The following is a 282,544-nucleotide window of genomic DNA, read 5'->3' as shown; positions in this document are numbered from 1 at the left end:
TACTTGTATTATTGTGAACGTTTATAATGCACTTCATAAAAGAGCACAACACAACATACTAAGTTGTGGACGCTGGTCTATTTTCACGCTAGAGTGACTTCTGAATTTGTATGGGGCCAAACTTAACACCATCAACATCTTAAACCCTATATCACATACATTCTACAAAATTTGATTAGTGGATACATTTGCGAAATACACAAAACAACAGCTCAAAAAGTTGCACTAAAGTGACTTTGTATTTTCATGGCGTTGCTAGTAGAACGTCTACATATCTTGCCCCAGTTCATTTACACGCATCAAAACTAGTTTTTGTTTTAGTTGAAGTCTTACAGGTACGGTACAGAAACCCCACCCCCACACGACCACGTCTTTCAGTAACGGTTGTACGGGCAATAATTTTAAATGGTACGGCGTACCTGACTCTACCGGATCACACACACCACTATATGTGACAAAAATTAACTAGGTCATGTCAACAGTTAGTCACTTCGAGCAAGAATGTATGTTCAAGTGACCTTAGTAACATGAGCAGACGTATTCTTGTGTATAATGTATGCATGTATACTGTCTATATCATCAAGTGGGAATGGTGTTTGTACTGTGCGAAAAATAGACATATTTCAGTTCTTCATATTGGTTTTGTGGGGGTTATTTTAAGGACAAAGCTTTACTGCTGCCTACACCAGCTGTGATATCCTTGTCTCTCACTGCCTTAATAGTCATGGATTTGGTAAATAGTAATAATAATAAAAGGGATTAAAAGAAGAATACCAATAGCAAAAACAGACATCAACATGTGCAATAATAACTTCTATTATTATGACAAAAATACCGAATTATTCGAGATGATGATGATGATGATGATGATGACGACGATGATGATATTATAGCTATGAAAGGATAATAAATGCACAAGAAAAAAAAACTTTCAGTGCGCACTATATTACAATAAAATGGTCGTATGAATTGAAATCCTATTTGGTGTGCATGTATGTCTTATAAAGATATATCGAATTCAAATTTGGTTTCAGTGTATAATCTAATACAGGATTTGTGCTCTCTTTACAACTTTCTTCTTGTTAGACTGATGTGCAAAGTAGCAAGTAGCGCAATATACCCGATTTATATCTATCCTTCCCTGCAGTGATTCTAAATAACCTAAACAAAGCGTTGCCGAATGGTAAAACAACAATTCAGTTCGAACATTACCAAGATATCGCTTGTTTTACATCTACATATTTTTTCAAATCTCTGTACGCTTAATGGTTAAACACCTTGCTTACATTCAACTTAAAAATGAAAACAAAACAATAAACCTTGAAATTTGTTGAATACTTTCAAATGAAGCTTGCAGTATATTGCCCTATCATCCTAACCTTGCTACCAGTACAAACCAATAAGAGCATGATGAAATAAATGTAGGTTATCATCATTTTCATTTGGGGCCCCGAGTGGCCGAGTGGTTTAAAGCGCTCTCCGTTACGGATCACTGTCATCTAACCTCTGTCTGCGTGGGTTCGAGTCTAGGATTCGGCCAATGTGGGTATGTGAGAAAGCTTGCCAGTAGCTTCTCGTGGGTCGGTGGTTCTTCCCGGGGTTTTCCCGGGTTCTTCCTCCACCATTTAATACTGGCCGCCATGCATAGCCTATCGTGTCTGAAAAATGGCGTTAAACCCCACAACAACAACAACAACAATCATTTTCATTTCGATATGACCGGTGCTACCAACAAACAAAACAACTACTAGCCAAATTAAAATACCACATTCTAAGATGTAACTTTGTATACTTACGTCGATTGCAGAACCAAACGGTTAAGGACAAATTGGTAAATCTAATATTTAACTCATAATCACTTTGGTAACATAAAAACAAAAACTAAATCATGTTGCGTGATATCTACGGATGTGTAATAGTGACGCATCAGCTACCAGGTAATATCACAAAACATATTTTCACACTAATTTTAACGCATCTGCTGTGTGCATTATACTAGTGTAATATTTATAATGCATCTATTCCATATATCTTTGTATAACATCTCTAGACATTTAAGGTAGAACCTCTATCGTACATAAAGTATGTTGTATATATAATCATTTAGAGCATTATTTAATAATAGAAAGCTCATCTATAATCAACTGAAGAAAAAAATTGGGAGCTTGGTACAGCGTTTACAGTAAGAACAATAAACATAGGAAACTTCGTTCTTTGGATTATTAGTTGTATATCGCCCACTGGGCATTCACGATCCGTTTGTTTGCATGCCTTTCAGTGTTAATTAATATATGTTATTATCCGCTATTTGGTATCAGATGGCAGCTAAATGTCCTATATAGTCTTTACATTTGGTTATCAGTACTGAACTTTCTACTGTATGTCAATCAATACAAATCATAAGTTAATCTAAAACACCTTCAAAGATGACTTCACGGTGGAGTCCTTGTCATAGGTTCACTGCCATTTCTTTGAGAGGCTGGATTGTAAGCAAAGCAATGTGCAGTATAAGACAGATTTCACTTCCGGATCATCACAAAGGCTGTGTTACTCACTGTGCACTGTCGCCGAAACGCACACAGAAAACCACACAAAAAGCTCATATTCTAAAGAATAAACAATTACCTTTAAATCCATGCATAGAATACCTAAATCTAACTCTTGTATAACCACCAAACGGAGACGGGCAAAAATGCTCTCAAAATAGATTGGGACTACATTTGTGGGTACTGAACCGGAACTAATATTTGTGATCTGATTCCTTGCAGACCAAGTTATTTATGGCTAATTTTAGTCAAACTTCCATATCTTTTATGCTACACCTATTTCAACTTTATACATGAAGTCTTTTTGAATTTCCTAGCATACAAGACATGTGACAGCTGCCAGAAAGTGTTTAGTGCTGGTGATTCATAGGGTGCAAGTTTTTGGCCCTGGTGATCTTGAGAAACCAAAACAAAATTTGCTATATCATCCTTAATTAATGGAATTTTTAAATGCAGTAAAAATTTAATTGTAAAAAAAAAAGTTAGGGCTGTATGAAAATATATTTAAAATCTAAAAACATTGATAAATAACATTTTAATGGAAATTGAAAAAGAAAACATTCAGATTTTGAATACTAAATTTCAATTAAAAATTTAATTTTCATACGTCTTAAAATTCAAACTTATAAATGTTATGCAGTAAAGTTGATTAATGAATAGTATATAAAACAAATGGTAGTTTGTGTCTGTACAACTGATAACATTTTGCTCGGGGGTAGTGAGTCATGATAACTCACAGTAATTTGTGCAGCAAACTGAGATATGCCTGTCTAAATGTATATGAGTGTACACACTATATAAACAAAGAGAGGTGCTATGCTCCACGTGTATTAGGTAGGGTACTCAGGCAGTTTTTAGTATAAATAATAGCGCACTCAAATTTTAAAGTTTTCATGGGACGAGTACGATGTTTTATAGCAAAAATGCATTCCATTTCAATGTCGATAACCACAAAAAGCGACAATGTAATAGGAAAATACAGTTCCAGGGAGACTCTACCTTAATGAATAATGGTACTGCTCGTTCTCATGTAGACCCAAACCACATCTTTCAGGTGCCATATATCAGTGTAGTAATATGAACTAATCTTGGTCACTTAGGGCAGGTACATTGCGTATGTCCTTATGAAACATTGCTATCACCACGAGACTGCTGGAAAGCTTCCAGACCAATTCAACTTTTCCACCTTGTTCCAGATACCAGACTAGACCTGAAAAGATATAAGACGTTTCATTTAATCGTAGAGAACAGTAATATGTAGTTAAATGAAATTAAAATATGTTGGAAATGGAGATTTCAAATTGACCTTAAGGGTACAAGCAGAGTGACAACAAATGTGAAGCAATGGACATGTATTAAAGTGATAAAACCATCCCAAAAATATATGAGGTTTCTAGAAGTATATTTAGCCATTTACAGGCTAAATAACTAATTAGTTTAAGGCACGGTAAGGTTTGATCATTGGTACAAACATTAGTACATACCAGTTTACAGAAAAGTAAAGTGCCAATGTACTAATTAAAACATATTACTATACGTAATCTTATTCGCGATTGAAATAACAACTTTGGATATTACAAGTGAATACAGCCAAATGTGACCACACAGATCAACTATAGGTACCAATAGATCCTATATCATCAACTAAATGTGTAATTCTGATTCCCAAAAGTTGTGAACAAGGACAGACATTTGCATATTCGGGAGATGTACCATACACTTATTGAGATCAAATGTGGAAACATAATTAACATGATCTGTTTGAATGTTTTAAGTGTATTTTTAAGAGTGTTGGTTAACAATTATTAAACTGAACGATTCATTGGAATGCGACATCAGTCGATGCTACAATACCGCACTTATTCATAGCACTATATTGAAATATATTACCGTACATAAGCGTTTTCATGATAATAATAACATTTGGGGATATTTTTTGTCAAAGTGCACACAGCCAGATATTTAAAATGATTTAGTACAGGTTCATTATAGGTAGAATGACGTCATATATAATGTACTGAATGTGAACGTTTGATCCCAAACAAACTAAAATATACAGATATTTGATTATGTGGGACATGTAACCCTGTTAGGATCAGTTAAATTCAAATAATCTGCTTGAATATTTCTAATATAATCTATAGAATGTCAGCTAACAGGTATTATCAGCAATTAATAATGCATAACGTAAAATAGTTCATTAGAATTCCCATGATGGCAGGTTAGGCAAAAATGCCGCACCACATCAATCAATGTCTTAACCTAGCTGAACAATAAAATGGAATACATTTTGTGTTTAACTTACTTCATTTAGTTATTTTCTTAATCCAAGGTTACATATACACGGGGAAGGTATATTTTATCCCTTTGTCCTGTATTTATTTATCTGACAGTTTAAAATGATTTAGTAGACAACTTGAGTATGTTCTACTATAAAGATTTCAACTCTGTCCTCTCAATAGGTACCATATAACAATGTTTATAAACAATGACTGACATCTGTACAAGCAGACATGTGTCACTCAGGAAATCAACTAATCATAAACACATAAATTAGCTACGTGGACCCATAATATATAGTTTGAATGACCTAAACCACAATTTCATATAGAAATCTGTCTTCATGTATTTTAAATAAAGCTCTCATTTTGACATTCAAAGATATTTCTTCTGACAAAATTGGACAAATATCCATCATTGCAGCATGTATATGGCGTAGGAATACATACATGCTGATAATATTTAATATCATTCCCAATAAGTATTATATTTGTGGATTTTTAAAAGAACAATTTAAATTTAATGTTTTTAAAATTCATTAAATTTTTAAAAAAAATATAACTTCATTTTATAATTTTTTATTTCATTATTCTATTTTAAAAGTTACATACATGCCATATAAAAATTTCATGTGTCTATCATTTTACATCTAAAATTTTGTACCAATTTAAACTTTAATCAATACTGCCCTGAACAGGACTCAGATCACAATTCATTTTCCTATGTAATCTCTACATTTGTTTATCAGTACTGAACTTTCCACTGTGCAAATCGATACAAATCATATGTTAATCTAAAATACATTCAAAGATCTGACGTCACGGTGAATGTCTTGTGATAGGTTCACCAGCATTTCTTTAAGAGACAGGACTGTAAACAAAGCAATGCGAAATGGAACACAGATTTCACTTCCGGATCATCATCAAGGCTTTATTAATCTTTGTGCATTGTAGCCTAAACACACACAGAGACAACCGCACGAAATGTTCATACCCTAAAGAATAAACAATTATCTTTTAATCTATGCCAAGAATGTCTAAATCTAACTCCTGCATCACAACCAAACGGAGACAGCAAAAAATGCTCTCAAATAGACTGGGCTACATTTGTGGGTACTGAACCGGAACTAATAGTTGTGATCTGATTCCATTTACCCTGTCACCAAAGCAAGCCGCAGAAAGCAAAAGCGTCCTGAATACCTGTGTCCGTCTTCTTCCGACCAAGTCTGTAACTTTTCACACAATCATCATCAATACTTTTGTATCAAATCTATATCCATTTTCCTATTTTTGCGGAGCTGTCCTTAAACTACCACCAAATATGCGATAGTCACATCCGAGTCTAATATTCCTAAGTTGTGAAGTTTCCTAATTTTTGCTACTTTTATTATTTTTCGTGTATTAAGTGTACATGCTTATTCCGAAAGGTATGGTCTGCAGTAGCCGTTGCTTTTTGTGATCTTAATTCGTGTGTCTCAAACGTTGTGAATTTGTAAACCGGACCAATCAGAAACCTTTCAGGGCCAGGAAGTTATTGTCTAAGGAGGGCTTTCTTGGGTGGGAGTGAAAGCCCTATTTGATAACGGTGTGTGTGTGTTTTTTTTTTTTTTTGTGTGGATAATTTGGTGTCAGAGAGAGAGAGAGAGAGAGTGGATGTGTGGATGCTATTGTATGGAAGGTTTAATGTACATGTTCTTTGTGCTATGCTGTATGAGTGCTATGAATATGTGTTTATTTTTAGGGGGATGGGAGTGGGGAGGAACAGGGATAGTCAGGGTTGAGTATGGATATTTATTGGAGATGGCAAATTTCTCTTCTGTGGGTTCAGGCTTTGGGCGTTTGTTTTAATTGCTAGGGGTGGCAATTGCTTCTCAGCAGGTTCGGATTTGGGGCGTTTGTTTTAATTGCTAGGAGTGGCAATTTCATTCCTGTAGGTTCGGGTTTTGGGCGTTTGTTTTAATTGCTTGGGGTGGAATTTCTTTTCTGGTTCCATTCGTTTCTATCAGAGTCTATTTCTTTTTCTGTTCTTCTTCGTTCCTTCATAAAAGTAGTCGTTGTTTCTTCTTTTGTTCCTGATCTTCTTTACTGCTGCTGTTTTTGCCTTGTTCTCATTACCTGCTGTGATGTTGCACTCTTTTCCGGATCTTCTTTATTTCAGCTACTTTATTCCCGTATTTTACCTTTTTCTGCGTTGTTGTTTCTGCTTGTTCCCAGACTTTCTATCTTTCCGCTACTCTTGCCTTTGTTCCCTTGTCCTGCTGTGATTTTTCTTTCTTTTCTTTATCGTCTTTATTCTGCTACGTGTTTCCCGCATTTTTCCAAGATGTCCGGGGCATGGGGTAAGAAGCCTTTAGGAGGAATATTTTAAATAGAATTTATTTGTGTCCCCAATGCAAAATTTTGATAACATGACATCATCCCTGGCATTCAACCAAGCAAATGCCGCTATATGACTATTTCAAGTAGGTGCTTGACTCAGCTTTTATCCTTGTAGACCTTTGTCTTTGATAGCGAAGAAACTTTTTTCTAGCCTGTTATTTTTGTTTTAAAACTGAATATTTATAACCAATAACATGTTGAAGTTTATTGCAAAGATTTTTCCTGATTCATTTTGAGAAATTATATGATGACGAAATTAGACATTTGTAAGCAAGATGAAGGATAAGACTTGCGTAAACCAAATGTTTTCACCATCCGGAACCGGGCGTCAAACCGGTTGTAGCCCTATGCTGAATTTATCAATAGGGGTATGTATGCACAAAACAACATGTAGTAATATAGCGTAAATCAACAGAAAAGGAGAGAGAAACATTAAAATTAAATATTATATAAAAATTAGAAACGTTTCAGAAAAAAGTTCTACTTGACACGAATCAAACACCAGAAAAGAAATTATGCGATGAAACTATCGCATACATTGCAAACATTATATCTAAATGTGAGGAAGATATTTAGAAATGTCTCTACCCTCTACAACTTTATAATTCCAGCTACCTATCCCCATGGCACCGAAGGACGGTTAGCCAACATAGAGGCACAAAAAAGTGTAAAATATCACACTAACACAAACAGAATATATCTTGCAGGCACTAACATGACCCATTTATAATAACAATGCAGGGACAAAACAATACACAAGACACATAGGACCAGACTAAACTCTACGAAGTGGGATTTAATGATGGTGTGATACCAATGATATTGGCTCACGCGAGGTAATACGGGTCACACATGAATATCCGAAAGAGTTGAGCTTAACAATATTAAATCAACGAACAAAATATACAGACTAAGCAATCACAAAACATATATTAACACCTGCGAGCATATCGAATAAAACGCACAACATGCGTACAGACAATACAATTATAATCTAATATTTTCTTTCCGTTTATCACAACTATCAGGCTCAGGAGGAAGAGAAAAAGACCAAATTGAGAAAAGCTGAGGAGAGGGACATCCCACTTGGTGCTAGTAATGCAAATGCGTGACCCTCTGCCAATCTGAACATGTTACATTCTTAAGTACTCCGTACTAATACAAAAATTAATTTGGAGCAAGAGATTTGGATGATACTGGTAACTGCCATCTTTGTTAGCCAATACATGTGAGGGCACTTCTCCGTCCATTAGCTATGTTAAGCTATCGGCCTTTCAAGTGTCCGAACGTTAATAAAGACTTTTATGTGTATTTTGTGTATTCCCCACCAATTGGTGTGTGTTTGTTTTCCAATAAAAAGTCAACAAGAATTTTGACGAACAAATTTATTTCAATACATATTTTTGCTCCTGGCGTTTCTTTATTGTTTTTCAATATTTTGTTTTCACAATTTAGGTGGGTAGTACTTATGAGGTTCCCCACAGAGCGGGTCCCGCTATTTTCCTCCCCACGTTGCCGAAAAATGTAACATAACTACAACTTAAGTAATGGGTCCATTTAAACCAGTGCTATGCATAAACAACGTTGGGTAAATAGCACGAGTGACCATAATTCAAGCAAACTTTTATACATACAAAAAAAGGACAAAAATAGACCCTTGACAAGGGTCACTTAAACTATAAGGGCTAGGAAACCAGTCGAAAGGTGTAATACGTGGAGAGAGAAAGGGAAGAGTCCTTGAAATAGGATTTTAACCAAGAACAAATCTATCAAAAGGTAAAAAAGAACCTTCATTCAAAACCATAAATTATAAATAACACTTTTTTCTCGTCTAAATTCTTGTTGATTTTTTTTACAAGTATATCCACATTAATAGATCGGGGTGTCGTGGCGGGTGAGGTGCAACATACCGATATAAAAACCTTTATGATGTTGTTACTTTATTTGTAAATTTGGCCATTATGAAATATACCATCTTCTCAGGAGTAAAATGACAGCAAAAATAAGTCTGAGTACATTAACTAAATATTCTCCCCTTTCTTTTAAGACTTCTTATTAGTAATCAATTTCAAGACCGTATCACTCAAAAGGAGAGTGCATTGGGTGTAGATGTATAAAATAAGAATACACTTGAATAAAACGTCAGAATCACCGATAAAGTGGATCGGTTATCAAACCACTGTGCTGAGTCCGGACAGTCATCTTGTGTTATCTTCTGTTTTATCATGAATACATGGCAATATGTGCAACCTAAAGTTACATTGTTTCTTGTAGTGTATTTTTTGTTTATATAATTAAGTCTTGGGAAGAATAAGAAAATGAGCATATAAAAAAAGGTTACTGAATTTGCATGGGAAAATATGAACTCGTTTTGTCTAATGGATATACTGCACTCCCAAAGTCGTGCAGTATTTCCATCCTAAAAACTCGTTCATATTTTCTCATAAAAATGCAATAACCTATAAATATTAAACGATGAATGAAAGCAAATATTTGAATATACTTTATTGACATTCCTCTGGCAAAAGTGTTGAGTAATATTGTAGTTTAGATGGTCGATCCGAATATGGCACTGAGATAAATGTTTTCTTTCGATAGTTAAGTAACCATTTTATTTATTGATTGATGTTGGAAACAACCTCTTGAGGGAAATGCAAAAACATGATTTTATTGTCGTTTTATGTCTAAGCAGACGACACTATTTAGGTATACCGCAAAATTTACATTTTGATATTTTCATTGAAATTAGGGGCTTGACTGTCGCCATTCTGCACACCTGTGATGCCCCTTCATTTGTAGCTTAGTAATACGTTATGTTGAAACAAGTGAAATGTACAGTACGAGCGTAAGTTAAGACGGATGATAACTTGCATATTGAAACCAATCAGTCCTTAAGGTGATCACGTGAACATACCTGTACGCCCTATTTATCTTAACCTTGACTCCCGTGTAGTTATTAACTTTGATTGTAACAACGCTGTTAACGTATTAATTCACTTTCAGAAAGGTGTAAATGTTACATTCAACCACAGGTGCTCGATGCGAGCATGATGTTGAGGAAAAAAACAACAACAATAATTTAAAGAAAAAATATCACACAGAGAGACAAAAATACCTTAGATTACCGCCATGACCCGTACTGACATAGGACCATCTCTACCATACTATATAAGAGAGAAGGTACGTAACTTCCAAATACTTCGTTCTACCCATGACCCTCGATTTCCTTCTGCTGTTTCCGTCTTTAAAGGCACATGACCATACTATATGGCTTGTTTTACTTCTGAGATATTTTGCTATTCATCAAGCCATCATTGACGTTTCTGCGTTGTACCAAACTGAAGTTACGGGCTCCGAAACGTGCGATTTTCGCAAATGTTTACTGCTGAGACAAGTCCGAGCTCATGTGACAATAAGTATAACCTTTTGAGCCAATAATATTTAGGCGTAGACGTGTGTGCCGCATAGTTTACCTATTTTTAAAATAGATTCGCTTGTATACGATGTATGTGCAGTGAAGAAGACAATGTCTAATTCTTCCATGGAACAGGATTCCTAAAGTTGAATCGAGCTAACGGTAAGCAAAAACTTACGTTTGCATCTACCACTGTTCTGTAATTAAAGAAGGGATGTAGCGTAGAGTCGCAAACATGGTACATGTAGCTCTTTTCACCGGTTGTTACATGAGCTCGGACTTGTTTTAGCAGTGAAAATTCGCAAAAATCGCACGTTTCGGAGCCCGTAACTTCGGTTTGGTACAACGCACCACATGTATCATCTGCATATTTGCTGAGACACAAAACTGGTAGAGACATTGACCTTGTTTTTCAAAAACTCATTTCTTGCCGATAAGGTCAAAGTCCAGTGCGAACACTAGTTGTATAGGGGCTTTTGCGTAGGACATTCCCTTTGACATTGCATCCCGTCGTCATTTACTGTGTTCGTTGTAGGTAAAACTCCATCTAAACCATTTGAGGAAGGATACTCATATTTAGTATGATGTCTTACTAGAATTAGTGGATGACAAAGAAGGGTTTCACATTCAGGACGCAGAATGCAGGAGCAGAGAATTTCCAAGTCTATTTTTATAAGTAGTGTGCTCTTTCCTTTTAATCAAAACTCCATCTGCTTAGATTAATATTGGGTGATTATATTTGGCATGATATTTTATATGTATAATTAGATGACAAGGCAGGTGTCCAATCCTGAATGTGTTTCTAGATATGGAAGAAGGTAGGTGCAGACACAAAATAGTGCGGATACATATGATCGCTTCCATGTCTAATATAGTCGGTATTAAAGGAACATATCAGCAAGTAATGTCAAGCATTGAAAATAATAAACAGATATTACAACTTGAATACATATTTCGAATCGATGATTAAGACTTATAAATTAATATGTATTTAAGTGTTTGATTAAGACTATACCATTATATATCAAAACATTTACTGATCAAACTTCGAATGTTCAGTTTAACAGAAAAGCTATAACTGAATATAAACCATATCATTCTTATTTTCCAAATTTAATGATATTTCATAATTATGAACTTGTAACTAGAGGAGTCTGCTCGATAACGTTCTGCAATATTCGTCGTTTTGAAATTTAGAAATATAATATTAGAAATATAATATGCTGCGCTAGAAAATTTAAGAACAATGTAAAGTTTTGTTTTTTAAGTCACAAATGTAGTTACATGAAATTGAACTTACTTCTTTGTTTTCTAATATGAATACTATTACAACTATAACCTAGATGCTCTTTGCTAAAAAGAAGCTATATCATCAAGTTCTGGATTGCAAATGCATCATTAATCGCCCTTTGTACTGTCTGAAAGATAATCCACGTTCCATAAGACCGTGGTTTGCAATCGGTGGACCAAAGTGACTGCTGTGAAGGGGGAAATTAATGATGATGCTTGATACACATTAGAAGATATCTATATTATCACAGCCTTAATTCGTCATATATTTTTTGGTATATTACAGAATAACCTGAAGCTCAGAAAGGTTTGTGTGCGATGGGAGCTGAGTAGTGAATGGGGCCACTTTAGCGTCAAGGAGAATAAGCATTGAAAAACACCCTGGCCCACTTTAGCGTCAATGGGAAATTTAACATTACGAAAACCCCTGGGCCACTTTAGCGTCAATGGGAAATTTAACATTACGAAAACCCCTGGGCCACTTTGGCATCAATTGGAAATTAACATGGGAATAAATTGTGGGTCTGTTGAGCGTCAAGGGGGAAATGGAACAGGGTCGGGACCCTATTTTAATAAGGTCTCGACCTGATGGGTCTATGGAAATGGAACAGGGGAAAAAAATTGAAGCAGGGAGGGGTCTCTATTTTTAAAAAAAAAAAAAAGGGGGGGGGTAGGCAATTGAAAGTCTATCTCTTTTCGAGAGATTGGAGTGGCCTGAAAAGGGCCTTTGGGTTTCTTCTTCTTCTTCTAATTTCTTCTATTTCTCCACCAGCTTCTTATTTTCTGTCCTACACTTTTTCTATTCTTTTCTTTCTTTTCTTCCTCCTTTTTCTTCTTTTTCTCTTCCTTCTGCTTCTCCTCCGAGTTTTTTCTTCCTCTTCTCATTTTCTTCTTCTTTTTCAATTTTTTCGTTCCATGCTCTCATCCTTATCCTTTCCTCTTCATCCTCCTTATCCTCCTTTATTTCTTTCAACAGATCACTGATGATTTCCTTTAGTTTTCGTAAGTTGTTAATCTCCATCTTCACTCGATGGGGACTATAAGAATAATGATCCTCGTTTAGCCTAACTAACATTTGCTCCATCATGCCCAAATTGTCCAGGACGTCTTGCAATTTTTTTATTTTATCAAGGTGGTTCGAAGCCATCTTCTTTTTTATTGTTTGCAGAATGGTGTGAATGACGAACTTTGTGGGTTCTTATAGTTAAAGCGCGGACGTGAAGGAAAACATCCCCCAAAACAAAATTTATATTACCTAGATCATGACCAAACAACAAGCGGACGTGAAGGAAAACATCCCCTACTTTTCTCATCTCATATTATCTACTATCCACATACGCGAAGCAGCAATAAACAAACCCCAAATCTACTATCCACACACGCAAAGCATTAAAATGAAACCCAAATCTACTATCCACACAAACCAACTTAAGCTCTTACAAAACCTAATAATCTACTATCCACACAAACGTACGTGAGCGCTGACAAACACAAACACATACACTCACACTAGGAAAAAAAGAGTCAGTGTTTATATTTACACTACTCTACATACACACATTGGCAAATAGATTACTATATCTTTTCTAAAGGTTTGGGTAGCCCTGAAAAGGGCTGTTTTTTAAGAACTCCAGGGCACCTGGTTAATGATGGCACCTTCCAGGCCTGGCACCACACACACATCTCCGACTCCAATCTCCTTTCACTCTTCTTTTGACCGGGAGCGCAGAGGGAGGATGATTGGCTTCAGCACCCCAATCCTCTGTCTCTGGAATATTGTACGACATCCTCTCTCCTATTTTCTTTTCCTCCTCTTCCCTCTGTCTTCTCTCCTCCTCTTCTTTCTTTATCCTTGCCTCTTCTACTATGGCCTCTGCAGCCAGCTCATTCACTATACGCCTGGCATATTCCAGGTGCATCTGGAGTTCTAGAAGCTTTAAAATTCTTGTATTCATTGTCTTGCTGTTAACAGGTGGACGATGGGTAGCCCAACTGACGATTAGTTTTCAATTTATACTAAAAGCGCGGATGTGAAGGAAAACATCCCCCTAAAACAAAATTTAACTTACCTAGATTATAACCAAACAACGCGCGGACCTAAAAGAAACACTCACTTTTTTTACTACCCATTACTATTTTAAAAATTTTCATTAAAAATAATATACTATCCACATACGCTGAGCAGCAATAAACAAACCCCAAATCTACTATTCCCACACGTCAAACATCAAAAAACATTATCTACTATCCACACAAACGTACTTGAGTGCTTACAAACACAAACACATACAATCACACCAGAAAAGAGTCAGTGTTTATATTCACACTACTCTAAATACACACATTGGCAAATCGATTGTTATTTCTTTTCTTGAAATTGAGGTAGCCCTGAAAAGGGCTGTTTTTTGTGTGCGAAGTTGAAGCTACGGCGATCTTTTAGTTTCTAAGAATGCGACGTCCTCTGACGATAGACTTTCTGACGATAGGTCTGCTTCTTCGGAAAGAGAAGAAGAACTCTTTGGTGTCCATACGACAATCGACAAAGCCTCTGTCAGGTTCAGGTTGCTGCTGCTGCTGCTGCTGTTGTTGTTGTTGCTGTTGCTGCTATCTATGTTGTTTCTGAAGTCTGCACTTCCCTGTCCATTCTTCTTTCTCCCTGTTCACTTCTTCTCTGAAGAGCTCTTCTATCAGGTCTTCAGTGACTTTTAACATTCTCACATTCTCTATCTCTTCTGGCTTCGGTATCATACTGTGTCTGACCCTATGCAAATTCACGTAGGCTTCGTTTAGCTTAGCTAGTTTGGAGCACATCTTCGTAGGAGGATGAGTCGACAATGGATGGTTAGACTGGAGGCTACCCCGACTTTAAAGTCAAAGCGCGGACGTGAAGGAAAACATCACTCCACGGTTTTCGAGCCGCAACGTTCAATGAGTGTAATGAGAGGGATAGTAAGAAGTCAAAGAGCATGAATCAAGATTCCTATAGCAAAACAAACCACAAAGGCATTTTTTTCAAAACACAACATTTTGTATTCAAAAATCACTTAACACTAACAAACAACTCTAACATTCTTAACAACAATCCAACAATATAATATCAAACATTTTTTCAACTAACACATTATTTTTGACAAGGCTGACAACATTGTGAATGAAATTGTGATTTCCACTGTTGGAAGTCATTAGGCCATTGATGGACACTACGTTTCCTAGCTTGAGACAAAAGATAAGCATAATGGTCACAAAACCATTTATCTACTTTCACATCGTTTCTAGAAGAAGAACGAGGATCAAAATGAGTCACTAAATGTTCTAAGGAATAGCCCAGGCTGCGATGATGCAGAAAATACACACAATATTGTCCACACACCAAGGAATCTGTGCCTTGTAATTTCACATTATTGAATCGGGTGGTCTGAGCATTTCTTCTCATAAAGTCGATGATGTCGTCTTCCAAAGGGGGCAATCCATACGAATCGAAATATTCCGCACATCCTTCTTGAGGAAAGTAGACGGCTACCCAGTGGGTTCCTGGGAGATGACTGTCGTCCGTGTTGATCACATAAGCTAAATGGTCTTGAGGTTTGCGATGAGGGAGTTCATCTTTAGCACAGAGGACAGGATTCCAAGAAGCCGTGTACGAGCTGTGGTTCAAAAGGTAATAAAGTTCCCAGGTATCCATTGATTTGTGTGGTTTTCTTCTTCACAGGTAATAATAAGTGATCAATTCGATCCTGACTTTTTGCTTGAAAATGTCTGACAAATAACGGTTTCTTCGCTTCGGCTCCCCACTCTGATTCAGGAGAGCTTCGATACGATGGATCTCTTGAGTGGTTAATGGTGGACAAGAATGTTCACGCAAGTCTTTATACCACTGATGCAACACGACTTCGTCCGAGATGAGACTCCAAGCTTCGTCCAGATACTCGTCCAATTTTTCTTCTTGACTCAGCATCAGGCATTTATCGTGTTGAATTTGACTGGGATGATCGTTTTGACATCCATAGCAATCTTTCTTGATCAGTTCCGTCATTTTTTCGACCAAGTGTTTGGCAAAACAGGAGACTAAATGGGCTTCTTGTTCTGGCCATCTCGACTTCATCATGATAACTTCTTCTTCCACGGTCTCCTCACATTTCATCTCCAAAGTTTCTCCACTTTGTAAAGAGCGATAACAGTCTTCCATGGCGTCTAATAGTCTAGAATGACTTCTCTCAAACTGTTGATTTCTATGGTATTATCGAATTCTGCATACAGGATGACGTTTACTGTTACATCAGGGTCTCGGTTTGCAAACTGAATTTCCACACGAATCTGACCCAATTTTATAGGGTGGAAATGTCCCTCGTTGCTGCCTTGTTCTGGAGTGAAATCAAAAGCCCACAAAGCATAACCTCCTGCATAATAGTCGTACGTAATACCGTGACTGGTGCTGGTTCCTAACTGTCCGGTAGCTTCGTACAAGGACAAGTACGATCTCAAGCAATTCTTCGCGGCACCAAAGTTAGGTTCATAAGGTCGGGTACACAAGGTCTTGCCGTCGCGACTGACTTCGATCTTGGACACGCCAAAGTGTTGAAACTCAAAAGGATTTTGTTCGAGGGTTCCGTTGAAAGCTGAATTCCTGACGATGACGATACCAACAATCAAACGCTTGGGTAAGTGTCCTTGGAATAGATGATCTTCGGTCATAGATCGCTATCCAGCAGGAATGGTAAACGTTTTCACTTCTACGTGTCGTAGCGGATACTTGGCGGTCGTTCTGCTCAACGTCTGACTGACGTCGTTTCCCACTTTGGGTAACACTTCCACACGACTCACTAAAGTCGGGCTTCTTGAATGATGGTTTTGTATTCATTGGCATGGGCCATCAAATGGAAAGCGGCACTGCTACGATTCAGTTTCAGGCGGACATCCACCCCGTTTAGCAAATACTTTTCTTGTAACCACATGTCCAAATGCAAACGATCCATCAGTTCTAAACTTCGCCCTTGCAGAATTTTCTTACGACGGTCGTTAAACCCCACATTGTGAGGATTGTCATCTTCTGTTAGGGCTGTGTCGTTAAACGTGGCTACACCTGCCGTGTCAGGTTTCCATACCACGCAAGCATCCAGATGAGTATTCTTGGCTTCTTTTCCGTACGTCAAGAGATTTTCCAAGTAGGCACGATACGGGTAAGTATCCATGTTACTGCTGACCAGTTTGTTATTCAAGTACATGTCCACTTCGCTGAACAAGGAATGCATGAAATTGTTGACAGGAGCTACTCTAGCATCGCCTCCTGGATTGGAGTTGTCCGTTTTGATCACTTTGACTTTCAAATACAAGTAACTGCTATTCAGATCGATGTAATCTTCGGGTTGTCCTTTGATTTCAAACTCGATGGGAGCGGAATCGGTCAAAGAGGAGACGGGATGAAATTCCACTCACTGGGATTCTTGCATGGTCATCATCGTGGGGGCCATGGCAAACAGATCCAGTTCCGACTTGGAACAGGCGCAAGACTCTCGGTGCATCATTTTTTCTCTGTCTCAATACTTTAATAATCGAAGACGTCTAAGTCTCGAACGGTTCTTCTTTTCTTTGTCTTTCTAGCTTTAGAAGTATAAAGTCTGGTGAAAGGGTGTTTTCTTCGTCATCTCTTTCTGCCTTGTCCTTGCTGAATGCCTGACTTGGTAGCGTGCAGGGCATTTATAGGTGTTTCTTGTCGGCCCAAAAGGTCTTTGCCCGTTTGCAGCAAGACATTTTTGCCTGCCTTCATGAAGGCTTCTTTAGGGTTTTGTTTGTCGATGATGACATTTTAGAGAAATTCTTTGCCTTGCATCAGTGCCGCATCTTTCAAGGCGTGCAATCCGCGTGTCACCATCGGTTTCAACACCGGGGCCACCGAACGAAAGGCTGATTTCAGCATATCTCCTAAACCGTGTCCTTGCTGTCGAGCAACCTCTCGGTACACTGGATACATGACTTACAACCCGTGAGAGAACCGTTTTCGAAAATGGAGTTTCACCGTGACTTTTCCTTTGGTGAATGGAATATTTTGTCCCAGATCTCCTTTTATAGCAATGTTGACCGTGTCCAAATAAGACTTACTGACAGGCAAATAGTGAGGATGTACAAATTCGCGGTGAACGTGGTAAGTGTTTCCACCTTCCTCGTCAGCGTTCGTGGCAGAATTCACTTTGAAAGGAATGACACGCAGTAACGGTACAGAGGTGTGTCCCACCACATTGTACTCCACCACATCGGAGTACACAAAAATCAAATTCAGTCCTTGGTTCAGTTCTACCGGGGAACGAAAGAACTTGGTAAAAGAATCGTTGTCGGAAATGACTGGTAATTCGTTTTTCTTGATCATGGTCATTATCATGTCCATGTCCCCGCCCAACATGTCAAACAATTCAGGACAAAATAAAAAAGACATGATTTTACCCCGTCAAATTTCATCAAGAAGCGACGAACTGCCTTGTGGTATTCCATGGTGACACTTTTTTGACACTTTCCAAAGCTTTAAGAAACACGACATTAAATCTGGAGGTAACGGTGCTGACTAAATGTTGACCGCTAAAATAATAGCCTGGGGGAACGAGCAAGTGGTAGGACCACTTTTGAGTTTTGTCATCATAGGTTTTTTGATCATATTTTACATGGCTATTCAAGTACTTTTGCAAGGGTTCGTCCATGAGCTTCCACCGTAAAAAAATTTGATTAGGAAGGACATTGAGGACTTGGGTTGGGTGAATGATTTCCACTAAAGCCACTTCCCAATGGGCTTCGTGATCTAATTGGATGGTCTGAGGTAATTTGACCGTGTAACAGCACAACATGTTCTTGGGAAATACCTCCATGGAACTGTCACTGGGTAAGGTTAAGTAGAATTGGTTGTTATTGTTCATAATTCCAGAGTTCTGTGACTGTCCGAGGGGTTACTGGACGTCAGAGGAGTGTCTCCACCCAAAATAGGGTTGTTGTTGTTGTTGGAGTGGTGACTGGCACTGGCACTGGACACAAGGTTCCCGTTGTTCCCGTTCGAGGTGAATTTCAGGGAGGGATCGGAAAGCAGGTAATCGATGCAACCGCTCAATAAAATGGTCCACAATTGTTTGTCTCCTTGTTGCAAACTCAAATTGGCGATGGCTTCCCCGATGACACAATACACCACGAAGATTTGGCAGAAAAAGACGATTTGCGTTTTAGGCACACGTTCTCCACACCACACACACAAGGGTTGTTTTTGCAAATCTTGCAGAGAAGAACTGGGTGAAGGATTGGTAGCAGTAGTAGCTGCGTCTGTGTGAAAGGGCATGATGGTCACTTCTTTTTATAGTCGATGACTTGCGAAGCGTCGATCCAAGAATCAAAACTGGGCGGATATCCTTTCCAACGTACTTTGACTTCTTTGACACGTCGTTTGCCCACTTTACGGGTTCTGCGTTCGAGAATGCTTTCGATGTCGTACAAGTCGTCTTCTTTTTTGGTGACACGTTGTAACTCGGGCAAATAAAACGTTCCTTTGAGCACTTCTCCGTTCATGTCTTCCAATTTATAGACGGCAGGATGACGGCCATGCACTCGTCCAGTGACACGAAACAATTCGGTGGTCCAGTTAGGTAAGTAACCTTTGTCGAAAGTGCTTTTGGTTTTGCCAATGCGCACCCAATCTTCTACGACCAACACTCCACTTTTCTTGGGGACAGCCCTCGTCGGGGACGTACCAAACAGGCGCTCACACCAGCACTTCGTTGTCGGGAGTCACCGCTTTCGGGGCACGTCCAATGCTTCGATCGTAAGATTGGTTGTACGCTTGCACCAGGTGCGGTAAGATTACGATGTACTTCAGAGTGTGGTGATGCGAAAAATATTTCCACATGCATTCTTTCAAAGTGCGTTGAAAACGCTCCACGATGCTAGCTTTGGTTTCAGGATTCTCGGTGGTAAAAAAAATGAATGTCACGTTTCTTTAATTCTTTTTGGAACGCTTGGTTCAGAAATTCGGTGCCGTTGTCCATTTGCCATCGAAGAGGGTGACGACTGCTTTGTTTCAACACCCGTTGCAGGGCTCGCACTAACTCACTGCTCGATTTGGAAGTCAAGGGTACGACCCAGGCAAATTTGGAAAAGACGTCGATGACACAAAACAAATATTTGTAGCCGCGATCGTAGCTGGCAAAATGAGAGACATCGGCTAAATCGGCTTGCCATTGATCATCGATGCCTTCCACTCAGGTGCGACTTCTGGAAAACTTGCGTCGAATGGGTTTGTGTAAAGTGTAGGTAGCTTGTTCTTGTAACCATCGTTGCACTTGAGGTAAACGGAGACTTTTCAGTCGCGTTTTGGGAGCACGATACAATTTTTGAACTCCTCCATAACCTGCAGGATGGGAGGGATCGTAGTAAATGCTGGCTAACACATTTTCCATTTTGTGTTTGTTTGTTAATAAGGCACCCACTCTTGAAGGATGCTCTCTTTTTCTCTTGGGGTATTTTCTTGGATTGCAATGCTTTGCGTGTGCGACCAGCAATAGGTGTCGAAGAGGAGGATGTCGGAACAGGGGATATCGGTTCTTGTTTCACTTCTGACTTCACTTTCTTTTTCTCTTGTGATGAATAAGGGGTGGTCATCAACTTTTTAATCCATCCAATTCTGGAGGTAGGTGGTGTTGTTGACTTGCGTACTTTTTCTGGTTGAGTTTGAAAGCCTTCTTCTTCTTCTTCTTTTTCTGTCTTGATCACTGGTAGTAGTGGTAGTGGTACTGGTGATGGTGCTGGACTTTTCATCAAGGTCTTAAAATCTTTCAGAGTGGGAAGAGCTGTTTCGTGTAAAGCTTTCTGGTGAAAGAGTTGCAGTCGTTGCAAGAGTTGACCGTACTTTTGCGATTTTTCTGTTTCGGACAAATCTTGGCTATCCATTAAGGACTGCAATTCGTGTTGTAACTGGGGCATCTCGTTCAAATTGGGATTGGGAGGTAAATGCGGGGTGCGTTGTTCTTGCCAACGATGTTATCCATCCATCGTTTGTAAGGCACTAAAGCTAGTTTTCGTCCTTCCATGGGATGTCAGGGGTCGATTCTGAGATCTTGGGACTCCAGAGGGCCTTTTTATCTTGCTCCCACCAGTCCTCCCAACATGGTTCCCAAGACTCCTTTCAGCAATGGGCCTAGCAAGAGGGGTAAAATTCCTCCACGTTGGACCAACATCTTCTTCTTTTGACGAATGGGAATTTTCTTTTGAACCATTTGGCGAAGAACGTGACGATGTTTGCCTAAGCATTGTTTCTGGTGTTTGGACAAAGGGATCGTGCCTTTCAACACGTTCAAACAACATTCGCACACGGTATCGATGACCTCTTTGGAAGCTGATTGAATGAGTTCTTTTCGTAGGGGTGGAGAAGCTTTGAACAGGACAGATAACATGTCCCCATGTTTGACTAAACGAGAGGCAGTCCTTTCCTTTTCTTTCCTTGGGGCTGTTTAGAAGAGGGATGTTTTCTGGAGGATGACATCTTCAGGAGCACCAAAACACTGATACCCCTACTTAGTCACAGGTCTTTTTTATACTGGAACGCTTCGCCATTGATTGTCTTTACGTCGTATCAACTTCAGGACAGGCATGACACGTCGTGCAGGGGTACGCAACGGATTAAATCGAGCCAGTTCTTGCTTGGACAAATCCAGTAAACTTTGTAACATGCCCGATCTTTCTTGGACTTTGATTTTGGGAGAAGGTACTTTGTGAGCAGCGGCCACTGCCGCTAAATTGGAGGGCCCTGCCACTGGGGAAGTTCTTGGTGTCATCAACGGAGAAGTTCTTGGTGTGATCAACGTCTCCAAGTACTCTTCAGTTCTTGGTGTCATCAAGGGGGAAGTGAATGAACCTGAGGCTACCGGAGACGCGGTCAGCGCCGTTGCAGGTCGTGGTTTGCGAGTGTAAGGTTGCGTCCGGGCCGAAGTGCCTCTCTTGCGACTAGTTTTCTTCTGTGGACTTTTCTTTTTCTGGGGACTTTTTCTCTGTTTCTTTTTCTGGGGGTTTCTTTTCTTTTTCCGGGGTGGTGACTGGTAAGAGGAGGGTCCCGCCACTGGAGAAGTTCTTGGAGACACGGGTCTCCTTGGGGACTTGGTCTTGACACCGTGGCTCTTTTCTTCTTCTTGGAGCTTCGTTTGGCTTCTTTTTTCTTGGGGAGAAGTTTGGGAGCATTAGGATCCCATCTTAAGAGAGAGCGAATGATGACCCCTCCTAGAGTACCGCTCCCTCCAGGTTTAAAAATGATTTGTTTTTTGGTTTGAGTGTCGATGCGAGGATCGGCCAGTTGTGTCAAAGCGACTTTGTTTCGATCAAAAAAGCGTTTGATTTGATGAGGAATCTGAATGATCCCTTGTAGTAATTGACGTGCCGTCACCGTGAACCATCGTAAGACTTCTTTGAGACTAGCTTCTAAGACTCGAGCCCGTATTTGTGGATTTTTTTCTCGACTGATGCCATACAAGGTACGAATCAATTTGACGGGAAGATGCGACTGAAGGGACGTCATGTTCAAACTGTGTGTGAGACAGACGAAATGTGTCTGAAGTTTTTATAGATTTTTTTGTTGAGTGAAATTAAGTCGAGGATGGAGACGTGTACAGGACAGGCCCTCCGTCTTGGCACCAGTGGTGAAACAAGTGGGTACGAAATCGCAAATCCTCGGGGGTCGTAGGTTTCAAATCGACGAGTAAATAGGCGTGTGGAGTTTGAGTGGCATCGTCGTACGCCTGAGTCAGCCAAGGCGTTCCTAACTGTTTGGCTAAGACTTGCACTTGCGATTTATCTCGAGGGCTTTTAAACAAGACCACGTAATGCGCATTGAGACTGATGGTGCGATGGGCTTTACTTTGTTGAAACAAATTTTTGGGTGATGTAAACGACATTGGCATTACGGTGATGCCCTTTGCGCGTAAACCACAGTTTAATTTCTTCCTCGTCTTCTCCTAACATGTCGTCGAAAATGACCAAATGGGTTTGACGGGAGTCAGAGACGATGCTGTCGTCTTCTTTAGGAATGCCTTCCACAAACACGTTGAAATCGCCTTGACTTTCTCGCAAGAGGCTGTACGCCGATTGCCACTCTTTGTAACACCACACGATGCGTTGAGTTGGTCGATCGATCAAATGATGTTTATGTTCAATCAAACGTTTGACGAATTCGGTTTTGCCTGAACCGCTAGGTCCAGCAATGAGCATGTTAAAGGGATGGCGAAGATACAAAGCCTCCCGAGTGGCACGATCTAAGTGTTCGTCGATGACTTGGACAGTAGAGGAAGAGGGAGCAGAGACAGCAGAGGTAGCCATAGTGTTAGGAATGTCACTTGTGACACGAAAACAAACAAGACAAGAGTTTATATACTTTTTTCAGGACACGTTTATTGAATGTTTTAAACATGAATACGAAAGACAAAAAATACATAGAAGCCAAAGACTTAAGTAGAACGATAAAAGGCACATCAAAACATCAACGTGGAATAGAAACAAGTGTCTGTACAACATGTTTTGGGTAATGTTCTGACCAGTTCTATAGGGGATAAGGTCACACAAGTGTACTCCCGAAAGGGTCTTTCAGGCATGACCACGACAGTCCTGTCCTGGGTGACGGGTTCTTCTTCTGCTTCTTCTTCTTCTTCTTCTTCTTCTTCTGGCACTGTCACTAACACAGGTTGAAAAGTAACTTTGTTCCTTGAACAACTCTCGTGCATACTGGGCCACTTCTTGGGTCCAAGCCTCAAAACCCCCATTTTTCCAGGCACGGACATCTGTCCAATGGGGGTGTAAGTCACAAGCTACACACACATCGTCATATACGTCTTCGGTAGCTAAAAGTTGACGAATATTTTTTTCCTGTTGAGGTCGAGAAGTATCCAGATGAAAACGCAAGGCTTTGAGCAAAAGGAGTCTTTCGTGACCATTTAAGGACATTTGGTTGGTAAGTACTGATCGTAAAGAGTCCACAAGGAATCGCCTGGTAAACGAAATCCCAGAAAACAAGTCACTAAGACACACACTATGCGTCGTCCCAAATTGAACGGATACAGTTCTTGTAATAATTGATGGTAATGATCCACGGTTTGAATATGGTGATTGAGTTCCTTCCATGGAATCTGTTCAATCACTTGTGACATAAGCCGTGGCATGGATTCCTGATTTTATAGTCTCTTTATTTCGAAAGCAATAAAGGTACTTTCTAACTAGACATCTTCGTTCTCCAGTGGGGAATCTAAATCTTGCATACTGTAACCTACACTTCAGAGTTTGTTTAGATGTTTCGTCTTCCGCTAAGCAGATTCCACGTAAAATATGTTGGTAATCCTTTAACTTGTGTTCCTCAATCCGTTGCTCTAGGTGAATCTCGAAGTAACCAAAATTACAAACATTTCGTTCATTCACTAACTCAAAGTGTTGAACAAGGTCTGACCACTGAAACAATTTCTGACGAATCAGTTCTTTTATACCATTCAGGTACCAGTGGTTAAACATCTGGTGACGTAACGGATGCAACTGTTCTTTACGTTTGACTTGTATTTTGACCAGCTCTCGGTAAATGCGTTCTCTCAACTCCACAGGCAAAGCACGAATGTTCTCTTGTAAAGTATCCATGAATAGGTCAGTCCGTACAATTCACAATCTTCTCCTAGAGCAAAAGTAATCCACATAGTGAGTAATTTCTGACCACTGCCATTCAGGGTAACGTCCAAGAATCACACTGAACTCTTTTGATGTAAACGGTCTAGAGTGATATAATAGGATAAATGCACACTTGACCTAGAGAAATCTAACACACTGGTTGACTTTTTTCACTTTCCTCTTGTGAATTTCTCGGCACAAAAGTTCTACAGTTACCCATTGAGATTTCACTCTGGCAAACCCCTGCCAAACTTCCTTGTAAATCTTAACTTGCAGTTCTTTAGGTAATGATTCAATATCGTTTTTGAAATGAAGTTTAAATACTGATCTCGGTGATGTCCAACATTTGACTCCTAACCAATCTGGTTTCTTCCTCTTCAACGACATGGTAAGTTACTTCAACGTCTCGGACCCACTAAGAGTAAGTAATCACAATTCGGTGACCAACGAGCATGTTCTAGGTAGGCCGAATCTTGCGGTTCCCAGTGGTGAAGTGACACACCGCAACTGAAGCACTTGACTTTATCCCCTTCGCCTAAGTAGAAAAATCCGGCTCTGGCTAATTCTTCAGGGGTCGGTCCTCCCAGATACTTAGGCCATTTTCCTTTGAACGATTGAAGACGATTTTCAAAGTCGCAGTATTCCGACAAACGCACAGGAAACAATTTTCGTCTTTCACAGGTTCGTTTCGATGAGGGTTGGGTGACATGGACAGGAGTTTGCTCCGGGCTAGATGACATCCGTGGGGGGGGGGGTAGACGTGAAGGTGGACATTCACCTTTAAAACGAAACCTAGTAAAGTGTCCAAGAGGACGAGCGGCATCGCTTTCGCATCCCTCAGGTTTGACACGCACAGCATCACTTTCCATGATAGGGGCAGTGAGAACAAAGTTCCCATGATGCTTTACGGCATCGCTAAGGTCACAGCGTACAGCATCGTTCCCATCGCAAGGCTCACAATCGCATTCCACTTCAGAAGCCCCAAACTTGAATTGTGCCTTTCTGAACTTGTTTTGTGTTTCCCTGAAAGTATTCATCTTTTTCGCGTGGTCTTGGTAGTCACAATGAACTATCGATCTTGCCTAGGGTTCCTTTTTATATACAGACCAATACCAACGTGTCCATACGGTAAGGTAAAATGATTGGGAAGTCGCACTCGCTTCTTGTACACGATTTGATAGACTTTTTCTAAGAGTCGACTTACGATGTGGTGAGTGGGTAAACGTACAATCTTGTTGGGTTGATAGGTGGTCACTTTAAAGTGTTCATCTTCTCTAGACTGCAAAGCTTCTTTCAATACGCCAAAGTTCACCACTCGACTGGTGCGATTATTCAGAGACAATCCTTTCACTTTGGACTTCGTGTGCACTTCTCCTTGTTTGTCCCGGTATCCGTAACCGTAATTTTTAGGACCACCACTGGCGAAACTTAGAATCTTGTCGTCGGGGTGCTCGTCTGTCCAGGCTCCTAAACGGTCTCCTTCGATGTCAGGGTGCTGTTGACTCGTGTGATCGATAGAAATGCAACTGTCCGTGTCAAAGTACAGGACACGTTCCCCTAACAGTTCTAAAGCTTCTTATAATTTTAAGCGAGCATGAGCTGTCACGTAAGCCGCAATGATGACATTTCCAAAGGGGTCGTCTTGTACAAAGTCCAGATCTTCTTCCTAATTCACTAAGATCAAATCCTCGCGAACGACGTCCACGTGTTTCATGAATTTGGTTTTGTCGTGAATCATCTAGAAATAGCGGGAAGGTTCTGTCAAATATTCCGTCTTGGGTAAACACGGTCGTTGTGCCATTTTACCCCACAAGCAATTTAACATCACTTTGGCAAACGATCGCCTGCCTTCGTTTTTCTCGATGTGATCTAAAGTAATGCCTTCTTGAGCCCAGTATTTCTCTTTGAATGTCTTTTGGTCTTCGGGAGTGTGACACCAGGAAGGATAGCCACTAGCTTCTTGCTTCAGTTTCAAAAAGGCATCCACGTAGTCTGCGAAAATGCCTTTCTGCGTGGGGTCACCCTTATGGTATTGTTGTGTCTTGGAAAAGTAGCAAATTTCGTACACTTCTAACAGTTGGTATCCCATGTCCAGAGCTTTGAACAATTCTACGCTGACCCAGGTCCCCGTCAAGGCCCGTTCTTCCTGGGTGTGCTGACAAGGTTGATCTTGGTTGCACGTTTCGGCACAAGTACGGCACAAAGGAAACATCAGTTTGCCTTGGCAATGGTGAGGTAAGACGGGATGGTATAGGTTCGTGGGAGGCAAAACTTTGCACTTGATCAAGCCTTCGTATTGTCGAATGCTTTTCAGGTCGATGTGTTGCGTTAGCAATTGCGGGTGTCCTGCAGGAAAGTGGCAATATTTGCACACGTAGGGATACAGCGAACACACGTCCAAGCATTTGATTTCTTCTCCTTTCTCTTCGTCGGCTTGGTACAGCAAACAGGTGGCATTGGTCCTTCCTCCGTACAAACTATCCCTCGGGTTCAGGGGGTCCATGAACTGGTAACTTTCCACGAAGCGTTTAAACTCGGGATCGGTTTTCAAACGGTGATCGTACTCGTGTTCCCACATCTCTACCACTTGGTATCCTTGCTGTTCTAACTTTAGGCGTCGCTGACAAGTGTCCTGGTACAAGTCTTCCATGGTTCGTTGTAAAAACTGATTTTTAGTGCCACGATCAGGGTAACAGACGGGACATCCGTGAAATAAGCAACCGTTAAACTCGTACACGATCTTGGGGTTTTCTAAGTCCCAGCCATCGACCGAATGCGTTCCGATGGTCTTTTCGCCTCCTCCGTTGCGACCATGCTGAATCCATTTGTCTTCCTTGTCACACAAGTAATGTAACCAGCGTAGGGCTTTGACCGAGTATTGACGTTTCACATAGTTGGTCGTTTGAGGATTGATGACAGCCACGGTGTTTTCAGGCATGAATCTTTGCCGGTACACTAAGGAACACGCTTTGGCAATGGTGCAAGCTTCTTTCAAAGGATCGACCTCTCCGTGTTCCATGAACAGTTCTCGAAATTTTCCACAGCAGCGACGTAAAATGTCCACGTCGGAACGACAATACTTTAGCATTTCTTCCTGAAAGTCAAAAGGGTCTGAGGCGTGAGCCTGGTACCAAGCGTAGAAAGCTTCTCGTTGTTCGGTACGCATGTTGTCAGGGTCGTAATAGTGAGCCACAGGCAAATGGGGTAGAACGGCGTGTTGATTGGCTTCAGTATTGAAAAAGTGTGGAAAGTACCCTTTAGCCATTTCTGTCATTCCAAACGTTTTAGGCATTCGGCTCAAAGGCATGGCCAAGTAACTCATAGAGTCTTTAAACTGTACTTGTCCCACTTGCATGAAAATGATTTTGGCTCCGTTCAAAGTGACTTTAGGACGCTTGGTGCCATGTTCCGTATAGTATCTCAAAAGAAACTGTCCATCGTATCCGGAGAAATTGTGAGCCATCACCGTGGCATGACGAAGACAATCTCCGTAACGTTCGATGTCCTCTTGGCTCCATGTCTTGTCGATGGGGTCTAAGACCCATCGGGCGAAATCGGCTAACGTGTTCGGTCCCCGAAAAATTTTTTCACGTCCTCCAGGAATCTTGCTACAGTGAGGGCAATGACTGAAAATAGGTTCTTGAATGCACTTCTCGCACGCTTGATGAGCCACTCAGAAATTAGGAATGTGAATGCCAGTCTCTTGCATGCATTCGAAATCGAAAAAGATGAAATTGCCTTTCTTCTTGTGTCCATCCTCTTTCTCTGGTTGGGATTGGTATTTTTGCACGTAGCATTGGTGTTCCAAGTCCACGATGTGGTGACAAATGTGACATTTTTTCTTTCCTGAACATACGTGTGCCTTGGTACTATTGGTACGTAGACCTTGTCCACACGTGGGGCACAATCTCAGCAGTTGACAAGCACATTTCTGCTGTGAACCTTGCGTCTTCAAATGTTGTTGGTAACAGGCAGGGCTGACAAACGTGGATAGACAAGCTGGACAATGCACTGGTTCTTGCCCTTCGTTCAGACAGGGTGGAGAGGCCAAACATCCTGAGCATTTCGATCCACAATGCTTGTGTTGCTCTCAATTGTTATAGCCATAGTCACATTTCTCACAGTATTATCTGTATCCCAGGAATCCGGTGATAGTGGTAATGGTATCGAAATGTTCATCGTGATGATAGACATGAATGTATTTTGAGGCCCGCTCACTTCTTGAGGGTGCACTTTCAAGGTGTAGCGTGGAGCTAGGACATCTTGCAATGTTTGCATTTCAGGAATGCCACAGGGTGTGTCTTTGGACAGGCCGGCTTGTTGTAACAGGAGTTTTGCTTCACTTCGTTGTCTGGCTCGGTCCGATTGTTGAATAGTTTTCCATGCTCTTTTCAATTCTGCCTTGTCGTTCTTGTTGGCATAGGTTCGTCCCACCACGATAGCCCTGGCTAAACACATCTGGTCTTGAGGGTTGTGAATTCGGACGAGACTCTTTTTGGTGCTGCGAAGGTCCTTCACCAATAAGACTTTTTTGCGGCCAGTCCCTTGAGGAGGAGAGACGTGGGTCATGTCCAGTGTGGCTTTTCCATCGGTGATGTCAAACTGGTCATTGGATTGTTGCACGTGTTGAATCTTGTCCATGACTTTGGAAGCGGTCAATTCTGCAGGGCTGCTAAATTCGATCCAAACAAGGGATTTCAATCCGTCGTGCTGTATGGAAAGTCTCAAGCGATCGTCTTCTTTGGGTTGACATTGTCGCTTGAGTGTGGTGAGCAAAGAATCCCACATCTCGGTGATGAACCCTTCTGCTTTCTCTAACGGTACTTCAGACTTGAAATCTTTAAACTTCACCGTGTATTTGTAAGCCGTGGTTCTAAATTTTCTAGATGAATGCTTTTCCGTCTCTTGAATGGAATAGTACTTTTCAGGGTTGACTAAGGGTGGTGAACTTTGTTTAGAGGGTTTGGACTCTGGTTCACTCATGTCCTCTTCAAAATCACAGGCATGAATTTGTGCCAAGACTTCAGCCCTGGTACGAGGCTATAGATCACGTTTCTGCCTCTTACTTTCTTCTTCTTTCTTCTCAAATGAATTGGATCGTTTCATCTTGGTAGGAAAACGTCAAATGGCTAAAGTTTAAACACCATGGACTAATTTATAGTCATGGCAGACCAGCGTATATGAAAGGGTGTGTGTCTTGTCCTTTCACTATTCATTTCACTCTCAAACCGAGCACAAAGATGAAAGAGACTACACAAATCGAACGTTTCATCAGAGCTTTGCGAGGGGTCATTAGAAAATTCTCTTCAGACCAGCCGACTGACTACTCTCCTTCCTTGAGAGATAAAAGTCAAGATACTTGCTATATCTGTCAGAAGAAAGGGCATTGGTCTTCAGAGTGTCCAGACCGTCAAAAAAGAAAAAAAGGAGTTAGAAAAGACAAAAGTCAAGATACCTGTTATTATTGTCAAGAAAAAGGACATTGGTCTCCAGATTGCCCAAAAAAGAAAGAAGAGGAGTCAGAAGAAGAGAGGGATTCTTCAGAGGAAGAAGAAGAGGAGGAAGAAAGCAGACAGGTGAAGAAAAAGAAACAGGAGAAGAAAAGAAGAAGGGAAGAAAGTGAGGAGGAAGAGGAGGAAAAGACTGTGACGGTGAAGAAATTAAAAGAACAGAGAGACTAAACAATTGTGAATTGGATTGTAAATATTTATAAATGAATAAATTAGGTATAAAAAAGTAAGGGTGTTTGGGTTTTGATTTTAAAATAAGAACGTACACGCACACATTGATACACACGTACTATAGGGGTAAAATGGGTTGGTTTTTTTTATTGTTTTTTTTTTAGTTTGAATGGATGTTGGCAATTGAAAGCCTATCTCTTTTCGAGAGACGTGGGTGGCCCTGAAAAGTGCCTTTTTTGGTGTAGGGGTGAGTTTAAGCAATCAACTTTAACTGTCTTAAGCTTTTGCCACGGCCAAGGCCTACTTCTGGACTGCGTACTGTTGATGATGATGATGATGATTTGGTTGAAATCACTAAGGGTGGCACGGTAAGCTTGGTCACAGGGTTGGAGTGTTTAGCTCGGGAAGGTCGCATTCTCTTCGGTCGTAATAAAGAAGTCTGATACATTTGTTTCAGACTTCTTAACTCCGCTAAAATGTCTAACAGTACCGTGACCGTTTGATTTTCACACCCTTGTTTCTTTGCTGCTGCTTCTTCTTCTTCTTGTTTTTTTTCTTGCCTCTTCTTCTTGCTGTTGTTGCTGTAGAAGAAAAGCTTGTTCCGCTTCCTTTTGCTGTTGTATAAATTTCTCCAATTCTTCTTTCTGTCTCTGTTTAAAATTCTCCACGTGTGGTAATGAAGGAGAAGGTACCGGAACAAATTCTTGCGTGGTAAGAAAATCCGCAAATTCCCAATTCACCTCTTCTGAAAGTAAGTCCGGGTTCCTTTGGGTGGTCTCCACTGCTGGTGCACCCCAATTTATCGTTTTCTGAGTTTCCGTCATGTTGAATAACTGTCGCTTGAATTGACTGCGCACAGGCGCTAGCGAATCTCTATAGACCACGTGACGTCACAGACTGCTCTCTTCGGATTGGATGCGGGCTGACTGAATTTTGTAACTCGTGTTTGGATTGGTCAACACACTTAATCTGTTTCAATCCTTTCTCTCCCTATAAATAAGTGCAGTTCACTGCATTCCTTCACTTGTTCTCGGCGCCTCAACATGTGGACCGATATGCAATCTTCTACGCTTGTGTCAACGATGATGTTCAGGACGGACATACCGATGTATGTCCGATCCGAGTGGACAGTTGTCCATAGGACCGCCACAAGCCTATGGATACGTAGGATTTACGTGGAGAGGCAAGGATGCCTCAAAAGAGTTTTAGTCTATGGACCTACCATTAGACGAAGCCTAAGACGAAGAAGATGTTGCAGATGCCCTTTATGTTAAGGGCATATTAACATAACCCCAAAGGCCCTTTTCAGGGCCACTCCAATCTCTCGAAAAGAGATAGACTTTCAATTGCCTACTCCCTTTTTTATATTTTTTTTAAAAAAAAATAGAGACCCCTCCCTGTTTCAATTTTTTTTCCCCTGTTCCATTTCCATAGACCCATCAGGTCGAGACCTTATTAAAATAGGGTCCCGACCCTGTTTCATTTCCCCCTTGACGCTCAACAGACCCACAATTTATTCCCATGTTAATTTCCCATTGACGCCAAAGTGACCCAGGGGTTTTCGTAATGTTAAATTTCCCATTGACGCTAAAGTGGCCCAGGGGTTTTCGTAATGTTAAATTTCCCATTGACGCTAAAGTGGCCTAGGGGTTTTCGTAATGTTAAATTTCCCATTGATGCTAAAGTGGCCCAGGGTGTTTTTCAATGCTAGTTCCCCTTGACGCTAAAGTGGCCCCATTCACTACTGAGCTGCATTTGTTCATAGCTTATCAAAGAAGACTTGTTGAAATCATCAAACAACTACACACCAAACGTGAACAGAGTGACCAGAGTCATTTGTATGAGAAGGTCACAGGTGATGAAAGATGGATTTACTTTTCTAGACATTCCTCAATAGAAAATAATTAAGTCTGGATAGGAGAAATCGAGCGGAAACACTAAATTGTCGACGATGTCGGACTTCCAGGAGAAATGTATATTCATTGTTTCTTGTTACAGATACATGTGCCTGATTCCACTAGCGTAATTGGACATTTGTATTCTTCCAACCTATAGCCAGAGTGACTGAACACTACCGAATCGTTCGTCAGTAGACCAGTATATGAGGTGTCCATGATAGTGCACTAGCTAATAAATCAGCCGTGTTGACAGGCTTACTGAATGAGCACATCACTCACATCCTCCGTATAGTTCTGAGTTAATTCCACGTGACTTTGGCTGGAAAGTGTTACTAGATTTCATTGTGGGGCAGACGATTTGTAAGCTACCATAGAGCTGTAAGTACAGTGTTCCTGTGTTTGAAGAACATACCAAAACGTCAATGCATAATGGCATTAAATAATTGGATAGTAAACTGAAAAATGGAAAGAGGTGCAGATCCCTCCGTAAGTATGTTCGCGAAATCCACACTTTTCAAGAGAAATATGAGAGTTAGAAGATGGAAAAGGGCAGAGTACACCATTTAGATTTTGGTGACATATTTCTGTTTAAAGTTTGTGCTATATGCACATACAGGAAATGTTGTTGAATAAGTAAACATCACACAAACAATGAAAACATAAAGAAATAAGTAAGAAAGCAGGTAATAGTAACTATAGGTAAAACAACAGATGCTGAGTTGTTATTATTGACCTCTTTGTCGTGATGCCACTACAATACTGCGCCTCCTCCTTCTAAATTATCGCATTGGGTAAAACTACAGGGAAAGACTATCTTGAATAATGGCCATTTTCTGCACCATTTCCAATTTTCTTGATATGATGTATATTAATGGTATGAAGTTGTTTGATGCAATTTATGATATATGCATCCTGTTCATGCTCTGATTGCCATAGAAAGGGTGTTAAAATAACAAAATTCAAAGGAAAACCTTCGTCTTTCATGCATTTCTCATTGAAACTGTCTATGCAATAATTATTCATTGTATTTAAATGAAATTCTCTTTTTTAAATACTTTGCTCGTATAATGGTGCATAAAATAGAGTTTGAATTTGCTACAGAACGACAAATGTCAGAACCTACAATCCATGATGAAAATAAATTATCATTACAAGACAGCATTATTGTGTTCTAAGTTCCGTTGCAAATAAAGTCAGTCGCTGATAAAATCCAAATAGGTGTGCTTTCGAAGCACTGCTTAGTAATATTGGTTGATATTATTGATTATGATGTCTTTTTAGAGGGTAATGGAATTTCGTATTCGCCGAAAATATTCGCATTTTTCCCCTTTTACCTGGAGATTAAATATTCTCTTGTTACAATATATTCCCTTAATTTGGTGGCAATACACACATACAAACATACACACTCACAACATTTGAGCGAATGAAAACTGCGTTGAATAATATCGATTTATTTCGTCTTCCTTGTTACAACCCTTTATATTCCTGTCTCGTTTTAAAGTGGTCATCTCGGGAAACTTATTTACTGATGTCAAGTTTCCTCTTTCACCAAGCGATGTCATAAATTTGTGACTCGAGAACCGAAATACGTACTCTATATCACGTGATAGATACATACCTTACAATAAGATCCATTTGACATATGTCCAGTACAGGCTGTGTTAGTTTTATGGGTAAAGTTCCACTTGAGGTCTAAACAGATCTACACCTCCATTTTAATGACAACGCAGCCGACCAGGGCTGGCCTGAGTGGGTGTCGCTGACAAAATATAGCCAATAATGTGTTAAAGATTCTTGCCCTGACCTGTGTTATTATCTATTATTTATTATACTATTATTTTTAAATACTGGACGAAGATTATCTTCTCAGATTACATAAAGTATATATCTGTAATACATAACCTAAAGCTTACTGACAAAGAATGTAATCCTGGAAAGACAAACCGGTCATCGTTAGTCCAGAATCAATTAAATAGTATAGGTCTAGGTCCATTGTACATAAATGAAGCTGTTCTGAACATAAAGGGTTTTTGTTATCTCCAGTTAAACAACGGCCAACTGACCAGTTTATCCAAATTGGCAATGAAGAATCAATCAGAGAATCTTCAGGAACAGGATTATATATAAACGTGTCACACAGCTATGGTCATAAGAAGTATTTAGATAGAAACGTGTCACAAAGCTATGGTCATAGGGAGTATTTAAATAGAAACGTGTCACAAAGCTATGGTCATAGGGAGTATTTAGATAGAAACGTGTCACAAAGCTATGGTCATAAGAAGTATTTAGATAGAAACGTGTCACAAAGCTATGGTCATAAGAAGTATTTAGATAGAAACGTGTCACAAAGCTATGGTCATAGGGAGTATTTAAATAGAAACGTGTCACAAAGCTATGGTCATAGGGAGTATTTAAATAGAAACGTGTCACAAAGCTATGGTCATAGGGAGTATTTAGGTAGAAACTTGTCACAAAGCTATGATCATAAGGAGTATTTAAATAGAAACGTGTCACAAAGCTATGGTCATAGGGAATATTTAGATAGAAACGTGTCACAAAGCTATGGTCATAGGGAGTATTTAGATATAGTAAAAGTGACAAAATTTAGAAAACTCTTTTAAAAATGGATGACTACCAATTCTTTACATGTTGAGTCAGGGAGATGGAAGAGACCACATAGCAAACCCCATGATAATATAATTAGTAATTATTGCAACGTGCTGGAAGAAGAGAATTACTTTCTTTTAAGAAAGAGATATATTAACTCTCATTTCTGCAGAGGTCGGTGTATGCTGAAATGTATTAAATTACTAATTTCGACTAAAAGTACTGAGCTTAGAAATCTGGGAAATTATATTCATAGAGCACCATCAGAACGTAATAGTATGACGAATACCACTTAAAGCTAATTACTTTCTTCAGTGTTTAATACATGCATTACTATGGCATAATTCATGTATAATATACTTATAATATTAAGCAGTGCATGTTTAATACTGTTTATATATTGACGAAACATTTAGTGTCTTGTCGTGAAGGAACGTTGTATTGAAGCTCAGGTATGTGATTCAACAAGCATATTCTTGAGTATTTTACATGTCACAAATTAGCGTGGGATATTCTTACTTCGTAATTACACCATGTATGCATGAATGCAAGTATGGATGTTTATGTGCGTACGTGTGCCTATCACACTATCAAGGAGTATCTGTAAGTATGTACATATCCGTATGAGGGTTATTTGGGAACAATCCTGCGTACACTTTTGACACATACCTGTAATTGGTAACCGCCATAGCGAGCGCGAAATTTAAAATGGTCACGGGACAGATGGTTATGATATTCCACGTGGATTTTCAAGTCACCAAACATATAATTTGCTCAGGAAATTTAATGTACATGCCACCACACCAAAACAACACTTCAGCCGACGGTAGTTCCACAGCTAAGGGTGTAACGACTGTAATGGTGCAACTCTCTGTCGATCAATAAAGACAGATTAATTTGGGAAAGATGACAATTAATTATATTTATGGGGACAGGTGCGTGTTAAATCGCTATGCTGCAATTTTTTCATGTATGTGTCGTGAGACGAAGTGATTCTTAATTAAGCCTTCGTTTATTCAACCGTCAGACAAACGGGAAGTAAAAGGTTAACTTCGATCTTTGTTTCGTAGCGTCAGAATTGAGAGTGTCCAGAATCAGTTATTTGGAAATCTAGATGTCAGGCTGATCGCAATTGTGGAGGCTAGTTATAAAAGGTGGTGTATATATATTTAATCCTGATTGGTGACGCTAAAGAAGGAGCGTGGTTCCCACAGGAAATTGCTTGGTATTTAATATTGCTGTATCGAAAAGTCTTTCCATCGACATTTTTTCCTGCAAGAGTGAAAATAAAAAGACTCCGAGGTTGAATTTAGAAGAAAATCCCTCGTAAAACAATTGTCTAAAGGACCGGATATCTGGAAATTCGAATGACACAATTCTGGCTGTAGAAGCGAACAAAGCTTGAATGTACAAGGTATTTGCGTCACTCTCTTGTAATTCGTTGATACCAATATAATGATTTGCTTGAATTTATTTGCTTATATTTGCATGAATTTATTTGTTTAAATCCGTAGATCAATTTTCTTGATTGAGTATAACTGGGCTTGAGTTCATCTATTGAATTTGGAACATTGATCTTCTTTATATACGTTTGACGAATTGTTTGAATTTGTCGTCTTGATTGTTATAGAAATCTAAGAATTTCATGCATTACTTTAGTTGATATGAGTTACGAGATGATTTAACGTATAATAAAGACTTAAATGTGTGTATTCGATGAAAATAACGTAGTTAAGTCTTCATTCATTCATTTGTGTAATTGGGAGGGACGAGAACGGAACTGTTATGTCTCGTATGATGTTAATGGGAGTCAGAAATGGAATAGCCGTTAGGAAGTACATTAATCTTACGAAACTAGGTTTGTTTGTAGTCTACCATGTTTAGCTTGACCTGATAGCCTTTGGTATCTGTTTGAATTCCAATAGGACGATATCTGACATAACGAGAGCGGAGTAAATATCTACTCCCAGTATGATATCTGACAGATGATTTAGGTTACTTCCCTGTTTGTTTTGGAAAGGGAAATAGCTCCAATGACGTATCCACGTACCTACTTATCCAAGTATCTACGTATCTACGTACGTACGTATCCACCTACCCACACAAAGTTCGAGGGCCGAAAAGAGGTGAGACAGTAGAGAGGTTGGAGAAAGATAAGAGCGAAAGGACTGAGAAGAAAAGCCTCAGTGAAGTTGGAGTGAACCGGAAATAAACAGGTTATGAAGTTGTACAAGGCAATGACTTGAATTGTTCACTCGATTATATGATGAACCAATCCAATCATTCAAAACAGATCGGCTATTTATATAAATATATTTGTGTTTGAAATTCGGTGAAACATTTATTTAAAAAAGATATGTATCTTTCTAATGTAATGTATTATCACAGTTGTTTTATGTAATTGAGTAAATTGTTGGTTTTCATGTACGGGGACTCGTGCCATTCTGTTTAAATAAAGCGGACACCTTGTAAGAATGCACAACCTCACCAACACCACCAGCAGCACTGCTACAACGATATACCGATTTACCGTTAAATTGTGATACAAAATGCCCGAAACGGTATATCGGGATACGAGTATAGTAATACTGGTGTACCGGTTTTGTTTTCTTCACCAACATGAGCAGTCCGGAATTAGCCTTGACCACACTAATGTATTTTGTTAGGCTTAACGTAGTTACCAAAATGGCGGCTACTATGTATGAGCTAGGGAAGAACCCAAGAGCAAATAGTTCTGTTTGGAATAATTTTTCACTAAAAAGGGAGTTTAGCATTAATACAGTTGACAGAACTGTCGCTGTGTGTAATATGTGCAAAATTGAAATCAAGCACGCAAGCGGTACGAAAAACCTGTCGACTCATTTGCGGCATCAGAACTTTCCATAAGTACTGTACAACAAAGTGACACAACCTCCAACGCAATAGTCGAAGGTTCCATTAAAAGAGTATTTTGTTTTAGATCGATAACCAAAGATTGCGGACATGATATGCGCACAGACTAAGTACAAATCTTCATCACAAACATCCACAGCTATCACTCGTGATATTGCTAGTTTCATCTTTTGCGGCCGTACAGTGTTATATCAAACAAAGGATTTTTAAACATGGCATCGTGCTTGATCCACGACATGTTGTGCCATCTGGACAATTCGTCTTCGAGAAAATATCCCAGATATGCATTTACAAATCAAGGAAGACATAAAAGCATGCTTGCACTTAGAATCTAAAGTTGCATTAACAACTGACAGTTGGACTTCCAGAGCAACGGAATCATATGTTACAGTAACTGCATGTTTTATTTATATTGATTGGAAACTTCAGAGTTATGTGCTACAAACACGGACTCTACATGAGTCACACAGGTGTAACTATTGCTGCGGTTCTGTTGTCAGCTGTTAATGAATGGAGAATTCCATCCAATCCTCCACTGGTAACTGGCAATGCTTCAAGCATGGCTGTCTCAGCATCAGAAGCAGGATGTAACCCACGTATTGGTTGCTATGCACACACTTTAAATTTAGCTGCCCAGAGAGGCCTGAGAATCAATGATGTTAGCAGACATCTTGGCAGGATCAGAATAATTGTCAGCTTTCCTCACTGCAGTGCAGTTGCTGAAGGAATACTCAGAGACATAATTGAGCTCCTAAACTTACCAAAACACAAATTAATTCAGTATGTTTGTACCCGATGAGACTCAGCAGCTGACATGATTGAAAGGTTTCTGGAACTACAACCAGCTGTATATGCCGCACTAAACAGCAAAGAGGTGCACAATGTGAACAAAGATATAAATACCTTGTTAGAAACTGATATTAGCAATGCTGAAGAAGTATTGGCATGTTTGAAACCACTACGGAAAATCACAACAGTGTTGTGCAGAGAAGAAACACCCACCATATCCATCATTATTCTACTGCAGAATTAAATGTTGACTACACTTAGGGCATCGTCCAATCATGATTCAACATCGGTGAAATACATGAAAGCAACTATTGTGAATGATCTTTCGACCAGATATGAAGAAAACAAGGATTTCCTCCAGATAACTGTTCTGGACACCAGGTTCAAAAATCTACCTTTTCTGATAAACAATAATCGATTTAAGTCTTCAACCGCTTGGCGCTGGCTGCATCCACTTCTTATAAACAGAATCAGCCAAAGAAAGTTGAACAGGTATGCCAGCAGGATTCATCTACTGATGTTCAACCTCTTCCTCCATTAACAGTCTTGTCAGCTGAGGATATCAGTACAAGTACATCTCACCAAATCAAAATAATAAAGACAGATGAAGATGCTTCTGACTCATCCACATTAGCCAAATTGTTGACTCTGTTTCCGTCTTATCTACATCTGCTGCTGCTTGCATTGCTCTAACAAATGCAAGTTCTTTTTCTCCAAAGATAACTAATGCTGGTCTTGCTTCCATTTTTGGAGATGTATATGTTATGAAAGTGGAGAAAAATACTAAGACTGTTCTTGGAAAAGTAACTAAAGGAACTGAGAGCTATTTGGATCAGGAGTCCATACCTCTTGCCCAGAACCCATTACAATGGTGGCGAGATCATCGACATCAGTTTCCTGTGTAATCCAGTTATGCAAGAGAGTTGCTCTGCATACCAGCAACATCTGCCCCTTCTGAAAGAGTCTTCAGTACTGCAGCAGATATTGTTTCAAGCCAAAGGGCAGCAATCAGTGCAGATAAAGTTGACATGCTACTATTTCTGAAGAAGAACATGGCTATACCCTAATGTCCCCTTTGCAAACACAATGAACTCTGGACTTTGATGGATTAACTTAAGAGGGCTAGGACACATAAACCAGTGTGTCTAGAAAAGTGTTAATTTGCTAATCCTTTGTTTCAAAGACAGCTCAATAAGCTGATATCTTCCAATTTTGTTCAGTTCAAAAAGACTTTGTTTTATCTAGTCACATTAAATATTTTATGTTCTTTCTTGTATTGGAGAAATGTATAGCTTGACAGTGTTGCCAAGTTATAGACGAAAAGAAGCGGTTTCCATCAGTGATCAAATTATGTTATTAGTTTAATTTTGACCGTCACAAAGATACTGTTTCTTGTCAGCCAAATTAGGTTTTTCTGTGATTTTTTTTATGCTGCCTGTTAAGTAATTAGTCTCTCAGGTTCAAACAAGAAAGCTTTATAATCACTGATATTATGAATTTACTATATTATTCATTTTTCGAATCAAAGTAGAATATTTATCAAAGTGATATTTTGTTATGAAGTGTAGTTTTTCTTCTTTTTATCCATTGTCATGATTATAGTGCAAGAAATGAATCTTTATCTCATTTTGATTTGAAGACTTTCTAACCAGGCAAAGCAATTCTATAACTCTTTTCCAGTATTTTTGTTTCTTGCTTGTAGACGTTTTCACATGTTGATATATTTATTGTTTTCTAAACAAGTGATGCGATTATTGCAATTATTGGGTGTTTCGGTGGAATTAAAAGCAGGACGGTTTCATTTTCTTCTTCATATTTTATTAAAAGCAAGGAAAGTGCTCATTATTTCAGTACAAAATATGCATAATCAACATTAAAGTCATAAATGCTATCAATGATCAATACGTATTGATACGTATCGCAATATAGACATGCCATATTGCAATATATTGCAATACATTTTTTTCTCTCAATACTCGCCCCTATCCACAGTCGCTAGAAATACCAGTGAATGTATAAAATGAACACCGATGTGTGCTGACAAAAGTGGCTGCGAATAATTGCAGCTTTCAATTAATAGGTGATATCAACCCCTTTACCCGAAAATCAACATCATCACGGGTGAGGGTCTGATTTATCTGCCTACACTAAAAATACTGAGGTTAGAAATCTGGGAAATTATATTCAATCAGCACTTATTAAACGTATTAATATTGATACTGTCTATGCAAGGATAAAGGATGTCTAAACGGATCTGAACCTCCATTTTAATGATGAGGCAGTCGGCCAGGGCTGGCCTGGGTGGGTATCACTGGCTAGATATAACCAATAATGTGCTAAAACTCCCGTTAAAGACCCCACCTCGATCTTTGTTATTTTTATCGAGTATTTATTATATTATTATTTTGACATACTGGACATAGATCATCTTCTCAGATAATACAAAATATTTATCTGCAATATATAACATAATGCATACTGACATAGAAAGTTATCCTGGAAAGAAAACAAAACGGTCATCGTTAGTCCGGAAGTTATTAAACAGTCTGGGTCTGGGGCAAATGTGGATAAATCAAGCTGTTCGGAACATACAGGTTTTCTTATCTTCAGTTAAACAATGGCTAACTGACCAGTTTATCCAAATTGCCGATGACGAATCAGAGAATCTTCAAGAGATAGATTATATAGAAATTTTCAGTAGGTTTTGGCTATAACGAATATTTAGATATGTTAGATACTGTAACAGTGATACAATTTAGAAAATCTCTTTCAAAACAAAGGATGACTGCCCATACTTTACATTTTGGATCATGTACGTGTGTGCTTGTGAATGTGGGTATGTATATGTAAGTATATATCTTCCTTTTTTTGGCACGTTTGTAAATTCTGTTTGTTTTTCATTATGTATTAAACGTGTCATCATCAATGTTTGTAACAAATGCATATTGTATATACAAGCTGATGGGCAATCTGCTAAATGCAAATAATGTTCTTTCTTTCTAGTTCACATACAAAAGGTTAGTAAAATAAACAACTGGAAATACCCTTAAGAAATTCGAATCTGGTTCCACTGCTTACACTATCTTCTAGTTGGCGTTTATAGGTCTATTTAGCAATCCCCGTTTTTAACTGACCATAGTAATATTTATCACTATAACAGTGGCAGGCGACGGACAGTCTTATCCACAGTTTATGAAGTTCTCATGCCAGAATTGCGTTTGAGCCCTAGCGTTTGAACACGTTGTAGCTAGTAGCCGCTGTGGCTGAGAGGTTGAGGTGTTAGACACATGTTCAGAGGTAAGAGTGATAGATGCACTTACAGAGGTTCAGCTGTTTGACGCATATTCGGAGGTGAGGGTGTTAGACGCATGTCCAAAACTAAATGTGTTTGATGTATGTTCAAGGGTTAATGTGTTAGACGCATGTTCACAAGTTAAGGTGTCGTACACGTGTTCCAAAGGATGTTGATTCAATTCAGAATACAGAATTCTTATGCATCTCACACGTGTAAAACGTTAAAGATGCTAGAGGTTGTTATACCGTGCAATTATTACGCCAGTATAAATTCTCTTAGGAACTTATTATGTATTTCCATCTTTCCATCAATATTCTATTCACACACATACACACACACACTGTGGAAATATCATGATTCTCAGTTCGCTGGATTCTTTAATATTTGTTGTTGTATATGTATTGTTATAACTGTGATCATTTTCGTGTTCTATCCTGTTTTAAAAAGTTAACTATCTTAGAACATTATGGTACCATCCAGTAAAAGCCTTATTAAAGCTTTTATGGATCCAGGACACGTAAAATGTGGGACCTTTGTACATATGTATACACAAATACACCTCGAAATCAGTCCTTAAACTGTTCTTTATATGTGGTTTAATTATTATAGCTTAATCAATCTAAGTATTGGATGGTTTATATATATATATATATATATATATATATATATATATATATATATATATATATATATATATAATTTAAACGTGTAATTTATTGTCGGCAACAGGAGCGGGGGAACGTGAAGCGGGGATGTGGAGGGGGCGTCCCTTAATCTAGCCCGGCATACAGTTCACCATCTCAAAATGTCATCGAGAAAAGGACGTAACTATGGACAATCACGAAGGTTACCTGGCAGCAATACATTTATTTGAAAGATTTGCTACCATTAAACCTTTTGAAATGACTATATTCACATTCTGAGTATTATTTCAGTAATTTTAGTTTTATTAAATTCGAATTTATTTTTAAAAGAGAGGAGGTTTTGGTATCATTCGTTATATATTGATTTCATGCACAAAAGACCAGACATACTTCTGAAAGAAGTTTCTGTTGTTTATGGCAATGAATGAAAAATACATCGGAGCCTATATGGCTAAACAATTCATACTAAAATTACTGATAATATGATAATGCCGATGGAGACCTGCTCATGCCTATTATACGTCACAAGAAAGTACAATCAGACGGTGAATAGAAAACTACAATGTCCGGTCTTGTCAATATTGAGAGTGAACTTCACGTTTGCATGAGACACATAATGCAAAGTCACATTTTGCACGTGCTGATTGTGTCCACGTAACTGAGTTGCTTTCATCGCAAAAAAAAGAAATATGCAAAAATGAGAAAAAAAACAATAAACGCCGCACAGAGAAACATTCTGACATTCGAAGTAAGGTAGCCATAAAGATGAAACCAAATCGTTTGAAAGACAGTTATATCGTGTACTACTCTTGACTCTGCTCTTGTAGTGGACATGTTACGAAGAAGCCTCAACAACTGATTATTCAAAGTCACACCACGTCTGTATATTTGTCGGTGCAGATAATTTGCAGTGGAATTCGGAAAACCTACATCGTCGCACCAATTTGTCAGTTTAACAATCCTCTATTCCTTGAAACCGTGAAAGCCAAATAAATGAGCAACATCATTTTCGATGGCTCTAACACTTTCATTTGTTACCTCGCGTCTCTCCACTTTGTCCATCTTCGTGAGTACAACATGAAAGTCCACATCTGAAAAGTATAAGTAAATAAATAGTATTTGAATTTGAAACAATATGAAATATGTGTGATATATATGTGTTTACTATTTATTCTGGCAGCAGATCCACAAACATAAGAATCGCTGAGTTTCTTTTTTTCTTTTTGTTTTTTTTTTACAAAATATTATGTTTATTATATTCTTTAAATCAACTCAAGAGAAAGTACATTGTCATAAGTCAAAACTTTTTTCATTACGCTGGATTCTAAGCACATGCACTTTGTCAATAGATGCATTTCTTTAGTATATAATGAATAACAGCGCAAAGCATTCTTGGTCAAGTCATATTAATGCACAAATAGACTGTCCAGTCCAAGAATCAATACAGCATTTAAATTTATGTAATCAAATCATATAAAGCAATACAATAAATACAAATATATATTGAAATGAATGCACCCAGCCCTTCTAAACATCATCTGAGCTGAATTATAAATATGGATCATGTTTGTGGGCAACCCTAGGAGCAAAATACTAACTCCGACGATGAGTATGGGCCCACTCAATAACTTTGACTGTGTGTTTTGAAATACCTTATCAATCCTACATTCAGTGTTTTCAGTCAATATGAACTTTGTCTCTGTAAATATAATCCTAGCTATATCACACTACTGACATCAAATGAATAAAAATAGTTCTGTGTCAATACGACTCTTTGGCTACGCTATGCGGAATTGTTTATAAATAATTACATTAATAAAAATTTAACATTGTTAAATTATTTTATAAAATAATTCTTATTCATAGAATGACCGTGTCAAAACTTGCAATTGTTAAGGTTCAAACTTTATATAGTTGTTCCATTTGCCCTGTGATCTCAGGCAACATTGTTCCCTCTGTGAGCCATGAACGAAAACAAAATTTATCTCGATATTATAAACAATGTAAGTATTGGTATATACTTTCCTTATAATCTTTGTTACTTGTCATGGATTTGTCAGGTTAAATCCTTAGTGCAAAGCAATATTCCGTAACCTAAAAGTTCTTAAATACGATTAGTTGTATTTTGAATCATACAGAACATGAGTTAAATTAGCACTTTCATTTTTATTTCCTGTTACAGTGTATAATGTTCTTACCGACAGGACGCAATGTGTTATGTGTCCTGATGACATTTAAAAGGCACTGTATCAGTTCATTAGGGACTTCTCTGATTGCAACACTGTGCACGAAAATAACGACGTCTGTCTTCCAGTTCTCCCTGGAATTCCGGTACCAACTTCTTAATGATCCCACTCCATGCCGCCTCTGACGGTCTAACAGACCAGTAATTCGGATACCCGGTTCTAAGTGACCTGCATAGTTTTTCTTGATATAAATTACCAAGTCAATCAAAATGGAAAAAGGCATTTTATAAAATTGTCGATAATTCATATTTTTATATAAAATGCGAAATGACATCTTGCTTTCTTTGTCATCCCTCGCAAACCCATATTGGAAAGAAGGTGGTAGAATGATAACAGTTATCACATGTTGCAGACTTTTCCTTGTTAGTTTATATTATCTGTCAGTAATTCGTTTAGCTTATTAAGAAACACTATGTTGCGTACAGACAGACAGAAAAGGAACTGGAGAATGTAAGAAATATTGATACATTGATATCAAAATTAACGATAAAATATTTGTTGCAATGTATTTATTACATAAAGTAAATACATAAGGAAACAGCTTTTATTCTTTACACTCTGGTCATCAGAACGAAATAATATTTTGATTTTTATAGGAATGAATGGCGTGAAAATACTATATTATTAATATCATTCGGACCAAAAATTGAGAATGCTCGTAACGTTATAAAGTATTTTGTTTTCAATGACTACATGTACTATGCAGTTGAAATCAGCGATTACAATAATCCATGCCGAATATAAGTTATTGGTCCGATATTACGTACGCTGTAACTAAAACTTAAACGGATACTCTTAATGTGAGGCAACGATAAGGCATAATTGATATGTTTTTAATGATAGTAATTCCAGAGATTACATGACCGTAGCTTTACAGTCTCTCATGTTGAAAATCATCACAATCATAGGCACTCATCTAAACCAAGGATTATTTAAAGAAAACATATATCGAGGTTTAGTGTGGCTAAATTAACAATATTATGAAATTATTTCACTCTGATTACATTTTTAGCTTCTAGGGTTTTTAACAAATCGACCTCTTGAAGATACGAGGGATTATCAAACGTATGAAGTAAACAATTTCAGTAAGCATTACTTTTTATACGATGAACATTACATGTGTCAAAATATCGTGAACGACCTTTACCAAATCTTGAAAGAAATATTAGTCAAAATGAGAACTTTTTAAGTCTGGAATGTTTCAAAGACAGTTTTAAAACTAGCTGAAATTTTGTATTTGTAGCGCAACAAGATTGTAAAATGCATCCTTTTGATAGTGAAAGAAAAGTAACAATAAAATCAACAAGCTTGTTAACAATATAATTCTGCTGATGACTCTTTCTAGTAATATATTATAATTAGACTTTGTTTTATTTATTGTTTATTTATATTAGGTTATTTTGAGATATGCAAAACAAGGAAGTGTTGGTTCACCATTGACATATGTATGTTTTAATATGTTGAAACCTATTGCAGCGTGTATATACTAAAGTAGGTATCTTAATTAAAAAATATTGTTTGGATGCTCGACACGATTAATTTCATTACTGGTCATGTCAACATTGTTTGCAAACATAATGTAATAGAGACAAGAAATGCAACCAAATGTTGTTTGTAAGCAGACTATAATAGAGACACGAAATGCAGCAAATGTTTTTTGTAAGCAGACTGTAATAGAGACAAGAAATGCAGCCAAATGTTGTTTGTAAGCAGACTGTAATAGAGACAAGAAATGCAACAAGAAATGCAGCCAAATGTTGTTTGTAAGCAGACTGTAATAGAGAGAAGAAATGCAGCCAAATGTTGTTTGTAAGCAGACTGTAATAGAGACAAGAAATGCAGCCAAATGTTGTTGCTCACTTTCAAGTACAATCGGAAAGTGAACTAAATATTCGTATCTAGAAGTAACACTTACCTAGTATCTGAAGGGATAAAATTTCACTCATCTCCTCTGTATTTTCGTTTCCAAGTCCAATAAAATCGGTCAAGCAGGGTAGACGTGGATGTATTCTTCGTGCGGTCTCCTCATTCGGAGAGCCTATCATTTGCCCCTCAGTAATTCCAAAATGAGGGTATCTGGAAAGCAAGCAAATCGTGTTATATGTTTGTGTGATGGAGAATTTAACTAATATCAGGGCATCCTTTATTCGGTATTTAAGATAGGCACAACCAAGAACTACATAGAAATATACAGTGACATCTGTTATTGCAATAAACTATTGTTCTGGATCCATGGTAACGATGAGCATGAATTATTCACTGACAAATCTTAGCAAAACAAAGTATGAATTTATTCAGTATTACTAACACATATATAATGTTTTAAAACGACTTTGTTCTGGTGCTTCCGAAACGTTATTGTTGTATGGAAGTTGAATTTATGACTCGGAATCATTATTTATTATACGTCATAGTCATACGTTTGTACTTTCTGTTCAATACTATACTGTGTATGAAACCATACAATTTTTTACTGTGTAGTGGTAGTATGCGGCATAGACGTTTAATTTATTCTGGAATAAAACGTTAACGAGACGACTTTCTAATTTGTGCATGTATTAAAAAGTCGTTTCCGCTTTTAATTACTGTATTTATTGATAAGAAAACAAAGCGCTTAAAATGGGTTCCTGATAAACAGAAACTTCTCTAGCAATAAATGCAATGATTTGAACGTAGAAATTTGCAACATTAAAGAGGACTATATCATCAGAGAGAAAGAGAAAATTAATATTAGAGACAAGCATTATAGCTTGGTTACCACTGAATAGGAATCATACATGTGTATAGCAAATATGAGTCGAACCTTTCATCTTGGGTACATTTCTCGGGAATGTCAAAATGTCCCATGTATAAAAACCCACATTTTTATCTATGTAAAAAGGGATTTACGTTTGTGTGCTACTTCAACACATTTTCGAATGAAGATAGTATATCCAGGATGTGTGATGACGCTTACTCTAACAGCTCTGACCTGTGTCTGAAGATGACGTATGCGTTGTGACAATCTCTAATTGGCTTACCTGCGTGCATCTAAGGTATGGGTGAGTTGATTGCCTCGTCCACATCTGCGATAGGATAATATTTCCCAAGAATGAGGTAAGCAAAACTGTTGATCAGTGACGACTTGCCAGCCGAGGGAAGGCCTACCAACAAAATATTGTTCACTCTTCTCTCAATGTTGAAATTCCTTGTTATTTCTTCCAACATTCGATTATTTTCATTGCGTTGTCTTGCTGTAAAGAAATTGATGGTCATTACTAAATCATGTTAAACAAAATAAATATTGTTTCACATGAAGAAAATAAAACAGCGTGTCAATTGAAAAGACACCAACAGTTCATGATGCCCAATATAAGGTTCAAAAAAATAATATAGACGAAAACATAATGATCCAAACGTTTCACCACCAGATTTGACTTTCTACAGCTGGGAAAATATTATAAGGAATCCTGATTTATCAAGTGGCACGTTAACAGTGTTCAACGATTCTAAGCATAAGGCATGCTTTAACTCGTCAAAATAGCAGAATCATGTTTCTGTCCCGATGTTCAAAATTAGCGAAATGCGTTAGTATATGTATGACTATTTGTTATTTTAGTAACGTAAAGACACCAACTGATATAGCAAAATGCGTGTCGTTTATCATGTTAGTTCATTACAGTTTCGATCAGTAAAATTTAAAGTTCATCATATCCTTTTTGTATGGTTTCTAATCTTTGCAAGCAGATTTATTTTATTAAATAATAGGCTCCTAAATATTGATTTGTAAAGTTAACACCGCCGTATAGTTACTTTTTCTGTCTGAAAGACAATCTGTACATTATATCAGATCAATAATTGGAATAATCACTGGAACAAAAATCGAATCTGAAAGAAATTTTCCGCGAAAATGATACAGGAAATAATAAAGGACCTACATAAGTTTCCATTTGAATTCGATATTTTCATTTTACATCGAAACACGAATCTTACACCAAATGTCAGAAAACATATATAGCTTGGAATTCAAGACGGACTCATTTCATCAAAAACGCTGTATTAATAATAATGTTTGCACAAATTTTAAACCTGTTGATATTGTCTACGGTAGATGAATATTTATTTTTTGTTTCAGGCACTCAATAACGGTCATGTGATAGAAAACAAATCCATCTCTATTCATGCTGTGAAGCTGTTTTGTATCGACAACATAAATAATAATTGCCCCGGAATCATTGACTTAAATTTACCAAACATAGCACGATCCGGAGTTACCGATCTCGTTCGTAATGGTGACATGTTCGTATTAAGAAATGTAATAGAGATTCGCCCATCATTGCCCTTCTTGTTACGAACGGTTCGGAAACTCCTACTCTCATTTCTAATTCCATGTAAAATGTAACATTTTCCTTTTTTGGCAGTGCGAAAATCGCCTTGTTACTGCAGGTTTGGAAACTTCTACTTTCAATTCTAATTCCATTTAAAATTTAACATTTTTCAGTACATAGCAGTGCGAAAACCGCCTTCATGGCTTTGTCAAGCTTGACAATAGATTAGCAAGCCGTATTTGAATACATTCAATGAAGAACATGGTTGTCTGGAATTGTAAACAAATTACACCCAACTCATCTACGCATAAAGAATTAGCATGGTTCCAATATCACTTCAAGTTTAATTTGTTGAATTTGTAACACATTAAATCTTTCTGCATTAATACGCGGATACGTGTCTCTCAGATTTGCAGGTCTGTAAGCAAAAAAGTATTTGATAATAATAGACGTATTGTAATTATACAGCATTTCTTCCACAATGTATCGCCTTTGAATCTAACATACCTTGAATACGATACAATAAGTTTAGATAAATAGCCCGGAGAAAAAGAATTCTCCCCGTGAACACAATCAGTCTTTTCAACTACCACAACCGACAACGTAACAAGGGAAAATATTCCAAATATTTTTAAAATAAACTATAACGACAAATTAGCGTCTGATCAGGATGTGATAACTCGACTGTTTGTTAAAGATTTATCTAAATTGTAATCTCAGTTCACATACATGTTTGTAATTATGAACAAATGTTTGAGTTCTGTAACCTAACAAAAATTTAGAATTCAAGAAATATAAAAAATCTTTTAAAACAGCAACAATTCAGGAAAGCCCCAAACAATGTTGGTATTGGAAAAGAAAAATAAACTCAGAGCAAAATAACAATACACAGGCCCGGCCCTATGACAAAGCTATCTAGGCAACCGCCTTGGGACCTGCGCTTTCAGGCAATGCAAGTATTTGCTTGGGAGCCCGCGCTCATCGCTTGCTGTCCTGGGCCCCGCATGCTGCCTTGGGCCCCTCACATCCTAGGGCCAAGCCTGACAATGCATTTTATGGTAGCGATATACCAGTGTTAGATAGTACACATCACTACGATGCCTGCAGCGTGGTAGCTAATAGTGATGTCTAGCACTGGGCATCATGCCGTAGACACGTAACATGATGTCCCACCCAGTCACATCATCCTGACACTAGACCGACAAAGTCCTAACACTAACCTCTTAATGCTGAGCGCCTAGCGATGCAGCTGTTAGTACCAATTTTATAAGTCTTTGGTGTGACTCGGTCGGGGTTAAAACTCGCAACCTTCCGCTTCCAAAGCGGACGCTGTAACTACTGGAGCAGTTGATTGCCAATATAGTGTAATAGTAATCTACATAACTTCCCTAATACCGCACAACAGCGGTCGCAAAAGGGTTGGGTAGCATAACATTATCTTTCAATATATACATAGCTATTTGTGTCCACTTTAGAACTGGATTCAATTGTGTTTACATGCATTTTTAGATATTCAAAAGGCATTTGACACTGAATCACGCAGTACGTTTCCTAAAACTCAACGACTCAAAATCCGAATCTTTAGCGATAGAAAGGGTATTCGACAGGGATGTGTTTTATCATCAGTTTTATGGCTCGTTTACATTAATACGATTCTACAAGACTGAAAGGAGCCAACATTAATGCTACTCGTTGGGTCCACTCCACCTAGAATTCCAGCACTAGCCATAGATATAACTGTGCTGGAAAACACACCAATCTATTTGCAAAAGATGCTTGATATATGTAACTGATTCACCTTGAAATAGAACACCATCTTCATCATCAATAAAATCTGTGTATTAGGTTTTATTCAGAAAGGCCAAACAACATGAGGGACGTTTAAGTGCAAAAGAAGCAACCATACTATGCCTATTTTAAATGGAACCAAACATGTTGTAAGCCTGTTAGCTCCAATATAAAATGTTTGACAATAGCATACAGGGCTTGTTCTAAGGACAGAAACTCGTCATGATATATTGCAAGGATTGGCAATCTCCTACCTACGTCAGTGCATATAAAACAATTGTGGTACTATCAGCCATTTATGGTTATGAAAGTTGGTATAATATTGAACACAAGAACTTAAAAAAGCTAGATGAATTTAATCATAATTGCACCAAAGTTTTACAAGAATATCCTCAAACCCCACTGGCAGAAAGGAGAGAAGGTCTACTGGGAATAAAGATAATTTTATGGGACAATAATGAAAGGAAACTAACCATTTTTGATAAAATGTGAATTCGTCCACTAAATGCAAAATCTAACAAATATTTGAATTCAGTTTATACCTTGATCTATCCTGAAAAGATGTCACAGAAAAGAAACAGAAAGCTTCCATTCTTGATATACATAATATGTTTCACACCTATACAATTTGCAAAGTTAGTGAAAGTTTTGTTAGAGACAAAATATTTCCAGGAAAATTAGAATGTAAGCAAATTATGAAACGTGCTACTCATAAGTATGAAACCGACCTCTTTACAAACTTGTGCCACACTGACATGTCCTACAAAATATTCAAATATGTTCAGACTTCTCTAATAATAAAAAAAAAAAAAATTTGTGGCAAACTCCCAAAACAATAAATGAATCTAAGTTACTTACATCCCTTGCAAACGCTTTGTGCTCTGTTCCAACTAATATCACACAAGTGTTAGGCACTCCAGCTGTTCTTACACTGATGTAATAATAATCCATGCTTTTATTTGCTATTACAGCAATGTACGACAAATCGATATGTTTTGGGCACATAAATAATTTTGACATTCGCCTTGGTGTGTTTCTTCGTAACGTAGCAGAAGAGGACTTTATTCAACATGTCCTGGGTTTAGATGAGTCCCAATTAATAAGTAATTTTATAATGTCTGTTTTAGAGGTCTAGCTATAGGTAATACATGGATATTTTTCTTAATAATACCATCGATTTTCAAATTATCAAGATTTCGAAGAAATGATATCGTAGAAAACATGATAGTCGTATCCGCTTGCACGCTATACATGCATAACATATAAAATACTGCTTATTAAACAAATGAATGATAACGTGTACAATAGTTAAGTATTATGGTTCACAAGAGTAGGCCTTAAATTACAATAAATATAATGCTCTCCTATGAGAATCCTGGAAGGGAAGCCGCACTCGTAAGAGAATTCTCTCATGTTTATCTGTGTTAATTAAATATAACAAATGCAGTATTGTTCCTCTAGTACTTTTTTTCCCTATGTTTGTATCCATTTTCCTGTGTTCGTTTCATTGTATCTGGAAAGTGGTAATTGAGATTGATGATGACACCAAATGTAAGAAAACGCGTATGACTTGGCATTCATGACGGCCTAATTTCATTAGAAACAGTGCATTCCTAAATACAGTTTGTAAAATCTTCAAATCGGTTGATGTTAAATGGTCATGTTACACAAAGCCAATCCGTCGCTGTTCACGTTGACATAAACTGGATTGTATCGATTACATAAACAATAACTGAACTGGCATCCTCGATTTTGACTTACCTTGCATTGTTCTTAAATCAGGATTATACGTATTGACAAATGTAGCAGAGCCTGCTTAGCCCTTCTTGTTGCTGCCAATTGGAAAATCCTACTTTTATTTCTAATTCCATGTAACATTTAATATATTCACTATCTGGCAGTGTGCAAACGGCCTTGGGGGATTTGTCAAGCCCGCCAATACATTAATAAGGCGTATTTGAATGCAAATGAAGAACAAGGTAGTCTGGTATTGTGACCAAATTACACCCAACCCAACTACACCTGAAGAATTAGCACCGTTCTAGTATCACTTCATGTTTAATTAGTGTAAGTTGTGTCACATTGAAACTTGTTGCATTAATACGCGGAAACGACTCTCTTTCTCACTCAGACTCACACGCCACTTATGAAATAAACATTTGATAACGGTAGATATACCTATCGTATACAGCATTTCTTTTTAGAGTGTATCACGTTTGTATCCAGCATGTACATTGTATATGGTACCATGAATTTAGAGAACTAGCCTGGAGTGCAGGACTGCGTCCATTAAACATAATGATTGGCTATTTTAGCTACCACAGAACGATGCTCTAGGTATATCTCGGATGCAATTTGACTATTTGTGACTGTATGGATAAAGCTCAACGTTTTCCCTTGGTGTGAGGGAGGAGAGGAAAACAATTAAAAATTGGTGAGAACACCCGAAGTAGAGAAGTATCGTACCGTTCAATTGGAGATAGCTCTGCCAACACGCGTACATACATTATTTATTGTTATTTTTTTAAAAATGAGTAACTCGTCCTTTATCTGTTTATCAAACTCCAATACTAGCTAATAGCAGCTGAAAAAGAATGCTTAATTTTACGTTTTAATTGGCATATTCTACAATGAAATCTATGTGACAGACCATCATATATAAATGACTGAATAGATATGTATATCTATGCAAACGAATTGGCAGAGCTATCTCCGATCTAACGATAGGTTATTTGTCTACTTTGGTTGCTTTGTAGACTCATACTTTTTTCTGAAGACAATGATCTATTATTATGCAAATGAAATAACAAATGAACCTAACGAAATCCTTGTTCGTTCAATGCTTATTCAATATGAATGTCCTGATACAATTGAACCAAACACAACCATGTACTTTTGTGTTAATCTCGAATGACTAACGACTTGCTTACAACACATAAAAAGAGCAGTTATGAGTTTTCCTCAGACGAGAACGTATCAATAACACAGGGTAATCACACCAAACAGCCCGCAGCAAGAATGGAGTAACCATAGCATCGACTGCCGTAGATATGATCTCGATCAAGGTCACGCGCAAAGTCTAGAGGAATACAGCTCTTGCCACTCCGATGACTATTATTACAGTAGCTAGTGCTCTCAAATCCCCTGCGAAGAGACGATATCACGTTTAAACACGAATCCATATTGAGAGACTCGCTAATCTTTCAAATGGAAGTGAGGGATTGGTGTCCTGGAATGGAACTGTCTTAGTCAACAGGGCTAGCAATCTGATCATATCCAAAGATATACTTGTAAGGAAGTCTACAAAGCAGGATACAATTGCCCTAAAATACGCCAAAGATTATTTTACCTTATATTTAAATTTGAACGGAAATGATTATACAATAGAAGACATTTTCTATAGATCAACAGACGCAATAACCCCAGTGACTCCGATGTGTAAATTTATTAGTGATTTCACTTTAAAGGAGAAGGTAAAGCTAATCTGCATAATATAAGATCAAGGATTAATGAATTAAACACTAAATTACATTAATACACTTATTTAGTTGAAAGATGAGAAAATTGATAAACTGGATAAAACAAACAATATCTTGCAATCTACTCAAGAGCTTTAGGCTAAATTCGAGGTAATTAAAGCTTTTAAAAAGAATACATCTAGCGGAATTCGCAATATTGACAATTTAGACGGAACGAGCTACACAGCGACTCGATATCACTGAAGGCATTGTCACAAAATATGACAAATAGATCAACGAAACCGAAAACACATTTACTACATGAGATAGAAAGTTTTCAACCTGATACTCCCAAGAGACCAGTTATTGTAGTGAACAGTTAGCCCATACAAGAAACCGCTTCACAAATAAGCTTTAAAAATAGACAGTTTGACGGAAAGGTACTTGCTGACGTTACTTACGCAGAATCCACTGCTCACAACTTAAATTCACAACTTATAAGAAGCGGATCGAGACTCGAACAAACCGCAACTAACTGACTGTATTATTACTTCTACAAAACGATATGCAAAAGTAATGCATAACCTAATGCTTACTGACATAAAAGGTTATTCTGGAAAGAAAAACCCGGCATTTTTAGTCCAGAAGTTATTAAACAGTCTGGGTCTGGGACAAGTGTGGATAAATCAAGCTGTTCGGAACATACAGGTTTTCTTACTTTCAGTTAAACAAAGGATATCTGATCCATTTATCCAAAACTGGGAATCAAGAATCTGAAAATCTTCAAGACCTATGTTATATAGAAACGTATCACAAATCTATGGCCATAGAGAGTATTTAGATATAGTAACAAGGACAAAATTTAGAAAATCTCTTTTAAAAAAGGATGACTAACCCATATTTTACATGTTGGATAAGGAGATGGAAGAGACCACATAGCAAACCGCTTGATCAAAGAAATTTTAATCATTGCAACGTGCTGGAAGAGGAGTATTACTTTGTTTTAAGACTGAGGTATATAAACGCATCTCTGCAGAGGTCGGTGTATGCTGAAATTGATTAAATTACTCATTAACACTAAAAGTACTAAGGTTAGAAATCTGGGAAATTATATTCATAGAGCACCATTAGAACGTAATAGTATGATGAATACCACTTAAAGCTAATTACTTTCTTCAGTGTTTAATACATGCATTACTATGGCATAATTCAAGTATAATATACTTATGATAATATTAAGCAGTGCATGTTTAATACTGTTTATATATTGACGACACATTTAGTGTCTTGTCGTGAAGGAACGTTGTATTGAAGCTCAACATGCATATTCTTGAGTATTTTACAGGTCACTAATTAACGTGGGATATTCTTACTTCGTATCTTACACCATGCATACATGAATGCAAGTACGGATGTTTATGTGCGTACGTGTGTCTATCACACTATTAGAGAGTATCTGTACGAATGTACATATACATATGAGGGTCTACGTAAGCATGTGTTTGGGCTTATCATTCATTATGTGCTTATTTGTTTCTTCGTTAACTAGACATTGTTAGAATCTTGCAGTACCTTTACATACTGAATAGCTTCATACTGCATGACATGTATGTGTAAAAATAGGATCGTGTGTTGGGAACTACCATATAGCTTTTGGCTTATTAGATTTGTTTATGAATGAACGAAAAATGTGTTCGTCTATTTGACAGTAGAGATGGTAAAGTTAACGATGTTGATGTTGACGATTTCACTGATTCACAAATGAAACTTTTAAACAAGCAAACGAATGGCCGTGACATTCACAATGTCCACAACAAACGTGAGAGACGCCGTATTAAATGATCATTCTGATGATTTGAACAGCAATTTACAAGAAATGTTCGGAACTTTTCGGAAATAGAATGGTTCCGACTATGACCATTGCTCTCTAGGGCCAATAAAATAGCACATAAAAGCATGTTAGGCCAACGGCTATCGCATATCTATCAGATCCGTGCCAATTTACAAGTCCGTCGAAAAACTAAATTCCAGAGAGAAAATGCAACTGAAAGTTTTGATAGAAAACTAAGAGCCTCAGAGGTAATAAGCTAACACGACGAAGATGTCTTATTTCCTTTGCTGTTGCACAGCAGCTGCTTTGCGAATTTCCCCTTTAAAGTTTTTTCATATAATGTTATGGATATAGGCTAGCGATCGAAGCCATTCAGGTCATGCACATAGCTTGGGTCCCTACAACAGCGAGCATGCAAGTAACATTGCATAAATATATGTCTTCGTTGCCTGGTAATAAGAAATGCAATAAATATACTTACTGTTTTGCACCCTGAATTTCCTCAAAATGTACTTTCTAAGTTCTACAAATCCGAATTACCTAACCCACACGATGGATTCAAAAACCTGATAATCACCGCCAAAATGTACTGTAATTCAGACTACATTTTCAAAAACGTTAAAGACATTAAAGGTCATTATACCTTGGAAATAATACCTCAGTATAAATTCTCTTAGGATCTTCTTATTTGTTTCTATCTTTCAATCATTATCGTATTCATGCACACACAAGCGCATATATATATATATATATATATATATATATATATATATATATATATATATATATATATATATATATTAGCTTAGTAGCAGTTTTTAAGAGACTGTGATATAATCTCAATCAAATCAACGCTGTAAATTGAGAATTTATTCACGCAACAAAGCAACTGCTGGATTCTTTAATATTTAATATTGTATATCTATTGTTAAAATTATGTATTTGTTTTTGTCTTATCCTGTTATAAAAAGTTAAATATTTATGGAATCATCCAGTGAAGGTCTGATTAACGCTTTGGTTGGCCCAGGACACGTAAAAAAGCGGGACCTTTATATATCTACAAATGCACCTTGAAAACAGTCTTTTATCTGTGTATAATTATCACATTAACCTAAATATCAGACGGTTTAGACATATATAGCGCATTTAAACACATTAATTTATTCTAAGCAACACAGGGGCGGCGGGGGAGACATGAAGCATGGCTAGCGTCCCACGTTCCCCTTTTCTCTGTTCTATCCCTGCATACAGTTCACCATCTCAAAATGTCACCGAGAAAAGAGCACCAACATAGGCGATCACGATGGTAACCTGGCTTGAATACACACATTTGACGGCTTTGATACCATACAACTTTTTGTGCTGATAGAAATGACTATACTCACATCTTGAGCATTATTTCGGTAATTTTAATGTCATTAAATTGGAATTTATACTAAAAAGATAGGAGGTGTTGGTATCATTCTTTATTTATTTGATTTTGTGCACAACGTGACCAGACATACTACAGAAAGTATTTTCTGTTCTTTCTGGCAATGAATGAAAAATACACAACAGCCTATATGGCTAAACAACTCATACTAAAATACTAGATACTACAGATGGAGACCTGCTAATGACAATTATTTGTTACAAGAAAGTACAATCAGATGGTGAATAGAAGACTACAATAACCCGTATTGTCAATATTGCGAGAGAGTTTGACTTTTGCATGAGACATAGAAAAACGAGTCATATTTTGCATGTGATGATTGTATCCACATAACTGAGTTGCTTTCATCGCGAAATTAAGATAAATACAACAATGATAAGAAGCAAGCCGAGAAGGGCCGCATAGAGAATATCTCTTGGGCCAAATGGCTCAAAACGAAACATTCTGATAATCGTGGTAAGGCAGCCATAAAGATGAAACCACATCTTCTGAAAGAAAGTAATATCATGTTTAAGATTCGACTCTGCTTTTGGAGTGGACATATTGCGAAGAAGCTTGAGCAACTGATTGTTCAAAGTCACGCTTTGTTCGTCTGATCCGTCCAGATTTTCTGCAGTGGAATTCGGAAAACCAACATCGTCGCACCAATTTGTCATTTTAACAAGCTTGTATTCTTTGAAACCGTGAAAGCCAAATAAATCAGCAACAGCATTTTCGATTGCTTTAACACTTTCTTCTGTTACCTCTCCTGTCTCCACTTTGTCCATCTTCGTGAGTACTACATAAAAGTCCACATCTGAAAAATATGATCACTAAATAAATAGTATTTGAATTTGAAACAATACGAGTTATTTTTGACGACTTATTCTGGCAGCAGATCCACAAACGTAAGAATCGCTGAGTTTCATTTTTTTTTAAATATTCTGTTTATTATATTCTTTAAATCAACTCTAAGAAAGTACATTGTCATAAGCCAAGACTTTTTTCATTACGCTGGATTCTAAGCCCAGGCATTTTGTCAATGGATGCATTTCTTTAGTACATAATGAATAACAGCGCGAGACATTCTTGGTCAAGTCATATTAACGGCACAAATACACTGTCCTCTCCATGAATCAATGCAGCATTTAAATAAATGTCATGAATATTCATTTTTAAGTAGCTACTCGAATTATATAAATCAATATAATAAATCCAAATATATATTGCAATCAATATACCAGCTCTTCTAAACATCATATGAGCTGATTCAACATTATCGAGTTTTTTGTGGGCAACACTAAGAACACAATACTAACTCAGACGATGTGTTTGGGTCCACTCAATAACTCAGACAGTGTCTCTCCCACCAGCATGAATGGACGTTTGAAATACCTTGTCAACCCTACATTCATTGTTTATAGTAAATATGTATTTTGTCTCTGTAAATATAATCCTAACTATTTCACACTACTGACATCAATGAATACCATAGCTCTGTAGCAATAAGGCTCTTTGGCTACGCTATATGCGGAATAATTTTTAAATAATTACATTAATGCAAATCAAGCAGATGTGAAAATATTATATACAATAAATCTTATTCATAGAATGACATATCGTTTCATGGTAATGTTAACACTTTTTATACTGTTGTTCCGGTTTGCCCTGTAACCTCACGCCAAATAGTTTCCTCAATGAGCCATAAACGACAACACAATTTCTCTCGATAGTGTAAACCATTTATGTGTTGTTATTTGCTTTCTTTATCTTCTTTGGTACTGGTCCTGGGTTTGTCAGGTGTAATCTCTATTGCAAACTAAATTTATGTACTATAATATTTCTTAAACCATGTTTGTTTTTTGAGTCATAAAGGACATGAGTTAAATAAGCCCTTTCACTTTCATTTCCTTTTATAATGTATAATGCCCTTACCGATAGGACGAAATGTGTCCTTTGGCTTGATGATATCTAAAAGACATTGTATCAGCTCCTTTGGGACCTCCCTGGTTGCAACACTGTGCACGAAAATAACGATGTCGATCTTCCAGTCCTCCTTGGATTTCGTGTACCAACTTCTTAAAGATCCCACTCCATGTCTTCTTTGACTCTTGAACAGGCCAGTTATTTGGATGCCTGGCTCAAGGTGACCTGCACAAAGTTTATTGCTTATAACAATGATAGAGTAAATCAAAATGGAAAAATAGGCATTTTATAAGAATGTCGATAATTTATCTTTTTAATGTGAAACTGCATCGTGTTTTCTTTGCCGTCCTTCTCTAATATATATTGGAAAGAAGGTGGTAGAATGATGTTAGTTACCAAATCTTGGAAACATTTTATTGTTATTTTCTTTTACCCGACAATAACTCGTTTTGCTTACTAAGAAACAACATATTGCGTACATGCAGACAGACAGAAAGGGAACAGAAGAATGTCAGACAGACTGATATATCGATATCTAAATTAAAGTGAAAATACTTATTGTATTTTATTTATTACATATAGTAAATATGTTAGGATGCTTATTTTCCTACTTTACACTCTGCTTACCAGAACGGGAAAACATTTTTGTATTTTCTAAAGACCGCTTGAAACGGCCGTGCTGGGCGTACCGAATGTCAAATGTTTGAACTAAAATATTTTCATAAACATTAACTTTTTCCGAAATTTATTTATAGTTTTCGTCTTATTAAATTAGCATGTCACAAATAACAAAAACTTAAAAGAAATATTAGCCAAATGAGAACTTTTAAAACCTGGAATGTTTGGAAGGCAATTTTATTATTGTTGCAATTTTACATTCGTACCTCAACAAGAACATGAAATGCATCCTTTTGATAGGTAAAAGTAAAGAAACAATAGAAACAACAATCTTGTTCAACAATTTAATTCTGGTAATGATGATCTTTCTAGTAACAGATTGTGTGGTCATTATTATTTAAGACTAAAATGAAATTGCTCTAATTCCTTCAGTGCAGAATAATCTTGTTACCTCTTGGTGAACGTATTAGATTATTGTGAGACATACAAAACATGGAAGTGTTATTCCTCCAATGACATATGGATTTTCCTATAGGTAATAAACGTATTGCAACATCCAGATACCGACGTAGGTATCTTAAATAAAATACTCTTGAATGCTCATTTAATTTAATTATGATAATGAATACATTTTCTTGCATGTAGACTGTGATAAAGACAATAAATGCTGTCACTTTCTGTTGATTCATATTCAGGTACACATCGGAAAGAGAAATAAATATTCCAGTCGAGGAATAACTCTTACCAAATATCTGAAGTGATAAAATTTCTTTCAGCTCCTCCGTATTTGCATCTGCAAGTCCAACAAAATCGTTCAAGTTGGGTAGATGTGGATGCATTATTCGGGCGTTATCCTCATTCGGTGAGCCTCTCAAATTTTCCTCATTAATTCCAAAATGATCATATCTGGAAAGCAAGCAAAATCTTGATATATATATACTAACACCTATACAATGTTTGAAAACAACTTCGTCCTGGTGTTTCCTAAAACCATCTAGTTCTGTGGCACTTGAATTTATGACTTGGAGTAATTATTTTGTTCTACTTCATAGTCATAAATTTTAAATTTCAGTACAAGAAGACGACTTTATAATTTGTGCATGTATCAAAAGGTCGCATCCTCCTTATATCACTGTATATATTGATAAGAAAACAAAACGCTTATAATGGCTTCCTGAAAAACAGAAATTTATCGGTTAGAAAAAGCAGTGATCAGAAGGTAGAAATTAATAAAATGAACGAGGATTATATCATCGGAGACAAAGAGAAGACGGATAAAGCAGATATCAGGGACTAACCTTCCAGTATGAGTACCACTGAATAGGAAACAAACATGCGTATAGCAAATGTAAGAGTCGAACATTTCATCTTGGGTACCAATTCCTAGGACTGCAATGACTGCAGATACGTATCGTAGTTACACCTGTACAAGGCCGATTGTTCCTGACGCAATACTTGCTGTTTCCTTCATCGAAATGTTCCTCAGCAAATACAAAGAAAGCCTTCGATCTTTTCGTCATGCCAACCAAGATTTCAACTTTGAAAGCAATCTATTGCATACCTAAAGTTATAGAATGGTGTTAAATCTTCAAGCGAATTTCTGTAATGATTGTATATCGAATGTTTGGTCTGCAGATTTAACTTTTACCCACATTTATGTCTGTAAAAAGGGATTTTCAAAGTGTTCGGCTTGAACACGATTCCGAATAAAGCTACTATCTCGTCGTTGAGGATTTGTGATGACATTTTCTCTAACAACTTTGACCTGTGTCTGAAGAAGACTTATGCATTGTATAACAATCTCTAATTGACTTACCTGTGTGCTGCATAGGTATGAGTGAGTTGAGCGCCCTGTCCAACACTTGCTACAGGAATATACTTGCCAAGAATGAGACTAGCAAGACTGTTTATCAATGACGACTTGCCAACCGAGGGAAGGCCTACAAGCAAAATATTCTTCACTTTTTTCTCACTTCCAAAATTCCTTATTATTTCATCCAACATTCGACCATTTTGATCGCGTACTCTTTCTGTAAAGAAATTGGTGATCATTACTGAATCATATTTTAAATAATAAATGCCGTTTCTAGTGAAAAGACCATAGTTTGTCAAATGAAAAGACACCAACAGATCCTTGTGCCCAATATAAGGTTTACAAATATTAATACAGACAAAAGTAGTATTATCCCTATTTTTCACCCTAAAAGTTGACTTTTTGACAGCTGTGAAAATTGTATAATGAATCCAAATTTTTCAAGTGCCATGTTGAAATGGGTTGAAAAATTCTCTAATCATATTGCGTGCTTTAACTCGTCCAATTAGCATTATCATATTTCTGTCATGATTGGTAAAATTAGCTAAATGTATCATTATATTAATACCTGTTTGTTATGTTACTAAATTAAGATGTCAACTAAGTAATCATGTAGGTTATCATAACATAACATTTTAATTGTGATCGTTACAAATGAAAGTTCATCATATCCTTTTCACATGGTTTCTAGTCCGTTAATGCAGACTTATTTAATTAAATAATGTATTTCTAAATAGTGATTGATAAAGTTTGCACGGCCATATAGCTACTTTTTTCTTTCTACAAGCTAATGTATATTTTAGTTCATATCTATGACAGGTATAAGAACTAGGAATAAAATTGAATTTCAAAGACTTTAGTCTCGCCGGGCAAAAGCAATCCAAGAATAAGTATGTACGTACATAAATATCAGTTAAATTAGATATTTTCTGATAACATTGAAAGACGAATGCCACACCTAATGTAAGAAAATGTATATGGCTTGGAAGTTTAAAAATGGTGTATTCATAAATACATCGTTTTAGTGCTTTGGGAATGTGTGGGAACCACGTCCCGTACCTTTTTGAGCTCGTCATTGTCCCTCCAGCAGCAGAGGGGGCGAATCGGACATTTTGTCCAATCGTTATTTTGCTTAATTATTACTTTCTGCACTCAACGATCTAGTGTCGTCAGCGCCTGGTAAAAAAAAAACGACGACGTCGTTGGGGGATCGTCCAAACGTCATTTGGTTTAATTAACACCTTCTGCGCGCCGATCCCCAGCGTCGTCAGCGTCCGGTAAGCACATCGACGACCGCGTCGATGTCATCGCCCCCTCTGCTGCTATGATCTTACAAACAGAGTGATCACTAACTCCTCCTCTTGCAGATCAATTAGATTATTTGACTGATCGGTAAGTCTGAAATTAATTCTCGTTAAAAGCCGATTATGGCATCGCATATAGACCGGATTAATCGGACTCTCAATGATCAAAAATCCCGGAGGGGCTGTTGGTGAAAACGAATAAAGGATATACCCCTGTTGAGCTTGATTTGATTGCTTGGTATCCACCTGATAACTCCCTTCGATAACATCACACACTAGATTGATCGCTATCACCGATGCAATATTTACGTTGTATGGAGCAATATGCCTACCACCATCTCCGTTATCGTGTCTGAGGATAGTTGATGGGGGGGGTGTCCGCGGGTGGATTCTTAGGCCATCCTAGTATGGTTCTTATTGAACTGTTATAAATATCAACCATATACCCCGGTGTGCTTATTTCAATCGTCGACGATAACGTCGGTTCATGAACCGTAATAGCGATTTTTGATTCTTTTCCTGTGATCGATTTTATCCTGCGTTGAAATTCCTTATTGATTTGTTCTATTTGGTATGACCCAGTTGGTATTGTAACCTCCTTCCAGTCTGGGGTCCCATCGGGTTTATTCGTCCATGCAAAAACCAGCGAGTTATTAGGTTGTTGTCCGTTAAATGCGTCCGCTCGGATATTAGGCCAACTGTGATATACTCGCAATTTTGCCAGCGCTATTTCCTTCACTGGAACCGGTGATGGGAAGTTCACACTGAATTCGGGTTTCGTTGATGTTATCGATATCATACTTGTTTGTACCGGAGTGGTGTTCTCCGCGATCCGCTGAAGTAATTGAGACCCTTCGGGGTTCAGCGACATTATTATTATTCGTTGTTTTTAGTGTCTAATTTTAACAACCAGGTGGTTTCGGCTTCCAGTTGAAAATCCTCGATTTTTGACATCGCGGAGCTATATAACTGGACCATCGTGGAGAATTCAACATCGGATACGAACAAATTATCAATCGATAACGAGATCAACCCGGATAATTTCGAGTACGCATCGGATACTATTTGATGTTTTACTGTATACTCGTTGAGTTTTTTCTGAAAACACGATGATATCTTCCTAGTGATTGCGTTGGCAACTCCAGCAACTGTTGTCATTGCGGAGACAGCGATTGGAACAGCGATCGGGGTTATCGTGGTCACCGTGGATAAAATAACACCGGCGCCAGCTACTATACCCGACACCGAGTACACGACCGCGTCGATGGCGGTTATTTTTCTGCGGTATTTTTTTATTTTTGCACGGTATTGTTCGGAAAGCGTTTTTAAGTTCGCGGAAAATTCTTTTGCGGTATCGAATCGATATTGATGTGACGTCGGTGATACCTCTGATTCAATTTCCTTGGTGGTCATTTTTATTTTAAAAGAGCTAGTGTTTTTAATTACTTAGATTCGCTACAAATTCCACATACCATGTAATGTTTGCCCTGGTTAAATTTCCATCAACGGCATAAATTGTAAACTGTTCAGTTGCGTTCTTGTCTATAATTGTTGATATTGTATTGTTAAACCCGGATGAACTCGACGATAATATATTAAACTGCATCATTGAAACCAGTGTCAGTCGATAAATGCCCTTAACAGTTGCGGTGATATTTACTGTATTCTGTGTAGGAGTCCAATCGAATGATCCATGCCGAATTGTGTATACTGTGTTGATGATGTTCTCATGAGGGGTTTTTATTTTTTCGAGTTGCTCTGCCATTCTCGGTAGTCTGTCTTTAATCGCTTCAACATCAGTTATAACTATTCCTACTCCCCGCCAACTCGCGTCTATATTATTCTTGTTCGCTGCAACATTAGTTTTGATTGTTTCTATTTCCCGTGTATTCTCGGTCATACTTTTTTTGTTCGCTGCAACATCAAGTTTGATTGTTTCTATTTCATATGTATGCACGTCTATACCTTTTTTGTTCGCTGCAACATCAGTTTTGATTAATCCTATTCCCCGCCAATACGCGTCTATATTTTTTTTGTTCGCTTCAATATCAGTTTTGATTGTTCCTATTTCCTGTGTATGCGTGTCCATATTATTTATGATCGTTGTAACATCAGTTTTGATTGTTTCTATTTTCCGTCCATGCGAGTCTACATTATTTATGATCGTTGCAACATTAGCGCCGATTATTTCTATTTCCCGTTCATGCGCGTCTACACTCCTTTTGTTTGTTGCAACATCAGTTTTGATTGTTTTTATTTCCTGTCCATACGCAGTGATATCATTTATAGTTATTGTGATTTCATCCGGTTTGGCATTTTTTTTACCAAGGAATTTATCAAAGTTGTCATCGATCCTGTTAACATTTTTTCGTAACGAGGTAAATTGGCCCGACAGCGTCGTAAACTCCAAAATAGTATTTTTTATTGTTGCAAGATTCGGTTCGGTTACCGTCGGGGTTCCAAAAAAACTATCGACAATGTGTTTCACATCGTCGAAATGCATTAGCGCCGACCTGAACTGTTCTCCATGAAAGTTAAATTCACCACGTAAACCCTTTAACGAATTGGAAATGGTTATATAACTGTTGCCAAGTATACTTATTCTTCCATCTATCATCGATATATCTTCACCCGGTTTGAGTCGTCCGTCGCTGGTATACAGCGCGATAGCGTTCTCGGCGGCATTACGCTGTCGTATTAAAACGTCATTCAGTGACACATTACCGGATTTCAATTTACCCTGGCGGTCTTGAAATACAACTATTTCGCCCGGGTCAACACTTGTTAGATTCAACATATCAGCGATTTCATCCTCAATTAGTTTTTTTATGTCGGCGGCGGTCGTTTCCGCGGATTGTTTCAGCGCCGAAACCGGTCGCCCCCAGATATCAATCATTATTATTGTAAATGTTATTCTCTAAAATCCGTTGAGCTTCTACGACTCCACTAGTGTATTCGTTTACAACCACATGAGGTGGTTTTCGCGATGATGAAATCGCCGCAAGTACGTTTAATACCTCGCGGCCACATATCGGTGGGTCACTTAATTGCTGTGTTGGCAGCGTGGAATAAAAAACCCGGGCTGAACACGCCCGGACATACCGCATGAACTCTTTCGGCGGGGCTAACCCGTATGAATCAAAATAGACGATCGCACGCGGATCAATCGCGTATGCAACCCAATGAGTTCCCGCTCCGGAGGACCCATCGAGGTTAATTATGCCGGTTTCAATATTCCTTGGTGCCGCCGGTAATTGATCCCTCATAAAAACACCTCTGAAGTTTTTTATCGCTAGCGCGTTTGCGGCGTCTATTAAATCAAAATTAGACATGGGAGTCATTAAACGGTTCCCGGTAGTCTTAGACCCTTTCCCGAGTACCATGAATACGGGGTTCCCGGTAGTCTTAGACCCTTTCCGGCTACGGGTCGTTTTTTTTTGTAGCCTTTCCCGGTTGCCTTCTTCAATGCCATCCCCGCCGCGGTACCAACGGCCCCCAACGCAGCCGCCTTAGCCACTGCTGGTGCGGCCGCGGCAATCAACGCTGGAATCGCAGCTAACAGTGGAAATATCCCACCGGTCTTTTCCATGTCTTTGATCGCTGCGGCCGAGAAATCTATTTGAACACCCTTTTTATTCTTCATCGCATTATTGAAATGTTTTATTTGACGCGCCGTCAACGATATCTTATGATTACCACCTGCCATCTGTGACGGCTTCAGCGTTATTGTGGTTCCGCATTGTTTAGCCGACTTTGATCGTAATTTCTTGACTTGACCATCAGTCAACTCTACACTGACGACACTATACGACATTTATTGTAAACGCGTTTTGTGCTTTCAATTACATGTTTTCCACTGGCGCATCAACGATTCTCATTCGTCCACCAACACCTTCTAGCAGCATTGATTTATCGCTGAGAATGACAGCAACCGCTCTATAATTAACACCACCCGGGGCTATACGAGCTCGGAAGTGTATATCAACGACGGATTGTCTCGTTAAATCAAGATGTTCCAGCGAAAAATAATAAATCGGATACAGTTTTTTAAAATCAAGTTGTGATATTTGCAAACCAGTGTCGACGTTTTGATCACGACCCATATATGACAGCAATCGATGATACACACGTGCGATATGGTTGTCGCCGTAATTAAGCTGTATATCCTCGGATGGTTCCTGTTGTCCGTTTATTCTCAGCGAAACATCCCTGACTCCTAATTGATCAAATATCATATGGCTGCGTTCTTGACTACCCAATCGTTCCCTATTCTGTAGCGCTATGAATATATGACGCGGGGCTGAAACACCCTGTTTTGATGCCAGGTGCCATGTAAACGTATCGGCGACGTTATCCTCTTTAGCATCAGTTGTTACCGCTAGCCAACTCAACAACGATTTCCCTCCCTGTTCCATAAATGCTAACAATCGTGCTTCCGTGGTAACTGATGGAGTCAGCACCGGCATCCACAATGCCATTTTAGTTAAAATGACTTTACCGGCAGCGACGCCAGCAGCACGCCATATTGCATTGTTATCATCGCCCCTTCGCGTCAGCGCGATTGTATGCTTGGCCCCATAGATAACCCTCCTGACATTTCTGCAGAATCCAAATATGTGATGGAGTGGAATCGCGCATGAAAACTGTCGGCGTGGTCTTTTTAGCATCAACATTCGTGCTGCGAATCCCATATTGTAATTATCGTTAAGACTTTTTATAACAGTGAAATTAGCGCCTGGTTTTGCTCTGCGATCTGGATTGGTTGCTTCATCCTGGTCAATTGTGGTATTTTCTTTTATTAGCACGTTGATGTACTGAAAATGATCAGCGTTATCGGCGGAGTCCTTCGCAAACATCATAGATGGACCCGCCGATCTTGTGTAATCATCCGAATATCTCGCTAACCCAATTATCGTCGTTGCAACATCAACCTCGCGTTCTATTGATTCAATTTCTCGCCCGTCAATAAGATATCTGGCGCTCTCAAATAACGCCATGATACCGTTGTTGACGAAACCAACTCGAACATGATCGTCATCTGCGTACGGTGCATTATCGGCGGCATTTGTCACGAGTTCTCCCTCGATTTCGATAAACGCTTCACACGGCAGAAAGTATTTACTGGTATCTTGGACCTGAAGTTCAATTCGCGATCGTAGGTCGGGTTGCGCTGCATAATAAGAATAATATTGATAATCACGGACAGAATCATCCCTGCGCACTGGGGCGTCCATATCAAACGCGGGATCAGCGGTTCGCGCAAACATTTTTATTATTTATCATGTTGATGTTTTCAATTGCGATTTTTTCGTCGTAAATTCTTTGAATTCTGTTTAAGACCACTCTCCCGCTATTGCGTTCATGGGCGCGTTGGTGGATGACTGAGCCGCCAACGACTCTAGTTTTTCTTCCACGGCGTTATTTATTACTTTACTGACATTTGCAGGCATCACTGTCGTTGATGGCATTACCGGTGGTTTCTGTTTTTTTCTCCTGGATTTTACCAACGACATTAGTTTGTCCCGCGCGGCTGAAAGCGCCTTTCCGGCAACATCTCCAATGGCACTAATACCCTTATCACGAATAACATCAATAGCCTTCATTCCTAATTGTTTGGCTAACGGCGCTACTTTTGGAGCCATTCTTGTAAATAACCCCGCAATGGTGCTACCGAGACCATCTCCATAGTACGCGCGGTAAACAGGCAATCGCGAGTTTACCACGTAGACGAGTACTGGTTTATCGTGGTTGTAGTGTACAATCATCCTTATTATAAAAACACCAGTTTTCCAATTAGTGATTGTGATCACCAGTGATTGTGATCACCAGTGATTGATTACCCCCCCCCCCACCGAATCAAAAACCGAAATAAATTTTATCAAAATTTCCTTGGGTTTTTGCCCTCGATAAAAATCCGGTTTTTTTCTGGTTTTTTCTTGATTTTTAGTCATTTTTGGTCGTTTTTTGTTGCCTATAGTCGTTTTTTCCTCGATTTTTCAGAAAAACATCGATTTTCTCTAAATGATTTCCTTGGGTTTTTGCCCTCAAAAAATGGTCAAAAACAGTCAAAAAATGGCCAAAAACAGTCAAAAAATGGCCAAAAACAGTCAAAAAACGGTCAAAAACAGTCAAAAAACGGTCAAAAACAGTCAAAAAACGGTTAAAAATTAACAAAAACGATAATTTTATAATTTTATAATTTTTTTTAATCATCCACGAGTTCGTCTATGAGCGTTCGATATGCATTAATGTCCATAATACCGCCTGCAAATAACCGCTTGCAAATAGCAGCGGCCTCATTGATTATTTCCGTAGAGTTATTTCCGGCTCGTTTTCCTCCAATTAGTACTTCCAGCCGTGATATATCACTGAGAACACTATTAGGGCAGGTAACGCCGTAGGATTCTTTACCAACAGGGTATCCTTTTCCTTTTTTTGGTGTTCTACTCTTAACTTTCTCGAGGAATTTATCGTAATCGGGATCACCACGATGTGGTAATGCTTCTCTATGTTTACTCGCTAAATACACTATTCTTGCCCAGTTCTCCGTCGAGGTTATTTTTTTCTTGTAACCTTCATTGATATACTCATCTCGAATGCTCTTAGTTGATGTTGTAGCAACAAAATTAACTAATTCTTCATCGTCGTCGATGTCTCTAATTTGATCTATTGCGGACTTTTTAAGAACATTACGGGGTATATTTCCCTCTTTCTTTTTTTCTTTCGATGTTTCTTCGGGTGTTTCTTCGGGTATTTCTTCTTCTGGTTCTTTCGCAGTAGCACCTAATTCTTCCTCGTCGGCCATTGTAACATAAGGTTCTTGTGGTTCGGTTATAGCGAGTGGTGGTGGCCTCCGTGTTGTAGCAGCCGCTATTTTTGCAGGGAGTGTTTCTAAAGACCTTTTTGTTTGTTTTGTCTCTGCCGCTATCTTTTTAAGCGCATCGAGGACGGGCACAGTTGCCGCCGTAACATCTTTGGTCGCTTTAGTTACCGGGGCAAAGAGTTGTTCGCTTCCAACAGTAAAATCGGTTTGCATTTGTTGTCGCGTTTGAAGTTGTTCTCGGACCCTGTCTCGTAACGGTATGAACTTTTTAAGCGCTGCTAGCCGCTCTCTGGCTAGCCGAGTAGTAAGTGATTCACCTACCATTATTGCAATTGCGAAGCAATTTCTAATTTCTCGCCGGAGTTTTCGTCTATGATCCTTCTAATGTTTTTGATCTTACTAGAAATCTCCCGGCGTCGTTCATAAACACGTCCGAGTTTTTTTCGTATTATTTCAACGGCAGTGAATAGTCCAATGAATGCATTTGCGTCATTGTGGTACAAGTTTTCATTGATCGTATGTTGTAATCGTTTTATAAAAAAGTACTCGCGGGCCAGGGTAAAACGCCCCCGTTTCGATTGTTCGTTAATAATTTCATAATCGGATAATATTTTTTCACTGTCGAGACCATCAGATAATTCAATTCCTTGATTTTTTAATTTTGAAATCTCGGCTAATATATTATTGATGTCTTCGATATTCATTATTCTTATAGAACATCTTGTTTTTAAATTAAAAAAAAATGAAACCCCGTGTATCGATCCCGAGGTGTTCATACTTTGTTTTCTTCCGGAATGGACAATTTATTGTCATGGCGACTTCGTCAGCGCCATAGGCGCCGGTGACTTCGTCACTCGCTGATATTTACATATGAAAATCGAATTCTATGCCCGGTCTTTTTTGAGATTGCTGTTTGATATACTCGTTCTGCTACTTTTCGTATTGAGGCGATACAAATGTCAAAGTATCTACTGGCTTCATTCATCGACTGAAATATTTTTTCCTCGTGAGTTGTTGTATCAAATGACTTTACGGGTTTTGCTTTCTTTGGGTATTTACCGGTTTGGCCTTTTTTGGTATTTTGACTTTGAGAGATAGCTTGCAAGTTTATAAGACAATTATCAGTCTTATTATTATTAATATGATCAATCACAAGTCCATTTTCGATTAATCCGTGAAAACATTCATAGATGATTCTGTGAACAAAATATGTCTTCTTTCCAGCACCAAATTGCAAATACCCGTGATTATTTACGGTACCAACCGGCTTCTTCAGTTTGCGGTTTCTAACAATGCCGTCGCGAGATGCCTCGTAACTGACGAGCACAGGATGCGGCTGAAATTCTTGGTCCATTTATATAATAATACTATTTGTCTAATTTATTATTTGGTTTAATTATGAATCTTTCAACATAGTCTTGGGGGGTTTTGATGACGAAGTCAGCGGTGGGGTCAATGACGGCGTTTTTAATTCGCTTGTCATAATAGCGTTTTAGTTCCCTGTATCGCTTTCCGCCACAATTAATACACAACTGCGATTTTCCTCTTACACCGACGTGGCAAACCAAGCACGGGAGGGGGCCAAGAGAACCATTACGAACGCTTTTTAAATGATATCCGCAGAATTCACCTCTACATGATTTATTGCACGGGGTTGTCGACCCAATCATCAACCATTTGCATTTATTCATTATACTATATTCTTTCATTTAAATACTTGTTTTAATTATATGGATGAGTTCGAGAGATTGGCAGCAATTAAGCCCCGGAAAAATATTAAGTTCAATCTCGACAGAGTCCTCAAGGACACACCAAAAGCGTTAATAAACGATAGAACCCTGTTGAATAAAATACGCGATTGTATCAATGAATTCAAGCGTGATGGTGCATCTCATAGTTGGTCAACATTTCGAATTGATGGTGTTGTTGATGCTACCATGAACGACAACCGCGCAGCAACGATAATATCACAACTTGACGGTAAAAGGTATTTCTTCAGAGTAAAATTCATTGTCCGGGTGGAATCAGGTGATTGGATCATACGTGATAAATTTGAACCAGTTCTCAGCGACATGAAAACAGTCACTGTCAGCCGCGACTCCAAGCCGGGGTTGTTAACCGGAATTGACAGACCATACTATGAACGAGCGTATCCTGAAACAGCAGTTGTTTATGGAATATACCCGTTAAATAAGAAACCTGATATCGGAAAACTGAAACCGATGAAACAGTCAACTGGGATAAATTGTGTAGCAGAACGAATAATAGAGCATTTTACAAATGCATGTCGAGGAAACAAATTGACTGATTTACGACGTAGCAAAATCAACCAGTGGGAACTAACCGTAAAAGAGCGTGGAGCAACCATCAGCGACATAGCGAGATTAGAAACATCGCTGAGATTTCCAATAACCGTTACAACGATAACCGGTGAAGTATTATACGAATCGAAGTATAAATCGAAGGGAGCCCCAATCAAAATTATTGATCATAATGAACACGCATGGACGCCCGCGATCACAATATTTCCACGGGATAGAACAGTAAAGTATATACCCGAAGAATTCCTGGGAGAACAGTTCTCCAGGGATGGTTTTCTCGCGGAGAGGAAACTATTTGATGCTATTGCCTACTTGTGTAAAAACGACCCTGTATCAGTGTGGTTACTTCGCAGCGCTGAAAACGACATGGATACCTTTGATCAGTTTGTAAGACCAAACGGTGAATTATATCGCACTGAAGCATTTCACAACAGGATGAAAAAAACCGCCATAGAATTTGAGGAGCATGATGAACAACTGCTAACAAATTGTTTTACGATTCCATCGGTTGTAGCTCATGTTGCAGCAAGGAAAAATGCGTGGAGACCAACGCGCAAGGAATTTCTACCGGATGTACAATCCAGTTGTTTGGAGTATTATCACGGTGGACTATGGAACACTGGATACAACCGCGACGCTATGATTTCCGTTGATATGGTTGCCTGTTATCCAGCGAGTTTTCTCGGGTATGGATCCGCCGCTGAGTATTTCAAACGATTTGGACACCCCAGTCATGAAATGACTCGTGTTGCTATTAATGGACCACTGCCTGATTTTGATTTAACCGGATTCGCTCGCATAGTATCATTTGAATTCGCGGCAGGACTCCATCGCTGTTGCTATATTTGGATCGGTAGACACATGGCTGAAAAGAAGTGGCTGCCAATAGCGCTGCTACGGTATATGATTGATTGTAGCATGCTAGTTTCGTTGATTGTCAGTGACGCGATTATATCATACCGGGCGCAGACTGAAGTCTGGTTACCAGAACCGGAGCGTCTAGACAGCATAATTGACGAGTCCAGAAAAAACATTGATGCCGACGAGGAATATATCATCGAATGGTCCAGGAGGATATTTAACCAACGAAACCGCGAGGCAAAAGATCTCGGTAGAAGAATAATTGGTAAGTTCACACAAGGTGGAAAAAACTGCGACTACAAACGATATTGCTCACGGCTGATTATAGATGACGCAGAATATGATTTCGTAATCAAGGACGCAGTGGCAAAAAATAGATACGTGAACTGCAAAACAGCTTTCTTGTCCAATGGAACAAGGTTGGGTACAGTTGTTACCTACAGCGACGGATACAGCCCAGCATACCCGCATTTGAGGGCGTCTATGCTGGGTTATACCGCTATCAATTTATTCTCGATGATAAATAGATTCCCCGATACCGCGGTTAGAGTAGCAGTTGATTCGTTTTACATAGACGTAAAGTATAGGGGAAACGTAGCCGAGTTTACTAGTCCGGACGAGAGTTGGGGTACATGGAGAATTAAAAATGAAATACGACGCGATTATTCCCCGTCAGCAGATGTCACCGTTGAGAACAACTACTTACGCGGTGATAAATTGTCAGAATGGTCTAATGCACCACCGTGTTCTGATCCAATTTGTAGACACAAGACGGTTTATTTAAGCGGCTGTGGCGGGTCAGGAAAGACGACTCGGGCAATTGAATTATTTCGAACGCGGGCAAGTATAATCGTGCTTACACCGACCCATAGACTAGCGCGAGAGATAAAACAACGAAATGTTGACGCCGTTACTTATCATAGCTTTTTTCGATATAGCGGCGGCGAGTGGACTCCTGATCGAATGGGTGAAAAATTTATTCCTGAAGTTATCATCTGGGACGAAATATGTACTGTTTCGTTAGATGTTTTACAAATGTTTCTTGAGTGGTTGTTGCGCGCGAATACAGCGGTAATCATGTGTGGCGACCATGGCCAACCACCACCATTTGTCGGCGAGGGTCCACATGATTGGTTAAGGGGTTTTGTGGACTATTATGAAGAAACCGATACTGATTACCGAGCACTTGATGAACAACTGCGCGGGCTTAAAAAATTAATCAGATTACAGCCGGATAGAATTCAGTGTGAAATAATCCGCGAGGTGATTCCGGAAACGCCGTTGAATGAATTCTGGGAAACATGGAGACCAAACGATTTGATTGTAGCGAGTAGAAAGATAGTCAGAGACACACTTCAGCGGAAGTTGTTTGCGTTGCATAAGGAAAAGTTTCCAACGCGTCCAGTGCCGTTATGTTATAGACCCGCGGACACACGGCGGCAGAACATTGAAGTTGAAATCCCGGCCCCGACAGCGTCAGGGACAAAAAAACAAATTCTCGTGCTGAATGATATCGTGCTCGTTGATATCGGTGTCGTCGAGGACGCGCTACGTGCTGATAAATCCCCGTGGACGCTAGGATACGCAACAACAATACATTCCTCGCAGGGACTAACCATCACGGACACAATTGTTTGGATAGTTGATAATCGCATCGAATGGTCGAATCTAGTCTATCTTGCAGTGTCCAGAGTACGAAGGATAAATCAGCTTCGAAGAATTGTTGTTGACGGAGCCGGTGACGGAGTCACTGACGAAGCCGGCGACAAAGTCACCATCGATGCAAGCGTCATTGATAGAAAACTCTCGGGTTACCGCCAACAGGATAAAAAAAAAACAGCGGCGTTTTGATATTGATGCCGAATTAATAATCTCGCTACGACAACAACAGAATAATCACTGCGCGAGTTGCAATTGTATAATGAGTTGGCGTTATTCGGATAAAGACGCTCGCCAATTTACCGTGGACAGGATCGATAACAGTCTCGGTCATGTCAAAACCAATGTGAGGTTGACCTGTCTTGAGTGCAATAGACGCAACGGCGCTAGTTAAGACCACGTGGGGGCAATTGAGTATCGTTAGGTATCACTTGTAGTTGCTCGCGTGTAAATCCGCGCTGAGGAGCAGTTGAATCCAGTCTATAGATCGGTGGTCTACCAGTTGATCGTGTTATCGTTGATATGTTATGTGTGGTAACACTCCAAATAGGATCAGTAGCTCTTTTTTTACCGCCTTCAAGCTCTCCTGGTTCATATAGATATCTAACAGTGACATCGCCAAGAATCGGCTTGGAAACGCTATTTATTTTTGATTTTCCGGGTATATACTCGTATTTAATCGCGTCGCTGGGCTTCATGTTGATTGCTCGGGTAATCTCGTTATTTAACGCTGCAATTACACCTGGCAACCTTTTAACCCATTCACGAGATCGTTTTTCTTGGATGAATTCCTTCGCGTATTGATATCCAAATAACCGTTCAGCGAGAGTCCGATTGAATCGTTCAACAATTGCCTGATCACGATGTAGCGCAGTATGACCTCGTCGTATCGCAACGCTATGATGTTTCAGCGTTGATAAAACAGCGCCGCGAAATTCACTACCGGAATCAACTTGTAATAGATTTGGCCAGCGCAGAGGGCCTCTTCGATAAATTCTTTCAAACGCAGCGGCTACTTCAGTTGCCGACTTTGTTTTTAACGGCTCCGCTTGTTTGTATCGACTCGCAACATCAACTACGGTTAGCGCGTATTTGTAACCGTTGTCATGCGGCAAAAATAGTATATCAGCCTGATGAACTTCATTAGGTACGCTGACATCAAAGCGCGAGAAGTTGATTTGTTTAGGCGGTGGTAGATAGATTTGCCATATAGCCTGTTTGGATAACCAATTAGCCGCAGTGGTCTTTGTTACCTTTGCAGCGCTTGCAAGCTTACCAATTGCGGCCTTCCCCTTCCAGTATCCTCTCGGAGAATAATAGATGGATTCCATGTTGTTATTATAAACGCTATCGTTTTCAATTACCAGCGCCAGAAGCTCCGCTTCCAATCATTAATTTACCTTTCATAGCCGATTTTACCAACCATGAGGCCAATTTTTCTTTGACGGATTTATCAGGAATAGCATTTAATGCGTGAATTAATTTTACATCCGCGATATGACGCTGTTGCAGATCGCTACTTTTGTAAGCAACATCATGAGCATGACACGCCTTATCGATAGCGTTTATTGGGTACTCACCGGGCCGGGGCTGATTTTGATCATCGAGTCTGATATCTAATCGTGTTCCGGGGCCACAGTAGTTATATCCTGGAAGGTGTTTTTCTCCTGGATACTTTGCCCACGGTGTTCCGGGGAGTTTTGCCAATTTGGCTGCGATGTCACCTCCTCGCTTTTTTTTAAAACATCTCCGGGTCTAATAGAAATAAATCTAAATTTCTTTGTACCGCATTGTACACACTTGCCAGTAAGGGCCGATCTGTTATTTCTTGTTGTAGCGGTTGTCATATCATTTGTGCCAGTACGTACTCTACACTTCACACAATATAGATCCATAATTTATGTATAGAGATATGAATATAATTGATTTTTCGGCGACTAAAACAAGAGAACCAGTTAAGCATGTTGCAGCGTTACCAAACTCGATCCGGATGATTATCATCGGACCATCTGGATCCGGCAAGACGCAATTGTTACTCAATTTAATAATGAGATGGATGAAGTGGGATAAGTTGTATTTGGTTGCTCCTAGCGTAGATGATCAACGATGCTACGAGGTGTTGAAAGATTTCAACGAGAATGCATCAGCGATCGCTAAAAAAAATGTCATCGAGTTTATTACAGATATCAATGATGCACCGGGTATCGATGATATTGATGGCGACGTTAACAATCTAGTCGTGTACGATGATGTTATGTTAGACAATCAAAAAAACCCAGCTAGGATATTTTCCAGAGGCAGGCATAAAAACACTGACGTGATATATGTCACTCAACGATACACTCAGATTCCAAAAGTAATTAGAGACAACTGTAATATTCTTGCTGTGTTCAACGGCGTTGATACACACACGCTACGAAATATTTGGCAGACATGGTGCGGCGGTGACATGGACTTTAATGTTTTTCGAAACTTTTTTAGTCATGCTCAGTCGACCCCACATGGATTCGTAACGATAAATTTACATGATCCTCGGACACGATATCGTATCGGACTTGACCAAATATTCGGTTAGTTGTAAATAATTTTCATTGTAAATAACCACTTAGCAGCAGAGGGGGCGATGACATCGACGCGGTCGTCGATGTGCTTACCGGACGCTGACGACGCTGGGGATCGGCGCGCAGAAGGTGTTAATTAAACCAAATGACGTTTGGACGATCCCCCAACGACGTCGTCGTTTTTTTTTTACCAGGCGCTGACGACACTAGATCGTTGAGTGCAGAAAGTAATAATTAAGCAAAATAACGATTGGACAAAATGTCCGATTCGCCCCCTCTGCTGCTCCTCCGCATCTGAGTAACATGCATTCCTTCACTTCCTTACTGCGTTCTTTTCGCTTCCTTATTTAGCACTACACTACTGCCTAAATAAAACTTTAAAAATATTCGCACATGTATATGTTGTCTACGGTAGATGCATACTGTTAGTCATTTATGAACCTGAATAATGGTCACGTGATAGAAAACAACTCTGTCGCCATTCACGCTGACATGCACAGTTTTAAAAAAAAAATTTTTTTTATCAATAATATAAATGATAATTGCCCTGTCATGTTTGACTTCCACTTACCTAGCATAGCACGATCCGGAGTTATCGATCTCGTTCGCACTCGCTCCATGTTCATACTGAGAAATATAACAGAGCATCAGCCAGATTAGCTTCACTTTCTGTTGCTGATGGAAATTCCCATTTTCATTTATAATTCCATGAAGCATTGCATATTATCGCTATTTGTCAGAGTGACTGCCTCCTGGGATTTGTCAAGCCAACCAATAGAATAACAAGACGTTTTGAATGCAAACGTGGTCATAAAGTTAGTGAAGAACAAGGTTGTCATGATTATGACCAAATTACTCCCAACACGGCTGCACTTCACGAATTAGCCCCTTTCAAATATCAATCACTCCAAGTTCAACTTGCATAACTTGAAATATTAAACAGTTTCGCACTAATGCACGTATACAACTCAGTTTCCTTTTCCGATTCGCATGACACTTAATGAAACATTTAATACCGATAGACATACCTATCCTATACACAGCCTTTCTCATTAGGTCTACATTGTATCGCTTTCGATTCAACTAGCAACATGTACATTTTACACTATGCAATGAATTTAGACAAATAGCCAAGAGTGCAGGAGTTCTTCCCCTTGAACATCATTTTTAATTATCTTATTTCATTTCTCCCGTAACCTGGCTGGTTATACGGACGCCACTCCATTTTGTACGATGGCCGATAGCGGCCGACATAATACAATATCAAAGTGACATGAATTTGTACATGTACACATTTTGTACTTGACGGCTTTACATAGTAAAGCAAGAGAAATATATACATATACACATTTTGCTAAAATGTGTACATGTACAAATCTTTCTTACTCACAAGTAAAACAAATAAACGACATTCCTTGCACGGTGATAAATTAGAACGAACAATTCACCTTTCTGATAAGGACTTAACTTCTCTACGTATTTATTTGTTCGTCTGAACCAAATTACACTGGTCTATGTTAGCAAGAAAGGGGGAGAAAATCTACATCCCATTTATCTCAAAATAAATTTTACAATATTTAATCACTAGCTCAGACACTTTCTCTCTGGCTTAACAACCTCTACATACCTACGACCGTGCATTTTCATTTGTCCAAGAGTGTGTGTTATTTGTCTGTAGCCAACGGTGTGTGGCAAATCAGGTAATCACGACTGGAATGAAAAAAGAAGAAACTATTTGCTGGATAGTAATAATATGCAGATTTGTACATGTAACCATTTGAGCAAAATGTGTACTTGAGGATGATCTTAAACATAACCTTGCTTGGGTGACTGATGAGACTAATTGTTCGGTAGTTCACGCACAGCTGCAGATTCTATTTCTTAGGAAGAGTGATGATCAGAGACTGGGTGCATGGGGTGGACCATCCTTCTGTTTGCCAGATTTTATAGCAGATTGTTGTGAAGACATCTATCATGAAGGTTCCTCTTGCTTGAACACGTTCTGCTGGTGTATTGTCTCCCCTTTCCTTAGAGCCTTTATTGCAGCCTCTACTTCCTTTCTGAGGTTCGAGTGGTCAGCCTCAGTTGTGGTCCGTGGGAAATTTGGTACAGCTTAGTCTCCAAAAGTCTCCTGGTTGTAAAGCTCTGAACAGTATTCCGTCCATGTGTTAAGAATCTCCTGGTCTTCTGTGAGACTTTTACCAGCTTTGAAGGAAAAAGTTAAAAATGTGTGTGCTACGAGTACCCGAAGTAGAGAAGTAACCTATCGTTTAATCGAAAATAGCTCTGCATCACCTCTGCATATTTATTTTGTATTAATATTTTATTTTTCAATCTTTAACCCATAAAAAGGCATGCATATCAAACTCAAATGCATAATAATGTCATCTGATAATGAATGTCGAATTTTATTACTGTTTTAATTAGCATGTTATACAATAAGACCTAGGTGACGGACACTCATCTCCAAATAAATAAATAATAAATGGATACTTTAGTTGCTCTTACCACATATTTGAACTTTTCACTCTTCTCTCTCACATCAAATTAAGCTCGGAGTTTGAAGTTTCTAAACGCATGTAGTTAAATCGATCCTAGCTGTTCATAGAGCATCATTCTTCACTTATAATCAATGAACTGCTATATCCATGTTCTATTCAAGTATTAAATTATCCACCGAACAGTTCTTCAGGACTATTAGTACTTAACACTGCACTACGGGATGACAGTCGATATTTCTTACTTAAGAAAATCCTTTAAACAAAAACGAAAAACAACAACAACAACAACAACAAAATTCAGCAAACCAGCCAAAAAAAATCTAGTGGATGTATTGACAGTTTACATCATAATCATCTTGCCGGTCATCAAGAACGAACATTTTACTGGAATCAGAACCAGTGTAATCTCCCAGACGAGTCATACCAAATAATAATACAAATGGTACTAGCCTCTGCCTTGCTTGGGGCTTAGCATTAAGAGGTTAGGGTTAGGACTGGTCGGCCTGGTGTCAGGATAATGTGACTGGGTGGGACATGATGCTACATGTCTGTGGCACGATGTCCTAGTGCTAGACATCATTTTAAACTGCCACACTGCAGACATCGTAGCGATATGACTAAAATCATTAAAGCTAAGTTAAAAATCTAACACACACACACACACACACACACACACACCTGACAACTTATAGCTTTTGAGACGTTTTAGCTTTAGTTTTCATACTCAGTGTATGCTGTTTTCTTTTATACTAGAACTACCACAAAAAATGCAAAGCCTTTCGAAATATTTATTTGTAGTTATTTAGTGCAGAAGTTTTCATTTCTTGAACCATAATTTCAGTAATGTATATCTCCACTTGTAAAAATGTATATGCATTAAAAATTAAATCACAGTTTTGAAAATCCAATACTCTGCACAGAACAATTCATCCATCGACAGAGTTCCGATGCAGCATTTAAGATACGGTAATACGGTATCACAAATCTCTATGTCAGCACTAGGGAGTTCAGGATTGATAATTATATTGAAAATTAATGTCAACACTGGGGAATTCATGATGGATAATGATACTGAAAATAAATGTCAACTCTTTGGAATTTATTATGGATACTAATACTGAAAACAAATGTCAACACTGGGGAATTCATGATGGTTAATAATATTGAAACTAATTGACATCACTGGGGAATTCATGATGGATAATTATACTGAGAATTAATGTCAACACTGGGGAAGTCATGATGGATAACTATACTGAAAATATCAACTCTTTTGAATTGTTATGGATAATAATACTGTAAACGAAATGTCAACACTGGGAAATTCATGATGGTTAATACTATTGAAACTAATTGTCACCACTGGGCAATTCATGATGGATAACTATATTGAAAATAAATATCAACTCTTTTGAATTTGTTATGGATAATAATAATATAAACAAAATGTCAACACTGGGGAATTCATGATGGATATCCATATTGAAAATAAATGTCAACACGGGAATTCATGATACATAATTTTATTGAAAATAAATATCAACTCTTTTGAATTTATTATGGATAATAATACTGAAAACAAATGTCAGCAATGGGAAATTAATGACGTTAACAATACTGAGAACAAATGTCAACACTGGGGAATTCAGGACAGATGATAATATTGAAAATCAGAGTTAGTAAAGAATTGGAGGTTATAAGTTTAAACATAGATTGTCACGTTAAAATAGAAAGGAATACGTTGCCTAAAGTATAAAAAACCTACGTGCCGCTTAATAAAGAGGGGTCGGGGGGCGAGTTGAATAAGGCGCTAGTCTATACAGATGATTGGCATGTGCCATCTGTCCGCGTGGGTCTGAGTCTTGGCCTCGGACGATGTATGTCAATAAGCTTCTCAGCAACTTCCCCTGGGTCAGTTGTTCTTTCCTGGGTCTTCCAAGATTCTTCCTCCATCAGTTTTATTGTCTGCCATATATAGCCTATCAAGTGTTGAAAAATGTAATTACAACCACAACAACAACTTAATAAGAACCTTGTGTACAATTTTCGTTGGATTGACTTGAAAACTAAGTCTTATTGCAGTCCAGTTCACGCATTCTTCGAACAGTAGCAGCAGAGGGGGCGAACAGACCGACTTTGGAAGCGTCCAAAAACTGAAATAAGGCTTCTAACTAAAACTATTTCGAGCTGAATATTTGCTTGAAATAAATGATTGAGGATTCTCTGGTTAGTTAGACCAATTATTTTTGTAAATTGCTTTTCTGATCTGAAAACTCGTGAAATTAAAATTACTATTACAAAAAACGAACCAACTTGAGGTCATGCCCTCCTCTGCTGCTATTAATTTATCCAAATATTTTATCGAGTCCGATTCGATATCTTGTTCTAGGATCGTGCAAATTTATTGCTATAAACCCGTGCGGAGTAGCTTGCGCTCGTGAAAAGAAGTTTCTGAATTTAATTATACCCATGTCACCGCTTCACCAGGTTTGATGAATATTTCGCAGCGTGTGTGTATCAACTCCATTAAACACAACTAAAATATTACAGTTATCTCTGATCACTTTTGGTATTTGTGTGTATCGTTGAGTAACATAAATGACATCGGTGTTTTTATGTCTACCTCGAGAAAAAATCCTAGCTGGATTTGATTGTTTGTCGAGCATCACATCAGCGTATACAACTAAATTATTAATAAATCCGTCTATGGAATCAACTGATGGTGCTTCATCAATATCGGTTATAAACTCGATAAGATCGTTATCTTTATCTATTTGCGCGTTTTCATTAAAATCCTTAAGTACATTATAACATCGTTGATCATCAACTGACGGGGCTACCAAATACAATTTATCCCACTTTAACCATCTCATTATAAGATTGAGTAACAACTGTGTCTTTCCACTTCCAGATGGTCCTATTATTATCATTCTAATTGAATTTGGTAACGCAGGATGGTGCTTGACAGGTTCTCGTTTTCTTGTCGCTGAAAGATCAATTATATCCATGCTGTATAAAATATCCATGGATTTATATTGTGTGAAGTGCAGGATGCGTACCCCGACGGATACACTAACAACTATTACCACAAAAAATAACAGATCAGCGGTTACTGGTAAGTGTACGCGGTGTGGTACAAAGAAGTTTAAATTTATTCCCGGTGATAATTCAGGGGCAAAGTCAGCGTTAAAAAAAAAAAGCAACACGGGGTGATATTGCAGCAAAATTAACAAAATTACCGGGAACTCCGTGGGCTAAATACCCAGGAGAAAAACACCTACCAGGATATAATTATTGCGGTCCTGGTACTCGACTCAATATTAGACTTGATAATCAGGATCAACCAAAACCAGGCGAGGAACCAATAAACGCTATTGATAAAGCATGCCATACTCATGATGTTGCGTATAAAAGCAATGATCTACAACATAGGCATATTGCAGATGTGAAATTGATTCATGTGCTAGATTCTATAAAAAATAAAAATATCAAAGAAAAATTAGCTAATTGGTTAGTAAGATCCGCGATGAAAGGTAAATTAGCGCTAGGGGCTGGTAATATATAAATGGAATCGATTTATTGTTCACCAATTGGATACTGGAAAGATAAAGCAGCAGTTAGTAAACTCGCTGATGCAGCAGCGGTTAAACATTCTACTGCTAAAGCGTGGTTATCCAAACAGGCAATATGGCAAATTTATCTACCGCCACCTAAGCAAATTCGATTTGCAGATTTCAGTGTCAGTGTTCCTGATGAAGTTCATCAAGCTGATATTCTGTTTTTACCACATGATACTGTGCGTAAAAAAACGTACAAATACGCGCTAATTGTTGTTGATGTTGCAAGTAGATATAAAGATGCAGAACCGCTATCAACGAAAACAGCATCTGAGGTAGCCGATGCTTTTAAACGAATTTATCAACGAGGTGGTCTGCGATGGCCACAGCTGTTACAAGTTGATCCTGGCAAGGAATTTCTTGGTCCAGTATCATCGTTGATGAAACAACATAATACTAAAATACGACGAGAACATACTGCAATTCATCGTGATCAGGCAATTGTTGAACGATTTAATCGAACACTCGCTAAGCGGTTATTTGGATATCAATACGCGAAGGAATTGATTTAGAATAAAAGATCTCGTGAATGGGTGGCAAGATTACCAAATATAATAGCAGCGTTACATAATGAGATCACAACCAACATGAAACCTATTAATGCAATTACAAAAAAAATATTCCTACACAACAACGTGATTTTTCAGCGCAACCATTATTAGGTAATATCACTGTCAGGTATTTATACGAGCCCGGTGAACTTGAAGGCGGTAAAAAAAGAGCGACTCATCCTATTTGGAGTGTTACCACACATAAGATATCCACCGTGACAAGATCCTCAGGTAGACCCGCAATCTACAGACTGGATTCAACTACTCCTCAACGTGGATTTGTACGTGAACAATTACAGATAATTCCCGATGATACACAATTACCGCCCAAATCACTTAAGTAGCACTGGTGACAGCACCCTGACGTCGGTTATATTCAAGACAGGTCAACATGATATTTTCTGAATTGTCTTGGATCATTTTTCAGATACCGCCATAACATTATACAATTACAACTTGCACAATGATTATTCTCTTGTTGTTTCAGCGCATTAATAAAATCAACATCAAGATCAAAATCGCGTTTGTTCTTTTATCACACTGTTTATAACCAGATAATTTGTTTCTTATTGTGTCGCTTTGACATTCGTCAATATCATCACTAATCACTGACGAGTCCATGACGATTCGTCTTAATTGAGATATTTTTCTAACTCGAGACACTGCAAGATAAACCAAGTTCGACCATTCGATACGATCATCAACGATCCAAACAACTGTATCAGTAATAGTTAATCCCTGAGATGAATGAATCGTCATTGCGTATCCAAGCGTCCACGGGGATTTATCAGCACGTAGAGCATCTTCAACAACATCAACATCAACTACAACAATATCATTCAACACAAGATTCTGTTTCCTTGACTCGGTTTGTCCTGGTATATCAACGTCAATATTTTGCCGTCGCGTATCTGCTGGTCGATAACATAACGGAACTGGCAACGTTGGAAACTTTTCTCGTTGTAACTGAAACAACTCCCGCTGAAGTGTATCACGAACTATCTTTCTACTTGCAACTATCAAATCGTTTGGTCTCCACGCGGGCAAAAAGTCTTTCATGGATGTTTCTGAAATTATCTCGCGCATTACTTCACACTGAATTTTATTCAGTTGTAGTCTGATTAATTTTTTTAAATTCCTTCAACGTTGCATCAAGTGCTCTATGATCATCAGATACTTCTTCGAAGTGGTCAACAAAATTTTTCAGCCAATCATGTGGAGATGGTCCAGCTACGGGTGGTGGTTGACCGTGATAGCCACACATTATCATGGCAGTATTTCTTGTTAATAACCAATCAAGAAATATTTTTAATGTTTCTAGCGGTACAGTGCATATTTCATCCCATATTATAATCCTTGGAATATATTTCTCGCCCATCCTTAAAGATGTCCATGCATCACCCTTCCATCGGAAAAAGCTGTGATAAGTACATGATTGTACTCCTCGTTGTTTCGTCTCTCGCGCTAGTCTATGTGTAGGCGTTAGCACAATCATATCTGAATTCTGAAATAGTTCGATAGCTCGAGTGGTTTTACCAGAACCTCCAGGTCCGTTTAGATAAACCGTTTTGTGTCTAGTTATTGGATCGTATATCGATGGTAACAACGAAGTTGTCGACGATAGTTTTAATGTTTGATATTTTTTACAGTAAATATCTTTAACCGCAACATCAGCGGATTCGGAATAATCGAGTATATATTCCTTTTTTATTCTCCACGAACCCCACGATGCATAAGTGCCTATGCTTAATCTTTTTAACAGTATTGAATATCTTTTACTTATATAAAACGAATCAGTAGCGACTCTGACAGCGAGTGTAGAAACCTTATTTATCATCGATAATAGATTTATTGAAACGTACGCTAACACTGAAGATCTTAAATGAGTATACTGCGGTGACTCACCGTCCATGTAGCTCACAATTGTACCTAGTTTATTTCCATTTGACAAGAAAGCTGTTTCTCGACTTATAAACGTGTTCTTGTTCGTTGTATCAGCGATTATAAAATCTAACTCAGCATCGTCCATGATCAGTCTTGTACAATGTCGTCTGTGATCATATGCTCCTCCTTGGGTAAACTTGCCGATTATTTTTCTACCAAGATCTTTTGTAATCTTGTTCTCGTAATCAGTTTCATCCGAATACTCCATTTGTTGTGGTAACCAAACTTCGGCTTGTTCCGGTATGATATAATTGCTTCACTTATAAACAACCGTGTTAACATCGCACAATCAAGCATGTACCATAATAGTACTATTGGTGTCCACATTTTTTCTGAAAAATGTTTTCCAAACCAAACATAACAAATTGGATGAAGTCCTTTAGACATTTCGAATGACTCGATACTAGCGAATCCAGTTAGGTCAAAATCCGGTAATGGTCCATTTATCGATACTCGCGTCATTTCGTGCGTCGGATGACCGAATCTTTTAAAATACACAGAACAATCTCCGTATCAAAGAAAACTTCCGGGATAACACGCGACCACATCAACTGAAATAACATCTCTGTGATTGTATTTAGTATTCCATAGTCCGCCGTGTCCATATTCGACACAACTGGATACTATGTCATTGAGAAAATCAAATCTAGTTGGTTTTCACGAATTTTTCTTTCTAGCAAAATGATCCGCAACTGACGGAACAGTAAAACAGTTGCTCAATAGTTCGTCAGTGTCATCAGTATATTGCAGTGCAAGATTTTTCATTTTCTCGTGAAGAAGATCTGTTCGATAAATAACGCCATTTGGTCTCACAAACTGATCAAATTGATTTTTTTTTTCTTCCACGCAAGACTGAAATAACCATACAGACACAGGATCGTTTTTGCTTATTTCGTTAATAAAATCAAACATACCTCCATCAGAATTATCTCCGGGATAACATTTAACAGTTCGATCTCGTGGAAATATTGTTACTGCGTTAGTCCACGCGTGTGCGTTATGATCAATAATTTCGATCCAAGCTCCTTTTGATCTATATTTTGATTCATACAAAATCTCTCCTGTTATCGTCGCTACGGTTATTGGAAATTTTAATCTTTTTCCTAACTCAGCGACATCTTTGATAGACGCACCGGTATCTTTAACCATTTCTCCCCACGTGTTTATTATTTTACATCTTTTATCCGTTAAGCCGTTTCCACGAGTCGAAACGGTAAAATGTTCTGTTACTCGTTCAGCTACACAATTTATTTTTGAAAATTTCATCGGCGCCAGTTTATCAACGCTGGGTTTTTCATTTATCACATAGATTCCATAAATAACCACTGTCACAGGATATGCTCGTTCATAATACGGTTTTGTCAATACCTGTCAATAGACCTGGTTTGGAATCTTTACTTAGTACGACAGATTTTTTATTACCGTGGACAGGATCATATTTGTCACGGATAATCCAATCATCTGTTTCTGTCAACACGACAAATTTTATTCTGAAAAGATATTTGCGATTATCAAGATAGTTAATGATAATTGCTGCTCGTTTGTCGTTCATCATAGCGTCGATGATATCTTTGTTGCGTATAATCTTGAACGTTGACCAGACATGAGATGCACCATCTGTTTGAAATTCTTTCTTGACGTCGTGAATTTTATTAATGAAACCTTTGTTTTTCGGATCAACCAGATCTTGCATCGGTAGGTTAGGAGATATTCTGTCGAGATTAAATTTATCTCCGCTCAGGGGCTTTATTCGGGATAATCTATCGAATTCTTTCATATTATATTTCAAACAAATATTTAAATTAAAATATTATGTATACAATGTCTCAATGCAAATGGCTCATGGTGGGTTCATTGACTTGTTGTAATAAATCCTGTAAAAAGGAATTCTGCGGACAACACATGCAGTGCGTTTACCATGGAAGCTTAGGACCAATACCATGTCTGCGATGTGGTGCTGGAGTGCGAGGAAATCACAGTTGTGTGCGTGTTGTGGTGGTAAACGATACAGAGAGCTTAAAAGATATTATGACAAAAAAAAAAAAAAATAACGTCAATAGCAACGCTATAAAATCCGTGGAGGATTATCTAAGTTTTCAGACAAATTATGATTTAAACAAATAATATTATTTTATAATGGAGCAAAATAAGTTTATAAAGCATCCGACAATAACAAACTACGAATTAAATATTGATGGCATGATAGGACACTGTCAGAAAAAGTACCAGTTGGTTGTATTAATAATCATGGTTATCTATTGTTTACTGTTGGAAAGAAAACTTATCTCTGTCATCGTTTCACATACGAGTGTCACAAGGGGTTGATCAAAGACGGTCTTGTGATCGATCACATTAACGGCGTGAAAACCGACAATAGTTTATCCAATCTTCGAGCTGTTATACAGAGCGAGAATAATACACGTGGTAATACTGGGAGATGTAAAACAATTGTAAGGAGAGCGGTAAAATCTACAGACATAGAAACTGGCGAAGAAATTATATTTCAATCAATGAACACGGCTTCGAAATATTTTGATATTAATCCGCCTTCAGTACAATTTGTCGCGGAAAATATATATAAATCCACTTTTTCCAAGAAATATAAACAGAAAATCACCTTCCAATATTGTTAATGAGATAAACTATCATCACTACCTTAAATTGTATATATTAACCATTAATTTTTTGGGGGGCCCAGTATTGTATAATCGTATACTACTTATATTTCGATTATGCGAAAGGGAGATTACTTCTGTAACATAAAGTTTTCTAAGTAGATTTCCGATTTTTATGGTCGCAATTGGTTAATTAATCATCTACGTCGTAATTAATTACCAAAGAAAGATATTTATGGTTTCTAACTTACAAAATAGAAAAATAAACGTATTTCCCATCATACAATATAGCGAGCTATTTTTAAACCTGTTATGAGAAATCGAGGCACAACACGCTGTTTTAATGCAGATATTTACAATCTGTTCAGAATTGCACAAGTATTTAAACCGATCTGTAGGTGGTAAAACGTTTGATGGTGCCGTGGTAGTACAGAACACGCTGTTAGTGCAAGATGTTACGAGAAATCTTGGCAGAAACCGATGTTTTTAATGCACAAGTATTTACAATCTATTCAGAACACGCTGTTTTAATACAGAAATTTACAATCTATTCAGAACCGCTGTTTTTAATGCAGAAATATTTACAATCTATTCAGAAACCGCTGTTTTAATATACAAGTATTTACAATCTATTCAGAACCGCAGAAATATTTATGTAGCTATATAATAACCTTTGAAACATATAGTGTTAGATGAATTCGATAGCTCACTTGGTAACGCATCTGGCCGTGATGCTCACGGTCCCAGGATCGAATCCCATGACTGACAACCGTCAGTGGTTACGCATATTAGCGATTTTTATAATGAATTGGGGCGCTGATTATTGGAGGTGTGTTCTGTTGAGCGTAGAAAATGGCCTCATTTCATTTCATTCATTCATTTCTTTTCATTTCATTCATTCATTACATATATTTCTAAACCTGCTTAAACACTCGAACAGAGGTTCATTCATTGCATATATGTTTGTGCTGTCCTCTCTCTTGGGCCTCTAGACCGTTGTTTGAAGGGTTAGGGGCTCTCATAGGGGGTAGTATTTCGTGTGCCCGTTGAACTTGGTAGAATGCGGTGGCAAGCTACGAGTTCTGGCTTGTAATGTCCTTAATTAAGATTGTCATCCATTGCATACTTACTGAACCTGCTAAAACACTCGAATAGAGGTTCAATCATTCATTGTGTGCCCCTTCCTGAACCTGCTAAAAGACTCGAATAGATGTTCATAGGGGAAATATTTTTTTAATTTTAAATTTATATATATGCTAAATAATGAACTACGAAAATATTAATGATGCAATTGTTGCTATTAAAAAATTGGAAAAAGATGAAATTAATATATCCGATGAACTAAATCCTGAAAAAATAGAGAACGTAAAAACCAAGGAATGAACACACTATCATCTGAATACAAGTTCATGAAGCGGATTCAGGCGGCGATGTTCCAGTTGCTAGCTACTGTAGAAGATAATCAGGTGAAGGAATTCGTTACTGTCTGCCGCAGTAGAAAAAACTAGATTGGAGTTATCCCACGAGTACGAGGAAAAGAAAACAATTAGTACTCGCATAAGACTATTAAGAAAAATTATGTTAGCGAGTAACCTCGTTACTGGTGAAGTAGTACAAAATAATTCTGGTGAAAATGAAAATGAATGTTTTGGTAACTGGGCCCCTGTCAACGCTGACCACGTGTAGATCTTTGATCAGAAATATTATTCTGAAATTATATTTATTCTGAGATTTTATTAATATGAGATTATATTTATTCTGAAATATTTTATTATTTCTGAAATAGTTTATTTTTTCTGAAATTATATTTTATTTATTCTGAAATATTTTATTTTTTCTGAAATTATATTCTATTTTTTCTGAAATATTATATATTTATTCTGAAATATTTTATTTTTTCTGAAATTGATGGGCTAGTTGTTACTCAGAATCATGCAAACCAATCAATTTCGTAATTTTGTTGGGCTAGTTGATACTCAGAATCATGCAAACCAATCAGTTTCATAATTTTGATGGGCTAGTTGGTACTCAGAACTATGTAAAATAATCAAATTTTCAGAAAAAATAAAATATTTCAACATTTTTAGTCAAATTTGTCAAGGAAAATTGATGAATTTTCCAATATCATCAGGTCAAACCTCAAGCGGTTCTCTAATTGGTTTTGTCGATAAATCGCCAAAAATCAGTAAAATTAGCTCAAAATTTTTCTGGTAATTTTCGAAAAAATGAGGATTTTTTAACGATTTATCGATAAATCAATTAGAGAACCGCTCGAGGTTTGACCTGATGAAAAATTGTAATTTGACAAATCGACTAAAAATAACAAATGTTGGAATATTAAGATCAAAGATCTATGATAAAATAAAATAAAATAAAATATTATGATCAAAGATCTATGATAAAATAAAATATTTCTGATAAAAGATCTATGATCAAAAATCATTACGATAAAAGTCTTGAAGACTTTAAATGTAGATTGACAATTCCTCCCCACGCAGGTCAATTAATCGTGCTATGTGGTCTGTGAGTTTAAAATTTATTCGTGACAAATACTGATTATGTGTGCGCAGATAAACAGGATTGGTTGGTACTTGCACGATCAAATCCCCAGGGGGAACTTGTGGTGTGAACGTGTAATCGATGTATCCTTGTTGAGCTTGATTTGATTTTCCAAGATCTATTTGATAACTGCCTTCGATCACGTCACAAACTAGATTAACCGCGATTGTCGATGTTATATTAACGATTCCCGGAGATACGTGTCTGCCGCCGTCGTGTGGATCATTATTATATCTAAGGATAGGCTCGGATGGGGCTATTTTTCTCCACGCAACTAGTATTTCAAGAAAGATTTTGTTGATAATATCGTTGAGTGATCTTATCAATTCGCCGGTTTCAAATCCTGGTAGTGTAAAATTTAATAAATCTGATTCAGTTATTTTATAATGATCAATGTATGTTTGTTTGATACTATTTTTTCCTGTATCTGCATAATTATTAGCATTTATTACTTCAATAATAGTCTGATTAAAATATTTAAGATCTAATACAATTTTATTCAAATGTTGTATCGTTGCAATGATCTGATGTTTTAGATTGATATTGGGATACTCCAGGATATAGTTTTTAAATAAATATGCTAATGTCGTTAATGTAGTTGTATATTCAGTTTTAATTCCGTTACCATTTGATCTAAAATCTCTTTCATAAACAATATTAGTTGAAGTTTTTCTATCAACATCAATGATAGAAAACGGTGCCATAGGATATCTTTTACCATCTTTCAAAATGTAAGCATCCCTACCAGTCCATGGATACAAATTTCGGTATTTTGGAGTTATTATAAACTTGGCATCGTCAGTGAGAAATTCATTTAACCTTGGTTCTGGTGGTCCTTCATGTACTGGCACAATATCAGGCCAACCTAGTACGGATCTTATCGTGGACTGATAAATATCAACGGCATAATCAGGAGAGTTTATTTCAATTGCAGAAGATAGCGTCGGCTCATGAACATTAATTGATATTTTTGTTTCTTTTCCTGTTATTGGTTTTATTCTACGCGCAAATTCATCATTGATTTGTTCGATCTCATAACTACCAGTTGATATTCCAACAACAACCCAGTGAGGTGTTCCATCTGGTTTGTTTTTATTAGCAAATACAAGTGAATTATTTGCTGGTGTACCATTAAATGATCTCGATCTGATGTTTGGCCAACTATGGTGTACTCGTAATTGCGCTAGTGCAATTTCATTCGCGCGAATCGCAGTTGGAAAATTGATGTTAAATTCAGGATCAATCGAGCTTACCGAGATCATCGTGGTCTTGTGCGGGGTTGTGTTCGTCACGATCTGCTGGAGTAATTCCGTCATTATTAATACTCGTACCTTTAATACCAGCGCAGTTGTATATTTTAATCATCTCTGACAACTCAAAATCGGATATAATTCCATCACTGAGACTCGTTGATAACAACGAGGATAACTTCGAGTATGCGACAGTTGCTATGTGTAATTTTATCTTGTAATCGGATAATTTTTCATTCGTGCAAGTACATGTTTTTTTGGCAATGATATTAAGCACACCTGCAATCGTTGTTGCAGCTGAAATACAAATAGTCACAGCTACTGGTGCCATCATTGTTACCGCGGATAATATTATTCCAGCTCCAGTAACAACAGCGGATACCGAATAAACAACAACGTCAATGATAACTAATCGTCGTTGATACTTTTTTATTTTTACTGTATATTGTTCAACTCGATCTTTCAACGCTGCCTGCCATTCACGCGCTTGATTGTACCTAAATTTTTGAACGTCGATTGAGGTACTCGTTATATTTTATGCAGTAACCAATTGAGGTGTTTCAGCTACAAATTCCAAACACCACCAGAAAGATGTTGCGGTTAATTTCTTATCAGCTGCTTCCAGAATAAATATTTCCTCGTTTCCGCTATTTAATATAACAGATACAACCCCCGGAAAACTTATCAGTTGAATGACGCCATGGATACGTTGTAAATATTTCAAATTTTGCAGCACTAAACACACACAGCGTGTACACGCCAGTGACTGTTGCGGTATATTTGATAGTTTTATTTTGCTACGACCATGTTGCAAATCCCGATGATACCGTGTATACGATGTTGGTAATATGCCCGGGAATTATTCCGGCTGGGATTTTAATCAGGCTGGTTTTATTAACGATCTCAGGAATCCCCGCTACGATGTTTTGCTGTGTTTGTTTGATCGTGTCGATGTTCGTCTTGATATCAACGAGTTTTATGTCAATGGCGTGCGGAGTGCCGAAGAATTTATCTATGGATTCATCGGTTTTTTGAAAATTTCTTCGAAATCTTCCAAAAGTGCCCACGTGAACGTCATACTCGGCCTGCAACGTGGATAATTTACCGTCAACGGTGCCATAGTTGACGTCGACGTATTTTTTGTTGCTGCGTCTTCGTCAGATGTTGGATCTCTTAAAACTACTATTTTATTTCCGTTCATGATGAGTTCACCTGTCATTGTGTCACCGGTATTTTTCACGCGATTAGCAACACTTGCTGTAATTTGATCTCTGATGGTTATAAACGATATACTTGAATCCCTAATTCTACCGCCGTCAGTAAACACAGGTATATTATCCGTGACCGCACCAAGTACTCGTCGAATTATATAATTCCATTTGATATTGCTCGTTTTTAGTTTACCATGTCGATCCTGAAAAATAACAACCTCAACTGGGTCAACTCCAGCCAGGTTTATAATATCAGCGAGGTCATCCTTAGTCGCGTACTTCGACAGATCAACGTCATCGGACTTTTTCTTAACGCGTGAAGAAGATCTTCCGTAAATATCAACCATTATAATCTAAGATCTGTTTAAAACGCTTTGCGCGCAACGAAGCGGTTGCTTGTATAAACATGCACTACTTTATGTGGTGGTTTGGATGATTTTGATATAGCGTTAAGTACATTAATTACTTCACGGCCGCATATTGGCGGATTTGTCATTGTTTGTGTGGGTAGCGTTGAATACCAAACTTGCGTGTGAAGTGGTGCAACATACTTGATAAATTCAACAGGTGGAGCTAACCCGTATGAATCAAAATAAACGATTCCACGTGGATCAACCGCGTATGATACCCAATGAGTACCGGGTCCTGAATTCGAGTCGAGATTAATAATACCTGTTTCGAGTTTGTTTGGTTGTTTCGGTAATTGATCTCGCATAAAAACACCTCTGAAGTTTTTTTATTTTTAATCGTTTAGCAGCATCAAGTAAATCAAAATTTGATGCCGGAGCATCTAACGAAGTGATCCTGGAAGCCTCAGACCTCTTCCCCAACGAGATCCCGGTAATCTTAGGTCGCGTCCCTTTTTTATATCCATTTCCTGTTGCTTTCTTTAGAGCCATTTCAGCAGCTGTTCCAACAGCACCTAACGCGGCTGCTTTTGCTACGGCTGGAGCGGCAGCAGCTATTAACGCTGAAATAGCCGCGAGAAGTGGAAAAATACCACCGGTTTTAACCGAATCCTTAATCGCACCCGCAGTTAGATTAAGTTTGACGCCTGTTTTTGATTGTTTTGCGCCGTTGAAATGTTTAAGCTGGCGTTCTGATAATGATAGTTTATTTTGACCACCCGTGATCTGATCTCGCTTTAGTGATATTTTCATTCCGCAGTATTTTGCTGAATTTGATTGAAGGTTTTTAATCTGACCAGGAGTCAGACTGGCACTAACGTGATGATATGGCATTTTATGATTATACTCGTGTTTTTAAATAACATGATTAAAGATTTTCCACTGGCGCATCAATAACTCTCATTCGACCACTACCACCTTCAAGTAATATGGCTTTGTCACTGAGTATAACCGCGATTACTCTGTAGACGGCACCACCTGGCAGGTCAGTAACACGAGCTCGAAAGTGAATATCAACAACAGATTGCTTGGATAAATCAAGATGTTCCAGCGAAAAATAATAAATCGGATAGTTTTATAAAATCTAACTGTGATATTTGCAGCCCAGTATCCACGTTTTGATCACGTCCCATGAATGACATCAAACGATGATATACACGCGCTACGTGATTTTGACTAAAATTTAACAATATATCCTCAGCTGGTTCTTGATGTCCATTTATCCGCGAGGAAACTTCATTAACTCCAAATTTGTCAAATATCATATGTGAACGTTCTTGACTATTCGTTCGATTATTATTTTGCAGCGCAATAAAAATATGTCGTGGCGCAGAAACACCTTGCTGTGATACTATATTCCATGTAAATAAATCAGCAACATTATTTTGAGCAGCATCTGTGGTTACTGTTAACCATGATAGCAATGATTTACCGCCTTGATCCATAAAAGAGATTAATTTTTGTTCTTCAACAATAGATCGAATCATTACTGGCATCCACAATGAAAGTTTTGTTATATTTACTTTACCAGCATCAGCAACACCAGCACCTCGCCAGATTGCATCATTATCATCACCTTTTCTTACGAGCACAACTGTGTGTTTAGCTCCAAAGATGACCTTTCTAACATTTCTGCAAAATCCAAAGATGTGAGACAGTGGAATTGCACATGAAAAATTTCTATTATTTCCTAACAACGCTGCTCGGCGTGTTGCAAATCCTAGGTTGTAATTCGCATTAACACTTTTTATAATATCAAAAGCAGCACCTGGTCTAGCTTCATGTTCAAAATCATCTATTTGTGGATTAGATGCAGTACCTTGTGGTGTCCGTAATTTAATATATTGAACATGATCGGCGTGGTCAATAATATCCTTAGCAAACATCATTGTTGGACCGGCTGATCTTGTGTAATCATCAGAATATCTCGCTAGACCAATTATTGTTGTAGCAACATCGACATCCTTCTGAACTGATTCAATATTTTTTCCATCAATCTTGTATATGGCGCTATCAAACAGTGCCATAATCCCGTTGTTGACAAAACCAACTCGCAAATTGGCATCATATGGCGTATTAGCCGCAACATTCGTTACAAGTTCACCTTCTACTTCAATAAACGCCTCAGCGGGTAAGAAATATCTACTTGTATCCTGAACCTGTAATTCGATTCTCCCCCGCTGATTTGGTTGTCTTGCGTCATAGGAATAAAATTGATAATCACGTACCGATTCATCTTTGAGGACCGGTGCATCCATGTCAAATGCTGGGTCGGACATATATTTAAACATTTTATTGTAATTATCATTTTTCCAAATGGTGATCTAAAATTATCATCGTCGACGAAGACCGCTTCCAGCTATTAAATTTGCTGTTATATTTCTTTCTGCTTCTTCAGATAATTCCGCTAGTTTTTGATTTGCGGCTTGATTTATTATTTTACTGACATTTGCTGGCATAACCTCAGTGCTGGCCAGTTTCATTGGTTGCTGCTGTTTTCTTCTTACTAATCGAGCTAGTCTGTCCTTGACTGTCGAGAACGCTTTACTGGCAAGATTACCAATAGAGCCAGGAATTTTATCACGAACAGCCTCAATAGACTTCATCCCTAATTGTTTTGCAATCGGTATTGCTTTTGGAGCCATCCTTCTAAATAGACCCTGAACAACATCACCAAGTCCATCTCCGTAAATTGCTTTGTAATTTGGCAGTCGTGAGTTTACTACCCTGACCACGATCGGTCCACGTTGAGCAGTGTGTATAATCATTTTTGTATATTGATTAATTAATTGTTTAGTCGCTGTGATAATCATCAGCAATTTCATAAATAAGGGAACGATAAATGCTGCGATCCATAATACCACCTTGAAATAATCTTCGACAAATATCAGATATTTCATTAACAATTTCTGAAGAATTGTTTCCAGCTCGTTTTCCTCCAATTAGTATTTCTAGTCGTTGCACGTCAGAAAGAACACTGTTAGGACAGGCAATAAGACCACCTCCTAAGCCACTTCCAGTAGCGCCAGGAGGATCATCACCATGATCTCTTTCTTCACCCAGTGAACGTAATTCCTCCTGCTGTTTCAATTCTTCTTTTGCTGTTTGCTTCATTTCTTCTTCTATTCTTTGCTTCACTTTTTTTGCCATCTGTTTTATTTTCTCTCTAGGTGGTTTCAACATCATCTCTTTCTGCGGTGAAGAAGATTGTTGTTGTTCTATTTGTTGCAGAGGTGGAGGAAGCTGATATGAAGGTTCCTGCTGGGAGAGTTGTTCTTGTTCTATTTGTTGCAGAGGTGGAGGAAGTTGATATGAAGGTTCCTGCTGGGAGAGTTGTTCTTGTTCTAGTTGTTTCAGTCTCTCTATATAAAGTCTTTTTACTTCTTTATCAAGATTTTTGTATTTTAAATCACTATCTCTGGCTTGTTTTTTGTTGTAATATACACGATATATCCATTTAATAAGATTATCATCAATTACTTTTTCATAACGGGGTTTTAAAATACCAGATTTATTAAATATACCAAATAATATTGCTTCGGGTAATTTTTCTCTTTCAGTATTTTTAATATCTTCAACAAAACCTTTCCTAAATCTTGCAATCAATTCTAAGTTTTCTTCTACTCGTTTGGGTTCAGATGCAAGTTTTTTCTCACGTCGGCGACTTCAGTACGAAGTTTTCCAATACCTTCAAGTATTTCTTCATCGGCAGGTGGAGGTTGAGCTGCAGCTATGTCAGTTGGAAGGTCTCGTAAAATCTTTTTTGTTTTCTTGGTTCTCGCTGCTATTTTTTCAGTCTGTGCTGCAGTTTGTTCTAATACTGGAAAAATACCCTTTTTCCTCTTCTCATCATCCTCAATATCTCCCCATATAGATTTTTCAACAGCCGCTGAAGCTTTTTCAGTAGCTGTGGTGACGTGTTCAAATAGTTTTTTAGTGTCTTCTTCGTACTCAACTTGTGCTTCCTGCTGCGCTTGTAGTTTTTTTTTCTGAATGAATCTCTAACAGGAAGAAATTTTTTGATTGCTTCTAATCGTTCTCGAGCTATCCTTGCAGTATGAGATTCCGGATGTACCATTTTATTATAACATAATGATTTAATTATAGCAGCAGAGGAGGGCATGACCTCAAGTTGGTTCGTTTTTTGTAATAGTAATTTTAATTTCGCGAGTTTTCAGATCAGAAAAGCATATTATGAAAATAAATGGTCTAACTAACCGGAGAATCCTCAATCATTTATTTCAAGCAAATATTCAGCTCGAAATATTTTTAGTTAGAAGCCTTATTTCAGTTTTTGGACGCTTCCAAAGTCGGTCTGTTCGCCACCTCTGTTGCTACAGTTGATTAAATAAACGTCTATTTTTCTGCGATCAGTTTCAATGTCCAAATCCAATTAATGACATAATTTGATGTATTGATTTAAACAAGAACGGCCTTAGCAAACGCGGCCCCTTGTGACATGGTATTTGGAAACTTTTAAACAAGTTTTATATGATACTGAATTGAAGATTTTCTTGCACGGCTTTAAAATTACTTTCACTCTATAGATATATTTTTAAAAATTACTAATGCGCATGGCCTAGTGGCTAGAGCGTCAGCCTTGGATGCGGGAGGTCGTGGATTCGAGCCCCGGCCGAGTCATACCAAAGACTTTTAAAAATGGTACTAACATGTGCCTCGCTTGGCGCTCAGCATTAAGAAGTTAGTGTTAGGACTGGTCAGCCTGGTGTCAGGATAATGTGACTATAAAAGATGGGATGATGCCCCAGTGCTAGAAATTACTATAAACTGTCACACTGCATACATCGTAGCAATATAACTGTTAAAGCTACGTTAAAAATCCAAATCACATGCACACACTCCCAAAATCGGTCCAATTGGCCGGTGTAGTGTTAAATTCTGACCCTCGTTGAATTCTGACCCGCCGGGTCATTTTTCAACGACCGTGATCAAAATTTCACGTTAAAATCTGACCCTTTTTAAATATCCTGTTAAACAACGACCCATATGTAGTATAACATTTTGACCCTCGTTGAATTCTGACCCGGTCGGTAATTTTTCAACGTGATCAAAATTTCACGTTAAAAACTGACCCTTTTTTAATGTCTTGTTAAATAACGACCCGTTCAGGTGAAATTATGACCTTAGGATAAAATGTTCTGTTATCAAAACTCAACGTTGATTTTTGAACCACTTCTAAAGTGAAATCAACTTATTACTCACTGAGCTGTGTCTTTCTTAATTTTTTTTTCTTTTAAGGAAACAATTGTGTGCAATAGAATGTTGTTAATCTGTCACTATCGTAATTCTCTCCGTTATACTTTTTTGTTTTTTTAAATGTCACTATCGTAATTCTCTCCGTTATACTTTTTTTAAATGTCCCAAAATGCGGAACATTTTCAAAATAGCTGAACTTTGCTTTGGACAAATTAGACAAAATTATAAATGAATGACTATGTTTCACTTCGGTAAAGTCGCAAGGTTCAACAGGGCAGGTAAACAACTGAACAGTATATTAGCGATGATCAGGAGAGCAGCTGCCTACAAGGCAGCTGCCTACACAGAATTTTGACGATATTTTTTCAATGGTTTAAGTTTCACTCACGATATCGATATGAAATCTATATTTATATAATACAATACATACGGAAAAGAGGATTCATTAGAAGCAAAAACACGAACAAGATAGTAGCAAACTCGATTTTATTCAGTCTGTTCATAAGAATTTGATGTTTTCTTTTTATTTTTACAGTATTAAAACAGTACCAAGGTTCAGAAAGTCTCAACAAGATGCACGAAATGCTATCTCAGAGCCTCTAGATTGTAACAATGTTGCCCCGTACCCACACACACCCCACTCCTCTAGCAGTTCGAGGCTTCGCCGTTCAACATGCCTAATCATCAATCATATACTAGCTACGTCCCTGAGGATAATTATAACAGTAAATAAGAACCCGTGAATAATGAATAAACCTTCTACAGTCGGTTTAAAGATGCATACTAATGAACGACTTTGTCTATTTGTTACTGTAGGTAAATCGGGTAAAATTAGGATTTTATTAAATGAAAATGCAGGTTATATATATATATATATATATATATATATATATATATATATATATATATATATATATATATATATAAGAATTAACGTTCAGTTTAAAGTTTGTGATGGATCAATTGCCTAGGCGGTTCAGCGTATTATTTAAGAAAACCATATATATATATATATATATATATATATATATATATATATATATATATATATATATATATATATATGTTTAGCATGTGTATGAGTGTTCGAATCACAGTGAGGGCACTATTTTATTAATTTATTTCAAATTGAATTTTGAAGTATTGATATGCAATTTGTTCTAACGTTTTCTAGTTTATAATGTATTTTTGAAATTATTTTTGGGAAATGCATATTATTTTATTTTCATAAACATTCTGCATTTTAAATTACAAAATACTATTCAAGCGAAACGACAAAAAAGGCGTGGCGATGTAACAAATTGGACCTAATATGCCGTGTATGTTTCTGAAGTGACCACGCCTTCGCTTGCGGTTTATATATACGTGCATTTAAGACATTTTGATACGATCTTAAAATTGCACACCGGTACTTTTAAAATCGATAATGCTAACTGTTTTGTCATGATATTACATCAAATAAAAATCTCAGATATGCATCGGCATGTATTATGCATTATATATATTTTTTTAAAAATCATATCGATTGGGAATAGAACCAATGACCCTTTCTTGATAGACAAGAATTTAAAAAGCTTACAATAGCATGCATTTTAATGCGAATCATTTCAGCTGTTATCAATAGACATGGGTATAACTTATTTCCCTATAAATACACCAATGTTTATAACGGTTATCATGCAACTATCGGCCGACAATACAGAGAAGCAGAGATCAATTGACAAGGTTAACGTTTAGACCAAATGTAAACAATATATATATTTAAATTTTAAAAATACATTTCTTAATTTTTTTACAAGAAAAACGTAAAACCCGCGGCCGTAAAATATCGCTAATTTAGCACGATTTATCTGTATTAAAAGATCTCCAAAAATGGCTTCCTTCACTTGGAATTAAATTATATTGTGCTTGGGTAGCGAACATTCCATTAATCTTTTAAATTCTGACGAATACAATTGAATAGTTGGGAGCAATCAAGTTTCCAAAAAGCATGCAAAATCTCTTAAGTCTTTGCTACATTTAAACTAGTATTATGTGTTATTTGTTCAAAATCCCTCAGCATGTAAGGGTGATATGGAGCGGAAACCAAATATATAGTCTATTGGACCTTTGATCACAAAATATCACATTTAGCATGAACCGACAAGACTGGAATCGGCTCTCTGAGCATAATCTCAACCACAGCCACAGACTCTTCCGCCAGTAGTACAGTTACCTGTGGTTCGCCCAACTGAAAGCTGGGAAGAAGAAATAAGGAGGCCACAACATCCTAGACTGCGACATAGAAGAAGAGAGAGGGGAGTTTATATTATCCCAGAGACAGAAGATTGGGGTGCTGAGGCTAATCATCAAGCCTCTGCACTCCCATCTACTACAGTCAACTGGGATAATTACTGGAGCAGAAGATGTGTTTGTGGAGCAAGACCTGGAAGGTGCCATCACTAACAGGTGTATGTGGAGTTCTAAAAAACAGCCCTTTTCAGGGCTAACCAAAAACTCTAGAAAAGAAACACTATTCAATTTGCCAATGTGAGAATGTGGAGCAGTGTTTATATAAACACTCCCTCCTTTCCTGGTGTAATTGTGTGTGTGTGTGTTTATGTGTTTGTAAGCGCTCACGTACGTTTGTGTGGATGATAGATTATTGGGTTTTGTAAGCGCTGAAGTACGTTTGTGTAGAAAGTAGAGAGTATGGTTTTTTAAACCTTCACGTGTATGGATAGTATATTATGGTTATGTTTCTGCTTTTCCGTGTGTGGATAGTAGATTGTGGTTATGTTTTTAGCTTCTCCCGTGTGTGGATGCTAGATTTTGGCGTTTGATTTGGCATCTCTGCGTGTGTGGGTAGCAAATGATGGGTTTGTTTCTGCTTCTTGACGTGTGTGAATGGTAAATGTTGGGTTTGATTTGCCTACTTCTCGTGTGTGGATAGTATATTGTGGTTATGTTTTGGCTTCTCAGCGTGCGTGGATAGTATATTATTGTTATGTTTCTGCTTCTCCGTGTGTGGATAGTAGATTGTGGTTATGTTTTTAGCTTCTCCCGTGTGTGGATGCTAGATTTTGGGGTTTGATTTGGCATCTCTGCGTGTGTGGGTAGTAAATGTTGGGTTTGTTTCTGCTTCTTCGCGTGTGTGGATGGTAGATTGTATGGTTTGGTTTGGCATCTCTGCGTGTGTGGATAGTAAATGTTGGGTTTGTTTCTGCTTCTTGACGTGTGTGAATGGTAAATGTTGGGTTTGATTTGCCTTCTTCTCGTGTGTGGATAGTAGATTGTGGTTATGTTTTGGCTTTTCGGCGTGTGTGGATAGTAGATTGTGGTGATGTTTTGGCTTCTCAGCTTGTGTGGATAGTATATTATGGTTATGTTTCTGCTTCTTCGTGTGTGGATAGTAGATTATTGTGGTTTGTAAGCGCTTACGTACTTTTGTGTGGATAGTAGAGTGTGTGGTTGTTTAACTTTCCTTTTGTGTTAATAGTATCATTGGGTTTTGTTTTTGCTTCCCGGTGTGTGTGAATAGTATAGTTAGGGTTTTATTTGGCTTCTCCCCGTGTGTGGATAGTATAGTTTGCGTTTGATTTAACTTCTCCGCGTGTGTGGATAGTAGATTTTGTGTTTAATTTGGCATCTCTGTGTGTGTGGATAGTAAATGGTGTGTTTGTTTCTGCTTCTTGACGTGTGTGAATGGTAAATTTTGGGTTTGATTTGGCTTCTCAGCGTGTGTGGACAGTATATTATGGTTATGTTTCTGCTTCTCAGCGTGTGTGGATAGTAGATTGTGGTTATGTTGTTAGCTTCTCCCGTGTGTGGATGGTAAATTTTGGGGTTTGATTTGGCATCTCTGCGTGTGTGGATAGTAAATGGTGGGTTTGCTTCTGCTTCTTGGCGTGTGTGGATGGTAGATTTTGGGGTTTGATTTGGCATCTCTGCGTGTGTGGATAGTATATAATGTGGTTAGTTTTTTTGTTTCATTACCTTTGTGTGATTAGTAGATAATATGAGAGGACAAAAGTAGGGGATGTTTTCCTTCACGTCCGTGCTTTAGATATAAATTTAAAAAGGACCCGTCATTCGCGCCATTCTATGGAATAAGCGAAAAGAAGATGGTAGCAGTATCTGACTTGTTTAACCAGTTGAAGGAGAGTTGGTATTGGATGATAGATCCGGAGTATGTAGTGGAAAGACTTGAAAGAGAATGGAAGTTCCCAGGCAGCTTGGACTTTGCAAACAATCTGAAAATAGCCAGGGAAAACATTCAAAGGATGATAGAAGAAGAGGTAAAGAAGTTGAGAGGTTTCATCTCGCCTGAATATGTAAGAGTCGGAACATTGAAGCAGTCTCTTGAAATTGTTATCAAAGTCAGGTGTTTTTTTTTTTTTTTTTTTTTTTTGTTTGATAATATCTTCAATTTGACAGAGTGGGCTTTTGTCAAAAGGGGACGGGACCAAGTCCATAACGCAGAAGAAATTAAAAGGGTCTTGGAAGAAGAAGTCAAGAACGTTAAAGACACATGGGCAAAAGATAGGAAAGAACAAGAGAACAGAAAGAAAAAAGAAGCATTTGAGAGAATGAACAAAAACTGGATGAATGTCCAAGAGAAATGTAGAGCGATAGGTCATCCAGACTGGATTCCTGAGTCGGAACACAAAAAGAAAGGAATATTGGGAAAATTTAGGAGATGGATAAAGAAATGGAGAAAGTAGAAGAAGAAAAAGCAGAAGAACCAAATGACTTTCATGACTAACCCTCCAAAAAAAATTACTTTTTAAATGTGGTATCAGTGTTTATAATCCACGATATATTCTCATGTTTATTTCCCCTTGACGCTAGGCAGGCCCATGATATATTCCAATGTTAATTTTCCCTTGACGCTATACAGGCGCAGGTTGTACTTCAAAGTACTTGTCGCTGTATCGTCCCACGGGACCTTGTAATGGTAATTCCCATTGTCGCTATAACTCTTGTCGCCATATCGTCCCAGGGTGGTTTGTAATGCTAATTCCCATTGTCGCTTTAATTCTTATCGCCATATCGTCCCAGGGTGGTTTGTAATACTAATTCCCATTATCGTCCTATCGTCCCACTATACTACTCTGATGTCTTTCTTTAAATGTTGGTCTACATCTGAAAGTGTTCTACAGGCGTAGGCAATAATCTTTCCATTATTAGTTAATAATGTGCCTAGACCGACAGGAACTGCATGTACAAGTAATTGCGTTTCCTTATTAGGATCGAATTACGCTATTATTGCGTTATTTTATTAAATTGTGTTTGAGTTTTTCAAACGCTTTATCGTTTTTCACTCCATTCCCATGGTTGATTTTGTTTGGTTAAGGCTCGTAGAGGGTCATTGATTGTTTGATGGAACGCAGCAGGCGAAGTACAAACAAAACTAGATTATATTCATTTCAAATATAGAAGATAACTATATTCATAATTTCATTACTACATGTACTGCATTACATTGCTTTTGTTGATTTTATACATACTAAGCATTTCCTTATTGACGATTCATAAGCCCATGTATGCATAACTTAAAACAATATCCGTTAAAAAAATGACCCGGAAATCTGATCAAAATTCAACGCTGCGATCAGTTTTCAACGACTGTGAAAATCAAAATTCAACGTTAAGAACTGACCCTGGGTCAGCTTTCAACGTTAAAAGCAGACCCAGAGGGTCAGAATTCAACGAGGGTCAAAATTTAACACTACAGGCCGGCCCTGTATTTAAACGCTATTCGGTAGGGCCTGTATGCCTCAATTCATGGAAAAGATAATCCAAACTGTCACGACATATATAAATTAAAAAATAGAAGTGCACACAGTCTAACTTGTTAATGTTGGAATAAATTTGTCTTTGTGTGTGTGAGAGAGAGAGAGAGAGAGAGAGAGAGAGATTGTCTAGCTTAGCTGGTGTAATCAATCTCTTGTTTAACGTGCATGAGAGACCGACTGAGCGAACCGCAGTCGCCTGGCATATAACGCAAACGTCTATTTTCTTTCTCAATTCCAGGTAGCCTCGAGATGTATCATCACTTACTAGCGTGCAAACAGCCTTGAACGACTGTTTTAGACCAACCAATGGAGAAACGATTCATATACATGTAGATGTATATTTAGCCATTTAGTCACGGAATAACCGTGTCATCTGAAATAATTTAGCCAGAGTGCCAGAGAACAGCCAACTCAACTACGCGACAAAATATAGGCATATAATTGCCTTGTTTCAGTTTACGTTGTACTTGACATGTACTTGCACATCGTACTTTCTGTTTCATTTTTGTCAGGAATGAGTGAGACAAACTAGTTTATTTGGTACATGTGTACGGCGCAGCTGTGATATATAAAGAATTTTCGGTATTCATTGATCCTAAAAGAGGTAAGTAAACTGACTCTAATTCAGTAGGAGAATCTTGTTGAAAATTCAGCCTGCCATCTAGTACTAATATTAGTACCCTTACTCGTACCTCGTGGACCACAACAAATCAAGTTGAGGCTACGACATCGTAGCTACCTGCCATCCTCTTAGTACACTTAGGCATGAACCATTAGCATATGATACGGCATGGTGTTACATCACTTGTTGATAGTGTAATTTGCGTTTGGACCGCCTCGGACCTCTACCTATATTACCAATAAACCTTTGAGGTGTCCCCCCCCCCCGTGTTAGATCACTTGTTGATATTGTGATTTACGTTTGGACCTCCTCGGACCTCTACCTATATTATCAATAAGCCTTTGAGGTGTCCCCTCCCCACTCTCCGGTTATTGCAGGGTGTAGCCACTATTCTCGACCTAAAACAAAATGATACCAAAATACTACAGGCCCTTGATTCATTGGGAAAGTAAAGTGTACACTCAACAATTAGTTGGTGACTCTAGCATTAGTTTCCTCTTGAATCAAGCGTCTGTAAAAATTTTTTTACAGATTTGTTGTTAAAGTTTCAGCAAAGAAAGCACAGTTTGAACATGTGGTGATTTAATTTTCCGAGTTATTGAAGAAATCAGGGTGTTGTTATTTTGCACTTAGTATTTGCATTTGTTCTCTGATCTGTACTTCCCATTTTGATATTTGCCAAGAAAGATCCAGCCGTGTGGGTCATGCCAAAAGCGAATAAATATACATTTGATACTTGCAACACCATTCTCTCTATATAATATCATTTATTCGAAGGTGCCATCCTCTCTCTCTCTCTCTCTCTTGTTCAGTATGTCAAGCAAAATCAAACAAGCATTTTAAATTGGAGACACCAAGTCTTTTTAATCCGCTTGCTTAATCACATAACTGATAAATGCAGCATGATGCATATATAACACATATTCTTGAAATCAGTAAGACTAAACAAGTTATGTCCCTTGCCACAGGTAAATCTGGCCAGTTTTCACTACATCAGGATGACGCCCAAGGGAGGAGAGACATCAGAGGATGTACAGTCTGACATTACAATATTAGAAGATTCGGACACCGACTCTGAGCTCTCCGTTTGTGAGAGGGATGAAAAGGAGACGTATAGCATTAAGTAAGCAACATTTAGTGCACAACTGGTACACATTTTCCCATCAAGATCATAAAGAAATGGAGGGTGATCTTGTAAAACCAGCCAGTAACAAAATCTGATCTTTCAGAAGTAACCAGGCTCCGAAGGTGAAACCGTAGAGGCTAAAGATGCCAGAAATCAGGCATGTTCATATATAATATTCTGCATACACAATGTGGCATAACTAGAATATTGGAGATGGGTTGGAAGTTGCATAATGGGTAGCTCTGGAGTTTAATTAAGATGAGTCCACTTAAAGTGATATGGGATCATTTGGGAATTACCACCCACCCACTCCATACACATCTCCTGCCTATGTTTTACTGGCAATCAGGCACGGGTCAATTACATATGGTTGATAACAAGTACAATTATGATTACAGGTTGTTTGGAAACCATGATCATGATTACAATTATTATTACAATTGCTTTTTATTTGTTTATCTTTTTTGTTCTTGACAGATATCATGCATTACATAACTGAAAAACAAAAAATTTGAACTCTATGCAAATGGTTTTTGATTATTACTTACATGAAAATTAATATGCCCAATGAGCACTACTTTGCACTGTTTACATCACATTCACTGCAACACTTTAGTTGATACCTTTGTGACAACGAATAAACATTAAGCTTTCTCAGTTTGCATCTGTCAGATTACATATCAACTGTGAAGATTTTGCCTGCAATAGAGAACATGCATTAAACTGGAGCCATTGAGGCAGAAATTTGTCGGTAGGAGCAAGCAAGCAAGCTTGGACAATGTAGGGTTGAGGTCCTGTTATAAGACAGTATATTTTTTAAAAAATTAGCTCGTATATTGGCCACTTAAAATTACTCATTCTTTATTGTAATAGTCTTTATGGAAATGTATTAATGTTACAATTATTAAGAATATAATTAGTGATTTTTTTTTGTTGTAAACATGAGTTCACCTTGCAGTTATAATGACAATGAAGGACAATTATGATTACAATTATAGAGCTTCTGAAATCAATGATTACAATTAAAGGGTCGCACTGTAATCAGTTACAATATAATTGGCCCCATACCTGCTGACAATCAAGATTTAAAAGCTTTACTGTGCAGTGCCGGATGAAAAGGTGCTTGAATTGTTAGAGTTTTCATTTTGGAGACAATCTTGTAAGAAAGTTACCTTTATAGACAATGAATATTGTATGTTGATAATTGAATAGCTTCAATGATGAGGCCTGGCAAACAGTATGAGCAAACTATTTTTGATCGTGTGGCAAAACGTGAAAAACAGCGACAGATAAACCTTAATTGAGACAGTGCTTGATTAAATGAGTCATCATCTTTAATGTACTCAACAATTAATCTAACGACATGTGACAGAAAGTGTATAAATATAAAATCGTGATTTTAATAAAACAGTACATTATTCCCTTTCATTATCTCTCTTTTAATGTTTACAGGAAAGCCAAATATATAGAAGATATCAAAGATATATGTGGCCAGGTGGATAAAATAGGCAAAATCTTAAATGTGGCTATTGTTGGTACTTACGGAGTTGGAAAGACATCATTTGTCAATACAATAGCTGCAGCTATGTCCCATGACCGATGGAGAGAGTATGCATATGCTGGTAAATACGGTTCTCAAGGCAGGCCGATGACAGTCTTTAGTGAAAAGTAAGTATTCAGACAGAAAAAAATACAGGCAAGGCAAAGGGACAGGAATGATCTCAGTTCTTCCATCCTTTCTTCCTTCCCAGTCAGTATAATTAAAACCCATATAGCCATCTATATAAGCTTTCACCTTTCACATCTAGTATTTAATGTCAAATGGGCAAGACATACAATAATTGGCTGAATCATCTTCAGCTATTTTGGTGGCAACCCATACATAGCAAACTACCATTATCAGTATTAATGTTTGTCTAGGTAGAGTATTTTATGAATCTCATTTATTCCTTTATTATCAAAATCCTTATCTCGCCATATTATTTTGTCTATGATGCATCTGTTTACAGTATCTTTTGATTGTTCTAAAAACTTTCTAATTCAGTTTTTCCAAATGCTGCAAGGAAAAAGATGAGGAGTACAAAAATATTGCCCTTCCTACTTTGATTGACCTAGCAGGATTTCCGGATGAAGACAACGCGAAGTGGCAAGAACTGCTGAGAATTGTGTTCTATGGACGATTGCAGGTAGGATATTCTTTTAAGGCTTTCACTTGGACAGAATTTTCTCGAGCATGAAACGATTATACTGTGGCAAGTGTTTTCAGGAAAGGTCAATATTGAAACGTAATGCCTTCACATATATTAAAGTTTATGACCATGAAACTAGAGTTCCTGGTTAGTAACATGCATATATGCTAATCGTCAGCCTGTGTTTCCTTTTAAAAAGTACATTGCTAACATGCAAATGTGGCTATATGATTAGACTGCAAGTTGTAACAACTTATAAATAGTTACCTCCCTTACAATATAACCTATACTCGCTTACAAGTTGAGTCAAACTACAAACAGCAAGGACCCTGATCTGTTATAGCATAATGCAGCTGCAGATCAGGGTCTGTGTTGTTTGTTCTATTGATTATTCCTAACAAACTGCAGTGAAGCCCAAAACTCTTATCACAACATTGTTGAGCCCATTTCCTGTAAATGTCAGCTTTTATTTATCAAAAATGATATAATAGTAATCTTAGTGTTACATGTACATTAGCCAACACTTCTTTCAGTAACGGAAACCTGACTTCGGGAGACAGGTATCGTTGGTAGAGATAATCTGATTACTTACCTTACGATATGAATTAATTATTGGTTCAGGTTTGAAATAAAAAGTGGCCGCTTGTGAGGGGAAACAATTTACATTTTTATACTAATATGCTGGCCACTGGTCATGTTAGAGGGGTGGCCATTCTTGAGGGGTACTTTTGAACACAAACTCATCTGTGCCAAGTGATTCTGGCCGTAAGAAGTGGGTGGCCTCTGATCAGGGGGGCCATTCAAGAGGGGGACGACTGTACATATGGTAATGTACATAAGGTGGCACAAAGGATTTGTTACCGCTGCTAGAACATAAATCTTGAAAATAATCAAAACATTGAAAACAACATTTCGTATTTGCTGTTAGAATATATATTTTATATGGTTGCTGTTAATACATTTTGAAGTTGATACCTAATATTTAACATTTTGCCTGATTGTCCAAAAAGGTTTATCAGTTACAATTTCATTGGAAGATAGATAACAATTGTTGGGAATATATCGTCAAAGTTCACTACTTGTGATCACTGCATTATCATTTATTGATAAAATGGAAACAAATATAAATATTTAATTATTTTAAGCACATCTATTGATAAGTCAATATTTAGTTTAATACAGATGTCAGTTTATAAAGCTTTGATTTGATATTTTTCTGCTTCTGCATTTGCTAAAATGTAAGATATTATGCATTTCCTGTCTTCTTTGTGCATTAATTTAATTTAGGAATTAAAATAGGATGGGTTAGACCCAAGATATTAAGACATTTTTATGGAATCTTGTCTCAACCCCATTGAAAAATTAAAGTTATTCTGATTATATGCAATTCAATATATATTTCAACTTGTGTAAATAAAATCAATATTTTCCATTGTCCAGTAAACGGCATTAACCCATCTACAGTTTCATTTCAATCCAAGTTGGTAAGACTTATGCCATACTCTGTTTAAAACTGGTTTTGACAACCTGGTATAAATACTTTTAAAAAAAATAAAATACTCCTTACTTTAGAAGCAGTATCACACAGTGTCAAAGAGATTCACATTAGACCATCAAACATGGACAGAAATCTGTATTCCTTTCCATTTAAAGGAAATTTATTTGTGTCTCATGTTTAGTTTTCTACATTTTAGTGTTTATTGATGATTATTGGGAATCAGTATTGGGAAGATATTTCTCAACCCAAGTGCTAATTTCTTGGCACAGAAGTCATAATTTACATCATTCACAAGACTTTGTGACAGAATGAATTTAGCTCTGTAAAACGGCCCCTCCCTGATTTCTTTAGATATGTAATTCTCTGGATATGTTTAGGTATATGTGTTTAGTAATTTGAGATAGGAATAATTCTTTGCATCAGGTGTTTGGGCAGTATTTTGTATTGCTTGTTTTGAAGTACCAATATTAGGTTTGAAATGCTTACTGAGGAATCATATAAATGTGAAACAAATAAAACCGTACAAGTGGAAAAAGAGAGTTTCTAATATAATGATATATTATCAAGGTCTTTAGTGTTTGCTCTGTATTTACATGAGAATGCTTTTCCACTGCAGGAAGGTGAAAGCCTTACTAGCGCACAAGAATACTGTGAAAAGTATGGTGTGGAAGGACTTCGTAAGAAGTACAGCACCGAGCAGGAGACATTAAAAGTGGACAGAGTAGTCTTTGTAGGAGCAGCTGACCAGCCTGTCCCAAAAAATCTAATAAGCTGTGTTATTGAGGCTGCACGACCTACAGGACGAAGCAATGACAGAGGGCGGAGAAGTATATAATTTGATGAGAATTAATTTACTTTAATTGGTGTTTATGTTTTGCCAAAATGACAATTTGTTCATATTTAAATTTGTGGATGGGGAAATCGGTCTTTGTTGTTTCCACAGCAGGGTAGTATTTCATTTGAGGTTGAGTATCTTTCATCAGAAGTGTGTGCATAGAAACACTTAAAGCCAAGTATAGTAAAATTTGATATAAAATGTTTCTGTACACTTGTTTTAATTCTCTTTTTAAGACTTCCTTGCCTCTTCCAAGAATTAATCTAGCTTTTACCATTTTTCAGATGTGTTCCCAGTTTCCATGTTGTTAATAATAATAATAATAATGATAATAATAATAAACCCATATAACAAGCTTTGTTTCCATTATTTGTTTAAAATATCAAGTGATGCGCTGTCAGGGCTTTGAGATTGTGGAATTGAGAATAAAATAATGATACATGAGACACTTCATGAATTTTAGTTCTGGCAACAGGTTTCTTGTTCAACAATCATCTTGCTTTCTAGATGCTGTGTTTAAGTACAGTAAACAGCAAATTCTCTAAGTGCTGCAGTCTAAAAGTTTTGGTTTGCAGTTTCTGTTTTATACTGATTTGTTTCGAAGTTGCAGACTAGATGCTGCTTTACACTCTGGCCATGCAAACTGTTATAATGATGCCATGTATTTGAGCGACTCTTACAAGTGAACAGAGTTAAGTATGTTACCAAATTTCAGACATGTCAATGAGTCCCATGGTACTGTTTGTTTAAGAAATGTAGGGATGTTACTTCCCTTCCAGTAGTTAATTAAATGAATTGGGTAATACTTCAAAACATTTGGCTTTTTGTGATTGCAGTTTGTTATACTTCGATGTATATTTCTTATTATTAGCAATTCCCATCTATGGAGTTCTCACCCATGCCGATAAGGTGGATGAAAAGGAGGAAACACGAGAAAGGGAATTCGTCTCCTGCCTGGGACTTGAGGGATCTAGGCATCGCTTTCTTATCTGTAGAAACTATTGTGATGATGTAGATCACGGTGAACGTATGGATAGGTGCTTCCCTGAGCTTGATGTGCCGGTGCTCAGATTCTTGAAGGCAGTAAGAAACCATTACTTTCATTCAAATGCAAATGTACATCATCTTGCCACCTACTTTGATAGTGTCCAGGCTGTTTGTTCAGCTTTGTTCTAAATAACTGTTGACAGCAGTATATCTTCACACATATCTGTAAGACATACAATTACATGCATACACCCATTATATGCACTTGCTGAAATTGCACTCAGTCTTTTATTTTCAGGTGGCAATTGGTTCCCTTCATGATTTTGTCAGAATTTTCTCTTAAGTTGCTGAATAAATCCCAGGAAATATGCCCGGTACGCTTTGACTACTGTTTTATTTTTTCAGATCTTCGATCCAGAATTAAAAATTCAACATGACAACGAGAGCTACAGTTCAATGAAAACTAGATCAAAACCTGTCAGTACAATGCCACATCTCAATGGAAATAAAGGTGTTTCGGCTCAGGTGTCAAGTCGAAAATATGAACACCAAAGTAACTTGTTGGTAACATTAATCATCATAGCCACAGAAGCAATATTTGTAGCCATCTTGTTACATTGGTTCCTGGCTTCACCTCCGGTGGACCGTGGGGAACTGAGCTCCACATGTATCCGATACAATGCACGTAAGGATCAACTTGGAATCGACTTCACAGCATTTACCGAACTTTGCCATGATATTGACAAGCTATCTCCAAAATCAAAAATCATCCCATTCATACTCTTTGTTACAGTAAGGGTTGGAACCCTATTCTTGCTACGCTTTCTTCCAGGTTTTCTAAATGAATGATCCATTTGGTCTCCCTTGTGGTTATAAGAAGTATTTCAGTTTTTGCACCCATGTGTGTTGGCATTCTCAGACACAATAATTTTAGATTGCATAGAAGCACAATGCAAATAGTTAAGACTTATAGGCGACTTGGTACAATAGACACAGCAACATTTGGGTATCAGGTAACAAATGACTGTACCGAAAGCTGGAGATTATTCTACTTGAAAGAATATGCCACACACATTTCGCCTCTTCCGCAGTTATTAATCTGCATGCTTATATCATAACTATAGATGGTGTTGCCCGTAACGTTAAGTCCTGTTATCTCATTTGTAATGAATATCATTTCCATTGATGTGATCCACAGGAAATTGAAACCAGTTTTTCTTCTTCAGCTTAAATTTAACATGACATACATTTTCAATTATTTGTGTCATAACTTTAGCAGGTATGGATCTTGTTTGACTGAACTTTTACCATGCACCTTTTCTGCAGTGGCATTCATGGCTTATGTTCACATCTTTAGCTGATTACATATCCTGTATTATAGCATTATTGATGTTCTCGTCATTATTTTAACCCTGTCATTGTACTTGTGATGAAAGCCTTTTTTGTTGAGCTTTGTTATTTTTATCATAAACTTTTCTGTATCTTTGCTATGGATTACCATAAATTCATCAAATGGCAATGTGGTGTGTGTCTGTGTGTGTGTGTGTATGTGTGTCTAATATGTATATTTATTTTATCCTAGTCCATGAATTAGTGTTCTTTACAAGAAATGTATCAATTTTAATTTTTACTCAAGAACTTTTTTCAGTAGAGATTGATAAATAAAATTAAAATAAGTAGAGATTGATAAATAAAATTATGACCAAATAAATTTATAAGACATGCCATCAGTTGCTTGGTACAGCTTTGAATTCAATTTGTTTTTCAAATGTTTTCCATGTATGTAATTTCTTACCTTGAATTAGGAAAAAATATTATATTTCAATATTGCCTGTAGAAAAAGTACACAGAATACAGCAGACTATAAGTGCTAAACTGCTGACGGTACCATCAGAAATCTCCAACTATAATCCATTATACGTTTTTGTTAGCAAACACATTAAAGAACAAAAAATGCTTGCTTTTTCCGAGTGAATAGGGGATATATTTGATCTTTTGAGTTTGTTAGCAATATTGCGTGATGTTAGGAATGCAGTATTACTCAGAAAAAGAGTTCATATTTTCCTATAAAAATGTAGTAACCTTTTATTACGCATTTTGTTTTTCTACCTAAGGCTAAATCAAACAACACACTACAAACAAAAAAATTGAATTTATGCTGGATTCCAAAATAAATGCACAACTGTTGGTTCAATAATAAATTGTAAAAGTATTAATGTGCACATAGCACCACCTAGTGACCTTTGAACTTGGTCACATGCTCAGTCATACATTTAAAAATAAATTTTGTTTTGGTCTACTTGCAGTTTAGATTCATACCGTGAGTGAATGCTCATAGAAACTACTTTTCCATTTGGCCTGGAATTGAAGGATTTTGTTTTTCTGTTGATCCATCTCGATTCTGCTTTTAGTGTTGTGATGGATTAGATTCAGTAGCTGGATCAATTCCATACAATGTACATGTGACTGGATAAACTGGCCTTGATGCAGCTACACTTGTGTTTCAGTTCAGTTTTTGATTGTTTGGAATCATAATTTGGAAAAAATATGGATTCTTTTAATTGAACTGTTCAAAAAGACATGGAGTTAAATATTTAGTTGAAATTACAGCACAGTGTTTCAATGTGAATCAGTTTTTGGAAGCCATGTAATTGTGTTTAGCAGAGATAACTAAGAAAATAGATTTTGAGGAAATTCAAGATGTAGAAAGGTAAGTATATTTATTGCCACTATTATTACCAGTTAAAGATGACAAATATTTTTGCCCTGTCACTTGCATGCTCCTTGTTGGAGGGTTTACTGCTATTTACATGACCTATATGACTTGTATTGCTATTATAAATCCAAGCATTATCTTAAAAAATTAAAATGTGGGAAATTGCAAATCAGCTGTGGTGAGATAGCTTATTGTGACAGCGGAAATAAGAGTTTTTCATTGTTTTAGCTTCTTGGCTCTGGGTCTCTTGCTTTTTAATCAAAACCTACTTTTTTCAGTTGCATTTTGTTTTTCAGTTTTGCTTCTGGACTGACTTCTAAGATGGGATGATTCTGAGGGAGACAAGATAGCTTTGGCCTTAATATGCCTTTCTGTGCTATTTTTATAGACCCTTGAGAGCATGGGTCATAGCCTAACTTAGAACCATTCAATTTGCAAAGAGTTATAAACATTTCTCCAGAATAACTGTTTAAATGATCACAATGGTGTTTTCAGTTCAATGTGACTCATGTTTGTTGTGGACATAGTGGATATAATCTTCAATTGTTTGCTTGGTTGAAAGATTATTTTGTGACTTGGTAAGCTCGTTGACATCATCAACTTTATCATTTCTATTTTCAATGGGCCAAACAGCTTGTTTAATTCATCCATAGACAAATCTAATAAATCAAAAGCTGTAGCATCTGCTACATAGGTGTACACTATTTGTTTACAATAAAAGGTAGTTACTCACAATACTATTTTTAGATGTGTCAGGCAGTATGAAGCTGTGCAGTATGGAAAAATACTGCATTATTCTTACAATGTAAAGTTAACAGAAAAAGATGAGTATCTAATAAAAGCAATTATCACATTGTCTGTACACTTCACATATAGTGTGTGCAGTTCAAAATTTTCGTACTAAACAAATTTATGTGGTTCTGATTGATCCGGATAAGCCCATGAAATTCTTGCACAGTATCCTCTTTACTGATTGACTGCAATAGTGGGAAAATTTTCTTTACTCCATGTTATGGAATTTTTTCTTTTTACCAGTACTTTGAATATTTTGGTGGCAATTTTCAAATCGACTGCCCAAAGGGAATTTTGGGAAAAAAGATTATGCCTTTATGACTGGTGAATTTACCCCCTCTGGGGCTCCTTATGCTATGTATAGCATATAATCCAATGAAAAATGGTGTAAAACCCCAAGTACAGAACAACAAGTAAAAGTAAGGGTATTATTCAGTTGGTATCAGGTGTGTGGGTAGGGGCGAGTTGTATACCTGTAACATGGAGACAACCCTTTATACAAGCAGGGTTTAAATAATAAGTGGTAAAAGTAAATAAAATCACCTTTGTTCACAGACGAATGTAGACATAAACAGGTCTCCCAGCTGACAGAACATCATCCACTCACAACAACTCTAAATGAAATTTTTGTATGTCTTATTTAGTCTACTGTTCCAAATCAGAAAGTACAAATATCCTGTCACAAGTACATTGCAGTAAATATGGGAATCTCTGCATCCATTAATCCTCATTTCACATGAATATTGCAATAATGTAATGTTTAGTTATAAAAATGAAATTTTAGGGTAAAAATAGATCATCTTCTGCACTCTAACCAATACTGTATCAAATGATGTGACTTAAAGGATACGGGGGTGATATATGCTCCCCCAACCTGTCATGGTACTTTGGTTATGGTTATCTAGGAGATAATTGACCATGGTGTTATTGCCTATATTGAACAAACAATAAGGTAAATTATGAAATAAAAGATGGAATAACAGATCTGAGCAAAGATATAGAATATAACAACACAAGCCCCTGTATGTAAAATATAACGATTTAATCAGTTACCTGAAGAAAATGAAATTAAACATAAGAATGATTCACTTTCTCTTAGGAACAGAGCAACAAAATTTATGCAAAATGCAATTAGCCATTCTGTTATTGCAGTAAAACAAATTTCTTGGTAGAATCGAGTGACTGATCAAACTCAAATTTCCAGCATGTCAGAATAACCAGGTTGATTCTGGTCCTTTCCAAATCACCGTTGGTGACAGGTCACCATTGGCATATTTATTTTCTCTCTCTCTCTTTCTCTCCAACTTGTTTGGGTCATCGACTGTCACTTGGGCACAGTCTGCACCATTGGTATCACAGGTATGGAACTATTTTTCCCCATGAAATAAGTATATGTAACCTAAATATTTGTCAGGTTTTTCTTCTCTGGTGTCGAACAATATTCTCCTGTTATGTCAGATACCATCTTATCTTAAGTAAACAAAAATAAGCTAATGTAGTCGGCTTGTAATCTGATAAACACAACTTATTTTTATACGAGATTAGTGTCATTTTCTTACCTGCTGGCCTCATTCCAAACTGGAACCATGACTTAAATTGACCTCTTTTATAACTATTACATCCTACTGTGGGATCTAAATTACTAGCTGAATGATATCAGTGGACAACTTAATTACACAAGTCAATTAATGGACTTAACTTCTTGTCTTAACATTACATGCTAGCTAGCAATTCATTGACATAGACATCATAAAATCAATCATACACACTACAATACATGATTTCAGTTACATACAAATCACTAAATCCAAACACATTCATATGTATATTTTATCGACTTAGTATTGAGAAATATTGGTCCCGAGTGCGCGTTGCAAAGGATGCCCGTGCTTTCTACGCCACATGCACGAGAGCACAATATTTTTCAATACTCGGTCAATAACATTTTCATTACATATTTAAAAAAACGTATGAACCGTTCTGTTATATAAATAGAATAATACAATTGAAACAATAAATTACACGTGTTCTTCAATTTATGAATGAAACCTGAGCACAGCGAATTAATATACAATATTCTACTACTATGAACGCGCCCTTAAGCAGTTAATAAAACTTAGTTCGTTAAAGAGAATGCAGTGTTATGTAACCTAAGAAAAACAACGCAATATTGATACGAAAAATTATTGCTGATACGGTTTTTTTTTTCCTATGATCTACATGATTGGTTTTGGTGGTACTCCGGCTTTTAAGATGTGGTAACTGGTGATTTCGCGATTCTTGTCTGAAGTCCCGCATTTTCATCAGCAACGTTTATCAACGTCCCCAGGGTATTGTGTCCCATCGGTCTTTAGAAAAACTGTAAAGTTACGATCGATATTCATTTTTAAGTCACTGTTTCATGAGCTTCTAAGTACGGTATAAAACGATGTTATTCTGAGTGAATAAAGTGCACCGTTTACTTGAAACAGAATACGCTCATGCACCTGATGACTGATACATTGTATCAAAGGCTAGAATGACGTGCTCTTTCTCTCTCAGTTTGTATTTTTCTTGCAATTTTAAGTTCATGGTTTCTTTATTTAGTTTTGGTGGTGGCTACATTACATATTTTGTTTTAAATTTCAGTTTGGAAGAGAGCTATATCTAGCTGTCACATCTTTGTATAGAAACCCAAAAGTTCGCTAAGATGGTTATTCAATAGATCTGGGTGGATGTTTTCTATTGTCCTATGCTCTCTGTTCACATTCCATAATCATAGCTGATTTTTTTTTTACATCTCGCTGCATCACCACTTCATGGTATTGTGCTTCTTTTATTTTATATGACATTTTCCATGTCTCCTAGATTTATTTGTTGATCTCTTGCCTCCAACTTTATCTCTTATTCAAACAGATGACTATTTAAATCTGACTGTTCTGGACTCCTCGAGCAACCCATCGAAAATGTCAAAATTGTGGACGCTGTCAGCTTTCGTCGCTATTTTTATTTCGACATAGACAACAATAGTTCTTATAACCATATAAGGAAGCGGTGAACAGTTTTACTTCACTCTGATCAATAGCGCTGAGTATAGACCCATAGCAATTATATTAAACTACCGGAACTATTTATGAAGTATATACTAATTAAATATTGTATGAGATTCTAACAACACATAAATCATATAACATTCAAGACCAGTGGATGCATAATTAATGTCTGAACTTGAGGAAAATTGGAGCATGAATCTGAAAGGAATATATTCAGTAAATAATTACAAACTTACATCAATGAACATATTGTATGCAATTGTAGATAATACTTTTGCGCCATTTCCAGACTCGCTGTTTGTATGCAGCCTCTGATTCTGGATTTCTCAAATTCTTCCAGACCCACTTCCTTTGGACGATTTATTTAATGAGAGAAATTACTTGCTAATTCCCTTAGATTCTCCCAGACTTTCCGTTCGGCAGGAAAACTTGGACTTGTGTATTTCGCAAATGAAACTACTTTAAACATTGAATTGCATCAGGGAAACTCACCCCCCTGGTTTGGCTTAGCTAATCAAGATTAATCTTCTCTAACTGCCAAATATTTAACACGCCAATCGAAGCTAGAATAATTCTCTCTAGTACGCCTTTATTAATAACTATTCTGGAAAATATAATTTGACAACCTATTAAAAATGGTCCAGGATTTCCCAAAATCTGTCTCTGGCTTGTCTCAACATTGTCATTTCCTATACTTGACACTATGTTAACGTATATGCTGGACGTTATGTTAGCAGATCCTAATTAAAATCCATTCATACCGCCAAACAATGCATATCCTACCTTTCAGGGGCATTTTATTGCGATCCTAGCCAATACATCAATCTTAGTGGTTATGCGTCCGGCTGAAGGCTTCAAAATTTGCTGCAACAAAACATCTACAAAAATTTTGCACCATTACAGTGATTTCACACGCATGGGACATTCTGTGTTGAAAAAATGACTTTGTAAAATGTTCTGTTTATTGGGAAGGAGACTTGTGTCATCAGATTTTAAACGATAATGGTTAGAGCGTCCGCCTCGGAAGCGGGAGGTAGTGGGTTCGAGCCCCGGCCGAGTCATACTAAAGACTTACAAAAATGGTACTAACAGTTGCCTCGCTAGGCGCTCAGCATTAAGAGGATAGTGTTAGGACTGATCGGACTGGTGTCAGGATACTGTGACTAGGTGGGACATCATGCTACATGTCTGCGGCATGATGCCCCAGTGATAGACATCACTATAAACTGCCATCGTAGCGATATGACTTAAAATTTTTTAAAGCTACCTTAAAAATCCTAATCACACACACTACACTCTTTAGCAGTTCGGTCACCCGTGTCATCTACCGCGGTGTGACTTTAGGCATGGCACTTCACTCCAATTACATCGGCACTAAATAATTTGTTGCTGTGTCGTAAAGCTCCAAAGCAAATACAAAAGTCTGTCTCAGCAAACGTCTGAAACAAAACTGCTGAAAGTTATGAATGTAGAGTTGTTTGTAAAGCATATAATGCTTTGCACGGATACAGAGTTGTACACTTAACTGTACAAATGACTGTGCGATTCAACTGTTTGAACTTTTGATCAGAAACTTTATTTTGGATTGCAAATGTTGATCTGAAGTTATAGGGCGGGTACTAGAGTGTGTCTTAGATGTAAGGAGTGGATACATACAATGAGGGACTAAATATAAATTGATCTAGCTTGACAATCTAATATGGTACAAAATAATTTAACAATGACTAGAACGTTCCAAAAGAGTATTGTTTCTGTTGAGTTTTGTCCTCCAGTTTACAGTTCATCTCTACACACAGACATAGACACATTACTAGTGTGCACACGAGTACACAAAACCCGAAAGCCAAAGGTTGAAAATTATTGTTTGGTTTCGTGATTAACTGTTAAATATGGATATTTCAGTTTAAACTTAATTTGAAACGTTCCGTACCTTAAAATCATATATTCGTTTAATTATCAGTTTCTATTGCATCGTTTACGAGTAATTCCGTTTGACTCAACAATGTTTGGTGGCGAGGTTGATGTCAGTCGCTTGTGAGTGCAGAAGTGGCTAATCACTTGAACGAAGAACTCATTAACATAGAGATTACAATGTTAGAAATTTGTGACAGGTCATGAAATGAAAAGTGACCATGTTCAAATTTAAGAAGCTGAAACTGATAATGTTTATATATATACTGTCAATATGGCCATCAATATAACAAAAATAAATAAGGAAAGGGAAAAAAAGTGATGACAGTTATATACTGTGTTATGTATATTTAATTTGCGTTGTTGTTAGTCTTTTTTTTAAAATTTGTTTTCTTCCATAACGTGTTATTGTAATGTAACCTTGCATGTTGGAATTGTCCTTGTCCAAAATTTAGTTCATTTCTGCTTGACCTGAATTGATTTTTTTAATTTTATTTTTATTCTGTAAACAACTACTACATAGCTAAAATATTATCTATGTGTATGGGTTTAATATCAGGATCATTATTAATTAAAACAAATATGTATTTTGTAGTCTCGGTCAAGATTTTTGGAATTTATCTGGTAGGTTTCTAATAATAACTAACATTTTTGTTTTGTAAACCACAGCTTCTTTATAGAAGGTTATTTTCCATTAGGTGATAGTTTGTTCATTTAGAAAATGCTAATTGTGACATGAGGTCCAGTAGAAGACTGTATAATCTTGTAACTGAAGGGATAATTCATTCGTACTTTACGTTCTAGCACAGTCAAGTCGTATTATATGTTGTGTCAAGTATTTCATTTCGGGCTGGAATCAAATTCTTCAAATTATTGAATTCAAGTGGTTAGTTTGCCTAGAAATACAAAAGAGTTCTGATAACATTTATGGACAGAGACATTCAATGGAATTTATAGCGAATTGAAACCTGGAATTATATTACTGTGATTCAACAAAAGACTGTTGACACATTAGCATTATAAAAGCTAAAACAGACACATCAACACCTTCAGCTTTGGAGTTAATTTGGACTTTTTACTAAATTTTATTCATGACTTAAAACTATTAAGACTCGTGTCTGTAATTTTAGGATTATTATGGGATTTAATTTGCAATACTGGTAAGTTCTTCTTTGTCATTTTAATTTTGTTTTCTAGGGAAATAAATTGTTGAATTTTACAAAGATTGTTGTTTTTCACTTTTTTATGTTACTTATTTTTAAGAGCATAGACTTGTAACAACGCCAACATGGTCATCACTATCTCGAAAAAAAACAACATGGAAACCAAGTGATGAAAGCAATAAACTGTCAGCTAGGTCATCATTATATCAAAAGTATAAAAAACGAATAAAACAAATGACAGTAATTTGTAAGACTTAAGATAACATTATGCACTGATCGCAATACTCACGATCTCTTTTCTTTCTTCGTTGCTAACTTCTATAGTATGTAAGGGACATTGACAAACTAAGTGTATTAGATTCTTCTTATTGTTTGGTCAAATTATCTACAATAACTCTTCGAAAATAAACTGAAGGTCTTTACAATTATTTTGGGGAATTCCGCCTCCTTTAAATGCGATCTGTTTTATTTTAACAATATAATGTTGCCATATCCAACTTGGCATATTATAATATTAATTCAGCATCATAAATACGTATAGCACAGATTTAAAGATCTGTATCCGACGAAATAAGATGACCTACTTTAAAAAAAAAATGTTATCTCATTGTCTGTCTCTCTCACTCTGGCTTACCCAGCTAAACCATGAATGTCTAAATCTGTATTCAGCTTGTAGAGCAACTGTCACGATTAGATCCCATTAAATATGCTTTGAAAATAAATATTAGGGCCTACGAGAGAAGCTCTAAGCAATACTTTAATGTTTTGATACTGTATATCCGGTACAACCTTATTTCTGCGAGTTTTTTTATTTAGACATTTATCTCCTTCTCAGGAGTAGACAAACGTGGCTAAAGATTTGGGAATAGGTCCCTACAGATATTTAGTCAATTTTTCATTGAAGTTTCTGGAATCAACTTTCATTGTCAGGTAAAACCAAAGAAAACATGTATTCTTCGTTGATCTTTACATCTCAATCGACTATTGGCACATATATTGGGTTGCAAGTGCATAGATGAGACCCGCAACATCATTTTTGCCAGCAAAGCAGAATGTCGTTCTGCATCACTCTCGCAAAGAGAGCGGCATGCCTACGAACGGCATCGCTTTCAATAGCAGAGGAGACGTATTGTCGTGCTGCATTGCTGATGTCGCAGAGTACAGTATCACAATGGTCACAATGGACAACATCCCACTCACGTTTATTATTGAACTTGAAGTCAGTTTGTCCTGGATGTTATATTCGTATAAGTCAATCATATTGGATCGGTTAGTTCTCCAGACAAACGTTCAGTGTATAAGAGACAACTAAAGTATCCTACCAGTAATTATGCCAGTAGTGACTAGGGTCACCCTAGCGTCAATGGGAATTAGCATTACAGACCCCCCCCCCCCCGGGTCAATCTAGCGTCAAGGGGAATTTAACATGGAGAAAAAATCGTGGGTCAATCTAGCGGCAAGGGGAATTGAACATGGGGGAATAAAGTGTCGTTTATCTAGGGACAAGGCGAATTGAACATGGGATTTTTTTTAAAAAAAATAAAAAAATTTTTAAAAAAAAAAATGGGGTAGGCAATTGAAAGTCATTCTCTTTTCGAGAAATATGGGTGGCCCTGAAAAAGGGCCTTTGGGTTTATGTTAATGTATCCATTAACATAAAGGGCATCTGCGGCATCTTCTTGTCCTCAAGCTGCGTCTTACTCGAGGGCCATAAATCAGTGTCCTCTTGAGGCAACCTTGTCTTTCTACGTACACTCTTCGTATCCACAGACTGGTGTCTGACTTGTCGACAACGGTCCACTTGGACCGGACATACATGAGCATGTCCGTCCTAAACATCATGGAAGACACAAGGGTGGATGATTCAACTGTGGTCCACATCTTGAAGCGACGAGAACAGGTGAATCAATGCAGTGAACTGCGCTTATTTATAGGTAGAGGAAGGATTGAAAGGGATTGAGTTCATTCACCAATCCGAACACGCGTTACAAAATTCAGTTAGCCCGCATCCAATCTGAAGAGAGCAGTCTGTGACGTCACGTGGTCTATATAGATTCGCTAGCGCTTTTGTACAGTCAATCTATGCGACAGTGATTCAACATGACGGAAACTCAGAAAACGATCCATTGGGGTGCACCAGCAGGGGAGACTGCCCAAGGGAACCCGGATTTACTTTCAGAAGAGGTGAATTGGGATTTTGTGGATTTTCTTACCTCGCAAGAATTTGTTCCGGAACCTTCGTTACCTTCTTCATTACCGCAAGTGGAGAATTTTAGACAGAGACAGAAAGAAGAATTGGAGAAATTTATACAACGAAAAAAGGAAGCGGAACAAGCTTTTCTCCTACAGCAGCAAGAAGAAGAGGTAAGAAAAAAACAAGAGCAACAACAGCAAGAAGAAGTAGCAGCAAAGAAACAAGAGGGTGAAAATCAAACGGTCACGGTACTGTTGGACATTTTAGCGGAGTTAAGAAGTCTGAAACAAATGTATCAGACTTCTTTATTACGACCGAAGAGAATACGACTTTCCCGAGCTAAACACGTTAACCCTGTGACTAAACCTACCGTACCACCCTTAGTGATTTCAACCCAATCATCATCATCAACATTACGCAGTCCAGAAGTAGGCCTCGGCCGTGGCAAAGGCTTAAGGCAGTTAAAGTTGATTGCTTAAACTCACCCCTACACCAAAAAAAGGCCCTTTTCAGGGCCACCCACGTCTCTCGAAAAGAGATACACTTTCAATTGCCAATAACTCAATAAAAAAACCAACCCATTTTACCCCTATAGTACGTATCTGTGTATGAGTGCGTGAGTGTACGTTCTTATTTTAAAATCAGAACTCAGAGACACTTACATTATATAATTAATTTATTATTTTATCCATAATTACAATCCAATTCACAATTCGCAACAGAACACTTTAAAAAAGTTCATTGACTTCTTCTTTCTCCTTGTTTAGTCTCTCTGTTTTTTGAATTTCTTCACCGTCTTTTCCTCTTCTTTCTCCTCATTTTCTTCCCATCTTCTTTTCTTCTCCTGTTTCTTTGCCTCTTGTAAATAGAATTGTCTTCTTTCTTCCTCTTCTTCCTCTGAAGAATCCCTCTCTTCCTCTGAAGAATCCCTCTCTTCTTCTGAAGAATTCCTCTTTTCTTCTAACTCCTCTTGTTACTTTTTTGGGCAATCTGGAGACCAATGTCCTTTTTCATGACAATAATAACAGGTATCTTGACTTTTGTCTTTTTTAGCCCTTTTTATTTCTTTTTTGACGGTCTGGACACTCTGAAGACCAATGCCCTTTCTTCTGACAGATATAGCAAGTATCTTGACTTTTATCTCGAAAGGAAGGAGAGTAGTCCGTGGGCTGGTCTGAAGAGAATTTTCTAATGACCCCTCGCAAAGCTCTGACGAAACGTTCGATTTGGCTAGTCTCTTCCATCGTTGTGCTCAGCTTGAGAGTGAAATGAATAGTGAAAGGACAAGACACACACCCTTTTATATACGCTGGTCTGCCATGACTATAAATTAGTCTATGGTGTTTAAACTTGAGTCCTCTGACGTTTTGCACTCAAGATGAAACGATCCTATTCATTCGAGAAGAAAGAAGAAAATAAGAGGCAGAAACGTGATCTATCGCCTCGAACCAGGGCTGAAATCTTGGCACAAATTCATGCCAGTGATTTTCAAGAGGACATGAGTGAACCAGAATCCGAACCCTCTAAACCAAGTTTGCCACCCTTAGTCAACCATGAAAAATACTATTCCATTCGAGAGACGGAAAAGCGCTCCTCTAGAAAATTTAGAACCACGGCTTACAAATACACGGTGAAGTTTAAAGATTTCAAGGCTGAAGTGCCGTTAGAGAAAGCAGAAGTGTTTATCACTGGGGTGTGGGATTCTTTGCTCACCACACTCAAGCGACAATGTCAACCCAAAGAAGACGATCGCTTGAGACTTTCCATACAACACGACGGTTTGAAATCCCCTGTTTGGATCGAGTTTAGCACCCCTGCAGAATTGACCGCTTCCAAAGTCATGGACAAGATTCAACACGTACAACAATCTAATGACCAGTTTGACATCACCGATGGTAAAGCCACACTGGACATGACCCACGTCTCTCCTCCTCAAGGGACTGGACGCAAAAAGATGTTATTGGTGGACGACCTTCGCAACACCAAAACATGTCTCGTCCGAATTAACAACCCTCAAGACCAGATGTGTTTAGCCCGCGCCATCGTGGTGGGACAAACCTATGCCAAAAAGAACAACACGGAAAAGAACCTGGAGAACTATTCAACAATCCGATCGAGCCAAACAACGAAACGAAGCAGAACTCCTGTTACAACAAGCCGGACTGTCCAAAGACACACCCTGTGGCATTTCTGAGATGCAAAAATTGCAAGATGTCCTAGCTCCTCGCTACACCTTGAAAGTGCACCCTCAAGAAATGCGTGGGCCTCTGTTGTTTCGAGGCCAAGATTTTAAGGATGGAAAATACATTCATGTTTATTATCACGATGACCATTTCGATACCATTACCATCATCACCGGATTCCTGGAATATGTTTATTATTGTGAGAAATGTGACCGTGGTTATAATAATCGAGAGCAACACAAATATTGCGGATCGAAATGCCCAGGATGTTTGGCCTCTCCACCCTGTCTGAGCGAAGGACCAGTGCCTTGTTCAACTTGTCTGCGCACGTTTGTCAGCCCTACCTGTTACCAACAACATCTGAAGACGCAAGGTTCACAGCAGAAATGTGCTTGTCAACTCCTGAGATTGTGCCCTACGTGTGGACAAGGCATATGTACCAATACTGCCAAGGCACACGTATGTCGAGGAAAGAAAAAATGTCACATTTGTCACCACATCGTGGACTTGGAACACCAATGCTACGTGCAAAAATATCAACCCCCACCAGAGAAAGAGGACGGTCACAAGAAGAAAGGCAATTTCATCTTTTTAGATTTCGAATGCATGCAAGAGACCGGTATTCACATTCCTAATTTCTGCGTGGCTCATCGAGCGTGTGAGAAGTGCATTCAAGAACCTATCTTCAGTCATTGGCCTCACTGCAGCAAGATTCCTGGAGGACGTGAAAAAATCTTTCGGGGACCGAACACGTTAGCCGATTTTGCCCAATGGGTCTTAGACCCCATCGACTAGACGTGGAGCCAAGAGGACATCGAACGTTACCGAGATTGTCATCGTCATGCCACGGTGATGGCTCACAATTTCTCCGGATACGATGGACAGTTTCTTCTCAGATACTATACGGAACATGGCACCGAGCGTCCTAAAGTGACTTTGAACGGAGCCAAAATCATTTTCATGCAAGTGGGACAAGTACAGTTTAAAGATTCGATGAGTTACTTGGCCATGCCTTTGAGCCGAATGCCTAAAACGTTTGGAATGACAGAAATGGCTAAAGGGTACTTTCCACACTTTTTCAATACGGAAGCCAATCAACACGCCGTTCTACCCCATTTACCTGAGGCTCACTATTACGACCCCGACAACATGCGTACCGAACAACGAGAAGCTTTCTACGCTTGGTACCAGGCTCACGCCTCGGACCCTTTCGACTTTCAAGAAGAAATGCTAAAGTATTGTCGTTCCGACGTGGACATTTTACGGCGTTGCTGTGGAAAATTTCGAGAACTGTTCATGGAACACGGAGGGGTCGATCCTTTGAAAGAAGCTTGCACCATTGCCAAAGCGTGTTCCTTAGTGTATCGACAACGATTCATGCCTGAAAACACCCTGGCTGTCATCAGTCCTCAAACGACCCACTTTGTCAAACGTCAGTACTCGGTCAAAGCCTTACGTTGGTTACATTACTTGTGCGACAAGGAAGACAAGTGGATTCAGCATGCCCGCAACGGAGGAGGCGAAAAGTCCATCGGAACGTATTCGGTCGATGGCTGGGACTTAGAAAACCCCAAGATCGTGTACGAGTTTAACGGTTGCTTATTTCACGGATGTCCCGTCTGTTACCCTGATCGTAGCACTAAAAATCAGTTTTTACAACGAACCATGGAAGACTTGTACCAGGACACTTGTCAGCGGCGCCTAAAGTTGGAACAGGAAGGATACCATGTGGTGGAAATGTGGGAACACGAGTACGATCACCGTATGAAAACCGATCCCGAGTTTAAACGCCTCGTGGAAAGTTACCAGTTCATGGACCCGCTGAACCCGAGGGATAGTTTGTACGGAGGAAGGACCAATGCCACCTGTTTGCTGTACCAAGCCGACGAAGAGAAAGGAGAAGAAATCAAATACTTGGACGTGTGTTCGCTGTATCCCTACGTGTGCAAATATTGTCGCTTTCCTACAGGGCACCCACAATTGTTGACGGAACACATCGACCTGAAAAACATTCGACAATACGAAGGTTTGATCAAGTGTAAAGTTTTGCCTCCCACGAACCTATACCATCCCGTCTTACCTCACCATTGTCAAGGCAAACTGATGTTTCCATTGTGCCGTACTTGTGCCGAAACGTGCAACCAAGACCAACCTTGTCAGCACACCCAGGAAGAACGTGCCTTGACGGGAACCTGGGTCAGCGTAGAATTGTTCAAAGCTCTGGACATGGGATACCAACTGTTAGAAGTGTACGAAATTTGCCACTTTCCCAAGACACAACAATACCACAAGGGTGATCCCAGTCAGAAAGGCATTTTCGCTGACTACGTGGATGCCTTTTTGAAACTGAAACAAGAAGCCAGTGGCTATCCTTCCTGGTGTCACACTCCCGAAGACCAAATACAATTCAAAGAGAAATACTATGAACAAGAAGGCATCTCTTTAGACCACATAGAGAAAAACGAAGGCAGGCGATCGTTTGCCAAAGTGATGTTAAATTGTTTGTGGGGTAAAATGGCACAACGACCGTGTTTACCCAAGACGGAATATTTGACAGAACCTTCCCGCTACTTCCAGATGATTCACGACAAAACCAAATACATGAAACACGTGGACGTCGTTCGTTAGGATTTGATCTTGGTCAATTACGAAGAAGATCTGGACTTTGTACAAGACGACCCTTTTGGAAATGTCATAATTGCGGCTTACGTGACAGCTCATGCTCGCTTAAAATTGTACGAAGCTTTAGAACTATTAGGGGAACGCGTCCTGTACTTTGACACGGACAGTTGCATTTACATCCATCACCCGAGTCAACAGCACCCTGACATCGAAGGAGACCGTTTAGGAGCCTGGACAGACGAGCATCCCGATGACAAGATTCTAAGTTTCGTCAGTGGCGGTCCCAAAAATTACGGCTACGAATACCGGGACAAACAAGGAGAAGTGCACACAAAGTGTAAAGTGAAAGGACTGACTCTGAATTATCGTACCAGTCGTGTGGTGAACTTTGGGGTATTGAAAGAAGCCTTGCAGTCTGGAAAAGATGAACACTTTAAAGTGACCACCTATCAACCCAACAAGATTGTACGTTTACCCACTCACCACATCGTCAGTCGACCCTTGGAAAAAGTCTATCAAATCGTGTACCAGAAGCGAGTGCGACTACCCAACCACTTTATTTTGCCGTATGGACACGTTGGTATAAAACATTGGTTGTAAGAGGATAGTCACCCACCAGAAGGATGAGTTCGCCACAGCAAGAATCGAGTGAGAAACCCGATGAGAACTCCAAGTTCAAACCCTACCATTTTCCAGTCTTCTTACCTGACTATTGTGATTGTGCCCGTCGATTGGACACGTTTCAGAAATGGCCTACGGATAGGGAAGGATTACCTTCTTCGCATGTTTTAACTAGAACAGGATTTGTCTACTTGGGACCTGAGTCAGGATTGGGATACGAAGTACAGTGTTTCGCTTGTGGCCTGAAGTTACGAATGGATCTATGTATCTATAAAGATTCAGCTATTCTGGAACATATTCGATGGTCTCCGCACTGCCCTTACCTTTCTTTGGCCTTTCCACCCATGACATTACGGTACAATGATCACGGTACCTTAGAGACGGTACCTTCCAAAACAAGACATAAAAAACATAAAAAAGGAAAGATGTACAAGCTGGAGACTGCATTGCGACTAGTATAAAAAGGGCTATGGTCAAGATCGATAGTTCATTGGGACTACCAAGACCGAGCGAACAAGATGAATACTTTCAGAGAAACACAAAACAAGTTGTTTAGAAAGGCACAATTCAAGTGTGAGGCTTCGGAAGTGGAATGCGATTGTGAGCCTTGCGATGGGTACGATGCTGTACGTTGTGACCTTAGCGATGCCGTAAAGCATCATGGGAACTTTAGTGTCACTACCCCTATCATGCAAAGTGATGCTGTGCGTGTCAAACCTGAGGGATGCGAAAGTGATGCCACTCGTCCTCTTGGACATTTTACTGGGTTTCGTTTTAAAGGTGGATGTTCACCTTCACGTCTACCCCCCTGCGGATGTCATCCAGCCCTGAGCAAACTCCTGTTCATGTCACCCAACCCTCATCGAAACGAACCTGTGAAAGACGAATATTCATTTCCTGTGCGTTTGTCGGAATACTGCGACTTTGAAAATCGTCTTCAATCGTTCAAAGGAAAATGGCCTAAGTATCTGGGAGGACCGACCCCCGAAGAATTAGCCAGAGCTGGATGTTTCTACTTGGGCGAAGGAGATAAAGTCAAGTGCTTCAGTTGCGGTGTGTCACTTCACCACTGGGAACCGCAAGATTCGGCCTACGTAGGACATGCTCGATGGTCACCGAATTGTCATTACTTACCCTTAGTGGGACCGAGACATTGAAGTAACTTACCATGTCGTTGACGAAGAAGAAACCAGATTGGTTAGGAGTCAAATGTTGGACATCACCGAGACCAGTATTTAAACTTCATTTCAAAAACGATATTGAATCATTACCTAAAGAACTGCAAGAGAAGATTTACAAAGAAGTTTGGCAGGGGTTTGCCAGAGTGAAATCTCAATGGGTCACTGTAGAACTTTTGTGTCGAGAAATTCATAAGAGGAAAGTGAAAAAAGTCAACCAGTGTGTTAGATTTCTTTGGGTCAAGGGTGCATTCATCCTATTATATCGCTTTAGACCGTTTACATCAAAAGAGTTCAGTGACATTCTTGGACGTTACCCTGCATGGCAGTGGTCCGAAATTACTCACTATGTGGATTACTTTTGCTCTAGGAGAAGATTGTGAATTGTACGGACTGACTTATTCATGGATACTTTACAAGAGAACATTCGTGCTTTGCCTGTGGAATTGAGAGAAAGGATTTACCGAGAGCTGGTCAAAATACAAGTGAAACGTAAGGAACAATTGCATCCGTTACGTCACCAGATCTTTAACCACGGGTACCTGAATGGTATAAGAGAACTGATTCGTCAGAAATTGTTTCAGTGGTCAGACCTTGTTCAATACTTCCAGCCCCCCGATCATCCACGTGTTGATCATTTTGGTTACTTCGAGATTCACTTAGTACAACACATTGAGGAAGACAAGGTAAAGGATTACCGACATATTTTACGTGGAATCTACTTAGCGGAAGAGGAAACTTCTAAACAAAGTCTGACGTTTCGGTTACAGTATGCAACATTTAGATTCCCCACTGGAGAACGAAGATGTCTGACTAGAAAGTACGTGTATTGCTTCCGAAACAAAGAGACTATAAAAACAGGCTGCCATGCCACGACTTATGTCGTATGTAATCCAACAGATTCCGTGGAAGGAACTCAATGACCATATTCAAACCGTGGATCATTACCATCAATTATTACAAGAACTGTATCCATTCAATTTGGGTCGACCAGTGGTGTGTGTCTTAGTGACTTGTTTTCTGGGATTTCGTTTACCAGCCGATTCCTTGTGGACTCTTTACGAACAGTACTTACCACCTCAATGGCCTTAAATGGTCACGAAAAACTCCTTTTGCTCAACGCCTTGCGGTTTCATCTGGATACTTCTCGACCTCTACGGGAAAAAAAGATTCGTCAACTTTTAGCTACCCAAGACGTGTATGACGATGTGTGTGTAGCTTGTGACTTACATCCCCATTGGACAGATGTCCGTGCTTGGAAAGAATGGGATTTTGAGGCTTGGACCCAAGAAGTGGCCCAGTATGCACGAGAGTTGTTCAAGGAAAAAAGTTACTTTTCAACCTGTGTTAGTGACGGTGCCAGAAGAACCCGTCACCCAGGACAGGACTGTCGTGGACAGGCCTGAAAGACCCTTTCGGGAGGACTCTTGTGTGACCTTACCCCCTATAGAACTGGTCAGAACATTACCCAAAACATGTTGTACAGACACTTGTGTTTATTCCACGTTAATGGTTATCATGTGCCTTTTATCCTTGTACTTAAGCCTTTGGCTTTTATGTATTTTTGTCTTTCGTATTCATGTTTGAAACATTCAATAAACGTGTTCTGAAAAAAGTATATAAACTCTTGTCTTGTTTGTTTTCGTGTCACAAGTGACATTTCTCACACTATGGCTACCTCTGCTGTCTCTGCTCCCTCTTCCTCTACTGTCAAAGTCATCGACGAACACTTAGATCGTGCCAGTTGGGAGGCTTTGTATCTTCGCCATCCCTTTAACATGCTCATTGCTGGACCTAGCGGTTCAGGCAAAACCGAATTCGTCAAACGTTTGATCGAACATAAACATCATTTGATCGATCGGCCACCTCAGCGGATCGTGTGGTGTTACAAAGAGTGGCAATCGGCGTACAGCCTCTTGCGAGAAAGTCAAGGCGATTCCATCGTGTTTGTGGAAGGCATTCCTAAAGAAGACGACGGTATCGTCTCTGACTCCCGTCAAACCCATTTGGTCATTTTCGACGACATGTTAGGAGAAGACGAAGAAGAAATTAAACTGTGGTTCACGCGCAAAGGGCATCACCGTAATGCCAGTGTCGTTTACATCACCCAAATTTGTTTCAACAAAGTAAAGCCCATCGCACCATCAGTCTCAATGCGCATTACGTGGTCTTGTTTAAAAACCCTCGAGATAAATCGCAAGTGCAAGTCTTAGCCAAACAGTTAGGAACGCCTTGGCTGACTCAGGCGTACGACGATGCCACTCAAACTCCACACGCCTATTTACTCGTCGATTTGAAACCTACAACCCCCGATGATTTGCGATTTCGTACCCACTTGTTTCACCACTGGTGCCAAGACGGAGGGCCTGTCCTGTACACGTCTCCGTCCTCGAATTAATTTCGCTCCACATAAAAAAATCTATAAAAACCTCAGACCCTTTTTCGTCTGTCTCACACAACGTCAACATGACGTCCCTTCAGTCGCATCTTCCCGTCAAATTGATTCGTGCCTTGTATGGCATCAGTCGAGAAAAAAATCCACAAATACGAGCTCGTGTCTTAGAAGCTAGTCTCAAAGAAGTCTTACGATGGTTCACGGTGACGGCACGTCAATTACTCCAAGGCATCATTCAGATTCCTCATCAAACCAAACGCTTTTTCGATCGAAACAAAGTCGCTTTGGTCCAACTGGCCAATCCCCGCATCGACACTCAAACCAAAAAACAAATCATTTTGAAACCTGGAGGGAGCGGTACTCTAGGAGGGGTCATCATTCGCTCTCTCTTAAGATGGGATCCTAAAGCCCCCAAAGTTATACCCAAGAAAAAAGTCCAACGAAGCCCCAAGAAGAAAAAGAAAAAGACCAGGTCCTCAAGGAGAACTTCTCCAGTGGCTCGACCCTCCTCTTACCAGACACCACCCCGGAAAAAGAAAAGAAGCCCCCAGAAAAAGAAACAGAGAAAAAGTCCCCAGAAAAAGAAAAGTCCACAGAAGAAAACTAGTCGCAAGAGAGGCACTTCTTCTTCGGCCAGGACGCAACCTTACACTCGCAAACCACAACCTGCCACGGAGGTGACTGCGTCTCCGGCAGCCTCACGTTCATCCACTTCTCCGTTGATGACACGAAGAACTGAAGAGTACTTGGAGACGTTGATCACACCAAGAACTTCTCCGTTGATGACCCCAAAATGAACTTCCCCAGTGGCAGGACCCTCCAATTTAGCGGCAGTGGCTGCTGCTCACAAAGTACCTTCTCCCAAAATCAAAGTCCAAGAAAGATCGGGCATGTTACAAAGTTTACTGGATTTGTCCAAGCAAGAACTGGCTCGATTTAGTCCGTTGCGTACCCCTGCACGACGTGTCATGCCTGTCCTCAAACTAATACGACGTAAAGACAATCAGTGGCGACGCGTTCCAGTATAAAAAAGGCCTGTGACCAAGTCGGGGGTATCAGTGCTTTTTTGGTGCTCCTGAAGACTCAAAGATGTCACCCTCCAGAAAACCCCAAGGAAAGAAAATGAAAGGACTACCACCACGTTTAGTCAAACATGGGGACATGTTATCTGTCCTGTCCAAAGCTTCTCCACCCCTACGAAAAAAATCATTCAATCGGCCTCCAAAGAGGTCATCGATACCGTGTGCGAATGCTGTTTGAACGTCTTGAAAGGCACGATCCCTTTGTCCAAACACCAAAAACAATGCTTAAGCAAACATCGTCACGTTCTTCGCCAAATGGTTCAAAAGAAAATTCCCATTCGTCAAAAGAAGAAGATGTTGGTCCAACGTGGAGGAATTTTGCCTCTCTTGTTAGGCCCCTTACTGAAAGGAGTCTTGGGAACCATGTTGGGAGGACTGGTGGGAGCAAGATAAAAAGGGCCTCGGAAGTCCCAAAATTTCAGAATCGACCCCTGACAACCCCATGGAAGGACGAAAACTAGCTTTAGTACCTTACAAACGATGGATGGAATACCATCGGTGGCAAGAACAACACACCCCGCATTTACATCCCAATCCCCATTTGAGCGAGATGTCCCAGTTACAACACGAATTGCAGTCCTTGATGGATCGCCAAGATTTGTCCGAAACAGAAAAATCGCAAAAGTACGGTCAACTTTTGCAACGACTGCAACTCTTTCACCAGAAATCTTTAGACGAAACAGCTCTACCCACTCTGAAAGATTTTAAGACCTTGATGAAAAGTCCAGCACCATCACCAGTACCAGTACCAGTACCAGTACCAGTGACCAAGACAGAAAAAGGAGAAGAAGAAGGGTTTCAAACTCCACCAGAAAAAGTACGCAAGTTAACAACACCACCTACCTCCAGAATTGGATGGATTAAAAAGATGATGGCCACCCCTTCTTCATCACAAGAGAAAAAGAAAGTGAAGACAGAAGTGAAGACAGAAGTGAAACAAGAACCGATATCCCCCGCTCAGACATCCTCCTCTTCAACACCTATTGCCGGTCGCACACGCAAAGCATTGCAATCCAAGAAAATACCCCAAGAGAAAAAGAGTAGTATCTTCCAAGAGTGGGTGCCTTATTAACACACAAACAAACACAAAAAAATAAAAAATGGAAAAAGTCTTAGCCAGCATTTACTATGATCCCTCGCATCCTGCAGGTTACGCAGGAGTTCAAAAATTGTATCTTGCTGCCAAAACTCGATTGAAAAGTCTCCGTTTACCTCAAGTGCAACGATGGTTACAAGAACAAGCTACCTACACTTTACACAAACCCATTCGACGCAAGTTTGCCAGAAGTCGCACCCGAGTGGAAGGCATCGATCATCAATGGCAAGCCGATTTAGCCGATGTCTCTCATTTGGCCAGCTACAATCGTGGCTACAAATATTTGTTTTGTGTCATCGACGTCTTTTCCAAATTTGCCTGGGTCGTGCCCTTGACTTCCAAATCGAGCAGCGAGTTAGTGCGAGCCCTGCAACGGGTGTTGAAACAAAGTGGCCGTCACCCTCTTCGATGGCAAACGGACAAAGGCACCGAATTTCTGAACCAAGCTTTCCAAAAAGAATTAAAGAAACGTGACATTCATTTTTTTACCACCGAGAATCCCGAAACCAAAGCCAGCATCGTGGAACGTTTTCAACGCACTTTGAAAGAACGCATGTGGAAATATTTTACGCATCACCACACTCTGAAGTACATCGACATCTTACCACACCTGGTGCAAGCGTACAACCAATCTTACCATCGAAGCATCGGACGTGCTCCGCAAGAAGTGACTCCCGAGAACAAAGTGTTATTGTTTGAGCGCCTGTTTGGTACGTCTCCGACGAGGGCTGTCCCCAAGAAAAGTGGAGAGTTGGCCGTAGGAGATTGGGTGCGCATTGGCTAAACCAAACGCACTTTCGACAAAGGTTACTTACCTAACTGGACGACCGAATTGTTTCGTGTCACTGGACGAGTGCATGGCCGTCATCCTACCGTCTATAAATTGGAAGACATGAACGGAGAAGTGCTCAAAGGAACGTTTTATTTGCCCGAGTTACAACGTGTCACCAAAAAAGAAGACGACGTGTACGACATCGAAAGCATTCTCGAACGCAGAACCCGTAAAGTGGGCAAACGACGTGTCAAAGAAGTCAAAGTACGTTGGAAAGGATATGCACCCAGTTTTGATTCTTGGATCGACGCTTCGCAAGTCATCGACTATAAAAAGAAGTGACCATCATGCCCTTTCACACAGACGCAGCTACGTCGACCGCTCCTCCTTCACCCAGTTCTTCTGTGCAAGATTTACAAAAACAACCTTTGTGGGTTTGGTGCGGAGAACGTGTGCCTAAAACGCAAATCGTCTTTTTCTGCCAAATCTTCGTGGTGTATTGTGTCATCGGAGCAGCCATTGCCAATTTGAGTTTGCAACAAGGAGACAAACAATTGTGGACCATTTTATTGAGCAGCTGCATCGGTTACCTGCTTCCTAATCCCTCCCTGAAATTCACCTCGAACGGGAACAACGGGAACCTTGTGTCCAGTGCCAGTGCCAGTCACCACTCCAACCACAATAACAACCCCATTTTGAGCGGAGACACGCCTTTGACGTCCAATAACCCCTCGGACAGCCACAGAACTCTGGAATTATGAGTCACGAAAACCAATTTTACTTAACCTTACCCAGTGACAGTTCCATGGAGGTGTTTCCCCACAACAAGTTGTGCTGTTACACGGCCAAATTACCTCAGGCCATCCCCTTAGATCACGAAGCCCATTGGGAAGTGGCTTTAGTGGAAATCATTCACCCGACCCAAGTCCAAAATGTCCTTCCCAATCAAAATAAATTTGATGTGGAAGTTCATGACGAAAAAATGCAACAGTTGTTGGATACCAATGTCAAATATGACAAGAAATTCCGTACACAAAATCAAAAGTCGACCATCTATCACTTGTTCATTCCCCCAGGCTATTATTTTAGTGGTCAACATTTGGTCAGCACCATAGCCACCAGGTTTAATGGCGTGTTTCTGATAGCTTTGGAGTATTTCAAAAAAAGTGTCATCCTGGAATACCACAAAACAGCTCGTCACTTCCTGATGAAATTTCCTGAGGGGGTAAAATCATGTCTTTCTTATTTTGTCCAGAATTGTTTGACATGTTGGGCGGAGACATGAACATGAGAATGGCCATGATCAAGAAAAACGAATTACCCATCGTTTACGACAACGAGTCTTTTAGCAAGTTATTTCGTACCCCGGTAGAACTGAACCAAGGAATGAATTTGATGTTCGTGTACTCCGATGTGGTGGAGTACAACGTGGTGGGACACACCTCCGTGCCGTTACTGCGTGTCATTCCTTTCAAAGTGGATTCTGCCACGAACACTGACGAGGAAGGTGGAAACACTTACCACGTCCACCGCGAATTTGTCCATAGTCACTATTTGCCTGTCAGCAAGTCGTATTTGGACACGGTCAACATTGCTATAAAAGGAGATCTGGGACAAAATATTTCATTCACCAAAGGAAAAGTCACGGTGAAACTCCATTTTCGAAAACGGTTCTCTCACGACTCGTAAGTCATGTATCCAGTGTACCGAGGGGTTGCTCGACAGCGAGGACACGGTTTAGGAGATATGTTAAAATCGGCCTTTCGTTCGGTGGCCCCGGTGTTGAAACCGATGGTGACACGCGGATTGCACGCCTTGAAAGATGCGGCACTGACGCAAGGCAAAGAATTTCTCCAAAATGTCATCATCGACAAATAAAACCCTAAAGAAGCCTTTATGCGGGCAGGCAAAAATGTCTTGCTGCAAACGGGCAAAGACCTTTTGGGCCGCCGAGACACACCTATAAATGCCCTGCACGCTACCGAGTCAGGCATTCAGCAAGGACAAGGCAGAAAGAGACGACGAAGAAAACACCCTTTCACCAGACTTCAAGCTAGAAAGGCCAAGAAAAGAAGAACCGTTCGACACTTAGACGTTTTCGATTATTGAGAAAAAAGAGACAAAAAATGATGCACCGAGAGTCATGTGCTTGTTCCAAGTCGGAACTGGATATGTTTGCCATGCCCCCCACCATGATGACCATGCAAGAACCCCAGTGGGTGGAATTTCATCCCGTCTCCTCATTGACCGATTCCGCTCCCATCGAGTTTGAAATCAAAGGACAGCCCGAAGATTACATCGATCTGAATAGCAGTTACTTGTACTTGAAAGTGAAAGTGATCGAACCACCCAACGCTAACCTAGACAATGATGATGCAGTAGCTCCCGTCAACAATTTCATGCATTCCTTGTTTAGCGAAGTGGACTTGTACTTGAATAACAAACTGGTCATCAGCAGCATGGATACTTACCCTTACCGAGCGTACCTGGAAAATCTCTTGACGTACGGAAAAGAAGCCAAGAACACTCATCTGGATGCTTGCATGGTATGGAAACCTGACCAAGCGACTAAGTTCAACGGCATTACACTTGCTGCGGATGCTTCAAATCCAACGGGATTTGTAGAACGACGAAAGAAAACTCATCTAAGTCGTAGTTTAGAACTGATGGATCGTTTGCATTTGGACATGTGGTTACAAGAAAAGTATTTGCTGAACGGGGTGGATATCCGCTTGAGACTGAATCGCAACCGTGCCACTTTCCATTTGATGGCTGCTGCTGATGCCACTTACAAAACCATCATTCAAGAAGCCAGGCTCTACGTGCGTCGAGTAGAAGTGTTACCTAAAGTGGGAAACGACATCAGTCAGACGTTGAGCAGAACGACCGCCAGGTATCCGATACGTCGCGTGGAAGTGAAAACGTTCACGATTCCTACTGGACAGCGATCTATGATCGAAGATCATCTGTTCCAAGGACAGCTACCCAAACGTTTAATCCTTGGCATCGTGAGCAATACAGCCTTCAAAGGAGCCTACAACAAAAATCCTTTTGAGTTTAATCATAACAATGTGTCCAAGATTGAAGTCAGTCGCGATGGCAAAACCTTGTGTACCCGACCTTTCGAACCTAACTTTACCCAGAAGAATTACTTGAGATCGTACTTGTCCCTGTACGAAGCCACTGGTCAGTTAGGAACCAACACCAGTCACGGCATTACGTACGACGATTATGAAGGAGGCTATGCTTTGTGGGCTTTCGATTTCACTCCTGACCAAGGCAGCGACGAGGGACATTTCCACCCTATAAAATCCGGCCAGATTCGAGTGGAAATTCAGTTTGCGAATGCTCTACCAAACACGGTGAACGTCATCCTGTATGCAGAATTTGATAATACCATAGAAATCAACAGTTTGAGAGAAGTCATTCTAGACTATTAGAAGCTATGGAAGACTGTTATCCCTCTTTACCTAGTGGAGAAACTTTGGAGATGGAATGTGAGGAGACCATGGAAAAAGAAGAAGTGATCATGATGAAGTCAAGATGGCCAGAACAAGAAGCCCATTTAGTCTCCTGTTTTGCCAAACACTTGGTCGAAAAAATGACGGAATTGATCAAGAAAAATTGCTATGGATGTCAAAACGATCATCCCAGTCAAATTCAACACGATACATGCCTGATGTTAAGTCAAGAAGAAAAATTGGACGAGTATCTGGACGAAGCTTGGAGTCTCATCTCGGACGAAGACGTGTGGCACCAGTGGTATAAAGACTTGCGTGAACATTCTTGTCCACCATTAACCACTCAAGAGATCCATCGTATCGAAGCTCTCCTGAATCAGAGTGAGGAGACGAAACGAAGAAACGGTTATTTGTCAGACATTTTCAAGCAAAAAGTCAGGATCGAATTGACGACTTATTATTACCTGTGAAGAAAAAAACACACAAAACAATGGATACCTGGGAACTTTATTACCTTTTGAACCACAGTTCGTATACGGCTTCTTGGAATCCTGTCGTCTGTGCTAAAGATGAACTCCCTCATCGTAAACCTCAGGACCATCAAGCTTATGTGATCAACACGGACGACAGTCATCTCCCAGGAACCCACTGGGTAGCCGTCTACTTTCCTCAAGAAGGATGTGTGGAATATTTCGATTCGTACGGATTGCCCCCTTTGGAAGACGATATCATTGACTTTATGAGAAGAAATGCTCAGACCACCCGATTCAATAATGTCAAATTGCAAGGCACAGATTCCTTGGTGTGTGGACAGTACTGTGTGTATTTTCTGCATCATCGCAGCCTAGGCTATTTCTTAGAACATTTAGTGACTCATTTTGATCCTCGTTCTTCTTCTAGAAACGATGTGAAAGTAGATCGATGGTTTTGTGACCATTATGCTTATCTTTTGTCTCAAGCTAGGAAACGTAGTGTCCATCAATGGCCTAATGATTTACAACAGTGGAAATCACAATTTCATTCACAACGTTGTCAGCCCTGTTTAAAGTAGAGTGTGAATTGAAAAAATGTTTGTCATTTTTTAAAAAATGTTTGATGTTATAGGGTTGGATTATTGTTAAAAAATGTTAGAGTTGTTATTTAGTGTTAAGTGATTTTTTGAATAAAAAATGTTGTGTTTTGAAAAAAAATGCCTTTGTCTTTTGTTTGGCTATAAGAATGTTTGATTCATGCTCTTTCACTTCTTACTATCCCTCTCATGACACTCATTGAACGTTGCGACTCGAAAACCGTGGAGGGATGTTTTCCTTCACGTCCGCGCTTTGACTTTAAGAACCGGGGAAGTTTCCAGTCTAACCATCCATTGTCGACACATCCTCCTAAGAAGATGTGCTCCAAACTAGCTAAACTAAACGAAGCCTACGTAAATTTGCATAGGGTCAGACACAGTCTGATACCGAAAGCTGAAGAGATAGAGAATGTGAGAATGTTAAAAGTCACTGAAGACCTGATAGAAGAGCTCTTCAGAGAAGAAGTGAACAGGGAGAAAGAAGAATGGACAGAGAAGTACAGACTTCAGAGACAGCAGCAGCAACAGCAACAACAACAACAGCAGCAGCAGCAACAGCAGCAGGAACCTGAACCTGACAGAGGCTTTGTCGATTGTCGTATCGACACCAAAGAGTTCTTCTTCTCTTTCCGAAGAAGCAGACCTGTCGTCAGAAAGTCTATCCTCAGAGGACGACGCATTCTTAGAAACTAAAAGATTGCCATAGCAAACAAAAAAAACCCAGCCCTTTTCAGGGCTACCCCAATACTCTAGAAAAGAAATAACCATCAATTTGCCAATGTGTGTAGGTAGAGTAGTGTGAATATAAACACTGACTTTTTTATAGTGTGAGGGTATGTGTTTGTGTATAGGATTGTGTGTTAGTAAGTGCTCACGTACGTTGGTGTGGATAGTAGATTAAGATCATGTCTTTTTTTTTTTGGTGTTTGAGGTGTGGGGAGAGTAGATTTAAGGTTAGATTACTTTGCGTATGTGGATAGTATATTGAAGTGATTAATGAAAAAATTTTTTAGAATAGTGATGGGAAGTATAAAAAAGTGAGTGAGTGTTTATTTTAGGTCCGCGCGTTGTTTTTGGTCATGATCTAGGTAAGATCAATTTTATGTTTTTAGGGGGATGTTTTCCATCACGTCCGCGCTTTTAGTATAAATTGAAACTCGTTCGGCAGTCCAGCTACCCTTGTTGATTGATCAACACCAAAATAATCACCAGACTAGCGAAACTGTTGGAACTTCATGTGCATCTGGAATATGCCAGGCGCCTGTTGAACGAACTGGCCGCGGAGGCCATTGTCGAAGAGGGAAGGATGAGAGAGGAGGAGGAAAGAAGAAACAAAGAAGAGGAGGAGAGAAGATACAAAGAAGAGGCGGAGAGAAGATACAAAGAAGAGGAGGAAAAGGAGAGAAGAAGAAATTTCAGAATCCCAGAGACAGAAAATTGGGATTCTGAAGCTATTTATCCTCCCTCTGCTCTCTCCCCCAAAAAAGTAAAAAGCAACTGGAGAACAAGATGTGTATGTGGCGCCAGGCCTGGAAGGTGCCACCATTAACCAGGTGTCCATGAAGTTAAAAAAAAACAGCCCTTTTCAGGGCTACCCCAATACTCTAGAAAAGAAATAACCATCAATTTGCCAATGTGTAGGTAGAGTAGTGTGAATATAAACACTGACTCTTTTTTCATAGTGTGAGTGTTTGTAACTGATCACGTAAGTTTGTGTGAATAGTAGATTATGGGTTTCTTTATTGTTTCTTAGCGTATGTGGAGAGTATAGTTAGGGTTTTATTATATGAAATGAGAAAGTAGGGGGATGTTTTCCATCACGTCCGCGCGTTGTTGGGTCATGATCTAGGTAAGATTAATTTTATGTTTTAAGGGGAATGTTTTCCTTCACGTCCGCGCTTTTCGTGTAAGAACCCACAGTATTCGTCGTTCAAACCATTCTACAAAGAAGATGGCTTCGAACCACCTTGACAGAATGCAAAAATTACAAGACGTTTTGGACAATTTATGAATAATGGAGCAGATGTTAGTGAGACTCAATGAAGACCACTATTCCTATAGTCCCCATAGAGTAAAGATGGAGATTAATAACTTAAGAAAAGTAAAGGACATAATAAGTGGTGTCATGAAAGAGATAAAGGAGGAGAAGGAGGATGAAGAGGAAAGGATAAGGATAAGAGAATGGAATGAAAAAATTGAAAAAGAAGAAGAAAATGAGAAGAGGAAGAAAGAAGAGGAGGAGAAGAAAGAAGAGGAGGAGAAAAAAAAGAAGAGAAAGAGTGTAGGAGAGAAAATAAGAAGTTGGTTGAGAAAAAGAAGAAATTAGAAGCAGAAGAAGAAAAAGAAGAAAAACCAAAGGCCCTTTTCAGGGCTCCCCATATTTCTCGAAAAGAGAATGACTTTCAATTACCAACCCCATTTTTTTTAAAAAATTTTTTTATTTTTTTTAAAAAAAATCCCATGTTCAATTCCCCTTGTCCCTAGATAGACCCACACTTTATTCCCCCATGTTAAATTCCCCTTGACGCTAGATTGACCCACGATTTTTCTCCATGTTAAATTCCCCTTGACGCTAGATTGACCCACGATTTTTCTCCATGTTAATTTTCCCTTGACGCTAGATTGACCCAGGGGGGGTCTGTAATGCTAATTCCCATTGACGCTAGGGTGACCCTGGTCACTACTTATGCCATTACCCACATCATTTTACTTTCTATGATTCCGAAAAGTATGGAGAAATTTATTTTCGACTTTTGATGAGAAATATTCTTAACCTTCCACGTTGCCTTGATTTAACTTAACCTACTCTTTTAATCTGGAGTAATCTTTGACAGATATGTTAGAGTATGTATGTAAAAGAGAAAAATCGGCCCTTATCATGCGTTTTACAGAGATCGACACTGGACCATGCCTATATAAAAATGCATAGCAATTCTATGGATCAAAGCACGATATTGGATAATAAATTTGAGAAAATATTTTCAGATCCATTTTTACTCTATTCGCTCTCTGGTAGCAGTTTCGTAAGATTTTAAGTGTCATCTATTGGGATAACAACTTTCCTCAGGATCTTCCAAAAGGATGAAAATCATAATCTTCAGACTAACAATTTAGCAACTTATTGCCGTTATTTATACAATTCAGTGAATATTGAAATGGTTTTCCATACGTAAAGAGATTATTTTCAAAATAAATTAATATCGAGGCAATCGTTTTATTCTTCGAGGATAATCGCCGTTAATACGATATGTCATTCTTCTGTGTAAAAAGTAAAGCAAATAATTGGTCTCAGCTTCTCCATTTGGAATTTGAGTAGTTGCAGCATTCATAAAAGTACATATTTATGTCCAGTACAAGAACAAACAAAGACAACCATTGTTAAGTTTCGTACTTTTTGTAAAATACAAGCACAAAGAAAATAATTTTCATTTTATCCAAAGCTACCAATTGCTATTATTTTTTCTCTCCCTCTGTGTATGTATGTGTTTCTCAACAAAAAATGATGTTCACGAGCAAGTGACATAATCGATCATGGATTAGCATTGTCATATTAATCTGTGTTCACAAACCCATTGTTTTCCAAATAGCGGGCTATCCCCTGTAATATTACTAGAAGTCATTAGCTGTATTGGTTCAGAATATGCTGAATGTCAGCATATCTCAGATTTGATAGCAATGGTTCCGTGTACTTCAAAAAAATCTGTCTTTAAATTCCACATGCTCGTATATTCATCAACAACCAAGTAGCCAACAGCGGTTCAAGCAAACAAACAATCACCTACCATCTCCACCACCCCACCTCCACCCAAGAATAAAACATTGCGTACCTACAAAAAAGCAGTTGTAAAGAACAATGGCAAAACTTACAATCTAATTAGCGACTATTAAGTTCGTGTACAACAATTTGTCTTAAATGAGCTTTCTGATTGTCTGTTAATTGATCATATGCACTAATAAAAAGAGAAAGCCGGTTTAATGCAGACAATTCTCGCTGCCTTGTCACGGACGCCAGATCTTCGTTGTACAATTTTTGGGGATTTAGTTGCCTGGAGTTCGGGTCTCTCACGTAGAAAATGACTATTTTTCCTGAAATTGAAAGTTTTTAAACTAGTAATGACATCATCACTTTCAAAACTTGTAAAATAACTCAAAAATATAAACATTCTAAAAATTCGACAGCGTTCATCTTGGGTATTGTTTATAAGCAAATCAGATTATGCAATGTCCTGATAAATGCGATCGAACGAAATTAAATCGTTATGTCTTTTTCTCTATCATGAATTTTGTATCTGAGCTAGTATGTTTCCTATAACATACCAGGTACAATTCTACGATCTTGCCATATGTTTATGAAGATGTGTCTTCGATGATTTAAATTTGTCCCTATGTCGTCATAATTCTCTTAAAATGGTTTATTACTTTGCAAAGCAGAATAAATGCTATATTTATCTGAGTAAAAGATTATAATTTTACTTCAAAGTGGAAAACACAGATTGGTACAGTACTCTTTGTTTCTCGTTGCTGATTTGGATAAGATATTCTCGATATTTAGGAAACATCTAATGCATAGGCTCTGCTCCACTTAACAAGTTAAAGTGCTATTCTTTATCAGGCAATTAGCACATAGGGGATAACTATATTGTGTTTACAGATTTGCTGACGTAAATCAGTTGTTATGATATCACAAGCCTATAAAAAGTTAATTTTGAAACAATAGAACAACCAATTTATATTGGCTGAATTTTACTTGCAGTGCCAGCAGTGTATCTGGCGATATATTTGTGAGGAAATGGGAGAAAAGTGCCCTTCCCACGGACACACAGGAGGTGCTGGGCTTACAAATTAGATTGACATCTCTGGTTAGGTCTCACTTAAGCCATACTATTGATTTAGAGTTTACAAGACATTGCGTTTTCCAAACGAGCTTAGTCTGGGATTTTTTCCCCTCGTATGATGTTTCTTCTTATTAACACATCCCGTATTAATCCAAGTTTATAGTTAGTTCCTCAAAAGGCAGGTGTAAAATATTCCTTTCTGGTTTTGAATGTCATAGTGCCATAATAAAAATTGTTATAACGTCAAACCCTTTAAAAACAAGGAGATATGGTTCATATCTAAAACAAAATGCCAAGAGTGAAAGGAATAATGCAAGAAAGAAAGTAAAAAATATAGAAACGAATAAAATGAAGGATGAAAGAATGGGTGAGGAACAGTAAACATGTTTATAATCCGGAAGGCCATGTTCTCAATGAAATGTCAAGTCCAACGCTATCAATTACTGTAAATGACGTGATCTTGAACAAAGGGTGAAAAAGTTTAACAAATATGTCAAAACGTGAATTATTTGGTTTGATCATTATGAAACCAAAGTATGAAGGAATTCCATGAAAAATTAAGGAACTATAAGTAAATGAAAATGCTTTAACCAAAACCTTAATAAATATGTTCTCTTACTGTGACCTTCACTCCAAAAGTAAAAGGGCAAGAGCGGGTGTTACTAAATTAAATATTTTTGCTTAATAATTACTAATTCCAGTATTGAAATATTAAAGAAAATTTGTGAAAGGGTTTAGAAAGTATAAGCAAACTTGTTGCTTTTAACGAAACATCGAAACAACTGTTCTTTGACTATTACCTTGAATTGGAGGTTACAAAGGAAAGTGAGCGAGATATATAATGAATTGTCGTAGTATTGTAATGATTCATGCCAAGAACGACGGCAGTCTGTCATAGAGATTCGGAATGACGGTAGTCTGTCATGGAGATTCGGAATGACGGTAGTCTGTCAAGGAGATTCGGAATGATGGTAGTCTGTCAAGGAGATTCGGAATGATGGTAGTCTGTCAAGGAGATTCAGAATAACTGTAGTCTGTCATGGAGATTCGGAATGACGGTAGTCTGTCATGGGGATTCGGAATGACGGTAGTCTGTCATGGAGATTCGAAATGACGGTAGTCTGTCAAGGAGATTCCGAATGACGATAGTCTGTCAAAGGAGATTCGGCATGACAGTAATCTGTCATGGAGATTCGGAATGACAATAATCTGTCGTGGAGATTCGGAATGACGGTAGTCTGTCAAGGAGATTCGGAAAGATGGTAGTCTGTCAAGGAGATTCGGCATGCCGGTAGTCTGTCATGGAGATTCGGAATGACAGTAGTATGTCAAGGAGATTCGGAATGACGGTAGTCTGCCATGGAGATTCAGAAGGACGGTAGTCTGTCATGGAGATTCGGAATGACGGTATTATGTCATGGAGATTCGGAATGACGGTAGTCTGTCAAGGAAATTCGTAAACATTACCAAATGAAAAAGAAAGAAACAAAACAACTATAGCCAAATCTTTGACAACATTTTTATGATTGGTATCTTTCACCTACCTCCCATTTTCTGTACAGCCTGAACTGTGGTCAGTCTGAGATCGCCAAGTCCCAATGTGGGGTCTTCAAGGATGACGTTTCTAATGTAAAAATATACTAAATTAAGTTATAGCTTACAATGAATGATCGAAAATTAACTGATAATGAACCATTCGACTAATATGTCGATGTATTTATGTTTAGATGTCTATTTTGATTTTTAACATCAATTCATACAAACTACTGCGTCTGAAACAATAACATGCGAAAGAAGCATATTTTAGCAAATTAGGAGAGACACACACAGAGTGAAAATCAGTACAGAACGAACACAAACTGAAAGTACGCATTGCATCAGAGGAATGTTTTATATAGACATTTGTTACAATGCTGGTGACTGCATATGACACGAAAACAATTGATTTGGGGTTTTTTCTTCTATTTTAGTGTTACATTCATATCTGATAGCGCATTAGAATCAATTGTCCAGCATTATATGACATTTAAGCCCTTGATCTTCGTCAAGGTTGGTCAAATAATGTTACTCACAGTTGAATGGTAATGTTGTTTAAATATTTTTATTTGTAATAAAGGCAGACATAGTTGATGGTGGCACTGCATCATTTATATCCATTTGTAGCTAATGCAAAGTTGGATGCTTCTTTTGTCCAATTCTGACAAATCCTTTTTGACCATTTTATAGAAAAGTGTTTAAATTATTTATTTATTTTAAAATTTATTTTTTATTTATTTTATTGTTAGCAAATAGCAGTAATATAAGATGGTGGTTTCTTGTCTTTATAAATGATAGCAATATTGTATGTCTTTATTTGTATAATGGTTGAAAAGCATCTATGTCAAAACGCTTTCTTTACATTTCATTTCGGTCAAACTTGATTAACATTCCATCGAGCGATTTTGGAGAAGAAACTGCCAGATTTGTCTGCCTTTTGTATGGGTGCAAGTTAGCATCATTGGTATAATTATAAATCACTTTCTAGTCAGCATTTTGTCTGTCGATTTGCATCAGGGTATATTAAGGAGATGCTGGCAAGAATTCGTTTACTTTTCTTGAAGTCCATAATGTAAAGACGATTTCTTTCAAATTTGGGTAGTGGCTTTGAGAAGAAAATATTATTCTTTTATGTTTTGATTTTTAGTATTTATTTTAGAAGATATGTATCGTTTATGACAACGAGAATGTTCTTTATACCAAACTGGCTTCTTTAAAGTTTGGTAAAATTCCGTTGATCGGCTTCAGAGATGCCCTTTAAATCATTTTTTGTTTTTGTAATGGCGGCCAGATGTGAAGCGCATTGGCGTCATTTGAACAAACTTTGAATGCCCTCGTGGTAGAATGCTTCTTGAAAAGGATGTTAGAAATGAATACAACGAATTCTATAGAAGACAATGGTAAACGTAGATGTATGACGCACATCCGGCGACACACTATGGAGGCAATGCCATATCATACATTCACTTGCACTTAGAGCCAGTTGAGTTAAAATGGCGTAGTCAGGAAAGGATTGTCTAAATACTAATACTGAATCCAACAAAAGCATCAGCTTTTACAAAATAACTGAATATAATTCCAATCCTTATTTCAATACCGCTCATTGAAGTCTACAAACAGAAAGTAGAGAGAGACTGGTGGGCATTCCAAGATGTTTTCATGTCTCCTTATCGTGAGTTCCAGAAGCTCCACGTTTAGCTGCCTAGTAACAGACTGGGTTATGTGCATATGCAGTGGGTGAGTCTCCTCATAGAAACTAATGACACATAGTTTCCTTTCTAAACGAGGATGGGCTCGAACTTGACTCAAGATTCTTCCAGCCGTCTGAAAGGAGAACATATCAATAGTTATTTTAAAAGCATGGATTTTTATTATTTTATTATTATTATTTTTTATACCACCAGAACTACTACTACTTCCTCTACTATTACATATTATTATTATTATTATTATTATTATTATTATTATTATTGGTGTGATGGTGATGATGATGGCGCTGATGCTTTTGTTGGATTCAGTATTAGTATTTACGTTAACATTTTTTATTTCCACCTCCACCTTTATTAAAAGGAAAATAAAACATAATGTCATTCATCTATTTTCGCAGTTGTTGTTACAGCAAATTTTATGTCCGTGTTTAGGCTCGAATAAACAGTAACACAAGAAAAAGTGAAAACAACAAGCCTTGAAAAATACAATAATTTATTTTCCAGGAAAAATTCTGTAAAAATGAAGAAAAAAATACGAACTTACGGTTTTATAGAATCAAATCCAAAATAATCCAAGAATAATCCAGGAATAAAAATTTATAAGTCGTAATAAGAAAATGTCCTACTGATTGCAAGTTCGAATCCCGACGAAGAATCCAAGATGGAAGACGATGATGTATGGTGAAATCTGAAGTGCTGAATTCTATTATTCCTTGTAGAAACAAGAATTATCACTCCGATTTCTGATAGCTGAATAGGTTTTTATAAAAAAAACTGTCCTTGTTCAACAACTTTACATGAGCATACGTATTTTGCAGAAAAACAACAGCATTAATCCTTTTGAATACAAGTAATTTGAAATAACGCCAAACAGGACAACATACAACTTCTAGTGTAAGAAAAAGCCCAGCTGCAACTGAGAATAATTTTCCAAAATAGAGGTTATATGGTCTTCAAAAACGTAAACAAGGGGTCACGTGATCATCTTCTCGAAGGTTATAGAAAACAAGTACTTGTTAAGGATCATGTTTACCAAGTGTGACCCTGACGAAAACCAATCATTTTACTCTAAGAAATTTTTGTTTTAAAAAATTGTTTACATGGATGCTACGAATTTTGAAACAAGGTCAGGATTTAGATCAACACCTGGTGTTTATAAACTAACAGTCAAGGTCAAACTATTTTCTGAAAAAAGTATCTCTAGTGAATAAATTTACATTACAATATCATGTAATGAAGATTTTTTTTTAAAACTGAAACAATTCAAATAAATATATATTAAATTAGATATAATTAAATCAAATATATACAACACATCAATCATACTTCAATTCAGCTCAGTAAGGGGTACATTAAGAAACAAATTGATTTTCGAATCCATAGACAATGTAACCGACGCATTTCAGACAAAGATAATATTAGAGGTGGTGGTGATTGTCTAAATAACATAAATATTAGCACTATCAACAGTCAAACCAACAGAATTACCAACAGTGGTAATGGTAACGTAAACTGGGTTGCTTGTTGTCGCCGATGTCCATGTGCCTTAAGTTTTGACAATGGTAGAGACGGTGGTGCAGGGATAAACTAAAGTTTTCTGCAGTTATCTAATGTTAAACCTAAAACTCGGGCGACTGTTGAAAAGCAACTTTTTAAGCATTTTTTTAAGCATTTTAAAGAGAGAGATTTGAAAACATCCCGATTGATCACAACATGCGGGAAGCATTTGCGTTATAAAAGTGGTCAGTATCTGCAAGATATTTCTCTAAAAGAGGGATTAAGGGCAGACAACATCGTAATGAATCACGAGACCTTATGGTAACAAGGATTCATTTTGTAAAATGGACCTTCTCTGATTTCTTAGCATCAGGATTTGCGATATGTGCAGAATACGTTTTAAGTAATTCGAGATAGGAATAATATGTTGTGTTAAAAGTTTAGCAGTGCTTGTAGTGCATGGCGTGAAGCACGAATCTACAACTTGTAAGTCTTATTGATGGGTCCTACGAATGAACAGCAAGATAAACCATACAAGTGTGACAGTGTCAAATTATGAGTCTAGTAAATTTGTGGTCATTAGAAGAAAAAAGTACAAATTAATTGTGATTTTAAGATCCATTCTGATAACAACGACTGCTGACCTGAGATCCTTGAAAGTAGGAGAAACCTCGACCTCAAGCCACACTCGCGCAGATGCTGTTTGATTTGATAGAAATTCTTGCACACATCGCCTTTTTCCAGACATCGGCTTATGTTTTGAGACTCCAGCGAAGACCATCTTGCTGGAACGTACCGTTACAGGGTGAAGAATGGACCGATCAGTTACATGAAAAGAAGGTGGAGAAATACCAGGAACTGGTAGAGAACTGTAGAGCAAAAGAATGGAAAATATGGCTACTGCCAGTGGAAGTAAGATGGGGGTGGGTGGTCATCCACAGTAGACATACTGCTCATTGCAGTAGGAATTAAACGAAGAGCAGGAAAAAGATCAGTGCATACACTGAGCAATGTAGTAGAAAGAGCGTCTCGACGGATCTCACCGAAATGCAATTACAAGTACCTGCAGCCAGTACAGACGGGCAATGTACAATCAACCCAGCTGCCCCGCTCAAGTGACTCGGCAGAACCAAAACCAAACAAACGTCAACGAAAGATGAAGACCATCAGTCTAGAACTCAGCCTATAGGCAGTTTAGGAAAGTCAATGATATGGAGAAAGAGAGTTGACATCAACTGCACAACATACTCAAATTCCATCTAAAAGCATAAGAGCAGCAGAAAGATTGAGAGGGGAAACGAAAGAAAGAAATGACAAGCAGGAGAGCGGCATTCATTTCCAACCCATATAGGTTTATAGCAACTCTTTGAGCTGAAGAAAAGTCAGGGAGGCTGAAAAACAGTAAGGGGCTAGTAGAAAAATTCCGAAGAGTTGCGCAAAATACCCACGTGCCCTCACCCAACTATTGCACGAGGTCTGGATCAAACACAGAGGTCTGACAGTGATGTGGTTGTATCAAGCCATCGCATATGGTTTGATTCTGCATCAGCTGATTGAACTATCCCCAAAATATTACCATATACTAGACTGTGTTTCTAGGCTTGTGGTGGGTTAATTTAAAATCATCCACCTTAGGTTCTCAACAGATTCACCTTTGCGTGCGAAAGACTGGACAAAGGAAGCTTCATGAGTAGCATACTTTGGCGATAGAAATGAATCTTATCATCAAAGCGATGAAATGAGAATCCAATGACCTTGTCATGAATCAAACTCACGTCCAACATGTATTCGTGGATCATATGACTGCTACTGCATAAACACATATTCAGGCACGATGGAATCTAACTGCCCTAGATGCTAGAGTAACATAGGCCAGAATGCGACTTAAACCAAAGACAAAGAGTTGTTTGATTGTTAAAACGGGACGTGTAACAGACCGCTTTGAACTGTAGCTGGAAGGAATTGACATCCCATCAAGAACAGATAGGCCAATCAAGTGAGTAGGAAGGTGATTTGATGCCAGCTTATCAGGCAGGAAAAGTGGATGAAGACTGAAGCAACAGGTACAGCAGGGTTCGTGGAAACTTTACGCATTCGGCCTCCCTGGAAAGTATGAGGTATGGATGTACAAGCATGATTTTCTTCCAAGGTTCATGTGGCAATTTAGCATGAATGAAATCCACACCATCAAAGTCTTTAAACTATAACAGGTTATCGACAAAAACCTGAGGAAAATAACCTGGAGTTCTTCCATCGTTTTCTAGCACTTTTCATTACGGCAGGTCATGCAAGCTACAACTGCCACTAACATAGATGGGATCCAGAATAGACGTTGTGACAGGAAGAAAGTGGTCACTGGTCAGGCGGTGAATAAATATGAGAGTTGACTGAAGCATAACGAGATTGTTGAGATAGTAAAAGAAGGAAGAGAACGGCTCAACGCAGCTAAATCCTGGAAATGGAATGATTCAAGCCGAGCAGACTGATGTACCTTGGTCCATGAAGATATTCGCAGAGGTGAGGATGAAGCGAGACCAGTCCAAATTGGTTCCCATGCAATGTAGGCATGATGGCAACTGTCAGCGAGCAAACTTAATAGGACAAACCTTTGGCAATACGATTCACGGCAAATCCAGTACCTACTAGTGACCTGTATGGTCTGTTTACATCATCAAAAAATCTGCAAAGATGGACCACGATAGATGATACGATGTGCCCGTTTTGCAGAAAAGAGGTACCCTCCAATATACTCTATTGTCTTGTCAGGATCCTTGAACCCAAAGGCAGTAGAGATGAAAACACTACAATATCTTAGGGGAGATTGCTGATACGTTGGATACGTAAAGGGGAAATTTCTGGAAGCCGGGGAGGTCAGGTCCCCGGTTCACCCTGTATGGTTTAGAGGAACAAAAGAAACCTGTATCACCGGAAAATGTTGGAGTATTCCAAGAAGCAAAGTTATGGGAGTTGAGAGGACCTGGCTAGGGAAAAAAAACTCATGGTCTCAACTGTTGTGCATCGTCCAGACATCGTCTTATGGTCCGAGTTTTCAACGAGGGTCCTCGTGGTTGAACTGACCTTCACATGGGAAGAAAAACCGAAAAGGCACATGACAGATAGACGGAGAAACACCAGGAACTGGTAGATTGCTGCAATAAATAAGGATGGAAAATTGGCTCTTCCCGGTGGATTTAGGAAGATGAGTTTCCTGCACAGTCGACCTGGATGATGCTCATTACACTAAGGATAAGACGAAGAAAATGGATAAATGGATACGATTAGTGCAGACATGGAGCAAGTTAGAACAACCGTTCAGTACAAACGAGTTGTCGGGTAAGTAAATAAGTAATCACTAGTGATTAACTAACTCATTAAATGGATAGCCCATCAAATCTTAAATAACCTAATCTAATACAAACAAACCCAAACTAACATAACATAACACATATGCATTACCAGGTCACGTCATCAAAAATAGTTCATTGCAGTGTAAAATAATAACAAGCAGCTGTACATATCATGGTCATTTTAATGATGTAGTCATCGGTGTATCTCGACAATCAATCTTCATCACAGCGTGGTGTTATGCGTACAAAATCGTTTTCCATTTTCACGTTTTCTTTTCACGTATAAAGTTTAACAAAATATACGACTGTAATTCATTTTATTCACTATGTTTCCAATGTTATTTCTACTAACAAGTTTAAATGTGTAGACTTGACACTGCATAGCACGAAATGTCATCGATACAACATTGCGCTGTACATGAAAGAGATCAGTGACCTTGTAGAATAGTCCAAGGAATCTATAAACATGTATTCGCAAAATTAAAACTTTATGAAAACGTGAATAAAACAAGATACCTAAACTATTACTTTCTATTACATATTCCCGACCCCTCCTCATTTCCATGTAAACCTTCACCATGTGGGATTAAAGCAATAGTTGTTATGCACATTATGTGCCATTGTTCTTTAAATTTATGTTTAAGATGTGGCAATGAGATAATTCAGAAATGCAAGAGTAACAATTGTCTATACATTTTACTTTTTACTCAGCCCTTCCATCCCCATCCGATCTGTACACAATGTTTTGGTGAATTTCCACCCAAACGTATATTAGGTGTAGTCGCAAGCAAAAAGCCTGAGTGTATCTCCACATATCCCGTTGATGAGTGGCTATATTCCTGTAACTCATTACATATTTACTTGAAATTAAATATGTAGATGGTACTCTTACTGAATACGGTGCTGGGTCCTGATTTGCTTGTTGCTGTTCGCTGTCAGCAATCCCACTGACGTGTTTGTTGGTGTGTGTGTTCGCAGCAAGGTAGATAATTACCAGGACGAGTAAAACTGTATTGATCATTATTACAACTCTCAAGGACCCTGCAACGAAATATCAAAGATACAAGATCAAGATTACAACTGCCAAATACCCTGTAGACAAATATATAAATGATATAAATGTGTCACTGAGTTGGACGGTCGGACAGGATTTTTAAGTTGTTCTTAGCTGATCATTAGACTACGAGAAATTTTAACTTTTCAAATTAACTCAAATGGAAATTACTTTTTTGACGGAATATTTTACAGGTAAAAATTATCACTGGTTTCATTCCAACAGAACATAGTAAGTAAGAAAACTTAATCTTGCATATTTCGTTTTAATCTCTTTTTGTCTCTCATTTTCCATACTGTACATGCATTTATCGATAAATTCAATGAAAAGTTAGAAAATTAGTATACATATTCCTATGTTTTGCAATATTTGTACAAGTCATAAGACATTTCCCTTTCAACTTACCTTTATCAAATATGTTCTCCTCTATATTCCCAGTCCTCTTGCCCAATACAAGGGTCTCAATTGAAATCCCTGTCATATTCTCACTTAGATCTTTCATACTGCTGTGAAGGCTATCTACAGACACAGTCAAACCGCTTATGTTACAGGCAATGTTTTCTACAGACACGTTCAGATTTTGTAGACTGCTGCCATGGTTTTCTACAGACACATTCAGACCATGTAGACTCCTGCCATGGTGTTCTACAGACACATTCAGACTACGTAGAATAATGTCATGATTTTCTGCAGATATATTCAGATTACGTAGATTGCTGCCATGGTTTTCTACAGACACATTCAGACCATGTAGACTGCTGCCATGATTTTCTACAGACACATTCAGACTACGTAGATTAATGTCATGGTTTTCTACAGATACATTCAGACTGCGTAGATTGATCTCGATGTGTCTTAGAGATAAATCCAAACTACGAAGACTGCTGTCATGGTTTTCTACAGATACATTCAGACTGCGTAGATTAATGTCATGGTTTTCTACAGATATATTCAGATTACGTAGATTGCTGCCATGGGTTTCTACAGATGCATTCAGACTGCGCATATTGATGTCGATGTTTCCTAGAGATAAATTCAGACTTCGTAGACTGTTGCCATTGTTTTCGACAGACACATTCAAACTACGTAGGCTGTTGCCTAGGTTTTCTACAGATGAATCTAAACTACGTAGACTGCTGCCATGATTCTCAATCGATACATTCAGACTATGTAGAATGCTGCCATGGTCTTCTACAGACGCAGTCAAACCATTCAGAGTTTCGTTATGTTGGGACATTTGTTTCAACACTTCAGTATTTTTCTCTTCCATAATTTGTGACTGTTTCGTTAATGTTTTTTCTAAATTCGTCACATTTTTTTGAAGTTTTTTGTGTTCTTTCTGCATCTCCTTAATGTCGCCAAATTTCAGATCTACTTCCTCTTTCAATTTCTGAACCCCATCTTTCAAGAAATCTTTCAGATCCTCATTATTCGAATTTATTCGATCAGACATATTGCGTTCAATTTTTGTAAGTCGATTCTCTTTTTGCAAGTCTTCAACAATGTTAACATTGTCATTGGTACGAGCGATGATTTGTTTAATATCTGGAAGGTTTGACTCAATAATAGAGAGACGCTCAGAAAGCTCTTGTGTGATTTTTTGCAGTTTATAAAACTCCCCAGGCTCAATCAGGGTAGAAACGAAATGGGTGTATAGTGCTACGGCGACGGCAATAGCAGCAATAAGCATGGTAAGTCTAACAAGAAAGCTGCAAATGAAGAAAAAGGGAAATAAGTATTTTGATAAACGTACGGAAAAAGGTATTTGTATTGTAAAACGTCATCTACATCTGTTGCTACCCAGTCCCACGAAAACCTATAATATCTATAAATTTCATAAAACTAACACTCTTGAGAGAATCCTGCTCAAAAATGTATTGTGATACTGAGAAACCGATATCTACTAAAACGTAGTTATTCTTTTAAGAGCCATGGTATATTATGCAATATAGGCACTATGCAATGACATTATACACTTTAATATAACTGAACTACATTTAGCTGGAGGGATGACCAATCGTGTGGATTATTTATCTTATTATGATACTGTTTGAAAACTTCTTATTCTCTTACCGTGTGTTTATATTAGTAGTAGTGATAGTACTAGTCGTGCCTTAAGTCGCGTGTGGTCATTTAGATTGTTCACTCTGAGTAGAAGGCTTTGAAACTGTCCAGTACAGCTTTAGTATTTTTCCTTGATTTGTTTTTCACACAACCCAGTGGGTGATAAGATAAGTCATGATAGAGTGTGTATTAAGTTGTGTCACCCAAAATCCCATCCTCTGTATATGTCATAAAGTGTTAGGCTTGATTTCTCATACATCAAATCCTGATGTATATTTTATATCATCTTCGCACAACTTTTTCTACCGTTTCAATCGTTCTACATACAAGCATCCATCAAATAAACAAATACATCGGTCTATCCCTTCTTGGATTTATATAAGGATGGAACATTTTTCCAAGTCCTGGACTTTACTCTGGGATTCATATAAGGGTGGAACAATTTCCCAAGTTTTGGACTTTGGTATGGGACTTATTAAGGGTGGGATATTTTCCTAGTTCCTGAACTTTGTTCTGGGATTTATATAAGGGTGTAACATTTTCCCAAGTCCTGGAGTTTGTTCTTGGATTTAAATAAGGGTGGAACACTTTCACAAATCCTAGATTTTGTTATGGGATTTATATCATGTTGGAGACCGCTCAGGTGGCCTGGTGGTTAGAGCGTCCGTCTCGGATGCGGGAGGTCGCGGGTTCGAACCCCGGCTGAGTCATACCAAGGACTTATAAAAATGGTACTAACAGCTGCCTCTCTTGGCGTTCAGTTTTAAGAGCTTAGTGTTAGGACTAGTCTGCCTGGTTTCAAGATAATGTGACTGGGTGGGACATTATGCTTCATGTCTACAGCATGATACCCCAGTAATAGACATCTCTATAAACTCATCTCATATAACACTCACACGTTATTATCTATGTACACACACACACACACACACACACACAGAGATATATATATATATATATATATATATATATATATATATATATATATATATATATATATATATATATATATATATATATATATACATATATATATATATATATATATATATATATATATATATATATATATATATATATATATATAGAGAGAGAGAGAGAGAGAGAGAGAGAGAGAGAGAGGACTCAGTATAAATACACAATCACGCAGAAGAAACAAATGTATTCAATACATAAGAAGTAGTGAAAATAAGTTTTATAATAATAATACTGCGTTCAATTAGCACTCTATGGGAATACTTTTTCCGGTTTCTAACGTTGGCATATTTCGAGGAACTCAATAACTTGGTAAATTTCAAAATTCTTGGAATTTTCCTGAAATAAGAGTCATTATATTTCTTTCTAAATGACAGATAACATTGGCATTATAATACAAATTAATGCTCACTTTCCAGCTTATAACACTATTTTCTTCTAGTATGGTATATGAAGATCGCTTCCATCTTTAAATCTATATTTGTAACACAACTGTTGAAACAACTCGTAGCACACTTCATCAATCAAATTAACGTGATACAGTTCTAGTATACGACGGATTCGAAGTCATTCAGTTTAGCGCATTATATTGTAACGAAAAAATTAGATGAAAAGAATAAACGAACATTAGAATCAGAATACTTGTTGCAGATATTCGAGTTAAAATTGATATTCGTTAATTCGTGTGCGTAGCGAGTTTGTCTGCATGTTGTAAAAGCAATGAACGGGGCGAAATAATACCCAGGCAACGTTGAATTAGTTAACAAGTGGAACAAACCTTCATAGTACATGAAATCCAAACTACGTCGACTAACACAGTCTACCCAGGTATGCATGCGTAGTTCATCTTCTACCCAAGTATGCATGCATACGTAATGGTCTACCCAAGTATGCATGCGTAGGTAATGGTCTACCCAAGTATGAATGCGTAGTTCATGGTCTACCTAAGTATGCATGCGTAGGTAATGGTCTACCCAAGTATGTATGTGTTGTTAATGATCTACCCAAGTATGTATGCGTAGTTCATGGTCTACCCAAGTATGTATGCGTAGGTAATGGTCTACCCAAGTATGTATGCGTAGGTAATGGTCTATCCAAGCATGTATGCGTAGGTAATGGTCTACCCAAGTATGTATGCGTAGGTAATGGTCTATCCAAGTATGTATGCGTAGGTAATGGTCTATCCAAGCATGTATGCGTAGGTAATGGTCTATCCAAGCATGTATGCGTAGGTAATGGTCTACCCAAGTATGAATGCGTAGTTCTTGGTCTACCCAAGTATGTATGCGTAGGTAATAGTCTACCCAAGTATGTATGCGTAGGTAATGGTCTATCCAAGCATGTATGCGTAGTTCATGGTCTACCCAAGTATGTATGCGTAGGTAATGGTCTACCCAAGTATGTATGCTTAGGTGATGGTCTACCCAAGTATGTATGTGTTGTTAATGATCTACCCAAGTATGTATGCGTAGTTCATGGTCTACCCAAGTATGTATGCGTAGGTAATGGTCTATCCAAGCATGTATGCGTAGGTAATGGTCTACCCAAGTATACATGCTTAGGTAATGGTCTACCCAAGTATACATGCGTAGGTAATGGTCTTCCCAAGTATGTATATGTTGTTAATGATCTACCCAAGTATGCATGCGTAGTTCATGGTCTACCCAAGTATGAATGCGTAGTTCATGGTCTACCCAAGTATGCATGCTTAGTTCATGGTCTACCCAACTATGCATGCGTAGTTAATCGTCTAACCTAGTATATATGTGCAGTTTATGGACCACCGAAGTATGCATGTGTAGTTTATGGACCACCAAAGTATGCATATGTAGTTTATGGTCTACCAAAGTTTACACGTGTAGTTTAGAGATAGGAAATATTAAACATGTTTGTCGGTTTTACGAAATCGTCAATACTGTCCAGATTTTGAAATATATGTGCTTCGAATGTCGCACAAGATGTAGTATCCTACAGTCTATGAAATTTTAATAATGTGGTTAAATTTTATTGAATTAGTAATTTAATTAAGATTCTTTCCCTCCATACATGGTGAACATATAAAAAAAAGTTATCTCTATCGACAACAGTTATTCAATTGTGGAAACTTGTACAAATTAGTACGACAGTACGTGTTGTTTCATATTTAGTAGCTGTGATCTTCGAATGTCTGTTTTAGAAGAAAGACCGAAACGTAATCATAAATACCGTACCGTTAATTATTTGTTTCGAGTGATGTTGATACCTGGAACGAGTTTCACCAAACATTTTTAAATGTCTTCCTCAACTTTGATTCCTGAATATCTTTTAATTGCTTGGTTTGGATTAACGATTTTTTGTAGAACGTTTGCGTGCAATACGGATTATGATACAACCATAAAACCTTGAATTCACTTAAAACAATCTTGCCTTATTTTTGAGGAAACATTGAAGATTTCTTGAAGTGTAAAGACATCATCAGCTGTTTGTCGTCGATGTTAAATTTTCGCTTGTGCTAAGTTTTCAAACTAAAAAAGGATGGTGTATGCCTTCCACTATCTCTAGCTCTTATACAATGTCAATATTATTTAATTTATCGTAAACAAGGCAATGCTAAATTTTTGTTAAAGGAACGATTCCGATAATTTGGTTGCATCAAGACTGAGCCCTCCAGCTCTTCCAAATATCCAGTATCAAACGACTACGATTTCCTTTTCGGGTGTGTATTATATGATAATCAAAGACACATTGTTTCTGAAACTCACCAGTATGAACTTCGGTATTAGATATCACTACTCCCTTGTTTCTAAATAAACAAAGTAACAGTGAACGGAGTAATGTTACTAAAAATGAAATGTGGAAATTCACTTTTAAAACAGTGAGATTTAACAATGAATATCTGAGATTAGTCGTTAATACAGTTACATATATTCCTACTATATGGCCATGCAGTGTAAACGAAATCTATCAAGTAAAAACAATATCAAGTGTGTATATATATATATATATATATATATATATATATATATATATATATATATATATATATATATATATATATATATATATAAGACATCAACAAAGTGGACTGGCTAATGATACACACTACATAACAGAAAGCGCGTGCGTGCGTGTGTGTGTGTGTGATTTCGATTTTTAAGGTAGCTTTTTCAGTCATATCGCTACGATGTCTGCAGTGTGGCAGTTTTTCGTGATGTCTAGCACTGGGGCATCATGCCGCAGACATTCAGCATGATGTCCCACTCAGTCATATTATCTTAACACCAGGCCGACCAGTCATAACACTAACCTCCCCGTCTTTAATACAAAGTTACAGCCACAGTAAATTCTGAACCTATGGCGCAAAACACGCTGACTATAATTTTACTTTTGAGCACTGCTTCGACAAGTGCATTGCCAAATGATTGAAAAAGAACGTAGAAATTTTGGACTTAATTAATTATATATCTGTCATGTTTACCCCGACCCAGAGTAGCCCAGTTTGAAACATGTATAATCAAGGTAATTCTGACGGGTCATTGTTTGATGTCGAACATTGCCGAAGGCTAGCACTAATCCGTTACGTAAGACTGTTGTGGCTAGAATCGAAAAACCGGACATCGGAGTTGCGAGGCGCCCGATAGCCAGTTATCATCTAGGTGTCGAAATGTTTCCAAGATCAAAAGAAATTGCATGAAGAAGTGGGAGTGTCCTAACTTCTTTCCCCTGCAAACAGACAGACAGGTTGAACTGGCCGCTAAGACGATTGGACAAGGGCACAGCGCCACTCAATCAGAATCAAAATAGGGGGGAGACCTTGATTTGGGTAGAATGATATCCCTGAGTTTTCCGGCAAAAGTTAGTTCGCTGAGAGAAATTACCCAGAGAAGAGGTTAGCGTAACTCCGAATAGCCGTTCGTTATTGGCGGGAAAATCTTAAAGCGGGAAATTCTAAGTACAGAAAGCTTCAAAGGTCAGTAGATATTTGTTCGGTCTTTGTGGAATGCGACTGCATTTTAACTGTAGATCGTATGTATACTTTATTAGTACTAGAATCGTAGTACGAAGAATTACTTTGTTTTGTTAATATGTTTGCATATTTTGAAGAAATGAGTTGATATTTGTAAAGAATTATATAGCTTGCCAGCCGTCGTAAGAGTTAATATTGTAATTTACTATGTGGGTATTTTATAGTAGACTAACACATATGTTCATATGATTATATATTTTGCCATTGTTGAATATTTGTAATGTACAGACATGCGTCTGATTTTGTCAGATTGTAGTACGATGAGATTAAATATATATGTGTATATACTGACGTGACGCAATGTATTGATGTCTGTATAACAATTCGCTGATACTGTGTTATTACGCCATTGTTTACCCTGCAAGAAGTGTGTGGGAATTTCGATGTGTATGCATGCGTGGCCGAAACAGTGACAGCTGTCTGATGGTTAATTGTCGTTATAGTGTGAGGTGAGGTTCGATAAAACATTTGTTAACGCCTTGTGGTTTTTCACAGGAAGCTTTGAGGGACAGACCAGAAAGTTTGGTCCCGTTGTCTCGGATATTGAGACGGAGGAAAGGAGGGAAGGAGAAGAAGGTGGAGTGAAGTCTGGGAGCGGAATTGGAGGAGATAATAGAGAGGGAAAGGAGAAGAAAGAAGTTGAAGTCTGGAGCGAAGTTGGAGGAGGAGATAGTAGAGAGAGAAACAGAGACAAAGAAGGAGTTAGAGGAACGGAAAGAAGGAAGAATCAGCGGGAAGAAATAGATGAGTAGATGCAAGGACAGGGGGAAAATCGAACTCACACTGTAAATCACGGGTTGAATTAGGCTGTCACTTGGTCGAGGGAAAGACGAGTGATTGGAAGTTATCGTTTTTAAATTATCACATTTATTAAATTGTTATTGATTGAATTTCATCTTCGTGTTCTCTATAATTTAACCGTCGGCATTGCTGACTGGGGGCTCAGAGCTGTAAATCTACATCATCACTAATTTAACTTTCTAACCTAACGAGCCAGGGTGGAACTTTCAATTTAATTTAATTAAATTATATTGGGAGAACCCCACCCCAATACGACAGAACGCCACAATCTGGTTAGGGAACCAGACTATGTTAGTTTCAGCAGAGATATCTCTGGTAAATGCAGTGGAGTACCTGGTTTTGTCCTTGTCAAACTGACAATCTAATATTGTTCTCTATGACAGTGTGATACACGCATGCTGAGGTAGGATAGAAAGTATATTTATTTCACAAACCATTAGCATTGAGGTTTACGAAAACAAATTAGTACCGTGATACCAGATAGTAGATGTGGGGATGCAACTAAATGTGACAATTTGGCGAATCGCATTTGGTGAGTGTCCTATATATTTTAACACAGAAAAGGCCGTATACTGTTCATATTGTGACCAAGTCTTTCTGGCACAATGTAGTGCCACATACATAAAAAAGCTATAGTTCATTTCTAGACGACGTAAATAGCCGATGGTGCTCCTATAGGCTCTAATAAACTGAGCTACAGCGCCTCCACTTGCGCTGCGAGAGAGAGAGAGAGAGAGAGAGAGAGAGAGAGAGAGAGTTAAAAATCATGGAATTAACATAGTCTCTGAAGCTATTATAGTTTCAACTAAACAATGAACTCTAAGCTAGGGTGGTTTTACAACTACCTTTCCTTCTGATGATTTTTGTCCTCTCCTGGCTGTAAATTCTTAACTTCATTATCAGATATTTTGTCCACATTTTCATCATCTTTCTCTTTAGTCGGACGAGTTTTCTCCCTCGGTCTTTCAGTACCAGTTTTTTTGTTTGTCCTATCTGGTGCATTAGTTGCTTGGTCACCACGTGTGTTAGGTACAGGAGTTCCACGGCGTGATGGTCTGTGTGCCTTACTCATATTTTGCGAAAATATTTCGTCATCACTAAATTCCATATTGAAATTGTCGCCGTCTGAGCGTTATGTACGCAATACACAGTTTAATATTGCATAGTATAAAGTACATGTACTTGGTATTAAATCCAGTTACCTATTATTAAAAGTAGTCCTTTCTCGCGCAAGGATATTTGATTTTTGGCTGGTGCGACTTTTGTTAGAGAAAGAAAGTAGAATGGGAATTTCCCGGTAATCTACATGAGGCAGAAATAGCAACGAGCGGCCCACTCAACCTGGTTCACACCAATGTCTGAGTGCAGCCAAATGAGATAGATTGACCTTACCTTAATTTGGTTATACACGATAAAATTAGGAAGTGAGTCTCGTACTAGAGGAACAAACTGATTATGTGTAGGCCGGGTTTTATGGCGGTTATACGTGTATACCAGTGAGCACTTGACGATACTGTTGATGCTTTTAAAAGGCACGTGAATTTCACACTGTTCTTGTGCGTGTTTTCTGATCCGTTTAAAATGTTTGTATTTTGCCACCCGATCCCCATTTTTATTAAAATACAAATAAATGATCCTATATAACATCCGTTTCCAGCTGTTAGCCGTCTGCTTTCATTTTATATATTTTATTTCCCAAACATTATTTTCTTGTAATTTAGGGTCTTAACCTGGTTTTAAGCTTTTATGCATGACATTTATTTTTACTTTTATACTTCAAGTCATTATTTATTAAGGAAATTTTTTAGTGAATTCCTTGTTTGCTTTTAAACTTGTTTCAAAACTTTGGTTATTTCTAGATATATGCATGTTACTATTACTATATGCATGTGTGTATGCATGTATAACATGTTACACCATTATTCGTTGCATTATTGGACATAAATCAAGATTGTTCTTTTGTGCCATGTATCATATATATATATATATATATATATATATATATATATATATATATATATATATATATATATGATTCGTACTGTTGAGAGCTGTTAAATTTAGAAGAGTGTTTTTGATACATCATTTATTGTCTATAGAAAAAGTTCATACGACCGCTATATAACCGCTATGATGTTGTCACTAGGTAAGAATTGTTAACTTTTCTTTCTAATATCAGTGGCGACGCTATGCAATCGGCCTGTCTATGGTTTAAGAATTATGGGCCTGGAAGCTTTGACCATTAATTGGAGGTGGGTATAGTGAAACGATTAGGTCCTTCTCCTATGGGGGGGGGGGGGTCACATATCAATGATACAATAAGGATACGACTGTTATAATCAACATTATGAGTATCTTGGTATAATTATTAAAAGCTCTGGTGAACTTGATCACGTTTCGCTATCAGATAAAGACAAGAATATATGTATGATAAAGCTTTTACTATCGCCAGTAGACATAAATGGTAAAGTGTGTGTGTGTGTGTGTGTCTGATTTAGAATTTTAACGTAGTTTCAACAATGTTTCTCTCATATTGCTACGATGTCTCTTATTGTTGTGAAATTTGGCTTCTTGAATCTTGTAAACTTCAGAAGCTAGACCCTGATCTCTGTCCAGATACGTTTATTCGCAATAAATTCATATCACAAACTACTTATCACAAGTTTCATAAACCACTAAAGAATTAAACATTTAGCAGCAACGTTGTCAAAAGAGGCAAGTTGGGGAATGTCCACTACACATAGGCATCATTGTTTAAACCATACAATACTGGCTACATCTATTATAAGTCTTCCATGACTCCCTTGCATACAAATGTTTATACGAAAACACAAAAGTGACACTTCTTTATGGTTCAATGCCCTCACAAATATATTCAGATATTTATTAAATAGTAGTAAATGGGAATTTGAGACATTACATCTTGCCAAGAAAACGCATTTACTCGATCCCTTGAGCCTTTGGTGAGTTGGAGAAAGGTGGGTCTAGCTAGGCCTCGGGCGGTTTTGGTAGCACATCAGCAGGTGTACGACTATTACCAACACAACAGTTAGCAATGCGAGGGATGTATGGGATACCATTACGACATTAACCTAGTATAGATGGAAGGTTAATCAGGTGCTGTTCTTTGCTTTAGACTCGACGAACGGTGCCAGTAATTGCTGCTTTATGCGAGATACCCCCGAACGGGGTAAGTTATGTATGTAATACATGTCACTATCCCTCGAAGGCAAATTCCAAAGAGATGCAAGACTTATAATATATTTTAGAATGACAAGCTTGTTAAAAGTAAAGCATTTAGAGGAAGCGATACCCTGAAAGAAGGCGGCTAAAGATAACAAAGACCAGCCTCATCACGTAACAAGTGATGAACAACACGCCAGTTAGAGATGCAGGTTACTATGATATACTATCATTAGCCATGGGTCACAAATGTACTCCATTATGTGGCTCGATTACCTTAGGCCGTACATTCCATATGCGGTAAGAAACGCTTTAATACTTACTGGGCTGTTCACGCACAAATATACAGAGACGGGATCAGACTCCTAGCCTATTGGAAGTACGACGCAGACGCTCTTGCCGTCTATCCAGATTTGAAGATGGTCACCAGGCTGACATGCTGAGATGCATAGTACCAATGGTCCGCCAACAGTATAGAATCATCCTAGGTCAGCTTATGACCCGTCCCGTGCACAAGTCAACCTACGGCGGTATTGGGACCACGTTGGAGCAAGACATTTCTCCTCCTGACCTCACCAGTCACCTATTTATAGAAATACCAGGGACTGTGGAAAGATTAGCCACACACATACGTATGCCGTCAACGGTAGCCAAAAGCCACCAGCAACGATTTCTTTTCCTTTAGAGATTGGCAGTAAAAAACAGGATGACATTTTTCACTATAGCCATGCTGAGCATAGAGCGAATAAATGCCTTGCTCAAGGACGAACAGATCACCGAGAGCAAATACGATGATATGGTGGAGGCAGTACTGGCCAGCCGCACAAGGTAGCTAACTCTAGTAGCTACCGGGCTATCCAAACCAGCATCTATAAGACAAAAACCTAAAACCAGCTCTAATGCAGTCACCCATACAGACTCCAGGACAGTCCCTATGCCAGCGCAAAGGCTATCCAAAGCGTATATGCACATGGCCAGGCGAAAGGCCGCAAAGGAAGTAAAAGCTTCTCGTCCAGTCCTTGTTAGACGATTCCCTTTGCCCACACTTGTACAAACTGAGGGTCGACGTGCAAAAGATAAAATCGTTCTCGGCTATCTAATCATGATACCAAGAGGTCTCCCACAAGACGCTGCCATCTTTAAATTAGTCATGGTCATGATGCTTCCATTTTAACTCAGTAGCTCTTCGCTACGTGGCAATATATTTCTGAAGTATCAGGATATCTTCCGAATTAGCCATAGGTCGAGTATAACGTATTGACAATACCGGATCTGTGGCGCCACGGTTATCACCCATCAGCTCGCCAGTCGCGTATAAGTACTTCTCCAGGGCCAGTCCAAAAGACACTGCTAACAAACCATATATTGACAGAGTTTGTACTTCAGACTAAGTCAGTGCTATAACCGCTCCAATAAATATGAACTAGGATAAAATTTAAGATGTTGGAGATTCTATCTATCCTGAAAACTTGGCTACGAAAAATATATCGGTGTGGCTGCACGCCTCACCAATTCGTGAACTTGTTAACTTTAGTGGCTATTTCTCCTTTAACTGCAGGAGGCGCCAAGAGAGGTATGATCATAGAGTCCTCCAGAGAACAAAATAAATATTGGAGCATCATAACCTAACAACCATGCGATCTCTTACATAACCGTCTTTGAAGCCTTAACCTTGTTATGCGTACTTTTTATTAAAATATTAAAAACCGCAGCGATATCTTTGTTTCTCGTCGAGGTTTAACTCCTTATGACTTGCACGATTAAACATGTCCACTAAAGCTGGCATCGTGATGTATCACGCTCTTTCAGAATCGACTACTCATAAGAGGCCTGAAAACTACCGCCTGAAGATGATGGATGATCTCGAGGTTCAGATAGAGTAGATTGAGCCAAAGCTCCCTTTGCTAGAGGTATGGGCGTGCTGTCAGTTTTGGTGTGGCGGCAGCGATTAGGACAATAGCAATATGTATCAGGATCACGGACACTACTTCTGGAAGTCATATCATTGCAGACACTTGTCGATGGCTTGGAAATGTACCATCCAATGTCAAGGACTAAAAGCACAACCAGGTTCGGTCCTCGCAGAGGGTAATCTGAACTCCATATCAGGCTTAGTCTCAATGGCCCTATGGGGTACCTCCATGTCTGGCGTTGAATTCACGCTGATTGTGGATGAGATGACCATTATACGACCCTTGAGAACGAGAGTATGGCTTCTGCCAGAATGTGCATATCGTGGTGTTCATCGGTGATTACCCTGTGTCACAAAGAGGTGTAGCATAAGCTGTGCCATCCATTCTACCTATATCCTGCCGACCTCCCAGAGGTGTGTCCTAGAGCTCCGTCTTTCTGTAAGTCCTAGCTGACCAGGTCTATGGCTCTTCTCAGCTGACTAGTTTATTACGGGTCCACGAGCCTATCTACATGCTCCATAAATTCTTCTTCCGAGGCTCTAAATAAACTTTTTTGCTGTGCGTAGGGAGGGAAAAGGGACGGGCTATACACATATTATAAATTAAAGGCCTTTGGTTCAATCGTATTGCTTAGAATTCACGCATCCTAATCTAGTTAAATAAATCTTAGAGGCCACTGGAAATAAGATCTGGTGGTTATATGTAGTCTTCAATCTCCTCTTCAGGATAGGCACTTGACTCATCACTATCAAGGGCGATGCCTTCATCGGTATGGAGCTCCTCCTCCACGTTTTATTCTCGCTTACGTGCAGGCTGTCCATGACGGAATCCCCTTCACCCCTCGTGTCTCGAATTGGTGTGTAGGTGATAGTCGCTCATCTGATGTTATGTTACCATTACCGTCACATGCATGCCTTAAACCAACCCTCCTCCCAACTCCACCCATCCCCAAATGGCTTACGAGGTCTAGAGAAAACGTTGCTGCTCTATTTCTTAGCAATTTGTCAGGTATGGTGATCTAAAACCTCATTTCTATACTACCTAGAAATGTGAAAACTCCAGTACATTCTCAACAGATAAACGGATGCATGCTTTAAAGCAAATACTTTTACAAAGATACGATGTACAGTCGGAAAACAGTATAAACTAAAGTCCCACTAAATCTCTCAAAAATTCAGACATAAAAACACACACATATTCATCAGGACATACACTACCATTCTTCGACACACAAACGAAATTTGGGTGACAGTTGTCTTCCAAATAATGTATTCAACGTCACTCGAAAGCAAAACAATATTTTCAAGAAAAAAAAATTATTATCTAAATGTATTATCTGTTTCCTAACGATTAGTGAGATAGCAATACGTTTGAGACTTTTTTAAAAGCCAGAACTGAGGTAAATTTTAAAATGCTTTATAACAAGTTTAATCGTTCTTAGAAATAATATTGAACAACATGACCTAATTATTGAAGTCAGTGAGCGCGGGTTGGGCCAGCTCCGATGTTTCGCCTTTGGTGGTCATGCATGCGAGTGCGACCAATGCCTACAGGCTGCTACTGATAAGCAGACTGACGTGCTTTAAAAACATTGACAGGCATGTCTTTAGATCAGGATCGGGCAGCCGCTAACCCATCTAGTTATGGTCATACTGGATCATTTCGAAATCCATCACCCCCCCAAAAAATTAAAGCAGATGGCATGAGCAGTATTGTCTTTATGAATTTGCACAGTAACTAAGTCTACAAATTGGTTTACATTTAATTTGATTTAGACTTGAACATTGATTGATTTGTTTGGTGACTACCTTTGACATTTAAACGAGGACAAGAGATCAAATGGTTCACCTAGGCTTCAAATGACTGGCCAACTTGGTTTACACGGTTATCTACGTCTTCTACAGATGTAGATATCTCAAAAGCAGGGCAAAACGAATCATGCCACTTCTTTATAATGAAAGTGACCTTTAGTCATGCATATTTCCGATATTTGTTGTTGCAGCCACCTTGTCAGAGGAACAATTCTAATTAGTCCTTGACTGTCGAAAACTAACACCATTAAAGAGAGGTTATGGGAGTAGGTGTGGTTTAGTGTAAAAGCTATCAGTTGTACAAAGAATTAATCCGAATATCTTAATTAAAATCTGGCAAGCATGCTTAGTGCTCTTACGTGGGGAATTGCTTCCATTTTTCTGCATTCTGTCTTGGATGAACATTATCCTAAATCAAAGCCAGACTATGATAATTCCTGAACTTTTCCTGAACCAATCTGAAAACGACGAAAACAAATACGAGGTATTCCGATTATCAGAACAATATGACTAATGATCGAAGCAGCTCACATTTCACCAGATGTTACACACCATGTTTTAAATTAATTGGAAAACATTGTTCATGTCATTGATGAAATTTAATGTCATTTAGATCAGTGGAAGTAACTGAAAGGAAACAACATTTATATGAAGAAATGCAGTTTGTAGTTTCTTTTACCTACCTTGTAAGCTAAATATTATAGTAATTCAGCTCAGGCAGTGTATGTTATTATCTCATGAGAAAGTTGGATGTTTTTAATAATACGTAAATAAGAAGTTTTATTTTATTTCATCTGGGTGATATTGTTACCAAATGATTCTAAACAATGCTTTGTTTTTTGGTCACGGTGTGCCCCTTCATGGCTTGAAATTTCTATATAAGTGTCTATATATGCTCAGATAAGTCATATAATACTCTAGAAGGCAAATGCAATGAAATCAATCTAAATTCAGATCTGGCAGATGCATTCACCTCCTAAGCAAAACACAAATGTTTCTTAAAATATTAAATATTTTCATACAATGCAAGTACATTAATGTTACTACAAAACGTTTCTATCTCGATTAAAACATGTGAATACTTGCGTACAATTCAGACATGTTTTTACATTTTAAAACAATTAAGGATCAGAGAAAGGAACGGAAGGAAAATAATGCTCCAGTCTAAGTTAGCAAGAATTGTATCGTTATTTGTTGCTTCAGTACTTGCATCTCAAAGCTAAGATGAACGTTAGTACATAGCGGAGAAAATATTGTGTGATTTTTAGTACCAGAACTTTTGTCTTATTTCCGGACATACTGATTAGCACAAGAAAACATGCTGTGTAAAAAGTGGGTTAAACGCTCAAGACAAATTACTTCCTTTGAAAGAATAGAGAAGTATACATTCAGCGTCGTTGTTGAGTCAGATAGCTATTTTTTATGTTACTGAGTAGTGCAGATGAAAATTCAATGCTAATGAGATACACCCTTTGACAACGCACGTTTAATTTCATTTTAAGACTCACTGAAATAATATGACAATTTCTGTTTTGGAATTTATAAATATTGTGCTAACGATTCAGTCGATCTTATGTTCCATAAAAAGTGAATTTCTTCACTAATATGTATTGCTTCAAGGGATCATAGGTTCTAAAACAAATGAATTTCTTCACTCATATTTAATGACAAAAGAAACTTATGTTCTACAACAAGTGAATTTCTTTACTAATATATATTGCAAGATTTGTAAGAAGACCGCAGTGGGAGCCATATGTGATATAAGACGGGCTTCATTTAACATAAGAAGTCTTTCAATGAAAGACCAATATCGGTATGGCCGTCAGTTTTGAAGGAGAAAGGAAAGAAAGATTTCAATGATCGCCGCCATATTGGATACCATTGCAACGTCACTTTCATTCAAAACAAACAGGAAACCGTATGACATCCGGTGAAAACTTCATCTGGATATGACTTTCAATTTAAGAGGAGTAATACAAAAGTATTTGAAATTCACTGATATGGTGGATATATTTAACGTCAGATCAGCACCATTTTCGTTAGAAGAAACTAAACATCGTAGCAAGTAATTTATTGAAAATCACATTCGGAAAGTTTAGAATACGCATGAAATGCTAATTTAAAGTCATCTATCCCTCAACCTGCCCAAAGAGTCGGGGAGATTATCTATATGCCCAAACCACCCACCATGACGTTTTTTCACCCCGCAAATTTGAAAAGTTGAAGGATCGACTCTTAAAACGAAACGCGCAATCTTAAACTATCAATTTGTTCTGATTATTTGTCTGACCTTATATCGTGTTTATTATATTTGTTTAGAAACAATCGGCTATGGGCTGGATACTAGTTTTCTGAAATTGCTATTGTGATGCAATCAATGGCGGTCTCGTCCTTACTGTTATGTGTATTTAATTTGTATTGCGTGATTGGTCTTTGTCCAGAATTGGGGGTAGGAGTTTTTTTGGCCTACCTGACTAACGACTTCCTTATCAATATATTACATTGATAATTTTTGTCTCTGATTGTAGATTGTATATTAAGATACTTTAATGCTGTAGGTAAACATTAATACTTAATCCACCGGAATATATTGTCAGGTTGCTTACTAAAACTGAAGTAATAGAACTGATAGAAATGAGCGTTTTACAGTCATACTGGTCCTCATATTGTGTCTGACGTTTTTATATAAAGATAGTAATCAAGATAATTACTCTGTCCCACCTTGACATCTATACAATTGAATGGGTCTTTTACTTTCGTTCTGTTTTATTTAAAGAGGATTTATTTCTTTAAATTATTCAATGGAATTACAAGGTGTTCATTTACACTTTTATGACTAAATCACTATTTTGGGATTTTTGTGAATTCCATTCTAGGACATTTAAGAGCATACCACTGTGATACATCAAAACTGTTAGCAGATCAACACCATTCCAGACTATCGGCACATCAGTACATCCTCACATGCAAAAAAAGAAATTCTTTCGGAACACCGGTAGAATTCACTCGGAGTACTCTATATACTGTTGGGCTTGTAATAAAACATTAAGGACTATTTGGGACTTAATTCACAGTACTGTAAGTCATTTTTACACTTTCATTTTGTAACCTAAGGAAACAAATTATTTGTTACATTTTACTAAATTTGCTGGTTTTCGCTGGTTTCTGTTGTTTAGTTTAAGATCATAGAATCATAACACTTACCTGTCACGTTGCTTGCTCGTGATTACGTCAGTCAAGAACAAAGGAATTGTTTAGAAGCCATGTATATATGTTAGACTCCGCGGATATAGTGGTCCTGTTCGTATTTGTTACGAGAGCCCAGCTATGTAGGGTGTCAAAAATCACAAGTGGACGTTGAAAGCTTTGTTCAAGAACGTAAATCTCACCACGCTGACAGACGGCCGGAGCATTGTCTGCTAAGTTGAATAGAACAGGGTAAAATCAATATCCAATCGGAACTGAGGGAGGGTGTGGTCACGATTTCAACCCGAATTTAACTGAGTACTCTAGACTAGAAACCCCAGTCACTGTGAAACATCGTGCTGAGAGTTGTAGCAATAACTAGGGGAATCCACTCGTGAATTGGCGGGAAAACTTAGGAAATTCTAAGGAAAAACATAGCTTCGTAAAGGTCAGTGAATTATTTGCTCCATTGTTGCATAATATTACGGCATTGTAATTGTAATTATGTGCAGTATGTATACTTCATTACTAGAATCGTTAGTACGTAGAATTACCTTTGTAGTGTTTAATTTACACGTGTATTTGAGAAGTGAGCTAAGATTATGTAAATAATTGTGTAGATTGCTAGTTCGTAGTTAGAATTAATATTGTAATTCCCTATTGTGAATTCGTAGTAAACTAGTGCATTTATTCATGTGATATTCTAGATTTTGCAACTGTTGAATTGAATTGTAACTTTGGAAAATGGCTGCAGTGTGCAAAATTAGTTAATATGGATATTTGAATATTTATTTACACTTGTGGGAGTGTAATGTACAGAGATGCGTCTGAGTGCTGTGTTCAGTATAATGAGATTAAGAATATATATATACGGATGTGACGCAATTTATTGATGTCTGTATCATAAGCAGTTGATACAGTGCTTTTCTTACTACGTTGTTTGCCATACAAGTGCGTATGGGTCTTTTGATGTGCACGAATGCGTGACCGAAAAATGTAATAGCCTTTATCTTATGATTGATTGTTGGTTTAGTGTGAGACGAAATGGCTAAGGAAATATGCTAACGTCCTTGCGTTTTCACAGGAAGCTTTCAGAGGACAGACTTCCGGTGCGGTTTGGTCCCTAGTCTCTAGGAGAGAGACGGAATAGAGACTAGTGGAGAAGTCGATTGTGAATCGAAGCCTAGTCGGAGAGCAGAGTTAAGGAGGAGGAGGAAAAGGAGTCGAGGAGGAGAAATTGGAGAAGAAGCAGTCAAAGAGAAGGAGTTAGGAGGGAAGTTGGAAGGAGAGAAGGAATTGGCGGGATAGGAGAGATACAGATGAGTAGAAAACAAGGATAGGTGGAAAAGCGATCTCACATTATAAATCACAGGATGCAATAGGCTATCACTTGGTCGAGAGGAAGAAGAGTGATTGGGAAATTATTATCATTTGAATATTGAATTGTATTAAATTGTTATTCCTTTGAATTCCACCTTTGTGTTCTCAATAATGTAACTGTCGGCATTGCTGACTGGGGGTAGGAGCTTTACCTCTCTCTATCACTAATTTCACTTCCTACAAAATCGAGCCTGGGTGGGACTTCCATAGTAATTTAAATAATATATTGGGAGCACCCCATCCCACCCACCCAAACGCCACAGTTTAAGATCATGGAATCATAACACTTACCATTTCACCAGTTTGATGATGCATGCTTTAACGACCTCTTTTTAATCGCCATAGTTCTTTCACGTTTTATTTAAATGTGTTAGGCTCGGTATAAAACAGAGAGTAATGCTTAGCTGTTATGTTTGGCATTTTATTTTCTTTCAAAACTTATTAAGAAGTCAACTCTAGATCAATAAAATTGAATAGTTCTATTAATATTTCATCCAGGTAGCTGATTTTGTAGCTGTAATATTGCAACATGTGTCATTTCGTCCTTACACCCGAATGATGCTATATATGTTTTTTTATTTTTCTCAACGAGCAATATTTAAACATTCAAGTCCTCTGCTACTGTATTTTCTCATGGTTTCATTTTGAAAAAATTAATTATTACTAATTTAGCAAATTAAATCATTTTTTTCGTATTGCTAGTGAGGCGTATTCCTAAATTATTATTGAAAATATGATTATATCAATTGGTTTTTTGTTTGCACAGGTATTTCATAGTAGGTATTTGCTTTATGTGTATTCAAAACTTATGGAATAATATAGTTTGACTTAATTAGGTCGCATACTGCATCTTGGTTTATGGATACTCTCTTATTCCAAGCAGATAATGTCATAAACTTCATATACAAATATTTCTGTATCTTTCTATTGTTTTCTAACAAGACCTCGTTGAAACTCAAGATAAAATCACAAAAGATACTTGTTACCACGCTATAATACACATGAAAGTAAACGTTTAAGATCCTCACATACCGATCACAGCTTAACTGTGGAAGATACCTCCACAGACATTCGTCAGTGTATTTCTTTTTAATCTTTTGTTTCCCAATTATGTTTACGTTTGTTCCTTCACGTGCTTCTCTTCCTCGTGGAGTGAAAATATAATGGCGCGGTACTACTCAATAAAATATATATAGGCCATGTAGGTTTGTTAAAAAGCATTTTCTTTATGCAACTGTTTTGTTCTCCATCGACATATCAAAATCGCCTGAAATTTTGCATAGGCATGTCTGTTGCCGTCATAAAGTCATATCTACCAAATTCGCATTTGCGCAACTGGTATATTTTCTGAGTTTGCAATTCAACAATTCGATGATATTACTACATTTAGTTTTCTGGAGGTGCGGTGGTCCTCACTGCCTTCATATTGGAAAAAACTGATGTACAAGACTACACGTACTCTGATACGTGATATTGGAACATCATTACATATATTTTATCGTGCGCGTTCTAATTACGTTAGTATTGATCACATATTTGTTGCTGAACATCTTCCTGTTTATCGGTGACATAGATTCTAATACAAGACTAAACTCTACAGCCTCTACCATTAGTTCGTCTAAAAGATTTTGTGCAAATTAAATACAATATATGCAGAACTGAATTTGATACATTGGCTCTCAGTGAAGCTTGGTTCAATCGTTCCTTTTTTAACCTTTCCCTCTAACATTACCAGGCGATAATCAGAGTGGTGTAATATTGTATGTTAAAAAACAATATATTCAAAAGTAGTGTAGTGGGACGGTATAGCCTCAATGGGAAATCCAGTGTAAAAGGTCAAAAGGCATTATAGCCTGAAGATTTATAGCCTCAGTAGGAATTAGCATTACAGACCCCATTGGGACTGTATAGCCTTAAACTTTTTTAGTACACCCTGGGACTGTATAGCCTTAAACTTTTTTAGTACACCTTGGGACTGTATAGCCTTAAACTTTTTTAGTACACCCTGGGACTGTATAGCCTCAAGGGAAATGGAACAGTGGATTTGTATAGCGACAAGGGAAAGAGAGCGTCTGACGTCACAGTAGGGGAGACTGGTAACACTGTAGCAACTAGGGGGCACGTGACGTCACATGACTGAGCAAAGAGCGGGATGTACATATATATTCATACCAGTGATCTTGAAGATGACATGAGTGAACCAGAATCCAGACCTAGAGAGTCTTCATCTAACCAAAGTTCACTACCCTTAGTAAACCCTAAAAAGTACTATCACATTCTAGAGACGGAACAGCGCTGCTCTAGAAATTTTAGAACCACGGCTTACACGTACAGGGTGAAGTTTAAAGATTTCAAGTCCGACTTACCGTTAGAGAAAGCAGAGGGCTTCATCACCGATGTGTGGGATTCTTTGTTAACCACACTGAAACACCAATGTCACGCCAAAGAATACGATTGCTTGAGACTTTCCATTCATCACGACGGTTTGAAATCCCCGGTTTGGATCGAGTTCAGTAGCCCAGCAGAATTGACCCCTTCCAAGGTGATGGACAAGATACAACACGTGCAACAATCCAATGACCAATTTCACATCACCGATGGAAAAGCCACACTGTTCACGACTCACGTCTCTCCCCAAGGGAACCGGGCAACGCAGAAAAGTGTTATTGGTGGACGACCTTCGCAGCATTAAGCGTAGCATCGTCCAAATTAACAACTCTCAAGACCATATGTGTTTAGCCCCTGCCATCCTGGTGGGACGAACGTATGCCAACAAGAACGACACGGCAGAATGGAAAAGAGCCTGGAAAACTATTCGACAATCGGATCGAGCCAAAGAACGAAGTGAAGCAGAACTGCTGTTACAACAAGCCGGCCTGTCCAAAGACACACCCTGTGGCATTCCTGAAATGCAAAAATTGCAAGATGTCCTAGCTCCAAGATACACCTTGAAAGTGCACCCTCAAGATGTGCACGGGTCTCTGTTGTTTCGAGGCAAAGATTTTAAGGATGGAAAATACATTCATGTCTATCATCACCATGAACATTTCGATACCATTACTAGTATCACTGTATTCCTGGAGTACGGTTATTACGGTGAGAAATGTGACTATGGCTATAACATGGAGAGCAACACAAGCATTGTGGTTCGAAATGCTCAGGATGTTTGGCTTCTCAACCCTGTCTGGACGAAGGACAAGAACGAGTGCATTGCTCTGCTTGTCTGCGCACTTTTGTCAGCTCTGCCTGTTACCAACAAAATCTGAAGACGCAAGGTTCACAACAGAAATGTGCTTGTCAACTGCTGAGACTGTGTCCTACGTGTGGACAAGGCATACTTACGAATAATGCCAAGGCACACGTATGTTCAGGAAAGAAACGATGTCGCATTTGTCACCAAATCGTGGATATGGAACACCAATGTTACATTTAAAAATACCAACCCCAAGAGGAAAATGATGACCACAAGAAGAAAGGGAATTTCATCTTTTTCGACTTCGAATGTATGCAAGAGACCGGCATTCACATTCCTAATTTCTGCGTGGCTCACCGAGCATGCGAAAAGAGAATTCAAGTGCCTATCTTGAGTTATTTCCCTCACTGCAGCAAGATTCCTGGTGAACGTGAAAGAATCTTTCGGGGACCGAACACGTTAGCCAATTTTGCCCGATGGATCTTAGACCCCATCGAAGAAACATGGAGCCAAGAGGACATCGAACGTTACGGAGATTGTCATCGTCATGCCACGGTGATGGCCCACAATTTCTCGGGATACAGTGGACAGTTTCTTCTCAGATACTATACGGAACATGGCACCGAACGTCCTAAAGTCACTTTGAACGCAGCCAAAATCATTTCCATGCAAGTGGGACAAGTACAGTTTAAAGATTCAATGAGCTACTTGGCCATGCCTTTGAGTCGAATCCCTAAAACGTTTGGAATGACAGAAATGGCTAAAGGTTATTTTCCTCACTTTTTCAATACCAAAGCCAATCAACATGCCGTTCTACCCATTTTCCTGAGGCTAAAGACCCCGACAACATGCGTACCGAACAACGAGAAGCTTTCCACGCTTAGTACCAGACCCATGCTTCGGACCCCTTCGACTTTCAGGAAGAAATGTTAAAGTAGTGTCGTTCCGACGTGGACAGTTTATGACGTTGCTGTGGAAAATTTCGAGAACTGTTCATGGAACACGGAAGGGTCGATCCTTTGAAAGAAGCTTGCACCATTGCCAAAGCGTGTTCCTTAGTGTACAGACAACGATTCATGCCTGAAAACACCCTGGCTGTCATCAGCCCTCCAATGACCAACTTTGTCAAACGTCAATACTCGGTCAAAGCCCTACGCTTGTTGCATTACTTGTGCGACAAGGAAGACAAATGGATTCAGCATGCCCGCAACGGAGGGGGCGAAAAGACCATCGGAACGTATTCGGTGGACGGCTGGGACTTTGAAAACCCCAAGATCGTGTACGAGTTTAACGGTTGCTTATTTCACGGATGTCCCGTCTGTTACCCTGAACGTGTCACCAAAAATCAGATTTTACAACGAACCATCTTGTACCAGGCCACTTGTCAGCGACGCTTGAAGATAGAACAGCAAGGATACCAAGTAGTATAAATGTGAGAACACGAGTACGATCACCGTTTGAAAACCGACCCCGAGTTAAAATGCATCGTAGAAAGTTACAAGTTGATGGACCCCTTGAACCCGAGGGAGAGTTTGTACGGAGGAAGGACAAATGCCACTTGTTTGCTGTACCATGCTGACGAAGAGAAAGGAGAAGAAATCAAATACTTGGACGTGTGCTTGCTGTATCCCTACGTGTGCAAATATTGTCACTTTCCTGCAGGACACTTGCACTTGCTGACGGAACACATCGACCTGGACCACAATAGACAATACGAAGGCTTGATCAAGTGAAAAGTTTTGACTCCCAGCGACTTGTACCATCCCGTGTTACCTCACCATTGCCAAGGAAAACTGATGTTTCCCTTGTGTCGTTGTGCTCAAACGTGAAACCAAGACCAGTCTTGCCAACACACCCAGGAAGAACGCGCCTTGACTGCAACGTGGGTTAGCGTGGAATTGTTCAAAGCTCTGGACATGGGATGCCAACTATTAGAAGTGTACGAAATTTGCCACTTTCCCAAGACAGAACATTACCACAAGGGTGACACAACTCAGAAAGGCATTTTCGCAGACTACTTGGATGCCTTTTTGAAACTGAAACAAGAAGCCAGTGACTATCCTTCCTGGTGTCACACTCCCGAAGACCAAAAGACATTCAAAGAGAAATACTGGGAACAAGAAGGCGTCACTTTAGACCACATCGAGAAAAACGAAGGTAGGCGATAGTTTGCCAAAGTGATGTTAAATTGCTTGTGGGGTAAAATGGCACAAAGACCGTGTTTACCCACGACGGGGTATTCGACAGAACCTTCCCGCTACTTCCAGATGATTCACGACAAAACCAAATATATGAAACACGTGGACGTCGTTCGCGAGGATTTGATTTTAGTGAATTACGAAGAAGATCTGGACTTTGTATAAGCCGACGAATTTGGAAATGTCATCATTGCGGCTTACGTGACAGCCCATGCTCGCTTAAAATTGTATGAAGCTTTAGAAATGTTAGGGAATCGCGTCCTGTATTTTGACACGGACAATTGCATCTACATCGATCGCACAGGTCAACATCACCCTGACATCGAAGGAGACCGTTTAGGAGCTTGGACAGACGAACACCCTGACGAGAAGATTTTCAGTTTTGCTAGTGGCGGTCCTAAAAATTACGGCTACGAATACCGGGACAAACAAGGAGAAGTGCACGCCGAGTGCAAAGTGAAAGGATTGACTCTGAATTATCGCACTAGTCGAGTGGTAAACTTTCGAGTATTGAAAGAAGCCTTGCAATCTGGAGAGGATGAAAACTTTAAAGTGACCATCTACCAGCCGAACAAGATTGTACGTTTACGTACTCACCAAATCGTCAGTCGACCCTTGGAAAAAAGTATATCAAATCGTGTACCAGAAGCGAGTGCGACATCCCAATCACTTCACTTTGTCGTATGGACACGTCGTTATAAAAAATAGGTTGTAAGAGGATAGCCACCCAGCAGAAGGATGACTTCGCCACAGCAATAATCGAGTGAGAGACCCAATGAGAACTCCAAGTTGAAACCCTACCATTTTCCGGTCTTCTTGCCTGACTATTGTGATTGTGCCCGTCGATTAGAAACGTTTCAAAAATGGTCTACGGATAGGGAAGGATTACCTACTTCGAATGTTTTAGCTAGAACAGGATTTGTCTACTTGGGACATGAGACTGGATTGGGATACGAAGTACAATGTTTCAGTCGAGGCCTGAAGTTACGAATGGATCTATGTATTTATAAAGATTCAGCTATTCTGGAACATACTCGATGGTCTCCGCACTGCCCTTACCTTTCTATGACCTTTCCACCCATTACACTACGGTACAATTATGACGGTACTTTAGAGAAGGTAGTACCGTTGTCCAGGAAGAAAAAAAGGAAGACTTCCAAAACTAGACATAAAAATGGAACGATGTACGAGCTTGAGACTTCATTGCGGCTTGTATAAACAGGGACAATATGCAAGATCGACAGTTCATTGTGACTACCAAGATCAAGTAAACAAGATGAATACTTTCAGAGAAACACAAAACAAGTTCAGACAGGCAGAATTCAAGTTTGGCGCCTCTGAAGTGGAATGCGATGCTGAGCCTTGCGATGTGAGCGATGCTGTACGCTGTGACCTCAGTGATGTAGTAAAGCATCATGGGAACTTTAGTGTCACTACCCATATTATGGAAAGTGATGCTGTGCGTGTCAAACCTGATGGATGCGAAAGCGATTCCACTCGTCATCGTGGACACTTTACTGGGTTTCATTGTAAATGTGGATGTCAACCTTCACGTCTACCACCCTACGGATGTCATCCAGCCCTGAGCAAACTCCTGTCGATGTCACACTACCCTCATCGAAACGAACCTGTGAAAGAGGAATATTCGTTCCCTGTGCGTTTGCCTGAATAATGCAACTTTGAAAATCATTTTCAATCGTTCAAAGGAAAATGGCCTAAATATCTGGGAGGACCGACCCCCTGAAGAATTAGCCAGAGCCGGATTTTTCTACTTGGGCGAAGGGGATAAAGTGAAGTGCTTCAATTGCGGTGTGTCACTTCACCAGTGGGAACAACAAGATTCGGCCTACCTGGAACATGTTCGATGGTCTCCCAATTTTCACTTTTTACCATTAGTGGGACGATATCAGTAATTCCTGAATGGATACTTTACAAGAGAACATTCGTGGCTTGTCTGTGGAGTTGAGAGAACGCATTTACCGAGAACTGGTAAAAATTCAAGTGAAACGTAAATAACAATTGCATCCGTTAGGTCACCGGTGTTTAAACCACTGGTATCTGAATGCTATAAAAGGACTGATTCAGTTGAAAGTGTTTCTTTGGTCAGACATTCATCAACTACCCCTTGGGTCAAAGGATTGGTTTGTTATTGATGATTCTATTTGCTACCAGGTAGACTTACTGCAACAAATGTCATAGGAAGAAGAGTTAAAGGATTACCAAAATCTTTTACAGAACGTCACCTAAGTGAAAGAGGAAACTTCTGAACGAACTGTGATGTGCAAGTTAGTGACTAAACGATCTAGATTCGCTACAGGAGTTAAACCATCTCTGACCAGACAGTACACTTATTGTCTCTGACAAAAAAAAGAGTTTTAGTATGACTTATTCATGGATACTTTAAAAGAGAACATTCGTGGCTTGCCTGTGGAATTGAAAGAACGCATTTACCGAGAGTTGGTCAAAATACAAATCAAACGTAAAGAACAAATGCATCCGTTACGTCACCGGTGTTTAAACCACTGGTACCTGAATAAGAGGACTGATTCATGAGAAAGTGTTCCAGTGATCAGATCTTGTTCAACACTTCGAGGACGAGAAGGATCAATATGTTCATGATTCTGATTACTTCGAGATACACGTACTACAACGAATTGAGGAAGAAGAGTTAAAGGATTACAAAAATCTTTTACGCAACATCTGCTTAGTGAAAGAGGAAACTTCTGAACGAACTCTGAAATGTAGATTACAGTTTGGAAAATTTAGATTCCCAACTGAAGAACTAAGATCTCTGGGCACAAAGTACATTTATTGCTTCCGAAAAAAAAAGAGTATAAAACAAGCTGCCATGCAAAGGCTTTTATCAACAGTAATTCGACATATTCTATGGAAGGAATTCAATGACCCTATTCAAACCGTGGATGATTACCATCACTTAGTACGAGAACTGTTTCCGTTGAATTTGGGTCGACGTGTTGTGTGTGTCTTAGTGACTTGTTTTCTGGGATTTCGTTTACCAGCCGATTCCTTGTGGACTCTTTACGAACAGTACTTACCACCCAATTAAACATGAAAGTGGTGCCTTTAAATGGTCACTCACAAGAGAATCATTTTGCTCAAAGCCCTGCGTTTTCATCTAGATACTTCTCGACCTGTACGGGAAAAAAAGATTCGTCACCTTTTAGCTACCGAAAACGTGTATGACGATGTGTGTGTAGCTTGTGGCTTACACCCCCATTGGACAGATGTACGTGACTGGACAAAATGGGGTTTTGAAGCTTGGACCCAAGAAGTGGCCTAGTATGCTCGAGAGTTGTGATCCTTCCTTTCAACGTCCAAAGAAAAAAGTCACTTTTCAACCTGTGTTGGTAACAGTACCAGAAGAATCCGTCACCGAGGACAGGACTGTCATGGACAATCCTGAAAGACCCTTTCGGGAGGAAACTTGTGTGACATTACCCTCTGTAGAACTTGTCAGAACATTACCCAATACATGTTGTACAGAAACTTGTTTCTATTCCACTTTGATCGTTTTCATGTGCATTTTACCGTTGTACTTAAGTCTTTGGCTTTTATGTATTTTTGTATCTCATATTTATTTTTAAAAATCAATAAACGTGTCCTGAAATAGTATAAAAACTCTTGCCTTGTCTGTTTTCGTGTCACAAGTGACATTCCTGACACTATGGTTAGCACTGCTGTCTCTGCTCCCTCTTCCTCCACTTACATCGTGCCAGTTGGGAGGCTTTGTATCTTCGCCATCCCTTTAATATGCTCATTGCTGGACCTAGCGGTTCAGGCAAAACCGAATTTGTCAAACATTTGATCGAACATAAACATCATTTGATCGATCGTCCACCTCAACGAATCGTGTGGTGTTACAAAGAGTGGCAATCGGCGTACAGCCTCTTGCGAGAAAGTCAAGGCGATTCTATCGTGTTTGTGGAAGGCATTCCTAACGAAGACGACGGAATCGTGTCTAAGCCCCGTCAAATCCATTTGGTCATTTTCGACGACATGTTAGGAGAAGACGAAGAAGAAATTAAACTTTGGTTTACGAGCGAAGGGCATCACCGCAATGCCAGTGTCATTTACACCACTCAAAATTTGTTTCAACAAAGTAAAGCCCACAGAAAACAGCTTCTAGTCGCAAGAGAGGCACTTCGGCCAGGACGCAACCTTACATTCGCAAACCACGACCTACAACGACAGTGACCGCGTCTTCGATAGCCTCAGGTTCATCCACTTCTCCGTTGATGACACCATGGAAGCCCGTGTCTCCAAGAACATCATACATCTCTTCCAGTTGTGAGATCGAGCATGTTACAGAATTTACTGGATTTGTCCAAACAAGAACTGGCTCGATTTAGTCCGTTGCGAACCCCTGCACGACGTGTGATGCCTGTCCTAAAGTTGATACGACGTAAAGACAATCAGTGGCGACGCGTTATAGTATAAAAAAGGTCTGAGAAAAAGCAGGGGTATCAGTGTTTTTGTGCTCCTGAAGACCCAAGTATGTCACCCCCTAGAAAACATTCCTCTTCTAATCCAAAGGAATGAAAAAGGAAAGGACTACAACCTCGTTTAGTCAAACATGGGGACATGTTGTCTGTCCTGTCCAAAGCTTCTCCACCCATGCGAAAAAAACTCATTCAAACGGCCTCCAAAGATATCATCCATACCGTGTGCGAATGTTGTTTGAACGTTTTGAAAGGCATGATCCCTTTGTCGAAACACCAGTAACAATGCTGAGGCAAACATCGTCACGTTCTTCGCCAAATGGTTCAAAAGCAAATCCGCATACATCAATAGATGTTGGTCCAACGTGGAGGAATATTGCCACTCTTGTTAGGACCTTTCCTGAAAGGAGTTTTGGGAACCATGTTGGGAGGACTCGTGGGAGCAAGATCAAAAGGACCTCTGAAGTCCCAAGATCTTATATGTAACCCTTGACATTGAATGGAAGGACGAAAACTAGCTTTAGTGCATTACAAACGATGGATGGAATACATCGTTGGCAAGAATAGTGGACCCGCATTTGCCTCCCAATCACAATTTGACCGAGATGTCCCAGTTACAACACGAATTGCAGTTGTTGATGGATCGCCATGATTTGTCCGAAACAGAAGTACGGTCAACTCTTGCAACGACTGCAACTCTTTCACCAGATAGCTTTAGACGAAACAGCTCTTCCCACTCTGAAAGATTTTAAGACTTTGATGAAAAGTCCATCCCCCACACCACCACTACCACTACTACTGCCAGTGACCAAGACAGAAAAAGGAGAAGAAGAAGAAGAAGGGTTTCAAACTCAAGTTACGCAAGTTAACAACACCACCTGCCACCAGAATTGACTATAAAAAGAAGTGACTATTATGCCCTTTCACACAGCTTCAGCTACTGCTACCACTTCAGCAACCATTCCTTCACCCAGTTCTTCTCTGCAAGATTTACAAAAACAACCCTTGTGGGTGTGGTGTGGAGAACGTGTGCCTAAAACGCAAATCGTCTTTTTCCGCCAAATCTTCGTGGTGTATTGTGTCATCGGTGCAGCCATCGCCAATTTGAGTTTGCAACAAGAAGACAAACAATTGTGGACCATTTTATTGAGTAGTTGCATCGGTTACCTGCTTCCCAATCCCTCCCTGAAATTTTCCTCGAACGGGAACAACGGGAACAACGGGAATCTTGTGTCCAGTGTCAGTGCCATTCACCACTCCAACAACAATCCCATTTTGGGCAGAGACACTCCTCTGACTTCCAGTAATCCCTCGGACAGTCACAGAACTCTGGAATTATGAGCCACCATAACGAATTTTACTTAACCTTACCCAGTGACAGTTCCATGGAGGTGTTTCCCAACAACACTTTGTGCTGTTACACGGCCAAATTACCTCAGGCCATCCAATTACATCACGAAGCCCATTGGGAAGTGGCTTTAGTGGAAATCATTCACCCGACCCAAGTCCTCAATGTCCTTGCCAATCAAAATTTTTTTCAGTGGAAGTTCATGACGAGCAAATGCAACAGTGCTTGAATACCCATGTAAAATATGATAAGAAAACACATAACTCAGAAACTCAAAAGTTGACCTATCACTTGATCATTCCCCCAGGCTATTATTTTAGTGGTCAACATTTGGTGAGCACCATTGCATCCAGGTATAATGTCGTGTTTCTTAAAGCTTTGGAGAGTGTCAGAAAAAGTGTCATTCTTGAGTAGCACAAAGTAGCTCATCTCTTCCTGATGAAATTTCCTGAGGGGAACAAAGTGTGGTCCATTTTGTTTTGTCCTGAAATGTTTGACATGTTGGGCGGGGACATAGAGATGAGGATGAAAATGATCAAGAAAAACGAATTACCAGTCATTTCCGACAACGATTCTTTTCCCAAGTTTTTTCGTTGTGGGACACACCTCCGTACCGTTACTGCGTGCCATTCCTTTCAAAGTGGATTCTGCCACGAACGCTGACGAGGAAGGTGGAAACACTAATTATGTTCACCGCGAATTTGTACATCGTCACTATTTTCCTGTCAGCAAGTCTTATATTGACACTGTCAAAATTGCTATAAAAGGAGATCTGGGACAAAATATTCCATTCACCAAAGGGAAAGTCACGGTGAAACTCCATTTTCGAAAACGATTCTCTAACGACTCGTAAGTCATGTATCCAGTGTACCGAGGCGTTACTCGACATCGAGGACACGGTTTAGGAGATATGTTGAAATCAGCCTCTCGTTCGGTGGCCGCCGTGTTAAAACCGATGGTGACAAGAGGATTGCACGAGTTGAAAGTTGCAGCATTGACACATGGTAAAGAATTTCTCCAAAATGTCATCATCGACAAACAAAACCCTAAAGAAGCATTCTTGAGAACAGGCAAAAATGTCTTGTTGCAAACGGGCAAAGACATTTTTGGCCGATGAGAAACACCTACAAATGTCCTGCACGCTGCCGAGTCAGGCATTCCTGCTTCCCTGACGCCACAACAAGGACAAGGCAGAAAGAGACGATGAAGAAAACACCCTTTCACAAGACTTCACACTTCTAAAGCTAGAAAGACAAAGAAAAGAAGAACCGTTCGAGACTTAGACATTTTTGATTATTAAATTATTGAGAAACAGAAAAATTATGCACCGAGAGTCTTGCGCTTGTTCCAAGTCGGAACTGGATCTGTTTGCCATGCCACCTACCATGATGACAATGCAAGAATCCCAATGGGTCGAAGTTCATTCCGTCTCCTCTTTGACGGATTCAGCTCCCATCGAGTTTGAAATCAAAGGACAACCCGAAGATTACATTGATCTGAACAGGAGTTACTTGTATTTGAAAGTCAAAATTCAAGATAAGACAGGAGGTGCTATAGACGGTCACGAGAAAGTAGGTCCCGTCAACAATTTCATGCATGCCTTGTTTAGCGGAGTGGACTTGTACTTGAATAACCAACTAGTCAGTAGCAGCATGGATACTTACCCTTATCGTGCCTACCTGGAAAATCTCTTGACGTACGGAATAACGCAAAGAACACTCATCTCAATGCCTGTGTGGTATGGAAACCTGACGATGCGGACCAATTTGACGAAACCGAAATTAATACAACCAGAGCACACTATGAGGGATTTGTAGAACGAAGAGACACAATCAAAGAGGGAAAGAGTTTAGAACTGATGGATCGTTTGCATTTGGACATGTGGTTGCAAGAAAAGTATTTGCTGAACGGGGTGGATGTCCGCCTGAGACTGAATCGCAGCAGTACTTCTTTCCATTTAATGGCTGATATTACCGACTACAAAACCATCATCCAAGAAGACAAACTCTACCTACGACGCGTAGAAGTGTTACCTAAAGTGGGAAACGACATCAGTCACACTTTGAGCAGAACGACCGCCAAGTATCCGATACGACGCCTGGAAGTGAAAACCTTCACTTTTCCTGCTGGACAGCGATCCATGATCGAAGATCATCTGTTCCAAGGATAATTACCCAAACGTTTAATCCTTGGTATCGTCGAGAATTCAGCCTTCAACGAAACCTTCGAAAAATATCCTTTCCACTTTCAACATTTTGGGCGTGTCTAAGATTGAAGTTAATCGCGATGGCAAGACCTTGTGTACTCGACCCTTCGAGCCTAACTTTAACAAGACGAATTACTTGAGATCGTACTTGTCCCTGTACGAAGCCACTGGACAGTTAGGAACCAACACCAGTCACGGCATTACGTACGAGGATTATGCAGGATGCTATGCTTTGTGGGCTTTTGATTTCACTCCAGACCAAGGCAGCGACGAGGGACATTTCCACCCTATAAAATCAGGCCAGATTCGTGTGGAACTTCAGTTTGCAAACCGAGACCCTGATGTAACGGTGAACGTCATCCTGTATGCCGAATTTGACAATACGATAGAAATCAACAGTTTGAGAGAAGTCATTCTAGACTATTAGAAGCTATGGAAGACTGTTATCCTTCTTTACCTAGTGGAGAAACTTTGGACATGGAATGTGAGGAGACCATGAAAGGAGAATCCCAAGACAAAGACGAAGAAGTCATAATGATGAAATCCAGATGGCCAGAACAAGAAGCACATTTAGTCGGCTGTTTTGCTACAGTCCTGGGAGATAAAATTAAGGAATTGATTAAGAAAGATTGCTATGGATATCACGACGATCATCTCAGCCAAATTCAACACGATAAATGTCTGATGTTGAATCAAGAAGAAAAATTGGACGAGTATCTGGACGAAGCTTGGGGTCTCATCTCAAACGAATTCGTGTTGGATGAGTGGTATAAAGGCTTGGGTAAATATTTTTGTCCTCCATTAACGCCTCTGGAGATCCGTCGCATAGAAACTCTCTTGGACCAGGGTAAGAAGTCGGAGCAAAACGCCTTTTACTTGTCAGACATTTTCGAAGAGGAAGTCAGGATCGAATTGGTCACTTATTATCACCTGTGAAGAAAAACCAACACAAACATGGATACCTGGGAACTTTATTACCTTTAGAACCACAGTTCGTACACTGCTTCTTGGAATCCTGTCGTATGTGCTAAAGATGAACTCCCTCATCGCAAACCTCAGGACCATCAAGCTTATGTGATCAACACGGACGACAGTCATCTCCCAGGAACCCACTGGGTAGCCGTCTACTTTCCTTAAGAAGGATGTGTGGAATATTTCGATTCGTATGGATTGCCCCCTTTGGAAGACGATATCATTGACTTTATGAGAAGAAATGCTCAGACCACACGATTCAATAATGTGAAATTACAAGGCACAGATTCATTGGTGTGTGGACAATATTGTGTGTATTTTCTGCATCATCGCAGTCTGGGATATTCTTTAGAACATTTAGTAACTTATTTCATTCTTCTAGAAACGATGAGAAAGTAGATCGATGGTTTTGTGACCATTATGCTTATCTTTTGTCTTTAGCTAGGACACGAAGTGTACATCGATGGCCCAATGACTTCCAACAGTGGAAATCACAATTTCATTCACAACGTTGTCAGCCATGTCCAAAATAGATAATTTGTTGGAAAAAAAATTTTGTTAGTTGAATTGAATGGTTAATGTTGAAAAAATTTGTGAATTGTTAGTTATGAGTTATTTGAATAAAAATGTGTTTTGAAACAAATGCGCTTGTCATTTGTTTTGCTATGGGTATCATGATTTATGCTCTTTGACTTCTCTGTATCTCTCACATGACACTAATTTAGCGTTCGGACTCGAAACCGTGGAGGGATGTTTTCCTTCGCGTCCGCGCTTCTGACCATCTTCCTATCATGGCACTCTTCTACAACGTCCTATTCTAACAGCTAAAACCGTTCCCGTCTCTGCCTAGGTGACAGCTACAACAAACCTAGACCTAACCATAAAATTCCAAAATAGAACGTATAAGGTGGTCAGAAGACAAGACCATCAGGGACACCCGCAATAGGACCCCAAATTAGTACATATAAGGTAGTCGAAAAAACCCAACGACTATCAGGCCCGGCGGCACAATGCTGCAAAGTAACAAACAAATAGAAAATACCCTAAAAATTAGATATATAAGGTAGTCAAAATAACCCAATGACTATCAGGTCCAGCAGCACAAGGCTGCAACCAAAAATCAAACCCAGGAAAGTAGGACCCCAAATAAAACAAAAAGATGGACAAACACCAACTCCATCCAGGGCCAGCAGCACAAGGCTGCAAAACAAATACCAAAGTTGAATTCACTGTTGTCACCTAGAAACTAACCTTGACCTCATAACCTCGATAGGCTCTCTCTCAAAAAACAAAACAGCACAGAGTTTATTATACCAATTTCAAAGACGGAATTTAGGACCAAAAATATCCTGGATTGGAAGAGCACTACTAGCCTGTGGCAAGACACCACCATCCGAGCCTAACCACTTTCACCCTTTTCCACGGACAGACACCAAAACCCATACGTGCAGTGTACGAATCATAATTTAGCAGAAAAAGCGAACTTAGATTGGGTCCAATCCCACTAGTCGCAGCAAAATACAACTGAAAACTGAGTGTGTGCTGGGTCCAATCCCACTCAACTTAGGCCTTACAATCAGATCGATATGTACACAAATAGTACCTCGACCTGACGGCCCAATCAATAAGTGTTCTGTGAACACATTAAAGCCTGGAGGAAGTGGCACCATTCCTTCCCGTGGATTAATCAAAAAGGTGCCTGTGGCATCATAAACCAGTGGTACATGCTCAATGCGAGCGCACACCACTTTAATTCAACTCAACAACAAAAGTCTGACCATCCATTGTTGACTCATCCTCCTACGAAGATGTGCTCAAGATTAGCCACGTTGAACCAAGCCTACGTGAATTTTCATCGGGTCATGACAAGTCTGATACCGAGACCTGAAGAGATAGACATTGTTAGAATGTCGAAAGTCACTGAAGACCTGATTGAAGAACTCTTCAGAGAGGAAATAAAGAAGAAGAAAGAAGAATGGACGGAGAAGTCCAGACATTAGAATCAGCAAAGAGTTCTCCTCTTTCCGAAGAAGCAGACCCTATCCTGTGGGAAAGCCTGTCGCCAGACGAGGTCGCAATCTTCGTTCCTAAAAGATTGCCATAGCTCCTCGTTCACACAAAAAAACAGCCCTTTTCAGGGCTACCCCATACTCCAGAAAAGAAATAACATCCCATTGCCTATGATATGTTAGAAAAAATTAGAAGTGCATATATAAGCACATGATTTCTTTATCCTGGCTAGAAAGTGCGTGGATAAGCATTTTCTTTAAGTGGCTTGTCAAAAAATTTTAAAATATTGATTGTTAGTAAAAAGTGAGTGAGTGTTTCTTTTAGGTCCGCGCGTTAATGGAAGTTTTGGGTCTTAGGGGATGTTTTCCTTCACGTCCGTGCTTTAAGTATATATAAGAAGCACTCGTCAGTCTGGCTACCCATTGTCGACGAGACATGAGTGAAGAATGAGTAGCAGAATAAGCAAACTGTTGGAACTCCAGATGCACCTGTAATACGCCAGGCGCCTCGTGAATGAGCTGGCAGCGGAGGCAATCGTAGAAGAAGGTAGGATGAAAGAGAAGGAGGAACAGAGAAGGGAAAAAGAAGAGGAGGAAATGAAGATAGGAATCAGGTCTCACCCTATGATGAGACCTGAGTGCAAGGTGAAGCCAGAGGCGAGGACGCCTCCACAAACAACAGTAACAGTACCACAGCGTCAACCACAGCCGTAGCCTCTGTGGTTCGCCCAAATGAAAATTGGGAAGAAGAAATAAGGAGGCCACAACATCCTCGACTACGACATAGAAGAAGAGAGAGGGAAACCTTCAGAATCCCAGAGACAGAAGATTGGGGTGCTGAGGCTTCTCATCAATCCTCTGCACTCCCAACCACAACTATAAATTGGGAAGGAGATTGGAGTCGCCGTTGTGTCTGTGGTGCCAGACCCGGAAGGTGCAACCATTAGTCAGGTGCCTCTGGAGTTCCATAAAAACAGCCCTTTTCACGGCTAACCAAAACTCTAGAAAAGAAACACTATTCAATTTGCCAATGTGTGAATGTGGAATAGTGTGAATATAAACACTAATTCCTTTCCTGGTATGATTGTGTGTGTGTGTGTGTGTGTGTGTGTGTGTGTGTGTGTGTGTGTGTTGATGTGTGTGTGTATGTGTTTGTGTTTGTAAGCGCTCACGTACGTTTGTGTGGATAGTACATTATTGCAATTTCTAAGCTCTCACGTACGTATGTGTGAATAGTAGAGTGTGTGGTTATTAAACATTCACTTCGGTGTGGATGGTATGTTTGGGTTTTGTTTTTTTTTTTGCTGCTTCGCATGTGTGGATAGTAGATTATGGTTATGTTTTTGCTGCTTGCCGTGTGTGGATAGTAGATTGTGGTAATGTTTTTTGCTGTTTCCCGTGTGTGGATAGTAGATTATGGTTTTGTTTTTTGCTGCTTCGCGTGTGTGGATAGTAGATTATGGTTATGTTTTTGCTCCTTCGCATGTGTGGATAGTATATTATGGTTATGTTTTTTGCTGCTTCGCGTGTGTAGATAGTAGGTTATGGTTATGTTTTTGCTCCTTCGCGTGTGTGGATAGTATATTATAGCTATGTGTTTTGCTGCTTCGAGTGTGTGGATAGTAGATTATGGTTATTTTTATTTTATTTTTGCTGCTTCCCGTGTGGGGATAGTATATTATGGTTTTGTTTTTTGCTGCCTCGCGTGTGTGGATAGTAGATTATGGTTATGATTTTGCTCCTTCGCGTGTGGATATTATATTATGATTATGTTTTTTGCTGCTTCCCGTGTGTCGATAGTATATTTTGGATTTGATTTTGCTCCTTCGCGTGTGTGGATGGTAGATTTTGGTTATGTTTCACTGTCTCATTACGTTTATGTGGATACTAGATAATATGAGAAAAGAAAAGTAGGGGATGTTTTCCTTCACGTCCGTGCTTTAGATATAAACCTCACAGCGTTCGTCATTCGCGCCATTCTACGGAATAAAGAAAACGAAGATGGTGACCGTGACGGAGTTATTCAACAACATGAAAGATAGCTATTTCTGGATAATAGATGGAAATATATGTGATGGAAAAGTTAGAAAAGGAATTAAAGTATGATGGAAGTGAAGATTATGTGACCAGTTTGAAAATAGCTAGAGACCTGGTACAGGGAATGATTGAGGAAGAAGTGGAAAGAATAAGAGGATTGATTGACCCTACCTATGTGAGAGTGGGTCATTGAAGGAGGCCACAGATCATCTCACAAGGGTCAGGTGCTTCCTAGGAGACATTTTGAAGTGGAGTGAGTGGTCTTTGATAAAGTGGGGAGTAAGTCAGCTAAGGAAAGCAGAAGAACAGATGAGGAAAGTGATGAGAGAAGAAGTGAAGAAGATAAAAGACAGGTGGACTAAAGAGAGAAAAGAAAGAGAAAACAACAAGAAAAAGGAAGAGTTTGAGAGGATTAATAACAACTGGATCGAAGTCCAGGAAAAGTTCAGAGCATTGGGCCATCCTGACTGGATGCCAGAAAATGAAGAAAAGAAAAAGAAGAAGAAAGGAATATTAGGAAAAATTAGAAGATGGTGGAACAACTGGAGAAAGTAGAAGAAGAAGCAGAAGAAGACAAAGGCCCTTTTCAGGGTCCCTCATTGATCTGGAAAAGAAATTGACTTTCTTGCCTCAATTTTAAATTGTATCAGTGTTTAGTCTGTTTTCTGTTGTATGTGATATATATATGTACACCCCGCTCTTTGCTCAGTCCTGTGACGTCACCTGCCCCCTAGTTGCTACAGTGTTACCAATCTCCCCTACTGTGACGTCAGACGCTCTCTTTCCCTTGTCGCTATACAAATCCACTGTTCCATTTCCCTTGAGGCTATACAGTCCCAGGGTGTACTAAAAAAGTTTAAGGCTATACAGTCCCAGGGTGTACTAAAAAAGTTTAAGGCTATACAGTCCCAGGGTGTACTAAAAATGTTTAAGGCTATACAGTCCCAATGGGGTCTGTAATGCTAATTCCTATTGAGGCTATAAATCTTCAGGCTATAATGCCTTTTGACCTTTTACACTGGATTTCCCATTGAGGCTATACCGTCCCACTACACTACTTCCAAAGAAGACAAAATCTTTATCTAAATGGTACAGAGCACTTATGGGTTGAGCTTTCACTTAGATAAAGACAATTTATGTCGTGCTCATTCTACAAACTATCGAATACAAACTACGCATATACTCTAAAGGAACCCACACATTTTGCCGTTGATAAAGGAATTGACGATATAACTGTAGCAGGTGACTTCAGCATGATAAATCCACTCTGGGAAGAAATTAAATGACTATGTGATGAACTCTCTATTCCCCAATGCATTAATCAACCCACTCGTTTCATCCAAAACTATTGCACGTTGCTAGCCTTATTACTTCTTATCACTAATGAAAAGAAAATCCTCAGTGGGTTTTCGAATTGTCCTTTTATCAAGATAGTAGATGCCATTGTAAAATGTGTGATATATTAATTTAAAGAAAGCAAAACATTAAATCGTTTTCCATCTATATGTAGACATACGGCTATGACGACAACAATCTTCTGAGACATAAAATATCCGCACCGATGGTTTGAAATTTGACTATATTTACAACATCGATCATTGGCTAAATATTCTCAAAATTCTTCCTCTAAGAAAGGCATTTGCTTCCGATGGTGAATTTAACTATATTTTCTGTGTGCACCTCGGATCCTTCTAAAATTAGATTCAACGCAGTTTCTCTGAAGATTAATACATAATAATCTGATTTTCACATACGTTCATATTTTTACGTTTTGCTCTCTTTGACACAGAGTATATGTCAAAAGGTGTGTATATGAATTATTGTAAACTGGAAATCTTTACAGGTTCGCCATACGTCTTTTATGTACCTCTCCTGGAATACAGCAATATAGCTTTGGACGAATGCATATTATTTCAGAACTCGACAAACTAGATAATAAGCAGCCAGAATTGTGACTGTGCTAAAGCTTTACATGGAGATATAGAATGGGAAATACTGAATACAGACCACACACACACACACACACACACACACACGCACACACACACACACACACACACACCTTAGAAACAAGGGAAATTTAATTTTATATATACAATGATAGGGACTTCTCAAAAAGGTAGGTGATGTTACAGCAAAAGAGAATTTGAACTGATATGTTCTCGACTTCAGAATCTGCAGTTCTTTATTAATATCCGATATGAGAGTACAGTTGGTATTGATGATCCTGGCTCATTTAGGTTAGACCTACAACCTGTTCGCGCAGTCCTTTACTCTGTGCTTATTAATTATAGGCAAATTACAATGTTTCTACGAATGATACTGTCGTAGTTTTATAGTGGTGGTACATATCCAGAAAAATAAAATCGAAGCAACTGGGAAGGTATAAATTTCAACAGTACTTTTATGAGAATAATTCTTTTTCCAACCATATAGGTGATCTGTTTGTCAATTCTAAGCGAGGTCTTGATCAATGTAGATTCCAGTAAGGTTCTTATTTGCAAAAAAAGACAAGTTTTAGCCCATAGGGTGAGAAGTAAGTCCATGTCTGTACATATATGTTGTATTGATACGGTTGCCCTTCATTTCGTTTTCGATGCATTGGTATAGGTTCTGTTTTGTTTAGACAAAACTGATAAATTGTTGTGGGTCAATTGGAAGTTTATTTTCAGCAGAGCTAAAACAGTTACGCAGACTGGCCAACCAGTCGGATGGACGTTCCAAAACCAATCAAGACTGATCCAGAACTTTCGCCGGATTAACTCGATAGTAGCCACTTGCATTTGGTATTTGTAGCGTCAGGTTCCTCCAACGGTATTGTTTCTAATGCCGGAGAAGGAAGGACTAACCATTTAAATTAAAATAGCTCCAAGCCCCCAGTCAGCGATGCTGACGGTCTAGGTGTATTAAAGACTCAAGGTGAAAGGTATAACAATTTAATAAAATATCAACGTATTCAACTACTCATCGACATTTGTCAACCGTAATTATTTCGATAAATACAAACAATAACATAATCACAGTTGCTAATTTGTATCCTCATATGAAATTAAAGTCTTAAGAGTGTATGTTTCCCTACCGTGTGGATTCTGCTACCCATCTCTCCGCCACTCGTTTCTCTCCTCTTATAATTCCGGTACCCTCCACTCCGCCTCCATCCAACTGTTTACGTCACAATAGACGTCCCACGTGTTCTCAAAGAGTTTTCCTTCTCTCCGATTCTTGGACGTCGCTCCGACCCGGTAAGTTTCCTCAGAAGTCTTTTGCTCCAAATCCAAGCTAGAAATTTACAAGAGTTCCTTACCGCTCTTATTTGAATGCACAACTTATGCTCTCGGAGTACATCTAATGGCCCTCAACGTCGTTGCGATATTCCACTTACGAGATTTACATCTGTACTAATCTTCCAAAATGAATGTGGGCGAAATAACTCACATTAACTTGATTGCACGAGAAACTCCGCCCTAAATTTGAATATCTCGGTTCCGATTGGTTACGGCCCGATCTCTTAGAGAAATGCTCTGGGTAAATTCTCAATTACCTATCGCTCTGAATTCCTGGTCGTGGCATCCCTGACTGAATGCAAGCACACAAAGATGTCTCTACTCGGATGTAGAGTCCCCCCGAATTAAACCCGAACGGGTAGCTGCATAACGGTTACACCACAGACAGTCATTTTCTTTGTCCAAAATCGGGTCTAAAGTAGTAACCTTACGTAAAACGTATTAACATATCGATGTGCTCTCACTACGAAGTAACTATAATAAAATAGGTGTATACATGAACGCGAAGCAACAGCAAATTTTCCCCACAAACCCCACTCTTCAGAATAAAATCGAGATTTTTTCACAGAAAATATTCTCTGAAGTGCGAACATGTATATCTACACGCGCTATGAATAGAACGAAATCACAACGGGTCTACACGCTATATACGGACACGAATATGCAGTACGATACTCAATAATTCTACTTATCTAACATATGAATTTCGGCGTCATATTTCTATTGTACTAGGGCAACTGGTTAGCTATACCAGTTCGATTACTCCCAGAGCAATCATATGTTCGAGTATTTCAATTACTACTTTTCGCTTCACGTGGGGCAAAGGGTATGGCTTCCGTTGAGTTGGCTGGTCGTCCACTAGCTTTAAACTGAACTTGACGAGTGACGTTCTCCCAGGTAGCTCCGTACGTACATCAGAATACCCTGTCATCAGCGTCTCTACCTCATTTTGCTGCTCCCTAGTCAGCATAGGGTCACACTCCACGTCTGAGCGTTGCTCAGACGAGTGACGTTCTCCCAAGTAGCTCTGTACGTACATCAAAATACCCTGTCATCAGCGTCTCTACCTCATTTTACTGCTCCCTAGTCAGCATAGGGTCACACTCCACGTCTGAGCGTTGCTCAGCCTTCGTCTATGGACAGCTCGGAAAGTTACTCGCGTTTTCCATGTCGCCTTTAGTGTCATCGGTGATGATTGTGGCAACATCGAAATCATGGTGGGCTCTCCTTCTCTATATTTCTTAAGGAGATTGGCATGGATAGGTTTCTCCTTACTTGGTAGCCGTTTCCGGTAGGTTTCACCATCAACCTTCCCGGTTACAACGTACGACCCTCTCAATGAAACCGTTAGCTTGTTGTGTTCGTTCTTGGGTCAACAACAACAGCACCTTGTCTTCTACCTCGTACTGACGTGGTTCAGCGCATTTGTTGCATTATCTTGCCTCACCAGACCTCGCCTGCCTGAGATTCTCCCTTGCTAACGTACAAACTTCTTCCATATTGTTACGTAAGTCAGTGACGTACAAATAAGCACTATGCAACTCGTCAACAGCGTGGCCGTCAGTCCACAACGGCGATGAGTGCGGTCCCCCCGTATAGTAAGTAGTTCAAAGGGGCAAAACCTTAAAATTGCTGAGGCACTTCCAGATATGCAAATAGCATGGTAGGAATATACCGATCCCAATCCTTAGGACGGCTTCCAAACAGCTTCTTAAATGTGTTCTTCATAATCCCTTTGAACCGCTCCATCCGTCCATTCCATTGGAGGTGATACGGTGTGGTAGTGAAATGCTTGATCGACATCCGCTTGTTCACCTCCTCCATCACGCGACCCATGAATTGCGTCCCTTGATCGGACAGGATTTCTTCGGGCACTCCAACTCGTGAACAAATCCCAAGCACAGCTTCTGCAATGGTTTTTCAATCGATATTGTGCAAAATGACAGCCTCTGCATAGCATGTAGTGTAATCATCGACCGTTAAAATATATCGATTTTCTTGTGCAGACGCGGTTTTTTGGGTCTGATTAAATCCATCTCGATACAACAGAATGGTTTATCTATAAGAGGTGTATTCCCCAAGAGAACGGGTAGATGAGTTGTTTTCGGTGCCATTCTCTGACACTTGTCACAGGAGAGACAAATCGACTTAAGGTCCCCCTGGACCGCTGGTAAGTAGAATCCTTTGACAATACAGGCATTCGTCTTGGCAATTACTATGTGTCTCTGCATGAGACTTCCATGCGTAAGTTTCAATACTTGGCCTCGCTTCGCTTTGGGCAAGACGACTTACTTGAAGCGTTTGTATCAATTCCTAACATGGCGGTACAAGATGCCCTTCTTGTACATAAACATCATCTCGCCGTTTGGAGTTCATTTGCCCATTTCATCTTAGGCATGTGTATGCAACTGTGCCAGATTTTCTCTTGTCGCTGAAGTTTGTTCAACCCGGCTGGAAGTAACTTCCATCGGCGTCGACTTTGCATGACGACTCCTGGACCTAGTGTCTGCAGCACTCACCGGTATGTTCGGTTGCGGTAACATAAAGAAATCCCACTATGACGTCATGTAACAAAACAGACAAGCATGCGATTTTCCCTTTTACGTACGACGAATCGAGGTCAATGAAGGCAACTGGTAAAGAGTCACGCGTACTGTTGGCGTACTGGACCTCAATTTCCTCCTCTGTATAGTCCTCTGTCTTCACGTACTTCTTGTCGACAAGTGCGGGATAGCTACACCCAGTGTCGTACAAGATGGTGGCGTCTTCCCAATTGACGATGGTGGATGCGAGGTTTACTGGTTTACAGATCGCTTCGGTTTCACGTTTCTCCATTGCAACAGCATTCTCCTGGGTCGGCCTGCCCTCGAAACAATCCCTGGCAAAATGTCATGAACGCATGCAGTTGTAGCACGTCGGCAACTCTAGCCGTGCTAAAACTCCAATTTCCTTGGCTGAAACCCGTCCAGGTCAGTGAGTGTAATCCTTACCGATAGATCAACTTCAGACCTTCCCGTCCCCATTATGGTTACATACGGATAGCTCTCCCCAAACCACACGGCACAATACAGTTAGGCAGGGTCTGTCAACTATTTCATCGACAATTTCTCAACCGTAATTTTTTCAACAAAATACAAGTAATGGCCTAATCACAGCTGACAATTACTATCCACATATGAAATTAAAGTCTTAACCCATCTGTCCGCCTCTCGTTTCTGTCCTCTGGTACTTCCGGTACCCACAAATCCGTGCTCTCCTTGCCGAAACTCCCTTCCACGCTTCCTTCCGGTACTACGCCTCCGTACAACTGCTTACGTCACAATAGACCTCCCAACTTGTCATCCTTCTCTCCGATTATGGGGTGTCGCCTCTCGATCCCACCCGGTAAGCTTCCTCAGAAACCTTTTGTTCCAAATCCAAACTAGAATTTCAGAAATGCTCCTTCCCGCCCTTCATCGAGTGCACAACTAATTCTCTTGGAATACTCCCAATTGCTCTCAACTTCGTTGCTATCTTCTGCTTAAGAGATTCACATCTGTACTAATTTTCAAAAATTAATGTGGGCGAAATAACGCCTTGATTGCGCGGGAAACTCCGCCCTAAATTTACATCATTCGATGACTTTGTTCATTAAAGGTTGGTGCTTTTTGCTATGAATTATTTCATTAGGTTTGTATGAGTACTTCTTTAGGATATCAATAATAACAGACGTTCCAAGTAGACAAATTATAACCCGGATCTATTCTAGAAAATGGCAATGATATAATAGCTTGAGGCTGTTCAGAGAGAGAAAAATGTCATTAAATTGCATGAACGTTTTGATATTGTATATAGGAAGGTAAATTCTTTGCGCACTGCATTTCATAAATTAAGCAACTAGGATAATGATCGCTAATAGAGAAACAGGGAACGTTAACGTCATAGAAGTTGTCAGGATAGGTAGTGTGCATGTGATCGATCAGAGTAGCAGAACGGGCTGGTGCTCATGTTTGAATAGTTGATCACCTGTGTGAAGTCGTGCCATTGTATCACATGAAGCCACGTAGTGAACATATCGAATAAGGAATTTATATTAATCTCCCATGATACTTATTTCTTTGCAACAAGCTACAGCATTCAGACTCTTTCAAGCATTGAAATTGATCAGTCCATAATGAACGATGGAGAGAAAGAGGGAGTGATAGAGAGAAAGGGGGTACTTAAAGGTTGATAAGAAGAGCAGATATGAATAGTGTTGCTATTGAAAAAGATAATTGAATCCATATTGATTATACAGTGAACATTTCTAGACTGGCTCTTACATTATTATATTACATTGCGTAAAAAATGCACGACCAGTCCATTTTTTTCCGTCAATCTAGTTTTTCCAATGATAGTGTTTTAATATGAATATCAAAGGCAGGTGCATTACGATGGGGAACATTTCGCACAGACCAGTATATGCATGGTTGGATTGTTTGTTTTTATCTTAAGATCTTACTGGATAGTTTCGTATTTTGACAGTCCCCTAATTTTTAAGGTAGAAGGCATGAACCTAATTATCACAAGCCTAGCATTTATAAATTCACACATAAACTTAATATGTAATGTGGTTTAGATTTACTTTGAGTTAGGCTTGGAAATAGGTTGGCTTGATGGTGACTACCTGTCATAGTTAGACGAGCATTGGATCAAATGCGAACGTTGGGCTGCAAATGAGCAGCCGACTTGGCTTACGTATTTACGTGTGTCTGCTACAGAGATAAATAACTAAAAATCTAGATAGTTGAGGGGTGATGAAAAGTATGCTAATTTGTTATAGTACTAGTGAACTGTATTCATGCGTAAGGCACATACTGATTCTTTTAGCTGTCTTGTCACAGGAAAATTTTCAAAATAGCTATTTTCTGTCAAAAATGAATGTAAAATTATGGGGTTGGTGGCAGTGTTGGTTCAGTATAAAAACCACCAGTTGCATCAGGAATTAACCTGATTGTTGCAGTCTAAAACTCACATGTATGCGATATACAAAATCCATTAATTTATTTTTATTTGAATCTTTAGTGTAACAATATTCTCATTTTTCTGCAATAGGTCATTATTAGAAAAAAAATCACCAGAAAAACTGTCAAGTGAGATCAAAGTCTTAGCTAACTGATTATTGGTAAAACTCTTCTTTCACTGAGCTTGATAAGATGTACACCTTTCCTTTTAAAGTTAAAGAATATACAGGGCACACGATGTCCAATAAGAGTATACAGGGCACACGATGTCCAATAAGAGTATACAGGGCACACGATGTCCAATAAGAGCATACAGGGCACACGATGTCCAATAAGAGTATACAGGGCACACGATGTCCAATAAGAGTATACAGGGCACACGATGTCCAATAAGAGTATACAGGACACACGTAGTCCAATAAGAGCATACAGGACACACCTAGTCCAATAAGAGTATACAGGGCACACGATGTCCAATAAGAGTATACAGGGCACACGATGTCCAATAAGAGTATACAGGGCACACGATGTCCAATAAGAGTATACAGGGCACACGATGTCCAATAAGAGTATACAGGACACACGTAGTCCAATAAGAGTATACAGGACACACGTAGTCCAATAAGAGTATACAGGACACACCTAGTCCAATAAGAGTATACAGGACACACCTAGTCCAATAAGAGTATACAGGGCACACGATGTCCAATAAGAGTATACAGGACACACGTAGTCCAATAAGAGTATACAGGACACACGTAGTCCAATAAGAGTATACAGGACACACGTAGTCCAATAAGTGTATACAGGACACACGTAGTCCAATAAGAGTATACAGGACACACGTAGTCCAATAAGAGTATACAGGACACACCTAGTCCAATAAGAGTATACCGGGCACACGATGTCCAGTAAGAGTATACAGGACACACGTAGTCCAATAAGAGTATACAGGACACACGTAGTCCAATAAGAGTATACAGGACACACGTAGTCCAATAAGAGTATACAGGACACACGTAGTCCAATAAGAGTATACAGGACACACGTAGTCCAATAGGTGTATACAGGACACACGTAGTCCAATAAGAGTATACAGGGCACACGATGTCCAATAAGAGTATACAGGGCACACGATGTCCAATAAGAGTATACAGGGCACACGATGTCCAATAAGAGTATACAGGACACACCTAGTCCAATAAGAGTATACAGGGCACACGATGTCCAATAAGAGTATACAGGGCACACGATGTCCAATAAGAGTATACAGGGCACACGATGTCCAATAAGAGTACACAGGACACCCGTAGTCCAATAAGAGTATACAGGACACACGTAGTCCAATAAGAGTATACAGGACACACCTAGTCCAATAAGAGTATACAGGACACACCTAGTCCAATAAGAGTATACAGGGCACACGATGTCCAATAAGAGTATACAGGACACACGTAGTCCAATAAGAGTATACAGGACACACGTAGTCCAATAAGAGTATACAGGACACACCTAGTCCAATAAGAGTATACAGGACACACGTAGTCCAATAAGTGTATACAGGACACACGTAGTCCAATAAGAGTATACAGGACACACGTAGTCCAATAAGAGTATACAGGACACACCTAGTCCAATAAGAGTATACAGGGCACACGATGTCCAATAAGAGTATACAGGACACACGTAGTCCAATAAGAGTATACAGGACACACGTAGTCCAATAAGAGTATACAGGACACACGTAGTCCAATAAGAGTATACAGGACACACGTAGTCCAATAAGTGTATACAGGACACACGTAGTCCAATAAGAGTATACAGGGCACACGTAGTCCAATAAGAGTATACAGGACACACCTAGTCCAATAAGAGTATACAGGACACACCTAGTCCAATAAGAGTATACAGGGCACACGTAGTCCAATAAGAGTATACAGGACACACCTAGTCCAATAAGTGTATACAGGACACACGTAGTCCAATAAGAGTATACAGGACACACGTAGTCCAATAAGAGTATACAGGGCACACGTAGTCCAATAAGAGTATACAGGACACACCTAGTCCAATAAGAGTATACAGGACACACCTAGTCCAATAAGTGTATACAGGACACACCTAGTCCAATAAGAGTATACAGGACACACCTAGTCCAATAAGAGTATACAGGACACACCTAGTCCAATAACAGTATACAGGACACACCTAGTCCAATAACAGTATACAGGACACACCTAGTCCAATAAGAGTATACAGGGCACACCTAGTCCAATAAGAGTATACAGGGCACACGTATTCCAATAAGAGTATACAGGGCACACCTAGTCCAATAAGAGTATAATCTAGGATAGAGCTGATTTCTACTTGCGATCTTCAGGAATGGACATTAAAATCCTTTCAATTAAGTAGGAATGAATATTTTGGATGAAAGGCACTCAGAACAAATATCACCGAGACCATGATATCTGTTTCTGACTTTGTTAGATGTATTATCGTTTTATCCAGACTGACGCACGAAATGTTTATAAATCCAGGTAGGTATACCACGACTGTCACGTAAGCACTTTTGTCTTGTCCAACAGTCCTTTCTTACAAAACTATTAAGGGGTTAGGTGATTTTGGTTGTAGCCCAGCAGTAAATTTGTGCACGATTTTCAATAGGTTTGATGTGTCGATGTCTCATGAATCAAGTTATACTACTACTACTACTACTACTACTACTAATAATAATAATAATAATAATAAAGTCTTTACTTCTTGATTGTGGCAATTAGTGCAAAACCTAACCTCCCTTGCTTACCTCATTTATTTACAAACGTGGAGGCAAAAGTACCAAATAGAACTGGGAAATAAGTATAACACAACAATATCATGGATATTGTGTACATCAAAACAAATATATCACAAAACATATTATGGAGTTGTGTACAGTAAAACAAATATAGCACAATAATATCATGTATTTGTGTACAGCAAAACAAATATAGCACAACAATATCATGCATATTGTATACATCAAAACAAATATAGCACAAAACATAATATGGATTGTGTTCACTAAAACATGTATGGTACAAAATAATATTATTTACATCAAAGCAAGAGTGCATGAATTCAGCATACTGAGCATTGTGTGCACAAACATTCATGACTGAAATCCTTTTTCATTCACACACTAGCATACAAACAAACCGATGATCAAAGTAAACGGTAGTTGACCTTAATGTAAGCAAGAAGATGGCGCGGTTTGCTCTTTACATTTCGTTGAAGTAACATAAATCATTTTATTCATTTAGGAACTACACTTGGAATAAAGGAACTAACTGTTACGACAGAAATAAGGCAAGAAACTGTTGCGCATTAAGTCACGCAATACGACTTATCAGTATTGAGATAAACTCTGGTATTTTATCACGACAAATACAGGGCACTTGCAAAAATGTAGATACAAATGAGAGAGAGAGAGTATCCGAAGTGATTGCCCTCACTAGATCATGATAGTGCGAGACCAAATCAGAGAGCCAAAGTCACGCTAGTCATTACTGTATAATGGAATATTCCACTTTCATTTTCAATTCTATATCGCTTACTAGCAATGTAAACAACATATTTAGGCCTACCAATCGAGACGCGACTCGTGTATTTAAGTCTAAATTTAGCCATGAAGTCATGGAAAACCCAGCTAATCTTGGATATTAAAGAGATTCAAGACCAGAGTACAGAACATCACGTGAGATCAATAATTTGTCTATTTACGTAGTACTACTTACTATTCCAGTACGTTGAAGAAGATATTTCATCCGTCAGATCACTGTTTAACATAGAACAGTTAACCAGTCTGCTTGCATTCGCATAAAAACCTATTGCGGCATACGTATAAAGAACTACTGGCATTCATTTATTCTAAAGAGGTAAGTAAACATTGATATATTGCAGCGTAAGAACAGTGGCAGCGCGAGGGGATGGGGCATTCACTCCAGAGCGCTAGGCGATGCGAGCGCCGCAGGAATCTCTTTTTCTTGGGGGGCGGGGTGTGGCGGAGCGGAAATTTTCATAATAACTCACCTTCACCTTAGTGTAACGGGGTAAAGTCTTTACATAACTTATATGTAGGTAGGTCCGATGTAGGTTGCCAACTGATATGAAAGAAGGCGCGCTACGAAATAGCAATGTCCCCTGGCGCCTCTGTACGGGAGCCGCTACAGTACATTGCCCCTGGGCGCAATGAATGTGTGCGACGTCACTGCTTAAAACTCGACTTAAATCTCGCATTGTCTTTATTAGACGTATGCATACAGTGGCGTACGGAGCTAAAATGCCGCCCGGGGTAAAGGTCCGAGATGCCGCCATCTGCCGCCGAAACGACCCTAGGATGTGCGGGGCCCAAGGCAGCAAACGATGAACGGGGCCCCAAGCAAACGAATTGCGTTAAGGAGTTGATTTTCGTCAGCAGCACGGGGCCCCTGAAAGCACGGGGCCCAAGGCGGCTGCCTCGTTTGCCTTGGCCTTGGGCTAGGCTCGTCTACCGCTTTTTTTTGGGGGGGTGGGGGCGGAGGCATTATCAAGGGCGGCATCACCAAATTTACAAAATAATATCCTCCTTTACACTACCCCCCGTCCTTCTCTCTCCTTTTCTTTTTCTTTCATTTTTTTCTCTTTCATTTGCTTCTTTCTCCCTTTTTTCTGCTCTTACTGAAAAGCCGCCCGAGGCGATTGACCGCCATTTCCCCCTATTCGGCATGCCAGTGTATGGATGGGCCATTAGGAGACATTATTTCAAATCAGTTGTTGTTTATTACAAGCCTTCACAATTTTCTCGAGTTAATTTTTTTATACAAAAAACAGTACACTAGAATTTCCCTTAAAGATGCAACCGAAAGAAGGAAAGATTAAACCTGTGCTGATTTAGTTTTCGAGTTTTCCAAGAAATCCGCTTTCTGGTTTGGTACTCGCTGCTTTTCTTTCTTCTAAAAACTATGATGTTATTTTTCAAGAATCCTCCACCAATGTGAGTCGCGCAGAAAGTGAATAAGTACATGCAACGATATTATCTTTCTTACCGCATATAATGTACTTTCCACAAACGCATCATCCGTTTATCTCTCTCTCTCTCTCTCTCTCTCTCTCTCTCTCTCTCTCATGCAACATATTAAACTTAAAGCATGCTATATAAATTGCAGATATTTGGTCTACATTGTCTGCTTGGCTCATAGCACAACTGATAAAATACAACACGCATAGACAGTAGTACTAATATTAGTACCCTTACTCGTACCTCGTGGACAGGGTACTAACATGAGAATATACGTGTTAATGGAGCAAGCCGGGTGTGAATCACACCCGGCGCTCTTTTAGCCTAATAATAACACTTTAAACACATTCCTTGCATATAATCCAATAAATAGAGTAGTCCTCTTATTTAATACCGGAAGTATCGAAAATCATTGTAGAAATAGTTGCAAAATCTCGTTTACTTTTTTCAGCCGATATTTTCGTTTAGATCGTCCGCCATGTTATTTCAAATAATGATTACTTCCGTTCTCAGCCTCGTTTGTTTGTGTGCCATATTAGGACATTGACGCCTAATTTGGAAATGTAAACAAATCGTAGTAAAAATTTGGCGCCGTTTGGTCAGAAAATCTGCGCATTAAAAGTAAATACGGTTTATCGGCAACTTTGAAATTCAACCAAGAAGCGATTATTCGCACTTGATTGATAATAATATAGCGTAGAATATCCAAAATATGTTCTGGCAAGCCTTACGTAGAAAAGGGGTCACGGCGAGAGTCTCGCGTTGTCTGTCATGGTGGACAGGATAAGGTTAGAGTAACCATGCCAATTTATTTTATCGTGTAAGGGCTTAATAAAGTCAAAATATGCCAAACTTCTTTCACAACATGATTATACTTATGTAGTTGATTTCTACACTGTTTGTTTTTCTGACTTTAGTGATAATTTTTTTGCTCCATTACATGATATGGGATAAGTTCGTAGCCTCAACCACAACAAATCAAGTTGAGACTACGACATCGTAGCTAGCATAGACAGCAGTTATTCTATGAATGAGTAGGACTAAAGAAGTTATTTCCCCTTCCGCAGGTAAATCTGGCGAATTTTCACTACATTAGAATGACGCCCGGTGGAGGAGACACAGCAGGAGACGCACAGTCTGATTTCACGCGATTGGAAGATTCGGAGACCGACTCTGAGCTCTCCCTGGATGAGAGGGACAAAAAGGAAAAGGATATCGAGACGTAAACAAATTTTAGTGCTTTACTGGTATATACGTACTTTGCGAAATCAGCAAAAACGTCAGAGAGTGATATTGAAAAATGGTTAACAAATATTGTCTTTTACCTTTGGCAAGGCTCTGAAAAAGAAACCTTAGAAAATGAAACTACTTGCAGTCATGCGTGTGTAAACATTTGAATATTTCGAGTAACTTACAGCACGAGAGTTTACTTCGAGCATGTCAGGTTAAATATATGAGCTCGTTTAGGAATGCGACGTTTAAACAAGAGCGTCTTATTCGGAACACTTTCGTATACTGACATCTTGGGGAGCCTCACCTCCCATCGCCATATTGTAGTATGCAGTGCATTATTAAAACGACTGTATAGGATTTGTTTATTGATTTTCCGTTTCTTTTTACCCCGGAAATGTTCTCAATAAAAGTAACTATCTGCAGTGATGTAGCAAGGCAAACCTAAGTAGGTGAAATAGTTTAGATTGTGAACTGAGACATTAAAAACAGTGACAGACTAAACTTGATTCACCCAGTGATCGCTTAAATTAGTCGTATCGCGAAGATGCTGAACAGTCAGTCAAATCATTTACCACAATAAATGCTTACGAAATAACACAACCCTTTCAATTATATTATTTTCACAGGAAAAACAAGTATATTGAAAATATCAAAGAAATATGTGGTCAGGCGGACGGAATGGGCAAAACATTACATGTGGCAATCGTTGGAACTTATGGAGTCGGAAAGACGTCATTTGTTAATACAATAGCTGCAGCTATGTCACGTGACAGATGGAGAGAGTATGCATATGCGGGTAAATACGGTTCTGAAGGCAGGCCAATGACAGTCTTCAGTGAAAAGTAAGTATCCTTATTTTGCCATGGAAGTAAAAGCAAATAAGTATGACCTTCTTAAGTAGACCTAGGCTATTAAATCTGCAACTTAAATATAAAAGGGAAAATTCATTGAATCAAACTGAGATAAAAGGAAAATATTCATAGAATCGAGTTGAATCAACGGCACTTGTTTTCTTAACAATAAAACAACAGCGAACTATTAGCTTGACTAAGTATATTTCTATAAGAAGAAAAAAAGAAACCTTGTATCTTGTTGAATTTATTTGTTTACAATAGCTTTTGATTGTTCTACGCTTTTCTTTGTTTAGTTTTTCCAAATGCTGTAAGGAAAAAGATGAGGAATACCAAAATATTGCCCTTCCTACGTTGATCGACTTAGCAGGATTCCCGGATGAGGACAACGAGAAATGGCGAGAATTGCTGAGAATTGTGTTCTACGGGAGATTGCAGGTTGAATGTCCTTATTTTTCTTAACGTTGAGTCAGAAATATCACTAACATGAAAGTATAATATTTTTGGCAAGATTAATTATAGAATGTAATTCCTTAGCAAATAGTGAAGCTCGTATGGAACTATCGCTTCAAGACAGGAGATTGCACAGGAGATAATCGCTTGTCGTGTTCAAAGAAAACTGTATTATAGACATTATGATTACCGATGCTCGATTAGATGGGACTGCTCGTTGAAATAATTAATCAGGACCTCTCCGGTAGCCTAAGTGTTTAGAGCAGCAGCCTCAGATGCGGGAGGTCGCGGGTTCGTACCTTTGCCGAGTCATACCAATGACTGATACTAGCAGCTATCTCCCTTGGCGCTCAGCATTAAGAGGATAGACTGGTTGGCCTGGTGTCAGGATAATGTGACTGGGTGGGACATCATGCTACATGTCTGTGGCATGATGCCCCAGTGCCAGATGTCACTTTAAACTGCCACACTGCAGACATCGTAGCGATATGACTGAAATTGTTAAAGCCAAGTTAAAAGTCAAAACGGCACGAACACAAGCTTGTCAAGAGTGATCTTCCTTAATGGACACAAAGTGGCACATGGCAGTTATACTCGCTGCTCAAAATCATGAAAATATTTAAAAGCATAATGACATCATTTCGTATTCGCTGTGAAAATATTCTGCTTATATAAGGTCGCACTATAAAATATATTTTATTAACAAGTTAATATCTAATATTCAAATTATTGCCTGATAATTCGCAAAGGTTGCTCTTTTAGAACCAAGCTTTTTTATTTAATTTTTTTTTTGGGGGGGGAATGTCATTCTGCCGTAGACTACTCGTGATCACCGTGTATTATCCGTATTTATGTTTTCAAAATAGAAACAGATATCCATTTGAAATAACCTAAGCACATATATTGATCAGTCAGTAGTGTGCTTGTTATTCCACAACCTTTTAATACCGATATTAGTTTGAAAAAAATGAATATGAACATCTTTTCGCTCTCAAATTAGCATAACAGTAGGTATTATTGCCAATATTCTGAGCCTTCTTTCCTGGCTAATTTCTTTTAAGAATGAAAACAAACGTTAAGAAACGCACTTTGTAAAGACGTTTAATGGGCTCCATTTTCCACCCCAAAGAAAAACATCCAGGTTCTTTTCATTGAATTGAATACAGTCAATATACAATTCATCTTTTATAAAACATACTTAAGTTGTCAGATTAGGCTATCAAGTTGTATTGGGCTCACTACATATTCGTGTCAATGGAGGCGGGGGTGGGGTTCGGGCTCATGTCGAAAAACATTCGGCAGAGTCAGTTTGAAGTATAGGAGCCCAGTCCCGTTTAAAAGAAATTTTGATAACCCGTTATAGGCAGACCCTTTAAACTAATATATTCCTTGCTTCAGAAAAGTGTAAAGCTTCGAAGAGGTCCATATTAATCAGTCAAACTTCGACCGCACAATTTAGTATTCCTTTGCATTTATAGATGCCGCCACCATCCAGGAACAAGAACTAGTGTAACCAAGGCATGAATAATTGCTATAATAGGAGGGACTCTCTCTATATATGTGTGTGTGTGTGTGTGTGTGTGTGTGTTGTTGTTGTTGTTGTTGAGATCTTTAGTGATTTATGCGAGAATGCTTTTCCACTGCAGGAGGGTGAAAGCCTTACTAGCGCACAAGAATACTGTGAAAAGTATGGTGTGGAAGGACTTCGTAAGAAGTACAACACCGAACAGGAGGCATTAAAAGTGGACAGAGTAGTCTTTGTAGGAGCAGCTGACCAGCCTGTCCCCAAAAATCTAATAAGCTGTGTTATTGAGGCCGCACGACCTACGGGAAAAGGCGATGACAGAGGGCGCAGAAGTATGTAATTTCACGATGTAAAATGTCTTTTTGATGCCAAATGACAATTCTTTTAGTATTTCACTTAACAATTCAATGGGGGTGGGGTGGGGGATGGGTAGATTTTTTTGGTCCGAAATAAGAATTATATTTCGTTGAATTCTGCGTATCTTTCATAAGTGTTTGCACAACAATACTCAAATCCTCTCATCTTGGCAACCGAATTGTTGGAAATGTTTTTGTATACGTTTATGATTATAATTTTACCATTGTGCTCTCCCTCACCCTATCCAAGAATTATTTATCTTCTGTCATTGTTCAGAGTTGTGTTCGTTGTACTGCCACTACTAACACTACTACTTGTCTATGTTCATTTCTTCCAAAAAACGTTGTGTCCTTTGTGGTTATGTTTCTTCCTAGTGATTTCTCCAATTCCCCTCTACCATCCTCTCTGTAACTGTCTTAGTTTCCACTGTTTCTCTGAATATCAGCTGAGGCTGCAGTAGTTTACAGATTGTAGGATGAGAATAACAGAGAGGACTGCAGTGGTTTACAGATTGTAGGATGAGAAAAACAGAGAGGACTGCAGTGGTTTACAGATTATAGGATGAGAATAACAGAGAGGACTGCAGTAATTTACATATTGTAGGATGAGAATAACACAGAGGACTGCAGTGGTTCACAGATTGTAGGGTGAGAAAAACAGAACGGATTCAAGAGATCCATGGTAGAAACTAAATACTGCAACAGGTTTGCTGTTAAAAATCATCCTTGGGTTTCCAAATGCTGAACTAAAGTAAACAAAAGATAGAAATCTCGAAGAGCTGCGGACTTGAATTTCTAGTTCGAGTTTTCGGTTGTATCTTGATCGTATACATAAGTAAACCATTCAAATTATGGTGTGTACTCCATTGACTCTTGAGTGAATGAAATCACACTGTATGGTAAAAAATATCGGATGTTTCCGCCAGTACCATGCTAATAAAATTTTAATATATTTAAGAATATATTTCATTTTTCCAATTGTCCGCTTCGGAAATACCTAAAAGCATTGGGTCTTTGCCTTTGTAATTTGTTATATTTACACGTACATCTCTTTCAGCAATTCCTATCTATGGGGTTCTTACCCATGCCGACAAGGTGGACGACCAGGAGGAAACATGTGAGAGTGGAAAGAAAACAGAGAAGGAATTTGTATCCTGTTTGGGACTTGAAGGATCCAGGCACCGCTATCTCCGTTGCAGAAACTATTGTGATGACGTAGATCACGGCGAACGAATGGATAGGTGTCTCCCAGAGCTTGATGTGCCTGTTCTTAGGTTCCTGAAGGCAGTAAGCAGCCCTTATATTCACTCTAATGCATTCGTGCATCAACTTACGCCCACTTCGCCATTCTTTGGGCTCTTTGTTTAGTTTAATTCTTTAAAACTGTTGATGAGTTTGTTTTCAATATATCTTGGTAAGATATAAAATTATGAGCACGTACACGTTATCCGTATGAAAAGAAGGCAGACCGATTCCTCTTTTTCCCGAATAATTAGTTGTCTTCTTCATATTTTAGCATACTTTTGTAAAGTGTCGAATACATTCCAGATAATTTGCCTGATATATTGAGCCTATTATTATTTGCTTCAGATTTTCGATCCAGAATTGAAAATTCAGCATGACGACGAAAGCTACAGTTCCATGAAAACTAAATCAAAACCCGTCAGTGAATTGTCGCATCCGGTTGGAAATGAAGGTGATTCGGCTCCGGTGCCAGGTCGAGAACAGACACGCAGAAGCAAATTGTTTGTCACGTTAATCGTCATAGCCATAGAGGCAATATTTGTGGCCATCTTGCTACAGTGGTTCCTGGCTTCACCTCCAGTGGACCGCGGAGAATTGAGCGACACATGCATCCGGTACAACGCACGTAAGGATCAACTTGGAATTGACTTCACAGCATTCACAGAACTTTGCCATGATATTGACAAGCTCTCTCCAAAATCAAAAATCGTCCCATTCGTACTCTTTGTCGCAGTAAGGGTTGGAACCCTATTCTTGCTACGCTTTCTTCCAGCTTTTCTAAACGATTGAGTCATCACGTCTCCCACATGGTCAAAACAAAATTTTCAGTTTCTGCACCTGTGTGTGTTGACATGTACTGCTGCAGTCATTGTAGATCGAATAGAAACACAATAGTAAGTCTTAAGACAAATGGTTGACGGGACAGATAGCGTTACCGGTGTCCTTAATTACGACGTCTCAGTAGTAACTAATGTTGTTTCAGTTGATACGGTCTGCAGGACTCAGTGCATTAAAACCAGATTTTTATGTAGTTTCAAAGTAATGTGCTATCAGTTATCATTTTTACTACAGATATGGTCCCTCCTTGAATGTCAAATTTTCCCATTCACAGGAAGCTTTTGTGTCTTGAGGGCATATTTATAGTTTGATTACATGCTCTGTTTTCCTCATAGTGTTGATGTTCTCGCTGTCATTGGAATTTAAACGTATATCATTCTTCACATGATGAAATACAGTTTTATTTGAGTTACATTTCTAGTCATACATGCAGGATATTTTTATTAAAGATGTAACTTAAATTTGGTTTATTTTATGCTAGTTTTCGAATTAGTAGATTTTCAAACAGATCAATTATTTGTTTTCACTCAATTTATTTTTCAATTGACGTTGAGAAAATTATGGAAAATTAATTTTGTCCACCATGCTGTCAATTTCTTCGTACAGCGGTACAGTTTAGATTTGTGGCAGAAGAGAATAACGCTTAAAGCCCACTATAAACTGAGCTGTTTTGTTAATTTCGTTCCAATAACGTTATTTCTTACCTCGAATTAAGAAAGAGAAATTATCTTGCTACGAATATTTTGTATGTAAATGTTCATAAAACACAGCAGAACGAAACCAGAAAACCATGCAAAATACCGTAAAAAAATACTAATTCCATCTACTTTACACTGCTTCTAGCCAGCAGGTTTGAGCATAAAATAAAAGAAGTTTTTGTACAGAGTGGATAACGGATATATTACACTTCGAGGAAAAAAGTATATTAAAAAATATTTGGTTTTTCACCTACTCGCTATCCATTATTCACTCTGTATAAACGGATGTACCCTTATCGTAATTGATATACATGAAAAATGTGTTAAAACGTTCATGACCTGACAGCTGATGAATGACGTCATTCAGTGGAAAGCCATAACGACAGAGAAATTCAAATGTATTTCAAACTGGTTTCTTTATCCTATTCAGCAGTTTGGTCAAATAAAATCCGTACTTTTTTCGTGTGGTTAATAACATATTATGCTTGTGCTCTTTTTTATTGAAGTGTATGAAATTGGTCGAATAATGTAATGCTTGCTGAAGATTGAAATTATTTGATTCTTTCCTAAAGTTTATTTGAAATGAGAATTTATGCAAGATCCTACATTTACTTTTAGTCAGGGAACAAAAAAATGGCTTGACCTATCAGAACGTCTTTAAAAATGACGTCATAATAATTTGCATTGTAAAGTACTTGTCCACTAATGATATTTCGTACGTCCATGCAATTTATAATTTACAAGATAATACTATATGTGAGATCATTTCTATTATTTCGCGAGTTTCTTGTCAGGACAATGTATGTGAATACTGTAAAACATTTAGTAATTTTATATTTATATCGATATTAACTGCTTATCGGTATGGACTTAAATATATCCCATTACATCAGGTATAATTTTACCTGTGTCATACATTCAAAACATATGGTTTCACCCGTGTCCGCATAATATTAAGTTTTACTGACTGATTGTTAGAGTCATACTATATAAGCTTTAGGCAAACTTTACCAGAGAGATCAAATTAAATGAATCTCAAAAACAACTCAGATATATTTTATGATACACTAATAAAAAATGATCATTCAGAACAATTTAATACGTTGTTTGTCATTAACGAAAGTCATCTTTCAACTTTAACCATTTAACAATACTCACATCTATAAAGTGCTCTCCTGAGTTTTCATCAATCCCATTAGGAATATACAGCAGTACATATTAAAACAGAATTTCAATTATCCAAAATATTATATTTTTGTTCAATTTTACTCAACGTTAACCAGTTAGAACCAGCTAGAATTTTGCTTATTTTTTCAGCAGGTGCGTTTTTTATTTATTGTGTTTACCCTAAATAAACATCATGCCGATCTGAAAACATACCTTACTGCCTTATCCAACTAAATATTTCGTATAAGAAAAGCAATTCTTGCAATGTGGTCGTAAATAAAAATGGTGCTGATACTATATCGACTATAATTGAAATGGCGACCAATTGAACATATAAGTATATGCCAGCTTTATGATCTTTCTAAACCATTATTTTAAAGCTTATAAGATAATTTAAGTGGATGCAAAATAGTTGAGACTGAAGAAAAATAGTTCTCATGTAGACTTACATGAGTTTTATCACAATCTTTTCACGTTCTCTAGGTTAATAAATCTATATTATATTTCGACGACATTAATGATTGCACATAAAGCAAACGTGTACTTAATATAAGCATTTTAATTATGCTCTTAGCCATTCCATCGCTTTGCATTGCTAATATATTTAATACAATCAAATATAAATAACCAGTTGATAAATAATTTCTTTCATTTTTGACTATTTGAAATAAAATTATACATCTGATTGAATAATTTCAATCATTCGGTTGCAACGGATACGTTTCATAATAAAATTAAAGGTATTATAAATATCGCATATGTAAGCACCATTTGGCTGAAGAAATCTTTCTGCACTTAATGTGTTAACCTTTTCTCATTAACCTTTTCCACAGTGCAATTTATTTATGATACATATGCATTTCTGTTTTGTTTTTGTTTTTCTCCAACGTCGATTGCATTGAGACATGAAATATCACTATTGTTGATTAGTGGCCAGAACGATAATTTTCTTGGTGTTTCTTACTCTTTTAATTTTGTTAAAGTCATGTTCTTTTATTCTAAGTAAAAGATAATAAGCATGCATGTATATCACGCAAATACATTATAAACTGAATATTTGACATGTGTTTTGATTCAATTGTTCAACAAGCATAAGAAATGAAAGTTGATTATATTTGATAAGAATATTAATTGTGTACATCAGATTGTACGAACTTTTATTTTGCGATAATTGTCGTATTTTAAAAACTCACACATCACCCAGTTTTTAAAACAGGATTCATGTCAATTCCATTATTTTTGTTAAAAAGATATTTTTTTGACTTGTAGCATTGTGTTCATTTAGTTTTCCTCTCCACATTCTACATTATAATTTACATTTAACATTGTTAGTTTTCCTTTCCACATTCTACATTATAATTTACATTTAACACTGTTAATTTTCCTTTCCACATTCTACATTATAATTTGCATTTAACACTGTAAGCTTATAAGAGCTGAGCAGCCATTTGGTTAAATAATGTTTTACATTCCCTACCGGTGTATCGGTGGTTTGCTTGTTATGTGCTTCGCTATACTTCTGTGAGACACAATGCCGTTTTCTCTCCATCATTTTAATTAGTATACATTGTTTCCATAAATGCTTGCTTTATTGTTTGTTTTGTGTTTGAAAGAATCGTACTTGACTATGATTTTTGTATTAAAATATATGTTATGTTGTTTTATATAAACTTACTGGCCACGCTTATATTTCCGATCAGAGACTTGTTAATATATACTAGTGTGTACTCTCTTGTGTACACTAGTGTGACCTTCTTCAATGTATGATACATTTATATTGGTCATTCAATGTGCCATGGTTCATTGATATTCCCCCTGCAGTGTACCACGGCACATTGATATTGGTCATTCAGTGTATCAGGGTGCATTGATATTCCCCTCGCAGTGTACCACGGTACATTGATATTAGTCATTCAATGTGCCATGGTACATTGATATTCCCCCTGCAGTGTACCACGGCACATTTATATTGGTCGTTCAATGTATCAGGGTACATTGATATTCCCCTCGCAGTGTACCACGTTACATTGATATTGGTCATTCATGGTGCCATGGTACATTGATATTCCCCCTGTAGTGCACCACGGTACAGTGATATTGGTCCTACAATGTGCCATGGTGCATTGATATCCCCCTTGCAGTGTACCACGGTACATTGATATTAGTCATTCATTGTGCCAAGGTACATTGATATCCCAATGCAGTGTACCACGGTACAGTGATATTAGTCGTTCATTGTGCCATGGTACATTGCTATCCCCCTGCAGTGTACCACGGTACATTGATATTAGTCATGGTACGTTGATATCCCCCCTGCAGTGTACCACGGTACATTGATATTAGTCATTCATTGTGCCACGTTACGTTGATATCCCCCCTGCAGTGTACCACTTTACATTGATATTAGTCAATCATTGTGCCATTGTACGTTGATATTCCCCCTTTTGTTCAAAGCATTGTTACATCTTAGTATTTTCCTGCTGTTAAGATTGTGTTATCTCTAGATGTATATTACTTGTTTATGTAAGTTTCAGTCGTCGTGTCTTTTATGGAACTGTTGTTATTGTGAATCTGGATAATAGTATTGCGCAATATGGTATCACCATAGCTAATAATAAATCGAGGCCCCGAGTGGCCGAGTGGTCTAAAGCGCTCACCGTTCCGGATCACTGCCATCTCACCTCTGTCTGCGTGTGTTCGAGTCTCAGACTCGGCTAACGTGGGTATGTGAGAAAGCCCGCCAGTAGCTTCTCGTGGGTCGGTGGTTCTTCCCGGGGTTTTCCAGGGTTCTTCCTCCACCAGTTATACTGGCCGCCATGTATAGCCTATCTTGTGCTGAAAAATGGCGTTAAACACTACAACAACAACAACAATAATAATAAATCAGATTTATGTCGTTTACACCACATACCATACGTTTATAGTATTGTCACTGTCACTGTGTGTGTGTGTGTGTGTGTGTGTGTGTTTGTGTGTGTGTGTAAGTGCTGCCAAGTGAAGACCAGATGTTGAATACACACCAACAAATAGGGACTTAAAAATCAAGTGGGGACCCGATTCAAGTCTTCACTTGCCAAAAATGTGCGTTTATGCTAATTTTTGTACATTTCATGAAGAAAAAATTAAAATTTGGACTGTCTCAGTTGCCGGTACGTTAGAGACGTGTGTAAACCCGGGTTTACACATATTACTGGAATACTGACGTTAGAGAGGTACAAATGATCCTTTACCTGATAGTTATACCATTGATGATGATGATGAGATGAAAAACGTGGTGGTGGTGAAGTATAAAAAAAGGACCGTGAATAATACATTTTTCACTTCTGACGATGAGAAAGAAGAAACACTTGTGAAGACAATATTGTTGACGAGATGATTTACCATTGTTAATAATGACGACGACAGTGAAGAAGGCGAGAGAAGATAAACATGTTTCCATGTTTAATACTTTGCTCGTGCCAGTGATATAAAGATTTGTACCTAAATTGTAATAGTTTATCTAATACCAGAATAATTTCTTTCAAAGGTCCTGGAAGGTTACAAATTCAATCTTCGAAAATACCCCCTCGTCTCTCTCTCTCTCTCTCTCTCTCTCTCTCTCTCTCTCTCTCTCTCTCTCTCAAATACACACATGTATGTATGTATGTATGCATGCATGCATGCATGCATGTATGTATGTATGGATGAGGGTGGCCTTGAAACGTCTGGAACCCGTGCATTACTTATCAGACTTTGTACCAACTAGGTCACAGTGGCACGCAAACACATACGCGCATGTGAGAGAGAGAGAGAGAGAGAGAGAGAGAGAGAGAGAGAGAGAGAGAGAGAGAGAGAGAAAGATAGAGAGAGAGGTTTGTCAGGTAACACAAAATCCTAAAATTGTCAGAGATTTTGCCGTACTTTATTGATTAAACGGTCACTGAAAGTTACTCGTGAATGTTTAGTGGCTGAAAAATGTTAGAGGAGGGGACCTTTATTGATCTGAATACAGTGAACAAAGAAAGGACACATAAACAATGCTTCAAACATTTAATCTGGTTTATGAGCATGTAGTTCCTAGACATTTTGTTTTTGAATTCTTGTTACTTTATCGTTCACGCATGTCCAAAAGTGATAATTCTTCGACGCATGCGCTGTTAGATACTTGGCAACGCATCATTACAACAAAGTTAAAGCGGCAGGATAAGCAGTCGATTGTAAAGGAGACAATCGTAAATCCAATTCAGAGTTTCAATTCTGTAATAATGGGGGTTTTGTGGCATGTAATGTTACTTTATTTTGTTCAGCAGTCCATTTATTGAGGTGGAATTCTTTTTTACGTTTTCATTGATGCATTAACACTCGCAAGAAATTCAAAATGGCGCATATGATTCCATCTTAAAAGTATGCAACATGAAAATTTGTTTGTACCAGACAACCATTTTTAAAAACAAAAAGTATCAAGGATATTCCAAACTGCACCAAGCTTAGTCATTTCATTCATCAATTTATAAGTTCTAACCTGATAGACACAATGGGGTCCCAAACACTGTCGACCTGTATGCGTTTTGAATCGAATTTGAGTTTCTTTAATACTGGCATACTGTTTTATCGCGGGACTAAGCAAGAAACAAATCACCTGCAAATGAAAGTTGGATTTGTTTATTTATCATTTATCTCCATTCCTGTATTCAGGAAATGTTGTAAATTATGCCAGTTTTGCAATAAACATCCAACAGAGCATGCTTGATGTACCGCAACATAAAATGAGACAATTGCACTGTAATCTGGCTTTTTTGCACATGTAAGGCTTACATCACCAATATTGGCACAAAATACACACCGAACTCGACCGATTGATGAAAATAAATACTACAATGCTTATGGTTTGAAAAGCAGCTATTGTCACCAAAACATTCTGTTCAAACTAATAATTCTCAACACACCGAGTACTACGCCTACATTACTTTGGACTGTTTTCATCAGCATTTCAACTGAGTCAAGTTGTGTGTGTGTGTGTGTGTGTGTGTGTGTGTGTGTGTGATTTAGATTTTTAACTCAGCTTTAACAATTTTCCAGTCATATCGCTACGACGTGTGCAGTGTGGCAGTTTAAAGTGATGTCTAGCACTGGGGCATAATGCCGCAGACATCTAGCATGATGCCCCACCCAGTCACATTATCCTGACACCAGGCCGACCAATCCTAACACTAACCTCTTAGTGCTGAGCGCCTAGCGAGGCAGCTGTTAGTACCACTTTTGTAAGTCTTTGGTATGACTCGGCCGGGATTTGAACCCACGACCTCCCGCATCCGGGACGGACGCTGTAACCATTAGGCCACCGGAGCGGTCGATCAAGTTTATAGTTGGCTTCAGAACATTAAATGTAACAATGTCACTAAATGCCAAGAGATATTAAAGAAACTAAATTGATTTAAAAAACAATAGTAAAAGTTCAACATTTGATAAATTTAATAAGTTATTGAGTTGAAGAGAAACAACAACAAATTGTATGTAATGTATTTACAAGGTCTCATTTGTGGGGGGAAGGGAAATGCTAAAGACTTTTGAAACAGACTATATGCCCAAGGATTTCTTGACAATCTCGCTTGTGTGGGGCAAGTTGGTTAGCAGACGATAAAATATATGGAGGACAATATTTTGCAAACTTTAAAACTTGGATTAATTTGTATTATTGTCCTAAGGTAAACATTTCTATCTTTCAAATAATGTATTTATTTGTATTATTCTAAAAAATAAATATTATCTACATTTGGGAGCATATATTACAAATTCTGGGTTACAAGTGCAAGAAGGTCATAGGGTGGATTTTCATGTTGACATTTAGAAGGCACATTTTCATAAGCATTTAAAATAGAAATGTGGGATTTGTTTTGCACTTTATGAATATTTCTTATCAAAATTAAAGGATGATCATTTTTCTTGATACAAATTGGATTTTTGACCAAAAACGACATGTGATCCAGGGTTTACAGAAATGATGTATCGTTGAGCAGAACAGTATGATGCGCAGAATAGGCAGTCACTGTGGTATATATTCAGTTATTCTCGGACGATGCAGTGCAGACATCTGAAAACATGTTTTCTCCTCAATACTCTATTTTTATGCATAGTGAATGCACCTAATTAATCATAATTTATAATCAACAGCTGTTTGCAGTTAGCTACTTTAGACTGGTAACTTTCTACTCTTATCTACAGACACCAACCGTATCCAAGCTGACGGTGATTTTTATCAAGTCAAGGTCATCGAGGGTAACTTCTATGATTCCTCTACTGGAAGATTTTGCTTACTTTGTGAACATCATTTATATCCTTTATTCGTAAAAATGCTGAATTTATAATTTTCATCTTTATTACCATATCTCATTTTTTTCAGAACACACTTTAGCCAAATGTCTATTGCTATTTACTTTGTATCATGTGCTCATGAGGAACATTTAGATTGATGTAAGCAAATGTACAAAGCTATGTCATCTACGAAAGAAATGTATGAATGATTATATATATATATATATATATATATATATATATATATATATATATATATATATATATATATATATATATATATAACGAACTAACATAATAGAAGATAATATGCTAAAATAACGTCAGAGAATATCATCATAGATTCATTTTGATTTCCCTTTTAAGGATGATTATAAAATAATAAGCGAGCCCCGTTTTGGAAAGTGGCCAACAGAAATAAACAGAAGATTCAGATTCAGCTGTCAGATATTTGGGGACCTTGAAGATATCACTGGTAAACTGGTAGTACATAAATATTTTTACCAAACCTTTTTCTCCCCCGCCCTTATTTACAAAACAGCAGGAGACATAAATTTAGTTTCTATTAGTCTATCATACTTTCTTTACACTGTTTAGCTTAAAATGCTGTATGATACTTAATACACGAGCAGCAGAGGATGTGAACATAACCTTTTGCTTGGGCATCATTTTTGGAAAAATAAGGCTTCCTACGAAAATGAAAATACAAGGTCAATAACTAACCGAGAGTTTGTCTAATTGGGTTATATTTTTGTTCCTTTAATGTAGTCGTTAGTGTTTTTTAACAAGTATGCGCGCGTGTGTACCCACCGTGACGCTTTTTGAGGTCGCACCCCTCTGCTGCTTTAATTAAATCATTGTTATATCAATAATGGCACCAGCTATAGAGTCTTATACAGCTAAATAAGCTCGAGAGAGAGATTAGAAGCAATCAAAAAAGTTCTTCCTGTTCGTGACTCTGTCAGGCGAAAACTACAAGAACGTCAAGAATCTCAGGTTGAATTTGCAGAAGGCACACAGAACATGTAAATAGACCTGTTACAAAAGTTACTGAAAGAGTTGCAGAGGCTACTGAAGGTCTTCTTCCATCAGTAAGACAAGCTGCTGACCAAACTGAAAAATAGCAAAAAGAACTAAACAAACAAAAACGATTTTACGAGATCTTCCAACTGAGATAGTTTCCGCACAACCTCCCCCTGCAGATGAAGAAATAATTGTGAGTATTGGCAAAGTTCGTACTAAAATAGCCGATGTAACAAAAGATATTGCTCCTAAACCTAAAGTAAGAAAAGAAACTATTGATCTGATTAATAAATTTAGAGATGATTTTATCGAAGAACGTAAAAATACTAAAGAAGAAAAATTACCTAAAAAATATTAATTAGTATGTTTAATAAATCTAGTATTTTAAAACCCGGTCATGAACATGTAAATAATGATAATCTTATTAAATGGATATATCGCGTATTTCACAACAAAAAACAAGCCAGAGATGATGATATAAGATACAGAGCACATGCTGATGACGTACGAAGACTTTATGAAGAGGCCATGAAACGAATTCCTCAACAAAAACCTCTTCCACCGCAACCCACCAGCAAAAACCTTCCTATCAACTTCCTCCACCGCAGCAGCAACTAGAACGACAAGCACAATTTTCTCAACTAAAATCTTCCATTCCAATTCTTCCATCAAAATTTGAATTTCCTCAATAACAACAAGAACGACAACAATCTTCTTCACCGCAGCAAGAGATTATGTTGGAACTTGAAACGTCTAGAAAAGAAACGAAACAGAGAATAAAGAAATGAAGCAAAGATAAGAAGAAACGAAACAAAGAGAAGAAAGACTGAGACTTAAAGAAACTAGACGGCGGGAGAAATTGCGTTCTTCACTAAGTAAGGAAAAAGCAGCAGAAACCTTACAGACAGAAAATACTTAATCTGGCCATTGAAACTCCATTGGCTGGTCGTTTAGGGATCAATACAACTTGTCACAAAATCTTAACTCGCTTCAATTTTCCAAAACTCAAACGTGATGTTAGTAAATACTGTAAATCTTGTCATACCTGTCAACTGGTCTGGAAAACCAAATCAGAACATTCCCAAGGCTCATCTACAACATCTTCCTGCAGTTCACGAACCATTTAGTAGAATTATGGTAGATTGTGTTGGTCCCTTACCTAAGACCAAATCATGTAATCAATACCTGTTGACCATAATGTGTGCGTTAACAAGGTTTCCAGAGGCAACTCCTTTGCGGAATATTAAAACTTTGAAAAAGTTTTTTTTACTCAATTTGGCCTTCCCGAATCTGTCCAGTCGGGTCAAGGGTCAAAGTGTAGGTCTGGAACTTTACAGCCTATTATGCCTGAATTTGGCATTTCGCAAATCAAGTCAAAAGTGAAATTATGGTTTGACAGAGCCTCAAAGAAGAGAACTTTTGAGTTTGGTAATAATAGAGTTCTCTCTCTCTCTTGCTCATTCTTCAACATTTTATTCAGATTAAATATTACGGCTCTTACAAAGTTAGGAAGAAAATGAATGAATTAAATTATAATATTAGTGCTCCTGGGATCAAAATAAATTATAGGAGTACTAGTATATTGAAGGAGATAAACAGGTTAAACATGCAATTAATTTAATTGTACCTGTCCCTCTCAGTGAAGGTTTAAGTCAAGGAATATCATCGGATTCTACTAATACTGGAGTGTCAAAACTTCGAAATTCAGAAATTATGAAAGATCTGGACCAGAAACTTCCACATTTGCAAGAGCAAGAAAGAAATGAACTTCAACAGTTATTATTTGAATATGAGCACTTTTTTCCAGATGTTCCCACAAGAACAAATAAAATTTGTCTTGACGTTGAAATTCTACATTCAAAACCTGTGGAACAACACCCTTACAAGATGAACCCTCTCAAACAGGAATACTTGAGAAAAGAAATTCAATATTTGATGGACAATGATTTTATAGAGCCCAGTAAAAGTGACTGGAGTTCACCATGCATACTTGTTCCAAAACCAGATAAAACTTTCTGTATGTGTACTGATTATAGAAAGGTGAATAGTGTGATAAAAACAGATTCATTCCCATTACCAAGAATCGATGACTGTATTGATAAGATCGGGAATGCCATATATGTCACTAAATTTGACCTTCTGAAAGGAATTTGGCAAATTCCATTAACGGAAAGAGCAAATGAAATTTTGGCATTCGTGACTCCAGATGGACTTTACCAATAAAAAGTAATGCCGTTTGGGATGAAAGTGTCGCCAAGTACATTTCAACGTCTCATGAATATGATTACCTCTGGTCTAGACAATTGTGATGTTTATATCAATGATGTCAACATCTACAACGGCATCTGGAAATAACAGTTGGCAACAATTCGGAAATTCTTTAACAGACTCACAGATGCATGTTTGACAATTAATTTGTCCAAAAGTGAGTTCTGACGTGCTCATGTAACTTTTGTAGGACACATCGTGGGACATGGACAAGTTAAAATCTATAGATGCTAAGGTCAGGGCTATCTCTGATTTCCTGTGCCTGTAAATAAAAGGCATCTGATGCGATTTTTGGGTATGGCTGGATACTATCGAAAATTTTGTTCCAAACTTTCTATAACTGCGGAACCCCTGACAAATTTACTGAGGAAGAAAAACAAGTTCCTTTGGACTGAAAAATGTCAGGAGGCTTTTGACAAGTTGAAAGCCATACTTAAAAGCGCGCCAGTTCTTACAGCTCCAAATTTCAGCCAATCATTGAAATTGTCTGTTGAAGCAAGTGAATTATCCAGTGTGCTATTTTTCTAAGAAATTAAATAAGCACCAAAGAAATTATTCAACAATCGAGAAGGAATGTTTGGCTTTGATATTGGCATTACAACATTTTGAAGTTTACCTTAATTCGGGCTCCTTCTTCGATTATTGTGTTTAGTGACCACAACCCCCTTACTTTCATCGGCAGGATGAAAAATAAAAAAAAGACTATTAAGGTAGAATTTGTTGTTACAGGAATATAATCTTGACATCAGGCACATCAAGGAAAAAGATAATTTAACAGAAGATGCACTTTCCCATGTATAACATGTATTATTTCAAGTACAATGTGTGTAATTCTTATGTTTTACTTTAATTTATTGTAAAAAGAAAGCTTTATGATATAAATCTTTCTTTCTCTTTATGGGGAGGGGGGAGTGTTACATGTATTGGATTTAATTTATATTTGATTTAATTAGTGTTTGATTTGACTTGATTGTTTGTGGGTTTTGGAGTCTTTATATTTTCTTTACATGTTAGTGTAATGTAATTTTGTTACTAGGAATTTGATATTTTCCAGAAAGTGCAGTTTGATCTGATGTTTTCCTTAGATACCTAATAATGGAAACTCTTGTTTGTATTTTTGATTGAGTTCCTGGCCTTGAATGAGGGTCAAGTAAACAATTTTTCTCGGAGGAAAATGACTGGTTCTTATCAAGGACATACAGGAGCAATGCGACTTTTACATGTAAACATGATCACGTCTTCCTCTATTTCGAAATTAGGCATTTCCGAAAATGCGAAATACCTATTATTAATAGTGATGTTTAGAGAGAGAGATCTCAAAGTCAAAGGCTTTAAAACACTTGATTTCAAGTTGTTTTCTTCTGTTGTGACCAGTATTGAAGTTTTGAGTTTTTGAGTTATATGTTACTTTTTCTTCAGATTATTTGGATTCTAGAAGATTGATTCGTTTCTCTGGAAATAATATTGTATTCATACAGAAATCTTGACCAAAGACATTTCTTGAAAATCTTATTTGGATTTCCAAGACCGGAGGAATAGTTATTATGCTTCTACAAGGAACTGTAGACTTCAACACAGTACAGACTACAGTATATGTCATCGCATTCCATCTTGGATTCTTCTTTGGGACTCGAACTTGGAATCATTAGAACATTTCAATATTAGGACTTCAAAAATTTGATTCGTGGATTATTCTTGTATTATTTTTGGATTTGATTCTGGAAACTGTAAGTTCTCTTATTTTTTCATTTTTACAGTATTTTTCCAGGGAAATAAATTATTTGTTTTATTTTTCAAAGCTTGTTGTTTTCACTCTTTCTTGTGTTACTGTTTATTCTAGCCTAAATACGTAACATTAGAAAAATACTGCAGGTTCCTCTTAAATTTTAGTTTTATAACTTTGATAATTAAATTATTACGTTTTATACAAAATGTGTTGGTTTTACTACCTTCTGTTACTAAATTTATCACCACAGAGTCGTAACGTGCTATATATCTTATTTTGTATTACTATATGCTCATTTTTGTCTCTGTTAACTTTACATTTTCAGTCTCGTGCACTATTTTATGATACTTAACACCTTGATATTGCACGCACGTGGACGAAACGTGTGCCTAAAATAGTACAGTGTATTATGAACTACTTAGTAAACAAACCATATGCACTCATGTAGTAGAAGCTTTAGGTCTTGGCTGATTAAATTTGTTTGTGAATGAACTAAGCAAGGTGTATAAGAAAACAATATAAAAATGGACATTCTGATATATAAGTAACACAAAACCCCATTGATATTAAATAACGCTAACTTCTTTATTCAGTTGTCTAATAAACGATTTCATTCTTTGCCGTCCCGTAATTTTCTGCAATCTATATGAAGTATAAAACAGAAATTATTAAATTTGACCTTTACATAATATCCGTGTTTGATCCAAGGCCGAGTCATGCCAAAGACTTACAAAAATGGTACTAACAGATGCCTCGCTTGGCGCTTAGCATTAAGAGGTTAGTGTTAGGATTGGTCGGCCTGGTGTCAGGATAATGTGACTGGGTGGGACATCATGCTACATGTCTGCGGCATGAAAACAATTTCACCTTGCCCTATGCAATTACAAAATCTTGTGTCGAATTAAACTTCTCAAGTTTATTAACCATTAGGGCTTAAATCATATACCGAAAGCAGAAAATAATTGCATTATAATAACGCCACACGTGTTATCTAATAACCGCTCAACAAATTTATGCACTTAGTTTTTCTGTGTCTAAGTACAATGTTTTTTTAAACTTTAGGTATAACCGTTTTATATAGGGTTATTTGTGGGTTTTGATTTTTAGTAAAACGGATGTTGAATACTCTCTCCTGAGCTCCACACCGTATTTGTGTCGTCGTTATTGTTATGATTGTTATTATTATTATTATTATTATCGCTCCGAGAAAACGTTTCCGTTAAGAATGAGCCGAATCACATTCTTGGATTGCAAATTTCCTATAAGATCAAATGTTAATAATTATAAAATGGACATTTTGATGGGGTTGACAAAAGGATCCGCTACCGGTCAAGGATTTTAGACGACCTTAATCTCAAAATGTAGCGTATGTCAAGTTGCTACAGCAACATCAGAAGCCAACCCCAAAAGAAAGGTTTAATGGCAAGCATATGCTGCAGACAGAGTGACGAACCTAGTAAAAGATGAGAGACAATTGGTTTGAGAGAAAGAGTTGTAGAAAGAAATGAATGTGATCATAACGACCTGTGACAGAGATGTAAACACAGCTTATTTAAAATCGGTTTGCATTTACACGATAAGAAACATTAGCGCGTTGGATTTCTATAATCGTCTGCAATCCACCAAATAACAACTATTTTAAACAATCGAACATACATAATAATTATTTTCGTTTAATAAAGAAACTACCCATTATGCTAAAATACATACCACTCACCCGTCTCTTTATAACAATAAATAAATGTTTAAAATTTTAGTGCGAAATCAATCTAAATGAATGACTCAACTCTATAATTGCATTCAGTGTTCAAATAAACATGCGTAATGACTAGCAAATACAGTTATAATATATTTCACACGCATAGACATTTAATAGTTACCAGGATAAGGAGTTAGACAAAACTACGCACATGCGTACAAAATTTACACTTGAACTATTTGTTTGCCTGCGTTGTTCCCTGACACCTAGCTCTCACCCGTAGCTCCAAGCAGCTGTATGCATGCGACAGCGGCCACACCACAACACTGCCTAGACAGGCAGAGCAGCCGTCGGTGAGTTAGGGTCTTGCCTACCCTTTCATGCGAAGACAGTTTTGGTGGACTGGGTGAATGAGACCACCATGAAGATAAAACGAACGGAAAGGCGGCTTAGCAACGTTTTGTGGAGAGCGATGGGCATTACATGGCACAGAAGACGTCATGGCTACCAAAAGCAAGCAAGGGGTTCGCTTGCTATGAAGTTTCTTCGTACCCTTGGACCAAGGCTTCTGAAGCCGCGAGAGTCGTACTACCCATTGCAATAACAATACCGATTTAAAATCTTTAAACGCACTGCATTTGTTTCTTCTGTGAAATCTTTTTTCCTTAAGGCCTGCGGCGAAGAGAGTGTGACATAGAGATATTTGGAGCTGACCACTAGACATCTACCTTAAAACAAAGTCTCGCAAGAAACCGTTGAATGAAAAAACCTCTACCTATCTATCTGCTAACCGAAGAGCCCAACAGCAAAAATAAACTTTTATCTCAAATTCCGTCAAGACGACAATAATCATTTTCGAATAAGCGATCTAAAAGCCCAGAATCAAAACGAGCCTTTAGGTGACATTCAGGCGTTTTCTCCTGCTCCTATTCCTACGTCGAAGCTTCTGGATATGATAATTAAAAAGTGTGCATTGCACATATCAAAACGGACGGGTGGTGGCTGTTATAACCACCCGAGGATTAATTAAACTATTAGTACTAGCATTACCTAGTCGTACACGACAATAATTGATGATCAGGCAGGTCGGCTAGCCTCCCAACATTGACTAGTCAAGTACCACCATGTATGCCTTCGGACAACGAAAACTTCGTGTAAATACACATGGTACAACACATCTTTGTTTAGAACAACTGGAGAATAAACTATTTATCTGAGGATGGTAAACAACCTCGTAGAAAGTATGTTAAGAGAGGAAATCCAGGGAAGAGAGGGAAGAATTGAAAAGAAGAAGAGAAACAGTAGATTCAGCATCAGCAGCAAAAGCGAGATCAATAGGGAGGAAAAGTGGAGGAATGGAAGATGGATACCAGTAAGGTCACCGTCTCCTAAAGAAAAATTAAATCATGTACTTATGTCAAGCCTATGGCAAGTCCTGCCAGTTCGAATATCATTATCGTTATCATATTAACTGTCCATGACGACAACCCAACGGACCTTTTCATGGCATCCGCGTCTCGTAGAAAAGAGATACTAAGACGTCATTGGCAATGTCGTCTTTATGCGTTTGTGTGTCTGTCTGTTCCACAAGAAGACATAAGACTTAAAATCCCATTCTTCCTCAGTACAATAGTGCACATGTATACATATCTATATCTATGTTTATCATAAATATCTCAGTCTCAGTCATAACAGATACGTGTGAATCAGCTTTAAAATATTTATATTTGGCCCAATTGTAACTAGTATCCAATACGCCTTGTATAAGTTAGATGAAATCTGTAAACTGAACACCCAGTAAAGTGAACACCCAGTAATAAAGAATACGTCCCTTTAAGAACCATTTTGTTTCAACACGAAATGATGTGTTATATGAACTGGACCATTTTTAGCGGGAGACCACTTTTTAGGGATAATAGCAGCATATTAGCATTTCTTCCGTTCCCGCAAAAGAGAATTACATTTCAAAAGTAGGACGATTGTCTGGACTTTAGCTCTTTAGAATCACAATCGAATGGTCTTAGTCTCAAATTTGTTCAGGCCGCTTTTGTATTCATTTGTAGAAAAATATTTTACCACAGCCATCACAGTCAACTGACGTACTCCATAGTGAAATGGAATGATCTGAATCTCATTACAAAGTATCAATGTACACTCCGTAGATTTACCACGTGATATAATTCGATGTTAGATTCAATGCATACTTCGAATTCATACCAATAGTAATGATATAAAAGCAATTACAAATGCGTATGACTACAATCAAGCATAAAAAAGCAATATGTATAATCTAAGTAAATAATGACATTAAAAGTATTGAAAACCAACACGGAAAAAATACAGAAGAATCTTCTTTTAAAGATTTCCAGAATTTGTAAAGCATCGCTAGACGTAATTACGAAATTTTTTGTTCATGTTTATTTGTTTCAAAAATTCATAGATAAAGGACTGGGTGATAATGTCATACTAAACAATATCACATATGTAATTCTGGGTACATTTAAGAATAAAACAAAGCAGATAACGATACAATGACCGCGATGATAATGATAATGATGAGGTAATACTGCCAAAATAGTCTCATAAAAATCACTTGGAGAACCATATTTTTATGAAAATGCAGTTGGTGAAGATATCTCAGAAATACATAATTTCGAGATTTATTTCAAATTTTATTAGCAACATTATTTTGTCCTGTTAGAGTGATTACACTGATCATAAAGACAAAAGATGAGGCATAAACGAGTTACACATACTAATACTAAATTTGTGAAACTTTGAAAATAGATATTCCATAGTCTATGTTTATTAAATAGTTTTGGGAATAACTCCCTATTTAACCATCAATTAGCAATGTTATTAATTATTAACATGTAATTAATTAGTAGCAAATGTTATAGCTTTCTCGGGTGATCCTCTGCGTCTTGAATGGATTAATGCAAGCTGTTTCTAAATGAGGAACAAGGTACTCTTCAGACCAGATAATCCATCAACATGAATTAGTATCTTGAATTAAACCTTATGATATTATTACTAGAGATAAATGAGACTAACCTTATGATATTATTACTAGAGATAAATGAGACTAACCTTATGATATTATTACTAGAGATAAATGAGACTAACCTTATGATATTATTAATAGAGATAAATGAGACTAACCTTATGATATTATTACTAGAGATAAATGAGACTAACCTTATGATGTTATTACTAGAGATAAATGAGACTAACCTTATGATATTATTAATATAGATAAATGAGACTAACCTTATGATATTATTAATAGAGATAAATGAGACTAACCTTATCTTCTAGATAGAAATTACAAGTTCGGCGATGAAACGGAACTATTTGGAGAAACTGGATATGAATACTTTTCGCTTTATGCAAAGCAGACACAAACTTATGATCAGACACGTGCTGTTTTATTATTCTTATTTGTGTGTGTGTTCTAAAAACTAAAAATGGTTCGTTCATGGATTACGATTGTCGTACTAACCTGCATATATGAACCAATTTTTCGCGAATAGCAAACTATCCCCTGTGATCTTAATCTAAACTTAATAATCTTATTTTTACCAGATGCTCAGAATATACTGAATATCAACGTAATTCAAATCTGATCACAATGCTTCAAAGTGCTTCCAAGATATTTGTCGCTGAATGTCATACACTCGTCTGTTTATTAGCTACAATGCACTAAACCATTGTCTAACCACCACCCCCAACAAAATCCCCACCAAACAGCCAGCCCCAAACCACCCCCAAAAACAAATGCGTAGAAAGAAAAGCAGTTATAAAGAATAATGGCAAAATTAAATCTAATTATCCAACATTAAGTTCTTGTACAACTGTATGCCGTAAATGCGCTTTCTGATAGTCTGTCAATTGATCATATGCGCTGATAAAACGAGAAAGCCGATTCAAGTCAGACAACTCCTGTTGCCTTGTCACAGACGCCAGATCTTTGTTGTACAATTGCGTTGGGTTTAGTTGCCTGGAGTTCGGGTCTCGCACGTAGAAAACGACTAATCTTCCTGAAATTGAAAATATTTCTGCCAGTAATGACATCATCACCTTCAAAACTTTTAGCAAAGTCAAGAATATGGTGGCTCTAAATATTCCTTCTCCACTTCGAGAGAATTGTTCTTTATCATTTTGTATTTTTCCTTAAGCAAACAGATTATGCATCACCTTCATAAGTACAACCGAACCAAAATAAATCTCTAAGTGTTTTTCAATCATGATTTTTGAATTTACGCTTACATAATGTTTCAGTTATTAAAATAGCTATCTTTCAACAAATTACTTAGTACAACTATGTCAACGTGTTAAATGTTTCTGAACAGGTGTCTTAATGAACAAAATTGTCTCTATGCCGGCATAATTCTCTGTGATTGCAATAATAGTATGCTATCTGATATAGTTGCTAAATGTATGGACAAGTTATTCTAGATACTGGGGAACATCTAACGTATAGCTCCAGTCTAACGATATAGTAATGAACCGCCAATCACTGGTCTACATGGAAATTATGGATGTTATTATTTGCAAAGCATGTCTCAAAGTTTAATAACTAAAATGTGTTTCCAGATTTGTCAACATACGTCAATTGTTATATTATCGCCAATGTATTTTAATAAGCAAAAAGTTGCCTGAGCCAAGAAAGGTTAATTTTTGAAACATTATAGCAACAAACATATATTAATAAACCTGAAAACGTTTAAGCTATCCTCTTCTGGCAAATATTCAAATAGAAAAATATGCCGTTTTGGACTAATGTCATGAAGCTTGTGATTTTGTTGTCGTTGGCTTTAAACTGCATTTTCATCACTTCGTTTGGCTGTATCAATTGCTAAAAGGAGTCATAAATGCCCTTGCAAGGACACACAGACTCACAGGGGTAGTGGAGCTGATAACTTAGGTTAGAGTCTGTGGTTTGTTCGCACTTAAACCATATTGGATTTAGAGTTTATTTGATATTATGTTTTCCAAAAGTGCCTAGTTTTTTTCCTCATGAGATGGTTTTCTTGTGAACATGACCCATCTTTAAGAAAGTTTGAAGTTATTTTCCCCAATGACACTGTAAAATATTACTTTCAAGTTTTAATGTCATAGTCCTGGAACATATATCCTTATTAGGTAAAACTGTTTTACAAACAAGCATATATGTTATCTATTAATAAATGATAATACCAACACTTAAGAAGAAAGGACGAAACGCAATAAAGAAAGAATGATATAAACAAACGAAACGAAGTATGAAAGGGATGGAGGATAAACAAAACAAACATTCAAAATCCAGGAGGTCAGGTCCTATATTTCAAGTCCAGGATCAAACCAATGGTGTTAAAGATGTGACCTTGAATCAAGAATGAAAGAATATAGCGAACATGTCCCGAACGTAACTGTCTTTGCTTGACAGTGTCGCAACAAGACTATGAAGAAATTCCATCAACATCATGTAGAAATAAACGCAAATGAAAATGTTATATGGAAATGTTCATTTACTGTGTTATTAACCCAAAGATCAAAAGAGGAAGAACGCATGTCAACTAATTACTTGTCTCAACTTAATAGTTATTAATCCAATAATTAAAGAAAATCCATTACGGGATTTAGGAAATATAAGCACACGAGCACATTTTATCAAACCTAAACGCAAATTTTCTAAGACAATGACCTTGAACGTCTATGACTATGACCATGGCCTGATGTTATAATGTGACGTGAGTGGGTCACCAAAGGAATTGTTTTAATATTATAGTGATTGATGCCAAGTATGCCGATAATCTATTAAGAGGCTTAGGGAAATAGTACCAAATCAAAAGAAAACAATCACCAAAATACTGACACAAGTTTTCTATGAATTGTACCTTTTTACCTCCAACGTAAAACGGGAGGGCGAGCATTCAGTCAAATAAATGGTTGTTGTGGGGTTTAACGCCATTTTTCAGCACACGATAGGCTATGCATGGCGGCCAGTATTAATGGTGGAGGAAGAACGCGGGAAAACCCCGGGAAGAACCACCGACCCACGAGAAGCTACTGGCAAGCTTTCTCACATACCCACATTGGTCGAATCCTAGACTCGAACCCACGCAGACAGAGGTGAGATGCCAGTGATCCGTAACGGAGAGCGCTTTAGACCACTCGGCCACTCGGGGCCCCCAAATAAATGGTACTAGTCACATAATTATTTATAACAAGTGTGATGAGAAGCTGTCAAGGGGTTTCGAAAATATTTGCAAACAAAAATTTAACAACGACTTTGAAAAATTCATATAGACTCAAAAAATGCAACTGTATGTTTTGTTTTCTATCTAAGGTGCATAAATTTCACCTACCTCCCATTTTTTGTATAGCTTGAACTGTGGTCAGGCGGAGGTCACCAAGTCCTAAAGTAGGGTCCTCAAGGATGACGTTTCTATGAGAAACATATAATCAATTAAAGTTTGTAAGTTGTTACTTCTAATGATCGAAAATGGGCCGACAGTGCAAGATTCCACGAATGTGTTTTATTTCATGTAAACGTGTTTAAAAGGTAATACGTCACATTTCCACTAAAGGTGCATCTTGGCATAAAACATATATTGCTCACTATAAATGGGTAGCTGCAACCTACTTTCCAGGATTTATTATACATTGTTTACCTTGCTCATGCCATATTTCATTTATATAGGCTTTTGCCACCACATCTGCAATAATAGCGCATCTTAGAATGGACCTGTTTCAAGCATCAAAACTAAGCCACTTTGACCTTTTTCCCAATGATCACTAAATGTTGCTCCACTTTGTATGTGATGCAGCTTATATAATAATGCCCGTTTCCAACTGAATATATACTGTGTGCGCATACACGAGCATGCGCAAGATTGTTTGAAAATTGTTTACAGTTTTGTCTGGCTCTATATTCTACTAACGTAGGATTGTTTTACACGATTGTGAATATTTCTTGAAGGTGGTACTTGTGCTCCAACATCAAAAACGTTTTTCCAATTGCCACCAAACGCACATTACAGATGTTTCCAAGTATTGAGATGTGTCACAAACACAAACTGAATTTGTGTGTCAGACATTATATAGTCAATTAGCCATTCGTAAAGATGCTGTAAAAGAGAGTTGGCATCTTTGATTTTTATTAACTATTATTGTAATTATTATTGTTTTTATTATTGTCATCATCATGATCATCATTATCAACATTATCAGCATCAAAACGATAACAATAAAATTATCTTGCACTTCATAAATCTCAACTACTTAACCGCTTAATAGCCAAATGCAAATGCAGCTATACATTAAATCGGGATCAGTATGATATTTAATGTGGACTTTCACTACAATGATGCGGAATGAATACGCTATGAAAATAATTGTTTCTAGGTTTTTCTTTTTTTGAATCATGGTTGATTTGATATTTGATGGCAAATCAGCATCTAACGTCTAGCATCATACGACCTTCAAGGTTCATCAGATAATGTCAAGCATATATTTTACATATTCTTTTAAGAGTAATTCTATTTTTAATAAAGTCAGACACATTTGACGTCGGAACAGCATAGCTTTTATAAATTTAAAACAATTGCTAGCTAGGACACATATGTCAAAGTTTGGCCAAATTCTGTTGAGCAGCTTACAATAAGCTGTTAAAATATTTGTATTCTTTTCTTTTAGCCAACAGCACTCATATCAGATGGCAGATAAGCATGACCAATTAATATATGTACACCCTTTATGACATAGTGGTTTCTGCTAAATCTTGTCTAATTTATTTACTGGTTTCAATAGGTCCTTAATTTATTTATCTTTAGCATGATGGTTATATTTTATGGCATTATTTGTATAAAACTTGAAATCCATTCGCACCATAATGCCTTCATTTAATTCTGGTCAGATTTTATTAATCCGTTTTAAGAAGTTATTTAATTTTATTTATTTTGCTTCTGGATTTCTAACAGCTGATACATTTGATGGTGGTTTGGGTATTTTTTAGATACGTTTCAAAAGACTTTGTTCCATGACAATGTTCTGTCAAACTGAATCCAATTCTATTGAACCGTTTTGGTGAACACATTTCAGAATTTGCATATTTTAGTTACAGTGTAAATCAGCATCACATGCATAATTATAAAATCAATTATTATCAGCATTCACTCTCAGATTGTGTCAGACTATTGAGCAGGCTGTTCTGTCAAACCGTGTCAAATTTAATTGGGCAGGTTCAAGTCCTTAATGTAAAGACGCTTTCTGTCACATCTAGTCAAATTCTTGTTAGTCTCTTTTTATTTTCTTAAATATTTTGTACTTCATAGTAGATTTGTAACGTGAACGTTCTTTATGTCATAATGCTTTCATTGACATTTGGTAAGATTCTGTTTATTGGCTTTAGAAAAGTCTTTTAAAAAAAATTACTTTTTCTTACAATTGCCACGATGTGAGAATGGAATGGTACTATCTGAACAAACCGTAATTGCTATTGCTAGAATGCTTCCTGCCAAATTTGTATGAAATTGATCCGGTGATTTCTTTAGAAGTTGAAAATGGCCAACATGGACATATGACGCACTTCCGACGATGCACAATGGAGACGAGGTCATGCAATAAACTCACTTGAACTTATGTCCAGATGCGCTAAAATGACGTATTCAAGAAAGGATTAAGATTTTGTAAATGAATATAATAGCAACCGTGTTGCCATACCTCTCATTAAAGTCTACAAACATAAAGTATAGAGAGACTGGCAGAAGTTCCAAGATGTTTTCATGTCTCCTTATCGTGAACTCCAGTACTTCCATATTTAGTTCTTGAGTAACAGATTCTGTGATGTCCATGTGCAGTGGGTGAGTCTCCTCATAAAAGCTAATAACACAGAGCTTTCTTTCTAAACGTCGAATGACTCGAACTTGGCTCAAGATTTTACCGGCTGTCTGAAAGGAGACATAATCAGGAGTTATGGAATGCAATATGGATTTTTGATATACCTTCTTTCAGCAATATCAGAATTGTATGTGAGACTTTGAAGGAAACAATAGCATAAATACATGTTGTTGTTAATATTATATATATCTATATATATATATATATATATATATATATATATATATATATATATATATATATATATATATATATATATATATATATATAGTGACAAGGTTCAACAGAAAAAAAGACTAAAAGGAAACCACCAATCATGCATATTTAAGAAAATATTGGCTAAGATTTATTATTATTATTATTATTATCATTATTATTATTATTTGATGGAGGACTTTGACAGTTAGCTTCTGACCTCAGATCCAGCTCGCAAGGCAACAAGTTTGGGAGGAATGGCACCATATCGAGTCCAGAACACGCAGCAATCGTCAGCAATTGATAAAAAAGGAGGATCCAGTTGCTGAAACTACCTTATGTAGCATGAAAGCAACTGTATGATAACTTAGATCAAATTCTAGAATATCCATTACATAGAAGTTTTGGAGGAAAAGCTGAAAGCTCCACCTATCTTTGCATATATTGGTGTGAGAGATTCGTGTCATATTGTAAAGAAACGTTTATGTGACTCAGATGAAGTAAAAACAAACACTCCTCGACGAGAAATCAAGAATGTCCGCCAAGAGCCCCGACCATTGAGACAGCAGTTTAGGAAGGTTAATGACATGTAGATGGAGGGACTGCAGCGACTGCAAAGTACACACAGAGACCGCCTAAATACATCAAAAGCAGCAGAAAATTAAGAAACAAAAAGTGATAAAGGCATAAATGCGGGCGGCATTCATCTCTAACCCATAGCTTTGCATTATGTATCCTAGGCGAACAAAGATCAGGAAGGACGGAAAGCACTGAGGAGGAGGGTTGTTGTTGTTTTTGTAGCGTTTAACACCATATTTCAGCACACGACAGGGGCTATACATGGCGGCCAGTATTAATGGTGGAGGAAGATCCCGGGATAACCCTTGAATGAACCACCGACCCACGAGAAGCTACTGGCAAGCTTTCTCACATACCCACATTGGCCGAATCCGAGACTCGAACCCACGAAGACAGGTGAGATGGCAATGATCCGTAACGGAGAGCGCTTTAGACCACTCGGCCACTCGGGGCCCCTCTAAGGAGGAGGTAGAAACATTCATAAGTGATACCAATCTGATGCGAACAGAAGACACCAACCACTTGGGGACTGAAACAGGATTCTTCCAGAAAAATATCCCAGAGAACTTTGAAGACAATGGAACGTACATGGAATAAGGTATGTGATGTGAAACTGAAAACAAGATCCAGTTTTATGTTAGGACCTATTGCATTAACCTGCATGGAATGGACAAATGACCTAAACAAGTATCTGCTCCAAGTAATCTAAAAAGTAAAAAATATCCCGAGAGGTTGGAAACTGGCAGAAGGACGCCTTGCGGCTAAAAATGTCAAAAACTCATCACTAAGTTGTGGATTATATCTTTGCTGAGCGTAGATGGAGAAATATTATCGATGCTGTCAAGAAGACTAAATAGTAAATAACATAAGAAGTAAATAACAATAAAGTTCATCCTGATAACTTTCTTCGTCGCAACGGATGAGAAAATAGTGGAGAAAAATGGAAGTAAAGACAGGAATAAAGTGGTGAATGATGATGAAAGCATACTGAAGCCAAAGGGGATTATCGGAACTGTGTATAAGAAAGAGAAGGGCTCGGCTAAACGAAATCCCAGACATGGAATGAATCTAGCATAGCAGGCCTAATATGGTCCCAGCGTGATTCGCAGGAACGAAGATGAGGAGAGTTCCGCGCAAGCAGTTAAAACCATGTCCAAACAATGTGGACAAGATGGAAACTGCCAAAGAGAAACCTCACGTGGACTGAACTTTGACATGACCAATCCATTAGAATCCAGCTCTGTCTTCAGTCCGCGTATGATATGCACCTATTGCAAGGAGATCATCGTCAATGGAACCTGATAGACTAGCATATCCATTATAAAAGAAAAAAGCTGATTCCAGCGTTTTCTATGGTTATGTCAAGTTGTCTTAGCCCATAAGCGATGCAGATGGACACACGATAATGTCGATCGATCGATAGAGAGAGAGTTGGATTTGTATCGGAGCTTTAACAATGTTTCAGTCATATCGCTACGATGTCTGCCGTGTGGCAGTTTATAATGACGTCTAGCACTGGGGCATCATGCCGCAGACTTGTAGCATGATGTTCCACCCAGTCACATTATCCTGACACCAGGCCGACCAGTCCTAACACTATCCTCTTAATGCTGAGCGCCCAGCGAGGCAGCTGTTTGTACCATTTTTTTAAATCTTTGGTATGACTCGGCCGGAGTTCGTACCCACGACCTCCTGCACCTAAGGCGGACACTCTAACCATTAGGCCACTGGAGCCGTCGATCGATCGATCGAAAGAGAGAGAGAGAGACAGACAGACAGAGACAGAAAGTCCGTATATTTTTAAGAAAACAAGGCGAAAAGTCTGGCATGCAGGGAGAACGGGGCACCTGTTCGCCCAGTTTGCTCAAGAGGGACAAAAATCAATATTACAAAAGGAAAAGGCCTGGAAGATGAAAGCAGACCATCCAATGGGAAGAACGAGCGCACGAGGCACATAAAAAGAACATGGAAATTACCAGAAAAAGTAAAGACATATAGAGCATAAGGATGGAACAATTGGTTCATCCCTTTGTAAATATAATCCAAGGGGTTTCCCGAACAGTTGCACTGTTAGGATGCTCAGTGCGCTAGGAATAAGGCGAGAAGAGCGAGAAAAAACAACAACAAAAAACCTCAGTACATATGCGAGACAAGCTAGCCTGAAGAGTGTACGGTTGGAACTGACTAAAACGTGATGGAAAGAACACCCAACCAAACACAGACGGGCTGTGTCTGATCAAATTTGACACCTGGCCATTAGGAAGATGTACTAAGATAAGGAACGAATTGCCGGGTGGAAGGTGTGAACTCTCTCTCTCTCTCTCTCTCTCTCTCTCTCTCTCTCTCTATATATATATATATATATATATATATATATATATATATATATATATATATATATATATATATATATATATAACAGTAGGAGACATAAATACAGTTAGCCTTGTGTAGATAGCTTTTCGAAATAAACTGCATCGCAGGAGTGCACACTCTGTCAGAAGGCAAGTAGTGTTGTGCCTTAGAGAGACAGGTAGCAAGTGTGCAATCAATAGGTATACATAATATTTGTAATGAGCATTTTCAAATATCGTTAAGGCCTCTACAGTCTGATACAAAGGAACGAATTACTCATCCAGTAACTAATTACTAGTGTATATGTTACTAAAAATATAAAAATAACCTCTCCTAATCTAACATAACCTAATATTATATAATACAACCAAACCCGACCTAACCTAACGTAACACCAATAGATTACTATTTCATATCATCAAAAATAGTTTCTTGAACTGTAACATAATAACTAAAAACTCTACATCCCAAGACCATTTTAATGAGCCGGCCATCGGTGTATCTCGGCAACCAATCATCTTCATTATAGCATCATCTTTTTCTGATAAAACATTCCTTTTCAAAATCAAGTTAAGAGATATACGATCGTAATTCAATTAATTCATTACCTTTGTATCGTTGTTTCTACTAAAAATTATAAATACGTAGACTTGGCTATGCATAATACAACGCCACTATCATGGTTTCATCGACATTGACATTGCGCTATGCATGGAAAAGATAAATGGCCGTATTGGAATCGCAAGAATTTTTCATAAGATATTCAGTCTATGAAAAAGTAATAAAACAAGATATTTAAACTACTTCAATGGTTCGTCATCACAATGCTATTTCATATTCCCCATCCCTTATCCTTCCCCCTAAAATCTTTAGCGTGTGGTCGTAAAACAAAAAAATTGTTATGCACATAATGCGTTATTCTTCTCTAATTGAATGTTTAAGTTGTGGTTATGAAATAATTCAGAAATGTACATTTAACTGCATTTATTTATATTTGACCTTTAATTTAAGTCCCAACTCTCACCCCAGCCTCGATCTCTATACTACGTTTGATGAATTTCCAAACAGCCTTTTGGGAGGCGTGAGCGCGGATGAAGAACGGAACGTGACTCCATATAACTCGCTCAAGCGTGACTATAATTTTAATTCTTGTAAGTCGATATGTTTGTACTTTATATCAAAGAGGTATATGGTACTCTTACTGAATACGGTGCTGGATTCTGATTTGCTTGTTGCTGTTCGCCGTGAACATTCCTATTGTTGGTGTGTCTGTTCGCAGCAAGGTAGATAATCACCATTACAAGCAGAGTTGTATTGATCATGATTACAACCGTCAGGGACACTGTAATGAAATATCAAACATGCTACATTACAACCATAATCAAGGACCCTGTAATGAAATATCAAAGATGCTACATTACAACCATAATCAAGGACCCTGTAATTAAATATTGAAGATGCCACATAGATGTTACTGAATTGGCCTGTTTGACAGGATTTATATAGCTGTCTTATGGGAAGTTTTCATTTCCACACTTAATTCAAAACTATCGGAAGATCAAACTTACCTTTCGACGACAGTGTTTACAAGCCAAATTTAATACCTGCTTTATTCCAGTATCACATTCGCATTTAGAAAATGGATCTTCTTATTCCTCTCTCTCTCTCTCTCTCTCTCTCTCTCTCTCTTCGATCCAAACAATGCATGCAAGTATCAATAGATGTACTGAAAAGGTATAATGGTGCCGCACATAACTCTATTTTTTAAATATTTGTTTGAGTCGTAAAATATTTCAATTTCAATTCACGTACCTTTATCAAATATATTCTCCTCTATATCCTCGGTCCTCTGGTCCAATATAATGGTCTCATTCGAAATCCCAGTCACATTCTCAATTAGATGTTTGATATTGATGCGCAGAATTCTCACAGACACATTCATACTACGTAGATTGCTGCCAAGGTTTTCTACAGACACATTCAGTTCATTTAGAGAGCAGCCATGGTTCTCTACAGACACATTAAGTTTATTTAGAGAGCTGCCATGGTTTTCTACAGACACATTTAGTTCATTTAGAAAGCTGCCATGGTTCTCTACAGACACAATCAGTTCATTTAGAGAGCTGCTAATGTTTTCTACAGACACATTTAGTTCATTTAGAAAGCTGACATGGTTCTCTACAGACACATTCAGTTCATTTAGAGAGCTACCAATGTTATCGACAGACACTTTCAGTTCATGTAGAGAGCTGCTAATGTTTTCTACAGACACATTTAGTTCATTTAGAGAGCTGCCATGGTTTTCTACAGACACATTCAGTTCATTTAAGGAGTTGCCAAGGTTTTCTACAGACACATTCAGTTCATTTACGGAGCTGTCATGGTTTTCTACAGACACATTCAGTTTATTTACAGAGCTGCTAATGTTTTCTACAGACACATTCAGTTCATTTAGAGAGCTGCTAATGTTTTCTACAGACAAATTCAGTTTATTTAGAAAGCTGCCATGGTTCTCTACAGACACATTCAGTTCATTTAGAGAGCTGCCATGGTTATCAACAGACACTTTCAATTCATTTAGAGAGCTGCTAATGTTTTCTACAGACACATTCAGTTCATGTAGAGAGCTGCTAATGTTTTCTACAGACACATTCAGTTTATTTAGAGAGCTGCCATGGTTCTCTACAGACACATTCAGCACATTTAGAGAGCTGCAATGGCTTTCTACAGACACATTCAGTTTATTCAGAGAGCTGCTAATGTTTTCTACAGACACATTCAGTACATTTAGAGAGCTGCTAATGTTTTCTACAGACACATTTACTTCATTTAGAGAGCTGCTAATGTTTTCTACAGACACATTCAGTACATTTAGAGAGCTGCTAATGTTTTCTACAGACACATTCAGCACATTTAGAGAGCTGCTAATGTTTTCTACAGACACATTTAGTTCATTTAGAGAGCTACCATGGTTTTCTACAGACACATTTAGTTTATTTAGAGAGCTGCTAATGTTTTCTACAGACACATTTAGTTCATTTAGAAAGCTGCCATGCTTCTCTACAGACACATTCAGTTCATTTAGAGAGCTGCCAAAGTTATCTATAGACACTTTCAGTTCATTTAGAGAGCTGCCATGGTTTTCTACAGACACATTCAGACTACGTAAAGTTTCGTTATGTTGGGACATTTGCCTCGACGCTTCAGTACAGGTATTTTCCAGAAATTGTGAACGTTGCATTGATTTTTCTTCAAAAGTCATCAAATTTGTTTGAAGTTCATTGTGTTGCTTCTGTATATCCTTAATGTCGCCAAATTTCACAGCTACTTCATCTTTCAATTTCTGAACCTCATCTTTTAAAACTTTCAGTTCCTCATAATTCCCATTTACTCGATCCGAAAAATCACGTTCATGTTTTCCAGCTCGATTCTCGAATTCCTTGTTTTCAACATGGCAAGCAGTGGCATCGACAGAATCTGGAATTTGCTTAATATCTTGCAGGATGGACGTAACACAAGCTGTATTTGTTTTAATATATTCCAGGATGGACTCAACACAAGACAAGCGTTTAGAGAGATTTTCTGTGAATGCACGCAGCTCATGATAGTCTTCAGGCTCAATTTCCAAATCTTTCTCCGGTTTAGAAAGCAGTGTAGAACCAGTACAGGTGCACGGTGCTACGACGACGGCAATAACAACAATAATAAGTGAAAGTCTACAACGAAAGCTGTAAAAAAGAAAACAGTAAAAAAAAAGTTATTTTAAAAAACATATAGGAAGAGGATGCTCAGTATTTTAAAATGTTATCTTAATATGCTTAAACCCCTATCTATATATTTGTTAAAATATATATTTTGTGTGTGTGTACGTATATGCATGTGTTTGAGCAGATTATACATTTATTTCTATCAATGGTGGAAGAACACCACGTCAAACTTCAAATGTTTATATTAGTGTGAATATGGTTTAACATTTTGTATGCAATGAAGTTACCGAATATACTTTCTGAACCTCAATCCGAAGACAAAGGGTCTGAAAACAAATTCTAGAAATCATACATGAAGTCTCCAACATCTCCACTCATCCTCCGAGAAAGGCCCCAACTTGTTTATATATTCTCATTCACAACCAGTCTATGGCCTATTTGTTTTATTATTTTAGAGTGCAGTGTAGATTCTGCTTTTTGAAGCAGTAAAACCCTCATAAGGTTTGAGCAAAGTGCAGATAATTGCACCTTGAGGCCATACTTTCATTTCTTTATTCACGAGAGAGAGAGAGAGAGAGAGAGAGAGAGAGAGTACATTACAGAGATGAGGATTCTGTTTATTCTCTCAACCATATGTAATTAAATTTTACTGTTAATATGCAGTTTACAGTGGCAGTTTAATTATATAAATATATATATATATATATATATATATATATATATATATATATATATAACAAGAAGGAAGGTAAATAGTCAAATAATACAGAATTTTTATATATGTATGGCATGGATTATTATACAATAGCCAGCAAATATTGTCGTTAGTTGTCTATGACAAGTATGTCATATGTCCAATTTCATTTTAAATCTCCAATTCCAATACAACAGCAAGAGGCAAATGACTTGAAACAAGGACATCACATACAAAGCATATATGCTACAAAATATGAACTTATTTCATTATATAAGAAAAGAATTCTAAGAGTATGAGCTATATTTTCTACATGTAAACATAAAGAACACTTCCATAAAATTTGAGATACTTTATTTCGACAGATATCAAACTGGAAACTACATGTTTTTATTATTTAAAATCGTATTCATCCATTCATGAAGCGATATTTATAGTACAGATAAGATGACTGATTGTATGGTACCTCACTGATAAAACATCAGATTCCTTTGGTAGCAATTATAAAAATATAATATATTAAATATAAATAACATTGCTACCGCTACCAGTAACCAGCTCAATTTGTTTGCATTATGACTGCTACAGTACAGTACTAAAAGTGCTTGTTACATTTGGATATAAAATTAATGTAGTATTTAAAAAGATGAATAAATTTTTTTACATGTATCTTCTAGAGATGTGATTGTTTTCTGTTAGAAGAATAAGACACACACACCCCACATAATTTTCTAAAAAGCTGGTAAAGGTTTTTAAGGCTAGTCACAGCTCAGGCTGTTGTAGCATCCATCACATCCATCCCCCCACATAAACATCTTCAGTTGTCTGTGATTTTATCATTATTTTATCCAGTTTAAAACATAAGCTAATATTGTCATGACACAAAAAATATCAGCACAATACAACTATGCAATAATGCAAAATAAATAAATAAAAACAATATACAGTCCCTATGTTTAACTTTTCAAGGGAAATATAAGAGAAATTTTTTTTTTAAATTTGAACCGGCATTCATAAAAACGATATTGTGAGATTAATTAGTCTGAAACAAAAGCTATCATACAGGTAGGCAATTATAAGGAACAAATACCTGGATTGTCTTGTGACATTGTTCTTACAGATTTATTTGCCAATCCCTTTTGTTTTTCACTTTCACATGAATAAAACATGAATGAAGACAAGCTTTTCACACAATCTGGCTTTTGGATTGGATATACACTAATCATTGCAAATTCTGAGGAATTAAAACTGTAAATTCTGGATTGGCCAAGAAACATTACCTTTTGTGTACCACATACATTTGTAAATTATGACTCAAGAACAGTCAGGTTATATTCCTTAGTGTCTGTGTCAAGAATTAATTCCCAAAAACAGCCCATTACTGGATGTGTATTCAATATATATACTGTACAAAAATGCTCCCTTTTTGATGAATTTATTTTGTGGGCAATAAAAACAAGTTGTCTGCACTTGCTATGAACAAAACACCATGAAAAGGATTATATTTTATTTGCTAATTTGTTATTTCTGATACTTTGACCTTCACAAAACTGTTATATTTATGAACCTGAGATGAAATTTTAAATTTGGCTTCTTATCCCTAATGTATGTGCCTTGGAACAATGGATAAGGTAAATTCTATAATTTAAATGTCTTAATTACTTAGCAGAGAGAGAGAGAGAGAGAGAGAGAGAGAGAGAGAAAGAGAGAGAGAGATAGAGAGAGATTCATAAGTTAGTTTTTTCACAGAATAATAGAAACCACCCACCAATTTCTGACTGCAGTTGGAACATATCTGAGAAGAAAGTAACAGCTACTTTATAAACATGCAGGGCATTTTAATGTGAGTTATAGGCCTACAAGTACTATTACTCAGAGAAGACACAAGACTGGGTTTTAGAAATTAAAGCCACACAAGCACCAGTTTGTTACTTTGTGAAAAATGGGGTCATTATGAGAAAATGGAGGCACCTGATGTACCTACTGGTGATGAGTGGTCAGTGAGCAATCAAATTGTTGTTCCTAAGTCATATTGGCAGGAAATGCATGGTCTAGCCCATAAAACTCCTTAAGCTGGTCATTTTGGTGTCAATAAGACTTATCACAAGATCCTGAATCATTTTTATTTGCCGAAAATTAAAAGGGATGTTTATAAGTACTATAGATCTTGTCACACTTGTCAAATGGTAGGAAATTCCAGTCAGAAGATATCTAAGGTACATCTGCAACCTATTCCTGCATTTGACCATTTTACAAGCCATTTAACTGAAAAATGGTAGACTGTCGGTTCTTTACCTAATACCAAGTCAAGCAACCAATACTTGTTGACCATAATGTGTGCGTCCTCAAGATTTCCATAGTCTGTTCCTTTGAAGACTATTAAAGCAAAAACTGTTCTAAAAGTTTAGGCAATGTTTTTAACACTTTGTTTGCCACCCCAAATCTGTCCAGCAAATTTTATGTTTGATTATTTCCAACAACTTATGCATGAATTAGACATCCAACAATTTAATTTTTCTATCTGTCACCCTGAAAGTATTGGGGCTAGCTCAAGACTGTCCGAAAACACTCTCACCTACCCAGGATACATGTATACCATCATATTGAATCAAACAGATCAGGAGAGCTTTTCCCCATATTGGTATTTATCACTAAATGAAAGACCCCAAGACTACCCTAAAACAAAAAAGACTGTCACAAAACACCCTCAGCTACCCAGGATACATGTAGGCAATTAAATAGAATAAAACCAAATAAAAAGACAGTGATCTGAACAATTCTACCCTGTATAATTATCGAGTAAGATCAGTAGAGCTTATTCTTTTGTTGAAACTTGCTGAAGACTGTCCCAACATCTTTTGTCTCTGATTATTTCCACTTTTAGAGACAAAAGTGTTAAAGGATGCAAACCAGTTTTAAATCTGGTCTTTTGGTTGTTTTTTTTATAAATACATTCAAAAGTTGAGGTTATGTACATTAACAATGCAAATTAAGTATTGGAAAACAATTGTACACTAAATCTAATCTTTCTAATCGCAAGTAAACATTTATATCATGATACGATCATGATTTTCCACAGTTTGATTATTTCTGTTTTTGCGGCAAAATATGTTCCAAAATGAAGATCGTGATAAGAATAATAATACCTTTAAGGAATGCTTCATTTTTTTAATGTCATTTTACCTTTAAACTTTTTTATGTGCTATTGATGTTACTCTCAAATATTTTATTTTCGCGGGAGCTTATGTACAAGAGTATCACAGGAAAAGATAGACGTCTGTGAGGTGCGTCAAAATGGGTGACGTACAATACAATTCTTACAACCAGGGTTCGTCTGATGAAAGCTCGTTAAGAAGAGTACGAGGGAACATATTATTGTCATTTCTGATCCTTACTAAAAAAAAACCTAATGTTTCCAAAGTAATGAGAGATATCACTACTAAGTAGATTTCTTAAACGGTGAAGGTAAATACTTAAGTGCGTCAAAACTGGGGTTAAAAAAGATGGACCACCCTGCTGTACTGTGTGCGTTTTTGTTTTCGTAAGGTGCTATAAATCACTTAGATCTTCCAGAAAGCTTACGGTTTTTAGAGACGATTAAAAATATTTTGCTAACGTACACCTTAAAAAAGGGACTGAAAGAGTTATCGGCACAAAATGAATGTCGTAAAGCCCTTGGGAAGCATTCATTGTTTTTGGTAAAGGAAAAACTTTAAAAATTTAGAGCGCTGTCTGCTGTCATAATGCCATGCTAATCTCTAGTATGCCATTATGATAACAGATGGCGACACGAGTAGGACAACAAAGACGATACTGATAAAACTTAGTATTTACATTGTTGCAAGGCCAAATATGTATGAAAACAGCAGCTGAAATGATATAATTGTAAAGTTTATAAACATAATATGCAAAGCTTGTAATAACTGACATAGCGTTTGTCAAACGACAAACTACAAAATCAATTCAGTAGTTGGTAAATCGCAAGATACAATGACGCAGAAGGAAAAAAGATCAAAAAACTTGCAAGCAGCCATTTACAGCTTGGATCAAATGCTTGGATCAATGAAAAATACAAAAATTCATGACTAGAATTATGAATGTAGCACTTGCAAGCAGTCATTTACAATAATGCAGAAGGAAAGTAGCACTTGCAAACTGCCACGTCCAATTTGCATCAATGAAAGTACAACATACATTGATAGAATTATGAAAGTAGCACTTGCAAGCAGCGATTTGAAACAATGCATAAGGCAAGAATGGGAAATACACGCATATAATTATGGCGGTAATCCCCCTCCATACAACCCAGTGGATGATACCATAAGTCATTATAGAGCGTGTATTTAACTGTTTCTCATGAAAACCTATCATATATATATATATATATATATATATATATATATATATATATATATATATATATATATATGTGTGTGTGTGTGTGTGTGTGTGTGTGTGTGTGTGTGTCCTACCGTTCTAGGGTGGGTTTCTCATACATCAAATATTGTGCACATTTTCGATCTTCTTCACACATGTGTCTTATACCGTGTGCAATATTCTAGAGACAGAGAGTAATTCAGTTCGATCATGACAAAAAATACGCATTCATTCCTCTGGGATTTGTATGTAGGTAGAATCTTGACCGAAAACCAGGTCTTGGTATAAAAACAAATGAGGCCTTTAACTTTCATTTGAGTCTCGGAATTATCAGACACAAAACCGACACTTAAAAATGTGAGATATCATCCCTTAAGTATTCTAACGGTGCTTATAGATGCAAATGACGTACAGACTAAAACTTATTCCATGTAAAATACAACAAATTTTAGAGAAACGATTTCTATCAAATAAATATTCAAGTAAGCAACCAAGAAAATATAGATTTGTGTCTTTATTGGTATTCGTCGTATAGCGTTGTGTATTTTCCCCAACTACCTCTACAGCTATTCATGCAAAACATTACGCAGGTGCCTCGCTAATGATAACGACTAAACAGAACAAAAAGCGCAAGCAGGCACATGAACTTCGAGAATAATTCCGTTAGAAATTAGAAGAATAAAGATGAAAAGATTTATATTTAAATACTGTTCAATGTTGGAAGGTATATTCCAGTCATCATACGATGTTTTACTTCGACTATGGATAGAGATATCGGCATGCTGAGAGAGATAGAGAGAGAGATCCAACGGTAGCCGTATGATATCACATATTACTGGCACCGTTTATTATTCTCCAAAGGAATCAACCATAGATAATTCACGGATAAATTTAACTTGTATCCCGATTCACCGATGGTACAGAATTAATCCATGACGCAAAATGCTCTGATTGAAATGACTGAAGTCTGGAGAAGTGCAATTACCAAATTAGCAGCGAAAACGAGAGTATATATATAGGAGAGAGAGAGAGAGAGAGAGAGAGAGAGAGAGAGAGAGAGAGAGATTGGAATAGGTCATAATATTCAATGTACTTGTTTTGGCGAAGGTAGATATGACTTTTACCAACGGGTTCTGATCGCGACCCAAACTTTTTGAGAGAGCCTGTTGAGACTCGTTGATACAAAGTGGAAATTTGTGTTGGCTTGACCATAGCATATGTATGAAATGAAACGAAATTGTCTTTAGCAAGGACATATCGAGGCGGCTGATCCGGGCTGCTGCCTGGACGGATAATAAAGCAGTGACCAATGAATTACAATTCAGATTCTCGGCCAACGATCGGAATATTAGTTGGTCATTTCCGCGTGTGTGTGTGTGTTTGTGTGTGTGTGTGTGCGTGTGTGTGTGTGTGTGTGTGTGTGTGTGTGTGTGTGTGTGTGTGATTTGAATTTTTAACGAAGGTTTAATAATTTTTCAGTCATATCGCTACGATGTCTGCAGTGTGCCAGTTTATAGTGATGTCTTGCACTGGAACATCATGCCGCAGACATATATCATGATATCCTACCCAGTCACATTATCCTGACACCAGGTCAACCGGTCCTAACATTAAGCTTTTAATGCTGAGCACCTAGCGAGGCATCTGCCAGTACCATTTTTATAAGCCTTTGATATAATTCAGCCTGGGTTCGAACCCGCGACCTCCCACATCCGAGACGGACGCTCTAACCAGTAAGCCACCGGAGCGCTCTCATTTCCCTGTACTGTTTAAATATTTTAAGCAGCAGTTGTAGGGATACGCATCAGTTTGATAGTTTGGTGATTCGCCTCTGGCGGGGTGGACCACAAATTTTACGACAGAAAAGGCCGAGAATGTTCAGATTGTAATCTAATCTTTGCAGCTATATTGTGCCAGCTGAATAAAGTAGATTAGAACATACATTTCAATGACAACGAATTAAATTTGAAGTTTATTTGTCGACTTAACGGAAATGGCCAATGAAATTCCAATCGGTTTCACAAACTGAGCTACAAGCGCCAGTAGTGTAGTGGGGCGATCTAGGGACAATGGAAAATCCAGTCAAAAAGGTGTCACGGCCCTCTGAGGATACTGGGAATTTAACATTGGAGAATCTAACACGGCCCTCTGGGGACAATGGGAATTTAACATGGTGGGTCTGTCTAGGGACAATGGGAATTGAACATGGTGGGTCTGTCTAGGGACGATGGGAATTGAACAGGGGAGATTTATGTAATATAGACAAGACTTACATTATATATATATATATATATATATATATATATATATATATATATATATATATATATATATATATATATATACCCCATTTTTTTAAAAAATTTGGTTGAAAGGGTTAGAAAATAAAGTCAATTTTTTTTTCGAGGCATATGAATGGCCATGAAAAGGGCCTTTGGTTTTATGTTAACATACCATACTGTTAACACAGAGGGTAATGCTTAGGTCTTCTTCTTTTCCTCAAACTTTGTCTCACTTCTGGACCATAAATTAAAACTCTCTTTAAACAGCCTTGCCTTTCTATGTAGATTCTTCTTTTCCACACACATGTATCCGTCATCTTGACAATAGTCCACGAGGATTGGACATACATCGGCAAGTCCGTTCTAAACATCATTGAAGAGACGAGAGTAGACGATTCCACGTCGGTCCACATCTTGGTGACGAGAACAGGTAAAGGAATGCAGCGAACTGCGGTTATTTATAGGGAAAGGGAGGATCGAAACGGATTGGGTTCACTGACCAATCCAAACACGCGTTACAAAATTCAGTCACCATTTGTCGAATCCGAAGAGAGCAGTCCGTGACGTCACATTCCCTATATAGTGGCACTAGCGTTTGTGCACAGTCAATCCATGCGACACAGTTAGCGTAAACATGACACAAACTCAAAAGACGATGAATTGGGGTGCACCGGCCATGGAGACTACCCAAGGGAACCCGGACTTACTTCCACTTCCTGAAGAGGTAAATTGGGATTTTGTGGACTTTCTTTCGCAAGAATTTGTTCCGGAGCCAGTACCTTCGCCACCTTCTCCTTCTTTACCGCACGTGGAGAATTTCAAACAGAGACAGAAAGAAGAATTGGATAAATTTATACAACAACAAAAGGAAGCAGAACAAGCTTTTCTCCTACAGCAACAGCAGCAAGAAGAAGAGGTAAGAAAGAAACAACAAGAAGAAGCAGCAAAGAAACAAGAGGGTGAAAGTCAAACCGTTACGGTACTGTTAGACATTTTAGCATTGTTAAGAAGTCTGAAACAAATTTATCAGACTTCTTTATTACGACCGAAGAGAAAAAGACATTCCCAAGCTGAACTACCCAACCCTGTCACCACATCTACCATACCACCCTTAGTGATTTCTACCAAATCATCATCATAGACAGTACGCAGTCCAGAAGTAGGCCTTGGCCGTGGTAAAGGCTTAAGACAGTTAAAATTGATTGGTTCTCATTCCTAAGTTTGTTCTTTAACCAAACAAATACCCCAAAGGCCCTTTTCAGGGCCACCCACTTCTCTCGAAAAGAGATATTATTTCAATTTCCAACATCAATTAAAACTCAAAAAAAAACTTTTTTACCCCTATGGTGAGTATGCATGTGTGAGTGAGTGAGTGTAGAATCTTATTCTAAAAATTATAACCAAAAGACACTTACTTTTTATAGACTGTATATTTTGTTACAAATTTTACAATTCAATTCACAACACAGCACATTAAAAAAGTTCATACGCTTCTTCTTTGTCTTTTTTCACTCTGTTTTTTAAATTTCTTCACTTTCACAGCTTTTTCCTCCTCTTCATCCTCACCCTCTCCCCTTCTTCTTTTTTTCTCCTGTTTCTTTTTCTTCACTTGTCTGCTTTCTTCCTCTTCTTCCTCTCCATAACTTCCCTCTTCTTCTTCTTCTTCTTCTTCTTTTTGTTCCTGTTGTTTCTTAGGGAAATCTGGAGACCAATGTCCTTTTTCTTGACAATGATAACAGGTATCTTGACTTTTGTCTCTTTTAGCCCCTGTTTTGCTTTTTTGACGGTCTGGACACTCTGAAGACCAATGCCCTTTCTTCTTACAGACATAGAAAGTATCTTGACTTTTATCTCGAAAGGAAGGAGAGTAGTCCGTCGGCTTGTCTGAACAAAGTTCTCTGATCACCCCTCGCAAAGCTCTGATAAAAAGTTCGATCTGTGTAGTTTCGTCCATTGTTCTGCTCAGTTTGAGAGTGAAATGAATAGTGGAAGGACAAGACATACATCCTTTATATATACGCTAGTTTGTTATGGATATAAAGTAACCCATGGTGTTTAAACTTTAGTCATTTGACTTTTTGCAGTCAAGATGAAACGATCCAATCCACTCGTGAAGAAAGGAGAAGAAGAAAGTAAGAGACAGAAACGTGATCTATCGCCTCGTACCATCGCTGAAGTCTTGACACAAATTCATGCCAGTGATTTTGAAGAGGACATGAGTGAACCAGAATCCAGACCCACAGAGTCTCTACCTAATCAAAGTGCACCACCCTTAGTCAACCTTGAAACGTACTATCACATTCGAGACACGGAAAAGCGTCCCTCTAGAAAATTTAGAACCACGGCTTACAAATACACGGTGAAGTTTAAAGATTTCAAGTCCGACGTACCGTTGGAGAAAGCAGAAGGGTTCATCACCGAGATGTGGGATTCTTTGCTGACCACATTAAAGCGACAGTGTCAACCCAAAGAATACGATCGCTTGAGACTTTCCATAGAACATGACGTCTTGAAATCCCCTGTGTGGATCGAGTTTAGCAGTCCTGCGGAATTGACCGCTTCCAAAGTCATGGACAAGATTCAACACGTACAACAATCGAATGACCAATCTGACATCACCGATGGAAAAGCGACACTGTCCATGACCCACGTCTCTCCTCCTCAAGGGACCGGACAGCGCAAAAAGGTCTTATTGGTGAAATATCCTCGCAGCACCAAAACAAGCCTCGTCCAAATTCACAACCCTCACGACCAGATGTGTTTAGCTTGGGCTATCGTGGTCGGACGAACCTATGCCAACAAGAACGACACGGCAGAATGGAAAAGAGCCTGGGAGAATATTCGAAAATCGGACCAAGCCAAACAACGAAGTGAAGCAGAACTCCTGTTACAACAAGCCGGCCTGTCCAAAAACACACCCTGTGGTATTCCTGAAATGCAAATATTGCAAGATGTCCTAGCTCCACGCTACACCTTGAAAGTCCACCCTCAAGAAGTGCGCGGGTCTCTGTTGTTTCGAGGCCAAGACTTTAAGGACGGAAAATACATTCATCTCTATCATCACGATGAACATTTCGATACCATTACCAGTATCACCGCATTCCTAGCATACAGTTATTACTGTGAGAAATGTGACTATGGCTATAACAATCGAGAGCAACACAAACAGTGTGGATCAAAATGCTCAGGATGTTTGGCCTCTCAACCCTGTCTGAACAAAGGACAACAACGAGTGCATTATTCTACTTGTCTGCGCACTTTTTTCAGCCCTACCTGTTACCAACCACACTTGAAGACGCAATATTCACAGCACAAATGTGCTTGACAACTCCTGAGATTGTGCCCTACGTGTGGACAAGGCCTATGTACCAATAATGCCAAGGCACACGCATGTCGAGGAAAGAAAAAATGTCATATTTGTCACCAAATCGTGGACTTGGAACATCAGTGTTACATGCAAAAATACCAACCCCAACAAGAGGAAGATGAGGACCACTAGAAGAAAGGCAATTTCATCTTTTTCGATTTCGAATGCATGCAAGAGACCAGCATTCACAGTCCTAATTTCTGCGTGGCTAACTGAGCGTGCAAAAAGTGCATCCAAGAACCTATCTTTAGTCATTGCCCTCACTGCAGCAAGATTCCTGGAGGACGTGAAAAAATCTTTCGGGGACCGAACACGCTAGCGGATGTCGCCCAATGGATCTTAGACCCCATCGTCGAGACGTGGAGCCAAAAGGATATCGAACGTTATGGAGATTGTCATCGCCATGCCACAGTCATGGTTCACAATTTCTCTGGATACAATGGACAGTTTGTTTTGAGATACTATAAGGAACAAGGCACAGAACGTCCTAAAGTCACTTTGAACGGGGCCAAAATCATTTCCATGCAAGTGGGACAAGTACAGTTTAAAGATTCGATGAGCTACCTGGCCATGCCTTTGAGTTGAATGCCTAAAACGTTTGGAATGACGGAAATGGCCAAAGGCTACTTTCCACACTTTTTCAATACCAAAGCCAATCAACATGCCGTTCTACCCCATTTGCCTGAGGCTCACGGTTACGACCCCGACAACATGCGTAACGAACAACGAGAAGCTTTCTACGCTTGGTACCAGGCCCATGGATCTGACCCTTTCGACTTTCAGGAAGAAATGTTAAAGTATTGTCGTTCCGACGTGGACATTTTACGGCGTTGCTGTGGAAAATTTCGAGAACTGTTCATGAAACACGGAGGGGTCGATCCTTTGAAAGAAGCTTGCACCATTGCCAAAGCGTGTTCCTTAGTGTACCGCCAACGTTTCATGCCTGAAAACACCATACCGGTCATCAGTCCTCAAACGACCAACTTTTTCAAACTTCAGTTTTCGGTCAAAGCCCTACGTTGGTTACATTACTTGTGCGATAAGGAAGACAAATGGATTCAGCATGCCCGCAACGAAGGGAGCAAAAAGACCATCGAAAAGTAATCAATGGATGGCTGGGACTTAGAAAACCCCAAGATTGTGTACGAGTTTATCGGTTGCTTATTTCACGGATGTCCCGTCTGTTACCCTGATCGTAGCACTAAAAATCAGTTTTTACAACGAACCATGGAAGACTTGTACCAGGACACTAGTCAGCGACGCCTAAAGTTAAAACAGCAAGGATACCAAGTGGTGGAAATGTGGGAACACGAGTACGATCACCGTATGAAAACCGATCCCGAGTTTAAACGTGCCGTGGAAAGTTACAAGCTGATGGACCCCCTAAACCCGAGGGATAGTTTGTACGGAGGAAGGACCAATGCCACCTGTTTGCTGTACCACGCTAACGAAGAGAAAGGAGAAGAAATCAAATACTTGGACGTGTGTTCCCTGTATCCTTACGTGTGCAAATATTGTCGCTTCCCTGCAGGGGAACCCACTGACCTGAAAAACATTCGACAATACGAAGGTTTGATTAAGTGTAAAGTTTTGCCTCCCACGGTCTTGTACCATCCCGTGTTACCTCACCATTGTCAAGGCAAACTAATGTCTCCCTTCTGCCGTTCTTGTGCCGAAACATGTAACCAAGACCAACCTTGTCAGCACATCCAGGAAGAACGTGCCTTGACAGGGACGTGGGTTAGCGTGGAATTGTTCAAAGCTCTTGACATGGGATAACAACTGTTAGAAGTGTACGAAATTTGTTACTTTCCCAAGACACAACAATACCACAAGGGTGACCCCAGTCAGAAAGGCATTTTCGCAGACTACGTGGATGCCTTCTTGAAACTGAAGCAAGAAGCCAGTGGCTATCCTTCCTGGTGTCACACTCCCAAAGACCAAAAGACATTCAAAGAGAAATACTGGGAAAAAGAAGGCATTACTTTAGAAACATCGAGAAAAGCGAAGGCAGGCGATCGTTTGCCAAAGTGATGTTAAATTGTTTGTGGGGTAAAATGGCACAACGACCGTGTTTACCCAAGACGGAATATTTGACAGAACCTTCCCGCCACTTCCAGATGTTTCACGACAAAACCAAATTCATGAAACACGTGGACGTCGTTCGTGAGGATTTGATCTTGGTCAATTACGAAGAAGATCTGGACTTTGTAGAAGCCGACGCATTTGAAAATGTCATCATTGCGGCTTATGTGGCAGCTCATGCTCGCTTAAAATTGTACGAAGCTTTAGAACTGTTAGGGGAACGCGTCCTGTACTTTGACACGGACAGCTGCATTTACACTGAGTGCGCGGGTCAACATCACCCTAACATCGAAGAAGACCGTTTAGGAGACTGGACAGACGAACACCCAGACGACAAGATTCTAGTTTCGCGAGTATCGGTCCTATACATTACGGCTACGAATACCGGGACAAACAAGGAGAAGTGCACACGGAGTGTAAAGTGAAAGGATTGACTCTGAATTATCGTACCAGTCGAGTGGTCAACTTTGGTGTATTGATAGAAGCCTTGCAGTCTGGACAGGATGAAAACTTTAAAGTGACTACCTACCAGCCAAACAAGATTGTCCGTGTATCCACTCACCACATTGTCAGTCGGCCCTTGGAAAAAGTCTATCAAATCGTGTACCAGAAGGGAGTGCGACTTGCCAATCACTTTACGTTGCAGTATGGACATCTTGGTATTGGTCTGTATATAAAAAGGGACCGTAGGCAAGATCGATAGTTCATTGTGACTATCAAGACCAAGCGAACAAGATGAATACTTTTAGAGAAACACAAAACAAGTTCAGACAGGCACAATTCAAGTTTGGGGCCTTTGAACTGGAATGCTATGCTGAGCCTTTCGATGTGAGCGATGCTGTACGATGTGACCTCAGTGATGCCGTAAAGCATCATAGGAACTTTGTTCTCACTACTAATACTACCCCTATCATGGAAAGTGATGTGCGTGTCAAACCTGATGGATGCGAAAGCGATGCCGCTCGTCCTCTTGGACACTTTACTGAGTTTCATGGTCAATGTGGATGTCAACCTGCACGTCTACCACCCTACGCATGTCATACAGCCCTAAGCAAACTCCTGTCGATGTCACCCTACCCATATCTAAACAAACCTGTGAATGACGAATATTCGTTCCCTGTGCGTTTGTCTGAATACTGAAAATCGTTTTCAATCGTTCAAAGGAAAATGGCCTAAATATCTGGGAGGACCAACCCCTGAAGAATTAGCCAGAGCCGGATTTTTCTACTTGGGCGAAGGGGATAATGTCAAGTGTTTCAGTTGCGGTGTGTCACTTCACCACTGGGAACCACAAGATTCAGCCTACTTGGAACATGCTCGATGGTCTCCCAGTTGTCACTATTTACCTTTAGTGGGACGATATCTGTAATCCCTGAATGGATACTTTACAAGAGAACATTCGTGGTTTGCCTGTGGAGTTGAGAGAACGCATTTACCGAGAACTGGTCAAAATTCAAGTCAAACGTAAAGAACAATTGCATCCGTTACGTCACCGGTGTTTGAAGCACTGGTACCTGAATGCTATAAGAGGAGTTATTCAGTTGAAAGTGTTTCATTGGACAGACCTTCATCACCTGTCCCGTCGTTCAAAGGATTATTTTGTTACTGATGATTCTATTTGCCACCAGGTAGAGTTAGTGCAACGAATTGAGGAAGAAGAGTTGAAGGATTACCAACATCTTTTACAGCATGTCACCTTAGTGGAAGAGGAAACTTCTAAACGAACTATAAAGTGCAAGTTAGCGACTGAATTTAGATTTGCTACTGGAGTAAAACCATCTCTGATCAGACAGTACACTTATTGTCTACGACAAAAAAAAAGTTTTTTAGTATGGCCTATTCATGGATACTTTACAAGAGAACATTCGTGGTTTGCCTGTGGAATTGAGAGAACGCATTTACCGAGAACTGGTCAAAATACAAGTCAAACGTAAAGAACAATTACATCAGTTACGTCACCGGTGTTTGAACCACTGGTATCTGAATGGTATAAGAGCACTGATTCATTTCAAAGTGTTTCATTGGTCGGACATTGATGATTCTCGTGAGATTCATAAAGTTTTGGATGACACTAATTCTACTTACAAGACGATCATAATACACCGAATTCCAACGGACGAGATAGAGGATTACCAACATCTTTTACACCAAGAAATCATATTTGTACGGAATTAAAATAAAACCGATGCTGTTCAGAAAGTACACTTATTATCTCCAACAAAAGAGAGTATAAAAACAGGCTGCCATGCCACGGCTTATATCACAAGTGATTGAACAGATTTTATGGAAGGAACTCAATGACAGTATTCAAACCGTGGAAGATTACCATTGCTTAGTACGGCAACTGTATCCATTGAATTTGGGTCGACGTGTGGTGTGTGTCTTAGTGACTTGTTTTCTGGGATTTCGTTTACCAGCCGATTCCTTGTGGACTCTTTATGAACAGTACTTATCACCCAACTTAACATGAAAGTGGTACCTTTAAATGGTCACGAGAGAATCATTTTGCTCAAAGCTTTGAGTTTTCATTTGGATACTTCTCGACCTCTACGGGAAAAAAAGATTCGTCAACTTTTAGCTACGGAAGACGTGTATGACGATGTGTGTGTAGATTGTGACTTACACCCCCATTGGACAGATGTACGTGCCTGGAAAAAATGGGGTTTTGAGGCTCGGACACAAGAAGTGGCCCAGTACGCTCGAGAGTTGTGATCCTTCTTTTCAACGTCCAAAGAAAAAAGTCACTTTTCAACCTGTGTTGGTGACAGTACCAGAAGAACCCGTCACCCAGGACAGGACTGTCGTGGACATTCCTGAAAAATCCTTTCGGGAGCACACTTGTGTGACCTTACCCCCTGTTGAACTTGTCAGAACATTACCCAAAACATGTTGTACAGAAACTTGTTTCTATTCCACGTTGATTGTTTTTATGTGCATTTTATCGTTATCCTTAAGCCTTTGGCTTTTATGTATTTTTGTCTTTCGTGTTCATTTTTAAAACCTCAATAGACGTGTCCTGAAAAAGTATAAAAACTCTTGTTTAGTCTGTTTTCTTTTCACAAGTGACATTACTGACACTATGGCTACCTCTACTGTCTCTGCTCCCTCTTCCTCCACTTTCAAAGTCATCGACGAACACTTAGATCGTGCCAGTTGGGAGGCGTCGCATCTTCGCCATCCCTTTAACATGCTCATTGCTGGACCTAGCAGTTCAGGCAAAACCGAATTTGTCAAACGTTTGATAGAACATAAACATCATTTGATCGATCGTCCACCTCAACGCATCGTGTGGTGTTACAAAGAGTTGCAATCGGCGTACAGCATCTTGCGAGAAAGTCAAGGCGATTCCATCGTGTTTGTGAAAGGCATTCCTAACGAAGACGACGGAATCGTATCTGACTCCCGTCAAACCCAGCTGGTCATTTTCGACGACAAGTTAGGAGAAGACGAAGAAGAAATTAAACTGTGGTTTACGCGCAAAGGGCATCATCGTAATGCCAGTGTCATTTACATCACTCAAAATTTGTTTCAACAAAGTAAAGCCCATCGCACCATCAGTCTCAATGCTCATTAGGTGGTCTTCTTTAAAAGTCCTCGAGATAAATCGCAAGTGCAAGTCTTAGCCAAACAGTTAGGAACGCCTTGGCTCACTCAGGCGTACCACGATGCCACTCAAACTCCACACGCATATTTACTCGTCGATTTGAAACCCACTATCCCCGATTATTTGCGATTTCGTACCCATTTGTTTCACCACTGGTGTCAAGACGGAGGGCCTGTCCTGTACACGTCTCCGTACTGGACTTAGTCACAAAAATATCTATAAAAACCTCAGATAATTTTCCTCTGTCTTAGACAGTGTCAACATGACGTCCCTTCAGTCTCATCTTCCCGTCAAATTAATTCGTGCCTTGTATGGCATCAGTCGCGAAAAAAATTCATAAATACGTGCTCGTGTCTTAGAAGCCAGACTCAGAGAAGTCTTACGATGCTTCACGGTGACAGCACGTCAATTACTACAAATCATCATTCAGATTCCTCATCAAACCAAACGCTTTTTTGATCGAAACAAAGTAGCTTTGACCCAACTGGCCGATCCCCGCATCGACACTCAAACCAAAAAGCAAATAATTTTGAAATCTGGAGGGAGCGGTACTCTAGGAGGTGTCATCATTCGCTCCCTCTTAAGATGGGATCCTAATGCTCCCAAATTTCTCCCCAAGAAAAAAGTCAAACGAAGTCCCAAGAAGAAAAAGTGCAATGGTGCCAAGCCCCAGGTCACCACCCCGGAAAAAGAAAAGCCCTCAGAAAAAGAAATAGAGAAGTCCTCCGAAAAAGAAAAGCCCACAGAAAACTAGTCGCAAGAGAGGCACTTCGGCCAGGACGCAACCTTACATTCGCAAACCACGACCTGCAACGACGATGACCCGTCTCCGGTAGCATCAGGTTCATCCACTTCTCCGTTGATGACACCATGGAAGCCCGTGTCTCCAAGAACTTCTCCAGTGGCGGGGCCCTTCTCTTTAGTAGCAGTGGCAGCCACTCACAAAGTACCTGCTCCCAAAATCAAAGTCCAAGAGAGATCGGGCATGTTACAGAGTTTACTGGATTTGTCCAAGCACGAACTGACTCGATTTAATCCGTTGCGAACCCCTGCACAACGTGTGTTGCCTGTCCGACGTAAAGACAATCAGTACCGACGCATTCCAATATAAAAAAAGGCCTGAGACAAAATAGAGGTATTAGTGTTTTGTGCTCCTGAAGACTCAAAGATGTCACCCTCAAAAAAACATCCCTCATCTAAACCCCAAGGAAAGAAAAGGAAAGGACTGCCTCCTCGTTTAGTCAAACATGGGGACATGTTATCTGTTCTGTCCAAAGCTTCTCCACCCCTGCGAAAAAAACTCATTCAAACGGCCTCCAAAGAGGTCATCGATACCGTGTGCGAATGTTGTTTGAACGTTTTGAAAGGCACGATCCCTTTGTCCAAACACCAGAAACAATGTTTAGGCAAACCTCGTCGCGTTCAAAAGAAAATTCCCATTCGTGGATCATCAATGGCAAGCCGATTTAGCCGATGTCTCTCATTTGGCCAGCTACAATCGTGGCTACAAATATTTGTTTTGCGTCATCAACGTCTTTTCTAAATTTGCCTGGGTCGTGCCATTGACTTCCAAATCAAGCCACGAGTTAGTGCGAGCCCTGCAACGGGTGTTGAAACAAAGTGGTCGTCACCCTCTTCGATGGCAAACGGACAAAGGTACCAAATTTCTGAACCAAGCTTTCCAAAAAGAATTAAAGAAACGTGACATTCATTTTTTTACCACCGAGAATCCTGAAACCAAAGCCAGCATCGTGGAACGTTTTCAACGCACTTTGAAAGAACGCATGTGGAAATATTTTACGCATCACCACACTCTGAAGTACATCGACATCTTACCGCACCTGGTGCAAGCGTACAACCAATCTTACCATCGAAGCATTGCACGTGCCCCGCAAGAGGTGAATCCCGACAACGAAGTGCTGGTGTCTGATCGCCTGTTTGGTACGTCCCCGACGGGGACTGTCCGTAAGAAAAGTGAAGTGTTGACCGTAGGAGATTGGGTGCGCATTGACAAAACCAAACGCACTCTCGACAAAGGTTACTTACCTAACTGGACGACCGAATTGTTTCGTGTCACTGAACGATTGCATGGTCGTCATCCCGCCGTCTATAAATTGGAAGACATGAACGGAGAAGTGTTAAAAGGAACGTTTTATCTACCCGAGTTACAACGTGTCACCCAAAAAGAAGACGACGTGTACGACATCGAAAGCACTCTCGAATGCAGAACCCGTAAAGTGGGCAAACGACGTGTCAAAGAAGTCAAAGTACGTTGGAAAGGATATCCACGCAGTTTTGATTCTTGGATCGACGCTTCACAAGTCATCGACTAAAAAAAGAAGTGACCATCATGCCCTTTCACACAGACTTAGCTACTGCTATCACTTCACCGACCACTCCTTCACCCAGTTCTTCTCTGCAAGATTTACAGAGACAACCCTTGTGTGCCTAAAACGCAAATCGTCTTTTCCTGCCAAATCTTTGTGGTGTATTGTGTCATCGGGGCAGCCATTGCCAAGTTGAGTTTGCAAAAAACAAATGTGGACCATTTTATTGAGCAGTTGCATCGGTTACCTGCTTCCCAATCCTTCCCTGAAATTCTCCTGGAACGGGAACGACGGGAACCTTGTGTCCAGTGCCAGTGTCAGTCACCACTCCAACAACAACAATAACCCCATTTTGGGCGGAGACACTCCTCTGACTTTCAGTAACCCCTCGGACAGTCACAGAACTCTGGAATTATGAGCCACTCTAACCAATTTTACTTAACCTTACCCAGTGACAGTTCCATGGAGGTGTTTCCCAATAACACTTTGTGCTGTTACACGGCCAAATTACCTCAGGCCATCCAATTAGATCACAAAGCCCATTGGGAAGTGGCTTTAGTGGAAATCATTCACTCGACCCAAGTCCTCAATGTCCTTCCCAATCAAAATTTTTTTTCAGCGGAGGTTCATGACGAGCAAATGCAACAGTACTTGAATACCCATGTCAAATATGATAACAAAATATATAATTCAGAAACTCAAAAGACGACCTTTCGCTTGACCATTCCCCCAGGCTATTATTTTAGTGGTCAACATTTGGTGAACACCATTGCCTCCAGGTTTAATGTCGTGTTTCTTAAAGCTTTGGAGAGTGTCAGAAAAAGTGTCACCCTGGAGTACCATAAAGTAGCTCGTCGCCTCCTGATGAAATTTCCTGAGAGGAACAAAAAGATGTCTTTCTTATTTTGTCCTGAATTGTTTGACATGTTGGGCGGGGACATGGAAATGAGGAATGAAAATGATCAAGAAAAACGAATTACCAGTCATTTCCGACAACGATTCTTTTGCCAAGTTTTCTCGTGCCCCGGTACAACTGAACCAGGGACTGAATTTGATCTTTGTGTACTCCGATGTGGTGGAGTACAACGTGGTGGGACACACCTCCGTACCGTTACTGCGTGTCATTCCTTTCAAAGTGGATTCTGCCACGCTCGCTGACGAGGAAGGTGGAAACACTTATCACGTTCACCGCGAATTTGTACATCCTCAATATTTGCCTGTCAGCAAGTCGTATTTGGACAGTGTCAACATTGCTATAAAAGGAGATCTGGGACAAAATATTCCATTCACCAAAGGAAAAGTCACGGTGAAACTCCATTTTCGACTAACGACTCGTAAGTCAGGTATCCAGTGTACCAAGGCGTTGCTTGACAGCGAGGACACGGCTTAGGAGATATGTTAAAATCAGCCTTTCGTTCAGTGGCTCCCGTATTGAAACTGATGGTGACACGCGGATTGCATGCCTTGAAAGATGCGGCACTGACACAAGGCAAAGAATTTCACCAAAAGGTCATCATCGACAAACAAAACCCTAAAGAAGCCTTCTTGAGAGCAGGCAAAAATGTCTTGTTGCAAACGGGCAAAGACCCTTTTAGGCCGACGAGAAATACCTATAAATGCCCTGCACGCTAGCGAGTCAGGCATTCCTGCTTCCCTAACGCCACAGCAAGGACAAGGTAGAAAGAGACGACGAAGAAAACACCCTTTCACCAGACTTCACACTTCTAAAGCTAGAAAGACAAAGAAAAGAACGTTCGAGACTTAGACGTTTTTGATTATTAAAATACTGAGAAACAGAAAAATGATGCACCGAGAGTCTCGCGCCTGTTCCAAGTCGGAACTGGATCTGTTTTCCATGCCACCCACCATGATGACCATGCAAGCATCCCAATGGGTCGAATTTCATCCCGTTTCCTCTTTGACGGATTCAGCTCCCATCGAGTTTGAAATCAAAGGACAACCTGAAGATTACATCGATCTGAACAGCAGTTACTTGTACCTGAAAGTCAAAGTTCTAGATAAGACAGGAGGTGCTTTAGATGAGGAGCAAGTAGCTCCCGTCAACAATTTCATACATTCCTTGTTTAGCGGAGTGGACTTGTACTTGAATAACAAACTAGTCAGTAGAAGCATGGATACTTACCCTTATCGTGCCTACCTGGAAAATCTCTTGACTTATGGAATAGACGCCGAGAACACTCATCTCAATGCCTGTGTGGTATGCGAACCTGACGATGTGGGCCAATTTGACGAAACCGAAATTGATACAACCAAAGTACACAATGAGGGATGTGTAGAACGAAGAGACAAAATCAAAAAAGGACAGAGTTTAGAACTGATGGATCATTTGCATTTGGACATGTGGTTGCAAGGGAAGTATTTGCTGAAAGGGGTGAATGTCCACCTGAGACTGAATCGTAGCAGTACCGCTTTCCATTTAGTGGCTGATAGTGCCGATTACAAAACCATCATCCAAGAAGCCAGACTCTACGTACGACCTGTGGAAGTGTTACCCAAAGTGGGAAACGACATCAGTCACACTTTGAGCAGAACGACCGCCAAGTATCCAATACGACGCGTGGAAGTGAAAACCTTCACCATTCCCACTGGACAACGATCCATGATCGAAGATCATCTGTTCCAAAGACAGTTACCCAAACGTTTAATCCTTGGTATGGTCAAGAATACAGCCTTCAACGGAGTCCACAATCAAAATCCTTTCCACTTTCAACACTTTGACGTGTCCAAGATCGAAGTCAGTCGCGATGGCAAGACCTTGTGTACCCGACCTTTCGAACCTGACTTTGACAAGAAGAATTACTTGAGATCGTACTTGTCGCTGTACGAAGCCACTGGACAGTTAGGGACTAACACCATCACGGTATTACGTACGACGATTATGCAGGAGGCTATGCTTTGTGGGCTTTTGATTTCACTCCAGACCAAGGCAGCGACGAGGGACATTTCCTCCCTATAAAATCCGGTCAGATTCGTGTGGAACTTCAGTTTACAGATCCTCTACCACAGACGATCAACGTCATCCTGTATGCAGAATTTGACAATACGATAGAAAACAACAATTTGAGAGAAGTCATTCTAGACTATTAGAAGCCATGGAAGACTGTTATACCTCTTTTACCTAGTGGAGAAACTTTGGACATGGAATGTGAGGAGACCATGAAAGAAGAACCCCAAGACAAAGACGAAGAAGTCATCATGATGAAGTCTCGATGGCCAGAACAAGAAGCCCATTTAGTTTCCTGTTTTGCTACAATATTGGCAGACAAAATTAAGGAATTGATCAAGGAAGATTGCCATGGATGTCACAACGATCATCCCAGTCAAATTCAACACGATAAATGTCTCATGCTGAGTCAAGAAGAAAAATTGGACGAGTATCTGGACGAAGCTTGGGGTCTCATCTCGAAAGAAGTCGTGTTGCATCAGTGGTATAAAGGCTTGCGTGAACATTCTTGTCCTTCATTAACGCCTCTGGAGATCCGTCGCATAGAAACTCTCTTGGACCAGGGTAAGAAGTCGGAGCTAAACGCCTTTTACTTGTCAGATATTTTCCAAGAGAAAGTCAGGATCGAATTGATCACTTATCATTACCTGTGAAGAAAAAAACAACACAAAACATGGATACCTGGAAACTTATTATCTTTTGAACCACAGTTCGTACACGGCTTCTTGGAATCCTGTCGTATGTGCTAAAGATGAACTCCTTCATCGCAAACCTCAAGACCATCAAGCTTATGTGATCAACACGGACGACAGTCATCTCCCAGGAACCCACTGGGTAGCCGTCTACTTTCCTCAAGTAGGATGTGTGGAATATTTCGATTCGTATGGATTGCCCCCTTTGGAAGACGATATCATTGACTTTATGAGAAGAAATGCTCAGACCACACGATTCAATAATGTGAAATTACAAGGCACAGATTCCTTGGTGTCTGGACAATACTGTGTGTATTTTCTGCATCATCGCAGTCTGGGCTATTCTGTAGAACATTTAGTGACTTATTTTGATCGTCATTCTTCTAGAAACGATGAGAAAGTAGATCGATGGTTTTGTGACCATTATGTTTATCTTTTGACTTTAGCTAGGAAACGTAGTGTCCATCAATGGCCTAATGACTTCCAACAGTGGAAATCACAATTTCATTCACAACGTTGTCAACCTTGTTTAAAATAGAGTGTGAGTTGAAAAAAATGTTTGTGATTTGAAAAAATGTTTAATGTTATACTGAATGGTTATTGTTAAAAATGTTATTGTTACTTGGTAGTGTTGAGTGATTTTGAATAAAAATGTTGTGTTCTGAAGAAAAAAATGCCTTTGTCTTTTGTTTTGCTATGGGTATCATGATTCATGCTCTTTGACTTCTCTCTATCCCTCCCATGACACTAATTTAGCGTTCCGACTCGAAGACCGTGTAGAGATGTTTCCCTTCACGTCCGAGCTTTGACCATAAAACCGGGGTAGTCTCCAGTCTGACCATCCATTGTTGACTCATCCTCCTACGAAGCTGTGCTCAAGACTAGCGAATCTGAACGAAGCCTACATGAATTTGCATCGTGTCAGACAAAGTCTGATACCGAAGCCTGAAGAGATAGAGAATGTTAGAATGTTGAAAATCACTGAAGACCTGATATAAGAGCTCTTCAGACAAGCAATTAACAGGGAGAAAGAAGAATGGACAGAGAAGTACAGACTTCAGAAACAGCAATGAGAACAGAGAGAGCAGCAACAACAACAACAATAGCAGCAGCAACCTGGACCTGAGAGAGAGGCTTTGTCGATTGTCGTATCGACACCAAAGAGTTCTCCTTCTCTTTCCGAAGAAGCAGACCTTATCCTGTGAGAAAGCCTGTCGTCAGAGGAGGCCGCAATCTTAGAACATAAAAGATTGCCATAGCTTAAAGTTCACACATAAAAGCCCTTTTCAGGGCTACCCCATACTCTCGAAAAGAAATAGCATTCCATTGCCTATAATAAGTTAGAAAAAAATTTGAAGTGCGTCTATAAGCACATGAATTCTTTATCTGGGTTAGAAAGTGTGTGTGTGTGTGTGTGTATAAGTATTTTCTTTAAGTGTTTGGTTAAAAATTTTAGAATTGTGATGGTTAGTATAAAAAAGGGAGTGAGTGTTTCTTTTAGGTCCGCGCGTTTTTTGGTTATCATCTAGGTAATATAAGTTTTGTGTCTTAGGGGAATGTTTTCCTTCACGTCCGCACTTTTTTATATAAATACGAAACTGCTCGGCAGTCTGGCTACCCATCGTTGACCTGTCAACAGCGAAGAATGAACCCAAGAACTGCAAAACTTCTTGAACTCCATATGCATCTGGAATATGCCAGACGCTTGTTGGACGAGCTGGCCATGGAGGCCATAGCAGAACAAGCTAGAATAGAGGAAGAGGAGGAGGAGAAGAAAAAGAAAGAAGAGGAGGAAAAGAAAAGAGAGATCAGACCTCACCCTATGATGAGAAGTGTGTGCAAGGTGACACCTGAGACAAGGACGCCTCCCCAGCCAATAGCTGCACCACAGCCACAGACAGCCTCTTCCACCAGTTTAAAGGCTAGAAGAAGTACGTGTGGAAAATAGGAGGCCACAACAACATCCACGGCTCTGGCACAGACAGAGGGAAGTCTTCAGGGTCCCAGAGAGTGAAGACTGGGATTCTGAAGCCAATCATCCCCCTTCTGCGATTCCAGTCACAAGGGTGAACTGGCAAGGAGACTGGAGTCGGAGATGCGTTTGCGGTGCCAGACCAGGGAGGTGTTACCACTAACAGATGCCTCTGGAGTTCCCGAAAAAACAGCCCTTTTCAAGGCTAACCAAAACTCTAGAAAAGAAATAGTAATCATTTTGCCATTATTAGAATGTGGAGCAGTGTGAACATAAACACTCATTCCTTTCCTGGTATGATTGTGTGTGTGTGTGTGTGTGTGTGTGTGTGTGTTTTGTGTTTTTAAGCGCTCACGTACGTTTGTGTGGATGGTAGATTATTGGGTTTTGTAAGTGCTGACGTACGTTTGTGTGGATATTAGATTATGGTTATGTTTCTTTTTGCTGCTTACCGTGTGTGGATAGTATATTTTGGTTTTGTTTTTTGCTGCTTGGCATGTGTGGATAGTATATTTGGGTCGATTTTGATGCTTGGTGTGTGTGGATAGTATATTTGGGTTTGATTTTGATGCTTACCGTGTGTGGATAGTATATTTTGGGTTTGATTTTGCTGCTTACCGTGTGTGGATAGTATAATATGGTTATGTTATTGCTGCTTACCGTGTGTAGATAGTATATTTTGGTTTTCTTTTTGATGCTTGGCGTGTGTGAATAGTATATTTTGATTTTATTTTTTGCTGCGTGGCGTGTGTGGATAGTATATTTGGGGTCGATTTTGATGCTTGGCGTGTGTGGATAGTATATTTGGGTTTGATTTTTGGTGCTTACCGTGTGTGGATAGTATAATATGGTTATGTTATTTGTCAAGTCATTACCGTTGAATAGTAGATAATATGCGAAGAGAAAAGTAGGGGATGTTTTCTTTTACGTCCGCGCTTTTTATATAAGAAAGCATAGCGTTCGTCATTTGCGCCATTCTACGGAATAACGAGAGCGAAAATGGTAGCTGCAACAGAGTTGTTCAACAACTTGGTACATATTTACTATTGGATAATGGATGCTATCTATGTAGTGGAGAGACTAGATAAAGAATGGAAGATAGCAGAGTACCTGGACTATGCGATTAGCCTGAACGTAGTAAAAGACGAGATAGCAGGAACGATAGAAGAGGAGGAAAAGAGGTTGAGAGGTATGATGAATCCCCCTATGTCAGAGTGGGAAGCTTAAAGGAAGCACTTGACAATGCAAGCAAAGACAAGTACTTTCTTGAAGATATGTTGTATGGGACCGAGTGTTCTTATGTGCAGAGAGGCCTGGACAGACTGAAGAAAGGAGAGGGATTAATGAGAAAAGTGATGGAGGTAGAAGTAAAGAAGACAAAGACAACTGGACAAAAGAGAGAAAAGAAGGAGAAAACAACAAGAAAAAGGAAGAGTTTGAGAGGCTCAATCAGAATTGGATAAAAGTCCAGGAAAAGTTCAGAGTATTGGGCCATCCTGACTGGATGCCAGAGAAGAAGAAGAAGAAGAAGAAGAAGAAGAAAGGAATGATGGAAAAAGTGAGAACTTGGTGGAAGAAGTGGAGGAAATAAAAGAAGAAGAAGCAGAAGAAGCAGAAGAAGAAGAAGAAGAAGAAGAAGAAACCAAAGGCCCTTTTCAGTGCTATTCATATCCCTCGAAAAGAAATTGACTTTCTTGCCTAACCCTTTCAACCCAATTTTTTTTTTAAAAATGGTGTGTGTATATATATATATATATATATATATATATATATATATATATATATATATATATATATATATATATATAATGTAAGTCTTGTCTATATTACATAAATCTCCCCTGTTCAATTCCCATCGTCCCTAGACAGACCCACCATATTCAATTCCATTGTCCCTAGACAGACCCACCATGTTAAATTCCCATTGTCCCCAGCGGCCGCGCTAAATTCTCCCATGTTAAATTCCCATTGTCCCCAAAGGGCCGCGACACCTTTTTGACTGGATTTTCCATTGTCCCTAGATCGCCCCACTACACTACTAGCGCCTCCACTTACAGAGAGAGAGAGAGTAGACTGCGATATTTACCGAATCAGTGTCATAAATTATGATTGTTTCAACTCATTTCGTTTTGCCGTATCGAAAGCACCTTGCACGTGTGGCATAGGACGAATCGTACTCACGATTTCGAAATACAATAGACCATATATATATAATCACCCTCGGGTATCGTTGTACAGCGAAATAAAACGAAACTCGGGTACATGTATTTAATGAACAACATTTACACCATTCCGTGACAATACCTCCCCCCTAAAAAAAAGTGGTATCACTTTTAGAACAATCACGGAATGTGAACAATGAATCATTATTAAAACTTCCAATCTGCAAACTGAACGAAATGATCTGCTAATTACACCCTACTTAAAAAATCAGCTCCCACATTTTCTGACCCTCGAATTGCCTCGATTCGGAAACTGTATGGTTGCAGAGACAACGCCCAACGCATCAATCTTGCATTGGTGACCTTTGCTTTAATCAAGTATAAAAGCGGCTGATGGTCCGTTTGCAAGGTAAACTCCCTCCCAAAAAGATACGTATGGAATTTTCCTATTCCCCATACTAAACCTAGGCACTCCTTTTCAATCACGGAGTACTTTTTCTCTCTAGGGAGCAATTTCCTACTTGCATAAGCAATGGGCAATTTCATCCCCCCTTGCTCCTGTAGCAAAACAGCCCCAAGGCCCGTATCGGATGCATCAGTCCACAGTACAAAAGGTTTATCTATTTCCGGCAACTTTAAAATTGGTGCACTTACCAGTTTGTGTTTTAGAGCGTTAAACGCTTTTTCCTGGCATACACCCCATGAAACTTTATTCGGTTGCCCCTTCCTAGTCAAATCCGTTAACGGGCTGGCAATAGCCGAAAAGTTGGGGACTAATTTCCTGTAGAACCCGATTAGACCAAGGAAAGATCTTACTTGTTTTTTTGTCTCTGGTCTAGGGGCATCCCTGATTGCTCCTATTTTATCTGGATGAGGTTGCAACCGGCCTAGTCCACTTACCAGATGTCCCAAACATTCCAGACTGGAATACCCTATGCTACACTTAGTAGGCCTAACTGAAAGATTTGCAATGTGAAGTCTATCGAACAGATCCCGTAATACCTTAACATGTTCATCCCATGTATGCGTGTAAACAAAGATGTCATCTACGAAGCTGTCGACGTTTTCCGTTCCGTTTAACAGTTTGCGCATGAGACGAACGCACGACGCACCGGCATTGACTAAACCGAAAGGCATAACTTTAAACTGAAAAAGTCCTTTTGGAGTGGCGAATGCCGTCAACTCGCGGACATTATCGGCGATGGGTATCTGCCAATATCCCTTGCTTAGATCTAATTTGGAAATGTATTTATGACCTGCCAATTTTGAAAATACACTTTCCATATCTGGCATTGGTTCTGCGTCAAATACGGTGATCTTGTTTAATTGCCGAAAGTCGATGCAAAACCGGTTGGTCCCGTCTTTCTTTCTGACTAACACCACGGGGGACGAGTATGGGGAATTTGAAGGTTCGATCACCCCCTGGTCTAACATTTTCATCACTTCTTCGCTGATTGTCTCCCGTGCATTAAAGGGTATCGGATATCCTTTAATCCTGATAGGCTCAGTGGTATTCAATTTGATCTCGTGTCGAATTAGACCCGTACGGCCTGGTCTGTCCGTGAACACATCTGGGTATTTGGACAAAACCTCCATAATCTGTGTACGTTGACCCTCCGATAAATCAGGGCATACATTTATCTGGTCAATACTTTCTTTACTTACATCCATGGGGTATTCAAGGGGCATTTCTGTGCTGGAGACGAATTCCGCTTCGTCACCAGACCTATCCTCTATCACCGCTACGCATACTCCATTCAAAATCCCTTTATCAATCGTTGGTCCAGGTCTCGCTACGTAGAGTTTAAGCATATTGGCATGAAATGTCTTGGACTTCCCCTCCACATCAATGATATAATCCATTTCGCCTTTCACCTGTCTGACTTCATATGGCCCTTTCCATTGGACTAGCAGCTTGTTGTTATTCGTTGGGAGAAGCACCAACATTTTGATCGCCTACGTCAAACTTTTTACTCCGAGTTCCTCGGTTGTAGTACTTGGCGTACCTACGACTAGATTTCGCGAGTTCGTCTTGCGCCATTCGACAAGTACTATCTAATCTTTCGCGCAAATCAACTACGTAATGGTATGTGGTCTTAACTTCTTCGTCCGCGACCTCGTCTGACCACAGTTCACGAAGTATGCGCATAGGACCACGAACTGTCCTACCGTACAATAGTTCAAACGGGGAGAAACCCAAGCTTTTCTGAGGAACCTCACGATATGCGAACAGAAGGGCGTTCAGACATCTATCCCAATCCTTCGGTCTTTCCGCACACATCCTCCGCAACATTTGCTTCAATGTCCCGTTGAATTTCTCGACCAATCCATTGCACATAGGATGGTAAGGTGTTGTGCGTAACTGTTTAAGGGAAAACAACCTACTAATTTCTGCCATGAGATCTGAGGTGAATTGCGCTCCACAATCCGTAAGAACCTCTTCGGGCACTCCGACCCTGCTGAACATGTCTACGAGCGCGTCGGCTACACGTTCGGTTTCAATTGATGGCAAAGCTATGGCTTCTGGATATCTGGTAGCGTAATCTACCAGTGTCAAGATGTATCGGTTTTTCCGATCTGTATGCGGTAATATTGGTCTTACAATGTCGATGGCTACTCGTTTGAACGGAGTATCTATCAAGGGCATCTGACCTAACAGTACTCTAGTTACCCTGCCCTTAGAGATCGTCTTCTGGCAAACGTCGCACGAGCGACAGAACCGCGCTATGTCGCTATTGACGCCAGGCCAATAAAATTCTCTTAATACCCTATCCGTTGTTTTCTTTACGCCTAAATGACCTGCCATACTCGACTCTTGCGCGACCTTTAGTACATATGACCTGAATTTCTGGGGAACTAGTACTTGCAAGAACTTCTTATCCGATGTAGAGTATTCCCTGTACATTAAACCCTTTCGAGTAAGGAATTTAGAGGACCCCCCGTTCTTACACTTTCTCACGGTACCCGTTAATGCTTTCTCAGAGGTTGCACGTAAAGACGCGTCACGTTTTTGCTCATTTTGAAATTCTTCGCGGGATATATCAGTAATGGCTTCCGGTACTTTTAACTTACGCAAAGGTTTATTTTCCTCCTTTACCTGAGCCCTAGTTTGCACTGCTTTGGATGATAGGGAATCGGAAATCTGCTATGGTTGGGAGTCTAAAACCCTTAACTTGCCAATCGTCAGTTCATAGATCGGGTTGGCTACGCATAAAGCTTCCGCAGTCCTGGTCAAAAAAGTTGTTTCTATCATTATCCTTGCAACTGGAACGTGGTCGATTGTCTGGTCAAGTAACATGCAAGGTGATTTAAACCCAAGCAATTGATCATCGCGGACTAGGCTCCATTTCACGACTACAGTAGTGCATCCCGTGTCTCGTAGAACGGTGACTTCTTGTCCGTTGACAGTGCCATTTGCGGTCGGCACCCGTGCCTCTGGAAAAATACACGTGCCGATTGATTGGATCACATCGCGACTGGTCTCTGAACACACCACCGGTTCACGCACCGCTTCCAGCTTAACTTGCTGGGAAACATTGAGTTTTCCATTTACCGATCTTCTGCCTCTAATGGCTACCACGACTTTCTGGACCAGTCCCTTCCGCTTAGGACAATAGTGGGAGATATGACCCACTTCCTTGCAAATGAAACATTGCGTGTCACTCCGCTTCCCCTGGTTACTCCTACCAGGATTATCAGGTCCCCTGGGTTTTCTGTCTTTGACCCGATTCCTACCTTTGACATCTCGCGTGATGACATTCTGTGAACCTCCCCGAGCTTCGGCGAACAAATCCGCCTGTGTGGCCATTTCATGTATATTTGTGAAGGACCTTTCCTTCAAGAATAAATATAACTCCTTGCCACAAGTTGTTAACAATTGGTCACGAAGCAAGAAATCGATAAGACCCTTAAATGTCTTGACGACTTTACCACATTCCACCCATCGCTGCAAATAATTGCAAGTCCTACTGACGAACTGGGTGAATGTTTCGCCTCTCTCGGGTTTGCTATACTTAAACTTCTTGCGAAACCCTTGCTCAGTTAGTTCATATTTCTTGAGAAGTGCCTCTTTCAACACGAGATAATAGAGCGAATCGGCCCTGGATAAACGCGAATACACGTCTAACGCTTTACTTTCCAATAACGCGCTAAGATGGAGCGGCCAATCGTCTTTCTTCCATTTTTGTACCGTAGCATACCTCTCAAACCTATTTAGATAACTATCCATATTATCTTTATCGTCTTCAAATGGGGGCAATTTTGGACCTCTCAGTTTAACATCATGTTCCCCCTCTTTTTTAGCTTGCAATAGCTCAGAATTTCTTAGATATTCCTTCTGCCGATTTCTATCTTCCATCTCCAAAGTTTCTAACCTTACCTGTTTTTCCCTTTCTAACTTCTCCCACTCTGCTTCCTTTTCCCATTCTATCCTTTCCCTCTCAGCCTGTTTCTCTAGTTCTATCATTTCCTTCTTGGTTTCCCTTTTTTCCCTTTCTATTTGTTGTTCCCTTTCAAATTTTTCCCTTTCTATTTGTTGTTCCCTTTCAACATTTTCCCTTTCTAATTCCCTCTCCTTTAATCTTTGGTCCCTCTCCCGGGCTTGTTCTTCACGAACGAAATTTCTAAGGGACTCCCCCTCATAACCAAACTGTTTCCCCAGTTCTACCAGTTCTTTCATAGAAGACATTTCAAAAGTTTGGTGGTGACCAACCTTAAAGTGCAGTTTTATACAAAATACGTAATTACCACAAACCGTATTTTCTTTCATGAAATGCAACAAATATATTAAATACAAAAATAAAGTAATATTAGGTATCTACCTAAACTCGGTGCTTTGTCAAGCGCGTCTGAAACACCCAAAAAACATACAAATATAAAGTGCTCTGTTATATCCGAAATGATCCCATTTCTGACACCATTTGTAACAAGATAACCGGGTGGGATATTTCGGATTGACAACAGAACACGTTTTGACGACACAGATATATATGGTTTAATGTGGTGATTTATATGAGCAGTAGATTATGAAGATGTGTGCGTATTTATGATCCAAATATTGGATCTATTTAACATAAAAAACGCACAGTTTCAAAGATGGAAAAAAAACAACAAATAAATTAGTTCAGTAACACTAAAACACGGGATAAATGATTTCACAAATGATTCAATAATGGAAAGATGAATATAGTTCACTCAAATAGTAAACGATGTAAGTTTTTTTACACATAGTAAAAAATGTATTCGCTCAGGTAGCGAAATTATGTCACTGAACACAAGAACGGATATACCATCTATCCTTCCAGTCCAAATGATACACTGGGCCTTACTAACCCAAAATTAGCCTACAGCTAATAAAATACATGTATGGAGATGCACTCCGTTACCCATGCACCATATCCGCCCCACAGCTCCTACGAATCAATTTCACAACTGCTATAGACTCCGGACCCTCGGAATACTATCACTCGGAACATTAGACCCTCCGGACACTTCAAATATTAGACCCTTCGGACACCCTGGTCCTTTGACGGCTCTACAGCTGGGTCACCTTAGTCACTCTTGACATTAGACACTCCGGACGCTAGACATTAGACACTCCGGCACCTTAAACGCTCCGGACAAACGGACGTTTCTACACTCGGACAACACCAGACACCCCGGATATTCCTACACTCAGACAACACCGGACACCCCGGATATTCCTACCTTCAGACAACACCGGACACCCCGGATATTCCTACCCTCAAAAACAGCCCTACAGCTGAAGTTGTGCGAATCCTTTAAGCAGGCCGCTTGCTGACAAAACCATTAGTATTGTAAAGACCCTTTACATGCAGTAACGTATTTATACCTTTAGAATTTTCGTTTTGCCGTATCGAAAGCACCTTGCACGTGTGGCATAGGACGAATCGTACTCACGATTTCGAAATACAATAGACCATATATATCTGTGTCGTCAAAACGTGTTCTATTGTCAACCCGAAATATCCCACCCGGTTATCTTGTTACATACGCAAGAATGCAAAGCTGACTTGTTTTTAATTTTTACACCTGTCTTTACTTCTTGCATTTTTTCCCTATGCTGCTTGTAAATTCTAAACTCTTTTATCATATCTATTTTCCACACTTTTGTCGTGTATATATTCAGATGAACTTTCTCCCTGTGATTGTTAGCACTAGTTCTGTTCTCGCTCCTATCGAGTACAGTACCTACATGGATTCCACCGCCTGTGTTAGGTTTCCGTGAAGGTCAATGTAGTTTTATTCACATTCTGTCAACTCGGAGTTCCATATCGTACATTGTTGTAATTGTCACCGACTGCGCGTTATATAGAAAGTTTCATTTTGCACATTATTAAGTCCAGGTACAATCTGTACCCTTTCAAGAGACCTATTATTGCATGTAGTCTCCTCTCGAACAGCGATAAATGATTTTCAGCTGGTGCGACTACCTTAAAAAATGACAGTGAAACAGGAATGCATGCAACTTGAATGAGTCCAAAATAGCGACGAAAACCCATTCGGACAACTTCCAGCCATTGGCCTGAGTGCAGCGATGCGAGACATGTTCACCTAACCGTATTTTGGTATACATGCAGAAAACAGGAATATAGTCCCGTACAGGAGGAACAAACTGATAATTTGTTATTGTTGTTGTTGTAGGGTTTAATGCCATTTTTCAGCACAAGATAGGCTATACATGGCGGCCAGTATTAATGATGGAGGAAGAACCCGGGAAAACCCACGAGAAGCCACTGGCAAGCTTTCTCGCATATCCAAGACTCGAACCCACGCACATAGAGGTTAGATGGCAGTGATCCGTAACGGTGAGCGCTTTAAACCACTAGGCTACTTGGGGCCCCCTGATTATGTGTAAGTCGGTGTTTATGGAGGTCATGCGTGTATATCAATGTGCACTTAACGACAACTGGATTTATTTTAAAAGCACGTGGTTTCATTCCTGTTATGTTGCAAGTTTGCTGATCTGTTTAAAATTTTGTGTTTTCTTTGCCTCCCCCACCCCAGCACCGGTTTTCTTTTATAAAAAAAGAAATATCATTTATATACATTTTTCCAAGCTTTAGCCTCATACTTGTATTCATTTCCCAAAGCATAATTGTCATGAAATTTAGCTCTCTGAGTTTGGTTTTAACTTGGTGCAGGCTTTTTTTGCGTAGCAGTTTCTCCCGTTAAGCTTTCCTTTCTGTTTTCATTTATCCGAGAAATAGTTTGATGATAAGTCCGAGAATGAGTTTCAGCTTGTTTTGAAATGTGGCTTATTTCGTGATAAATGGATGTGTAGAAGCATATTTATCCAGTGTTACTATATGCACATGTGTATGTCTGTATAAAGTGTTACACCACCATTCGTTCCATTACGTGAAATGTATCAATATTGTTTTTATTTTGTTCTGTATATCATAATTATGTGTTTCATGCCGTTGAGATCTGTTATCTTTAAAGATCACTTACTGTCTGCATAAAAAAGCTCATAAGAATTTTACTTTATTTAATCCGCATGTGCCGACCCTTAACAAGCATGTGCCGACCACTAACAAGCATGTGCCGACCCTAGCTACGATGTCGTAGCCTCAACTTGATTTGTTGTGGTTGAGGCTACAAACTGATCCCATATCATGTAATGGAGCAAATAAAAAATCATCACTAAGTCAGAAAAACAAACAGTGTAGAAATCAACAACATAAGTATAATCATGTTGTGAAAGAAGTATGACTTATTTTGAATTTATGAAGTCCTTACATGATAAAATAAATTGGCATGGTTACTCTAACCTTATCCTGTCAGCCATGACAGATAACGCGAGACTCTCGCCGTGACCCCTTTTCTACGTAAGGCTTGACAGACCATATTTTGGATATTCTACGCTATATTATTATCAATCAAGTGCGAATAATCGCTTCTTGGTGGAATTTCAAAGTTGCCGATAAACCGTATTTACTTTCAATGTGCAGAATTTCTGACCCAAACGGCGCCAAATTTTTACTACGATTTGTTTACAATTCCAAATAAGGCGTCAATGTCCTTATATGGCACACAAACAAACGAGGCTGAGAACTGAAGTAATCATTATTTGAAATAATATGGCGGACGATCTAAACGAAAATATCGGCTAAAAAAGGTAAACGAGATTTTATAACTATTTCTACAATGATTTTCGATACTTCCGGTATTAAATAATAGGACTACTCAATTTATTGGATCATAAGCAAGGAATATGTTTAAAGTGTTATTATTAGGCTAAAAGAGCGCCGGGTGTGAATCACACCCGGCTTGCTCCATTAACACGTATATGCTCATGTTAGTATCCTGTCCACGAGGTACTAGTAAGGGTACTAATATTAGTACTAGTGCCGACCCCTAGCAAGCAAGACCTGATTCGAGGTGTAGAATCAAAATTGTCGCCAGGTGAGAAATAAACTCGGAAGTAGATGTACACATACATTAGATGGTTTGGTGATTCGCCTCGGCGGAGCGATTCACACATGTTACAACAAAAAAAGCAAACAATGATCCGATTCTGACCGTCTTATTTTTCCGATAAATTGTGCACTGTGAACGAAAGTTCAGGATATTGATGTCAATGGCTGTGATGTAGTCTACATCCGTGCTTCCTTTCTCAACTTGACAGAAAAGACCAAGTATGTTCCAATTGACTCGATAAATTGAACTACAGCCCCCCCCCCCCCCCAAGAGAGAGATCGAGAGAGAGATCGAGAGATCATATTGCAAATAATATGGAACTGAATTAGCTTTATAAGCTATTGTAAAGTTAGAATATGCTTTGACACAAAGCTGGCATGGTTTATAGCTACCTTTTCTTCAAATGTCTTTTATCCTCTTCTGCGTGTGAATTCTGGACTTTATTGTCAGAAATATGTTCCATATTTGTATCGTCTTTCTCTGTATTTGGATGAATCGTCTTCCTGGGTCTTTCGCCGCCAGTTGTCTTCATTTTACTATATGGCACATTAGTACTTTTTCACCGCGCGCGTTAGTTACACGCGTCGCATTGTGCTTATTAGATACCAGGAAAAATCTCTGTCTTTTATTCACATCAACAGCTTAATCTGACATTGTATAAAGTCAACGTACATGATCTCATGTGCAGACACATATATTGATGTAAGCTATCCTTATCTAGCAGCTACACGAGAGTTTTGGCTGTACCAGTTCCATAAGAAAATGAAAGTAGAATGGGAAATTCCAGGTAACCTACATGAGCCACAAACAGCAGCGAACAGCCCCATTCAGCCAAGGTCACGTAATTGCAAGAATGCATGGACGCAAGATATAGTGAGCTAAGGATAAGCTGCGGTTAGTGAACATGGAATCTAGTCACGTGCACGAGGGGATTGATCACCTTTCTCTCTCTCTCTCTCTCTCTCTCTCTCTCATCGTTAAATTTATACCTGAATTCTATATTCGTAGTGCTTACAGTTACCTTTCCTTCCTATTTTATTTGTTTCCTCTGCTGTTTTTGAATTATGAACTTTATTAACATATCTATTTATATATTTTCATCCTCTTTCTATATATATATATAGATAACTTTCCCATGGTTTTTAAAGCGCCAGTTCTTTATGCAAAATTACAGACTGTTCCGCTAAAATAAAATCGCACACACACACACACACACACACACACACACACCACATGTGGTCCACTCCGCCAGAGACGAATCACCGAACTATCAAACTAATGTGTATCCCTACAACTGCTGCTTAACATGTTTAAACAGTACACGGAAATGGGATCGCTCCGGTTACCTAGTGGTTAGAGCGTTCGTCTAGGTTGTGGGAGGTCGCTGGTTCGAACCCAAGCCGAGTCATATCAAAGGCTTATAGAAATGGTACTGACAGCTGCCTCGCTAGGCGCTCAGCATTAGAAGTAAGCGTTAAGACTGGTTGGCCTGGTGCCAGGATAAGGTGGCTGGGTAAGACATCATGCTACATGTCTGCGGCATGATGCCCCAGTGCAAAACATCACTATAAACTGCCACACGACAGACATCGTAGCGATATGACTGAAACAGTGTTAAATCTACGTTAAAAATCCGAATTACACACATACACACGCGCGCGCGCGCGCGCGTGTGTACACATTCCATGCGCTTTTCCACAGCGGATTCTACCGCGTATTGAATAGGCAACTTGTAGGAATAGAGCGGACACTTATTTGTAAAATGAATTATGTTTATAATAGTGGTGAGTTAGTGACACTTTCGGGTATTTTTGACAAATAATGATATTGTTTTGTGTGAGACACTTGAACACTAGGTAGTTTAGTTTGTATCGTTCTACATTGTGGTCATTTGAAGACACGTGGGTGCTTATGGAAAACAAGATGTAAAGAGACGGTCTAATGTGTTTGCTAGACTACATGAAGAGGAAGCAGGGCCGTAGAGAGCGATCACAGGGGTAAGAAACACCCTGACCTCTCCCAGTTCTTGTTCAAATAAAAATTTTCTTTTATAAAATTAAAGTGTTGTTCGGCCCCTTTACAGGCCCAGACCCTAGGGATATATCCCCGGTTCCCCCTCCCCCTTGTCGGCCGTGAATGGAAATATTAGGCCAATGTCTTTTATTTTGTACATTTTGCCTTGAACCCATTACAAGCAGGGCCGGATGGGAGAGGGGGGTCCAGGGTTTCCAGACCATCCTTCGCCCCGCTACCTCCCCCCCGCCCCCGCCCCAGTTACGTGTCACTTGAATTTTTACCATTGTTTTATTATTGCGCGCGTTCATCGGGTATTATGTACACCATCTGTAAATAGACACATATACGTTTGCTTTGGTGCCCTTTCGAGGAAAGTCAGCGCCCTGTTTAAATTTAGGACCGCACCCCACTCCAACAATTGACATGATGGGGACCTGACAAGAATAGTTTGAGCCTAAAATAAAAAGAAAATCTGCGTCTTCGAAGTGAATAATTGCTACATTTCATGTCATTAGTGAAAAGCTCTAATTTTTTCAGCCACCTAATGAAATATATTTTATTCAACAGTGACAATTGTTCTCTATCTCTTTAATGATACGTCCGGGGGGGGGGGGGGGGGGGGGCAGTCACATTTATTTGTTAAAAACAAGATCATGTTTAGAGATGTAAATTCAATGCCCTACAATTAATACGGTATATAAAACCATATTATCAGCTGTTTCGAAAACTAAATTATCAGTTATGGAGAAAATTAAATTACCAGTTGTGGTAGAATAGCATTTCCAGAAATATCAAAATATTTCATTATGTTCATTGTAGAGATCATCATACTGTTTTTCACTGAAAATGATTAAATTATTATTATTATTATTATTATTACCAGTCTATGTACAGAAGGGTTCAAGAAATATTATACTTTAATTATAAGTTATTATTTCAATACTCGCCGCTATATATTGAAGGATACTTAATAAAAAGAAATCGGACATATTTTGAAATCCATTTTTTTTCGCAGTTAGAGTACCATCCCCACACATACCCGTAATGAATTGCGCGTTATCATTGCCTTTTAGTCCAGGTACCGTATGTCCCGTATACAATATACAATACAGACTACAATTAAAGAAACGTACAACACGCCACTTCATTGTCAGATATAATAGAGATGACACTGATAATCATGTTTGTTATTGCTAAGTCAAGCCCAGTGGTTCTGTCATCGTTCACCGTAACGTACTGTCCTCAAATTTTGTATTGGAAGCTAGACAAGGTCTTTCATAGACATCTAATATGTGCTTCTTGTGAATCTATCAGAGACAGCAATAGTACATGTAGATCTATTTAGATTGGTACCAGACGATAGCACTAACCTACCGATAGGGATCATCAACCGGTGTTAAATTATGTGTGTATATATGTATACACACCAGATATAGAGGCTGTATGTCCTCGAGTCGTTGTAAGTTACCAGCATTCTCACACCCAAAATCTAACCTACCTCTCCAAGACGTGTCTCTCTTTCCCTCTCCCTCTCTCTCCCTCTCCCTCTCTCTCTCTCTCTCTCTCTCTCTCTCTTCCAAGGCTCCATAAATTTACGAGCTTATGCCAATAATTTATAAATAAAAAGAATCTAAAGTTTCGCGCCGGTTTCTTTAATGCAACAAAAGGGGATGAATTGTATAAATTACGCACACGTGGACAGATACACCTGCTTGACTGCCACTTTTTCTTACCTGTACGAAGAAGGAAAAGAAGGGTGTTACGACTCAATGTCATAAACTAAGTAACAGAAAGGAGCAAAACAAACAAGTTTTATGAAATGTAACACATAATTTAATTATTAAAGTCATAACTGACAATGTGAGAGGAAGTGAATCCAAAATAATCATGACAAAGTTATATTAAAGTCCAAAATTTGAATGTCCGTCAAGAATCATGACATTGTAAAAATGGCGTCGTCCAGAACATCTTCAGATAATTAAAAATAGTTCCAAAATAATATTATAGTCCAAAGAGCAATTTCTATTTCCACTGAACAATTCCAAAGAATGTTTTCCTCTCAGCTAATGTTTAAATACAATATACAGTACATCCGCAGACTTGATGATACAACAAGAACACCAGAAATAAGAACGACTCCAAAATAGGAACGACTCCAAAATAGTGATGAAATCTGATTGCTCAGTTTCCTCGTTATTAACACTTGAAGAGTCTATTGTGACTATATGTCGCAATATACTTCACGTGACATACCTTACTACGGAGTCTAATATTCAGAAATACCTACTAATGTGACCTAAATCATCTAACAGGCATTTACTTAATTCTGCTATGATACTACCTGATCGACGTGTCGAATGGAAAAAAGGACGACTCTCGTATATATTTACTAATGATTTTATTATTAGTAACTGTCAACACATACGTAAGAATCTATTTATATCTCCTATGCATTTTTACCTTCTTTAATATCTTAAGATAGACCCTATGCGCGTACACAATTTCAACAAAAAATGATAATCACTACAATTTGCAGTCAGACATAAAAAGTACAAAAATGAGTCTAAATCATGTTATAGGAGTTACAAAAAATATAAATATACATAGCAAGGGTCAATAAAACTCTTAAACTCAATTTTTGTCCTTAACAAATGAACAAGTTAGCTCTTTGTCGAAAAAATGGGCTAAATATAGGAATTCTACGACATCGTTTTTACTTCTAGGACTAGTTTTGTTTTGTCTTGTTATTGGACTGTATAAACATACATAATGAGGCAAGTAGACACCTCTCGCGATATCCGATCTTCGGTTGCTGCGAGTTTCATAACAAACATTTATTTTAAAAAAAATAGATTTGGAAATTCCATGTAATCCACACGAGCAACAAAGAACGAATCGCTCGGCCATGTTAATGCCATATTCTTAATTGTAATGTGGTATAAATGCTGAAACAAG

The 282,544-nt window shown here is 38.6% G+C and overlaps 5 protein-coding genes across 8 annotated transcripts; 1 reads left to right on the top strand and 4 right to left on the bottom strand.

Annotated features, from left to right (window-relative positions):
- Nucleotides 1–42,307: 42,307 nt before the first annotated feature.
- Nucleotides 42,308–52,625, bottom strand: LOC149794444 (uncharacterized). Its single transcript, XM_089968689.1, has 5 exons — nt 52,475–52,625; nt 47,639–47,851; nt 46,534–46,694; nt 44,571–44,786; nt 42,308–43,463 (listed from the first exon to the last, which is right to left on the bottom strand). The coding sequence occupies exons 3-5, from the start codon at nt 46,661–46,663 to the stop codon at nt 43,336–43,338; spliced, it is 474 nt and encodes a 157-aa protein (XP_089824815.1). The 5' UTR covers nt 46,664–46,694; nt 47,639–47,851; nt 52,475–52,625; the 3' UTR covers nt 42,308–43,335.
- Nucleotides 52,626–57,453: 4,828 nt separating this feature from the next.
- On the bottom strand, nt 57,454–78,342 carry LOC149794443 (uncharacterized). 2 transcript variants are annotated; one of them, XM_089968688.1, is made up of 5 exons: nt 77,871–78,342; nt 61,774–61,897; nt 60,703–60,863; nt 59,349–59,564; nt 57,454–58,230 (listed from the first exon to the last, which is right to left on the bottom strand). In XM_089968688.1, the coding sequence occupies exons 1-5, from the start codon at nt 77,923–77,925 to the stop codon at nt 57,779–57,781; spliced, it is 1,008 nt and encodes a 335-aa protein (XP_089824814.1). In that variant the 5' UTR covers nt 77,926–78,342; the 3' UTR covers nt 57,454–57,778. The 2 variants fall into 2 exon arrangements, with proteins under 2 accessions (XP_089824814.1, XP_089824813.1); XM_089968687.1 differs by having other exon boundaries at nt 61,774–61,987; nt 77,871–78,339.
- Nucleotides 78,343–105,279: 26,937 nt separating this feature from the next.
- LOC149794441 (uncharacterized) lies at nt 105,280–215,567 on the top strand. 3 transcript variants are annotated; one of them, XM_089968675.1, is made up of 7 exons: nt 105,280–105,552; nt 106,539–106,693; nt 108,149–108,364; nt 108,741–108,882; nt 111,000–111,210; nt 112,090–112,301; nt 112,611–113,948. In XM_089968675.1, the coding sequence occupies exons 2-7, from the start codon at nt 106,569–106,571 to the stop codon at nt 113,052–113,054; spliced, it is 1,350 nt and encodes a 449-aa protein (XP_089824801.1). In that variant the 5' UTR covers nt 105,280–105,552; nt 106,539–106,568; the 3' UTR covers nt 113,055–113,948. The 3 variants fall into 3 exon arrangements, with proteins under 3 accessions (XP_089824801.1, XP_089824800.1, XP_089824799.1); XM_089968674.1 differs by lacking the exons at nt 106,539–106,693; nt 108,149–108,364; nt 108,741–108,882; ... (1 more) ...; nt 112,090–112,301; nt 112,611–113,948 and adding exons at nt 206,581–206,735; nt 207,373–207,588; nt 207,894–208,035; ... (1 more) ...; nt 210,989–211,218; nt 211,522–215,567 and having other exon boundaries at nt 105,306–105,552; XM_089968673.1 differs by lacking the exons at nt 105,280–105,552; nt 106,539–106,693; nt 108,149–108,364; ... (2 more) ...; nt 112,090–112,301; nt 112,611–113,948 and adding exons at nt 204,196–204,392; nt 206,581–206,735; nt 207,373–207,588; ... (2 more) ...; nt 210,989–211,218; nt 211,522–215,567.
- Nucleotides 143,007–163,537, bottom strand: LOC149794442 (uncharacterized). The gene is made up of 6 exons (XM_089968638.1): nt 163,162–163,537; nt 154,876–156,179; nt 154,309–154,457; nt 148,461–148,687; nt 146,872–146,951; nt 143,007–144,578 (listed from the first exon to the last, which is right to left on the bottom strand). Exons 1-6 carry the CDS (start codon nt 163,422–163,424, stop codon nt 144,367–144,369), a joined length of 2,235 nt encoding a protein of 744 aa, XP_089824764.1. The 5' UTR covers nt 163,425–163,537; the 3' UTR covers nt 143,007–144,366.
- Nucleotides 215,568–226,835: 11,268 nt separating the features above from the next.
- On the bottom strand, nt 226,836–278,408 carry LOC149794440 (uncharacterized). The gene is made up of 6 exons (XM_089968668.1): nt 277,966–278,408; nt 240,710–242,625; nt 240,100–240,239; nt 235,592–235,818; nt 233,236–233,315; nt 226,836–230,925 (listed from the first exon to the last, which is right to left on the bottom strand). Exons 1-6 carry the CDS (start codon nt 278,103–278,105, stop codon nt 230,714–230,716), a joined length of 2,715 nt encoding a protein of 904 aa, XP_089824794.1. The 5' UTR covers nt 278,106–278,408; the 3' UTR covers nt 226,836–230,713.
- Between the last annotated feature and the right edge of the window lie 4,136 nt (nt 278,409–282,544).

The sequence above is a fragment of the Sinohyriopsis cumingii genome, chromosome 8 (assembly GCF_028554795.1).
Source record: "Sinohyriopsis cumingii isolate HCF-2022 chromosome 8, ASM2855479v2, whole genome shotgun sequence".
NCBI classification, from domain to species: Eukaryota; Metazoa; Mollusca; class Bivalvia; order Unionida; family Unionidae; genus Sinohyriopsis; species Sinohyriopsis cumingii.
Note: the sequence above shows the minus strand (reverse complement) of the source record. Positions and strands in the feature narration are given on the sequence as shown.

What these genes read in the sequence shown, in the direction of transcription:
- LOC149794444 (XM_089968689.1), bottom strand. Translation starts at nt 46,663, where the DNA reads ATGATAGGCTCTCCGAATGAGGAGACCGCACGAAGAATACATCCACGT. An exon ending in TTTATCCCTTCAGATACTAG is followed by an intron (nt 44,787 to 46,533) that starts GTAAGTGTTACT and finishes AAAACTATGCAG; the next exon opens with GTCACTTAGAACCGGGTATC. An exon ending in TAACACATTGCGTCCTGTCG is followed by an intron (nt 43,464 to 44,570) that starts GTAAGAACATTA and finishes TATACTTTTCAG; the next exon opens with ATGTGGACTTTCATGTTGTA.
- LOC149794443 (XM_089968687.1), bottom strand. Translation starts at nt 77,925, where the DNA reads ATGAACATGGAGCGAGTGCGAACGAGATCGATAACTCCGGATCGTGCT. An exon ending in CATACCTATGCAGCACACAG is followed by an intron (nt 60,864 to 61,773) that starts GTAAGTCAATTA and finishes CTTGCTTTCCAG; the next exon opens with ATATGATCATTTTGGAATTA. An exon ending in GGACACATTTCGTCCTATCG is followed by an intron (nt 58,231 to 59,348) that starts GTAAGGGCATTA and finishes CATATTTTTCAG; the next exon opens with ATGTGGACTTTTATGTAGTA.
- LOC149794442 (XM_089968638.1), bottom strand. Translation starts at nt 163,424, where the DNA reads ATGGAATTTAGTGATGACGAAATATTTTCGCAAAATATGAGTAAGGCA. An exon ending in AAAAATCATCAGAAGGAAAG is followed by an intron (nt 156,180 to 163,161) that starts GTAGTTGTAAAA and finishes CTTCATTTGCAG; the next exon opens with CTTTCTTGTTAGACTTACCA. An exon ending in TTTGTAGACTTCAATGAGCG is followed by an intron (nt 146,952 to 148,460) that starts GTATTGAAATAA and finishes TTTTTACATTAG; the next exon opens with AAACGTCATCCTTGAAGACC.
- LOC149794441 (XM_089968674.1), top strand. Translation starts at nt 206,611, where the DNA reads ATGACGCCCGGTGGAGGAGACACAGCAGGAGACGCACAGTCTGATTTC. An exon ending in ATGACAGTCTTCAGTGAAAA is followed by an intron (nt 207,589 to 207,893) that starts GTAAGTATCCTT and finishes TTCTTTGTTTAG; the next exon opens with TTTTTCCAAATGCTGTAAGG. An exon ending in TTCTTAGGTTCCTGAAGGCA is followed by an intron (nt 211,219 to 211,521) that starts GTAAGCAGCCCT and finishes TATTTGCTTCAG; the next exon opens with ATTTTCGATCCAGAATTGAA.
- LOC149794440 (XM_089968668.1), bottom strand. Translation starts at nt 278,105, where the DNA reads ATGAAGACAACTGGCGGCGAAAGACCCAGGAAGACGATTCATCCAAAT. An exon ending in AAAAGACATTTGAAGAAAAG is followed by an intron (nt 242,626 to 277,965) that starts GTAGCTATAAAC and finishes TCTTTTTTACAG; the next exon opens with CTTTCGTTGTAGACTTTCAC. An exon ending in AGAATCCAGCACCGTATTCA is followed by an intron (nt 235,819 to 240,099) that starts GTAAGAGTACCA and finishes GTCTCCTTTCAG; the next exon opens with ACAGCCGGTAAAATCTTGAG.